The 288,358-nt window shown below is 34.3% G+C and overlaps 17 protein-coding genes and 2 long non-coding RNA genes across 59 annotated transcripts; 8 read left to right on the top strand and 11 right to left on the bottom strand.

The window, feature by feature from the left end:
* Positions 1–15,474: 15,474 nt before the first annotated feature.
* On the bottom strand, positions 15,475–22,339 carry LOC18445550 (UDP-Glycosyltransferase superfamily protein). 4 transcript variants are annotated; one of them, XM_088847502.1, is made up of 9 exons: positions 22,135–22,339; positions 21,596–21,683; positions 20,773–20,889; positions 19,400–19,593; positions 18,970–19,075; positions 18,471–18,618; positions 18,185–18,324; positions 16,287–16,453; positions 15,475–15,925 (listed from the first exon to the last, which is right to left on the bottom strand). In XM_088847502.1, exons 2-9 carry the CDS (start codon positions 21,645–21,647, stop codon positions 15,638–15,640), a joined length of 1,212 nt encoding a protein of 403 aa, XP_088703628.1. In that variant the 5' UTR covers positions 21,648–21,683; positions 22,135–22,339; the 3' UTR covers positions 15,475–15,637. The 4 variants fall into 4 exon arrangements, with proteins under 4 accessions (XP_088703628.1, XP_088703629.1, XP_088703630.1 ...); XM_088847503.1 differs by lacking the exon at positions 21,596–21,683 and having other exon boundaries at positions 22,135–22,324; XM_088847504.1 differs by lacking the exon at positions 18,970–19,075 and having other exon boundaries at positions 22,135–22,296.
* A 4,983-nt stretch (positions 22,340–27,322) lies between these two features.
* LOC105421528 (putative serine/threonine-protein kinase PIX13) lies at positions 27,323–30,928 on the bottom strand. Of its 5 annotated transcripts, none has more exons than XM_020674303.2 (6): positions 30,434–30,928; positions 29,921–30,327; positions 29,530–29,665; positions 28,625–28,767; positions 28,222–28,345; positions 27,323–28,016 (listed from the first exon to the last, which is right to left on the bottom strand). In XM_020674303.2, the coding sequence occupies exons 1-6, from the start codon at positions 30,570–30,572 to the stop codon at positions 27,574–27,576; spliced, it is 1,392 nt and encodes a 463-aa protein (XP_020529962.1). In that variant the 5' UTR covers positions 30,573–30,928; the 3' UTR covers positions 27,323–27,573. The 5 variants fall into 5 exon arrangements, 3 of the variants coding, with proteins under 3 accessions (XP_020529962.1, XP_088703627.1, XP_011627540.1); XM_088847501.1 differs by having other exon boundaries at positions 29,339–29,665; positions 30,800–30,928; XM_011629238.3 differs by having other exon boundaries at positions 30,800–30,928.
* A 16,402-nt stretch (positions 30,929–47,330) lies between these two features.
* On the bottom strand, positions 47,331–51,090 carry LOC18445549 (uncharacterized). Of its 2 annotated transcripts, none has more exons than XM_006855686.4 (2): positions 49,125–51,090; positions 47,331–47,888 (listed from the first exon to the last, which is right to left on the bottom strand). In XM_006855686.4, exons 1-2 carry the CDS (start codon positions 50,757–50,759, stop codon positions 47,589–47,591), a joined length of 1,935 nt encoding a protein of 644 aa, XP_006855748.1. In that variant the 5' UTR covers positions 50,760–51,090; the 3' UTR covers positions 47,331–47,588. The 2 variants fall into 2 exon arrangements, with proteins under 2 accessions (XP_006855748.1, XP_020529961.1); XM_020674302.2 differs by having other exon boundaries at positions 47,331–47,762; positions 49,125–51,084.
* A 5,093-nt stretch (positions 51,091–56,183) lies between these two features.
* LOC18445548 (putative serine/threonine-protein kinase PBL7) lies at positions 56,184–66,878 on the bottom strand. Its single transcript, XM_006855685.4, has 6 exons — positions 65,732–66,878; positions 65,282–65,523; positions 64,486–64,675; positions 62,451–62,842; positions 57,598–58,067; positions 56,184–56,432 (listed from the first exon to the last, which is right to left on the bottom strand). The coding sequence occupies exons 1-5, from the start codon at positions 65,832–65,834 to the stop codon at positions 57,780–57,782; spliced, it is 1,215 nt and encodes a 404-aa protein (XP_006855747.1). The 5' UTR covers positions 65,835–66,878; the 3' UTR covers positions 56,184–56,432; positions 57,598–57,779.
* Positions 66,879–67,257: 379 nt separating this feature from the next.
* LOC148780332 (uncharacterized) lies at positions 67,258–68,025 on the bottom strand. The gene is made up of 2 exons (XR_016041169.1): positions 67,694–68,025; positions 67,258–67,655 (listed from the first exon to the last, which is right to left on the bottom strand). It is a non-coding gene; the product is annotated as an uncharacterized LOC148780332 (long non-coding RNA).
* A 22,600-nt stretch (positions 68,026–90,625) lies between these two features.
* On the top strand, positions 90,626–92,942 carry LOC18445547 (glycosyltransferase family protein (DUF23)). The gene has a single exon (XM_006855684.4). The coding sequence runs from the start codon at positions 90,944–90,946 to the stop codon at positions 92,606–92,608; it is 1,665 nt and encodes a 554-aa protein (XP_006855746.4). The 5' UTR covers positions 90,626–90,943; the 3' UTR covers positions 92,609–92,942.
* Positions 92,943–93,033: 91 nt separating this feature from the next.
* Positions 93,034–99,181, bottom strand: LOC18445546 (protein RKD5). Of its 2 annotated transcripts, none has more exons than XM_006855683.4 (5): positions 98,877–99,181; positions 98,058–98,340; positions 94,909–95,147; positions 94,013–94,230; positions 93,034–93,467 (listed from the first exon to the last, which is right to left on the bottom strand). In XM_006855683.4, exons 1-5 carry the CDS (start codon positions 98,938–98,940, stop codon positions 93,255–93,257), a joined length of 1,017 nt encoding a protein of 338 aa, XP_006855745.1. In that variant the 5' UTR covers positions 98,941–99,181; the 3' UTR covers positions 93,034–93,254. The 2 variants fall into 2 exon arrangements, with proteins under 2 accessions (XP_006855745.1, XP_088703625.1); XM_088847499.1 differs by having other exon boundaries at positions 98,647–98,877.
* A 3,471-nt stretch (positions 99,182–102,652) lies between these two features.
* LOC18445545 (uncharacterized) lies at positions 102,653–112,244 on the bottom strand. Of its 4 annotated transcripts, none has more exons than XM_020674306.2 (9): positions 111,614–112,244; positions 109,884–109,929; positions 109,702–109,780; positions 109,517–109,562; positions 109,335–109,433; positions 105,901–105,969; positions 105,204–105,582; positions 104,353–104,498; positions 102,653–103,770 (listed from the first exon to the last, which is right to left on the bottom strand). In XM_020674306.2, exons 1-9 carry the CDS (start codon positions 112,097–112,099, stop codon positions 103,060–103,062), a joined length of 2,061 nt encoding a protein of 686 aa, XP_020529965.1. In that variant the 5' UTR covers positions 112,100–112,244; the 3' UTR covers positions 102,653–103,059. The 4 variants fall into 4 exon arrangements, with proteins under 4 accessions (XP_020529965.1, XP_020529966.1, XP_011627539.1 ...); XM_020674307.2 differs by having other exon boundaries at positions 104,413–104,498; XM_011629237.3 differs by having other exon boundaries at positions 109,702–109,777.
* Positions 112,245–121,401: 9,157 nt separating this feature from the next.
* On the bottom strand, positions 121,402–140,558 carry LOC18445544 (Transducin family protein / WD-40 repeat family protein). Of its 11 annotated transcripts, none has more exons than XR_016041168.1 (14): positions 140,297–140,460; positions 139,756–139,849; positions 139,505–139,555; positions 138,666–138,772; positions 138,485–138,563; positions 128,506–128,667; positions 128,255–128,353; positions 125,790–125,966; positions 125,587–125,693; positions 125,324–125,463; positions 125,083–125,155; positions 122,202–122,314; positions 121,987–122,104; positions 121,402–121,840 (listed from the first exon to the last, which is right to left on the bottom strand). XR_016041168.1 is itself a non-coding variant. In XM_011629235.3 (14 exons), the coding sequence occupies exons 2-14, from the start codon at positions 139,798–139,800 to the stop codon at positions 121,691–121,693; spliced, it is 1,413 nt and encodes a 470-aa protein (XP_011627537.1). In that variant the 5' UTR covers positions 139,801–139,849; positions 140,338–140,558; the 3' UTR covers positions 121,402–121,690. The 11 variants fall into 11 exon arrangements, 10 of the variants coding, with proteins under 10 accessions (XP_011627537.1, XP_011627538.1, XP_020529986.1 ...); XM_011629235.3 differs by having other exon boundaries at positions 125,790–125,958; positions 140,338–140,558; XM_011629236.3 differs by having other exon boundaries at positions 125,790–125,958; positions 140,278–140,407.
* Positions 140,559–157,480: 16,922 nt separating this feature from the next.
* LOC18445543 (uncharacterized) lies at positions 157,481–161,660 on the top strand. Of its 2 annotated transcripts, XM_011629234.3 has the most exons (5): positions 157,481–157,783; positions 157,910–158,093; positions 158,640–158,846; positions 160,607–160,801; positions 161,254–161,660. In XM_011629234.3, exons 1-5 carry the CDS (start codon positions 157,701–157,703, stop codon positions 161,383–161,385), a joined length of 801 nt encoding a protein of 266 aa, XP_011627536.1. In that variant the 5' UTR covers positions 157,481–157,700; the 3' UTR covers positions 161,386–161,660. The 2 variants fall into 2 exon arrangements, with proteins under 2 accessions (XP_011627536.1, XP_088703615.1); XM_088847489.1 differs by lacking the exons at positions 160,607–160,801; positions 161,254–161,660 and adding an exon at positions 160,111–160,234 and having other exon boundaries at positions 157,512–157,783.
* Positions 161,661–163,154: 1,494 nt separating this feature from the next.
* On the top strand, positions 163,155–166,089 carry LOC18445542 (uncharacterized). 2 transcript variants are annotated; one of them, XM_006855679.4, is made up of 5 exons: positions 163,155–163,253; positions 163,456–163,639; positions 164,052–164,258; positions 165,438–165,632; positions 165,713–166,089. In XM_006855679.4, the coding sequence occupies exons 1-5, from the start codon at positions 163,171–163,173 to the stop codon at positions 165,842–165,844; spliced, it is 801 nt and encodes a 266-aa protein (XP_006855741.1). In that variant the 5' UTR covers positions 163,155–163,170; the 3' UTR covers positions 165,845–166,089. The 2 variants fall into 2 exon arrangements, with proteins under 2 accessions (XP_006855741.1, XP_088703614.1); XM_088847488.1 differs by having other exon boundaries at positions 163,397–163,639.
* Positions 166,090–166,754: 665 nt separating this feature from the next.
* EMB975 (Tetratricopeptide repeat (TPR)-like superfamily protein) lies at positions 166,755–170,093 on the bottom strand. Its single transcript, XM_006855678.4, has one exon. It carries the CDS (start codon positions 169,267–169,269, stop codon positions 167,608–167,610), a length of 1,662 nt encoding a protein of 553 aa, XP_006855740.2. The 5' UTR covers positions 169,270–170,093; the 3' UTR covers positions 166,755–167,607.
* Positions 170,094–173,783: 3,690 nt separating this feature from the next.
* Positions 173,784–174,775, top strand: LOC18445540 (uncharacterized). The gene has a single exon (XM_006855677.2). The coding sequence runs from the start codon at positions 173,784–173,786 to the stop codon at positions 174,672–174,674; it is 891 nt and encodes a 296-aa protein (XP_006855739.1). The 3' UTR covers positions 174,675–174,775.
* A 7,791-nt stretch (positions 174,776–182,566) lies between these two features.
* On the top strand, positions 182,567–186,532 carry LOC18445539 (11S globulin seed storage protein 2). The gene is made up of 4 exons (XM_006855676.4): positions 182,567–183,262; positions 184,619–185,040; positions 185,821–186,119; positions 186,227–186,532. The coding sequence occupies exons 1-4, from the start codon at positions 183,067–183,069 to the stop codon at positions 186,378–186,380; spliced, it is 1,071 nt and encodes a 356-aa protein (XP_006855738.1). The 5' UTR covers positions 182,567–183,066; the 3' UTR covers positions 186,381–186,532.
* Positions 186,533–191,783: 5,251 nt separating this feature from the next.
* Positions 191,784–198,910, top strand: LOC18445538 (tail-anchored protein insertion receptor WRB-like protein). Of its 8 annotated transcripts, none has more exons than XR_016041166.1 (7): positions 191,784–191,897; positions 193,923–194,002; positions 196,048–196,118; positions 196,260–196,325; positions 196,499–196,528; positions 198,264–198,313; positions 198,596–198,910. XR_016041166.1 is itself a non-coding variant. In XM_020674416.2 (7 exons), exons 1-7 carry the CDS (start codon positions 191,790–191,792, stop codon positions 198,615–198,617), a joined length of 432 nt encoding a protein of 143 aa, XP_020530075.1. In that variant the 5' UTR covers positions 191,784–191,789; the 3' UTR covers positions 198,618–198,910. The 8 variants fall into 8 exon arrangements, 4 of the variants coding, with proteins under 4 accessions (XP_020530075.1, XP_006855737.2, XP_011627535.2 ...); XR_016041164.1 differs by having other exon boundaries at positions 196,447–196,528; XR_016041165.1 differs by having other exon boundaries at positions 196,426–196,528.
* Positions 198,911–209,345: 10,435 nt separating this feature from the next.
* LOC18445537 (uncharacterized) lies at positions 209,346–217,366 on the top strand. Its single transcript, XR_967044.3, has 3 exons — positions 209,346–209,438; positions 211,278–211,331; positions 216,847–217,366. It is a non-coding gene; the product is annotated as an uncharacterized LOC18445537 (long non-coding RNA).
* A 15,387-nt stretch (positions 217,367–232,753) lies between these two features.
* Positions 232,754–235,316, bottom strand: LOC18445535 (HMG1/2-like protein). 2 transcript variants are annotated; one of them, XM_088847485.1, is made up of 7 exons: positions 235,245–235,316; positions 234,747–234,863; positions 234,411–234,468; positions 234,170–234,294; positions 233,829–233,934; positions 233,537–233,629; positions 232,754–233,011 (listed from the first exon to the last, which is right to left on the bottom strand). In XM_088847485.1, the coding sequence occupies exons 1-7, from the start codon at positions 235,301–235,303 to the stop codon at positions 232,994–232,996; spliced, it is 576 nt and encodes a 191-aa protein (XP_088703611.1). In that variant the 5' UTR covers positions 235,304–235,316; the 3' UTR covers positions 232,754–232,993. The 2 variants fall into 2 exon arrangements, with proteins under 2 accessions (XP_088703611.1, XP_006855734.1); XM_006855672.4 differs by having other exon boundaries at positions 233,829–233,909; positions 234,250–234,294.
* A 9,299-nt stretch (positions 235,317–244,615) lies between these two features.
* On the top strand, positions 244,616–249,583 carry LOC18445534 (uncharacterized). 7 transcript variants are annotated; one of them, XM_020674256.2, is made up of 6 exons: positions 244,616–244,900; positions 245,009–245,096; positions 246,754–246,841; positions 247,769–247,848; positions 247,949–248,105; positions 249,290–249,583. In XM_020674256.2, the coding sequence occupies exons 3-6, from the start codon at positions 246,805–246,807 to the stop codon at positions 249,403–249,405; spliced, it is 390 nt and encodes a 129-aa protein (XP_020529915.1). In that variant the 5' UTR covers positions 244,616–244,900; positions 245,009–245,096; positions 246,754–246,804; the 3' UTR covers positions 249,406–249,583. The 7 variants fall into 7 exon arrangements, 5 of the variants coding, with proteins under 5 accessions (XP_020529915.1, XP_006855733.1, XP_088703609.1 ...); XM_006855671.4 differs by having other exon boundaries at positions 244,704–244,900; positions 247,764–247,848; XR_016041163.1 differs by having other exon boundaries at positions 244,705–244,900; positions 247,764–247,848; positions 247,938–248,105.
* An 11,455-nt stretch (positions 249,584–261,038) lies between these two features.
* Positions 261,039–284,310, bottom strand: DAW1 (Transducin/WD40 repeat-like superfamily protein). 3 transcript variants are annotated; one of them, XM_088847479.1, is made up of 24 exons: positions 283,879–284,310; positions 277,650–277,774; positions 276,385–276,469; positions 275,283–275,336; positions 274,197–274,288; positions 273,999–274,102; positions 273,320–273,392; positions 271,325–271,730; positions 270,448–270,771; positions 270,144–270,338; positions 269,654–269,749; positions 269,432–269,501; positions 268,593–268,723; positions 266,023–266,269; positions 265,759–265,913; positions 265,511–265,632; positions 264,521–264,644; positions 264,366–264,424; positions 263,970–264,063; positions 263,695–263,890; positions 263,495–263,593; positions 262,161–262,282; positions 261,875–261,934; positions 261,039–261,390 (listed from the first exon to the last, which is right to left on the bottom strand). In XM_088847479.1, the coding sequence occupies exons 1-24, from the start codon at positions 283,912–283,914 to the stop codon at positions 261,286–261,288; spliced, it is 3,174 nt and encodes a 1,057-aa protein (XP_088703605.1). In that variant the 5' UTR covers positions 283,915–284,310; the 3' UTR covers positions 261,039–261,285. The 3 variants fall into 3 exon arrangements, with proteins under 3 accessions (XP_088703605.1, XP_020530003.2, XP_088703607.1); XM_020674344.2 differs by having other exon boundaries at positions 269,654–269,782; positions 283,879–284,127; XM_088847481.1 differs by lacking the exons at positions 270,448–270,771; positions 271,325–271,730; positions 273,320–273,392; ... (4 more) ...; positions 277,650–277,774; positions 283,879–284,310 and having other exon boundaries at positions 269,654–269,769.
* Positions 284,311–288,358: the final 4,048 nt, after the last annotated feature.

Below are 288,358 nucleotides of genomic sequence, written 5' to 3'. Positions count from 1 at the left end.
GAGCAAATTTGAAAGTTTTACAAAAGTATAATGACAGTTTGGAAGTTAGTATCATGAAATTTTATTTGTAGAATACCTTTATAGGTGCCTCTTAATTTGATTATTTAAAGTTGACGCCTCATATAAACTGTACCCACATTTAAAAGTGAGATCTAAATATTTAGGTTCTAAAAAATTCCCCCCCCCCCCCTCCTCCAAAATCCATTTTAGAACTGGATTTTCAATCCAAATTTTCGGAATCAATGATCTTGACCATAGAGATCATAAGTATAAAATAATAATTGATTTTTTAAAATTTTAAAAATTATATAACTTTATATTTATTATTTTTGCAGCATTAGTTTTGAGTTCTGGTTGCATCCCCTTTTTTTTGTGGTCGATCTTGAGGTTGGAAGTTCGATGTTTCTAGATGCACTCTTCCCCTTAAAAATAATATATATATATATATATATATATACTCATCTAGTGATTTTAAAGTGGGTCATAAGATTTCAAATGGAGAAGGTCATAGGTGACTTCAAAGTGGATTCCAAAATTTTTATTCATGTGTTGGTAATAGCCCTTTATTCATGTGTAAAGGGCTATGAGCAAACAAACACAGTAGGACTACCAACTTCACTATTGGCCTGAACCTGACCCAAATTTTTATACCAAGCTCAGACCCGGAATTTTAAACCAAAATCTTATAATAAGCTCAGGCCCTAGTCCAACTTGTGGTTCTAATAGGATCGCTCAAGGCCGACCAGATGTTTGGCCCAATCATCCCAAAGCCCACCAACAGGCTTAGCTTGATAAGCATTCCCACAGAGGAAGCTAGGCTTAGTTGGCCCAGTTAAAGCCGAGCCAGGCCTGGTTCATTATTAGCTCCAGTGTTTAAAAAGTCGGATCGGGCCGACTAGTCGTCCTATACCCCAGCTGAGTACTCGCCTGAGGCTGATTAACTCGGCTCGAGTAGGGCCAAGTACTGTTGTAGCTAAAAATTATTAAAATAACATAAAAAAATCCAAAAAAAAAAGAAAAATATATGCGAAATAAAATTTAAAAAACACAACTAATTGTGGTTAAAAAAAATAGTGAAAATACATATCTTAACAAATGAGTTTGTGACCGAGGATATCTTTAAAAAATTTCTAAAAAGATTTATATATATATATATATATATATATATATATATATATATATATATATATATATATATATATATATATATATATATATATATATATATATATATATATATATTTCATGGCCAAAATACTTTCTATTATTTATCAAAATAATAGAAAATATAAATAAACACGTTACAAATATAAGTTTTATTTTTTATAAACATTTTTTTTTTTTTTAAGAGTTCCAAGTTGGACCTCCAACTCGGGCTCGGCAAGGGCCCAAGCCCAAATAACTCGGCTGACGACAAAAGCCTTGACGACTGAAAAAAACCTTTATACAGCTGTTCCAACCCTTCATAAAAACAAGCAGCCCTTTATGAAAGCAAACCACTAGCTACTGCACCCTACTTTTATGTAAAGTCCCACTGTACCAAAAACCGCAGTCCACAAAGATGCTACGAGGAAGAAAAAAGCCTGTTTTTTTTTTTTTTTTTTGTGGGGTGCGGTTTGTATTTAGGCTTTAAATAAATCAATTTAGAGCCTACTTTCAAATGGTATTGAGAAATGTGGTTTCAATACTGGACATTTTGGTGATAGCTTTAAAATATATTTTCATTTTTAGTTATAAAGTTCAAAGCTTCAAAAATAGTGTAGATTGACAGAACTATGAAATCTTGAAAATTGACGGTCCAAAAATGCGTTACAAAATACACTATCTCCAAAACTTGAAATCTATTTTTTTTCTCATGTTCATGCATCTTGATGTTGAAATGATCAATTTGAGTATATTTGGGCATCAAAATAACTTCTTCTAATAAATTTTTTGAAATAGACTCAAATTTAATTTTTTAGAACCCCGGCGCTATATAAACTTTTCCCTTTTGTGTAAAGAGAAAGAAAATCACCATCGAACAATAGATATCTAATGATGTGGCCGTAAAAAGTAGGGAAACCATCAACAATTGGGTTTTCGAGGGAGGTAGAACATGTGTATCATGTTGAATCAATGGTTTAAAAAACGGATCGGTGACTCGGATCGGGCTTCCAAAAAACCGATCCGGATCGACGAATCGGCTATCCGGATCGGGAATCGGGTGAATCGGTCAGAATAAAGCTTAAAAAAAATTCGAAAAAATTATTAAAATTCATTATAAATATTTTTTTTTAGGAATTCAATAAAAAATGAGGGTACCCCATTAAGAATCTTTATGTTTTTGAATGAATATGCAAATATTGATATGTTCTTTCCCTGCATGAACCGCCATTCAGCATTTAATTTACAGTATTTCGTGCTCATCCCTACACTGTTGCTGTTGGGACTCGATATGTGAATAATATGGCTGGGATAGGGTGGCCTCAGAATCATCATCTCTCTCATTTTCTCTTTGAATAATATGGATTAAAAAAAAAAAAAAAAAATTTTCAAAAAAATCGATCATGGATTAAAAAAAAAATCACAAATTTTCAAAAAATTCTATCATGGATTACAAAAAAAAATTCGATCATGGAATAAAAAAAAAAAATCACAAATTTTCAAAAAATTCAATCATGGATTACATAAAATTCGATCATGGATTACATAAAATTCAATCATGGATTACATAAAATTCGATCATGGATTACATAAAATTCGATCATGGATTACAAAAAAAAACAAACAAAAAAAAAACTAAAAATTCAATCGTGGATTACAAAAAAAGAAAAAAACAGTTCGATCATGGATTACAAAAAATTCAATCATGGATTACAAAAAACTCTATCATGGGTTACAAAAAAAGTAAAAAACAAAAAATTCAATCATGGATTACAAAAAAAAAAAAAAACATTTCGATCATGGATTACAAAAAAAAAACAAACATTTCGATCATATTTTACAAAACATTCGATCATGGATTACAAAAAATTCTATCATGGGTTACAAAAAAAAAACAAAAAAACAAAAAAATCGATCATGGATTACAAGAAAAGAAAACAAACATTTCGATCATGGATTACAAAAAATTCTATTATGGGTTACAAAAAACCAAAAAATTCGATCATGGATTACAAAAAAACAAAAACAATTCGATCATGGATTACAAAAAAATCGATCAAGTATTACAAAAAAATCTATCATGGATTACAAAAAAAAAAAAAAAAAAAAATTCCGTACGAGACTCACCGATTCACTGTTCGGACTCGCTGATTCCGTACAGTGAATCGGCGATTCACTGTACAGAATCGTCCGGTTCTCTCTAGAACCGGACGATTTCCGATTTTTTAGGCGATCCGGTCCCCTTTTCACGATTTCCGAGTCGAACCGGGCGTTTTTTAAAACACTGTGTTGAATGATTATCCCATTTATTAAATTTGTACTATACTCAATTATTAATAATTAAAGATGGGAAACCAACTATTTACCTCAGGCGGTTGATTTTTAAAATACAAGGGAACGAATCCTCCTGCCCAAGGGGGCTTCCAAAAAGCAATTCAAAGGAAGAAGCCATTCACCAAAGGGGCATTCAAAAGGCAATTTCACATCCATTGCAATTATGCTTAGGACTTAGATCACCTTCGGTTTAAATCATATGGCCTCATTAATGTTTGGTTATCCCTATTGTTCACCACAATCGGATGGGAAGAGCTAAATCATCGAATTTTTCAAAAGAAGGTGTCCAAACATGTGTAACACCAAGAAGGATTACCAATCATGTCACAAAAATAGTTGATGCTAAAGCCTGATCTTTCCACTTATCATAAAAGGCAATCAAAGACAACTTGCAGATTACATGGCGCCAGCAAAGAATAAAATATTGGTTGTATAGTCTTTTCCTCATCCCTATAATTTTAAATTGAATGTTGACACGGCTTATTTTCAAAATCCTCGGCATGCAGGTGAAGGCGGTGTTATTCGAGGAGAAGATGGGTCTTTTATTGTTACATTTAGAAATCCAGTTGGTATTGTTTCAACTAATTATGCAGAGTTTCATGCTTTGCAAGCAGGAGTATATATTGCCATCCAAATGAATTGTTTTCCTACAGATTGAAAGCGTTTCTTCCATGCTTGTTACTTCATTATATGATAAATGAAAAGCTTTGTGGGAGCGCCATACAGTAGTGGCTAGTTTCTTCCATGCTTGTTACTTCATTATATGATAAATGAAAAGCTTTGTGGGAGCGCCATACAGTAGTGGCTAATTGCAGATACAAACTCTTCGGTCGCGCATGGTCCATATCTCACATTTAGCATGACCAATATGGTAACTGCTACACTTACTAAAAAGGACACCGTCTTTACATAAACCAACATTTGGTACTTTAGACGGCCGGATTTTATGGCTTTTTTACTTTATGATATTACACAACTGCCTTATTACAAGGTTGTAAAAATATGAATTGCTTTTTCTCTTATTATTAATTAAAAAATAGGTAGGGGGCCTTCTCCCCTACTGATTAAAAAATTAGTTTTTGAATTCTTCAATGCTTAGATCTAATTTTACATCATTTAGACTGTCCTTGTTCAATAGAGTGAAATTTAAACTTCTTTTTTTTTTTTTTTTTTTGAAGTTGGTCTCTAGGTTCAACATGTACATCCAAAAAAATTAAGGTCCTAAAAATATTCCTAGATTTTATTCAAGGAAGTAAACAGAAGATGTGCTCTTGAGGGAGCAATATACTATTTTAGTTTTAAAAGTAATTATTTTATGATTATATCATCATGTACGATGTGTAATCATAAGAACTTTTAACTTTAGGTTTAGGAGCAGAAAAGTTCAGCTTTTATGTCTCCTCTCGTTAGATTGCATGTCCTTTAAAGCGGCTTGCCTATTCTTTCAAATAGTGGGTTCTTTATTACTTGTCGCTCACGTGCTCACTTTTTTCCTATTACTTGTGTTTCTTATTCGTGGGTTCATAAAATAGAACAAGGGTGAAATTTCTATGAGTCAGCTGACTCATTCATAGACATGCATCCCCCTCTAAAATCTATTCTAAATATACATTCTCGATCAAAGTTTTAGAGATCCATAATCCATAGCATCGTGGTCATGAAAATGAAATAAAATTACTTTAAAAGTGTTATCTTTTAGTTTTTTCTGCACCCATTTATCTTAAATTTCGTTGGGCACCATTTTTTTAATGTATACCTTTAAAATAGATGTTTGATGTTAAGAGGACGTATGTGGCCTAGGAAATGGGCTGGCGTTGTCGCGGTAGAAACCCCACACCTTAGTCACTATGTTGTAGTCTCTGTTCACACTGACACCACCGTTTTTACAACTTTTGAATTATTTGTCGTTAATACTCTAAAAAAACTAATTATTAAATTATTTGAAAGAAATTGGTAAGGCTGTCTTTCTCATTGAATTACTCAAAAAAAAAAATAACAGATATTTTCCCAAACACATTAGAATACCTTTACCGTATAATGATGACATGTTTTCGTTTTGTAAAGTCTGGACCACCAAACACTTTCTTTCATCTTGACAATGAACCCAACCATGCATGTTTTCCCTACTTAATTAACCGAAAAAAAAAGAAAAAAAAGATGCGTGTGTCCCTCTCTCTAAAATCTGGATGACCAAACCTTTTTTTTCATCTTGACAATGAACCCAAGCCATCAACCATTATTGGTGTTTTTATCCTTTAAAAATAAAGCTAACTCCTAAACAATTTGAAAGCCAGGAGCCTGTTTTCCCCCATTTGAATTACCCAAAAAAATTAAAATAAATTTGCATCCAACGCATAAAATGCTTTTACCGTACAAGTCACCGGACACTTTCTTGCATTCTGACAATGAACCCAAGTCACCAACCACTATTGGTGTCCTATATAATAAGTGAGAATTACTATTCAAAAAAGAAAAAGTTTGAGCTGTTTTTTAATGATAAAAAAAAAAAACAAAAAAAAAAAGAAAACAAAAAAGAAAAAGAAAGGTTAGTGCTATTTTTTTAACTTTTATGTTGAGGTTGGGATATTTTATCCTAAATTGATGGTGTTTGTTTTTTGGAATTCTTCCAAAAATTAGAATGTGACCTGCCCACAAAACATGACAAATTTCCTGGAAGCACCCTAAATTTGATGGATAGAAATAAGGAATTTTGAGAGGGATTTTAAGCACCACAATCTACAAACGACTCTCGAACCCTTTCCTTAAATATAGTGGACTTTGGATCTCTCTCGAAGGACCCCTAAATTTACTGGATTTTAGATAGTTGGGGAATGTTATCAGCCTCCTCCAAGTTTAGTTGAATTTCCTGGTTGGGTATGGGATCAAACACCCTAAATTTTCATAGATGGGTTATTATCAGGTTTTAGAATAGGAATTGTATACAATGGGACTCTTACATTTTTTACACAATGTTACAAACATCCCAAGTTGTGGATGCAATATGGGATGGCTCAGTTCCAAAGTTTTAAAAAATGAATCGGTGATCCCGATCATGCGTTCGAAAATTGGGTTGGATTGGTGGATCGGCTGTTTGGGTCCAGCCTTAAATTTTTTTTTCACAAATATCACTAAAAATTCCCAAAAATATTTGTTTTTGAGTTCCAAAAAAAAAAAAACAAATGGTGTAGTTATATACTTCCACTATTTTGAAAAAATACAAGTAAATTGATAGGTTGTTTCTTGTCTGAGTATTTATGGGTATTAATTTTGATATTGATTTTATTATAGTACTTACTACAAAACGTTTCATACCCATTTTATTGTTATAATGAAGAAACACGGGAGAAAGTGATTTCATGACTAAGATTACTAATTTTCTTAGTAAAATTCCTAATTTTTTATACTAAGATTACTCATTACAATTTTGTTTGAGATTTTTAATAATAATTTTAAAACTCAATGGTGATACTCGTTTTGGGTTTTGTCATAGCATTTTTCTAAAGATTGGGTTTCAAAACACTAGAGGTTTTCATATAACATTTGGGTTTAACGAACCAAAAAAAGAAAAACTGTGGGTTTCATATGCGCCAAGCTCTTAGCCTCTTACAGTTAAAGTGAAAGTCATGCACTAGCATTTCTAATTGTCATACATTTTAAAATTAACGATAGATGATAATAATCTTAATTTTCAAATTTTTTTTGATGAGTACGTGGGAAGAAAACGCATACCCTTTTGATGAGTAATTGGGAAGAACGCCCATACCATTGATAGGAATTGAGCTGAGGAAGTAGGAATTCAAATCGTCAGAATGCTAATCAATTAAGCCCGAGCTCTTTTCCTTGCACACGAATTTTGCAGTGTCATATTATATAGCAATGAGTGAGTCGAGAGCATTCAGAAACGGATTAGTTATGAAGCATTCTCATTATAATTGCAACGCTTCAATTGCAACGCTTCAGCACCACTGTATGTGGCAACGTGGCCAATGATGCAAATAATAATAATAAAAAAAATTATCGTAAATATACTTTAATTTAAGCTTAATTGGAAAAATTTTTGAACTTTTGTTTATCTCATCTGCATATTTTTTCTTCATTTTTCAGTTTTTTTTTTATCAAAATGTCCTTCACGATAGTCGTATTACCGTAATATTTCGTGCATGTTATACGGTACTTTAAGTATACGGTTATACGGTATTTTACGTACCGTAATACTTAGGGAATTTTATACGGTACTTTTAATACTATAATACTGAGGGCATTTTATACGATACTTCAAGTATTGTAAACTTATACTAACCCTTATACGGCATTTTAAGTACCATAAATACTAACCCATGTTATACGGCACTTCAAATGCCCTTTTTCTCATTATGTTTATCTCTTTCATATCTAAATCTTTTTAGGTTTATCTATTATTTTTCTCTCTAATTCTTTTTAATACTTATCTCTTATTTCTCCCTCTTATTTCTCTCTTTTCATCTCTTATTTCTCTCTCTACAATCTCATCATTGTTTCCTTAGAGAGAGTAGTCAAACACTGACTTCGGCTATGCAAAACAGAGGACATGATCTATCCAAAGAAATGATGATGAGATTGTAGAGAGAGAAAGAAGAGATAAAAACAAATTAGAGAGAGAAAGAATATATAAGTATTAAAAAGAATTAGAGAGGAAGAAGAGAAAATTAGAGATGAAAGAGATAAATATAAACATGATGAGAAAAGGATTTACGGCATTTTAAGTGCCGTATAAGATGAGTTAGTTTTTACAGTACTTAAAATGTTGTATAATGGGTTTTAATTTTTTCGGTACTTATATTACCGTAATTGGCTTCACTGTATGGCCAGAGTTTTACGGTACTTAAAGTAGCGTAATATTATGAAGCTACTACGGTATTTTAAATACCGTATAAAATGATATGTATTACGGTACTAAGACTACCGTAAAGGTCATTTTGGTCCAAAAAAGCTCAAAAATTGAAAAAAAATGGTATAGACGAGCTAAAAGAAAGTTTGAGGTTTTTTTCCAATTAACCTTAAATTAAGGTATATTTAGGATAATTCCCTAATAATAAATTTTAGAAAAATTAAAATATTATAAATAAAATATGGAAGCCGACTCTAAATAGTTATGAAAAGGCTACGCCAAAATAAAGTTGAGCAGTATTTTATAATATATTTTATATTTTAAACTATTGTTTATGCAAAAAAGTATAAGAGGAGACTATTTACTTTTGATACAAGTAGGTCAAACTTATTCTTACCCATCAAATATAAAATCAAATGACTAAGACTATATAATTGATTAACGAAAATGCTCGATAACAGTTTTCTTGAAGACTATACATTCTTTTTTAGTGTCGAAATTTCAAATCTAATGGCTAGAGATGATCGTGACATTCTTGTACAAAAAATAGACGGTCTCATAGTATTATACATTCCTTACCCATAACATTTCTTTATGTTTTTAAGTTCTGATAATTAATAAATTGTCGGAGTAAACAAGAACTCTCAACGATTTAATGGTGGTATGATACTAATAAAACTAGTAACCAAGGGTCTCAAGGAGCCATAGAGAGAGAGAGAGAGAGAGAGAGTACTAAGAAAGATGACCTCCAAGAGCCTAAGAATTGAGACAAACCTAGGACATTTTTTTTGTCTTGGGTGGATCCAAGGAGCTTGGAGAGAGATTTTGTACAAGTTCGAGACGTATGCGCTAATTTTAGGAACATAGATCTCAAATTTGGTGGTCCCTAATAAGGGTAAGGTAGGGCAAATTTGGTGGTCCCTAAGAAGGGTAAGGTGGTCAAATTTGGTGGTCCCTAAGAAGGGTAAGGTAGGGTAGGGTAGGGCAGGGCAGGGCACTACGATCACTTAAGATTCATGATCCTAGATACCACATATTCATGTTCTCGCTTTTGAAAATTCAAAGGTGCTGCGAGGGGTAGTTTTGGTCATATACGCTTTTTGGACTTTCAAAAGATGTTGTGAGCTCAGCCTAATAGAAGAGAAAATGCTTAAAAGCGTGGAGAAAGCTTGACCGGAGTAGCCATCTGCGCTCCACATTCCCTACCCGGGTACTCGGCCCGAATTTGAGCACTCGGCTCGAGCAGGTTTAGTTCTAGCTACTCGGGTCGAGTTCTAGTGAATCTAAAAAGTATTAAAAACTACCAAAAAAGTTCTTAGACAACAGGAAAAATATGATTAAAGTAAAATTAAACAAATAACATGTAAACGAGGTTAAAAAAGTAGTGAGATTTTGATTTTGAAAAAAATTATTTGTGATAGGGTATTTTAGAATAATCTAAAAAAAATAGAAAACATATAAAAATAAAGTTTCACTGCCAAAACATTTTCAAATTTTTTGCTAAACTAATAAAAAAACATATCACAGATAAATTCCTTATTTTTTAATATTTTTTCTTAAGATCCCGCAAGTGTCTTGGGGATGCTTGGGCTCGCCAGGGTGTCGGGCTAGACTACTTGGCCCAAGTTCTGCTCGGCCAGAGTAGGCGAACGCTTCTCACTAACCCATAAACAGGATCCAAAAGAGAATCCAATAAGCTAAAAGATCTTTTTGCTCCCACGCGAGCGTACTATCCAATTACTCCGTCGGAAAGAACCCGAGCGACGAGTTTTTTAGGACTTCAGATTTTAGGAATATGATCCCTTCAGCGTAGTCGACTAACCTTAAATAAAAAATATACTTTCAGATTACACTCAGCATGTGCCCATAAGAGATAATGTTACAAGATTGAATAAAAAGAAGCTCCAATTTTTGAAGGGTGAGATCTCAAAATCCGAATTTGTTTATCTAAAAGTAGTGATTTGGTGATTATCAGGTGAATCCCAAAATTTCAAATGAAAAAAAATGCTCCCATGCGAGTCTTTCACCCTGGGAGGAAGTATACAATATTCTTTCACAGATCATAGCCCCTTATCCAACCATCCATTCCAAAATCGAGGCCTAATATTGCCCCAATCACAATGTCACATCTCTACATTGTTTTATTTTAATTTTTTTTATATAAATTATTTTCCCACAAATTTTTAGGCTTCCAATCCTCTATTAAACACACACCTGTAAAAATATTAAAATAATATTCTCAATAAAAATAAATGGCCAAAATATCCCTTAAAGATTTAAGGGGTATTTTGGTTATTATATTTTAATAAAAAACTATTTTCAATATTTTTTATAGGTATACCCAAATGAGAAGATGACACGTGCCAAATTTCATATTCATAAAATTTATATAAAAAATTAAAAATAAAAGATCTAAGATCAAAGGGAGCGTGGCTCACTTGATCAAAATTGGACGGCCGGATGGTAGGGGAATCTTATATCTTTTATGCTATAGGGGAAGTATAGAAACCTTTCCCTTGAAAATATTGCCAATTTAAACATTGACTTAAAACGCTCTGTGGTCCAAGTTGAGTAATCGATTCGCGTCTAAAAACAATTGGGAAGAAATATAGTGAAAAAGTAGTAAAAACATTGTAGATCTTGAAAAAGCTTGTAAGTGCCTTGAATCTGGGACTGAAATGGCGCAAGATCAGCCAAAGATCAATTATGGCGGGTGTTTTTCACATTTTGGACAAAAAAAAAAAAAAGGGAGAATAAATTCGGACTCTTACGAGAAATCAATGGGGACTTTCATGTTTGTTATTGAATACACTACACTAAACCCGAGGCAAAAGTGAAAAGGGTTTAGGGTCTTTCGTGTTTGTTGTTGAAATGGAAGGGTATTTTACGGCAAATAATTTTCGGCTACTAAATTCTAAATTCAACATTAGTGTCGGCTACTAAATTCTAAATTCAACATTAATGTGGTGTACTATAGAATAAATTTTTATTTAAAAAAATTACCCACATAAAAACCATCATATTGGAGACCTCTAACTAATGGCAATGTCAATAGACCAGACCTTGGTCTTGCTAAAGCCAAATCAACACAAATTAGTTCACCTCAGCAGTGGAGCTACCAAATTTCTCGCAGCCCAATTTTCAGAACTAATAATTGAGGACTCATGACAAGCCATATTCCTTTCAGACTGTATTCCATTCCGCTCAATACAAAAAATAACCGATTTTATTCCAAACTTAAAAAGGTTTAGGCTTCATAATAAGCTATACTCTTTTCAGCTCAATATTAGAAAGGTGAAAAGTTTTAATGGCTATCCCCTCATCGAAATCTATTAGAGATCGATCGAAAACATATCTTGCACTCTAGATGTATTTCTGCTTTACATCCACAATTTTACATATACTGGATATCTGATGATTTGTGAGTAATTAATATGAACTATAAATATTGAAAAAATAAATATCAAAATTTCAACATTAATATCTTTTTTTTAAAAAAAATCATGATCGTATAGTTAAAATAATTCAAGTGTGAAATTTCAGATCCAGTAATCTCAAAGAGGGCATTTGAACGGATGTATAGGCTGACACCCAAAACCCCATCCATACAAAATCAACTTCACTGCTCAAGTTGTAAAACAAAAACCTTTGTGCCATGTAAGACGGACAAATTTATTCATTGTTTTTTACGCTAAACACCCATGTGTAACACCTGAAAAATTAAGGCACTTATAACCTATTTTTTGTTGAAATATTACTACTAATCCAACTTTTGTCGGAATAAGAGAAAGGGAAAATTATGGACATATTTGTTTTATTTTTCGTTATTACGAAAATATCTAATAGTCCTTCTCATTTTTTTTTTCTTTCTTTTCGGGACTCATAGTTAATGTGTCCCACAACCAGAATTTGATCCAGGAAAGGCTCAAGAGATGAGAGACAAGTGGGCCTTTTTATTGGATAATTGCGTTCCCTAGCTTGAGGTTTGAACTTTTTCATCATGGCACCTCCATTGACTTCCGCTTTATTGCTTCAATTCCAGAGCCAAAGATCGTAGTTATCGAACGAGCAATCGAAAAGATTTATTATAGATATGTCCGATTTTTCAATTTCGTAACAACTTTTTTTAAAAAAACCTATTTTACCCATTTTCGATTTTTCAAAAACCGAAATTAAGTCTATTTCGACTTTTGAAAAACAGAATCTGAGCGGTCTCTCACTAGGCTTTGGAATTCGGTATCCTCTCTCTCCTCTGCATTTATTCTTCTCTCTCGCACTTACCTCTCTCACAAGAAATCCCAATCTATATCTCTTACCTCTCTCACAAGAAAGGGGACCTGAATGATGCGATGATTGCGGTGGACAAGGAGACCGAAGGAGCAGAGATGCAGTCCAAACAAAACATTTTGCATTCACTCTTATTTGAATTGCCATGTGACTTGCATTGGCAAAAGAAGATCGTTCCTAAAGAGAGGTTTCAACCATGGTGTCCGAACCATCTCCATCTCCATCTCCTCCTTAAAATCACCAAGAAAATCAAACTCCATTACGTTTTTTTTGGGTAAGTGAACCCCATTAGGTTATCACCCAAAGATAACCCGAAGCCAATGTTTAGAATATGCTTAGAGATAGAAAGAGGTAAGACAGTTCATACTTTAAACCCCTAAGTTTGATGAACAGGAATTGATATCTCTCTAGGTTAAAGTGGGTATGTCTGCCTTCCTAGTTAACCGTGAGTCTCTCTCTATCGGTTGGTTTCTTAATCTCTCGCTATTTTTTCTTCATTTGTTGTTCTCTATCATCTTCCTTCACAGTTTCTCTCTCTGAACTTTATTTTCTTCATGAATGGATCTCCCAAAAATTTTAGTTTTTCTCTTGCCATTTTTTCTTCATGTGCCGTTCTCTCTCATCTTCCTTCACAGTTTCTCTCTCTAAACTTTATTTTTAAAAATAGATAGTTTCATTTTTTATTTTTTATTTTTTTTAAAAAAATGGTTATGAAGTTAAAAAAATAGATGTATCTCTACTGATAGAAACTATTAAGTATTTTCATAATAACAGAAAATAAAACGAACATTTATGTAAGGATGTGGTTTCCATAAGGTTGCAACCTTAAACAATCCAACTAAGGTGGACATTCAAATTTTATCATAATATATAATTTTGAAGTAAAATAGTCCTAGGATTTTCTCAAAATCTATTTTTATATCCAATTATAAAATTGTAAATTTCAAAAATAATTAAAATCAAGAGATCTATAAACATATGGAAATTTTGAAAATAGACGGTGTAGATAATATGTTGTAAGATGCACTATTTTTTGAGACCCAAAATCTTTTTATTTTTCATAGTCATACATCGTAGTGTCAAGATGATCAATCACATGGTTTTTCAACATTGAAGGAACATTTTTGGATGGATTTTTGAAGTGCATCCGTAGTTCCACATTTTAAGGTTGCAACCTTATATAAACTTTTCCCTTTATGTAATTTTCCCCAAGAGAAACTACAAATTTGCTCAATGTAATGAATAGGTGATGAATACCGAAGCAGTAGTGAGAGACAACGGGCAACCAATCCATACAAATCAACACTTGGAATATATCTCTCTCATGTGTCATGTTGTATGAGAGAGGTACCCAAAGGTATTTTAGAAAAGGAAATCAGACTATTTATTTTTTACATAAGACAGTCACAATTAATCTTAACTGTTGGATGAAAAATTGAATGGCTACATCTATTCCATCGACCCTGTTAAAAAGAATATTTTTTCAACTTTTAGATTTCAAATCAGATGGTTATAAGTAATTGTAATTTGCAAATGGTTTTATTGTATACAATCCCTTTTAAAAATATGGTAGGCAGAAAATAATCCTAATCAACACATAAATACGTGTTTTTGAATCATTCGTAGAAGAGAGAAATTCAAGGGAAGAGCCGATAAACACCTTGAGAGAGACCCTAAGAGGTCAAGAGCGTCTAAAGAGAGAAACCCTGAGAGTGATCAAAGAGCCTCATAAAAGAGAGATTTCTAATAAAAAAAAAAGAGAGAAAACCTCTTGAAAATAGGATACTCAAGATATAGAGATTGCCTCTGTAAGGAATTTCCTTGTAAACCCATTGTTTTTAAGGGAATGGGATTATTTATGTTACAATGTTTTCTTTTATAGCTTGTTTTCCCACTTCTTTTCACGCACACGCACACGCAAACGCAAAATGTTTGATATTTATTCCAAGATGTAAAGCTCCATTGAGTGCATCTGCATTCTTGGAAGAGGATTCGATGTCTCATGTTTATAACTTAAAGCTTGAATCTCTCTCTCTCTCTCTCTCTCTCTCTCTCTCTCTCTCTACGTTCCTTGGGCTTCACCACCTAAGATAGGGCCGGCCAAGAGGAAGCACAAAAATGGCATGTCAATAAATGTTACTGTTGATTATTTCTACCCAATAACCTCAATAGCTAAGCATATCATGGACATCTACAGAATGGTGAACTTTCCCAAACCTGGAATTCCCGCTGTTTTTTAAAAATTCAGAACGTGACCCTAACTGGGTTGGGGTATGATTCCAAATCTCCATACCCAAATCTGACGATTCCAAAGTGGCTACACATCACAAAGAAATTCAAAAATTTAGAAAGTCCACGAAAAGCGAATTTTCTATCCACAATAAGTCTACCTCTCCCAGTCCGATTCACAGGATTCCGATTCAAATAGATTATTTTCAAGCACTAACCAAGATAGCAAAATTGTTTACCCAGTATTATCAGAATTGGACCGGCCACCGAACTGGTGGTTTGGTCCAATTAAAACCTATCCAATTACTGGTTGAAGCAATTAGACCGAAATTTTTTTAAAAAAAAAGAAAAATAAATATATTAGAGTTTAAAAATATAATATATCTTTAACAAATTTGCTCAACTTCATTTAGCTGGTAGTTAATAGTTTCAAAAGAATTTCAGTTAGCTTGTTAAACCGGATAAACCGGCAGGCCCGGCCTATACTGGTCAAACATTGATTTTGACCTGTATTTGCACAATCTTTTTTTTTATTTTGAACCAGACAAGCCAAGTCACAGATTAGCCGTCCGATAGGTCAAATCATCAGTTCAGTCTAGTCCTGATAACTATGGTTTATTTTCTCTCTCTCCTCTCACCCTAGTATAAATAATTAATCCAAACCATATTTCCCGTTTTTGCATGTGGTGCATAAGATAACATGCTCCAGCAAGGCCAACAAAATAAGAAAGGGGGAACCCGAGACGATATAAGAATTGATGAAAAGAAAGAAAGCACTCACAATTTCCCATGTACCTCTAAGACAAATCCATTCAAACTTCTGCCAAATATTGTCCTCGAGAATGTCTCATTGACGTGAATGCGTGCTTGCATCCCCATGATTTCAGCCATTTGGGTGTCACTGATGAGCAGTGCCATGGCAGATGAGAACTGCTTAGGAGTGGGTTCACATAAGAACCCCGTGACTCCATGTTTGATGGTTTCAACAGGGCCCCCACTGTTACATGCAATTACAGGCTTTTGTGCAGCCATGGCTTCTAGTGGAACAATGCCGAAATGTTCATCCTGCATCCACGCATCAATTGAACTTTTGTCAATGTGCATGTCTATGCACGCCAATGCACGCCTATTAACATATTACAATGACATACAAGTTTGTAAATGAGTGTACATAGTGCATGTCTATATATACAAACATCTGTATATTCATGTCAGCAAGAGGGTGTGTCTGCATAATTTGGATATGAGAGAGAGAGAGAGAGAACACATGTGTATTGAAATATAATCTGCAAGTGTATATATATACATCCATTGGCACAGATATCAGTATGTGAGTATAAGCTCACACAAATATGTGCTTGTGCATGCATACGTTCGTGTGTGTAGTGTGTGTGTGTGAGAGAGAGAGACTTGGTTATGATCTTACCTTTGGGGTATATAGAACGCAGAGACACTGAGAAAGTAATGCATTTCTTTCAGAAGTTGAACATGATGTGATGAATTTAACTTGATTGGCCACACCTTCCTGTAAAGCCAAGCTCTCCAACTCTTTTAGATACTCAACATTTTCCTTGAGACGCTTATCAAAGCCTCCTGAAATACATAGGGCAAAAAATAAACTGAAGAATAAAGCTCACGATGATGCAGTTAAATAAATTATATATTCTTTGCTCAGTTCCCTTTCAGTCTGGTAACATATAACTATGATCTACATGAGGGTTGAAGCCTGTTCTCTTCTTTGATCTGATCCTCTCCATAATCTCTTCAAAATGACCACGTTCTTAAAGATACTGGCACCTGGAATACCAGTTAATGCATTGATCCAGAACAATTTCTGGAACATTTTAAAAAATCTACTGATGTCTATAAAACTGTGTGCGTATACATATATGTAACACATCAACCATACAAACCCATCCTAAATAAATTTGAAACAGGACTTAGCCTAAATTAGAAGGGCATTCTAGTGAATCTACAAATACTAAAAAAGGGAATTAGAAGTGACTCCAAATTTATGAGAAATATGTCCCAACCTATGCTACCTAAATTAGAAGGGAAATACTAAAAATGGGAATTAGAAGTGACTCCAAATTTATGAGAAATATGTCCCAACCTATGCTACACGGTACGATTGAATTTGAGACTTACATCTGTGATGATGATACTTGAGTTCTCTTATATAATGAGTTGCAGATGTTTCATGGTCTGTGCCTGGGGTCCAAAAATTGCTGGTTCGACTTGGAACCTCCGGAATTGAACCAGGATAGGAAACCACCCGGTCCTAGTCCTAATTCAAATCTAAGGGCATCTAAATGACATCGAATTTTTTTATTATATAACAAGGGTTCTTAGGATGATCTGAAGCTCCACAGCCTTGTTTATCCTCATTTAAACATTTTAAAGCTTTTAAATTTTGTTTAGATTTTTTGCCTTGTTTTTTTCCTTTTTGATATGGCCTAGTCAGCCGAGCAGAGACTGTGACTCGACTGGTTTGACTCAGAACCAGTAAGTGCCTGGTTCGGCCCCACTGGTCCATTTTTCAAATGCTGGTTTGTACATTTTTATTTTATTTGATTATTCTCATTATTTATTTATTCATTTATTTTGATTGTTGACTGGGGACGTGGTGATAATGGAACTCTAGACGTAATGTTATGGGACCCATCACCTTGACCACCTCTGCCAGGTCTGCCTACAGCACATTCTCGTTTGTTAACATATTTTCTCAATCTATACGTGATATTATTGAGTAATATTTGAAACAATCGGGAGACACTTTATACATACACATACTTCCTCGGCGGGTGTTACCGAAGAGAAAAAGTTTTGAATTCTTCTTTGTTTGATTTCTACCCGTATTTCGATTTATTTCTTAACATTCTCATTCAAAACACAATTTTGGTCAGAGTACTTAAAAGTACTTAGAATCAGAGAATTAAGTTATAATTTCTCAAGGTCCTATGGAATCTCAACCATTTTAACATGGTTTCAATTATAAAAAAACCATTCATTGCACCAATAAATAAACACTAATTTCAATATTACTTACTATCTTAACTAGAGACCATACCAGTGTAACAGTCAACTTTTATCAAGAAAAGGAGAAAAAAAAAAGAGGAAGCCATACCAATGTATGCCTCTCGTAGAACTGGCCCAAAGATTTTCAAACCCATAAGTACCAGTACTTTGCATTGTCTTTCCTTATTTCTTCATGTGTGTAATGCAAACAGACTTAATCATAATCAAGCATCAGAAATGTCATTAGTGGTAATAAAGCCATCCTTGGCTCTCAGCCTCATACAAGCATAGAAAAAGATAACTTACCAACAATAGTCAAGGTTGACTGAGCTAAGTTATGGCCAGGAAGATGATGCCCTTCAGAAGCTTTCAACCTAGAAAATGCCGATATTGCTAAACCGATGTTCTTTTTCCTCTCGAAGCGATTCACAGATAGAAAATTTAACCTAAAAAGGTCATGAGTGACAGAGAGATTTCAAATGGACATGACCATCAAGACTTTTAAACACCTTGTTGTTACGAACAGGCCATCAATCCATCATTATTCAAAGCTGTGAAGAACTGGCAATCAACAAACAAGAATGACAATTACCCATAAACACAGGGCCCCTCAAACTGCTCCACATCAACAGCTGGGTAAAGAACAGATGGGCGGATCCCTTTTGCATGGAGAGAGTTGAAAGTGTTGGCAAAAGTAGAGGCAGTGAACTTGCTGTTGACTAGAATCAAATCAGCCATCCCTTCAAATTCAAAAAGAATATGCGACAAAGTCTCGTAAGCATGTGACAATATTATAGATAAAAGTTCTTCCAGTTACACAAAAGGGAAGTGCACCATAATCCAACCGACAGTAACAAACCACAGAGCACTGGGTTGTCACCATCCATCGAAATGATGGACTGCGATGGAGAGGGACGAACAAGATGATGAAATGTTCCCAATTATGGGTCTCCCTACATCACTATCCATCTTTTAATTGGACAGTATCGACCTGTACTACGGTCTTCCCATGGTCCATTGGGTCATAGTACACTTTGGCTACAAAGTAATGTATTGAAGGTGATCACAATTGGAATAACAAAAGAAAAGACCAGTAGTTGCTTCTTCAAGCATGTCGATTGGTTTCCGATAAATTCTTCTGAGCAATGTTGTGTGTTGTGCCAGCAATGAGTCTGGAAAGTGGCAATAGAATACAATCTGGACATAACCAAACATTTTGCTTTGGTGCTCATATTTTGAAACCACATAAGAATTACCACAAGGGGAGTACAATAATCCAATGGACTGTGGAAAAACCATAGTCCACATGGTCATAACCATTCATTGGAATGATGGATGGTGATGGAAAATGGACCTATCCTTGGGGTCCCGTCCTGCTGCGGACTTCTGGTGGGTCCCATTATCTGTCTATCAACATCCGTCATATCAGAGGATGGTGAAGACCCAATTGACAATGGTTTGTCCCATAGTCATCTCGATCATAGAATAGCTTCGATATATCATACAATAAATGACAAATACCTTAGATGATCGTTTCAGTCTTATAACGGGAATGACTGCAGATACCTGGTCTGCCAGTATAACATCAAATGATGGCCACATAAGCAACACACAAAAAGCAACGAAGATACATCTAATGTATGCACAAATAGCATGGAACCGATAGAACAAATGCCGAGGTAGGAAACTCCCATATACTGTGACGGGAAAAGGTCCTGCACAGTGGTGTCGAAAATATCATTACTGAGAAATAAGCTATAAATATGCTTGTAAATCCAAGACATCAAGACCAATGAACAAAGTATAGAAGCTGGAACTTTTACATTGAAACACAAGAATATAATTGATTTTGTAAATTAGAAAAAAAATAAAATACTAAAATCTTATGAATACAAACTTGCATAACTTATTCAGACAAATATGTTTTTTTGAAATGTAAAAATTTAAATACTATCTCAGACAAATATTAATCAGTTATCTTGGCCCCATGCAGGTCATGACAAGCTAAATATGTGGATCATCCCCAAAGATGGGTCACAATTTTCTTTGTTGTCATTACACATCACAATTGTTTCCAGTACTGTACCATTACCACATCTATGTGACCCCTATAACAAAAGAACTTGGAATATTCCCCCTGCTAGTCTCACTATCATTCACTAATATCCAATTTGGATGAATGTGTTAGAGTAAAATGCACATTTAACTCTTTGTTATGCTGCATTACAGCTTTCTATTCTTTAAACATTGTACACGCATGGTCCAATACTCAGTTGACAAACTTAAGACCCCGGAAGGAAATTTTGGACTGCAAGACTTGCAACAAGTTCAATAAGACTACATAAGACCAAATAGTGCTTTGAGGGAAAACACTTCTCTGTGAGTTCTTCAGAATTTTATAAAGATGAACTGATCATCAAGCAAGATTAAGTGTTTTCAGAGGGCTAAATTACCTGATGAAGTGAAAGACCCAGCCATTGCATATTTAGGTGTGATATGTTCATGTTGTTTCTATTTTCAGCTTGGTGATTGGGATGTGGTTATAGTGGTGCCAGCAGATGGGGGATAGAAGGCAGAGTTGTATAACTCAACAATTGCCAAATTTGTCAATTGAAATGTTAAATCACATAAATCTCAGATTTTCTTTTTCTTCCACGAACAACCATTATTGTTTTTTTATAGCTAACAAATCATTAAAAGTGGGGAAAAGGATACATCACAATGCATCCATGAGAGAGCATCCAAATCGAGATGTACCCATTGCAATGGGTGAGAAAGATACAGATTGCCAGTTTATTAAACTCAAAAATATTATTTTATATAGTTACTCTTAAACTCACAATGGATAACTAGGTCATACCGAACTGCACAAATGAGCAAATTGAAATGTTTACCACTAAGTGTCTCTTCAAAACACCGACTTTTGTCATGATGTGCAGTGAAAACATGAACATCATGCCCATTCGATGCAAGTTCAACTGCTGCATCAACAATTAATCTTTCAGCTCCACCTACACATGCAATCAACAATAATTTTGATAGCTGACAATAATAGTCCTCACCCCATATTTGAATACAAATAGACGGAAAAATAAGTTCAAAATGTTCATACGCCTCACAAAAGCATCTTAGATTGATCTATTGTCAAAACAATTACTCGTACCATAATTGAACGCATATAATTAGAAATGAGTTCAAGATATTCATACGTTTCACAAAAGAACCTCGGTTTGATCTAATATGAAAACTTAAATGTTGTATGGGTTTCTCCTAGTAAACTTTTCTTGTCACATACTCGCATGTCCTAGAAAAACCACCACCATTTCAAAAGAAAAGAATGCAACCGCTCTTTCAACAAAACAAAAAACCAAATACAACACATTAATCACCAGCATTTAGAGAAATGCAGCAGATACTCTATGTCTCAGGGAGAGGGTTTGGACCCTTATATCTTTGCATACCTTAAAATTGTACAAGTGAAGCACAATTAGTGATAAATAAACGAGAACAAATAAAGCACGCGGTAGTAACCCATTGCCGGTTGATGGGAGGAAGGTGAGGAGAATAGAGAGAAAAAATTGTATAAATGAAACACCATTAGTGATAAATAAAAGAGAGAAAAAAAAGAACAGGCAGTAGTAACCCACTGCTTGTTGATGGGAGGGAGGCGAGGAGAGAGAGAGAGAGAGAGAGAGAGAGAGAGAGAGAGAGAGAAACCTATGCCGAGGTCAGGATGGATGATTGCGATCTTCAGCTTAGTGCTTCCCATTCTTCTTCCTCCCTCCCTCCCTATCTCTCTCTCTACCTGCATTTAAAGGTCCAGGAAAAAATAGGAAAAAGAAAAATGGAAGGGTAAACCTCATTTATGCCACAGTTTCCAAAATATTCAAATTACATGTTCAAAATCAAAATTAATACCTTACTTCTACTGCCCATTTTTTCTAACTTTTCACCCACAATTGCATTCTTTTTTAAAAAAAAACTTTTAAAATAGCAGTAATATCAACTGCCAATCCATTCTTCGTAAATTAAAGAGGAACTTCTGATAAAACCTGATTTTGAGTGTTTTCCCCCCAATTTGTCAAACTTTCATCATCTCCAAATATGCAAAATTCACATCTAAATTGGATCCAATTTCTTTGAGTGCATGGATCAAGGCGTAAATCACACAAATTCACAAAGAGAAACTCATTTTTCTCTCTGCAAATGTTAGTTTCAATTAAATTTTTTTGTTCGGGAAAAGTCAGGAATCTCACCTTGCGCTCTTTTCTAATTTCTACTTCAATCTTCTGCAAATCAAGAATGGCTACTTGTCAAATAAAAAAACCCTAATTTTACAATTCGAAGGCAGGGATCAATAGCAACATGAAGACTGGCAGCAAGCTCTCGGGAGGAGGGAGAACAAAAATATGCCCTGCGAAATAATAACAAGGGAAAAGGGTCTCTATTATGGCCCCGCGTGAGCATGCTATAAATTTGCTCCTCACTTACTTGGGAAGATCTTTTTTCTATTAAATTTTGGGAACCACCTAATAATTAATTGATGATTAAATTTAAAAAAAATTAAAATTTTAATTATTTAATACTTGGATCTCATCCTCTAATATTTGAATGGTATCTATTCAATCTTTAAACAATATTTTTTTTAAGCACTGCGAATGTGGATACTTCTTTTTAAGCACTTAGAATGTGCAATACGTTTTTCTTCTTTTACTGAGAGTGTATATGCATTAAAAATATTACTTGTCCAAAATGGGATTATATATACTGGGACTTACCTTGGGATTATATACACTTAGATTTATCTTTAATATGAGGAGGTCATAATTACTTATGACTACCTTATGTGAAATTTGATAGCTTGAGTGTGTCTTAGAGTTGATAAAAATTATTTTGAACTTTAAATTTGCTTTATAGAATATCTGCAGCCACCAAATTTCACCTCAAACTGTCAATATTAACTATGTCCATATCGTACCAAAAGTAAATGATATGTTTTTATCCTTTTTCATCCAAATTTTAGGGTGCTAAAAGTATTAGTATATAGTTAGATTGTGGTTACGCCCTCGGAGTACAAAACAAAGGGTAACTAAGTAAAGGAAGATGGATTAATAAACAAATTTTATGCGGGTGCAACTAGTGGCATGATACATTTATTTTTTTGCACTATAGATTAATTTATCATCGTACTTAACAAATTATGAACACGCATATACCCTTATTTTATACATAAAGTTTTTTTTAATAAAAGTATTTTTTTATTATTAGAAAGGCTATGACATCATCTATATAGAATGTGACATGGAACATTAAATGCTACTAGTGTGCTTGATGTTGATGATAGTACACCTATGTGGATGGTGCCACAACACTCTTAACGACCATACATTTATTTAAAAAAGGAAAAAGTTTATATCAGGTTGTAATATTAAAATGTAAAATCACATATGCACCTAAAAAATCCATCGAAAAATGTTGTTCTAATGCTGAACAAATCTCTAATTGATCACCTCGACATCGAGATGTGTGAATATGAAAATAAATAAATAAATAAATATATATATATATATATATATATATATATATATATATATATATATATATATATATATATATATATATATATATATATATATATATAACACTACGCAATGCCTATAGACGAAAATGAACAGTGATTTTGCCTATGCTCATCACTGTCCAAAGTTCATTGCACGGTCACAGTTATCCGATAGTGTTTTAATTTTCATTGTTTTTCTAAAAATAGGAATTATCTGAAATTTGGAGTGTGTGTTCATCAAAAATAAAATAATATAATATAAATATATTAAAAATAATTTACAAAATATAAATGAACTAAAATACCTCTGAAAATTAATGAGGGCATTTTGATCAATTTATATTTTACGAAATATTTTTTTCATATTTTTATTAGGTGTGTTTCACTGAGATGTACACATACTCCAAATTTCATATCATTCATATTTATAAATAAAAAATTAAAAAATAAAACATTACCGAACAATCGTGATCGTGCGATGAACTTTGGATGGTAATAAGCATAGGCAAAATCATTGTTCAGTTTTGCCTATAGGCGTTGGGAAGACTTCTCATATATATATATATATATATGGGCAATGATTTCATGCAACGTTATGTTGTAGTTATTTGTTTGATCCAAATGTTAATAGATACACTCTTTTCATTTTAATAAACAATCACAAAAAAAGAAAAAATGAAAACATAACTTAGAAAGTATTTTTTATGATAGCCTTAAAATACATTTTTATTTTTATTTATAAAGTTTAAAGCTTTTAAAAATAGCATAGATCGACAGATCTATGAAAACTTGAAAATCTTGAAAATTAACGGTCAAAAAATGCATTACAAAATATACTATTTTCAAAAGTTCAAATCCATTTTTTTCTCATATCCATGCATCTTGATGTCGAGCTCATCAATTTGAGGATATTTGGGCATCAAAACAACTTATTCTAGTGAAATTTTTGAGGTATGCTCAAATTTGATTGTTTGGAGCCTTGGCTCTATATAAAATTTTCCCTATATATATATAGGGTGTGGTTTCCATAAGGTTGCAACCTTAAACAATCCATTTAAGGCGCACCTCCAAATTTTATCATACCGTACAATTTTGATGTAAAAATATTCTTAGGATTATCTCAAAATCTATTTTCTTATCTAATTATAAAAATTTAAACTCAAAAAATGATTAAAATCAAGTAGTTATATAAACATATGAAAATCTTGAAAATGGATGGTCTAGATAATGTTTTGTAAGATGCATCATTTTTGGGACTTAAAACCCTTTGTTTTTTCATAGTCATACCTTTTAACATCAAGATGATCAATTAGAGAGTTTTTCAATATTAAAACAACTTTTTTTCGTTGGATTTTTGAGGTGCATCCGTAGTTCTACATTTTAAGGTTAACCTTATATAAACTTTTCCCACATATATATATATAGTTTTTTTTTTTGTTTGAGTCTCAAAAATAGCACATCTTGCAATATATTTTCTAGACAGTCCATTTTCAAGATTTTCATATGTTTATAGATCTATTTGACTTTAACTATTTTTGGAGTTTAAAATTTTATAATTAAATATGAAAATAGAGTTTGAGGTAATCCTAAAATTTTTTTTCACCAAAATTACATCTTATGATAAAATTTGGAGGTGCACCTTAATTGGATTATTCAAACTTGCAAACTTATAGAAACCGCACTATTTAAAAAATGCTCGATGTACAAAACAATAGTATATAAGTGTACAAAATTTGTTGATTACAATGATAAATAACTCTGTAGTGTGAGCACCCTAACATATGTATATTTTATTATATTATATAATTCGATTATGTAGTATTGTTTTTTATTTTAAATTAAAAATGTGACTTGTAATAAATTACTCTGAATAAAGTAAAACTGCTTTTCAAAAGATAAACATGTTAAGTGTCTAAATACTCAAATGTACAAAACAAAAGTACATAGTTAAAAGCACCTCAAGAAATAAGTGAGATAGTTAAATAAATAATTTAACGAGCAAAGTTACGAAGGTTCGAATATCCTTTCATTGGATACCTCGTTTTATTATAAATATTCTTGTTCCCGTCGTTAAACTTTAGATTCACCGCATGAATTTTAGAAACACAAAATTGGTTTTCTAGTTCCTAAACGCTTACTTTTTGACTGAAAATTTGACGGTCTCTTTGCATTTTTACGATAATATCACGAAATCAATGAGATGGTTAAATAAATAACTTTTACAAGAAAAGTAATTAATGTGTAAGTTCTTTCTATTTGGTACTTCCTCTTACTAAAGGAAATACTTCATGTAAGGTTGAGGCCCTAAACAATCAAATTAAGCCACACCTCAAAAAATTAATAGAAAAAAAAAAGTTGTTCTTGTGCTGAAAAAAACCTCAAATCTGATCATTTTGACCTTGAGATACATAGACATATAATAAAAAAGTTGTATATAATGATATTATTTACTTTTGATACAAGAAGGTCACAATTATTTATAACCATATGATGTGAGATTTGGTAGCTTAAATGTATCATAAAGTTCGAAAAAATTTATTTTGAACTTTGAGCTTGGTCAATGAAATAAATACAGCCACCCAATTTCACATCCAATGGTTAACATTAATTATGACCACCTTACACGAAAGGTAAATTGTCTCATTATAATGCATTTTGTAATGCACGAAAGGTAAATTGTCACATTATAATGCATTTTGTAATGCATTATCTCTAGACCGTCAGTTTTCAAGATTTTAAAATATTCATAGATCTGCTTGTTATATGCTATGTTTTGAGCTAAAAATTTCATAATTAGAGATTAAAATAAAATTTCAATCCATCATAAAGATTTTCGATATTAAATGACATCTTTCGTCACCATTTGAAGGCACGCTTCACTTTGATTGTTTAGGGCCTCGGCCTTATACAAACCATATCCTTTAGTGGAATACATGTATTGTGCTCATTTTGCGTTTCTAAAAATGTCAGATATTTAAAAAAAAAAGAAAAAGAAGAAGAGAGAATGTAAACAAGGTTTGGAAACTTCATTCTATAGGCAATAGTTCCATATTTTAAAAAATAGAAATAAAGCGTCTTTTCAATATGATTTATTGGTGTATCAGGCCTAGTCTTGATTTGGGGTGAAAATCTGATCGAGTACTACCATATCCAGCTATACTCATGCGGTTCTAAGCCAAACCACCAACTATTTGAACACTTATTCATTTGAAAATTTGTGACATCTAATTTCTTCAAATATTTGTTTCATTTAAGGTATATTTGATTTGCGTTTCATGTGAAAAATTTTCTTCATGTGGTTAGATGTGAGAATATTATCACATCGATTGGTGTGAAAAAATTGGTGCGAAAATATTTTTACACCTAACCACATGAAAAAAAAATTTACATAAAAATATTTTTCTAAAAAGGAATTCTTTTACATAGAAAATATTTTTCTAAAAATATTTTCACACGAAACAAGCGTGCCTTTATAGAGCTCCCAAATCAACTGTACATTTGGCATCAAACTAGCCTCCTAAACATATCGAATTTATTTACAGGGTTAGCAACATTAATCTAGGGAGCACATTGTTCTCTCAAATGAGTCAAATTATTAAAATGCCCTCACTTATTCAAAGTTTGAAACATTTAATTATAGGCTTTAAATGCCACATTTTAACTCCTTTGTTCATAATAACAAAAAGAAAGTAACACATCCATTGTTCAGAAACAAGGGCTTCATAAAGCTCTCCTAATCTTCAAATGCCACATTTTGTTCACAAGAACAAAAAGAAAGGTAACATCCATTGTATAGAAACAAGGGCTTCATAAAGCTCTCCTAATAATACATAATAATGATAAAACTGATGTGTGTGACTATTTCAGTGAAAGAGAAGAGAATAGACAAGTGGAATGTCAACCAGCAATTATGCATAATTACAACAATTCAATGTTTGCACCCCCAAAAGGGTAATCCAAAAAGTTGTTCCTGCAATTTCTAGGAAAAAAGGGACACAATAAAGAAATTCATTGCTCTTGAGCCCAACAGCTTCAGGTAAGACTAATGTGGAATTCTCTTATAAACAATATCACATGACCAAAACAGTGAACTACTTCAAATGTCAAATTCAAAAGGAGTTCAATGAGACTTTGGCTATCTAGCATGATGCTGACCATTCAACGGGAAGCCATCGAGCCTAGGATTTATCGGTGATCGGTGGCCCATGTAGGTTTGTGGGTGTGCGGCCGAACGAGCCTTATCAGCCCGTTTACTCTCCTTCGGTTTCTCCTTTATAGCGGCGATTCTCTGCAATTCCTCCAAGACCTCTTTCATGTGTGGTCTTTTGCGAGGTTCAGGAGTCAAGCATTTCAGTGAGAGTTTGCACGTCTCTAAAGCACCCTTGATTGGGTATTGATTATCAAGCCTTATGTCCATAAGCACTTCTAACTTTCTTCTGTCTCCTAGCAATGGCTTAGCCCAATCTACAAGATTGATTTGCGAAGTTGGTCTGTTCAAGTCGAGGGCTCGTAGCCCTGTTAAAATCTCAAGAAGGACAACACCAAAGGTGTACACGTCGCTCTTCACATATAGATGGCCTGAGGGGATCAGTCCATTACGAAGAAAAACTAAGATGAAATTCTCATAATAGATGTACATAAAACAAAAAGAAAGAAATTTCTATGGGTGGGTAATTAGGAGCACATAATTAATTCTCTTATTGATATAATTAGATGACTAAGTTTTATGAAGACCGATGGTCTAAGAATCAAGTAAGAGAAATCAAGCTTTCTTGGATCTTACCTGTGGCTACATATTCAGGGGCAGCATAGCCATGGGTGCCCATGACCCTCGTTGTGACATGGGAATCATCCCCTAATGGCCCAAATTTCGCCAATCCAAAATCTGAAATTTTTGCATTATAGTTCTGTCGAAAAGAGAAATGAGAATATGAACCAGGAAATATGCTAACTGATACATGCAAGGACACACATACACACAAAGATACATACATAACGCACATTCACTCATTCAAACACAGTTACACATACATAGGTACACATCAGCACACAGTACACATACACATTCATACATAAAAATAAGAGCATGTAATGCATCCCTCCACCGCATGCGCATGTATGCATGCCTGCGTCTATATGTGCATAGATACATAAACGTACAAATAACATGGCATGGGTATCCATACCGAATCAAGCAGAATGTTAGCTGCCTTAAAGTCACGATAAATAATATGTTTCTCCAAATTGTGAAGGAAAGTGAGACCCTTAGCAGCGCCTATGGCTATCTTTAGCCGAAGACTCCAAGTCAGAGGCTCATTTGAGGATCCCCCTACAAACAATCAAGCATAAATTTTCCACATTCATTTATTTCTCTTGTCTGTGAAAAAGGAAACAGAAGTTTTCAACTGTGAAGCATCTGATGATATTAGCTTTGTTAGAATAATAAACCGGACGGGAAGGAAACATAAGCTCTGTCACACACCTGACCGAATTCGCAAGTTTTATTTTGAGCAATTTTTGGTGTATAATCTTCTCATGAAATTCTGAATGAACTATAGAAATTAATAGAGTAAGGTTTCTCATAGTCAACTACCTAAAATAGGCTTGCAATTGTTTATCACCATATTGATCACACACATACATGAGAGAGAGACAGAGAGAGTGTTGTCAAGGTGAAGACAACTAAAATAGGCAATACATATATGTAATTGTGATTACCCTGAACATAAATATGTAATACATATTACATAGAAAGAAAAAAAATACTATACATGATCTGCAGAGCCTATGGATCGCACATAGAGAACAAGGGGAGTTTACTACTAATGACTTTGAGAGAGTGGCTTTCAAGAGAACACCTAAAACGAAATGTTTAAACAAAGCCTTTAAACAGCGATTACCAAGAAAAAGTCTGAACAGTTCGATGGAGCATTTATACATAGCCTGCGGAGCATATGATCACTCAGAGAGAGAGATCACAAAATAAATACTCAGTCCAATACAACATATGTACATAAGAGCCTAACAGAGAGAGAGAAAAGAAATCCCCAGAGCCCAATATAACACATGTACATAGAGAGAGAGCTCTTACTTCTGAAGAGGTGATTTTCAAGACTCCCCTTTGGCATGAATTCATAGACCAGAAGGAGCTCCTTCTCCTCCCAGCAATAGCCCAAGAGCTTGACAAGATTGGGATGAGAAAGCCTCCCCAAATGGTTCACTTCACACTGTTAATTATCACATCAAACTCCCATTGTAAGAAAAACAGCAATGCATACCCAACTCTTCTCATTTTTAATGAAAGTCAACCCAAATCTACAAAAACAAGTACCAGGGCACCAATAAACCTTCCATCAATAAATAAGTTACAACCCTTTTAATGCTAAAATCAATACCAATCATCCACTGAAAGTTCCTCAAAGAATAGTAAAAATTCGAGAAATAATTAAAATAGAAGAATTGATGGGGCAATAATCTCTCACCTGCCATTCTTTAAGACCCTGCATACTCTCTGAATTCAATTTTTTTACAGCAACAATCATGCCTAAACCTGATTTTGCAGGGGCCAAAGTTTTCTCATCAACCCAACCTTTGAAGACCCTTCCAAAACCGCCTTCTCCAAGAATAGTGTCAGGCTTGAAATTCTTTGTGGCAGTTTTGAGCTCTGCATAGGTGTATGTCTTGAGATTAGGGTTGTCAAGGATTCGACCATTGGGAAATGCATCATCCTCTGATTTTTCACATGACAAAAGCTCTTTTTCGCCAGAAAACCATTCTTTTTCACATGAAAGTCCATCTCTATCACCGGAAAGTGAATCTTTTTCAATGGAGAACCTCTTTTTTTCGCCGGAAATCCGCCCCTCCTTGCTGTTGTTGCTTCTCGGACCCCCTGAAATCCATTTTCGAAGAAAACCAAATAAAAATTAGTCGAGGTTTTCAAATTTTGGGGAAAAAGTTTACAGCGTAAGAACTTTTGGTCAAAGAATAAAACTGACCGAGATGATAAAAGTGTTCTGTTGCAAAGGAAATGAATTTTATGTGCAAAGAGGCACCAAGATGTTCTGATGAGAAAAACTGACATACAAAGGAGGCTTGATTGAAAGAGTCTTTTTGCAATAGAACTGTGTTTATCATGTAGAGAAAAAGCCCATCAAAGTTTGTGGAGATTCCGTTGACTCCATAAAAAATCTCACACAAGAGAGAAACTTTTCATTAAGAGAAACAAAAACAAGAGAAAACCAAGAGGATTCTCACGTAAAAGAGCTTGGTCGCAAGAAGTTAACAATGAAAAAGAGCCATTAATGTGCAGCTAAAAAGCTCAAATTTTGAGAAAAATTGAGAGGAACGAATCAAAATGGAACCTGGGCTTATTGATCTGGTCGTTGATGGGCTGCTTAAAGCGGCCTTTACAGGACTATCAAAGCAATTCCCCATCACACTCAAAAGAGTTGCAGAAAGAGAGAAAGATGGGTACTCGCTAAAAGGCGATCAAAGCATTTCACAGTCGGGTTTCCTTTTTTATTGAGCGTGGGTATTAACGACGGTGAAATCCATCAAAATCAATGTAAAGTTAGAGAGAGATGAGTTACATTTAGACAAAGACGAAGGAAGTTAAGCGATACTTTGCCGTGGTAATTGACCCATGAATTGGAATTTTAGAGCGAGAAGAGGACACCACGAAGCGATAATGGGTCCATGAATTGGAATTTTACAGAGAGAAGAGGAGATAAATAACCCACTAATAGAAGGAAGGAGAGAGAGGTTTCAAAACTAGAGAGAGAAAGTGAAGTGAGGCCAGGAAGATGGCGACTGAAAATCCACCAATAGAGGGAGAGAGAGAGACTGCAAAAGCTAGAGAGAGAAAGACAGGGGGAAGTAACCTGAAATGTCGGTGACCGCAAGTCAAACACGTAGAGAGAGAGAGAGAGAGAGAGGGGGCTCCACACGTTTGCGGCACTTGCTAGGAAATAGTTATCCGTACCACTCGTGTTACGTTATTTACGGACGATTCTCACATCGTCACTGTTGTTTCTCCCCCCTCCCTCTTTCACCCTCGCTATTTTTATTTTATTTTTTTATTTTTTTTCAACCATCTGATTAGGTTGCAAACTTAAATAATAAAAATAATGTGAACGGTCAAAACTTTGTCTATGAGCTGTAATTTTGATGTCAACAAAAGTTTGCTCTAACGAAACAAATAAAGCCTTACCTCGAATCTTCGTCCAAAAACCACTCCCGCCAAAAGGAAATCTCCATGATGGCCTTTAACACTTATTTCTATCATCAATAATAAAATTACAAATAAAAAAATGATAAAGATCTTGCAGATATATCAACACTCCTTTTTAGGGTGAAATGGATAGTCTGATTTGTTGCAATACTCATTATATTTGGATCTTGAAATCTTAATTTTCTCACAACAATAATAGTCAAGTTGAGATGGTCCATGTGAAAGCATTCAAATGCTTGAATTGTAATTTAGTAATAAATTATGAGGTAAGGTTTTATTTATTTTAATAAGGTTGTAGTCTTATCAAAATATTTTTCAAAAGATGGTACGAGAATCTCTTTTTATTTATAATTATTAAATTACAATTTAAAAAATGGTTCAAATCAAATAGATATACAAATATATGAAAATCTTGAAAATGAACATTCAAGATAATGTGTTGCAAGATATACTATTTTTAAGACTTAAAATATCTTTTTGTTCTCTACATCTACACGTTTCAAGACGATCAATTAGATATGTTTTTAACATCAAAACAATATTTTTAAAAGGATTTTTACAGGTGCACCTTAATTCTACATTTCAAGGTATCAATTTTTTATTTTTATTTTTTAAAATCCTTTTTCTTCTATTCTACTACTTGGTTTTGCTTTCCATTTTGTTAGCAAGTGAAAGAGGGTAAGCCCTCCTAATTACCACTTATTTTTTATTTTATTTTTTGGTGTAAATAATTATTGGTTTTCTAATATATCTTAATTTATTTATTTATTTTTTGTAATTCTGTGGGGGAAAGCGACCCTACTTATTTTTTTAAAAAATTAAAAATTAGATTTTTGAAGGTGTTAACCAGCGCTGTTAGTGATAGGAATAAAAATCGAAATGAATAAAAATCGGAATGTGATAAGTAGGTGTGAGGATGACGCCGCCACGACCGAGCCACTTTCCTTAAAAAAAAAAAAGAAGGTTATGAGAGACTCAGCCCCTTTACTAAAAAAAGGTTTTCAGATTCGATCACATGACTTACTGCAGACGGAAAAACGTCAAGCGAATGCCATAAAGGAAGGGAAGGGAAGAATTAGAGTTACGTTTATTTGGGGAAGGGGAGTTGTATAGAGAGAAGAGAATATTTCCGTTTTTTTCTCTTCTAGAAGAGAAAAAAAAAATCATTACCACCTAAAAAGGACTAAACGCTCAAAAGAGCCCTACCATACTCTCTCTCCTCCTTTTCTCTCTTCCTCTAGAAGTGGGAAATTGTGCTTTGAAAATAATACTTTTGCAATAAAAAGATTGAGACTTACTGTTGTGTCATCAAATTCTCTGCCCTAAAATATGGAAGCACACAAAATAATAGGCGATTTACAGCGTGTTTGATAACTTGAAGGCTGGAAATTAGAAGTTCTTCAAATTTATTTTAAGAAAGTTCTTAGTGTATATGTTTGTTAACTTGTTGGAATGTAAAAGAAGTTATAAGTACGTGTGTTTGACAATCTATTGAAGTGTAAAGTGATGTTTATTTAATTATTATTTAATTATTATTTAAATATTATATATTAAATATTATTAAAATATTATATATTAAATAATATTTTTATATTAGACATAAAACAATATATATTATATTGTATTGTAAATGGGATTTATTTAGTTAAATATATGTATCATTTACTCTACCATGATAGGGTGCGATGGTCGATACCTGAAATCGCTATCTTGTGGAAATGACCCCTACCTCTCAAAGTGCAAGGTTTTTTTTAGTTGGCGGTTCAAAACATAATTCTCACAGTTGATAATCTGATTAAGAGAGAGAAAATTTTATTGAATATATATCTCATGTGTAAGGAAGACGGAGAGACTGGTGATTATCTCTTTCTCTATTGTCTGTTTGCCAGTCGCATTTGGATGTAGTTTTTTGACAAGCTTGTGGTTGTATTGGTAATGTCACTGTCGGTGATTGGGGTTATTCATAACCTTTCAGTTACTTTACTAAAGACTGGGAGTGTTGTATAGCAAACTTCTAGACGTGTCATTATGTGGGAGATTTGGAGAGAGAGAAATAGATAAATATTTGAAGGTATATCTTTGTCCGTTGGAAAAGTTTTGGAGAAAATATTGTATTCCATCTAGTTGTACCTCTCTGTTACAAGTTGTGCACATAATATTTTTGAAGTGGATGTGAGATGTAATCTTTTTAACCTTTTCCATTTGGGTTTCCAAAAGTGTAGTAGGTAGATGGTCGTAGCTTTGGGAATTTATAAGTTCAACTTTGATGGTAGCTCATTGGGTAACCCGGGTCTTGCTGGTTTTAGAGGGGTTCTTTGGGATTGGATGGGTAATGTGATATTCTCCAATACAGGGCAACTTGGGGTGCGGACTGCAAATTATACAGAGATCTTTGCCCTTCTCTTTGGCATTTGTTCCCTTGTGGAGAGGAATTTGGGGACTTCTTATATTATTGAAGGGGATTCCCTCAATGTTTCGAAATAGTGCAAAGGGGATCAGAAACTTCTTTGGAAGTTGAAATCTTTGTTATTTCATATTTTGGATCTCACCTCTTCTTTTTCTGTCTATTTTGTTCATGTGTATAGGGAGGCTAATGTACTCGCTGATTCCTTGGCCAAAAGACGTTCTACCCTCTCTAAAGCTATTATTTTGGATTATGTAATCTCGTTCTAGATTAATAATATTTTTGAACTTTCTCTCAAAAAAAAAAAAAAAATTGTATTGTAAATATCTATTACATACATAAAATATATTATACAAAAAAATATATTATATTTTATATTATGTAATATATTATATTATATAAAATAAAAATATATATATATTATATGTAATAGTATAAAAACAAATATATAGTCATAATTTAAATATAAATATATGATATTTATAATATGGGAAATGACATTGTGAAACCCTCCCACACTCATGTGTGTAGGACCCCGAAGGATCACCATTAAATTTGACACAGATATTTAGAAAAGCGAAGTCTCACACCTATGTGATAACTCTTTTAGATATCTGTGTCAAATTTAATGGTGATCTTTTGGGGTTCTATACACACGTGGGTATGAGAGGGTTTCATAGGATAATTACTCTTATAATATACTATAATATATAATACGAGTAATAATCCTATGAGACCCTCCCACACCCACGTGTGTAGGACCCCAAAGGATCACCATTAAATTTGACACAGATCTCTAGAAAAGTCAAGTCTCATATGTGATAACTTTTTTAGAGATCTGTATCAAATTTAATGGGGATCCTTTGGGGTCCTACACACATGGGTGTGGGAGGATCTCACAAGGTCATTTCCCATTACATAAATATCAAATATGTATAATATATAATATATAAAACATAATATAATATATAATATAGTGTATTTTATTATAAATATCTATTATATAAATAAAATATATTATATATTATACAGTAAAATATAAAACGTATATTATATATAATATAATATATAATATAGTGGACTTTATATTTATTTTATTAATATATATTTGTATTTTATAATATATATATATATATATATATATCTAATATAATATAGAAAAAATATCTTTGTACCCCTTATTTTTGGCTTCCATTTATCAAAAGACTCAATAATTTAAACTATTGTTTACGGCATAAAGTCCCTATATTTTCTATCTTCCTCCCCTAGACCTCTTTGACCTTGCATTAATAACCTAAACATTTTATTAGATGACTCCACCTCTATCTCTCTCAAAACTCCGTATATCTCTCAAATGACTTTCTTCTAAACGTAAGGTCCCTTAGCCTATGCTCACTCTCTAAAAAAACTCTCTCTCTCTCTCTAAATTAGCCTATGCTATCTCTCTCTAAACATCGTCTCTGTCGCCCCTCTCTATAACCCAAAACAGAGACCCACCCTCCCATTGTCTCTCTCTCTCTCTCTGAAAACTCTCTTCCCTTTCTCACCCCTCATCAATACCCAAATCAGTTGCAAGGACCCACTTTCCCAAATCTACAATTACAACTGCATCTTTGCAACTTTGGGGTATTTGCTTATCTGAAACAACTGCTCTGATCACTCTGGTTTAATGATTCTATTGATTTGCTTCGTTAATGTGCTTGACATGGTGAAGAAGAATTACCTGGGTTTGATGGATTCTGTGTTTTTGGAGATCCTTATACATAGACTTAACTTTCCTTTTTTTTTTTTTTTTTTATAAAAACTAGTTTTGAGTTTTAATATCGGGGCTTTGGTTTGGATGCGGCCTTACACTCTGAGGTCCTGTGTTATCAATAAACAATTTATTGGTTTGTACCCAATTAACAAGTGAAGGAGGAGAGCTGTCATGCTCTTTTGTTTTGTGCAGTGGACATTTTTGAGGTTTCAACGGCTGGTTGATGGAATCTGTGAAGTTGATGGTTTTTCCTTTTGATGCATTCGTGGGTGGGGAGGGATTTGAAGATAGCAAGACTGAGTTTTGAGAGAGAGAGAGAGAATTGATTAGGGTTTTTGAGAGAAAAATGACTTTGGAGAGAGATAAGGCATAATCTTAAGTTAAATGAAAGATAGTCATTTCATAAATTGTTTAGGTCAATAATACATAATTATAGAGTTTAGGAGTTGTAAGATAGAAAACATAAAGACTTTATGTAACTAGAGATAGTTTAAATCATTGGGTCTCTTAAGAAATAGGTGCTAAGACTTTGTGCTTATTGTATCATAGTAACTAATGATTGTGATTTCGTTGTATAAAAAATAAAATAACTCATATATATATATATATAAAAGTAACGATCCTATGAGACCTTTTTACACCCATGTGTATAAGATCACAAAGGATCACTATTAAATTGAACATATATCTCTAGAAAAGTTATTTGATTCGATATCTCACCTTCAACCTCTTGGCCTAAAAAAAGTAATATTTCTCGATGAAGTCGGTTGATTAGGATCAAATTGTACCCCTTAGGAATCGTACAAGCACCTTTCGATGCATACGGTTCAAAAAATTACGAAAAAAAGAAAAAATCAATGTGTCGATTCCAGACCTATTCCTTTTTTCGTAGCAGGGTTTTCCTCCAGAAGGGGCTTTTTCTTAAGGGAATTGACTATTTTAAATATTTATACCAAATTTAATTGTGACCTTTTTAGGTTCTATACACATAAATGTGAGATAGTCTCAGAGAAGCATTACTATATATATATATAAAAACAAAAAATTGCAACTTTTGGACATATGTAGATTCAATCCGACGCATGACGTCGATATACCATCGGTGTATTTGTATTGGACGGTAACCGTAGGTGACCCATTTTTATTAAAAAAAATTCTTAATACATCATCTTAGCATAACCACCATACCACAGGGAGTTTTGAATATCTTAAAGACGTACCCGTTCATCCAAAGTTCATTTCATAAAAACGTTCTCCCCCTCTCTTCTAAGTTCCTTTTGAGCCTTTCAATATACGAAACCCGTCCCTCTATCTCTCACCAAAGTTCGTTTTACACTCTCTCTCTTTCTTATATTAGGGAAATTAATCAAAATACTCCTAAGAGATATTATTTTACATTTGAGACATTTTCAACTATTCCAATTCATAATTATATGTATTTTGATGGATTTTTTGAAACCAAATCATTTAAATTTTTTGTCCCTCATATGTATTTTAATAAGGGAAAAAGTTTACATAAGGTTGACGCCTTAAATTGTCGAATTAAAGTGCATCTAGAAATTACTCTGAAAAATGATGTTGAAAAATCGTTTATTTATTCATCTTGACATCGAGATGTATAAAAATGGGGAAAAAAAGATTTCTAGTCATAAAAATAGTACATATTGTAGTAGATTATCTGAACCGTCCATTTTCAAGATTTCCATGCATTTATAGATTTGTTTGATTTGAACTATTTATGGATTTTAAAATTTTATAATTAGAGATGAAAATAGATCCTCAGGCTATCCTTAGAATTTATAGCACAAAATTATATGTTATGACAAAATTTGGAGGTGCGTCTTACTTTAATTATTTATACACAAGCCACACCTTTTAATAAATGGGTGTTGTTTGTACAGAGCCTAAGCTCTAAACAATCAAATCAAAGCCTACCTTCAAATCGTGTCGAGAAATGTGGTTTTACTACTGAAAATATTTGTTTTAGCCTTAAAATATATTTTCACAGTTATTTATAAAGTTCAAAGCTTAAAAAATAGTGTAGATCGACATATCTATGAAAACTTGAAAATCGTGAAAATTGACGGTCTAAAATTGTGTTACAAAATACACTATTTCCAAAACTTGAAATCCATTTTTTTCTCATGTCCATGCATCTTGATGTCGAGATGATCAATTTGAAGATATTTGGCCATCAAAACAACCTCTTTCTAGTGAACTTTTTGATGTACGCTCAAATTTGATTGTTTAGTGCTCCGGATCTATATAAACTTTTCCCTTAATAAATAAAAATAGTTAATATAAAGTTGCAACCTTAAACTAGTGAAGTAAGATGCACCTCAAAAATAGAGTCTTCCGGTGTTGGAGAACCCTCCAATCATATCACCTTGACCTCAACATATATGAACATGAAGGGAAAAAAAAAATCCAAGTCTAAAACATGATGCATCTTGCGACGTTATCAAAACCGTCTATCTTCAAGATTTTTAAACGTTTATTGATTTGTTCGATTATTATTTTTTAAATTTTAAAATTTTTTCTATAGATAAAAATAAATTTTCAACCCATCATGCGATTTTCCGCCACACTCAACAGGCAACCGTATACAAACCTCACCTAACCACGCTTAATTGATTGGCCCTCTCGTCAAGATGTTGGACTAAAACCGGTCGGCAGATTCCTCTGTTATCAAATGGACCGAAACAAGGAGGAAAAAACCAAAAAATATTGAAGTATTCATATGATCGTAGTCATTACTTTTGAAGGATGGGCCCGGCCCAAACCTCTTTTTCTTTCCTATGATTTTGATGTTTTTTGGGGTTAGCGACCATAACCCTAGACTTGACTGGCCAACCTGGTTAGTCAAGTTTGACCTCACATTCGGAGCTAAGTCGATAATATCATATGCTCCGGCAGGAGCATGTAATCATTTCACTCTCCCTACCTCAAAATCCTTGCAGCTCATGGTCATGTACCCTCTATATGCTGGCTCTTTGTTAAGTTAATAGCTTTGCCCTTTTGTAATTGTAACATCAAAGGTGCAGCCGCAAGAAGCTTGTTTGAAAGAAAATAATATTGATGTCTTCGAGATCAGCTATGTAAGCCCCTTTAAGGCTATGGGTTTTTTCTTAAAAAAAAAAATGGCATCCTGCTATTCAATGATAACCGATTAATTTTTCTTAGTGTTTGGAAACTCAAAATCCAATTTGTCATATCTTAGTGTTTACTCTTTGGTCATTTGCCGTAGGGAGTATGTGTACAATGAGTTGAGTTCCTAAAAGAATAATTTATTTTCGCTCTCCCTATAAATTTAAGGACCCGGTTTTTATGAGTCCTCATGTGCGCTCCCTCTAACGCCCATTTTTTTATATAGATCTTGGATCCCAATTTGTAGAGATCTAGGATCCACGCTATGATTTTCATGAATGTAAAAAATAAAATAAAGTTTTAAAATACTTTTGGAAATCTTTTTTCCGATCCATTGGATACGAATCTTTAGTTGTGGAGGTCTATTGTAAAGGTAGACATTTCTGATTGAGCGGGCTGGTGTGTTCGCTGACTCACAAAACAATTTTCCTTAATTTAATGCAAAATATTTTTTTTTATTTTTTCTTCATTTTTTAATTTTGTACATCCATACATTTCATTTCCTCCACATTCTCAGCAAAATATGCTGTGTCCTAGAAAACCCAATTGTCTTTTGCACCAAAAGGGTTAATGAGATTTTGATTAATTGTTCCTAATCTCATAATGCAACCTTATTTGTCACTAAACAACCTCCTCCAATACAATGCATGTTTAATTCATTAGTGACAGAGGCCCCATACATCCAATAGATTATTTACATAAATATAATAGAGTTTTAACAAGAGTATTATAACCATATGGTTCATGGGAGTGTCCACCTGTATATGTTGTGTGTGTGCATGACAGAGAGTCTTGGTGCATTGTACAAACAAACAAACAATACAAGACTTGGACAAGGAATTTATTACTATAAAAAAATAAACATTAAAAGACCTGATCATAGTAAATTAGTAAAGTATTGGGCATGGCCGGGCTGCCTGTAGTCATAAATCCATCTTAAAGATAGATTGAGGATCCATAATTATATATAAATTTATCCTCAATATATGAATTTAAAAAATAATATAATAATAACAACCTCCTCATCATCATCATCAAGAACCACAACAATAATAAAAATAGAAAGCTTTAAAATATTAATTTGATAACAAAAGACTGTCTGCTCCATCGAATTAAACCAGATTGTCTAAAGTAAGACCATTCATTTTTTGTACAAGGAGGTCACTGATCAATTTTAGCCATTAGATGTAAAATAAGGCAATTTAAAATAGGAAAAAGTTTATATAAGTTTGCAACATTAAAATGCAGAATTACATATGTACCTAAAAAATCCATTGGAAAAAGTTGTTTTAATGTTGAAAAACCCTCTAATTGATCATCTCGACATCAAAATATATAAATATAGAAAAAAAAAAAAAAAAAAGAGTTTGAATCTAAAAAATAATGCATCTTGCAATAAATTATCTAAACTGTCAATTTTCAAGAGTTCTGTATCTTTATAGATCTGCTTGATTTTAACAAATTTTGGAGTTAAACATTATATGATTAGATATAAAAATAGAATTTAAGATAATCTTAAGAATTTTGTACACTAAAATTATATGTTATAATAAGATTTGGAAGTGCGACTCAATTGGATTGTTTAAGGTTGCAACGTTATAGAAACCACGTCATTTAAATATGTTACATAGTTCAAAAAATTATACCTTAAAATTTGAGTTCAATTAATGACACACACCCCAACTACCCTATTTAATAGTTGATAATAATTGTGACTTCATTATATCAAAAGTGACATGGTTTTAATGTACGCATTTTCAAATCAAATATTGGATTACTAAATCTTTTAGGGACATAACATCTTCGAATAGGTGACCAATCTTAAACTAAATGTATGTGCCTAAAACAATGTCGTTATAAGATTAGATTGAGACCATGCTATTTTGAAGGGTCAAGCATAAGCGGTAATAACTCAAAATCTGAAGGAAAATTGTTTCATGCGGGCTGGACCACATTTCTACAATATGTGGTCCCAATGTATAAAGCATCCATCTTAAATATGGATGCAAAAGTGATCCACCTAAAAGCAATTAAAACTAACGGCCTAAATATTTTCTTAATAGAATTATTATTTTTAATTTTCAAAATTTATTTATTTTTTCATATTCATGATCTCCATGTTAGAGATTACATGCCCTTAAAAATTAAGTCAAAAAATCCATCTCAAAAATAGATTTTTAATGGTGACTCATTTCTACATGGACTCATAGAAACCGCGTCCAAATCTAAATTTAATTTATAAAAATAACTACACAAATTTTTTTGCAGGAGAACCATAAATACAAAAAAAAACTTTGTAAGTCCTTCACCTCAGGGAGTAAATGTACACTATGGTTCTATAGGAGCATGTTGTCGAATTGCTCCTATTCTATAACATTTTGAATGGACCGTCTTTCAGAAAACAATTAACAAATGATTAGATCATCACATTTGAGTCATTCCAGGAGTTTTTTTGAAATATAAATGACTGAAATGATTTGAAATGACTTATCTGAATACACGAACCAATGATTTAAAAATCGCAAATCCAACTCTAAATCGTATGAGTTTCTCTATCTCGCTCATCATAAAAACGGAGACCCATGAATGCATCTTCCCTATTTTACGAAAATATACTATTAGAAAACAAAGCAGTTTTAAATGATTTTCTATCCTACACAGAAAAACAATAAAGTATTAAAAAAAAATAATAATATCTCTTCATCTCTTATTTTTAATTTTTATATCTCATGAAACCTAAAAATTGAAAATATTACTTTAAGTAAAATATATTTATCTTTTATATCTTACAACCCCGTAGACCCCTTTGACCATAATTTTTTTTACCCAAACAGACACTAAAATGACACTCTATTCAAGCTCCATCTCTCTCTCCAAAACTCCATCTCTCTTTTTGTGTCTGGGTGAGTTTACCAATCAAAGGGTTTAGTTTGAACTCGAACACGAGCACACTTTCTTATGTGTAAGAGAGAGATGGAGTTTTAGAGAGATAGACGAAGTTTGGGTTTTAGAGAGAGAGAGAGACGGAGTTTGAGTTTTAGGGAGAGAGATGGAGTTTTGAGAGAGAGAGAGACGATGATATGTGAGAGAGAGATGGAGTTTGAGTTTTAGAGAGAGATGAAGTTTGAGTTTTAGAGAGAGATAGAGTTTTGAGAGAGCGACGATGATGTGTGAGAGAGAGAGTTTTAGAGAGAGAGAGATAGTCATTTCATTAGTTATTGAGATCAATAATACATAATTAAAAGGGTTTAAGGGGTTGGAAGATAGAAAAGATGGAGTCCTTTTGCTCACAAGTAATATTTTCAATTCTTGAGTTTGATGAGATATAGAAGTTGAAAATAGAGGATAATAAGATATTTTTCCTAAAATAAAACCACATTACTATAGATAAAATCAACACAGTATTTCGTAGCCCTGATGTCGGTAATGTATTTCTCAGATTTTTTCCAAATATAGTCAAATAATAGCAATGTATTTCTCAGGTGGCATCTAGATACGACCCAAACACTAACAATCCATTTACAGATAATATATCGCACCAGTAATATATTTCTCATACAATATATTTTCAGGTACCCAAACAACCCCTAAATCTCTTTCAAAACCATGTGTTTGAAAAAAATTGTAGAAAAAAATAATATTTCATAAAAACTTTCCCCTCTCTCTATCTCCTTTGAGATGTACTGTGGATGCTCTCTCTTTATCTCGTCCTAAAGTTATATACTTCAGTTTTATCTTCCTTATTGTTCTATCCATGTAAGTCTCTCTCTTAGTTTAGGAGTTCGTGTCTCTATCTCTCTCCTAGGCATCTTTTTGTCTTTCTCAATATTTTTAGAATCCACTTGACTCTCTCTCTCAAAGATATCTCTTACATGGTATCTTTTGAAATTTTAAGATCACGCTATTCAATAGTAACTTTTTTGAGTGTTGATATCTCCTTGAAATGCTCTCTCAGGATTTTAAAAGATTTTAAGAAAATAAACTCTTTCTATCTCCCCATAACCCCTTCCCCCTCTCTCTCCCCATGTAGTTTAGGGCACGCGCTCTCTTCTCTCTCTTCTCTATACGTTAAACTTTTGGGGCACATTATTTTTAGGGGTTTACTACATCATGTTGGAAAATCTTGTACCCCACAATATTTCTTCATGGAAAAAATTTGTATAGAGCCGAGCTCCTAAACAATTAAAATCAAGCTTATCTATAAAGTTTCACTAGAAGAGATTGTTTTAATGCCCAAATATATTCAAATTGATCATCTTGACATCAAGATGTATGGACATGAGAAAAAAATAGATTTCAAGTTTTGGAAATAGTGTAATTTGTAATAAAAACAAAATTCAAAACTTGAAGCAATACATGAATATCCACCACTGGTTTTTGCACTTATCTTGGTTCCAACTGTATATCTTGGAGTGCTAAGAAACAATTGACAATAACTCGTTCTAGTGCTGAAGCAGAATATTGATATATAGCATCTATTGCTGCATAATTGACATGGGTTTCTTTTATTCTTCAATATATTGGATTGCCTCTTCCTCAACCACCAACATTTTTTTGTGACAATATTAGTACTCTCTACATGACAATTAATCATGTTTTTCATGCACGAACAAAGCATATTGAGTTAGACTATCATTTTGTACATGAAAACGTTGCTCTTGGTTTACTTGTCAATAGTTTTGTTTCCTCTCGTGATCAAGTAGCTCCACCAAGCTTTTTCCAAGATATGTTTTTCGAAATTTTTGCTTCGAACTCGGGCTTCAGATGTCTCCCTAGCCGAGTTTGAGGGGAGTAAAAACAAATTCAAAACTTATAACAAGATAGAAAAGTATATATTGCTCTTTCTTTTTGAGAGAAGAATATAACAAGATAAAAAACTGTACATTACATGTCGCAAGATAGGAAAGTGGATATTCCAAGTAGATTATCATTATTATATATATATATATATAATGAAAGCACCAGCACAAGAAATTGTGTCGGGCACAATTCGTTTCTCGCAGAGTTCCTCTCTCTCTAAAGTTTTCTATATTTTGTGATGCATTTTTGGGTTGTCAATTTTCAAGATTTTCATAGATCTATCGATCTACACTATTTTTAAAGCTTAAACTTTATAAATAAAAATAAAAATATAATTTAAAACTATCCCAATGTCAGTGTTGAAACCACATTTCTCGACACTATTTGAAGGCAAACTCTAAGTTGATTGTTTAGAGCCTAGGCTCAATACAAACGTCACCCTTTCTTTATACATGGTTCTTTCTTATTCTTCCATACATGTCTATCTTTTAATTATGACTCAATAATATAGTATATAGATAAAATAAATTTATTTTATTGTATAAAATTGTCGTTGCCATATAATCAATCAATCATAGCCCATCATTCTATAAAAAAAAATATTTGGTAATTTATCCACTTATGCGTCCTCCGGCTTTCAAGGGACATAAGACCCCAAGCACGTCTTGATTCATGTAAATCCATTCCCGCCTAAGATCCATGCGTTTGGAGCTTCGAAAATGATGCAAATTTAATGTTCTCACAACAATTAAAATAAAGGTGTGGTTTGTATAAGGTTGAGGTCTTAAATAATCAAAGTAAGGCGCGTTTTTAAATAGTGTGGTAAGATGTGTTTCAGCACAAAAGTCTTTATTATGGATTGAAAATTTATTTTCATATTTAATTATGAAATTTTTAGCTTAAGAAATAGTGCATATTAAGCAGATATATGAAAACTTGAAAATGTTGAAACAATTGACGGTCTAAATAATGCATTATAAGATGTACTATTTTCAAGATTTGAAATCCATTTTTTTTATATCTATGTATCTCAAGGTCAAGATGATCGGATTTAAAGGTTTTTCAACATAAAAAATACTTCTTCTATTTATTTTTTGAGGTGTGCCTTAATTTGATTGTTTGTAGCCGCAACTTTATATAAGTTTTTTCCTTAATGTAATCAATAGGAAATTGATATTGAAACGCCTGAAAACCATGTAGAAAGCAATGTAACTCTTGAATCCGAGTGAGATTTATATCGATGCTAACAGGTTTCGAGTTGACTCCGCCGGGCCAATAGGTTCCAAGTTAACTCAGCCGGGACGGAGTCGTTAGATATCAAAACATAGACCAACAACTTTAATGGCAGTCCTTTGAAAATCCAGAAACGACGGGTTTTTGGGAGGGCTTATAAGGAATTATCGTGAGAAGAGATCCTATTGTCTTGTACATGAAGTAATACAATAATCAATGAAAAGATAAAGATCTATTGGAAGGCATTAAATTGCTTTCAAATTTGATGAAAGAAAGGTTATTGAAAGCTAAAGGTCTATTGGAAAACATTAAATTGCTTTCAAATTTTGATGGAAGAAATGTTATTGGAGGGGATTCAACCAGCAATATTAAAAGATAAGGGAGAGTTCTTTGGAAACTATTTTCTATTTTTTGTAAAATTAGTGACAAAAAAAAACAAAAAAACCATGGACCAACCAAATATGCTTAAAAAGCCCAAGCCAATGGCATGGGAGGTAATGCCCTTGGCAGACCAAGCGTTAGCCCTCCTGAACTTGGGGCATGAGAGCATTTAAAGAGCTCGTCCTCGACAGATGGGCCCTCAGCCCTGAGCCTCATTCTATCATTTTCATTCATTATGTGTGAGAAAGTGGGATATCACCATTGACAGGACAGTGCAGAGAGATGCACGTACACAGAAGCATCAACCATAAAAACTCACATGCAAGTGAAGCCAAACATATTCTACTCCCGCGGGAGTAGAATTTCTATTTACTCTATCGGGTAAAATCCTACTTAAAAATAATTTTAGGACACAAAACAGTTTTGGATATGTAACCCTCTTCAACTCATAGATTAACCCAGATAAAATAAATACTTAATTGTACCCTATATGTGCTTGATAAAAGAAAATAATAATGTCTCAAGATTGAATAGAGGTCATCCAATTTTTAGATGATGAGATCCAAGTATTTGAAAACTATATATATATATATATTTTTAAAATAATCATCTACTAATTTTTAAATGGTTTTCAAAATTTCAGATTGAAAGGATCCACCTAAATAGATCTTTCGACCAAAAGAGAAGAAATATATTATGCTTCCATGGAAGCATAGCATATGTACTGGCAAGTGAAATGCAATTCTCTTTGACCAAGTTGTTATTGGAAATAATGTTAGCAGGAATTTAACCAGTCACTTGTCTTTATTAAATTCTCTTTTTACAGTTTGCTTTGGGTTTATAGATTCAAGGTACACATGTTTTTTATTTTATTTTATTTTATATTTTTTGGTAGATTAGTGGGAAATGCAACCCCTGCCCATTTTAGAAACGATATTTTCGAATGCATAAGTGAGAATGAAAACTTAAACCGATATCTAAAGTTCCGGTAGTGCTACCACTACAACTTCAACCATATTCCCTAGAATAGACACGTAAAGTTAGAAAGATGATATATTTCAAGTGTTGTATGCAGGCGGGGATGCATTCCTACATTGGCTCGAGAGTGCATTTTTATATTTGAGTAAAGCATCCATTTTAAGAAGGGATGCAATTGGGTGGTCCGTTAATAAAAAGTTAAAACCAATGAATGATCTAGATGTTTTTTTATAAAATTATTATTTTTAGTATTTTAATTTTTTTTTATATATTTATGGTCCCATGTTAAAGATTTTATATTTCCCTACAAATTAATCCAAAATCCATCTCAAAAAATGTTTTTTAAGAGGGGACCCCTAAGAGTACTAGGAATAATGAAAACAGTGTGTTTTAAAATTTTTCCGGTCCAGATAAAAAATCACCAATCCCAATAGGTAATCAGTCTTGTCGAGACCTGATTCCTTGTCGAAAACCAGAAATAATTATAACTAGAATTGATTTTATCAGGGAATCAAATGAGTTTCTGAGGGACCTAGGCAAACTGGATCAGAAAAATCGCTTTGTTCCCACCCACTGTATTTTAGTGTTATTTTTCTTTTTAATTTTTTTATGGATTATTTCTCAAACTGAAAAACCGATCCAATTTGCTAATCTAGACCATATTTCCAAAAAACTGATTCAATTTTTAAAACAGCCAAAATTAAGACTCTTATAATTACCGGCATTGTTAAAAACTCTATCCACTACTCATCAGAGGCAGAAAACCTACTTGGTAGGATTTTTTGAATCTAAAATTGCAAACTATCAAAGAATCATCAATGATTAATTTCCAAAGAGAAAATTTGAATATTAAGTTTTTAAATACTTGGATCTTACAGTCTGGGTTCAGTCTTGAGACATTATTTCTTCTGGTGCATAGAGAGTTCAATTTTAAGATTTTATTTTTTGGAGTGAGTCTATGGGTTGATAACTGTTGAATCAACCAAAGTACCCATTGATCGAGTTTTATCGGAGTAAATAAATAAACGGTATGCTCCCTCAGGAGCATGAAATCCTCTGGCAAAAATAAATAAGGGTGAACAAAAATAAAAAAAAGCCAAATCTAAAACTCCAAAGGAAAACTATTCTTTCCTCTTGTCTCCTCTCCCAATATTGAATCAATAGATGTGGGGTTTTCTCTGTAATCGAAGAAGAACACGAACAAAAATGGACGTACATGGATCAGACCCTTTTCCCCTTCTGCTTCTTCTCTCTATCCTTTGGGCTCTTCTTCTCTCTATGGTGGCCTTTCCGGCCACCTGATTTCACCCAAGTATAATCGCTTGGTATAGCGAAAGGGTCACTGGAGATGGCTGGAATCCCTTTAACGGCACCAGAATACGGCGATTTTACCCACTGCAACCATGATTGTTTATTAGGGTTTCGACTTGGGGTCGATAACTCGTTGCTTTCTTGTTTCCATTCTTCGAATTTAGTGAAAGTTATCACAACTTTTATGGTTGGAACCACAGGAATAGAGACCTACAGAATATAATGAAAAAATGCCTGTGATTTTCAGTTCCCGGGTAAATAGTGGGCATTATTTGGCTTGCTGTTTTCATATAAAATTTATGATTTTAGAAAAAATTGCACAAAAAAAATTATAGTTTTAATGCTATTTTAAAACTGGAAAATGGTCAGCCCTATAAAAAATAAGTAAATCTTCACCCCATAACTCATTGAAAATTGAAAGTCTAGCGAAACCTTTATATCAATCAGATCGATTTGACCATCATGATTATGAATTTTTTTTTTTCAAATTCTAAAAATAGTATATATGGTTACAAATTATCTAGACAGTCCATTTCGTTATAAATATAACCGTTCACACAAGATCTATACTAATTTTTTAATTTCAATTTTGATCGTCTTTTGTTAAAAATTGATTTTAGAATCGTCTTAGAGATTTCCGTTGCCGAAAGAACTTTCCAAACTAGAATTTGAGATGAGGCTTTATTTTGTTTACATAAAAAAACCTAGGCCTTATAGAAACCTCATCCGAAAAAAATTTATTACAATGTTAAAAACCCATCAAATTGACCTGGGAGGTATAAACACAGAAGAAATAAAGATTTCCAGTCACATAAATGGTGCATCTTAACACTGTATTTGTAAAAATATAGATTTACTCCATTTGTATCATTTTTTAAGTTTCAGCGTTCATAATTAAGGATAACAATAGGCTTTAATACCATTGCAAAGCTTTCACCCGCGAAAACAAGATCTTTTAGTATAGTTTTGAGGTGCGCTTTACTTCAATATTATACTTTACACCTTATACAAACCTCCCCCAAAATATAAAGCTTCAACTTTAAAGGAAGAGGCAGCGCGAAAAATTAAAGCTAGTGCGAGTCCATCAAATTTATAAAATATTGAAAATGAACAACTTGCACGAATTTGAAATCCTTTTTTCATACCCATACATCTCCAAAATAGCATGTAAATCCGAAATTACGTTTTAAACCGTGCCTAAAAAGGAATTAATACCCACAATTGGCGTTTTATAAACTCGCTGAAAATGATAATTTTTGTTACCGATTCGCATTTTGGAAACTTCCTGAAAATCAGACGAAACGTCTGGAATTTCTTCCGAAATTTTCGAAATTTAAATATTTCAAGTTTTTGAAAACGCGCCAGACCACAGCACACTCGACTCCAACGTAAATTAGAAAAATATGGGGGTAATTTTGGGAAACCAAAAGAAAATATTAACGGTACCTTAACGGGAAAAGTTCCGTTGGGGAACTTGGTGGTGAGAAGCTCGCGCAATCTCCTCACGGCCTTGACCTTATCGGCCAGTATATCGAGTAACGGAAGTAGCTCCTCCGTCTCCAACGGGAACTCCTCCGTCAGCCAAATTACCGGCCTTAGCCCTCGCCGGAATTCGCTCTCCTTCTTGCCACCGTCTTCCTCCTCTATAGGGATGGAATCCAGCGACCTCCGACCAGCCGGAAAACCGCTTTCACTCGACTGGAATCCGCTTTCCTCCTCCATTAAACCACCCACCTTTCCTTCAACATAAACCGATCTCCTCTCTCCTGCACCCAAGAACCGCCCTTGATCACCAGAAAACCAATCTTCTTCGCCAGAAAACCACCCATCATCACCAGAATCCAAGCCTCCGCAGCCGGAAACTGCGGCATTTTTACCCAAAAAACCCACATTTTGGCCGGAAAAAGCACCGTTTGCATTGCCCGTGCGAAACCCGTCATCAAGACAGGAGGCCTCTTTGCCATAGCAGCTCCTCCTCTGGCTCCCATGGTTGGGATCCCCTTTAGCTTTCTTATCAATGTCGGCCATCTCCTTCATAAAGCTCTTCTCCTCCTCATTCAAATTATTCAATGGCGTCACATCAATCGGAGTTGGTGGCGGCGGTGCTCGCCTTGATTTGACGCTGAAGCTAACATTCCTCATCTCGTAGACCTTAGCCTTCCATGGCCCGACCATCTCTGCTCGAATCTGCCGCCGCCATGTGAGCAAAGGCACGAGCTCAGCCATCGTCACATCAACTCCAGGCCTGTAAATACTCGACCTAGCCATGGCTGCCACCTCTTTCTCCACCTCAGCCTCACTTGGCCGAGCTCCTGCTCCTTCCAGAGCATCAACCACCTTCTTATCTTTATGGGTCAGGACCAAAAGCGAACCAGAAGCCGACCCATTGCTTCCATGGCCAAAAAAGAGGAAGCTCTGATCAGCTCTCTGTATCCTGAACCCATCGAACCCGGCCAAGCTCATATCGGCCCTCAGGTCCGAACCCCTCTTCCAAATCCTGTATGTATCAGAAGGAGCAACGCGCCCAACAAAAGGAATCACAGAGCTCTCAAACCTGAAGTCGATCTCCATGTAAAAATCCCGCATTTTCCCCATAGCCAGTCTCAACCTAGGCAAACGCCTGCACCACTTGGTCCAAGCCAACGGATAGTAGTGTCTAACTATAATGGCGGAAATTTCAGGCTGGCGCCTGAAAATCGCCTCCTGCAACGCGTTCCATCCCTGCTCATTTTGTAGGCTCCAGTCGGCACCAGCAGCCATTAAGATTTCAGCCGAGGTCGGGTCGTCCAATCGCACCGCTAAATGGAGAGGAGAGTCACGATTGGGCACATCGCGTCGGTCTAGAACAGCGGATGTTTGGGCCGCTTTCTGTTCTTCGAGTTGGGCTTCAGTGTGGGTGAGGAGAGGGGGAGGGCCAGGAGGCGGAAAGAAGAGGCTGGGGAGGCCGGCGACAATGGCTCGGAGGGCAGTGTGGTCGCCGGCGAGGATGGCGCTGTGGGCGGGGCTGTGTGCGTATTTGGTGGGGTGGTGGTGGTGGTGGTGGTGGTGCAGGGGTGGGCGTGTCGTAGCGGGTCTCACCATTTTTGTGGGCTTCTGGTTTCTCTTTGGGCTTTGATGGGGACCTCTATTTATGTGAGAGTTTCCAATAAGGTGGAGGCCTGTTTTCTGCGCTTTCTTATTTCGAGGGAACTTGCATTAACCTTCCCCTCATGCTTCATTTCCTGCTGCATAATGGGGAAGAGAGAGAGAGAGAGGGGGGAATCAACAGTTTAGAGAGAGAGTGGAGATGAGAGAGGGGAAGCAATAGTTTAGAGAGAGAGAGAGAGAGAGAGGGGGGAGAAAAAACGTAGATATCGCATTTATAGGGCGCAGCGCAGCGCAGGGTGTCAAGCCGAACGGAGGTTCAATTCATACGCTTCCAGAAAGTGATAACAGGCTTAAAAACAACCCTTATTTTGCTTTAAATATCCGGATTACCCCGTTCTGTTCCAATAATTTTTTTTTTCCTTTCTTTCTTTCTTTGCGGAAGTGAAGACCCCCCCGTGCGTCCTGTTCCATTGATATGATGCACATGCTCTATGCGGTATATACTGTGTACTAGTGTTTTGAAACTGATTTGGCTCAGCCAAACTGGGGAATCTGGATCAGCCAAACGAGCTGTTCAAACCAAAATTTTAAAATGCGAAAACAAAAGAGGGGAACAAGACGAAAATAAATGCATGGATCCACATATAACATGTTTGTGTAATGATTTAGAGTTCAAACCATACAAAGATACATATCAAACATGGGTATTTGGGTTAAATAGATTGGATAAAGCCGACTACTGACTTTTGAAGGGAATTGGCCTGCTCACCCTCCAATCCAAATCTAGATAAGTTGATCAGTCATTTTCAACATGGATTGCAGATCACGGTTGCTTATTATATGGTAAATTTCAATTAAACCCATCATCCATTTCGAATAACAAATCGATTAAGAATTAATTGTACTTATAGAATTAATTCTCATTCGATTTGTTATTCGAAATTGATGATGGGTTTCGTTGAAATTTACTATATCATGCGATATCATTAGCAACCATGATCTGCAATCCATGCTGAAAACGTCGATCGTGACTCTCGTGGGCTTCAGCACGGGTCTTGCCTAAGTTGGGATAAGGTTCAGATGATCATAGTGATTATGAAGAAAGAGAAACTCATGCAATTCCAGGTTTCTTACCCAGAATCTCCAAACTCCCTATCGGAGGAGTCGTCGACTCCTCCAATCTATAAAACAATGGTTCGCAGACTAATGCCTGAAACCAAGAACTACACGGCAAAATCTATAATTTCATTCCTCTATAGTTGGGGGATGCGGCGCATGCAGTGTACGATACTCGAATATATTGACCTCTATCAGTGGGGGTGCATTATGGTTATTACATGGGAAAGTAGTGGCGTGATGGGAAATAGAAAAAATTAGGGAACAGGTTTGATAAAAGAAAGGAGAAGGTTTCTGGGGTTGGGAAAAGGGGGGGGGGGGGGGGGGATGTTTTTGGGGCTGGGGAGCAAAGAGAACATGGGGTTTGGAGGGGTTATGTCCCCTCGTCAAACTGCATAAATCTTGGCAGAAAACCATCTTACTTCTTAATTTAACTACTCGCCTTGTCTTCCTCTTTCTCTCTCTAAAATGATGTCACTTCAGTTTACTGCATATGCTCTTTCTCTCTCTAAAATAATGTCACCTCAGTTTACTGCAGATGAATAAATGAGGTTTCTCCATCACAGGAGGGCCCTTAAAGTTTAGTACACCCGTGTCTTAAAACCTGGATCGGGTGAAGTGGATTGCCCACCCTATAGGTTCATGTGGATCGGTGCAAATAGATAATCCAGAAAATATTTAGAAAATAAAATAGGGTAGGGAACTTAAAAAAAAAACACGAGATAAGCTTACACAAAAAAATATTTTAAATGAAAGAGGGCTTTTTAGGGGACTGGACCCATATTGATATGTTTCTGAAATTGCTTCGGTCCTGAATCCGGACTGATCCTTAATCCCATTGTTATGGATTGTACGGTTTTAAAACACTGTATGCACATTTAATGAGGTCTCTCTAGCTCAAGGGGTCAAAAGTTGAGCTGTATATTATGCAGTTATAACCTAGATTTAGTAGCATCATATTTAATTTTTAAAGATTTGATCAAGTCGAAATCAGTTCAACTGCTAGTTGTTGGATTAGTTATATTCGATTTAAACTAGTCATCCATCAATGATAGTACCATAGATCTGATGTTCACTGTAGTCATAACTACAGATTAAAAAAACGGTTATATGACATAGATCTTCACCCATAAAAAAAAATCGATCCATCCATATCGGCGATCTGGCCAAGTGTACCAACCACTATAAAAAAAATTAAAAAAATAGAGAACAACAACAATTGAAAAAACTAAAAATATTAAAAGGTGAGGTAAGCTCTACCCGGTTTTCTAACAGAACGATATAAAACCGACATGTTCTGTCACAAAACTAATTAGTTCATAGAGGGAATGGACCGATTCTCGATATTTTTAATGAATCGAGTCGGTCCCTTTAATTCCCAATCTAAACCGATGTTCTAATCAGGATTACAATTTTTTTAAACCTGGTTATATGCACCGGAAATTTGAGAGAGAGAGAGCATGGAGCAACGGCATGAGAGGCTTAAAGGAGGCAAAAGGGTTAAAAGCAATGTAAAAATGGTCACTCTATTTTTAACCATGTATTTGGATTTACAACGGCCGCCTTTCAAAGTTGCATGAACTTATCAGGATGTGGATATGCAAATGTAACGTTTTTATTGCTCTTAAGTCGATGAATTGCTTCACATTTACATAAAACGACCCACTGAAAGGCCCCCACTCTCTCTAGGGTCGCTAGGGGACAACCCTCTCTCTCTCTAGAAAGCAAATGTACATACTTTTGGATTTTGCCTAAAGGATCGACAGGTGGTCCACAAGGACCACTTCATGTGTCGTACTTCTCCATTAATTTCGCACTTCAATATTAATTATATAATTATTTTGCTCCTGCTTTTACCTTAAAACTGAAACAGGTCGTTGGCCGACACCCGTATCACAATTTCGTGTGGTGTTTCTTTATGAATATCACTTCTCTTCTATTTCATTAAGCCATTGGTGTATTAATTAATGAAAAATTTTATATACGGTTGGGCCTCTAAACAATTAAATTAAGGCCCACATCAAATATTCATTAGAAATAAAAGAAGTTGTTTCAGTGCCCATAAACCCTCAAATCCGATCATCTCGTCCTTGAGATATATAGGTGCAAAAAACGGATTTTGAGTCTTGAAAATAGTGCATCTTGTAATGCATAACCTAGACCGTCAATTTTCAATATTTTCAAGTGTTCAAAAATCTGCTTGATCTATACTATTTTTAAAGTTTTAAATTTTATAATTAAAGATGGAAATAAATTTTCAGGCCATCATAAAAATTTTCGGTGTTGAAACAACATCTTTTTATACTATTTGAAGCTGCACCTTTCTCTGAGTGTTTGGGGCCTCCACCTTAAATAAAATCACACCCTATAGTTATAGATAAATATTGATTTTCAAGCCATCATAAAATTCCCGAACTACATCTCTAGAGAAAATTCAGAGTGCATCCTAGGTCTTCCTCATGTCCATTCAAATAGATAGTCTAGACGAGATGTTGAGATGGCAGTCAACATAGAGCATTTTTAGTTTTCAAAATCTTTTCCTTTTTCCGGAAATTAGAGAATGGATTTACTGCTTTTCTGGGTACTCTATTGCTCATCCAAAAATCATGGAGAAATAAGGTGTGGTTGTAACCCTAATACGTACAAATATATTAGTACAAAGTAGCTCATGTCTGGTTCCTTGAGAGGAATCTGGTAAACCTAGAAGGGAACCTGCAACATAGAACATAATGCCCCATGATTTTGTTATTCCATCCTTTTCTAAAATAAAAAGGTAATCGATATCGATATACTTCAGCATAATAGCATATCGAATATCGACGTACTTGAGCATAAAAGCAGCATGACTCTTGACTGCTTCCAATTGATGCTTTCTTTACTAGAAAATGCTCATTGAGTTCGATGATTCAAAAAGTGAAAATGGTATATATGTAAAAATATTTCCAAAAGTTTTCTCAAAATCCCTAGGGGCCGGATTGAAAAGACTGCAATCAAGAGTAAAGTTATTTTCTAATGAAATAATCATTCAACAAGTAAGTGAGGGATTTGGTCTGCTCCAGCCTACTTGTAAGCAAATGTTTCTCAACCCCACTTATTCGAAAATTTCTGCAATTTTCTCCCAAAGTCATCCAACGAAGAAAACTCGTTTTTGCTCTTGGTTGAAAGTACTCAGTAATACCACTTACAAGTAAGTGGTCCATCCAATCTTGGCTTTAGAGAAATTTTGGTTTGTCGAGGAAAAATTCAAGTTGTTGTGTTTGGTTAGTCACCAAGAGCAGCAATGTGCTGGGTAGGATCATAATGGGTAATATACATGCAAGTTACTGTGTGTTGAATTGAAACTGATTCTTCCACAACAGTTTAATTGGAAGCTCAAAAAATTCCCAACCAAGCTAGAAAGTGAATAAATCAGATATTAATCATTTTTGAGGAGTACAAGTAGAGGCAAGTAACTACTTGAACTTTGCCATCAATATCATCATACGCAGTATAACACTTTCTTTCCCAATACACTTACTGCACATTGGACTACTTACTGATCAGGCTGGATCTCCTTTGAGATCGGAGACTAGCCAATGATTTCAGAAATTTCTTGTATTTGCTAACCAACTACAATAATCTAATAGTACACTCCAAAGACTAATACATTTCAATGCAAATTACATGATAAACAATGTGTGGCTATGCTGAGGACATGGCTCTACATCTAGTTTTTTGACAGATAGAATATATCGCTTCTGTAATTTTATTATGATCCAATGCAGGCCTTCCATGAGGGAACATAATATTAGTGTATTAGCATAGATTAATTGAGAGAAAACTTTAGCAGGAGTCGTAACACTTATTTGCAGTTCTACATGACAAAATAATTGCAGAATTACTATCAACATTATGAATAGGGCAGGAAAATATATTCAGTAATTAAACTGTTACTGATTGCCCAAGATCAGCTAGAGGGGTGTTGTCAGTATACCTAGAACAGCTTTACCATTGCAAATGCCTCTGGGATGAAAGTAATTTGTTCCACTTCACAGATATTTTGCATTTCCATAGAGGGTTATTTGGTGTTCTTGAGTGGAGTTATTAGATTTACGTCATCTGATCTAACCTACACTTGTATACAGATACAACACAAGATTTGTTGAGGGATTGAGTTCGCACATTGACAATATCAAGCACCATCTGTTTTTATAGCATTAGGAGGAAGTAGAAAGCCAAAACAAGTTCTAAAAAGGAAGGAATATTTCATTCTCATTCTCAATCACAATCAGTGATATTAGAAAGAGAAGGGCGAGATACTGATTGACACCAGAAACTATAGAATAATAATTTAGTAAGCCAAAACTCCATTACAGGACAATTTAAACCTTGCTTAAATATACATAATACACTACAAACAAGTCCCATACCAAGACAAAGCCTGAATCCTTCCTCTGTTTCCTTTTCTTTTTTCACATCTGAAAACTATGGAACAATCTGAACTCAGAGACCTCAATTTTGCACTTCTGTTGGATTTGGGAATGTTGCTCTTTTCCTCCAATGCTGAAAATCCTAATAAATATAAAAAATTAAGAACCAGGTCACCATATTTGTCCATCAATTGAAAATTCCACTAAGAGAGAAAAGATGCCACAATTATTAATTCTTTATGGGGATATACAACAGCATATCCTTTTCCCCAGAAAGCAGAAACTAGCCCTTTAACTTTGAATGACGGAAATAATAGCCCCCATGAAAAATTTTAGAATTTCATATTATCTGACTTATAAAAAATGAAAAATCATGTAAGTCTTCTATTGACGTATCTGACAGCACTAGAGATGGAAAATCAGTAGTGTTCTGACTAAAACTATTAACTTTCTTGTTTTGTTTTCTAACAGTTTGATAAGGAAGAGCCTAATAGCTTGTCAAGTTTTGCTAACAAACATTCTACAATTAATGAGTGTTTCAAACATTGTGAATTTGACATCATAATCATTAATAGAAAAGACTCAGGCCTCATGATGATTTGTTCTTGTATATGGGCAAGTGCTAGAATGGCTATACTAAAATTTCACAAAGCAGCCTTCCGTAAAAGACAATACGCCCCCATCATTTTTGAAACTGATCATTATACCCCTGACTGTGACAGACATCAGAAGCAAATGTGGAACATTATTAAAAAGAAGTTCAAAGTATGCCAAAGTTACGATGAATATCTTCCGAATACAAAGTCATGTATCATTATTATATAAAACTTTTCAAAATATGCAATAAGAAAATTTCTATTTTTTATCAGAAGTTAAGATTGTAAGACTTCAGATTTTATCATGCTCAGGAGGAAAGTAACTTCAAGGTGCATTCTAGATTAGAAGTAGATTGTGGTGCACTCGTCATCTATCGAAAATGCAATAACAATCATTTCCCTTAAATAAACAGGGGAAGGTATACCACAATCAATGGACCATGGTGACCAAATTAATCAATTGGGATCATCTCCATCGTCCGGAAAGATGGACCGTAATGGAAAATGAGTGGGGCCATTATTGCCGCCATGTCCTTTCTTGGTGGGTCCTATTTTCTCTGCATCACCATTATCATTTCATTGGAGAGTGATGACCCCAAGGAACTGACTATGGTTTTTAATGATCTTTTGGACTGGAGTATACATTCCCTAGCAGAAATTACAGCATAAAATATAGCAATATTGAATACGACCACTAAGATCCAAGCATACCTCATTCCAAATGTTCCCAAACACTGTACCACCCTCCATATACTCTCTGTTTTATGTAGAAGCAATAGCCTGTGTTAAATCATTCATTTTAAGTCCTCTCCCCACACTGTTTTCTTCAATACAAAACCCCATTTTCTTCTTCCAAATCAGAACTTATTAGCAAGTATTTGCCTTGGACCGACTTAGGAAGATGATGGGCTCTTCTTGATTTCCATCACTCGGGTTTCATCATCAATAGGGCGGTGAGGAGAACGTCTTGGGCCGTTCATCTCAGGGGCAAAGGGTTGCGATGCCAAGTATTCAAGGGCAGTAACAATGTCACTGATAAGGGGGCGAGTGCTAGCCTGTTCCTGAAGGCACATGGCACAGATGGCAATGGCATGGTGGAGCCCACGCATAGGAAATTGCCCTTGTAAAAGGGGGTCAGCCATCTGAACAAACTTCCTTCGATCCTTGAACAGAGGGCGTGACTGTTACAAACACAAACAATAAATGAGATAAGAAAACAACCCATCATTCTCTTCTTTATATAAGATTACCATATACTAGAATTAGAATGCACTAGGAATTTAGACCATCAGTTCATCACTGCCCTCAATTGAGATGATAGACAGTGATCAAGAGAGCGTGAGACCCACCAGAACAGGAAATGGCCTCAATTGTTGTCCCACTTTCCATTCATCACCATCCATAATCAACCCCAATGGACTGTGGTTTTCCATTCCATTCTATTATTAGTAGGGAAAATATCCTATTATCCCCTATTTTTAACTTCTATATCTCATTAGACCCAAGAATTGAAAATATTACTTGTAAGCAAAAAGACTCCATCTTTTCTATCTTCCAACGCTTTAAACCCTTTTGACCATGTATTATTGGCCTCAACAACTTATGATATGACTCTATTTCTTACTCTCGCTAAAACTCCATCTCTCTCACATCATCGTCTCTCTCTCAAAACTCCATCTCGCACATCATCGTCTCTCTCTCAAAACTCCATCTCTCTCTCTCACATCATCCTCTCTCTCTCTCAAAATTCCATCTCCCTAAAACTCAAACTCTATCTCTCTCTAAAACTCCATCTCTCTAAAACCCGAAATCCATCTCTCTCCAAACTCCATCTCTCTCTCATGCATAAGAAGGTATGCTCGTGCTCGTGCTCGTGCTCAAGCTCAAGCTAAACCCCTTGGTTGGTAAACTCATCGAGAGACGAAGAGAGAAAGATGGAGTTTGAATAGAGTGTCATTTTAGTATTTGTTTGGGTAAAAAATTTATGGTCAAAGGGGTCCAGGGGGTTGTAAGATGGAAAAGATACAAACCTTTTGCTTATAAGTAATATTTTCAATTCTGAGGTCTCATGAGATATAGAAGTTAAAAATAGGGGATAGGGAGATATTTTCCCTTATTAGTATACTTGTATAAAATGCAGTAGTGCCTTTAATATATTTGTACAAAATGCAGTAGTGCCTTTAATATATTTGTACAAAATGCAGTAGTGCCTTTAATATATTTGTACAAAATGCAGTAGTGCCTTTGTATTCTATAGGACAAAATATCATTGATTTGACCTGAGCAATGTAGAAAAAATGAAAAACTTGAAAATTTATAAAGGAAAAAGATCGCAAGGTCCAGCCAGGCCACATAATTAGTCCTCCAAAAAACATAGTTAGGGGAAATACTTTTGATCTAAAAATTTCCAGATTAACATCGACTCACCTGAACAATTTCATAAAAAGAAAAATATTACCTTAGCCTCATAAAAACCTAGATCTCTCATCCCTCAGTTTGAAAATTCAGAATACATCTTTAATAGAAATTGATTTCAAGCAATTTTTAGATCTCTAGATCCTTTTTTCTTTTTTTGGGAACTGATTTCCGGTTCACCAAAGATTATATAAGAATTTTCAGGCGAGAGAAGTCCCATTGACTATGTTTTTGGAGGGCCCAAATGTGTATTAAGTGGTTGGGGCAACCACCTACCATGCACCCAGTTATAAATAGCTTCCAATTTTCATAAAACAAAAAACTCATACGAACTCTTCAGAAGTGACACAGTAAAACGCATAGGTTTTATAAATAAATAAATGAAAAATGGAACCCTAAACTATAAGGATGAAAACAATGGTTTAAAAAACAGATCAGTACCCCAGATCGGGCACCTCAAAAACCCATCCAGATCAGTGAATGGACGATCCGGATCAGGAATCGGCCGAATCGGTCGGATTAAGCCTTAAAACAAATCCAAAAAAATTCATTATAAATTTGTCTTTTAGGAATCCAATAAGAAATGGGGGTACTCCATTAAGAATTTTCATTTTTTTGCATGAATATGCGAATATTGGTATGTTCTTTCCCTGCATGAACTACTGTTTACCATTTAATTTACATCACATAAAAGGATAAACATAGAATTATCATGGATTAAGTACATCATCATACATGGAGTACAATGAAGCATACAATTTGGTAAAAAATTTACAATAATATAGTCATTCATAATGCCACTATATGTACATTGGCAAAAAAAATATTTACAATGTTATAGTCATTCACAATGCCACAAATAATATTTACAATGATATATAGTGGGCACAATCCCAACTCAATTAAAATGATCACAAATAGTCGTACATCTCAATTACAAAACTGCAAGATAATATAATAAAATGCAAGCTCCAAACATGCTTACAACTCAATTATCAAGAATATATATATAATTTATGTATCAACATGCATTTTTTTGCATTAAGAATTTACTAATAAAATTGAAAAATGAAAGATAATATAATAGTCATACATGCCACGATTTTTTTACAATGATATTCATACAGTTAATACCAAAAATATACATACATGCCACAAATAATATTTACAATGATATAGTCATTCAAGATAATATAATGATAAAATATTTAACAATCATATACAAACATTTTATGCATTCAAATTAAAAAATACATTTTTGCATTAAAAATTTAACAACATGTATTTTTTTGCATCAATAATCCATCAACATGCAATTTTTTGCACTAAAAATTTAATAATAAAAATTAAAAATAGAATTTAATTCCTCATGATAATCAAAACCTGATCACGATTTTCACAATTTTTCAAAAAATCACAATTTTTCAAAAAAAACGATCATAAAAAAAAAAAATTCAAAAAACGCAACCACAACTCCTCTTCATCCGAAATTGAGTAATAAAAATTCCTTAATCCGACAAATTACACCCAAAATTAATTGAATAACAGTATTACCTTCTAAAACCCTCTAAAATAATTCATAATAGTACTTTAATTCGTCTCATATTTGTAGTTTGGCCCAAAAAAAAAACCCTAACTGTTCTTCACAAAACTGTGACTCAAAATCGAAAATCCACTACAAATCCACCAAAATCAACACAAAAGGTGTACAAATTCTGATGAATAACACAATCATGACTAATTTCCCTCTTATTTCATACAAAATAGTGATCTATTTCATCAGTAATTCAAAGAATAGCGGAAAAGACAAACGCAGAAAAAACACAGACCCAGCCTGACATCAGTCATTTGAACTCGAAAATCCACCTCAAATCGAACAAATTAGACCTAAGTGAATACATTTTATGATAAATAACACTATAAGGAATCAAAACCCTATAATATTAACGAATTATTTGCAAAAACTTGCATACAATCGATTGAATAGCGGAAAACTGAACTTCTTACCTGTTTTTCTACAACCGTGGCTTCAAATCCAAATCTGAGTTGTAATGGACCAAAGTACTCACAAGGTACGATTAATTTCTTCTAAACAACACTCTTAAGATCAATAACCCTCAGATTTTACAAAAAATGATGCCCTATTTTGCTTAACCTAAAAATGGCGGAAACCTAAAAAAAACGCGTTGTTCTTCACAAATCCGCCAATTTGTGATCGAAATTGAAGATTTCAACTCCAATTTATCGAATGAGAAGGCTGAAAAGCTACATAAAAAAGCTGAAATATTTGAATCACATACTGAAAAAGCACAACAACTATAAAAAAATGCCAAAATTTGATGTTTCCCATCGCAAAACACTGTTCACCCGTGTTTGAACAGTGATCGGGCGATTTACTGTTGGGAATCGCCCGGTTCTCTCTAAACACAGGCGATTCCCCGTGTTTCGCTGAACTGGCACGGGTGTGCCGATTCCCGCGTCGAACCGAGCAAGTCCGGTTCGACTCGCCAACTTTTTAAACACTGGATGAAAATAATGTATTCTATATTTGACTAAGTGGAATTTATTCTCACTAAGACATTTGAGGAGTTAGTCTAATAAAGGTGAGGACCATAAACTTTCCTTTACCCCATCCCAAGCCCAACAGGTAGACCTTAAAGGTGAGGACCTTAAACTTTCCCTTAACCCATCCCAAGCCCAGGAGGTAGACCTTAAAGGTGAGGACCTTAAACTTTCCCTTAACCCATCCCAAGCCAAGGTAAAGGAGGTAGGTTGCATTGGGTAGGCAACCACCATAAAACTTTGCAACATCTTATCACGAATCATGAATCTAAGTTATATGCACATAGACAAGAATAGAGGAATAGGATCATGTAACCACATCCTAAGTCTTAGCAAATATAAAAGTTAGTAGACTTCCAGATATCCCATTGTTTCATTCGTGAACCTCGAATCCTCAACTAAAAGAGAAGTACCTTTTCCAAAATTTACTATCCTCAACTAAAAGAGAAGTACCTTTTCCCAAATTTACTAGTGACCTATGGACATCTCAACCATCCCAAAAGGTTAAGGAACACTAAACAAAATAAGATTCATTAGAGATCAACAAGAACACAAAGTAGAAGGGAAAAGTTGTCAGGATAGGTTACCCAAGCCACTAGATTCTGTTCCCCTACAGGCCTGGAACAGTCTAAAACTTTCCTTCCAGTGATCAGCTCCAACAAAACTACACCAAAACTGTAAACATCAGACTTCAGAGTCACATGCCCAGTCATGGCATATTCTGGAGCACAATATCCATATGTACCCATCACCCTTGTTGAAACATGGGTATTGTCTCCAACAGGCCCCAGCTTTGCAAGCCCAAAATCAGAGAGCTTGGGGTCAAAATCATTGTCCAAGAGTATATTTGCGGATTTTAAATCTCGATAAATAACAGGTGGATTGGCTTTGTCATGTAAGTACTCGAGACCTCGAGCTGCACCCATTGCAATCTTCATCCTCGTATTCCATTGCAGTGGATCTTTCCCAGGAGGCAAATCTGAAAGTGCACCCAAGTGGTTAGAAAAAGAGAAATTTATGAAAATACCATGAGAGATGCACTACTTAGCATTTTACAATTTTGGAACTATTCCAACTCATCATGTGCTTTTTTGTGGGTATTTTGAAATTAAATCAAACAATACAGGTACAATGTTAAACAGTTCGGTTCACATGGGTATTTCGATAATTGTCCTGCTAGAAAAATACTGAATACATAACAAATTCCAACTAGGTTTCAGTTTTTCTATAAAAAGTGAAAATCCAAATGTAACCAATGATAGAAGGGAGGTATACAATACTCCATGGAATATGGGCTATGGTATATGGTACTCCAAGGCTATATCTGATTTCCACTCCCACAATAGTGGAAAATGGAGATTAACTGCACCCAGGTGAAATTCCCTGTGGGGGACCCAACCCAGTTAATCTCCAACCTGTCAATGGGAACAGACAGGGATGTAACCTTGAACTTCTGTGTACTATAATCCACAGGACTATGGTATCCTTGATCAACAACACAATATGTTCATAATCGGTGACCTTTGGAGTATACCTCAAACTAAGTGTTAGGTAGCAGTTTTTTCTTTCTCTGTGTATGCCTTGAACTAAACATCAGGTAGTAGTGTCTTCTTCTGAGTGAATGGGATTGGTACTCACAGTTTGCTAGAGAAAAACATAAAATAAACAGAGAAAAGTAAAGTACATATGTTAACAACGTGGTTAGCCTCTCCATAAAGAGAGAGACCCTTCTACACAACATCCTTCTACACGAATTAGAAAGAACAGTCCAAATGCCAAAATTAATTTCGCATGAAGTACCATGTAATTCAACGCTTCATACAGGTTCTAAATTATTTTATAATTTCAATTTTATTATAAGGTACTTTAAGTTCCTTAAGAGATTCCACATTGTTGGCATCAAAGTATTTCGTAAGAGTTATTGTAAGATTAAGAGTTTTCGGAAAAATCAACACAACAAACGAATTCATAACAGTTAATACCCAATCGACCTTCTAACAGATGGACAGCTAGAAATGGTGATTGGGCAAGGCAACGATTTTTGGTCACTCCTAAGAGGATAGAGTAGCTGTGATCTAATGGACCATGGAAAAGCCATAGTTAAGCGGAACTTCACCGTCTATTGAAAATTTGAAATGGACAGTGATGGAGGGTGGAACCTAGCATTGGCATCATGTCATGTTCTAGGGGTCAATCTTCATCAGCATCATTCATTTCAATGGCTGCCAATGACCTAATGAACTATGGTTCTTCAATTTTCCAGTGGGTTATAGTCTTATTTTTATTCTTTTAAAAAAATTATTCTATTATTTTTTATTTCAAAAAATACCAAAAGCCCAATTCCAAATGTGATTCAATCCCTTGACTTTGTGGTTCTTCACCAAGACAAAACCCAGCAGACCAGATTTACACCACACATTCTATTAAATGATATCGCAATGAATACCTATGTTTTAATTGTTTCACCTTAGTTTCAAACTTTCAGTCCTTACACATTCCAAAATAAATTTCAGTTTTTAGGCTAACAAATTAAACTCTGACTGAAGTTACTGTGACAATTGGTGTTACCAGAATAAAGAGCGACTGACTGAACAGATGCTCACTTCTCCAAAAAAAACTTACCAAATAGATGATCACCCAAATTTCCCATTGGCATGAACTCATAAACCAGGAGTCGTTGATCCCCATCAGCACAGAATCCAATCAAGTTGACAAGGTTGGGATGGTGCAAAAGACTCAACATAAGAACCTCCACTATAAATTCTCGGTTACCCTGACATCCATCTCGATTGAGCTGTTTAATGGCTACAACCTGCTATCAAACAAATAACTCATCGCTTTAACAAATACCCCAATACCAATCAACAATTGACCACTTTCATTAGCGCTAAAAGGGAAAAGGTAGGGCTATTGTAATTCTCATTTTCTAATAAAATTATCATTCATTAGAGAACAGGAAATTCAGGTGCAAGCTATTGGTTCAATTGTGAGGCATTTGAGGTCACAACCTGAGGTCTGAGTTTAAAACTAGCTAAACCTCAAAAGTTTGAAGAAGAATAAAAGAAGGATACGCTATTTTATATCTGAATTCCTCAACAACAATGTTAGAAAAATCGCAGAGCTGACTAAAACCTCACCCAAGTCAGCTCGGATCTGGCCCTGGAGAGTCCGGAAGTAACTCCAGGCCTCAGTCCGAGTCTCAACCTAAACCCTATATTCTGTTAAAAAATCATAGCTCTGAATCAGGACATTCCTGAGTAACAGAGTGACTTAGGCTCAGGACCCAGCGAGTCCGTCCGAGTATGTGGTTTTGAGCACAGTTCAACACTAATATGCTCAGCTACACAATCAAGAAAACTTGGAATCTACTTAGTCTAAATGAAATTATCATTTCATGGACCCAGTGTGAGCAACTTGCCTGGCCGGAGCTCTCCAAGCGTCCTTTGAAAACCTTGCCAAACCCCCCTTCTCCGATTAGGTTAGCAGGTCTAAAATTTCTAGTGGCAGTTGCGAGATCTCGAAAGGTGAAACTTTGAGCCGCGCTCTTAGTTGCAACACGCCCAATTCTTGATCCATCATTCTTCGAATTCTTCAATCTCTCATCATTGGAGTCCCGATCCCGACTATTCCTATCTAAAGAGGCCCTCCCCTTGCTGGAAACTATAAAAACCCAAAAACAAAATGAGTAAAAAGTAGAGGTTAAAATGGCGATCTAAATAAGAATGGGGCAAAGTTATTAGAAGAAATGGAGAACAGAGAGAGAGCAGAAGCTGCAGAACAGCTGCTCCAAAAAGCTAAAGAAAATAAGATAATATTTGAAGGAGAGAGAGAGATGATACACGAAATCAAGAGGATGGGAACTACCCACCTGAAGATTCCAAGGAAAGACGATTGTTTGATTTGAAAACTGCACTGTCTTCTATCTTGTTCGCATCCTTGCGGCGAGGACTGATGCAAGGAAAACAGCTCATGCCTAAAAGCTAAGAACCAGATACCAAAAGATGGGTAGAACAAGTCCGATGAAGGAACAAAAGAAGATAGTGACCAACCCGTAAACAAATTCAAGCCAGATTCCAAGTTCAATTCTCTAAATTTTCACATGGTCCTTCCTCCACTTCGACACAGAGAAGACCAGATTAATTTCTATATCCAAGGTCACTGCCTCTCCTTATCTCAACCAAGAAAAGCCCAATTTTGAAGTATAATCCTATAAATTTCTCTCACTACTCAAGCTCAAAACACTGCTCCAAACTCGATTTTTGCGGATACCATGCAGCAAACAGTTCTCATAGGAAAGCCCAAATCCTTTGTCCTCTCAATTCAAGCCAGAAATTACAATCAAACAAACTTAAGCCACAATTTGCAACCAAAGGCAAGACGAAACCAGATTTTGGTACCACTTCTCCCCCATTTCCTCACAAAATAAGCTTCAGTCGCCTACTAATCCGAAGTGGGCCCATGGTCTCTTCCTATTCTCTCTCTACAATGCTCTTACAATAAAGAGAATTCTCTTTTTCTCTCTCCCCAACAGAAAACAAACAACTATAAGGAAAATCAGAAACAGTTTCACATCAACATTTCTGATCAATTTCAACACCAAAGTCCAACCCAGATCAGAAAACCATCTGAAATTTTACAAAGTGACCTAAATTTGAAGAAATAGAAATAAACGAATAAAAGAGACGTACCCATAAAAAGAATGTACAGAATCAAAAGCGCGTAATTGCAAGCCGGATTATACGCTGTACACCCCCAAAAATGAAACCCCACTAAAACCACCTCCAAATATATCCAAAATTCTTTCTCAAAATGTGGCCGAAACCACCGCTAAATCCCCCCCAAAACAGAGAAAGAAACAAAACCCACCTCTGAGAAAAGCCTTAATTATACAGTGAACCAGTCAAAACCCCTCCACCATTTTAGCTCTCTTAAAAAAGGCAAAAAAGAAGGAGAAAAATGATACCACTTGCTCGAAACCGAAGGAAAGGAGGCGTTTCTTTTTCTTTTTGGTTTCTGGTTTTTCCAGTTTTGATAAAAGGGGAGCTTTGTAACAGCTGGGTCACTGCGAATTTGTCGGTGTTAATGCGCACCTTCAATGATGGACCCTCTTCCTTTCCCCACCATTAGAGACTGCCCTTTTCGAGCCCCCCTATAACAGCGACTGATCCACAAGTAAAACGTTCTCTAGAAAGCCCGCCCCCTCTCTCTCTCTCTCTCTTGTTGTAGTCATCTGTTGATATTCTATAAGGGCGTTTTGCGTGAGAGGTTTAATAGAAGATGGAGTGTGGGGCTGTCCCGCCATGATTGCAGGGAGGAGGTCCATGATTATTGCAGGTGTCGCTCTCCATTTGTTATCCTGTCTCTCTCTCTCTCTCTGCTTTCTCTCTCTTAAGATTAAACTTCCTCCACCTTCTCTCACTCTACTTTCTCTCTCTAATCTCCTCCATCCTTCTCTCTCTAATCTCCTCCATCCTTCTCTCTCTAATCTCCTCCATCCTTCTCTCACTCTACTTTCTCACTCTAAACTTCTTCCTCCTTCTCTCACTCTACTTTCTCTCTCTAAGCTCCTCCACCTTCTCGCACTCTACTTTCTCTCTCTAAGCTCCTCCACCTTCTCTCACTCAACTCTCTCTCTAAACTCCTTCACCTTCTCTCACTCAATTCTCTCTAAAATCCACCTCCTCTCACTCTACTTTCTCTCTCTAAAATCCTTCACCTCCTCTCACTCTACTCTCTCTCTCTAAAATCCTTCACCTTCTCTCACTCTACTTTCTCTCTCTAAACTCCTTCACCTCCCTCACTCTACTTGTTCTCTCTAAAACTCCTTCACCTTCTCTCACTCTACTTTCTCTCTCTAAACTCCTTCACCTTCTCTCACTCTACTTTCTCTCTCTAAACTCCTTCACCTTCTCTCCCTCTACTTTCTCTCTCTAAACTCCTTCACCTTCTCTCACCCTACTTTCTCTCTCTAAACTCCTTCACCTTCTCTCCCTCTACTTTCTCTCTCTAAACTCCTTCACCTTCTCTCACTCTACTTTCTCTCTCTAAACTCCTTCACCTTCTCTCACTCTACTTTCTCTCTCTAAACTCCTGCACCTTCTCTCACTCTACTTTCTCTCTCTAAACCCCTGCACCTTCTCTCACTTTACTTTCTCTCTCTAAACTCCTTCACCTTCTCTCACTCTACTTTCTCTCTCTAAACTCCTTTGACCCGGGCGATCTTTTGACTAAATAGATTGTATTGTGGTTGAACCGTTGGGGATAAAGCCAATAGTGACCTGTAAACCCTTGGACTTCGCCATAATGACCAAGGAACCCAAATCTTGCTAAATTCACCTAAAATCGTAACCTTCAATTAGGAAATAACTTTGATAGCCCTTAGAATGTTCATTAAGAAAAGGAGAAGTTTACCCAAAAAATATATCTTAAATTCTAAAATTTTATTTTTCTTTTCATATTCATGATCGGCTAGATGATGAATTCTAAAAAACATTAGATAAAAATTCATATCTAAAATGTATTTTAGAGGGCACTCATATGTACAAAGGAGTCGGCCGATTCACAGAAATCCCATTCGAAAAGAAAATTTGTTTTATACGTTGGGGGACACATTTATATATTTGTGTCTATCTAAGGCATAAAACATCCATGAATGTCACATTGGATCTCAAAAAATAAAAAAATAAAAAAAAATCTTATTTTTCTCTATTTTTAACTGTTATATCTCATTGGATCAAAAAATTAAAAATATTACTTGTGAACAAAAGTACTCCATCTTTTATATCTTCCAAACCCCTAAACCATTTTGATAATGTGTTAGTGACCTCAACAACGTATGAAATAACTCTATCTCTCTCTCACATCATCGTCTCTCTCAAAACTCCATCTCTCACTCTCACATCAAAGTCTCTCTCTCACTCAAAACTCCATCTCTCTCCCTAAAACTCAAACTCCATCTCTATCTAAACCTCCATCTCTCTCACACACATAAGAAAGTATACTCACATTCGAGTTCAAGCTAAACCCCTTGGCGGGTAAAATCATCAAGAAACAAAGAGAGAGAGAGAGATGGAGTTTTAATAGTGTGTCATTTTAGTGTTTATTTGGATAAAAAAATTATGGTCAAATGGATCTAGAGGATTGTAAAATAGAAAATATAGAGAGCTTTTGTTTACAAGTAATATTTCAATTCTTGGATTTCATAAGATATGGAAGTTAAAAATAAAGGATAAGCGATATTTTCTCAAATATATATATATATATATATATATATATATATATATATATATATATATATATGCGTTTAGGGGAACATTTCCTCCGAGGCATAAACCATCTATTCCAAAGATGGATGTAATAGTGGACCTCAAAACAAAAAAAATTCTAAATATTTTTTTCAAATATTATCATTTTAAGTTTTTAAAAATTAAATTTTTACACTTTAGTGATATCCATGTTAGAGATTATATATTCTTTAAAAATTAGGGCCTAAGTCCATTTCAAACAATGATCATTAAGAGTTCAGAGGGGTGCTATTCTATATAGGAAAATGTTTATATAAGGATGCAACCTTATAATATAGAACTACGGATGCACCTCAAAAATCCATCAGAAAAGGTAGTTTTAATGTTGAGAAACCCTTTGATTGATCATCTCGACATCGAGATATATGACTATGAAAAATAAAAGGATTTAAGTCTAAAAAATAGTGCATTTTACAATATATTATCTACAACGTCCATTTTCAAGATTTTCATATGTTTATAGATCTACTTGATTTTAACCATTTTTTAAATTTAAAATTTTATAAGTAGATATAAAAATAGATTTTGAAATAATCCTAATAACATTTTACATCAAAATTAAATATCATGATAAAATTTGAATGTGCACCTTATCTCTACACCTACGAATGCAGCCATATGCCAACTGCCCCCTTCTATATATAGTATGGGGCTCATGAAAATATGTCCATTCACTCTTTAGGGTTTTCAAATAAAGCCTTATCCGGTAGTCTTCTTTAAAAAATTGGGAGATAATCTTCTCAACGAACCTACCGAACCACCACCATCGCCATAAAAAAAAAAAGAAAAAAAAAATAAATATCATAATCTAAAGGTTTGTTTACATGATAGATGATCTTATCAGAAGTAGACTATCTCATTTTAAATTAATATACTTTGTATAAATTATTTATTTATTATTTGTTTCTTGCCTTGTATTATACATAGCATTATTTTAATTATCCAACACTTTTTTGTTGAGTTTTAGCTATTTTTAGTTTTTTTTGTCTAAATATATATAAGCTTTTGACAAAATATTTTGAATAAAGTAAAAACTTGTTTTTAGAAAGAAACCCATATTTAAAATTGCTAATACGTTTATCTTTAGATAATTTTACGAGGGAAACTATTAAACAGCATATAATTCATTACAAATGATTAATTTTATTGAAATTACAAATTATTAGTGATAACAAATACATCCAAACAAGTTATGAGATTAGGCAAAAACTGTCTAATTCTTGTATGGCATCATATTCTATTGAGACCTTTTTTCTTTTTTTATATACACAAGGAGGTCACAATCATCTCTAGTCATTGGATGTGAGATCCAATAAATTTGACGATTTATCAAATGACTATTCATCTATTGTATTTCCAAACAGTATGCAGGAAGGCTCTATGGAAAAAAGTGGATTCAATTCGATGTTGTCTAATGAAGAGTTAGAGCACAAGTGTGAACTAAGTAAATCAATGGACAGTCTTGGTCTTATTGAAAATATTAGTGCAGGTGGAGGCCCTACTCTTATATTCGATATCACGGACATTTGGAGTTTGATTTATGATAACACTTTTAAGCTTAAGGATACGAATGGTGACAGCTATTCCGTATATTCTGATATTGAAAATAAGATATTTGCGATTGAATAATAATGAATCTCTAAGTGGATTAGATATTGAAAATCATAATATGATCATCTTTGATATTGCGCCACAATATTCAAAAAATTTTATTTTGGATATTGTGCCCAATTAAAGACGCATTCTCAACTACCTAATTTCACATTCAATGGTTAATAATAAGTGTGACCTCTTTGTATAATAATCTCATTGACATATATATATATATATATATATATATATATATATATATATATATATATATATATATATAAGATACTACAAAACGCCTATAGGCGAAAATGAACAGTGATTTCGCCTACTCTCATTACCGTCCAAAGTTTATCACACGGTCACGATTGTCTAGTAGTGTTTCATTTTTCGTTTTTTTTTCTACAAATCATAATGACTTGAAATTTTGAGCGTGTGTTCATCAAACATAAAAGAATCTACGAAAATTATCAAAAAATTATTTTACATTAAAATAATTGACCAAAATACCCCAAAAAAATTTTGGAGGTATTTTAATCAATTTATTTTTCCCGAATTATTTTTATTTTATATTTTTATTAGGTGCGTCTCACTAAGATATACTTTTTGAAACTACTCGCATTGCAATTCTAAAGTAGATTTCAAAATTTATCATCCAAAAGATGCCGTTAAGTTGCTCTTTCCTCATAGAGTAAAGGCATGTTTGGTTTGTGTGAAAATGTTTTATATAAAACAATTTCACATAAAAAATTTATCTAATGTGGTCAAGTGTATGGATATTTTTACATCAATTAGTTGTCAATTGGTGTGAAATGATGCACGAAGACCAATTGATATAAAAATATTGTCATATTTGACCGCATGAGATAATTTTTTTATATAAAATTTTTTTTTAGAAAACATTTTTACACGAACCAAATGTGCTTAAGTATACAATGCACTCTTGCCGGAGCACGCTATGTTACAAGGTCATGAGGTCATGTCCCTTGAAATGATGTATAGTGATAGAGATAGAGGGAGAGTGGAGTGGAGCCCTGTTCTGGTCGGCACTCACTCACTCTCTTCATCATTTATATGAACGGTCACCACTCAGCACCAATTTTTTATAAACTTCAAGATTAGAGCAAACTTTTATGTTTTAATGTTAGAGTGCACATGTATGCTATGGTATATGAGACACAAATGTTGGTGTTTTCGTATTTTCAAGATGGTGCCGTGTGTATAATGTGGGAATCTTAGTCGTAAAAGTCAGGATGTGATGCTTTACATTGTCTATTTTAGCTGCGGCAATGTAAATTTTGACATATATTTTAACATAATATAAAAAAGGAACATAATTTTTTTTTTTAAAGATAATGTCAAATTTATATCATTCAAATAAAACAAATGGTTTAAATTATTACAATCCTACTTTTACATATAAGATTGCAACATTATATAAACTTTTGGAAAAATAACATCTAACCCCCTCCTTGAAATTTTCATTTCTATTAACCTCTTGGGTTAATCAAAATCCATTGCACCCCATCAAGTTTTAAACTTTGGAACCAGTAGCCCTTTAATTATATTTTTTTTTATTTTTTTTCACAAATTTGATCTCTTTGTTTTACAAAATGCCAAACCCATACATTAGTCATCCATATTTTTTTTGTGACTTTATGTATAAATTTTATTGATGATAATAATTTATAATTATTTTAATTAATTAATAATTATAATAATAACAATAATAATATATTAATTGCTAAATATTTAATCTCTTATAAGTATTTTGATAAAAAAATTAAATAAATAAATAATAATAACCATTAACAATAGTAACAAATATATTGATTAATCATTTTTCAAATTCAAACAATATTGATATAATTGTAAAATACGTCATAATGTTAAAAAAAAATTCATTTTTTTTTCATGTCTAAATTTATAGAGTGGGATCCACGGAGGTAAGATTGAGGCAACGGAAGATAAAGGGAAGGGAAAATTTTGTAAAATAAAAGATCTAATTTGTAAACAAAACAAAGAAAAGGGGTTAACAGTCTTAAAATTTAAATTTGAAAGGTATAAGGGATTTTTGTGAACCCAAAAGACTAATAGGGATGAAAGTTTGGGGGAGAGAGATAAAAGTCATTTTCCCTAAACCTGTTATCTTAGAATTGTGGCTCCAAATTGTAGCTTCCATGTTGGACATTCACTTAAAACTATTGTATGTCTCGACTATGTGTCTTAAAAATAGAAAAAACTTACATAAGGTGTCAGCCTTACACTAGAAAAGCCAATATAACGTGTCGACCTTATACTACAAAAGTGGGTGCACCTCAAAGGTTTGTCCCCAAAAAGTTCTCTTATTTTGGGCAACTTTCAAAATGAATCATCTCAACATCGAGATGTATGGATCTAAAAACATAAAAAGATTTCAGATATTAAAAATTCTGTATCTTATACCACATTATCTAAACTGTCATTTTCAGAACTTGCAAGCATTCGCAGATTTGTTTGATCTATACCTTTTTTAAATTTAAATATTATAATTAGGGACGAAGATAGAGCTTCAGGATATTGTAAGAGTTTTCAATATTAGGGCTGCATTTTCCATAATGATTTGGAGGTGCATCTTATTTTCGTTGTTTAAGATGGATTCATTGTGTAAACCACACATATTAAAAATAGGTGGTGATGCCCTATTTGTGGATAGATGCACCATATTGGATGTGTAAGAAGGAATGTTGCCTAAGAAAGCATTGGATTGTTGACGTGGTCATTTTACATAAGAAATCAAATTAGACGATGAATAGACCCTCATGGACCATGACTTGCATTTTGGTGGGGTTCACTTACACCTATCATTTAAATTGACAGTAAGGACAATAGGGTTGAGTTCATAGTCCTTGAAACTTATACTGCACTAAGTATTATGATAAAGTCATAATCATTGACGTTAATATGACTAAGTATAATAATAATGTCACAATCATGTTGAGCTGTTAGATGTGAAACTTGACGATTGGATATACCAATAATACCATTAATGGCTTAAATCAAAAAAAGTTTTTTTGAAGTTTATGACACATCTTGCTACTAGATTTAAAATCTATTATGATGTACTTGTACCTAAGGTCAATGTTCTTATAATATACAATCTCATAAAAGAGAAATGCAACTATAACGTTTTATCTTACGACTTTAGCATGTCAAATATCAACAAGCTGGGGTGTGTCGTTCACCCACTAAAATTCTTTTTATTTAATTTTTTTTTTTTGAAGGACATAAAACTTGCTGGAATGATCTCTTGCCGGTATCCAACAACTAACGTAACGTCGTACTATGCAGAACTTCTGTGCATTCGTTTTATGCATCCTGACATGTAGTACACAGTGAGTGTATTATAAATGCAACATTTGGGTTTCAAACAGTTTACGAGATATCTTCGACGCTCTCATATCATCACAAATACTTTGTCTGTGTCATTTCTCTGCTCAAAGTCCATCAATGTTTTAGACATAGTGCAGCGCGAATCTGATAAACCCAGAAATGCTAAGTAACCGTTTGAATCCCAAATGCTGGCACAGATTTACCTTCCCAAAATTATGTTACATCTGCTATCCACCGTTAGTTATCAATAACGAACGGTTGATGTGTCTTCTGTGAACAGACGAGAGCCATTCATGTCCACCGTTTAAATAACGGAGAAATAGACGAGTGAAACTTAGGCTGTTATTTGAATATTAGGAGGGTACTTGAAGAGAATGAACGACATCACGTTGTTTAGATGAGGCGGCCTGACGCACATAGAATCCCAGGCAGCCGTAAGGGGTATTTTTGTTTTTTTTCGGTAGGCGTTATATTTTAAGGAGCATTCAACCTTTTTAAATACAATCTGTTACGTAACCGTTACAACAGCAAAAGCGCGGGTTGAAAGTTGAAAATTGAAATCTGAAAAAATATTTGTTTTTGGGGGAAAAGTATATTCTAATCCCCATCACTATCAAGTATCAACGCTTCGTTCACTTTGCTGAGTCCTCCACAATGACCACAATTAACTATTTATTTTCTCGTGATAATCCCAAAGCTCCTCTCTCTATATCTGCAACCCACCCCCATCCTAGAATCACGATTCGTTTCTGTGAGAATAAATTGGAAAATGTGCTGTGATTCGATTTGAAAATATTTTTACACTTAACCACATAAAAAAAATTCTTTCACATAAAAATATTTTTTAAAACAATCTGTGTAATTTTTATGTTTTTGATATCTTCCCACCTAAAAATCTCTCTCATTGCTACTTTTTTAAAGATGGAAGTTCAGGTCTCAAAAACTGGGGTATGGGCTTTTAAACTATTAGAGCATGGTTACAAAATGTGTCTTAAGGACTGGCCGATGACTTGAGATCACGGCCTGTTTGGGTTGCCCCAGCTCCAGGTTATCCTTATTGTTCTGTCTTTTGAGTCTATGATGCCTCCGGGACAGGCCCAGGGCCAGGGCCCTTCGGCTTGATCCGGGTAAAGCCAGGCTTCTAGGAACTCAATTGGACTCAGGGCCATGGCCAACCATTATAAAATATGTAGAATTTAGGGAGATTTATCAAAACAAATTTATGCCATGGCCAACCATTATAAAATATGTAGAATTTAGGGAGGTCTATCAAAACAATTTATACTTTCAGTAATTTAACAACACACTGCCCATCTCAAGTATTGATTAGTGTCCCTTCATGGGCTCTTTGAAATTAAGTCCAAAAAATAAGTAAATTATTCAGTGCTTATTCATAGATATCCATTTAATAGTGTATTTTTCCCTTTTGGGAAAGCGTGACTTTGTGTGCCTCTATAATACACATTTATTAATGACTCAAAAGCAGCCATTTTTAAGATAGGCACTGGACATGAGTTGTGAATTATGATTGCAGATAATAAACTCAAGACACAAATTATATGGAATGTTATAAAAACACAAATTATCTAGACCATCCATCTTGAGAATGGAATAAATTTCAACAATGTAATGTGCACCATGATGCGTGGATATTCTTCCCCTTTCCGGAGGGAGAGTATGTACCATGCTTTTTCCTTTTATATATCATACTACGCACGTCGGCAACATCTACCTATTAATAAGAAAAAATAAAAAATAATAGACTATATGGAGGTAGGATTGCTTAGTTTTAATATTTAAATATTAGGAATACTTATCAAAATACACCTAATTTACAACTGTTTGACATTTTACTCATTTCCACGAATTCTAACTATGATTGCGTGTATTTTGATCGTATTTTTTAAATTAAATAAAAAATAGGTAAAATATCAAATAGTTAATATCTTAACCGCATTTTGATAAAATTTACTTCTTAAATTATGATAGACTATTCAAAAAGTGGTTTAAAGTCTCATTAACGTCCACTCGATCAGTTACCTGGTGATGTAGAGGGATTGAATGTAAAACTTAGACAATATTATGTTTGGTAGACTCCACTTTCTCCTCAGTTCGAGTAGTCATGCATACTTTCAGTTTGGAAGATCCCAATTAATAACGGATTTGCAACCTTTGAGGAAAAAGAGAAAAGTAACAGTGTTATAAGGATGAGACCTATTAAAATAGTGGCGGCTTATTCTAATTAAAACCGTTTCGAGAACTCGTCGGATCAGTTGGACTCAAAAAAAAAAAAAAAAAAAAAAAAAAAAAAAAAAAAAAATATATATATATATATATATATATATATATATATATATATATAATATTTTTAAAATATATAAATATTTTTAAAATATATTAAAATTTTACCCAACTTCATTGATTTGGTTGAAACGTTTAAAATCGACTAATCTGACCGGCCAAAGTCAATTAAATAACTATTTTAACCCATTTTTAACTAAACTTTTACTTTAATCGATATTTTTTTCCCACAATAGGGAAGGGGAAGTTTTTCAAAACTCGAGTCTCATTCAATTCGCTTTTTGTTGTATTTTCTTTGCCTTGCGCATGTGCTGTTAGCGGCTGAGATTCTCGAGATCTGATTCGATGCCCTTTTTTTTTATTCATAAAATATTATATACGAGAATTTAGGGAGTTTTAAGATCGTTTCGTCAGTGTAGCACGTGCAACGATGTGAACACATGCACACCAATATTATTTATTTAAAAAATTCCTTCAAAGAAGTTGAGTTTATTTGTTGGGAATTGGGCTCGTATGTTGTTATGTCAACCAAGCCTCTAACCTAAAGGAAGAGCATTGAAAATATATTGTTTGTAGGCATGCACAATGGTGTACACCCTCTATTTTTTATGTTTTTGTGAACAAACGAGTAATGCAAATGCTTCCCCCCCCCCCCCCCCCCAGTGTTTTAACGATTTTCGATATAATCTTGAGTTAGTTCTCCTAAAACTCCCCGTTAATGATAATAATAATAATAATAATAATAATAATAATAATAATAATAATAGTAATAATAATAATAATAATAATAATAATTATTATTATTATTATTATTTTATTAAGATTATCTAAAGTTTTTTTGGAGAAATGTTTATATAAGGTGGACGCCTTAAAATGCACAATTGTGGCGCACCTCCAAAATTCTTAGAAACATATTGTTTTTATATTGAAAAACATCTAATTGAGCATCTTGACATTGGGATGTATAGATATGAAGAAAAAAAGAGATTTCAAATCCAAAAAATAATACATCTTGCAACACATTATACGGACCGTCTATTTTTAATATTTTCATGTGTTTATAGATCTGTTTAATTTAAATGATTTTTGGAGTTTAAAAATTTACAATTAGAGATAAAAATATATTATCGCACCATCTTAAGAATTTTCTGCACCAAAATTACATCTCAGGACATCGTTTCGAGGTGCACCTTATTTTCATTATTTAAGATTGCAACTCTATCCAAACCACACGTATGTTTTTTTAAGTCTATTTAATCTCCAACCTACAATTCTCTATTTTAAACATTTCGCATTTTATTTATTCTCAATATGTTTTATTATCGATTTGGACCGATCCAGACCTGCTTCAGATCGATGATCCAACGGTCCGATATGGATTTGCGAGTAAACGATCCACCCCACCGATCAAGTTTTTTAAAACACTATTTTTTCAAAAGAAACATAGATCACTATATTTTCTGTACGATCATTTGACAATGTTCACAAGTATGAAATTTAAGGTGTATTTCGACTAGCTCAAGCGATAGGGAATAACGATGGCAGATGACCATACTGTTCATTACACCCTCGGGTTATCCTTGGATATTTTTAGGAGCTTAAACTTTTGGAAATAACCCCTTCAGCATTGTGATCAATCTCAAAAAAAGCATTTTTTTTCTTGAAAATAACCATCTAGTTATTCTTAGTTGATCTAAAAAACTAAAAAAAAAAGAAAAAAAAAGAAAAAAAAAAAAAATATCTCTTCTACCCGAGGGAGTTAATGTACAATCAATATGCTCCTATAGGAGCAATGCCATAAAAGGTATTTTTTTTATAACTTTCTGTGGAAGGGGTATTTTTTTTCTTTTACAGATATCAATGATGGTGTTACCATCAAGCAGGTTTCTGTTTCTGGGGTCATGTTCATGAATTGACTAGCCACTCATTCTAGTGCAGCTCTAGGAGAATTTTATCAGTAGATGGAAAAATAAATGTCAAACAAACTAACCCTTAGGAGTGGGAATTTCTCTAGAAGAAACTATAAGTTTTTTTGAAATTATAAGGAAATGGAACTTCTTTAAAGAGTTTAGGGAGGTAAAAATCAACAACATAATTTAAACTTTTGGAGGTTTTAGATGAGAGTTTACTAGGATTATGAGAGGGAATCGCAGTATGAACATGTGTGGCTCAATAACTCAAGTTTGTGGGGTTAGTGAACCACTTAATTGAAACGTTTGTCGTTTCAGAAAGCATGTGGTCTCCTGTTCCCATTCAAGAGAGAGGATGGATTTGCTGCCATTTGCATGGTCATAGAGAGACCCTTTCAGCCTAGTAGTTATGACAGGAGCTAAAGTTCAATACAAGGCACGGACTCGGGACTCAGCAGGGTCTCAAGCTGGGTCTCGAGTCTGAGTTGTTGGTACAAACTCGGTCGAGTCTATAATACTCTCGATTGAGTTTGTACAAGTTATAATGTTAAAATACATGAACTATCTGAGTTTGCCCGCTGCTATAATGGACTCGCTTGAGTTTTCGAACATTAATAGGAACCATGAGCAAGAGAGGAGCTCTTTCAGCCTACTCGTATAGATATTAACTAATGGGCGAACTTTTTTCCCTTAACGCATCAAACTTATAGGATTACCCCCTATCCAACCGTCCATTCTGAATGGATAGTTGAGATGATTCAAATTACAATGTTATGCCTCTACTTTATTTTATTTTTATGTTTTTTACAAACTATTTTTACACCAAATTTTGAGCGTCCACTCCTCTCTTAGAGTCTCACCTGCAAAAAACATATATAAAAAAAAATTCTCAATAAAATAAAATGATCAAAATATCCTTACTTTAAGGGGTATTTTGGTCATTATATTTTATGAAAAAAAATTTTTTAATATTTTTTTAGGTGCATCCCTTTGAATCAATGATGGCACATGCAAAATTTCATATTCATATACTTTGTAAAAGAAAACTAAAAATAAAATATTCTAAAGCATCAAATCTAGATCAAACAGCGAGTGGCGTACTTGATCTAAATTGGACAGTTGGATAAAAGAAACCATATATCTTCTATGCAATAAGAAAAGTATAAAAACCTTTTCCTGATTAAGAGAGCAAAATACCAAGCCAAGAATAAAAAAGATTACTTCAGTTCAGTTCAGTTCAATTCAAGGATAAGGCCCGATCAAACCCTAATTCTAGACAACGTATGTTGGCATGCAAGAGCGGACCGACCATGCCCCGATCTGACAAATGGCTTGGCTAAATATAAAAAGGAGGAACCAGGCCTAGCCAAGCCTTTCCACAATTGCCCTTTTGATTTTTATAATCCAAAACCAGGGGGCTTGTTAGATATGAGGTCACATGCCAGAGTCAGGATCTATCCAACAATTCACATTGTCCATGTAAACCCTTAAGAGAATGATTCCTTTGTCCGAGTTCAAATAAAAAATAGTGCATTTCAATCTCAGTATATTCTTTTAAATTTTATTTGTTACTTTAATAGGTAACCTATCAAAAGTTGAAAGCAACACGTATGAATGAAATAATATATCTGTCAAGAATAGAAATTAATTTTGCTGTAAAAAAGTATAGATGTAAATCGGGCCAAAGAAAATAGAGCACTAGATACAAAAATGACAATAACTAATTTGACAAAAATAACAAAGAAAGTGAAATTTAAGGTAATATTTTTTTAAAAAAATTCACCATAACTCATTTGACAAAAATAGCAAAGAACGTGAAATTTAAGGCAATATTATTTTTAAAAAAAAATCAGTAATACTTTGTTCTTTTAGAGATATCAAATTTTTAAGACATTTTTAAAGTCGCATAGTGTTTGACTGAAAATTGGAGTATTTTTAGAAAAATGCATATTAAACATAATCACGATCAAAACTACAACCCCTACCGACAAAATTTTTCTTAGATTTTAATAAATACCGCCAAGTTTTGCAAATAAAATATAGAAAGTATACAAAGAGACTATTTATTTTTGGTACAAAGAGGTCACAATCACAATTGTATGTTGGATTTTCAAATCAAGTGGTTGTAAGTGTGTCATTGACTAGATACAATGTTCAATAAAAAATATTTTGAACTACACGACACATCTCAAGCTGTCTAATTTGAAATCGAATGGACAAAAGTATTTGTGACCTCCTTATAACAAAGGTAAATGATCTCATAGATAAAATCTCATAAAATATATAGGAATATATAAAATCTCACACAGGTGGCTAGCCATGTGTGGCACCGACTAAGTACAATATTTGTCAGGACGTGTGAGTTAGTTCAAGTAGAATGACTGAAAAGAACAAGGGGTGAACCCAAAATGACGTGGTTGGAAATGGTCCAAAAAAATATGCAGACTTATGGCCTCACCGAGGATATGACATTTAATAGAGCAAAATGACGAACCATGATTCATGTAGCCGATCTCAATTAATTAAGTTAAACTAATTGATAGAACGTATTTCACACGTGATTTGAAATATTTTTACAATAAATCAGATATTTAAGTAAGAATGAAAAAACTATGATTTTAGATTATGTGCACATCCAAGGCAGTCTATTGAGATACATTATTATGCAAGATACATTATTATGTAAAAGAGATTATTATTATGTGACATACATTATTATGTAAAAGACACATTATTATGTAAAAAAGAGTAATATGTAAAAGGGCGTTTGGTGGTAGTAAGATACATTATTATGTAAAAGAGAAAGTGCAATACACAATGGTAAAGGGAAGAGAGTAAGCAAGATATTTTACAAGGCATTAGTAAGCCCACGAGTAGAGAGAGAGTGTGTTCAAATCCCCCACTTTTATTTTTGTAATCTCTCTTATGTAATCGCATTTATTAATTTTTTCAAAAATAAAAGAAAAAGGAGAGTGTGTGTGAGAGAGAAAGAAGGGTGTCTTTTCTATCTTTTAGTAGTACCTCTTTTGAACTTGGAAAAGGGTGATTGTGTACACGAACGATAGTTGGTGGTTCCATCCTTTCTTTTTTTACCTTTTTTTGAGTGAATGAAATTCATAGTAATCATTTTTTAAAATATAAAAAATAAAAAATAAAAAGAGAAAAAGAGAAAAAGAAGGTGGTTAATAACTCCAAGTTTATGTATAAAATGAATGAGATAGAAATAGTGAAGGACATCAGTATCTATATGAGCAAGGAATCTTGCTTCACAGCTGTCCTTCATCTGTCTTGACTAGAATGGATATTCTTTTTACCCTATAAATAGAAAAACGAAAATAAGGTTCAGATTGAGATTGTTTGTTGGGTTCGGTGATACCCAAATCACCATACTCATATTTTTTTTCTAAAAATTAAGGGTGTTATGATAAAATGAAAATAATTTTTTTTGAGAAATAAGAAAGTGATATCTATATAAGAGACTCAATAAAAACATAAAATCCTATCATTTGAAGGTCACCCTTTTAGGGTTATGAGAATAGATATCCAATATGGAGATGGCCTCCGAGAGAGAGGCGGTATTCCCATGAATTTTGGGTTGATTAACTTCTACTTCTAGAGAAAGAAAATCTTCATGTTGCTCTCAATGTTGTCTTTCCAGTAGCAGTATTGCGGTATGAAAAATAATGTTGATCGATGGTGTTGCTCGGTTGGGAGAGGGTGATGGGTTTTTTTAGAGATAGGTATTATCTCTTGTAAGCCAAAACTGTAATCTTCATTGTGATAGTGGATTTCTAGTTGCCGAGGCCATGGATGTAGTCCTATGGGGCGAAATACATAAATCATGTGTTGTTGTGGTGTGATTTTTATGTTTATTTTATTTCTTACACTCGATTTATAGTTGTATTCATCTACTTCGCATTTAGCCAATCATATACACGATCTTGGCTGGGATCTCGGTATTTGGGGTTCCCGGTTCCGTAAGCTAGGAGTTCCCGAGAACCTTACATTATAGTTGTATTCATCTACTTCGCCTTTAGCCAATCATATACATGATCTTGGCTGGGATCTCTGTATTTGGGATTCCCAGTTCCGCAAGTTAGGACTTCTTAAGAACCCCACATTGTTGGTGCTACAATTCATATAGGACAAAAGAGGAGTTGCATTTGTAATAAGGGCAAGCTTTTTATGCTTCCCTTACAGCATTGAAGTTCTATTTTTCCCCTTATCCAACCATCCATTCTAAATGGAGGATTAAGATTGCCTCAATCACAATGTAATGTCTCTACACTATTTTATTTTTAAATTTTTTTCTATTTACTATTGACACCAAATTTTGGACGTCCATTCATCTATTAAACTCGTACTAGCAAAAAATATAAAAAAATATTTTCAATAAACTAAACCAAAATACCTCTGAAAGTTTCAAGAGGTATTTTGGTCATTATATTTTATCGAAAAATTATTTTAATATTTTTTATAGGTGCGCTCAAATGAGAAGATGGTACATATCAAATTTCATATTCATACAATATGTATAAAAAAAACAAAAAATAAAATACTTGGAGAAGTCAGGTCTAAGATCAAACGGTGAGAAGCTCTCTTAATTAAAATTGGACGGCAAGATGATAGGGGGAGGATAGAACTTCTATGTTGTAGGGGAAACATAGAAACCTTTCCCTCGTAATAAAATGATGTAATTCGGATTGGACAGCATAGGCGGAGTTGCATTTGTAATAAAATGAAAATGTTTACAAATGGATGGTCTAGATAATGTGTTGTAAGATGCATTCTTTGTGGGACTCAAAATCTGTTTTTTTGTCATATTCATATATCTCTATGTCAAGATAATCAACTAGAGAGTTTTTCAACATTAAAACAATCTTTTTCAATGAATTTTTTTAGGTGCATCCATATTTCTACATTTTAAGGACGTTTACTAATTGCCCAAAACTCGCCTCGGACTCCGAGTGTCATCGGCCGAGTTTTAAACTTATGGTAATAATATATCCAAAGCATAAGTTTCTGGAATGAGCTCAATAATGAAGATCTCCCAAAATTCTACATAATTCAGATCGATTTTTAATATAAAAATAAACTAAAGTGATTTAAATTTCAATCAAATCAATGATAACCACTATAGAGAAAGAACCTATAAACCGAACCTGAGCATATCCAAAAAAAAAAGAAACGAAATACAAAAGAACAAAAGATTATCACATTTTAGCGAAGGAGAAAAGGATACTTTGTCCGTCTATAATATGATATAGTTACTCTTTAAAATTTTAATTTTTTTTCTTTATCTAAAATTTTTGAGATAGTTTATCTCTTTAAACATTTTAAGTAGTTTTTCGATCTAAAATTTCGAGTACTTTACATATCTAAAATTTGATATAGTTTCTCTCTAGAATTTTAAGATACTTTCTCTCTCTAAAACATAAAATTTGAGATAGTTTCTCTTTCTAAAAATTTTGAGAGTTTCTCTATCAAAAATTTTTAAATAGTTTTTCTCTCTAAGATTTGACATAATTTCTATCTCTAAAATTTAAATAATTTTTTCTCTCTAGAATTTTAAATTTGAAATAGTTTCTCTTTCTAAAGAATTTCAGATATTTTTCTCTCTAAAATTTTTTTGACGGTTTTTCTTTCTAAAATTTATTATAGTTTCACTCTCTAAAATTTTAAAAATAATTTTTCTTTCTAAAACTAAAGATTTTATATAGTTTCTCATTCTAAACATTTTGAGATAGTTTCTATCTTTAAAACTTTTTAGGTACTTTCTCTAAGTTTTGATATAGTTTCTCTATCTAAAAATTTCAGGTATTTTCTCTTTCTAAAATATGATATAGTTTATCTCTCTCTAAAATTTTAAGATACTTCCTTTCTCTAAAACTTAAAATTTTAGATAGTTTCTCCCTCTAAAATTTTGAGATAGTTTTGTTCTCTATAAATTTTTTCAAGTACTTTTTCTTTAAAAAAATTTATGTACTTTCACTCTCTAAAACTTAAAATTTGAAATAGTTTCTCTCTCTAAAATCTTTGAGATATTTATGTCTCTAAAAATTGTTAGGTAGTTTCTCTCTCTAAAATTTGATATAGTTTTATCTCTCTAAAACTTAAGATTTGAGATTGTTTCTCTCTCTCTCTCTAAAATTTGATACAGTTTCTCTCTTTGAAATTTTGAGATGCTATCTCTAAAACTTTATATTTGAGATAGACTCTCTCTAAAAATTTGATATAGTTTATTTAATGTACTTTCTCTCTCTAGAATTTTATATAGTTTCTCTCTCTAAAACTTTAAATTTGAAATAATTTGCGTCCTTAAAAATTTGGAGATAGTTATCTCTCTAAAAAAAAAATTTAAGTGCTCTCTCTCTCTAAAATTGGATATAGTTTCTTTCTCTCTCAAATTTCAACATACTTTCTTTCTCTAAAAGTTAAAATTTGATACAGTTTGTTTCTCTAAAATTTTTGAGATCGTTTTTTTCTTTAAAAAATTTCAAGTACTTTCTCTATCTAAAATTTTTATACCTGCCGAATGTGCTCTATGTTTCGGGTTGAAGGTTCTGACCATTGGGATCCACGGGGCTTATAAATTAAAAAACAAAGAGGTTTTAGTATGGAAATGAAATGGTGGAAAAGTTAAGCGATTTTCCCAAATTTAATTTCCATATAATTTTATTATCCTAGCGATTGAGCAAAACAAAGGGTGGGTTTCAATAATGTCCAAAATCTTAAAAATCCATATGCCCAAACGGGACCTAAAGGAAAAGATAGCGGTAGGGGAAGGAATCTCCTTTGGAAGGTTGTTTTAAACTGAATTTGAGTGGGCCTTTTTTGGATAATCATGGGGGTCTTTGTACAGATAATGGAGGTAATGTTATTTTTTTTGTTATTCAGGCCCTTGTAGTTGTGTGACTAATAACTTGCATCTCTTTTGCAAGGTATTATCATCCTAAAGGATTCCCAATTTAGTGCTTGTTTGGAGATTGAGGGTGACTTGCTAAATGTGATTAATTCGTGCAATAATGTATCTAGATTCTAAACCATCTTATGGATGCAAATTTTGGATATTGCATCAAATTAGAGCCCACCCAAAAAAATTCACTAGAAGAGGTTGTTTTGAATTTTGATTATCAAATATTACAAATTGATCATCTCGACATCAAGATGTATTGACATGAGAAAAAAAAATTAGATTTCAAGTTTTAGAAATAGTGTCTTGTAACACATTTTTGAGCTGTCAATTTTAGGGATTTTTAAGTTTTTATAGGTATGCTTGATCTACGCTATTTTTTGAGCTTTAAATTTTATAATTAAAGATAAAAATATATTTTAAAATTATCACAAAGATTTTCAATATTAAAACCATATTTTTTTATATTTACGATTTATTTTGATGGTTTAGGGCGTCAGCTCTATACAAACGGTACCTTTTATATAACTTCTATTTGATTTCATAAAATTTAGTACTCTTGCAAAAAAATAAAAAAAATAAAAAAAAAAAAAAAAATAAAAAAAAAAAAAAAAAAAAAAAAAGAAAAGGAAGAAAGAAAGAAAAAGTAGAAAAAGATGCCGATGTTATTGATTGTCACATTGATGGAGACTTGTTTGAAGTAAGCATGGTGATTGGAGCTTCCACTTGTTAATTTCTCTCTGTCCACTCATCAGTCATTCATGAGATTATGAAGTTTGGCCCCAAGTGGACGAAACTACTGACATTTCAAACCACAAGTCTTGAATTCCACCGCTGATGTGAAGAAAATTTGTAAAAAACAAGGAAAACTTTCAGCGAAGCTGCATTTCAAAACCCAATAAAAAATTCTGTGTTGATGTAGGAAAAAACTATACTTGATCATCATCTTGACATGGACAACTATGGATATGAAAAAAATATGTTATCAAATTGTAAAAATAGTGAATTTGTTGTAGCACAATATCTGGATTGTTTATTTTCAAGTATTCTGCACGGTTTTTAGAGATTCAAATTTCATATAAAGGGAAAAATATATTAAAAAATAGTCTAGGCCTAGGTCTAAAGCCATACCTCAAAATCTCAACCAAAATTGCAATATTAACAGCTGATAGCTTGGAAAATGATCATCTTGACCTCGAGAATCACATATGTGAAAAAGAATAAAAGGTTTTCAAATCATAATAACAACATATCTTGTAACACATTATCTATACATATCTGGACATTCATTTTCAAGTATCTACCGATCTGCATGCAAGGTCGAGGTCATTTTTAGAGATTCAAATTTTATATTCAATGGTATATTTTTTAACCTTCAAAGAACCAACATTGTAAGTGCATGTTCTAGGATGGTTTTGAGGTGCTACTTTATTTTCTATCATAATGTTTAAGAAACCGCATCCAATGGATTTTTAAGCCATTTCAGGAGCATATAAAATAGGTAGGACTAATTGTGAAACATTTTGGGAAACAAGAAATACCGAGGAATCAGCACTGGCACTATCTCGATTTCCACGCTTATAATTTGAAATTTTTGGAGCATTGCCATGACTAGGAAACTCGAACCTATTGCTGTAGTCATGGTCAATATGGAGTCAAAAATAATTTTTTTTTATGGAATTACGATGAAAAGGAGAGAAAGAGAAAGAGAGAGAGAGAGCTGGTTATATTCGGATCTTTAAAAATTAGGATAATTTTTTTGGGAAAAGTATACAAAGACACCAGTTACTTTTGTACAAAGAGGTCCCACTCACTCTTGTCCATCATAGAAGCCACATCTCTAGGCTGTAACCTTGAGAAAAAGGAAGCCGTGAGAGCTAATTTCTATGATGGACTCGTGTTTCAAAAATAAAAAGGTCTCATTCTCCTTAATATATAGTAGATAAGACAATCATTTTTAGCTATCAAATATGAAATCAAGTGGCTAGATACATATAACAAAAAAAAAAAACATGTTAGAATTTTAAGCACCATCAAGAATAACTCGATTTTAAGTTTAGCGGCCAAAGCTGATTGTGACCTTTTTGTATTTAAATAAATGGTTTTATCTTACAGATTTCACAAAAGACCGGTCACTTGTACTCCAAAAGAAGAGAGATATGCCGCATACAATCTCTAGCATATATCATTTTGCATTGTATAAGATAGAAGTGTACTGGATAAAAATATATATTGAAATAATGATGTTACAAAATTATCAAGGTGATCAAATTAACCTCTCTTTTTTTTTTTTTTTTGGCTAGTTTAGTGGTAGGAATTGAACTTGATAAAAAAAAACTCAACCAATTTATCAACTAACAGGTTAAAAAGATCGTTTCACTGGAGTGCTCTTCAACTATTTTGTTGGAAATATTTAAAGAACACGTATTGCATAATAGCAGAACATTATACACTTGCTGCATTAGGTAAAAAGGCTACTCAAGTTGATTTTCTGGATCTAAAATTTTGGGATCTGGTACATCCTGATTTCAGATGGTCTCCATTCAACCTTAGGACAAGTTTTTTAAAGCACATATATTGTACATATGATTTTTTTAGTCTCTTTTTAGGTTGGCCATTGGATTGAAGAGGTTTGAGGGCCTAAAAATACTCTTAGATGGGGTTTCTCTCGGCCTAATAAATATATCATCTATGCTTTCATGGGGGCATATAATATAAACTTTTGGCATATCCAATGGTCCTGGTATCCTAAAAAAGTTGCATAAGCGGTTCAAATTCAATGATGTAAATACTTTTGTTTGTTATAGGCTCCGAACCTATAACATACTTTTCAATTAAGAAATGCCTTGTCTAGGTATTAATTGGCCCAAACAAAACCATTATTTAAAAAAACAGCTAATGAGAACGAAACCAACCGGTTCTGATTGGGAACCGGTGGGGCTAGACCAATTCCACTGGAAAATTAAATCTATTTTTATTTTTAAATATTAATTCAAATTTTTTGTTTTTTAATTTTTTTTAAACAAAATTTATTGGCTAGTTCACTAGACTGGATCGCTGATCTGGCTATTGATCTATAATGGCTTTCTAGATAGACAATATAGGTGACCGATCCATATTTTTAAACCTTGATGAAAATACCTCAACTTCTTTCGAGTTTCAACTATGAATCATGTATATTTTCATCAAAAAAATGTATTTTAGGATGGAATCAAGAATTAACACAGCAGTTTGGGTAATTTGGCCGCACTTGTTGTCATCGAATTACTTATCATAATATCCCTTAAATTATTGAGGATTTCGAATTACTTATCATAATATCCCTTAAATTATTGAGGATTTCAAACCCTACATGCGCATTCTAATCATTTTTTCAAAGGGAAAATTGTAGGTAACCCCCTCCACATTGTACTATCTAAACATGCTCTCTCCTAATACTTTTCAAAATTACATTATTAATCACAATATTGTTTATTCTTGAACTCACTCTTAAGTTAATAATAATAATTTTATTGGACCAAAAATACCCTTTATTTTAACACACATTTCTCCCCCAAAATGTGATACCCGACATTCGTCAGGTTGGCTTATAATCTTCAAAAAGTGTTGTCCGACCCAAAATATGTTGAATTAGCTTATGACAAAATGTGATGGTCCGACACATTTTATGTGTCCTACTAGCTTTAGATATTAAAATTCTGCAGGTCCAAATATTGAAATTATGCTTGTCCGGGACCAGCTTCTATATTCAAGTTGTGTCGGTCCCACAAATTTTGTCCCGGGCCATTTACATAAGAGAAAGTGGAAGCATGATTTAAAAAAAAAAAAATATTAGTTAAAATGGGGGAATTTTAGTTTTAAAAACAAATCAACTTTTTTTACTTAAAAGTGTTAGATGCAAAAATAAGAGTATTGAAATTAATTTTGGATACCAAAAATATTTAGGGATTATGCCTACAAAGTACAATACAAGAAAGTATAAAAAATATTCCTTTTATTTTTTAAATTCAAAGAAAACAGAGAATTTTAGTCTTTTATAGAGAGAGAGAAGACAGAGGAATTGAGTCTTAGAGAGAGAGAGAGAGAGAGAAAGAGAGAGAGAGAGAAAACAGATTTTGAATCCTGAAATGTTTTTGCCGAACTCTGTAGCATGAGACAGTGTAGTGTTTTGGGGCAAGACCTCCCCTATTTTATTTATTTATTTATGAGTTTATAAATTTAAGCTGTATTTATGGATAATTCCACTCCTCTCGCTGTCATCCCTTTGAAACATTCCACTCTCTTTACTCTCGTTATCGTCCCTTTGAAACACTCCAACTCCACTCGCTTTTCCTTGGTTTACACTGCACACTACTGGAAAGAAAGATAGAGATGCTCATTTCAAACCGGTAGGAGAAAAAAATAGGCCATTGACGATGACTCTGACGAACTAAATATATCTTTTGCTTATCAATATGGGAAATAAAAACAAATTATTTTTTATCAAATAGTTGGAGAGAAATATGATATTACAAAAATAAAAGAGACTCTCAATACCAAACCATGGTATTGTTATTACACAGAAAAAAGTCGCATCAAATTTATACAGGCATATTAAAAACTAAGGTCATTTCAATGCTGGAGCAACCTCTAATTGAGGAAAAGAATTAGTTAGCGCTTCACGATTTGCAACGATACGTCCTAGGCTCATTTCCTACCAAGGTTAGGGGCCCTCTCCCCACTGACTCACTTTTGAAAAGAAAAAACAAAAAACAAAAAACAAGACCTCTAATTGATCATCGAAATCGAAATGTATGGGCATGAAAGAATAAAAATTCAAACTCTAAAATCAGTACATCTTATAACAAATTATTTAGACAGTGTGCACTACATCTTATAGCACATTATTTAGACCATGCCCACTATCTCTAGAGCTTTAAATTATATAATTATAGATAAAAATTGTTTTGTTTTTCAAGCCATAGTAAGAGTTTCTAATGCCGGAACTGCCTCGTTGCCATACTTCAAAGGTGCAGCTTACTTTGATTACTTATAATTGACACCATAAATAACCTGTATTTAGTATTTTCTAAAAAAAATCAATTATTTGCGCACTCTGTATTATAAAATTATTTAAAAAATAAGATTCTAAATAGTAAACTTCGAAGTCCAAAAGGAAACTACAGCAAACAAATATAAAGAGACGAGCACAAGCCCAAATGACTTCCAAATAAAATACCAAAAAAGACTCATCTTGCCTTCCTTGAACCCAAGTCCCCGTAAAGAAACTAATAATTCGAAAAAGACGAAAATACCCTCATACGGTAGCCCGTTCCTTAAATACCACGGCGGCAAATATGGGGGCTGCGTACGAATTTGATTCGAAGTCCAGGGGTAATATGGCCATTTTCAGAATAAGGAATTAGAAAAGCAACGAATAAGAAAAAACTATCGGGGTCTTTTTCATTGGCATTTCTAAAAAGGTAAGGGTAAAATTGTGGAATGAGCGATGGCGTAGACTTTTCCCGGCACTTGACCAAGCCAGTTAACGCCGCCCTCACGAAAGGCCGCCACCAAAACTTGCCCGGAAATCTGACCAAACTTTATAACCCCCAAACTACCCCTCAGTCCCGATCGTAAAGCATCATGCTAACGAATAAAGTTATAAAACCATTTTCCCCCTTCTTAAATCATACTCTGAAACTCAATAAATGGCCGGAATTATGTCGCGGAAAATCAAAACCCCGCTTTTTATGGTCCTTTTTGCTTCAACTTTAGCTTTTATCCTCTATATTCCTTTACTCAAGTCTTCTTTTCTCGGCCAAAACGAACCGGGAAATTTAATCGTAATCCGTGGCACGGGGGAGCAAAGCTTAGTCTTCGAGTTTCAAGGACAGGAAGAACTTGGACGGAAAGCGCCTGAGACCGCCCTTCTCTTGCCAGAATGGGAGGTCTTGGTCCTCTTCACGCTGGAGACTTCGACGGAAAACAACTTACCCCGCGATTCCGGTCTCAGTTGCATGTTTCAGGACGGGCTCTGGACTCCTGCAAGACCAGCCGGGAAACTTTTTCCCGGCTATCGTATTGCTGTCCGTTGCAGTGTTCCAGCAAAACTCCGGCGTATCAGGCCCTTTAAGCAGCCCAAACTCGTGTTATCTGGTGAGTTTCCCGACGATTTATCCGGTCAAGACTCGCCGGAATTGGCAAGATGGAACTTCGTAGTCTATGACACCTTAACTACTAAAGAGGACGTGATGTTGTTTGCGAAAGGGATTAACAGTCGACAAGGCGTCAATTTTCCTGCTAGAGAGCTCGCCTGTGTATTTTCTGGTGGTGTACGAACTAGGGTTTTGAGTTCCTCACAAGAGGTTTTCCGGTGCCAAAAACCTCGCCGTGATATTTCGCCACAAATATCCGGTGAGATTGTAACCCTAGATATAGGTGGCCGCATCATACCTTCGGTGGCCATTTACCAGCCTCTTTCCCCGCAAACCAGTTTGCCGACCAAACAATTCACCGGCAAACCGCTTTTGTGTGCGTGCACAATGGTTTTTAATGCCGGGAAGTTTTTGAAGGAGTGGGTTATGTATCATTCGTTTATAGGAGTTGAGCACTTCTATTTCTATGATAACCTGAGCGATGATAACACACACAACGTTTTAATGGAGCTTGAAAACCAGGGTTACGGAATAACCAGAAGGGTTTGGCCATGGCCAAAAACCCAAGAGGCTGGTTTCTCACACTGTGCTCAATCCACCATGGACTCTTGTGAGTGGATGTTGTTCACTGATGTCGATGAATTTGTGTTCTCGCCAAAGTGGGGGAACCTTCAAGACCCTAGAAACGCTCTCCAGCCATTGCTGAAACAAACCCAAGATAATTCATCAAGAATTGGGCAAATCTCCATTAATTGCTTAGATTTTGGGCCATCGAACCAGACCACCCATCCGTTGAAGGGCTTGATGCAAGGCTACGATTGCAGGGGAAGGAGGATCCAAAGACACAAATCCGTAGTTCAATTAAAGGCCATTGCTCCTTCTTTGTTCACTAAAGTACACCATTTCGAGCTCAAACCTGGGTTCAAGAGCAAAAAGCTTGGACTTTCAGAATTTGTAGTCAACCATTACAAATACCAAGCTTGGAGTGAGTTTAAAACCAAGTTTAGAAGAAGGGTTTCTACCTATGTAGTAGATTGGACAACAAATAAGAACTTGCGGTCGAAAGATCGAACACCTGGTCTTGATAATTCAGCCATAGAACCAGAAGGGTGGGCTCAAAGCTTTTGTGAAGTAAGGGACAGGAGGCTTCAAAGTTTGAGTAAGAGATGGTTTGGTGAAGAGAGCAAAACTGGGTATAGCATGGCATGGGAAGAATAATAATGATAGGGAAAACATGGGTTTTCTTGCTTCCTTTTTTGTGTTGTTTCTGGTTTTTCTGGAGTTGTATATGGTTATTCATAAGCATCATGTACAGAGAAAAAACCCTGGTGTTTTTGTGTAGCATTCACTGGGTTTTTTCTTTTGATTTGCGATTCTTTTGGATTCAGAGCATCAATAATGTGAGATTTTTAACTCACTTTCTTGATATTTTTCTTTTTCTTTTTATATAATAGCTTAGAAATTGGAAGGAATTTAGTGCATGGATGACTTTCCAGCCTATGTCTCTTAAGTACAAATTTATATAATAAAAAGAAAAGCATTCTTCGAACAATTTGCAGTGTATTCTTTTTTCCTTTTTCTTTTGTGCCTTTGCTACCTAAATATCAAGTGTACTTGGCCAAAAATAGTGTTTGAGAGAGAAGTTTTTGTTGTCAAATCCGGTGTTGCGATATTTGCTTTAGATATTTTATGTACAACTTACATGCTAAAGAGAAATATACAACTTACATACCAAATTGAACTCGGAGGGTCTATTTCTTTTCCTTTTTTCCCCCTTACTACCTACAATTGCTAGTGTACTTCTTGGTTAAAAGTACTATAAGACGAGAGACTCTGTTGGGTTGGCTATGGGGCTTGTCGAGATTTATATCCTCAGGGAAGTTGCTACTTTGTTGGAGAGAGCCTTGGCCTTGTGCCTCCTCTTAAACACATCCTGCCTGAATCTCTTCGTCTCACTCTGAATCTCCGAAGCTGGCCTCCTCTCAATGGTCTCCCTCTCTCTTTCCAACAGCTTTCTCCTCTTTGTTGCAGCTTTGGCTGCTGCCTCATTCTCTCGCTCCTGTCGCTTCACCTCGTCCTGTCCATGCATGAGTTCTAATTTGAGATAGAGAAAAAGGGGGGGGAGGGGGGGAGGTGATTTACACTAATCACCAGTCTGTCCCTGTGGTTAGTATTGCCAATGACTAATCATACTTTCAAGAATTTTCTGACACTGCTGAGTTCTTAGGAAATGAAAACCAGCTTAAAAGCAAAATTAGTTAAAGAGTTCTCAGGACCACAAGACTGGTTTGGGAACAAAGTTGTATGAGTGCATGAGCTTTTTGGACGTAGTTATGAAAATCATAAATTACAACTGATTTTTGCAAAATGCCAGTCACAGGTTCAGCATTTGAGATGGACCTCAAAAGTACCGAAATTACTCCTCGAAATGTATTTATGATACCAATATTATTTCTAGGTGAATCATATTTGAATCCCCAACATACGGACAGAAAACTTTCCAAACCACACAGAGAGATAGAGCGAGAGAGGATATATCAATTTTCCTTCATGTTTTTGTTTATTTGGGTAAGACAAGAAACAAATTTCAACAGACAATGAGTAGGAAAACAGGGAAAATACCTGGAGATCATGTATGAGACTGTCAAGTGATTTGATCTTACGATGAGGCCATCGAGGTATCCCAAATTCTCTGCATTTCCTCTTGAGAACGGTGAGGCCCACCTTCAAGTTCCTCGACGCTTCAGCCATGGGGACATTGAAGTGCTTGGAAAGATCAGAAAGAGCGATGCTTGCAACATGCTTGGTTGGGGCTCTATTTTTCCAAACCTTATTTCTGACTATAACAAGCATAACCAAAATTAGAAAAGAGAAACCGAGATAGCTTGTCCAAGCAACATATTCAAGACATTGAGATTTTCTTTAAACCTGTAAAACAGGTTGTTGGAGTTTTTGCATGACAACCAAAATGAATTGGATTTCACTATTAAGGGAAACCTAATCAGAATTTCAAACTTCCTAATATTTCGAACAGCCCAAGGTTGGGAGAAAATTTGAAAATCCCATCAAGTTGCAGCAATATTGGCTTCATCCTTAGCCCCAGGGCAATGAAATGACAAGAATACCAAGCAACATGATGCAAAATACCTCTAGGGAACAAGAATTTACTAAAATATATTTGACTACCACGAGTCACAGTAAACAATCCCAACTGCCATTCAGAGCTAAGGTGAACCAAAAAACATATACAGGACAACACGATCAAAACTGGTCCAGATGATTACCATGGTCATTCAGTGTGATTTTAAGGGAAACAAAGTTACTCTGCACAATTTCTTTTCTTCCTTTTTTTCACCATGATGAATGACTAAAATATTATTTTTTAAGTAGATTATTTTGCATCTTTTTTTACTTTAGAAATTGACTCTAAACTACGCTTAGGAGGGAAACAACAGTGAAACAGAAAAAGGCGCAAAAAAGATCACAGATGAAGCATAGCTAGGAAAAAAGATGCAAACCTGGTATTGAGTTCCCAATATGCTGAATCTTAGACAGACCTTCGGCAAATGAAGAAGGTGATGGAACTGTGTGAACAACAGGCGCAATTTGTGATTTATCAAAAAAATTAAATTCATAAACTCTAGTTGATTCCTGACGGTCAAATGTATTGACTTCTTCATCTTCAATTGCACATCTGAACTCAGAAACCTTTTGAAGATCGTTGGCTAATGTTGGTATTGATTTTAATTTAGGATTCCTGCAAGAACAGCAGATGTTAATGATTATAAAATAAGCAACAGGGAGAACAGGAAAAGTACCCAGGAACTGTTTTCAGAACACTGGGCAGTAAGGTAAAACACAATAGAACTAAATTTCAAAACTTACACAAATGTAAAAAAAAATTCTCAATTATCCCCAAGCTCTTAAGATATCCACAATTTACACAAGTATCCATGTAGTCTGCTTTTGCATACAAATCCTAAGCATAATCATTTATATTGGAAAATACATGCTGTTTTCTGATTACATAGCCGTCATGGAACAAAGCTAAAGCATTCACCATTTTAATTCAAAACAGTTTTATTTCCCACATCTGCATGAGGAAATAAAAAGAAAAAGGGGAACTGAATATGCTCACTATAACAAGATTTACTGCCACATTTGTTATGTCAATTTTCTGTACTTCTGTGTTTTACTTTGGGTGAATAAGTCACAAGATTTACGTGCCAAGAGAAAACCTTCTAGGGATCTAGCATCTGCATAGGGAGCAATTGTGAACTAGTTTCATAAACAACGTCTTAGAAGAATACCATTTTCTTTGAATTATATCATGTTTCTTGATATAGGTCCCTTGCGTCAACAAACAATAATGGAAAATCTTCAAAGGTTCACATTTAATAGCTCAAATTCCATTTTTTGTACAATAATAGTTCTCCCCTTCCACCAAAAACGAAAAACAACTAATTCTTCCTCAAGATATTAAGCCCATTGGCATGAGTCTAAAGTGCTAGGTTTTGATGAGAAGATTGGAAAACCTACAAGATTTACCTTCATGAGCCATTGATTGTCTGAACAAATCAGAAAGTATTACTCTTGATGAAATGGCATAAGCATTGTCCAACACAGAAGAACATCAATCGGACATGCAAAGTAAGGTGTCCATCAAGCCTTCCATCCTTTGATTAATGAGAATAAATGCCTATACTTTAAACTTCATATCAAATAATTTAAGATGCCACTGTTTAGTGTTGACATTTACAATGCTTACATAAGATGTATAGTTTAGAGGGAAAATACAAAAGACAGGCTAATATTCTACATGTTTGATGAATAATACATTGTTCACAGACTGGTTAGGGCTACGAATTTATGCAGAGCTTTTTCTCGCAAGCCTTGCAGGACCATTGTACTGTTAAGGCAGATAATCTGACTAACTTTAAGGTTTCTGAGACTGCCTTTCATTAGTAAAGGGATGACAGTCATAAATGGCAAGTGTACAAACAAGAATGTTGACAAATTCAGGAACTAGAAAAGAATTAGAAAGCCATAAAACCAGGAAAGCAAAAGTGAGTTGATGATATGCCCATCTCTATTGAAGTATATGCAGCTTGTTTAGCCACAAATGTGGTTCTTTGGGTTCTATTACAGCAACTAGGAGATCAGACCAATTGGCTTGAAAATAAATTTGTAACTCCAGTGTAAATGCAGAGATAAAAGGATTCAATTAAAGAAAATTCTCATTCTTCCCCATGTGCTAACAACTTCCAACCTAGCAGCAGGCTAATGAATTAATAAACCTCCTTGAAAAGGTCCCTTCAAATAAATAGCACCAAATGCAGGAATATATTATTTTCGACCAATAGATTGACAGCCTTAGAGCTTTCACTTTCAATGGATGGACATACATAATCATCTAGAAAGAGGAATAAATTTCAAAACAGATGAAAACTTCTTCAGGAATTTGTGGCACAAAATTCATAACGTGTAAACAGATAATTTTGATCCTATCAATCCAAGAAAGAAAATAAGTTAACAACTGAACATAAAACCATCTAAACAGTTATAGCGCATTAATGGAACATTACAAATCCAGTAAATTAACTAAGTTCAAATTGCAGTAAACATTTCATCCCTAAATGAAACAGTAAATACTTAGCAGAACAAATAATCTAAATGAGGACTCTGGCAAGCAATGCGTCGGCCAAAAATAAAACACCAAAACAGACGCGATGCATTTAAAAAAGTCATAGACCACCATACCATTACAGATTTCCTTTTCGCAAGCTGATTAAAAAAATCACTCAAAGCAACAACCCAAAAGCCAAAACCGTTTTGAAGACAAAACAGAACCACTTAGTAATCAAGAGAAGAAAATAAATCATAAAATCCAAAAAAGAGAAAACAAAGCGCTACCATTCTTGAGGGGATTGATTTTGAGAATTCCCCAAGCAAAGCAACCAGATTACATAAATGACAAGAAAAAGTAAGAAAGTAGAACACCACATAACAGGAAAATGTTATTATGATAGAAAAAAATAGCAACCAAACACATGCATACACACAGTCAATACAGAAAAACAAATACCTACGTGAGCAGGTACATTCAATATAATTATAACTAAGAGCTCATTACCTATCAAATGAGAAGATATTCTAGTATTCTAAATAATCCATTTCTTAACAGCACCTCTTTGATCCCCACTTCGACAGCATTACTTACCATCCACAGTGACATTTCATAAAGCCCACCAATTTTAGAAAAAAAAAAAAACTACAATTAAAAAACTAAAAACAAAGATAATGAATAGGAAAAAAAGGACAAGGGGCCCAAATGAAACAATTTTCTCTACCTCTTACTCCGTTTGTTAAATGCCAAAGTCCTCATGAATCCACAACTTTTACATTACAAATTATTGCAAACTGAAGCAATATTTCCCAACTAAAATCAGAAAAAAGGAAAAAGAAGATGAGAAAGGAAATGTTGGGAAAGAAGAAGAGATAAAGAATCAACACCGTTTGAGATATTCCTCTGGTGAAGTTCACTCAATAGCTTAAATGGAGAGAGAGAGAGAGAGAGAGAGAGAGAGAGAGAGAGGGCAAGAAAAGGAATAACCCCATCTGGTGAAGTTCACTCAATAGCTTAAATAGAGAGAGAGAGAGTCAATACCTGGAAATGGTGAGGAGGGCGGGGAGTGGAGAAGAAACAGGTGGGTGATGAGAATTGAAGAGGAGGATACAAAGCCATAAGCCAACCTGTTGCCCTTCTCTAATGGCTTCAACAATGGCCCCAACATTGTTAAAGATATGAATATTAAAGCCAGAGGAGCCATGAACAAGGTTGGGAATAGGGGTCATTTGCTTGTATGAATTGGGGCAAAACATGAACTCCCTCTCCACTGTAATTTCCTTCCCGTTCTCGCACAGGTAGACATGAACGCTCTTCACAAGCTCTGAAATCATCACCCGAAATCACCATTACCACAAAGCAAGAAACAGAAGGACAAATTGGTCAAGAAATCAAAGTAACGAGCCTCTCTCTCTCCTTCCCCCCCCCCCCCCCCCCTCCCCCCCAAAAAAAAAAAAAACAAAAACCCGTGGAAACAGGGCCCTCTCTCATCACAGAACAAACCAATGAAAATGAAGCTCTCTCTCTGAAAACCACGATAACACAAGCTCTTCCTCTCTCTCATCACAGTACAAATCAATGAGAATGAATCAACGCTCAAACAAAAAAAAAAAAAAAGTAATAAATCAACCAGAATGAAGCCCTTTTTCCCTCTCCTCCTTCTCTCACTTCCTATAAAACATAAACAAAGCTCTCTATCATAAAAAACAGATCATTAACAATGAATCTCTCTCTCCAGGATCGCGAAAAAAATTCACGACGATGGAGAGTTCCTCTAGATCATCACAAGAAAGAATCCAAATGAAAATGAAGCTCTCTCCCTAATGAATCCAAATGAAAAAGAACCTCTCTCTCTCTCACCTTCGTTGAGGACATTCCTGAAGACTGCAAGAGCACGGAGAGGAAGGGTGGCAAATGAGTCCATGTGAAAAACATGATCATCATTGATCGATTATCCTCTCTCCCTCTCTACCTACTCCATCAAATAACAACAGCGCCTGAATGTGACTAAAAGCCTAACTACATTTTGTTCTCTCTCTCAATATCTCTGCATGGATCAGTCTTTTCCAAATGAAAAACCAAGAGCTACATTTTTTTTTTAACCAAAATAACACAGTGATATTATCGTAAAGTCCATGTCTTAGAGCATCGTACTCATTACCGTAATACACCACTTCCGTCAAAGCTATTTTGATAAAAAAAATGTCAAATTTTTTTTTTTTTAAAAAATAAAAATAAAAATATATATATATATATATATATATATACGAGATTAATGAAAGTTGATAATTGTTTTTAATTTAACAAAAATTAAAATATATTTTTAATAATTTTTCTATTAACTACTAAACAACTGCTACATCTATACACCTTACCAAAAATAAATAAAAAGTTGTTATAAAAGCAACTAACCCTTTTTAATGACTTGTATTGCCAAACTGCTCTTATTCTTAGGAACACAAGTTATAACACAAGCTATGAGACAAAAGAAGCAAGAAGGGTATTCTGGTTATTTCAAACAAAATAGCTCTTCAAAATACAAATTCAAGAAAAAATAAAATAAAAAAACTAAGTGCATATTTTAAAGTTTAAATTAAAGAGAAATAGTAGATAAATGAAAAATGAAGGGCTTTTGTCCTGTTGCCTGTTATTTGGTACCCATTCACGACATGCATGTGACACCACCCCCTTTGGATTTTTCTACGGGTTAATAATTTATAGGAAAATCAATTCCGAGATAATTCTGATATTAATTATGATTATTTATTGCAACTAAAGGAGAAGTGGCAACCATGCATGGCACTTAGATGAGACCCATACTAATATTAATCCGTCATAACCAACATAACTCTAATCTTGGGATGACGTCTTTTATCCAGCGTCTTTTAGATTTTTTTTTTTTTTTAACCTTCAATACTCTCTCTCCTGTGGCCCCGAGTGGCTCTCAAAAACTAGGCCCATTTTTTCCTGTGGCCCGAGGTATAGTTGGGCTAGACCCGGGTCATAACAAGACCGGCCAGGTCCAGCGGCCCTTCCCTTTCTTATTATTTTTTTTCTTGATTCTGTTTGGCTCCGCCCAGCTCTATCTTTGACCTGGTTAGGGCCTAGCATAGGCCCGTTGCCTTCCCTTTCTTCTTATTTTTCTTGATTCTGTTAGGCTAAGCCTAGCTCTATCTTTGACCCGGTTGGGGCATGGCTGGGCTGGAGCCGATCTTTTACCGAGCCAAGGCCATGGGTGCCCCAGCCTAAGCATGTTGCCAGTCGTTCATTGCACACTCTTCTCTTTTTTTTTTTCTTTTTTTTTTTTTTGGGTTAAAGTTTTTCAATGTCAAATCCATTGGTTTAAAAAATGAATCGGGGCGCTGGATCGGGCACTCCAAAAACCCACTCGGATCGAAAATTGGCTGAATCGGTATAATTAAGCCTTAAAAAAGTTCAAAAAAATTATTAAAATTCATTATAAATGTTGATTTTTAGGAATCCAAATAAGAATTGGGGAACTACACTATAAACTTTCATTTTTTCCATCAATATACTAATATTGAGATGTTCTTCCCCTGTATGAACTTATGTTTATCACTAAATTTACATGACACAAGAAAAATCATAGAATTATCACGAATGAAGTATATAATCATACATGGACTACAATAAAGAACAGATTAAATCGATGAAAAAATGGCCACCAAAATCTCGAATTGGCGAAAAACCCTGATTCGTTAAAAATTATTACAATTTAACTAATTATAATATTATATAATGAAATTGAAATTGATGGTTTACACTTTATAGTTGTTTTATTATACAAATAATAACAAATCCAAAACATCTTAAAATATCATCTAATTTAAAATGTATTACTGACACTTGTAAGAAAAAATAGTACAATACATAATTTATAATGCAAATAAATTAAAATAAATAAACTAAAAGATTTGGTTATCAATGTAGAAATAAATTCGGAAGTGGTATAAATTAGTGTTATTTTTCTCTCTTAAAATATCATCTAAACTAATATTTTTTAATATTCAATATACTAGAATTAATATTATTTTTTGTTTTCTTAATATCCATTGAGCTAGTACTAAATTTTAATCTAAATTAACTACTTAATTAATTATTAATCATATAATGAAATAATCCCATGAGATAATATCTTAATAGAGTTTTGATGTTTTATTTGGGTAGGTAAATTTAGATTTTTGTAGGTAGAAGATAGGGGTGGTGAGCACCCAATTATTATTTTTAATATATATATTTTATCATATAATTTAATTACCACCACCGGATCTACTCACCGTTTTTTAAATTCTTGATTATAATATTAATTATAATATATTATTACAATATTACATCAAAATAATTTACAAATAATAGAAAAAAAATTTCATATAATTTTTAAGAAAATTAGTGTATATAAAAATAATTATATTGTCATAAATTTAACATAATTATATTTAAGTTATTAACATAAACAAACAACAATTTCATATATTTATGTTAATTGTTGTAAATTATTATATAGAATTTTATTATGTAATTAAATATTAATTATATGTACTTTATGTTTCTATATCATAATAATATATATATATATATATAATTAATTTTTTAAAAAATTAAATATTAAAAATAAATAAATATAATTAATGTTAAGAAGTATTTTAAACCATTTCATTTGATGGATGTCATTGTATAGGAGAGAGATCTATTCAAAAAATATTTAATTTATACACCATTATGAGAGCGAGAGTCGTACGTGCAGATGCGATAGTTTTGCACGCGGGGACGTGGCATCGCCAAGGAGGGGTTTAGTTTTTTAGGGTTTCGTGGTTGGCGTGCGAGTGATAGGCGAAATTTAGAGTGTTGGGGTTTCAACTCCCCATATTGAGCCGTCCAATGCGTGTGTCGCCTTTAAAATGTACGTTACCTATTTGCCCTTGTTTTTAGTTAACTATCGGAAATAGCCCCGGATGAGTTATCTTAATCCCTGCCAAATGAGAATTATCCCATATTGAAGTTTTAAAGAAAAAGTGGGTTGTATAAATGGTTTGTCTTTGGCGAGGGAGATCTTTTGCGCGAAGCAGGTGTTTGGAATGTGTTTTGTTGAGATCTTTTTTAGTGACGTGTTGTGCACTTGTATTAGGTTTAATGCCCACAACCTTTTAGCTCCCTTATCAGCTTTTTAAAAAATTTCCGAGCTAAATTTGTATCAGCTTTTTAAAAAATTTCAGAGCTAAATTTTGAAATCGTACAATTCACTACAAAGCAACTTACCCAATAATCGAGAATCGGATCGAATCGGCCGATTTCATACCAACTTAACGATTTTTAAACCACTGGTCAAATCTTATAATGTTAATATTACCATTTTCTCTTTTTTTAAAAAAAAGTTAATACCACCCTTTTCTCTCGCAGGTTCTTCCGATCACCTTCCTCTCTCCCACCCCTCTAAACTTTGATTTCATTGGTAGGCTTCTCGTTGCCCAGTATTATGGTGTCCAGTTAAATGAAATTACTAGACTCTTGCTCCATGCTTACTAGTTCAGAGAGAGGAATATATTTTCCAATAATTGAAAAAAAAAAAAACAAATAGCAGACCATATTCTTTAAAGACAAAAAAAAGGAAACACGAAGATCCGAAAATGTGTATTTACTATTTGATAAGTCAAATTGTTCATCTATGGTTCAGGAGAGAAGGCAAGGCAGTAGGCCACCCTCAACCATGACTACAGTTGCCCGCCCTCCAACTTCCAAGGCCTTCTTCTCTGCATAATACATCCAACTACTCCCCCTACTTTTTAAATCATCATAATCATTAATCTCAGATTGATGTTACAAAGCCAAATTGCTTCCTTGACCGGATAAATGGGGTACACCTTCTAACTGTACAACTACTCTCTCTCTCTCCACTCCCCTTCAAACACAATTGAGTCTCTCTTCTAATAAGAGATCCCAATCTCCAACCTCCAGACCGTTCATCTTGTACGTCCACAAAAGCAGCAATTCAGCCAAATAAAATGCCATAAATAAATATCCCTCCTCAAAGCTGCAATGCCAAATCAGGCTGCTGAGACTCGCCGGAATCCGGCGACTGAAACCCCACATTGAGGTCAGGAGCCATAGATCCTCCCTTTTGATTCAACGAAAGCCTACGCCATGGAATCTTCTCATGACTCGAATTGGAACCCAATTCGCCGGAATTGGATACCATTCCTCCAGAAATTGGCACCAACTCGCTGGATTTTGCATTGTCCTGATACGCAGGGGCGATGTTTTCACTGGAATCCGGCCGCTTCTGTTGAAATAAGCTAGCATTGTTCCCCTTAGAGACAATGTCCAAAAGGCGAGAGGCTTCTGGGCCAACGAACCCATTCAAAGTGGGTTGATGGACCTGTGGGCCTTTTGTTGGATGATACCCTGCAAAGAAGTTGCCATGCCCACCGTTTACCCTTGCTCCAGTGCCCTCTGAGGAAGGGCGGGCATCAGAGGATGGGTTGTGAGTGAGGGTATTCTGGTCATTTCTCAGGGGTTCATTGGGGACGCGTAAGGCTTCTGAGGTTGCAGGTCTCGGGTCTAGGGTTGCAGTTCCAGCTGGTCTGGAGGGCCCGGTGGATCCAGTGGGCCATAGCTTGGAGCCTGGGGGTAGAATGCGCTCCAACTTGCGAGAAGCTACCTTCCAAGCGATCGGACCAATGCCCACAGCGAACCGATGTAAGCTCCTCGCGTAATTGTGCTCAACATGGGGCCCAACCTGGTTTTGAGATTCAATAGTAAGTCACATGCAAATACATTCCCTATTGCCTTTCTCATTTTATGGGAAGCTACTTAATTTGTTGATCAATCAACATCGATGATTGATCAAGAAATTGATTAGCTACCAATAATGGAAATTTAACTTCCTCTTTGAGATATTGACTAGCCAGCCACCAATAAGAGAAATTTGCCTCTTTGTATAAGTAAACCTATTAGGAGCTCATGTGACCACTTTGTGGAAGGCTATACTGGTTTTGTTTTTTGTTGGTCCTCAGTATCAATGTATCATGATCAAATAGAGTCGATATACCCCAAACAGGGATATTCACTGCACGGTACTGCTGATGGAAAGTGGAGATTAAAATTTGAAAGGCCCAATCCAGACCCATGTATGTTTAATCTCCACGCTCCAAGGTCAGCAAAAGTGAACTATCAATGGAAAAAGTAAAGTCAACAACCAGAGGTCAGAGAACAAACCTCTTTCGAGTACCATATACCACACACTTCATAGCGTAATGCTAAACTTTATTCTATGTAAGTTAAAGTAGAAATGCAAACTATGCAGAACATGATTTCTCACAAATAGCAGCTGCTTTGGATCCCCATCAAATGTAGTTAGTACTGAATCATGGCGGCTTGCCTGTTGATTGGTTAGCATATAAGTGCTGCGACGGTTTTCATCCAACCCAAGGGATTTCCTCCCAAATCTTGCCCTCAGAAAAGAACCTGAAAAGATAATCAAGGTCCAAATTGGATAAAATTACATGGGGGAATGCTTGGATGTGCTTTATGAGTAATCCACAAGCAAAAAATTCCAATGGTTCAGATTTTCCAGTTCCAAATGTGCCATTCAAATGGAAAACATCAACTCAAAACTCCAATACAAACTCCAAACAAATTATAAATCCGTACTGTCCATTAAAAAGAACTCCGTACCATATGAAGCTTTTACCAAAGACCAGGGATATGACATTCTGAAAGCTCATACCAATCAAAATACTCTGAAATTTGTCCACTTTAAAATTTTAAATAAGAAACCTTTTTCCAAAAAAGTCTCTTTAGGCTTTTCAAAGAACAACTTGAAGTTTCACATCGGCATAAAAACAAAAATTTCAGTTACAGAGAAAGCTGAAATGCAATCCGAAGTTCAAACTATGGATTCATGTTTTAGTTATCAAAAGCCATCTCAACATCTTCAAAAATGAAATAAAACTCTTGTATTCAGATGAAATAAGCTCGAAGCAAAGAGTCAAGATAGAGTGCGAAGAGCTTCCCGCTCCCTGTCCATCACCACATGTCATTTCAATGGACAGTTATGACCCGATGGTCTACACTTTTTCCATGGCCCATCCAATTATGTAGTACTCCCAAACAACTAATGCAGAAGCTCAGAGAAAACCAAGCAGGGAAGAATGCTGAAGTATCACAAACCTGAACCCTCCTCCATTCTGTCCAATCTACTGTCAACCAACCAAGTATCACTGTCCCGAAGGCCAAGTGAGGCTCTCACTGATGCATTTGCAAGACTCACTGCTAAACCAAACTTATCAGCACCACTTCCCCTTCTTGTAGAGTTGTGAGATATATTTGACCAGGCAGAGTTGTCTCCAGCATTGGCCAAAGTTGCCTCCACTGAAAAGTCCAACCCACCATGATGTTGCAAGGGAGGTCGGCCCACTGGCCTCTTAACCTTCTTACCTGTGGAGCTTGACTTTGGTTTACTTGTAGACCTCAACTCCATCTCAGTGCCTTCACAGTCTTGCCTTAAATTCTCAAAATTCTTTCTTGCCAATTCTTGAATTGTTCGTGCCTAGAAGGAGCACACTATGATGCATCAGCTAAAACAATTGTCAGACAAATGGAAGAACCACAATCTATCAGGTGATCACTGTCCATCGAAATGATGGATGGAGTGGAAGAACCACAATCTATCAGGTGATCACTGTCCATCGAAATGATGGATGGAGTATAGGGTCACCCACCAGATTATAACGAGTCCCCCAATCATATTCTCCATCATCATCATCCATTATTGATCGATGTGGGCTATGTTCTTCCCATGGTCCATGGAAGTAAACTACGATTTCTCTCAGATAAAACAGGGGAGTTAAGTTTGCTTGCTCATTACCTGTCTGAAGTAAATTGTGTCTGCTGCATTGTACCGCATTGCATTTGAGGAGATTAAGAAAACATCTTTCTGCATATAGAAGATAATCTACATTAGACAAGTCCAACAAAGCCATGAGACTACAGTAATTAAACCTAATACATAACTAAAATTATCAGAATGCTAATGCCTTGAACATAATGTTGTCAGCTGCGAATTGAGAAATAAGCACATAACACAGATCCAAAACAAGGCCAAACGTGAGAGTAAGCAATGAGCACATAACATAGATCCAAAGTCAGGCCAAAACCTGAGAGTAAGCAATGAGCGCATAACACAGATCTGAAGTTTGGCCAAAACCTAAAAGGGGAGTCGCAAAGGTTAACCTCATTCTATCTAAATTCTAACCCCACCCAACTTAAATGAATCTTTTACAGCGGGGTAAGCTAGAATGAAAACCTTGAATACTGCATTGTAACACTCAAGCCCTGACATGCCGAGAAACCAAACTCCAAAACTATCTTCCTCGATTTCCTCATCTGCCTCAGGCGGTTCCTCCCTTTTGGCTCAGCGGAGCTGGGTTCCACTCTGTAGGAAATGCATAGAAAGTCCACGGAGCAAACCGAGGCCCTGCATGCGCTGGACCGCCGACAAATAATAGGTACTAGGTATCCCCACCCCAGGTAGAGTTAGTGAACTGTGTAATAGGCGACCATTTTGCACGGTTCAAGGGGCACTTGAGTCAGCCGCCGGCGGTAATTGATTCAATTCTTGCTTCGTTGTCAGGGGCAAGTGAGGGAGGGAGTGCAGCAAGTTCAGACCTCCCTTCCCTTGAAAGGAGGCTGAACGACACCCACAAGTACTTGATTTTAGTGAGGGACCATCCCGTACCTTCACCTTTGGATAGCTATGATACTCAGTCTCACCTCCCTGGGAGAGGGAGCGAGACAGCTGATCCAATCCTTTCAACAAACCAATGTTACCAAACTTCTCTAGCCCAGCACAGCATTGAATCCTAGACTTTTAATTGTTAGTCTTGCAGCCCTTCAAACAATGCTTATCCTAATTCTCTGCTCACATAAACCACCAATACCCAGAAGATACCTGCAACAAAATCAGATTCATACTCAAACATCAAACACTCAAATATTCTTCGCCATATAATAGCATTTCAACAACAAAAGCCACTAAACCAGCTCAATTTACGACGGTAATTCTCATAGATGGGTAACAGGGCTAAACCATTGACCTTGCTCAACAGCAGGCCCACACCTGAAAGAAGGCCTCCTTCCAAAGTGATATGTCCCCTCACAAGCTCTAGCAAAGACGCACCAAGCCACAATAATCCAAGTCAACAGCCCCCAACACCAAGAAAAGAACCTCAGGAAAATCCATTAGTCCTCTATAATCACATTCTCCTTTCCTAATAGCCATCATTCTTCCTAAATGAATACAAAATGCCACCAACACGCCGCCAAATATCAATCTAAAATATCTCCAATGACTCCTTAAATGGATTACAGCATCTCCAAATGCCACAATCCAGATAGAAACTGCAAACATGCATCCAAAGAAACCTCAGAAAATATCCTTCACCATAGTTTCAAATCCCCCAAAAGCTATTGCTCATAAAATAGGCACCTCTACCCAACAAAATTATGAACTCCAAAAAAGGCTTCGACCAGGTCGTTGAAGACTAAAAGATGAAGAGCACAGGACCTCTTGAGACACTATGACTATATCTGATATTAGGAACATCATCAATATAATTTACCAAATAATAGATACTTACCCATAATAATCATGATGAGATGCAAAAAGTCACCATACCTACCCAGAGAATCCACATCCTCTTTGGATTCTATAAAGTATATCAAATTGGACTAGCACAATAAGTCTCTTCAAAGAACTCTGCACTGCACCATGAAATTGGGAACCCATAGTAGTAAGCACCAACTGGCACAAGAGAACCTACAGATTAGGGCACCATCCAAGTAATGTCAAAGGTCTTAGTACAGAGAGAGCCTCAGATACTCAAATCCTGTAATGGATGAAACTATGGTAAACCGCTTATGCATCTACTCTATTGAAATAAAAAGCAGGTATCTGTAAAAGCTGATGCTGAAGATGATCCCCTGTCAAGATGTCAGCGCTCCAAAAACAGAAACCCTGGGTGTGGTTGAGACACCCCATACCAGCCCTGCAGGTCAAGGAGAGAACTCCATCAACAAGGGGGTAACGTGTTCCCCTACTGCCGCATCCTTAAAGACCAATGAAGGCCACAAACCAAACAACTTAGCCCACTCCTTGCTCAAGCATTCTCAACCTTCAGCATTGTGATATAAGCTACATTTCAATACATTGAGAAAGTACACTACCAACTTGAAATCCACACATCATACATCAAACCAAACCCCTGCCCATCTCCTAACCACCCTCTATACTGAATACCCTCAATATCCTGTGGACAAAAATGTAAAGAAGCCTAGGTCTTCCGAAGGTAGAGATCAAGTTAGCTGAAGACGTGCAAGATGTAGGTCCCAGGACGATACATGTCATGTAAAGCAAGGGGCCTTAAAGGATGCTTTTTTCTTTTGGAAGGTTCAGGGCCTTAAAGGACACTTTTTTCTTTTGGACCTAAGAAAGAGAAGAATTATTGCCTTAAGGGAAGCCCGAAAGGCAAACGAAAAGTTATGTGCTGTAGTAGTGTTACTGTGGCAGTAATTTGTGATATTGATCAAATGGTCCTAAAGCAATACATTGCGTTCATAGTTTCTGCAAAATCCACAACAATGACAACACAAGCAGCACTCAGTGGGCTTTCCTTCGAAGATAAAGTATTCATCTTCGTTTTTAAAGTAATAAGAGGAGGTCATTTGAATGAGTTCAAGTATATAAGGTGCCCATGCTGATTTCCTTTTGACCCACATCACTGCAGCTTCCACCGCCATGGATCGACATTTGTGCACCCTTATATCAACAATTTGGCCATTACTTCAGCCAACATTGGTTTAAACAAATCGTGTCGAATGGTACTCTGTAAACTCACATGGGAGATTGTTCAAAATAGGTTATTTTTTCTTTGAATTACATAACCAACTGATGGAAAAGAAAAAAAAAAAACAAGAAATCAGGAAACTAGATGCACATCATTGCTTAATGGTACAAAGTTATCAGAGCATCACAATTCATAATATAAAACAAGAGTATAGCAAGAAGATGTTGATCATCATAACTTTTTAAGAGATAGACGCAAGAAAAGGACGCATGCGAGATGTGTAACGCATTTCAATCATAAATTTTCAAAACACCAAGACTAGCCACTGGCAATGCAACTGGACAAACAAGATCCAGTCAAAACTTCCATCCATTTGTCACAATTCGCTAGTGAAAATGCCTTATGCAACCTAAACCCAAAATAAATACTTAAAATTCACTAGCTCCACATCACAAACCTCAAATTGCTCCAAATTGGAGTAAGCGTCAGCAGCAAGCTTCTTTCTGACAGTGCCAAAGTCCATAGGATGTTCTATAACTTCATGATAGTCAGGAAGCTGCCCAGAATCACTCAAGAACTTAGTTGTAAAAAATCAAAATCTGGCTTTCATACTTAGAAGGTTTAAAAACATTAACACACCTCATTTGGATCTACTGCTTCAGAAAATACCCCATATGTGTCCTTCCTGCCAAACAAATATACAAATTGAGAAACCTTTTTGCGCCTTAAGTTTTACCCATCAAGATTTCAAGCGACAAAATTTTAAAAATATGGATAGGGCATGAACAATAAATTCTAGAAAAGAAAAGTGGCTCGTCACACACTTTTGAAGCCTGTCAAGGACAAACAACAGCAACTTTTTGTCCGGTAAAGGTGTGACAGCAGAGTCTGAAGGTGTGCCTGCTACATAATCAGATAGTTCAGATTTTTGGTTTAAAAAAACAAAGAACTATATATTACAAGTCATCCAGAACCCCTGTTACAATGTCATAAATGAAACCCTTGCCTGGAAGATCATCTGTTCCCTTTTCTGTAAGAGCTTTTCGTTTCCCCTAGAAGAGTCCAACCCAAATATTGGTTTGATTAGTTAGAAAACAGTCCAAAAAAATAAGATTTAACAGAACAAATAAATAAGATACTCCAAAAAAACAGATTAATTAAAGTAACTCTCAGATAAAGAAACCAAACTTTCTTTCTATAAGAGGACCAAGACGCTCAAAGTTTTTGAATTCCATATGTAAGCATAGAAACACTTCGACAGGCAATCAGGAAGTACCCAATGGAAGCATCCAGCACATAACCAAATAAAAGCCAAATTTATACAAAGACTCCTCGAAAGAAAGATATTATAAAAGTAAAATCATTGTATCAACAGAGCGAATTTACACTGGCCAAAGCAAGTCATATGGGATTCGAGAACGAGTGGACCAAGATTTTTCCCCCTAAAACCAGATTCATATTCACACACTTACCTACAGAGATCGCACCCCATCCAAAACGAATGAACCCACATCCTAAAACAATAGGCGAACTATCACAATATGTCACGATATAGGGATAGAGTGTAATGAACTATCACAATCTGCTACACAATCAGATTCCAATGATTTTAACACCTGTTATCAAATTACAAAACGCAAATATAGCACCCATTTTCAAGTATGTATGCATTACAATACAAAAAAAATCAAAGAAAGAAATGAAACCACCACCAACTACAATAGAACGTAAGTGCCCATAGCTATCCCCTCTGAGTACAAAAGTAACTGCATAGTGCCATGAAATAAAAAAGGCCCAATAGTTTGTGAAAAAGTAACAGTTTTCAAGCCCATAAACTCACGTCAAACATGAAACAACTCAAGAGAAAACACAAAAGTAACAGTATATTTTTTATCTTTTTATCAATAATTAAGTAACGGTATAATTTTCAAACAGTGATTTAACCCATTGTCACATATTGTAAAAGTATATAATGGTATGCCTGCGCATCTGGGTCCCATTGCCATATGTAACACCTCCCACTAAAGATGCATTTACCCAAACAGGGGGGAAAAAATAATTTTGAGAATGAAAAAATAAAATAAAAAAGAGGGAAAGTAGTATAAATATAGGAAATCATGACACCCCAGTTCATAAGTAACACCCAAATAGACAAAGATTCTCAATGAAGTGAGGGATCAAAAAATCCAGACAAGTTAAAGGCTGAAAACTGACAGCTTTCCATGTGTGCACGGAATCAGAGAGCGAAAGAGAGTAATATCTGCATTAAAAAAACATTTAGAATAAACTTAAATATAGAAAGCCCATGTCTTTCACGTAATTTAGCCGAAGACCATCCCATTTCCAAAAACCAAAATTATTATCAGGTATATGAAAATTCCCATGAAGCCTTAAACTCAACTAACATACCATTGAAAACACTAACACACACAAAACAAAATCAACAGTCAACAAAAGTTAAAATCATCTAACTCCCACAAAATAAAATCAACAGTAAAAAAAAGTTCAAATAGTATTAAAATTTCAAGCCCATAAACATCACAAATTCATCATTTATCCGAAATTGAAGAACCGGGTACTATCCTGGCCTCTCACACTAACATTGTGGCACCCAACATTCCAAGAACTGGTCATACACGGCTGAAATCCATTCTTCAAAGAACCCAATCCAAAACCCTAGATCAAGCCCTACCACAAAAGAGAAGAAGAAAACCCTAGATCGAGGAATTGGGGTACCTTATCATCGACTGAACCATTATCGATGGCAGCAGGTGAAGCTGAGCCATTACAGGCCTCGATCTTCCTCTTCTTTGTAGGCTTCTCTCCATCCTCTGATTCATCATTGGACGCCGATACAGAGGCTGCCTCTGAAACTCCATGGCCGGCCTGGTAAGACCTTGGCAATCTGAGAACAAGGCGAAGCTTCTTCTGCTTCTTCTCATCGTCGTCTTCATCTTCCTCCTCCTCCTCCTCCTCCTCCTGCTCCTCCTCTTGCTCTGCCTTCTCTGCTTCTTCAGCTGCTTTGTAATGGCGCCTGGTTCGGATAAAATTGGTGTTAGGGTTAGGGAAATTAGGGTTAGGGTTAGGGTTAGGGTTTCTGGTCAGGGGTTTTTGGAGCTTCTGCTGTTGCTCTTGTTCTAAGAGGAGTTTCCTCTTCTGAAGATCTAAGAGGGAGGGCCGACCTTTCTTCTTCTTCTTCTTCTTCTCCACCACCTTACCCATTCTCTCTCCTCCCGTCGCGCCCTCCCCAAAAACCAACCCCTCTCTTTCTCTACCCTCTCTCTCTCTCTCTCTCTCTCTCTACCCTCTCTCTCTCTCTAGATCCCTCTCCTTTCTCTCTCTACCCCCCTCTCTCTCTCTATCTCACGCACTCCTCCCCTTCCTCATTTTCGGCTTTTTTCTCTCTCTCTCTCTCTCTCCCCTAAAGAATAGAGTTTATCTCTCTTCAGGATCTTCGCGCACGTGTGAGAAGCTGAGCGTGACATATGGCTTCGGTCCTTGGATTTTCTTCGGCAAAAGACCGAAATTTGCAATTTACTGACGGTATAAGCAGTTTTATGAAAGAGTTAAAAAAAAAATCTAGCTTGCAGTCCCCAGTAAAAGTGATAATATCAATTGCATGCACAAGTAAATTAGGCGCGTTTGGTAGTAGGTACATGCGAAAAGTCATTCTGGGAACTATTTTTACATCAAAAAACTCGCAACCTTACGCGATTAGGTTAGTGTCAATCGTTGGGAAAAAAATATACTAGGATCACTTGGTGTGAAAATACTCTTATACCACACATGCATTTTTTCACGTGAAAATATTTTCTCGTATAGTATTTTTACATGTACCACTTTATATGAGCTAAAAACCAAACAAACACACTGATCGATGGAGAATTCTATGATTCTCTCAGCTCCATTCTCTTTCACATGGCTTGGTAACATGTCTCCTTAGGTTAAAAGCCTCGGTGGGTTCTACGATTTGGAAGATTGATAAAGGTTTAATCTTATGGGAAGTATGGATAAGCGAAATAGACAGACTTTTGAAGATATGGGGTTGCAGGTAGACAAGTTTTTTCACCTAACCGAGCTATCAATCTGGTCCTCTTTATCGATGGCTAAAGATGGGTAGGGTATCTTTAAGGTTGATGTCATGATAAATCCACACAATCTTTTTTCTTTGGATTTTAGACCACGCAGAGCCGAATGTTTATGGTATGCCCGACCTTTTGGAACTTTTAAGTTAAATTTTGATGGAAGCTCTATGGAAAACCTGGGACCTACAAGTGTTGGAGGAGTTACTAGAGATTGTTATGGAAATGTTGTGTTTTCTTATGTAGGTCCTATTCGTGTTGCTGCGGCTAATTGTGCAGAACTCACTGCTTTTGTTAAGGGGTGTCCAAACTTTCATTGGGAAGAATTTAGGTCGTAATTTTTTAATTAAAATGAACTCCCTAAATGTTATTCATTGGTGCAAAAAGGAGCAGAGGGCTTCATGGGAATTGTGTTCGCTTTGGTTACAAATTTTGGATATGGTGGATTGTCTTTTTATCTCTTTCATCCTCGTCCAACGCGAAGCTAATGAGGTCGCTGATGCATTGACAAAAAAGGTTGTTTCTCTCTTTTCTTTTACTGTTTCTAACGATATAATCTCCATTTAAGATTTAATGAAGTTCTTGAACCTTGGTCAAAAAAAAAAAAAGCCTCGATTTATATTACTATTTTAAATCTTGGCAATCTTCTATCATAATCACCGGTCAAAATAAAAATCAATCGGAACTGGTATGGTCCCCGCCAATTTCTAAAAATGCTTATTATTTGAAATTATTACCACATGAGTCGCTTATTTTTAGGGCTAACAGATAATGACTCTAACATGGCTTTTAAGACATTCAAACAAAAAGGCAATTTTTACCGATCCAAAATAGAAGTTAAAGTAATAAGTCTCTTTCAAATCATTTACTTTCATTTATCTTGTGCACTATTGCTTTTAAAAAGGCCAAAAACTGAGACTTTGGCACAATTGAACGTACACTTGAACCTCGTGAGAGATTTAGGTAGGAATGTGATTTTAATGTTTTCTATCTTTTTGGGCGAGGTAATGGCCTATACTGTAAACATAGTCCATGGGGGTTGCATCACCGTCCATCTTTCATTTAAAGATGAGGACTCCAATAGATTTTGTTTTGGAATTGTATACTATAAGACGACCTATCTTTTAAATAAGGAGTTTCCATCTAATCTTAGCCATTAAAAGTCAAATCGAATAGCTTATAATATGTCACGTAATTTAAAAAATATTTTGATGAACTTTGAGCCTAATCAGTCACCTTCTGATTTCAAATTTATTAACTAGAAATGACTCTGACCTTCTTATTAATGGTTTTATCGTATATAGACAAGGGATGTAATATTTTTTTACATCCATCTTAGAGCTCGGCGTTAGATAGACAAGGAATCGCAATGTAATAGGTGAATCAGTTGACTCACCAAAACAATGTCCTTTCTTTTCTTTTTAGTTTCTATTAATCCATTTAGTTGTAGTGTTAATATATTCCCCCATTATGAAACTAATTGTTATCAATAATATGGAGAAATGTAAGATGTATAGCATACTTTCTCAATAATTGATAGGGATTGTCTACAAAGAGACTATTTATTTGTTGTATATGGAGGTCATAATCATTCTCACTCATTAGATGCCAATTTGGATGGCTTGAGGTGAGTCATGAAATCCGAAATTCGAAATTTTTTGTTTAGAACTTTATGTCTATACAATGATACTCTTACAACCACCCATTTTGAAATTTAAGGGACCGAGAATGATTGTGACTTCCATGTATAAAAGATAAAAAGTGCGGTTTGTATAGAGCCTAGGCTCTAAACAATCAAATTAGAGCCTACCTTTAAAATGTTTCGATAAGTGTGGTTTCAATATTCAAAATCTTTATGATAGTCTTAAAATATCTTTTTATATTTATTTATAAAGTTTAAAGCTTAAAAAATAGTGTAGATCGACACATCTATGAAAACTTGAAAATCTTGAAAATTGGCACCAAATTGATGTCGAGATGATCAATTTAAAGATATTTAAACATCAAAACAACTATTTCTAGTGAAATTTTTGAGCTAGGCTCAAATTTGATTGTTCAGAGCCTCGGCTCTATATAAATTTTTTCCAAAGATAAATGGTCTCTTTATAGATAATCTCCGGTGATATAGCATGATACAATTAAAATGCAACTAACCAAGAGGATTTCTATCATTAAATGATTCATAACAAACTTACGTAGCTCTAAAACACGAAAAACAAATTAATTAATGTACACTAAACCACAATTAAAATGTCCTTTGAAATAAGGGAAATGTTTCTATACTTCCCCTATAGCATAGAAGATCTATCCTTCCCCTACCATCCAACCATCCAATTTTGATCAAGAGAGCCACTCACTGTTTGATCTTAGATCTGACGTCTCAAAGTATTTTATTTTTTGCTTTTGTTATACAAATTGTATGAATATGAAATTTGGTACCTGTCATCTTCTCATTGGGGCGCACCTATAAAAAATATTAAAAATAATTTTTCGATAAAATATAATAACCAAAATACCCTTTAAACTTTTAGGGTTATTTTATTGTATTGGGAAAAAAAAAATTCGCTAGTGCGAGTTTATTAGAGGATTGAACGTCCAATATTTGGTGTCAAAATAGTTTATAAAATAAAATTGTGTAGAGACGTGACATTGTGATTGGGGCAATCTTAACCCTCCATTCAAAATGGACGGTTGGATAAAGGGAAGTATTATAAGTTTTATGTTGTAGGGGAAACATAGATAGCTTGCCCTTGAAATAAAACTAGGCAGGAAAGAAAACACATAAATAATAGATGTGACGAGCACTATCCGAATGGATTAAAATTTTAAGATGTTTTTCACTTTTGAGAGAAGAAGAGAGATAGAAAAGAAACTGGGGCTACATTTTGCCATGCCTAGGTTGGACCTGGGCCAGCCCAGGCCGACCCTTTTTTCACCTTGTTTTTCTTTATTTCTTTAGGTTTGTTAGGCCTAACATAGCCAGAACGTCTAACCCATTAAGAGTCCTAGATTCATTTTCAGTGATTGATACTCAAATTAGGGGTCAAAACCGTTAAGTCGTTATTTCTTCTTCTTTTTTGACAAGTTAATGGCAGAAATGGAGGGCAGAAGGTTTTGTTAAGGCTCTTGCCTCCTAACCACCCTGCCCCAACTCCATTTCAAAAATTGGTCAAACTTTACGGAAAATTGTTTCATGCGGGCTGGACCGCCTTTCTACAATATGTTGTCCCGAGGTACAAAGCATCCATCTTACATATGGATGTAAATATGTGATCCATCTAAAAACAAGAGTCCAAATATTCTTTTTAATATAATTATTACTTGTATTTTTCATTATTTTTTTTCATATTCCTGAGATCCATGTTAAATATTATATGTTCTCTAAAAATTAGAGAACATATAATATTTAAGGTTCACAAATAGTTCACTTAAAAACATATTTATTACCGAGCCCGCATTTCTACAAGATGCACGCTGGCCCTATAGAACCGTGTCCAAAACTTCATTTCACTAAAACATGACTCTTTTTTACTCCATATCAACACTCTCTCCTCCCAACAATACCATGCCCTTTTCCTCTCCCATGAACCCCCAATCATATCTCTCCTTTTTCAAGAAATTTTTTTATTTTATAAAAGTACTTTTCAGGGAACCAAACGGCCCCTAAATAAACACTCGTGCAAAATTTAGGGGCGAGCTAGATGGGCTTCAATTGTTGTCTTCTAGTTAAATCTTATCCTAGCCCATACGGCTGCAATCAGTTGGGCTCCGGTTAGACATCCCCAAGCCTGGCCTCAATATAAAAAAGAATCCCACCAAAACCCCGCCCAGCCCGGCCTAAAAAGACATTAGCCCAGGCTCAGGCCTTAATATGTTGTCTTCTAGTTAAATCTTATCCTAGCCCATACGGCTGCAATCAGTTGGGCTCCGGTTAGACATCCCCAAGCCTGGCCTCAATATAAAAAAGAATCCCACCAAAACCCCGCCCAGCCCGGCCTAAAAAGACATTAGCCCAGGCTCAGGCCTTAATATGTTGTCTTCTAGTTAAATCTTATCCTAGCCCATACGGCTGCAATCAGTTGGGCTCCGGTTAGACATCCCCAAGCCTGGCCTCAATATAAAAAAGAATCCCACCAAAACCCCGCCCAGCCCGGCCTAAAAAGACATTAGCCCAGGCTCAGGCCTTAATATGTTGTCTTCTAGTTAAATCTTATCCTAGCCCATACGACTGCAATCAGTTGGGCTCCGGTTAGACATCCCCAAGCCTGGCCTCAATATAAAAAAGAATCCCACCAAAACCCCGCCCAGCCCGGCCTAAAAAGACATTAGCCCAGGCTCAGGCCTTAATATGTTGTCTTCTAGTTAAATCTTATCCTAGCCCATACGGCTTCAATCAGTTGGGCTCCGGTTAGACATCCCCAAGCCTGGCCTCAATATAAAAAAGAATCCCACCAAAACCTCGCCCAGCCCGGCCTAAAAAGACATTAGCCCAGGCTCAGGCCTTAATATGTTGTCTTCTAGTTAAATCTTATCCTAGCCCATACGGCTGCAATCAGTTGGGCTCCGGTTAGACATCCCCAAGCCTGACCTCAATATAAAAAAGAATCCCACCAAAACCCCGCCCAGCCCGGCCTAAAAAGACATTAGCCCAGGCTCAGGCCTTAATATGTTGTCTTCTAGTTAAATCTTATCCTAGCCCATACGGCTGCAATCAGTTGGGCTCCAGTTAGACATCCCCAAGCCTGGCCTCAATATAAAATAGAATCCCACCAAAACCCCCCCCCCCCCCCCCAGCCCGGCCTAAAAAGGCATTAGCCCATGCTCAGGCCTTAATATATTGATATAGAACTGCATACTTTATGAAAAATAAATAAAGACATTCAATATAATATTGAAAAATGGTTTGATAGGGCTGCAGCCATATCGAATAAGCACAGCCTCATCATAACTCATCGAAAATTACAATTCAACCATTAGAAAACTTTTATATCGATCACCTTAGCTTCAGCGTTATGTTTGTGAAAAAAAGAGGATTTCAAGCTTAAAAATAGTGTATATTTAACAAATTATCTAAATTCTCCATTTCGCACTAAAAATAAGTGTTTATATATTTGCAAGATTTGTACCATTTTTTGCCTTTCGAATTTTATTGCAGTGTTGGAAATTGATTTTAGAGCCATCATGGAGATTTTCGTTGCCGAAAGTGCTTTCTGAACGATGATATGAAGTGAGAGTTTATTTTGTTTTCATAAGACCTAGGCCTTATAAAAACCTCATCCATATATAATATATAAAACAATAAATGCAATATTTTTGTAGATATGCAAAAATATATGCATATATGCAATATTATTTATATGTTCTTACGCTTAGCCCCACTTGAATCGGGCCTATTGGTGGTCCATGGGCCTCATTTTGTGGTCCAAAAGCCGTACCCGCCAAAAGCCCTCAAGCTAGCCCAAGGTGTCGGTCCAAAGCTTTGGACTCGAGCAAACGTACGGATTTTAGAATAGGTATAGATGTTTTGTGAATGGGTGTGATTTCTATAAAGTTACAACCTTAAACAATCCAATTAAGGCGCACCTCCAAAATTTATCATAGCATGTAATTTTTGGTGTAAAAAATTCTTAGGATTATCTCAAAACTTATTTTCATATTTAATTATAAAATTTAAACTCCAAAAATAGTTAAAATCAAGTAGATCTATGAATATATAAAAATCTTGAAAAATTATGGTATAGATAAGATGTTGCAAGATGCACTATTTTTAGGATTAAAAATCTTTTTTTTTTTCATATTCATACATCTCGAGATGATCAATTAGAGGGCTTTTCGATATTAAAACAACCTTTTCCAATAGATTTTTGAGGTGTATATGTAATTGTACATTTTACGATTGTAACGTTATATAAACTTTTTCCAAATACAAAGAGGATACTTTGGTCGGGGCCGGGATAAACGAGAATATACTCACATATTTTTGGGAAATTTATGCTCACGCCCCCCTAAATACCCGTTACTACAAAAATCTCCTCAATTTTTTGTATTTTATGCTCATACTTTTTTATTTTTTCCTCAAAAGGCCCCAAAAGTGAATAGAATTCTCCATGAAATTCTTGCACGTGTACCTTAGAGCTTAATGCTACGAAAGGACACTTCATATATGTTGGAAGGGATCCGAATTTAGTGCAGACTCATAAGTATCAGCGTGGTCAGGGTTCGAATCTCGCTAGAGAATGTCACACTATAAAGACTTTCATTTTAATGTTCGAAAAAAAAGAAGGGTACTTCAGATCTTAAGGCCGGCTGCTTGAAGTAGGAGCACTTCAAACCTTCAAGGTTTGAGTGTAATTAGGTCCGCAAGTGCAATGGACTTTAGGCCATAGAACCCTATACTCTTTGTGCAAATTAACAAAAGTCAATTGGCTTCGTAACTTTAAGATCCGACATGCAGTAGGCATTTAATGTACAAAGTGCAAGTACTTTATTGACTTTAAACCTTTTGGCAATCGCTCCAAACTTTCAAAGTGAAAATTTGTGGCACTTTGGGGAAACAAAGATGAAAAAAAAAATATACGCATAAATATATAATAAATTGAGAAGCTATGTGTATCATTATTTTCATGATCAAAATCTTTTCTCGATTAATTGGAATAAGTTATACGAATTTCGGTCTGTTCTATTAAAAGTAATACCTCCCCCATATCTTTTACAATAATAGAGGGACATGACTCTAAATTTCTCATCATTTATCTCATGCTAACCAACCATGGGAAAATAAAACTCCCATTTTTCTCACATGGTTGGGCATCTGTCAATCAAATTGGTTTTCAAACCTGAGTTGATGCCTCGACGTAATGTCCCATCCTCTATTCAAACTGTTAACATATAAATAAATAAATGAATACAAGTCTTTTTACAACTCATAACTTGACTTCCACAAAAGGGAAAGAAGATCGGCATACGTAGGAGTGTGAATCTTTTGGATGTAAACTCTCTCGATGTCTCCTTTATTTGTAATAATTCTCATGGGGTCATTATTTCAGTACTCTAGAAAGGGTAAGTTTATAAACAACACGTCTTCTCACTTCAACTCACCACCACCTGCTCTTTTCCTTTTTTATTTACAAGACCAAAATCACTTGTGAAAACATGAAAAGAGATAAATTTATAAATGAAGCACGGTTAGGTTCAACTACTCCTGCTGAATTAGCGTTTTAAAACACGGGTATGTAGAGTTATTATCCACATGGATTTGGATTCAGATCGGCTGGATCGATAACTCGGATCAAGCAAAACAACAATATAACAAAATCATCATCATCATTACCACCATCCAAACTTTAGTCCAACTATTTTACGCCAGTTAGCCATATAACGAAACAAAAGAACAGAAAAAAGAAAGAAAAAAAAAAAACTAAGTAATTTTTTTAGATGATTTAAGATATCAACAAAAATATATATTTAAGGTCTTCCATATATAAATTAATACACAGGGCCAAATGGCTGATTGGGTAAAAACCATCATGACGATAAGGTTAATTTTCCTCTCTCTTTTTTCCTCTTTTTCTTTTCCTAGGTCTTGATTAGAGTTATTCAATGATTGAATAAAAGAAAGAAAGAATTTGTTGCCAAGCAGCAAAAATAGGATAATGAAAAAAAATCAAGCGGCATTAAAGTCAAATATCAGATATGGAGATACAATAAAAAGAAGGGTGCCATTTGTATAGAGCCTAGGCTCTAAACAATCAAATTAGAACATACCTTTAGGTTTCAATACTGAAAATCTTTGTTAGCCTTAAAATTATTTCTAGATTTATTTATAAAGTTTAAAGCTTCAAAATAGTGTAGATTGACAGATTTATAAGCACTTAAAAATATTGAAAATTGACTTTCCAAAAATGAGTTACAAAACGCACTATTTCCAAAACTTGGAATCCATTTTTTTCTCATATCTATGCATCTCAATGTCAAGATGATCAATTTGAAGATATTTGGGCATCAAAACAACCTCTTCTAGTGAGTGAGTTTTGAGGTAGGCACAAATTTGATTGTTTAGAGCCTCCGTTGTATATAAATGTTTCCCTAAAAGGAACACCTAACATGAAAACATTCAAATGGAAATTCAGCACCATGCACGTGTCCATTAATGTTATTGTGTACTGGTAGGCAAACCTACGACTATGACACCAAAACAATCGTATTTTGAAAAAGTTGGCTCGTCCACAGAAATATGCGTCGCATGAGAGAGACCCAACAAATTTAATGAGACCGACCAATCTGGAGAGAGAGAGAGAGACCCAACAAATTTAATCAGAACAATCTAGAGAGAGAGACCCAACAAATTTAATCAGAATAATCTAGAGAGAACGAGACCCAACACATTTAATCAGAAGAACCTAAACATAGTTTAAATTTCTTTTTGTTGGAGAATCCACCGTGGAGAGAGCAAAAAATTTAAGCATTACTTAAGCTTATTTGTTCGCATATTAACACAAGCTTATTTGTTCCCACAGTACACATCGACAAAGATCAAAACTTTTTGCTCTTGAGCATACTACTGTCTTCCTCTAAACCAAAGCCAAATCAACTGTAGAATTGCCAAGGCCACAAAACCTTGGGAACAGATGCACATTACAAATACATACTGAGAGAAGGGGGAGGCAGGACCCTTGGAAAGGAGAGAGAGAGAGAGAGAGAGAGAGAGAGAGAGAGAGAGTGAGGGAGAGAATTAACCAAGTTTGCTGAGACTTCCAGTTAACTCGGGGAGAGTCATCTCCACATTCGACGGTATGAAAACGTTGAAACCATCGTGAGCTGTTGACAATAGCATTCCTGGAATTTGGCCATGCCAATGCAATTCCTTCAAGCTTTTCTGACCCTGCAACAAACCCAACAGTTGGACAAGAAATATCATCGGCTTCACAGAACCAAAATATAACCCCCCACATCACCCGCTCTCTATCTCTAACAGAAGGCCTACAATTACATGATGGAAACAGCAGTTAAGAACCAACAAAAACAAACCTGATGAACAAAGAGCAGTTGTGGTGGTAAGTCCTCCGGGGCATCTGCTTGCTGTTTCAGTTTAGCTTTAAACTCAGCTTCTTCTTCTGCATCCCTTTCCAAGGAGAGGTCCCAAATCCTGGTTTTGGCAATATACAAATATGAAAGATAGTGAGAGAGCATCAAAGCCAGTTTTGTTACTTTGATGAGGTTTTGTACAAGAAAGGAGGGCTTACGTTAGCTGATCATCTGACGATGAAACTGCCAATGTGGATGCTTCGTGAGGACTCCACTCAATTGATGTGATTGGCTGCTTGTGATATTGAAAATGAGCTACAAAAGAGTCCTCCTGATACACACAAAGTAAAAAAAGAAAAGAGTCGACCATACACATCTCTGACATTCAGCATGAGCATAAAAGGAAGGTTTATGAAAATCACGCAGAACAGAACACCGAAATGAAATTTCTTTTAGCTGGTAGTAAATTTGATATAAATAGGCTAATGGAAGAAACATTCAACTAATTAAATGATTGCTGAGAATCCTGTTTTATTCAAAAGTCAATTTTCTTAGTTTTACTTATAACAATGATAACAAATATATAATTTTTTTTTATTAGTCTAGTAATGATTGCAATGATGATAAAGTTTGCAGTTTGGATTAAATGGTTAATGGCGCAAAGCCTGCAACAACAAAATTCGTCATTCATAATTTGATGCTTATATGTAAAATAGAAAAGCTAGGCATTTTCGAAAACTTCCATGCAGAGCAGGAATAAGACTTATCAAATAGGAAGGTGTTGTAAAGGAAGTTTTATACAGTTTCTTTCCATCCTAATTCCTGCTAATTAAACAATGTATTAATAAGGGAGGTGGCTCCTAGCTGGGCCCCTCTAGTTCGAGGTGGCCCATTAACAAAACGACGAGAAATACCAGGATTTTTGGGAAAAAGATGGATTTTCCAGTTTTTTCTTAGACACACACACGCACGCATACATACATACATACATACATACATACATACATATATATATATATATATATATATATATATATATACACACACGTAGGCCCACTAACCTACAACTACATATAGGCCCAACGGCTCAGATTCAATATGGGTCGATCTGATAGACACGACCTCATTACGTATTTGAATTTTAAGTTTTTTCTCTACAAATCCAAATCATGTGAAATTTTAGGCATCTATTCTTCTCATCAACGCACACCTAATAAAAATATTTAAAAAAAAATTCGTAAAATATAAATTGACGAAAATACACCCGCAATATTTTGGGGGTATTTTGGTCAATTTATTTTTCACAAAAGATTTTTTGATATTTTTATTAGATTCTAATATTTTTTAATAACACATACCCAAAATTTCAAGTGATTTGGATCAATATAAAAAATTTAAAATTCAAATACAAAATACAATCGTGATCATTGGATCGCCGTTGGGCCTACGCCAACATTTCCCATATATATATATTATAGGGTTATGTTAGGGTACTCATACTATGGAGTAATTTATTATTGTACTCAGTAAAATTTAGACACATATATGCCCTTGCTTTGTACATAGAACTTTTTTTAATATGGGTATTTTTGGTCATTAGGAGAGGTGTGACATCACTAACATGGACATTAAATGCCACTAGTGTGCCCCATGTGGGTGATGTCACACCCCATGTCGATAAGTTCACACCTCTCTTAATGACCAAAAATACCTTTATTAAAAGAATGCCATATATACAAAACAAGGGTATAAAAGTGTCCAAATTTTATTGAGTACAACGATAAATAACTCTATAGTGTGAGCACCCTAACATAACCCATATATATATATATATATATATATATATATATATATATATATATATATATATATATATATATATATATATATATATATATATCTACATGGAAATCTATAAGCTGTTCTTTGTTCAAAATGATACTATCTGTGCCTGTGAAGTTTGTGAGAATGGTTGTGGTTGTTTGTGTGAGAATGCAGTGATACAGCATGAGAATGACCTTACATGATCACGTAAAGAACCTGACTTTTTTGTTGGGACAAGGTTACATAGGAATAAAACTTGCAACGTTGGGCTATGAAAACCTAGTGTCAACCGTCTTGACTCAAGCCCGTTTTCCTCACATAAAGAACTTGATTAGAACAAGCATCCATGTATGGTGACACGAGATCAGGGATTCAAATTCCACAGTGATACTACTTGTGCCTGTGAAGCTGTGAGGATGTGTTGTTGTTTGGGTGTGAATGTGCAGTGACACAGAGGAAGAATAACATCACATTATCACAAAAAGAACCTAAGTAGAACCAGTGATTACAAATCGCCAGGCCAAGACAACTCACTCAAGCCAGCTCGGATCAGGACCCTAGATGTCCAGAGGCAGAACTGAGGAATTCCCCTGATTCTTACCTTTTTATTTTTCGACTTCCGGTTAATTTCTAAACCGAGTCGACTGGGACTTGTTCTGAAGCATGAGTTGGATCAGCTAACTCGGAGTCAGGACCCCATCAAGTCCTGACCCAATTCCTGATTCTAAAACACTGACCAGAACAATTATCCATGTGAATGACTCAAAGACACTATAAGGGAGACGGGGACTCAAATTCCACAATGCCATTGCCCATGGCCAATGATGATTTCATGTCATTGTCATCACGACACATTCGTACTCTCATTATTTTGAACAGAACAACAAGGTTCATATGTGTATGCGTGTGTGCGTTTCTTCCTTTCCACATGAACAAAATGGAGTGGTAGAGTCTGCAGCTCCAGTGCAAGAGGTCCCAAGTTTGAGCTCATCTATGGAGCTCTTCATAATTTTTTGACTGTCATATATCAACAAGTGTCTTTATGCGACATATGCAACACCAGGCCCCAGATGGAGTGTATTACCGCTCCACGTCAACCACCATGAATATTGAACAACAAAACTAATAACATAAAAATCAATAAAAATAAAAGAATGAAAAAATCTGGGTTTAATCTTATATTTTCCCTCAAATGGGAAGAAAAGGGGCCATATAACTTTCAGCCGAGGGCATTTCTGCCCTTGGTAAAATATGAGACAGAGAGAGAGGTCAAACCTTGAATGATCTAAGATCCCAAATGGAAAGGCTGCCATCATCACTTCCAGAAGCTATCATACAGCTAGCCAGCCTGCACCAGATGTTAAACAGAAAATATGAACTAGTAACCAAAGGATTGCAAAATCAACTGAAAAACATGCAAACCCCAGTGATAATGAATACTCATTCACAATATAAATAGTCAACAATCACAAATCCAAAAAAGAGGCCAAAAAAGGGAAAAAAAAAAAAGGCTTACCGGTTCCATGAGATGACGTTGACATCGGAATTGTGCGCCTTCACAGAAACTGCTGGTTGATTCCGTACTCGAGCATCCCATATAGCCACCCGACCATCGACAGAACATGAAGCAAATACATCTCCCTCTGTAGGGCTCCACTGTACATACGAAGATGGAAAAGGTAGGACAGGTAAGGCAGGAGTACTAAAATAACCAAAGAATAATATAACAGCTTAAAACTTCAGAAGAAGCAAAATAGCGGCACAAAGTAGAACTCATACTTGGAGATCTTCCACACTTGCTGAATGCCCCTTAAATGGTTCTTTGTCTATTGCCCATTTTCCACCAGATGTAGGATTCCACAGATGAATACAACTCTTGCAATCACCTGTTCAAAAACATTAATTTAACATAAGTATTAGAACTTTATCTATTGATACCAATAATTTCACATGAGCTCCACAAGATTAAAAAAAGTAAATACCAGAGAGAAGCCTCCCAGGAGTGATAGAACTCCAGTCCAAAGCGTAGCCCTCATCTTTATGGCCAGTAAAAATATGTAGAGGAGCCTGACGAATAGTGGCACAAGCACCCGTGCTTACTTCTGGATCGCTTGCAGCTAAAGAATTAAGATGGGATCTGAAATCCCACACCTGCACAGCTAGAGCACATATATGTCTTGATGGCAAAGAACGTAAGAGAATTAAAAATGAGGAAGTACAACATATTCCAATGGACTGTTATATGGTAGTCCAAAGGCACATGCACCATCCGCCCCAGACAAAATGACCAAAATATCCTTGGATAAATGGCATAGAATAAAATACCAACTAGGCTAGAAAATGCATGATAGAAAATACCAATATGTAGTTACTAACGGAACACACCATAGTGAGGCAATACCAAGCTTCCAACAAACTAGTGGAATGTACTTTGGAGTAGCCTTAGAGGGACGAGCAATCAGGTCAGAGTGATATTTGACATTTTAAGGTTAAGATGAGTGCAGGGTAACATCCGACGTTACAGTGAACTTGTGGCCACTAGTACATGTACCAGTGGGCATGTTAGAAAGGCTTTGATAGGGGAATGAATTCATGGTTGGTTGGCCTCGTGTGCATCCATCAATACTAACAAATGAAAAAAAAAATCAGCAATTTATCATCACTACAACTAGAAGTATCAAGCCACTACAGGTTACACCACCTTCGTAGCACCAAAGTTTCAATCGTAGTTATCAAGATCAGACAAAACCCGCAGTCCAAACGGTCAGATTGTCAACTAGTGCCTTGGCTGGTCTGATCAAGAGTAAAAACCAGGTTTGGTAAAAAATCGACCAAAACAAGTGTTTGACCGGTTCTACCAGCTAATTTCGACCAGTTCAACCAGTCAAACAAGGTGGGCAACTTTTCTTATAATATTCGCATATTTTGAACTATTATTCAAGTATTTTTTTTTAATATTTTTAAATTCCGGTCAAACTGGTTGACCAAACCCCTCACCGGTCCGATGACCAGTCTAGTCCTGATAACATTTGTTTAATGCATTCCCTAGACCTTACGTATTCCAGGGTATGCTCATGGGATCCAAGCCTTGGTAGTTTCAAAGTAGCTTTGACAAAAGATACAAACTAATATGACATCATTAGATCTATCTGAAAAATATCTAACAAGGGTGAGGACCTTAAACTTTCCCTTAACGCGTTCCAACCTCGGGTAAAGGAGGTGGGTTGCATTAAGTAGGCAGCCAACATAAAACTTTGTCATATCTTACCAGGAATCCTGGACTTACGTTATGATGATGATGTGAAAATGAAGGTTTCAAAAGTTTATTATCTAGTACTAGCCATCCCCTCTATTTGGCTATTTGCCACTCCAATGCTAGCCATCCTAGCATTCCCTGTATTGCCTCTCATTAATCTCCAAATATATCCTTACCAGCCTCCATGATAAAGGGAACTCCCCCCAAGATAAGTAGTTATATTTAGAGAATCACCTAGATGACCCTGTCCTTACAAGGTACATCATACAGAGTACCAAATACAATGGCCTTCTGAAATTTCCATAGTTTCTGCCTCAATGTGATTATCAATAACCCCAGGCCCCACATGGCACTTCAATGTAGCACCATCGATAATCTCAATCAACCTCCAAATCCCACAAGAACAAGAGTGCCTCCAGCAATACAACCAAATTTAAGCTTTACGCGACTCCTAAGATATAATGTATCCACTTCATATGCAACTGTTGTCTACTCCATTAATATCAATAACCCACTAGAGGTGAGTAGCTAGATGTTGTGACATCTACATTGGGATATTGCGCCAGTGAGCATGATATTATGTAAACAAAAAATTCGTGGGAGAGAAATTTCAAGTACAACTAAAAATGTTGAATTATTAATATGACCTACTGATCAAAGGAAGTATTAAAGCAGCTCATCACCATAGCACATCTACGACTCAAACCTAATACCCTTTGTAATGTTCCCATGCACTTAATAAAATTCATGTTTGATTATGTAAGGTGATGTTCGTTCAAAAAGATTTATTTAACATGATATTCTGATTCAGGAGCCTCTGAGTTCATGGTATGGATGGTTGATTACAAAAGGAAATGTTGCCCATTCTTTGATTGGGGAAGATGTATGGATAGAGAAGATCCAATCATTAAGTGGGCAGCCGTACAAGACACACAGGTATGTCAATTTGATAGTAGTCACAGGCAATGTTTCATGGTCTCACCATCTTGTTCAACCATAAACAACTACTAAGAAGCAACCTAAAGAAGCAACCGTACACATCTAGCTGTAGCACTGGGGATATGGTCAAATTTCCTATTGAAAATGCAACCATAGCAATGACACTAATGTAAATCATATACAATTCATAAACAAGACTGCAGTACCAGTACACTTCAAACAAAGAAATTTAGAAGTTACATGTAAACTCACCTGCACATACCCATTTTCCCCCCATGTTGCACATATGTGTGGTTCTTGCATCATTGAACGTATGCGATTAACACATCCTTGATGAGCCACCATCCTCAACTGGAAATCACAAAAAAAATAAAAAAATAATCATGTGATTTAATTAGATTGTTTCTGTGAGCACTATTCACATTAAAGGCAATTTGGAAAGCATACTTAAATGAGATTCCCTGGAAAGGTGTAAAATTAAAAAGATGGCAAACAGAGCTTGCCTGCATCACAGGTTTGGAATCCTCATCTTCTTCGTCGCTACTGCTATCACTGTCACTTTCACTTTCATTATCATCTGATTGCATGGGCACCAAATTACGCTTTTTTCCTGATATGTTAGACAGCCTAACAATTCCGATCGAGTTGCTTGAAGCGTCCTCAGCCTGGAAAGTAAGGATAAGACTAAATTAGCTAAATGGAACGGCGAATAGAAGTGGACACTGAAAGATAGAGAAAGTGCATCGCATATGCCAAAACACACTGAAATTCAACTTAGACATAATAATTCGCTAGCCTTCAACCCATGTGATGCATTCATATTTAAGAGAGAGATCATTGATGTATTGGAAATAAAATACCTAGGATAAGGTCAGCATTTCTGGAAAGATGATCTAATGGTAATAAATTTTGAAAAGGAAAAAAGATAAAACTGAATATTTTAACTTCAAATATATTTATGACAGCATTTCTTTATAATGAATATATTTATGAAAGCAATACATGTGTCTAACTTGCACTTAATGTCGTCATTGAAAAAAAAAACATTCACTTTTAGAAAATCAAGGGTTTTAGATGAGAGTACGATAAAATTTAAAATAAGAAGCAAAGAAGTCATCTTTTTCATGGAATTAACTTATTTAAATAGGGGCATCTAAGAACAAAAAACTCACACATAGACACATAGAGGCGATAATCCCAAACCTGAATTTTGTAATAAGTATAGATGAGCAGTGAATACCTTGTGTGCAACTTGACACAAACCTTCTGGCCACCAATGGAACTGTCATAATTGGAAAATAACTAAAACACTATGACTTAGGTGGATTTGATCTGCGCCAGATAAAGCATTGTTCAAAGTGAATGCATATTGGCCAGCAATGACATCATGTCATGAAAAAAAGTGGTGGATTCAGTGTGATTCATTGCTCAAAGGAGAATGTTCTTCCCCCAATAAAAGGGTCGTGTATTTCAGAATATTACAAAATACAGACTTTGTGGTGTCAAGAGATATACACTTATTTAAGAAAGGGTGTGGTTTGTATAGAGCCGAGGCTCTAAACAATCAAAGTAAAGCCCACCTTCAAATAGTGTCGAGAAATGTGGTTTTAACACTGGAAATCTTTGTGACAGCCTTCAAATATATTTTCATCTTTAATTATAAAATTTAAAGTTTCAAAAATAGTGTAGCTCGAGCAAATCTATGAAAGCTTGAAAATCTTGAAAATTGACAGTCCAAAAATGCATTACAAATGCACTATTTCCAAAACTTGAAATCCATTTTTTCTCGTGTCCATGTATCTTGATGTCGAGATTATCAATTTGAGGATAATTGAGTATCAAAACAACCTCTTCTAGTGAAATTTGTGAGGTGGGCTCCAATTTGATTGTTTAGAGCCTCGTCTCTATATAAACTTTTTCCTTTAAGAAAAGAGCTGTTGTATTTGAGAAAAGATACGCACTTACTTGTACATCAATTTGGAAATTAAGTTAAGTGCCAACCACTAAAAAAGAAAATAGACATTGTGGTGTCTAAACAAGTTTCACATGTTTTTCACATACCAAGGGCAGCCAATTTGACTACAGATCAAATAACTAACCATATTTTCGTTTGAAGGAGTGCATTTTATCCTTCTTCAGATGGCATTCATATTGTTATTGGCTAATAGCAACACTTATATCCTTTTGCTTAGTTTAGTGTTGCTTTGCAATGTTTCTACCAGTATTATCAGGATCGGACTGGATGGTGAGGGGTCTAGACAATCAAAACCGGTTCACCTGCAGATTGAATTGGTTTACCCAGATTTTAGAAATCTTAAGAAAAAAATGAAAAATAGTTCAAAAATAGGTAATACAAAAAAAAAATGAAGAATAGTTCAAAAATATGTAATATATTAGGAAAAAAAATACAGCCAATTTTGATTGCCGGTTAAACTGGTCGAAACCAACCGGTCAAAACAACTAAAACTAGTCAAACACTGGTTTTCATTGGTTTCTGACCAAACCCGGTTTTTACTCTTGACTAGAGACCGATCAATCCGGTCTTGAATCTTGGTAACTATGGTTTCTACTTCAAATGGAAGTAGTTGTGCAATATGGACCAAGAACAAACCACAAGTAACAAATTAAGATTTTCTTTTTGTTTTTTTTTTAGTTGAGTTGTAGGAATCTAACAAGGGATGTGGCATTGCAATTATCAAGAGCTAGTCAATTAAGCCCAAGCACAATCAATTTAGTCAATGGAACATTGAGTAAAGTGTATTCAATCAAGAATTTAAAACTACATATGAGCTGAACCTAATAATATCAATTTTAAATAACTTATGAAGTTCAGAAGTACAATAACCACAAGCAGAAACAACAGCTAAATGATGGAGGGAAAATTTGTTCTTATTCGTTATTTTTATTCAACTTTAAATGATGTATATTTATAGTTCGCTTTTAGGGGCTTATTTCTAGGGTTTTTAGTTTGTTTTTGGGATTCTAGGGTTTTTATATTTTTTTGTTTATTTCATGGGAACTATTCACAAGTACTATTCATGAGTACTATTCACAAGGGTACATTTGTCATTGTGAAATTTAAGTTTAAGTTAGGATATATAGGTCATTTTACTCATTGTATGGACATGCAATGTTCCTTGAGCATTAAATTATAATATATAAGGTGTGTGGGGCCTGGAGAGGGTACATGATTTTTAGAAATTAAAAAAGATAAAAGCTTAGGATTTTGGAACCCTAGCTTGGGATGTGGAGAAGAAACCCTAGGTTTCTTCAACTTGTGCTTGTGTTTGGCTTTTTTTTTCTTTGTTTTTTGTACAAGGTTACACATAGGAATGGAACTAAAGACGTTGGGCTATGAAAACCTAGCCTGTACCGTCTCGACACAAGCCTGTTTCCTTGCTTGTGTTTGGCTTGTTTCTTGTTGATTTTATTGTTTCCCTCAAATTTCCCTACATCAAGTAGTATCAGAGCCCGCACTCTACATGGAAGCTATTATACCAAGTACAAAAGTTACTATAGCACGTACGAAATTACTGTAGCACCACGTTTTTTAGTGCCCTAGGTCAAAAACAAGAGGGGAAGTTATTGCGGGGTCTAAGGTTTGCTGATTTTGGCCAAAATTTTGCCAAAACCTAGATCTTGTTGATTTCACCAATTTTTGTTGATTATTTGTCTAGGGTTGGTGATTTCGGCGTATCTATGGCAACGAGAAGGAGCGGTAGAAAGGGAGTTTTCGTAGATCCACTCCATGACCCCATAGATAACAAAATAGAGGAACTTCAAAGGCAAGGACAGCAGCTGGCACCGCAGTTTGTGAGCCTCAATAATGTGCAAGACGGTGATTTTTCAGCCTAAGAGGATCTCAAGTACGAGCCTCTTCATGTGCTTTGTGTGTAGAGTCGAGTGATGAGGATAGCGTGAAGACCTAGATGTGGAGAACATCACTCTAGGGTTTTCGATTTTGAGGATGAAATGTTTTATTTTGACACTGATTGCATGGAAAGTCAACAAATTGTAGATCAGAATTCACCACCAATCTTCAATATATACTCAGATGAACAACAAGGTTATCCAGGAGATCCGATATACAATAAGGATCACAATGATGGTGAAGATATTTTGGAAAAGGGTGAAGTTGTTGGTTTAATCGCTAATCTCAAAGATGCACTCGTGCAATGTTCTAGAGCTGAATCTTGGAAAATTCAATAGGGTTACATGACTGAAGTGATGCAAATTCAACAAGTTTGTGTGATTAAAAATATTCTATCGACATATAGCGACGCTTTCCTCGAGGGTTTCTCAATTCCAATGCATGATCATCGTATTTTCATCAATGTAGCAAACCACAAGTCCCAGGATCATGTTTGCAATATACGAGTTGAAGAAAGTTGTCGGATTCATGCCAAGTTCATCTTAGCACACTTCAAAACAGGTCGAGTTCTCTCCAACCAGGGGAGAATGATAGAGGAAAAACTTGTTCTTATTCTTTATTTTTATTCAACTTTAAAGGATGTATATTATAGTTTGATTATAGGGCTTATTTCTAGGGTTTATAGTTTTTTTTTGGGACTCTAGGGTTTTTAATTAACGCCAGTTTCATCTTAGCACACTTCAAAACTTGAGGACAAGTTCTCTCCAACCAGGAGAGAACAATGGAGGGCAAAATTGTTCTTGTTCTTTATTTTTATTCAACTTTAAAGGATGTATATTATAGTTTGCTTTTAGGGCTTATTTCTAGGGCTTTTAGTTTTTTAGGGATTCTAGGGTTTTTATATTTTTTTTGTTTATTTCATGGGAACTATTCACAAGTACTATTCATGAGTATTGTTCACAAGTACTATTCACAGGGTAAATTTGTCTTTACGAAATTTAAGTTTAAGTTAGGATATATAGGTCATTTTAATCATTATATGGACATGTAATGTCCTTGAACATTGAATTATAATATATAAGGTGTGTAGAGCCTTGACAAGGTCAATTGCACATGATTTTTAAAAATTGAAAAAGAGAAAAGCTTAGGCTTTTGGAACCCTAGCTTGGGGTATAGAGAAGAAACCCTAGGTTTTTTCGACTTGTGCTTGTGTTTGGCTTGTTTCTTGCTGATTTTATTGTTTCCCTCAAATTTCCCCGCATCAGTAAACCATGACATGGCGATAACATGGTTGCTTGAGGATGTTGTTCAAAATCCAGATATGAACCTCCCAATGGTAAGCAACCATACTTTATCATTAAACTTCAAGTATAAACAAGTGACAAAGGTCTTCTCATCAATTAATGAAAATGCAGCATCGCAATAATAAATGACTACTTTTGCAATCAGTAAACTCTGAGAGACATCAATAACTAGTTCAGCAATCACCACTAGAAACTGAGGATTCTCTACAACCTGAAAGTTCCAGTTTCGTGGAAGCTACAACTGTTGATATCCGGAAATTCTGGAATACTTGTTTGGCAACCTGTCTGGAAGGTCTCGAATACAAAAGATCAGGCTTCACAATGATCTAAAGAAGCTTCACATAGATGGCTTCATAGACAGAGAGAGAGGAGGGGAGAGAGAGAGGATACAGTTAGAGAGAGGATACAATAAGAGAGAATGGGCACAGTAAGAAAGAGAAAAGGCACGATTAATGAGAAAGGACTTAAAGAGAGGGAGAGGAACATTGTTGGTAAGAGAAAGGGGGAGAGAGAGAGAGGAGTTAGAAAGAAAGTGCATGATTAGGGATAAAAGAGCTAGAGGAAGAAAGGGAGTGCTTAGAGAGACAGAGGTACTACAGAGGGAAAAGGCACATTTAGAGAGAAAGAGAGGCTAAGAGAGAAAAGGCATGGTAAGAAAGAAAGAATTTAGAGAGAGAAGAGCGTGGCTAGAGACAAAAAGAGTTAGAGAAACATGAGAAGCAAAAAAGAAGGTGAGAGGTCAACTTTCTAAAAAATAGGATAAGCGAACTTCCATGGAGGGATGGAAACAGCAGATTCTCACTTTTTGGCAACCCAGAACTTATTGTTAACAAACAAGGAAGAGCCACAGTAAACTGGAACTTCCAACTTCTAGAACTGGATATTTTAGTTATTAAAAAATGCCCTAAAAGTCTAGAACTTCATGTGCTGCAAATGCTGATTGGTTAAAGATCTTGTCCTCGAATACATTCTCAAATGAAAGAAATTTTTTGTGCACAGCATTCTACTAAAAGTGCCAATGCATACTCAAGTACGGATACAGTGAAGATGCCAACACATGCTTTCAAATACGTGTCATCATCATCAGAGCCTTTTTCCAACTATTTGGGATCGACTACATGAATCCCGATCCGCCATTCTGCTCTGTCAAAAGTCATACCTTAAGTGAGGCCATAAGTCCTCATATTTTTTCTCACTACTCGCAACCATGTCCTTTTGGGCCTACCACTTGCCTTTTTTAAGCCTTCCACTTGAACCAACTCGCACCTCCTAATAGGTGTTGTACTGGCTCTGTACCACACATGACCAGCCCACCTAAGTCTACTTTCTCTCATCTTATTGCATATTGGAGCCACACCTATGTTTTCTAGAATGTATTCATTACGAATTCTATCCCTTTTTGTCATGCCACTCAACCATCTCAAGGTCCCCATCTGAGCTACACTCATCTTATGGGTATGTTGCTTCTTAACCACCCAACATTCAGCCCTCATAAAGCAAAGCTGATCTCACAATTGTCCTATAGAACTTCCCCTTCAGCTTCGCTGGTATACGGCGATCACATAAAATTCCGTTCGCACGTCTCCATTTCGCCCACTCAACTCTAATTCTATGTGCTATGTCTTCCTCAATTTATCCATTTTCTTAGATTATTGACCCAGATATCGAAAGTGAGCTCTTTTTGGTATTTTTTTGCTGTCAATATTAACTACTTCCTCGTCTCTACTCCTATTATTACAAGATAAAGAGGTATGAGCTGAACATTGAAACCTGATGTAGATCTATTGTCACTGAAAACTCACTTTTCTCTCCACTAGTTAGCTTGCTCCCTCATACATATCTCTCACCAAGTCGATATAATATCTAGATATTCCTTTCTCTTCCAACACCACCAAATTAAATCTCAAGGTACTCTATCATAAGCTTTCTCTAGATCAATAAAGACCATGTCGAGGTACTCTATCATAACCTCAAAATTTATTCTCCCTCCAGTCTCTCATAAAACTTCTTTTGTCACTTTCTTAATGCCAACAACTATCTCACTCCACATAACATTGACCTCATGCTTCAAAATACAGGTAATAAGCATAAACTATTTCCTTCATCTCTAATCATCGTTTGCTTTTTTAAAATTTTGTATTCTATCAAGGAATTCACGTCAGCATCATATTATAATACGATGACATCCACAAAAAAAAGAAGGTCCCTGAATCACACTCGGTGGATAGAGCACAACTTCTACCACCCAAATGCAAAAAACAAAAATAGAGGGGGGATGGTAGGAGGCATTTGAGCCTTTAAATCATTTTGTGATAAGGAGAAAGAAAATGTAAATTGACAAATAAGCCTTGAACTAAAGCATTAACTTCTTCATCAACACACATCCTGCCTAACATGTAAAACCAAAAAGGCAATCCCATGATTGTAATCCAACTCTAGATCCACCTTCACTGCAATGGTAACGATCTAGTGTACTCTTTTCTTCACTTTTAGGCCAAAACACCAAGACATAAGTCATACAATCCACAATCTAGCATCCTCAAACAAAGCCTTCTTCGAATGCAGAGATTATGAGTCACAAATCTTCATTTACTCCCCATCAGAATAATTTTGAACAGTTTAACTGACTCTCCACTAAAATCATTAACAGATAATGGTAGATGACATTTGCATGGCTCACTAAAGATATGAACATTGCATTAACTATTAACTAACTATTATAGTCACTTGCATGCAACGTAAATTTTTAAAATGAATCCAAAAGTTCCTCCATGACCAAACCGATCCGGTGCATGGAAAACTAGGTAAAAGCCATAATGACTAAGTGTTTTGTCTCCAACAAAATTTAACCAACAGCACTCACCACTTCATTTGAAATAGTTGCCCAAACCAATTCCTGACCATAAGTAACAAGCATGAAGTCTCCAAGCCATCCAAAGTCTACGCTGCTCAACGAAGGTTATAACCTCTCTTTCCAATATTCCCTTTTAAAAGATGCCTAAGTCTCCAAATTCAAATTGCCTTCATTGTACCTTGGAACGAGATATAGCAATGTGTGTGTGTGCTATGTTGCATGGATACTACTAAATGCTTCATGTTCTGGTGTCATACTGTGTCGACACTAGTACTAATACCAAGTATTGCTAAATTACTTGAAAAAATTAATTTACATAATTATAAATATAAATAAAATATGTATAATATATTACTTTACAATTTGGTACAATGTTTTGCGTAGCAAAAAAGATTTGGTACAGTGTTTAAAAAATTGGTGAATCGGGTTTGTACTCACCCAACTCACTCGGACCCGGCAAGGTGCCAGGTCTGGATGAATAACCCTAATGCTCGGGCAAGTATGAACGAGTCCCGGATTTTTATTGCATGGTTAATCAGACTCAACCGAGCCAAATGCCAAACTGCCAACTCGGCCAAGTCGGCCTCTGACTAGGGCTTGGGACCCTAGTGAGTCTGAGGCCAAGTTCAGGCTTCTAATCATTAGTAAACTATATATGTGTAACAATGTCTTGGATGCATATATTTCTCTGTTATGAAAGTTATAATACATAATTTAGAGATGTATTAGATAGGATACTCGAATATGTCTCATGGATTTCAAGGAATGCAAAGTAGTATACATGTTATCAGTATCCACGTTTGTATCTATTCTGCTTGGAAATGCAAGGCTGCATCAAGATCAAGCATGGGCATAGGAGGCCGTGATGCTAGAACATCACTTCCAATGAATAGATATAAAACTCTGAAAAAATTATAAAATATATAAGAATACAAAGAACAACATGAATACGTGATTTATGTGCTAGCATTTTAACTTAGAACTCGCCCCTAATATACATGCTATCTGATTCACCAATAGAGGGTAAGCAAAGAGATTTTCTCTCTTTATTGCCTAATTTTGTTAACATACAAAATCAAATGATCCAATCCATTCATTAAACTCAATAATATAGAAAATACTATGTCAAAGCACTGAAGAACGTAAACTTAGTCCGATAATAACTAAAATAAATAAGAAAGTAATCAAATTAGGGTTTACTCCTTCAAGGTTGAAACCCTCCATAACTCAATAATCTCTTTCAAAATTTAAACACAAAGAAGTCTTTTTTTAAAAAAAAAAATTGGCCTAGTTTTCTTCAAAGTTGAAATATCAAAAACCTGATTATTAAAATCCTTCAAATGATAGCATGAAATTCAACTCGAGGTGTTGCAGGAAAAATCTACAAAGTTTTTCAGAAAGTTTAAAATAATTAAAAACAAGTTTTTTTTGTTTTTTTGGGGGGGGGGGGGGGGGGGGGATGAAGGGGGGTATGGTGAGGTTTCACTAACCACGCACGCACCCCAAGAGAGAGAGAGAGAGAGAGAGAGATCCTGCCCCCTTCTTTTAAGGGGTGAAAATGACAATTTACCCATGTTCATGGGCATTCTTATGTTCATGGGCATTCTTTCTGCCCACTAGGGTGCGCACATGCAGCCGAATCACATGGAATGATGTAATGCGCCTGCATATGCAGGCAACACGCCACCTGGGAGGGCACATCTTGCATAACTTCCTAGGCACGTCTATGAAAAAAGGCCAGGGGCAGCACAGCTTTGATGCAGCCGCATATAACAATGGTATTTTGGGCATCCTAGTGTGTTAGTGTATATTTTGTGTGTGTCAGTCTCCCTTTGGCCATCTGATATATGTTCTTCACTCCTAATAAAACCAGTCTTTGTCATCATATGCCAACCAAAGATGGAAAACCTTGTACCGTGTGATTCCTTATGGGATCAGTTTTGGACTTTTGGGTCATACTTGATCGACTTGAACATGTGAGCTGATCCAACTACAAGCAGCAAACTCCCCTTTTCTCCAATCCCACTCTTTTATTTTCTGTTCTAATGAGTAGGTGTCATCTTTTAACACATGAAGAATGAAGTTTGACGAAGGTTAAGGCCTTGCCGATATCATCTTCAACCTTAAAAGTAGATAGAATCATAGATTATCATGCAATATTCATAGTGCTGCTCCATAGCAATAGTGAGACCTCATTTAAACATAATATTTATTATATAGTGTGAATTATATAGTTGTTTCTTACATGTATAATATCAACTGAATATTTCAATAAACTTTCAAAAAAATATATGAAAATGGAACAATTTGAGAAATATCCATAAATTTCACTATCAGTAGTACATTTTCAATAAGCAAAAATAGATACTTATAATTTCAAAAATGCAAAAACAAGCATGTAGCATGCAACCTCTAGGAAATTTTAAGATCAAGGAGTCAAAAGCGAGCAATACCTGAGTGCCTGCAACACAGTACAGAGAATGAGGAAATCCAGTACGAACTAACCCTTGTTCATCACGTATAATGTCAAAGCTGTGGAAAATATACTCATGTTAGCCACCATACATGAATATTAACAAGGTATCAAATCAACAATAACTATATAAACAACAAGAGAACATGAAGTACATCAACCTTAAACAGGGCCACCCCACATTGAAGGCATGAAGACAATCATAAGCAGATCTGTCAAACTGAAGTTCTTCCCCTTCATTTATCATGTCTACACCCGGTTGCCATACCTATTTCGAGGGAATCAAGGACAATAATTAAATTATATGATATAATACAAAATTTGAACAAAGTTTACTTCGAAGCTAAAAACACTTGACTAAAGAATAAAAGGGAGAATACTAGAAAACCCAAGAGAAGGATTTTTAACACACGAAAACAGAGAAAACACTGGAAGAAGAAAAGTTACCTCATTGAAAAATGAAAGAAAATCAATTATTCACAACAGATTAAATAATGGAAAATCGCAACCCAGATTCCCAAAAGCAGGACCCTAAATCAAACTAGAATCCCATGGTCTATGTCCTCTGTTATTTTATAATCAAAATATTGTTCATAGAAGAAGCGTAGAGCAATTTGAAAGCACATAGGCAACGCAGGATTTTATCTATACTACAACTAAAGACCTTTAGTGTAAGCTTCTGAATAAACAATTGAAATTAAATAAACTTATCAAATTTATGAATAAGACATACCTATCAAATCACACGTGAGAGTTGGAGCGTGTAACATTTTTTTTTGAGGAAAGAGTGTGTACATTTTTCACACGTACCCTTTGATAGATAATTCTTTTTATCAAATTTCAGCCCATGAAATGAGATATCATTATGGATTTTGAAATTTATCAACTCAAACCTATGGGTGAGATGTTAAATGGTACAACTCTGGGTTATGATTTGGTGTGATTTTATAAATTTCCCCAAAATTAACGAGTAAATGTACATGCCACAGAGGATACATGCCTTTGCAGGATTTTGTTGTGGATTAGAAGAACTTGCACCCTTGCTCTTAACCTGCAAATTACAATGGCATAAGTATGAGTAATTCGCAAGTGGGATGATAGCAATTCGGAACAAGTAGGAGAATAGCAATTCGGATCTCCAGACAATGAATGATTTCAAGAATGAATAAAAGAAGTGACAATCGCAAATTATAGATATATCAATACAGAGAATGAGAATTAGAGCTTCTCATCAACCAACAAAGACATTACCTTGGATTTCTTGAGTATCTTCTTCCTTTTAAGAGTACGGGCCATGATTGTAGAGTGCAATAAGAGAGGAGAAAACCTAAACCTGAAGAATTCACTGCAAAATAAACGTCACAATCAATAAAAAAAATTATATTTTGAAGTGAAAAACATGAAGAAGGAAGCAAAAAAAGAAAGGAAATTTAGGAAAAACCAACAGAAGAAATAGGGAAAACAGTCAAACAAATGAAGTATCGCATAATTCATCAAATAAATTATAGGAAATGAGGAAGATGAAAACTCTGAACCTGAACTACTAAGTGGGAAGTATTTATAAAGGAGAAAAAAACATAGGGGAAATAACCAGAAAATTAAAAGAAAATAAATAAGCAAATAACAGACAAATAAAACAAGCAGCACCATAAGAGAACGTGGAATGTGATAAAATTGAAAATATTGGATATTAGAGAGAGGCAGAGAGAGAGAGAGATTTTAAGATGAAACCGCGAACTTATATTGCAGAAAAATCATAAACTCAGAGCATACGGGCATTTGGCGAGATTACAAATACATCAGAAACTCCATGCCTGGTTGTACAGAGAGTACCTGAGGAGCTGGAGAGAGAGAGAGTTCTTCGTCCATGCGGACTTTAGCAATGTTTAGGGTTTGGGGCTTTGGGCATGAGTGCTCAGTAGTACGTAATAAAATCTCCATGTCCGAGACCCACGGTTATAAGCATCACTGCCGTCCAGCTAATGAATGTGTTGTGATGGAGAGAGAGGAGCGCAATGCATGACCCAGTAGTGTATCTATCTATCTCCATCGCCGTTCATCTATTGATTGGACCGTGATTCTAATAGACCATATTTTTCCTATAGGCAAAGAATCAAGCGAAAATTACAAAAAAAATCCCAAAATGACCTTTTTTAGACCTTCTACCCCCCACCCTAATCTTTCTTTACTCTTTTTTTAAAAAAAAACCCAACTTTCTTTAGTAAAACCCCCCCAACCAAAAAATATTTATTTCTTATCAAAAATACCCCTTTTTGTACCTTGAACGTGCGATCAAATCATGTGGACGGATCCCAGTTTCCATTAACACCGGACCGCAGTTATTATTTTCTGAAGTGATTTTGAGAAAACAATATGCCGGATCGAATATCTAAAACGCCGAACTAAAGTGTCTGTGTACCCAAGAAACATATTGCTGGAGTGCTTCATAGTTTTATCGATACGCGTTTTTTAGATTTCGGATTGGCTATTAACAGTGAATCAATCTCCGAAGTGAATTCAATAAAAGCAAGAGTGCCTTTTAGTTTTGCCGGAGTGCTTTTTGCAGATGCCGGACTGCTTTTTTACAGTGAACTAATCTCCGGAGTGCTTTCAACAAATGCCAGAGTGCTTTCTAATGTTGCCGGAGTGCATTTTACATATGCTAGAGTGCTTATTTAACAGTGAACATTATTCGGGGTGCATTCAGAAAACGCCGGAGTGCTTCTTAGTTTTGTCGGTACGCGTTTTTTAGATTCTGGACTGCCTATTAACAGTGAATCAATCTCCGGAGCGGATTCAAGAAACGCCAGAGTGATTTTTAATTTTGCCGGAATGCTTTTTACAGGTGCTGGACTGATTTTTTATAGTGAACTAATCTCCGAAGTGCTTTCAGAAAATGCCGAAATGAGTTTTAGTTTTGTCGGAGCGCCTTTCATAAATGTCGGACTGTGATCTCCGAAATGCGTTCAAAAAATGTCGAATCCCCCAAAAATGCTCCAAGTTCTTGGTTTGTTCCTTCATTCTTTGTTTGCTATAAATACTTGTTTTCTTTCACCAAACAACTTTCTTTCTCAGTCTATTTCACCAAACAACTTTCTTTCTATGTCTAGAAACATCTGTGCTGTGTGAAATCTCTCTCTCTCTAGAATACCTCTATTGTGTGAAATCTCAATCTTTCTCTCTCTCTAGAGTACTTATATTGTGCGAAATATCCATTTCTCCCTCTAGAATACTTTTATATTGTGCAAAATCTCTCTCTATCTCTCTCAAACGCACATATATACTCTCTCTCCTCTCTCTCTATAATACTTCTATATTGGATTGGAATTTCCTCTATATGTTATTTATTTTGCCTATAGAGAGATTCGATTTGTGTGAGGAAGCCAATGGAGAGAGAAATAAATTTGTGGAGAGGGAAAACCGTGAGCAAGCTAATGGAGAGGGAAATCCGATGGGAATAAGAGATTTATGGAGAGGAAAAACCGTGAGGAAGCTAATAGAGAGGAAAATCGGGTGGGAAGAAGAGGTGGGGAAGAAGCCGAGAAAAATAGAGAAAACCGTGAGGAAGAAGCCGTGGTGGTGAAGGAGAAAGCTGTAAGCATGAGGAAGAGGCCGTGAGCTCTTGAGGAAAAAGCCGTCAGCGTGAGGAAAATAGAGGAATGGGTAAACCCCAGGGTTCGTAAGGAAAACAGAGTAAATGGGTTAACGGGAGGGGTAATGGGTAAAGGTCAAAACGGGGGTAAAATTGTCTTTGACTCATATTTTTTTGGATAAAAAAAGTTGATTTTTTTTTAAAAAAAATAGTAAATAAATGTTAAGGTGAAGGTAGAAGGTCTAAAAAGCTCATTTTGGGGGTATTAATCATTTTGGGTGTGGTTTCTAAACCCTTAAACAATCCAATTACGGTGCACCTCCAAATTTTATACAATTTTATTGTAAAAAAATCATATAATTATCTTAAAATCTATTTTCATATATAATTACAAAATTTAAAACTCTAAATATAATTAAAATTAAATAGATCTATAAACATATGAAAATCTTGAAAACGGACGGTTTAAATAATCTGTTGCAAGATGCACTGTTTTTAGGACTCAAATACTTATTTTTTTTCGTATTCATACATCTCAATGTCGAGATGAACAATTAGAGAGTTTTTCAACATTAAAACAACCTTTTTGATATATTATTTAGGTACATCTGTAGTTCTACATTTTTAAGGTTGCAACTTTATATAAACTTTTTTCCTAATAAATCTATACTCGTGGCACCACTATTATAAAAGGTTTTCTAATTTTTTTATTTTATGCTCATATGCCCTTTTCCCTTTTTCTGTTTTTTTTAAATACCCTCGCATCGAGGCTTCAAAGTCATAATTGATAATATAATTGACTTTAAAAATTTGGAGAATGGTGAATTTGAACTTTCAATGTCTGAAGACACTTGTCGAAATGATTTCAAATATTGAAGATCCAATGTTGTTTGGCAAAACTTGATTTCAAATAATGAAGGTCCAAAAGTCATTGCAAGTATATTGTTCAACAATTCATTCATAAATGGACCCAGTTTCTATGCGGCCAAACCCGCATATGTAGAAATGCGGGCTCATTAATACATTTATTTCCAAGATAGATTTCAATACTTAATTTTTTAGGACACGCATATCATGAATATGAAAATAAATAATTTAAAAAACTAAAAATAATAATTACAGTAAGAAGACATTTGAACTGTTAAGTTCCATTGTTTTTAGATGGGACACCTACTTCCATCCGTCTTTAAGGTGGATGTTTTGCACTTTCCAGACTGCATATGTAGCAATGCGGTCCTGCTTGTATGAAACAATATTTCTACATAAATTGTTCACTTATAAGAGGTGGGGATATTTTGGGAAAAAAGGTTAAAAAAGGGATATAAATGTAAAATGCAAAAAAATGACGAGAATTTTAATAAAATAAAATCATCAAGGTACCCATTTGAGATGAAATATTTAACAATGTATCATTGCTATTTGATTGAATTCTAAAATACCCATAAAAATATATATGATGATGAGTTGGAATAGTACCAAAAGTAGAAGATGCTAAAGGGTGCATATTTCAAGGTACAATAAAGAAAAATAAAAACTTCATCATATACCCTTATTTTGTCTATGATTTCTCCATAGATCCTAATATTTGTAGCATTTACAGCAACATTATACTGATAGTTTTTTATCTTCCAACTCCTGAACCGGTTGTATCCGTATAAAAGTCGATTTTAACGACTTACTTGGCCTAAACATATCCTATAAGCCGCGCACTTCCATTTCTGTCGTGCCCATATCAAATCAAATTTAACAACTAATTTGCGCAAAACATATCATATAGGACGCGCACTTCCATCTCTCTCATATTAGGGCCATATTAACAACTAAATGAGAATGGATGCAGGTGCAGTGCCATATTAGGGCCTTCAAACTTTGACATGGACTCAGTTGAATCATTTAAAGTGACGATCTGGTTACAACGTATTTTTATAAGATGCAGCCTCTATTTCTCTTTTTAGATTCACTGCTCAACATAAAAATCCCAAACCCCGGGTTGAGGCCTTGAAATAATGACTGAGGAGCTCGAACATGGATAATCGAACCCAATAAATATGAATAATTCTCTCTCTAGAATCAATAGTTTGAGGCTCAAAACTACGTTGCCCAACAAAGCCGGATTTGTTTAGGGCAGAGCTCAAATTGAGGCATGGCGCCTGACTCAAATTGGGGTGGGGAGAGAGAGAGAGAGCAATATGTTAGGGTAGAGAGAGAGAGCAATACGTTAGCGTAGAGAGAGAGAGCAATGGGGTGAGGTAGAGAGATGGGTATGGTACAAATATCATATTGGGGGGAGACAGAGGGGCATAGCTCAGAGCTGTGATTGGGGGAGAGAGAGTGAGGGTAGTTTGGGGTAGAGAGAGGATATGTACGTTTTTATAATATTTGTTTTGGGCAAATAAGGTGTTTAAAATGACTTTTATTTAAATAAAATTTGTTTAGGAGGTTAGAAGATAGAAAACTCGTAAAGTTAATACCACTATAAATGTTTTAAATTTCAAGATCCATAAAAAAAATCATACATGAAATTAGAGTATAGTATGAATTTTTCCATTTTTAATAAATTTTCCTTTTTATAATAAGAAATAACCACGGGGTTTGAAAATTAAAATTCATTACCTTGCCATTTTACGAGTTAAATGTAAAGTGAAGAGCATGGTATAAAGCATGTGACCACAATAATTCACGGTCATGAGTATTTATCACCATAACATTTGTATATGACTATAATAATTCATAGTCATGAATATCTATCACCATGCAATACTAGTTGTGGGTGCTCACATCATATAGTATATAGCATTTTGTAATTGTATTCAATAAATTCTGGACACTTATATATATTTGTTTTATACATAGAGTATTTTTTTAGTAAGGGTATTTTTTATCATCAAGAGATGTGTGACATCATCTACATGAAGTGTGATATTACAACATTGTTAGTGGTATTTAATGCTTCATGTGGGTTCTATAGTACGAGCATATATATATATATAAAGTAATGATCCTATAGGACCCTCCCCACCCATGTGTGTAGCCCAAATGATCACTATTAAAGTTTGTCTCTAAAAAAGTTATCACATGGGTGTGGGACTTGATTTTTTTATAGATCTGTGTCAAATTTAACGATAATTCTTTGGGATCCTACACACATGGGTAGGGGAGGGTCTTATAGGATTATTTCTTATATGTATATCTAATAAGATACTACAAAACGCCTATAAACGAAAATAAATAATGATTTCGCCTATTCTCATTACCTTCCGAAGTTCATCGTACGGTCACGATTATCCAATAGTATTTCATTTTTCAATTTTTTTATACAAATCTGAATGACTTGAAATTTGTATCGTATGTTTATAAAAAATAGATGAATCTACGAAAAATATCAAAATAATATTTTACATAAACAATTTGATTAAAATACCCCAAAAAGTTTAGGGGGTATTTTGATTAATTTTTTTACGAATTTTTTTTTTTATATTTTTATTATGTGCACCTCACTAGGATGTACACACACTCCAAATTTTAGATCATTTCGATTTGTAAAAAAAAAATGAAAAATGAAACACTACTAGACAATCGTGACTGTGCGATGAACTTTGGACGCTGACGACGGTAGGCGAAATCATTTTTCATTTTCACCTATACGTGTTGGGAAGACTTATATATATATATATATATATATATATATATATATATATATATATATATATATATATATATATATATAGAGAGAGAGAGAGAGAGAGAGAGAAAAAATATGAGATTAGCCCACTAGCTCGTATGAACCTAACATCTCAGATTGATTCTGGGTCGATCTAACTATCACAGATGTCTAGTAGTGTTTGAAATTTAGTTTTTTTTTTTTCTACAAATCTAAATCACTTGAAATTTTAAGCGTGTGTTCATAAAAAATAGATGAATATTTGAAAAATATCAAAAAAAAAATTTACATTAAATAAATTGACTAAAATACCCCCAAAACGTTTTAGGGGGTATTTTGGTTTTTTTTCACGGATAATTTGTTTTATATTTTTATTAGGTCCGCATTTATGAGAAGAACACATACATAAAATTTAAAGTGATATGAATATATATATAAAATAAAATAAAATTCAAGTACTATTGGATATTTGTGATTGTCAGATTGGTCAAGATTCAATTTGGGCCGTTGGGCTCATATATTCGTATAAACTAGTGGGCTAATCCCATATTTCCCTATATATATATATATATATATATATATATATGAGAAATGATCCTATAGGACTCTCCTCCGCCCATGTGTATAGGACCACAAAGGATTACCATTAAATTTGGTACGAATCTATGGAAAAATCAAGTCTCATATCCATGTAAAAACTTTTTTAGAGATTCATGCCAACTTTAATGGTAATCGTTTGGAGTCTTACATACATGGGTGAGAGAGGGTCTTATAGGATCATTATTATATATATATATATAATCTACAATGATTAACCATCTTTATAATTTTATATCTTTATAACAAGTAAGTAAAGAGCATACTATTATATTTAATTAATTATTGTAATATTCGAATATAATTAAGGCAAAATAAGATTATTATGATAAAAGGAATAACAGAAATGTCAATAACAAACCATGATGTGTGTGTGTGGTCACCAATTTTAATATTGAATATAAGTTTAAACTGCATTAAAACCATATATTACAGATTACAAATCATATTATCTGTTACAAACTATAATCTAACCGACTGAAACATAATCAAACTGACTGTAAAGCAAATATAAACAAGTACTTACTGTTTACAGATACAATAACTGGAGAATAACTTCCAATTGTGAGGACAGTATGATGGGAGTGTATGGAAGTTACAATCACACATTTAAACAAAGAAAACTAAGATAAGAAGATAAGAGAGAACCTGGTTTTGGTGTATCAAGAAGATAAGAAAAACCTGGATAGCTTGAGATGGGTTATGGCTGTGAGGTCAGGACAGCAGTAGTCGTGGTCGAGTGGAGAACAGAGAGCTGAAGAGAGAAATGAAGAGAACATAGAGATGGACTGAGAAGGAAGAACTCGAGACCTGCCTAGAATGAGGAAGGGATCTTTCTTTTATAGGCGAAGGTTGGGATAGCTTAGCGAGGAAGTAAAGGAGGCGAAATGACTTGATGTGACCAAAAGGGGGAAGAAGAGACTTAAAGCAAAAAGGAAAAGACAAAAGGAACATAAAGCAAAAAGGAAAAGATAAAAGAAAAAGAAATATGCTTTAAAAGACATCTTTAAACAGTGACATATTTGTCGTCTTATGTCGGCAGCAGAGTGCCTGGTTTGTCGTATGTGTCGACGGCTACAGTGAAGGTATCTTGATATCGTGGCTTGAGGTAACATGTGGTACGGAAAGCATTCTGGTATAGTATATGAGGTGACATGGTACTGTGGAGCATCTTTATGGCCTTTGGCTGAATTCATTGGGGTCTTCTTCTTCTAGGTCTGTTTCTTCTTCTTCTTCTGGGTCTGCTTCTTCTAGTGGGAAATATTTATTGTTGTGCAATGGTGAGGATTGTACGGTTTCGTCTGATGAAACCGGTTTTCTTCCTGCTTCTGCAAAGATTTCTTTCATTTGTTGTTCTAAGGTTTCTTTGGAAGCTTGTGGGTTTGATTGGAGCATATTTCGTAAATATGTGGGAAAGTCAAATGAAGTATTGGCTGTATTATGTTCACTTGGACTTGGGTGATATATGGGTTTTTGTGGAGGTATTCTTTTGGGGATTATGGTTGTGGGGTCCATATTAAAGATGTCCCACCATTTAACTGATACGGTTTTGCCCAGTCTGAAAATATAGGTATGGTCAGCTGTATTATTAACAGAGATTGAGTATTTCCATTTCATAATCCATGGGAGTTGGTATAGTGCAACAAAGTATAGGTGATTGTCTGTATTATTATCACTATTATTGAATATCACAAATTGTTCCTGCACTTTTTGGAAAGCAGGAAGTAAATTTGCAGTAGTTGATCCCCAAACTAAAAACCAATTTTTAAACCAGTTAGGGAATCGTTCGAAAATAGGCAATCGGAATTGGATATACCAACTATGGGTATTGTTTGGATTTTGATAATAAAACATTTTATGCCATGCTTCTATATATTAGGCATACTTCTAATATTTATATGAAAAGTCAGGATTATGTAATTTCTTCCCTTGAGCAGGATTGCAACCCCACTCATCATAAGAGAGTAATTTCTTAATCTGGATTTTGGAGTATGCAATTACTCTAGTATTTTGTTGATAGTAATGGACAACAGATATGGATCATGTTTCCATGAGAATTGCTTCATAATATTCTCTGGTTTTGACTCCATTGGTTGGATTCAAATGGTTTATTAGGTATAATGGAGCAAATTTGATAGGGTCTATATTCGTATGGTGGTCATCAATGGTAATGTCCATAAGGTATGCTCTTTCAGTGTATGAAGACCTAAGAAAATTAGGCTTCTTGTTTGATTTGGACTGTGCTTGAGTATAAGCGGGAGTAGATGTATTAGCTTCTGGGTAAGTAATTTGGTGAATAGGAGAATTGGAAGGTGAAAGGGTTGCCAAATGCGGGAATTCACCTTCAAATGGTATTATATTCAGTGGGCATTTCTCATTGCGAGAATTGCTTCGAGAACCCATGAGAGTAGGTGGATTGGATAGAGTAGTATTATCGTTATAAGCTGCAAAGAGCTGTAGTGCAAGTGATAGTGGTGATTATCCGTCGTTGGCGTCAGTGTGGCCCCCCTGCAAAAATTCACAGGTGAGAAAATCAGGAAGAGAATTAGAAGACCCGGGAAGATGTTCAATGGTAAAATCAAAAGCGGACAGGATAGCCTGCCAGCGGGCAAATATTTGTTTAGCAACAAGATTTTGAACATCTTTTTGCCGAATATCTTTAGCTGTTTTGCAATCAGTTCTTATGATAAATTGTTAATTGAGAATATCACTTTGGAATTTCGTAACACAATGGACGATGGCAAGTAATTCTTTTTTGAACATAGAATAGTTTTGCTGGGTTGGGTTCCAGGCTTTAGAGGTATACCTGAATAGTTGTTCCTGATTATCCATGCGTTGCTTGAGAATACCGCCCAATCCCAATTCAGAGGCGTCACATTCTATTATTTTGAAAGCAGTAGGATGGGGAAGAGAGAGGCAAACAAGGGTTTTTACCTTTTGTTTGATTAGTTGAACTGCTTTAGTATGAATATTCGTCTATTGTAAAATATGCTTTTTTAATCTATCATGTAAAGGCTTAGCGTCTATAGCAAGATTAGGATAGAAATCACTAACATAATTTAAACATCCTAATAATCTTTGAAGTTCTTTTTTATCTTTTGTATTGGGAGAGAATTTGTTTATAAATTTTTGCTTAGACCTTTTATATTTTTTATGTACTTTATTAGTGTTGGATTTGTATTTGTCTTTTTTATATTTTTTCTTTTTCTTATATAATTTTTCAGGGGTATTTTTCCTATCTAAATGGTATCCAAATTGTTCACAGAAACCACCGAGTTCTTTACGCTTGGTAATTTGTTGTTTATCTAACTGTCTTTTGAGTTTAAGATCAGTACATAAAGCTAATCCTTCAGCACATATTTCTGCTGAGAGTTCTCCGAGTGTATATGCCGAGTATATTATAATTCCATTATGTTTCTTTCTAAGTCTATCTTTGACTTTTTCTGTAAAAAAATAGGGTAGAGTAGCAATAAATTTTTCTTTCCAATGGTCTAATTGACAATCTTCTCGTATTAGTAATCGTGAGAAAAAGACATCCTTATACCATTTATAATGGGATAATGCAGGACAACGAAGATTAGATAGCAGATCCTCTGATCTTGCTGCCAATAAGGCCGTACTTCCTACAAAATAGAGTGTAATGGTATATATTAAGGTGTTTACTGCATCACTTTCAGTATAAATTATTTCTTGATTTTGCTTATTTCTGGCGGTCCATTGTCTTGTATTGGTAAGGATTTTATGTTTAGTCTCATCATCTACATAGAAATCCCACCATCCTCTTAACCAGCTAGTGAATCTATTGACTATTGCTTTAGCAACCTCTTGGTCTGGATTGCCTGCCATCTTGTTTGCAGAAGCAAACAATTGTCATATGTCTCATAACATCTAGTATTTTTAATTCAGATAAACCGTCTATTGTCCAATTAACTATTGATCTTCCGGAATAGGAAACAGCTTGTTGTATGACATCTTCTTCAAGCTGAACATCAACAGGTGTAGGTCTTTTATAATATGGCAAAGCTGTTATTGGTTTCCATGTTTTACCATAGGCTATTCTATTTATATCAATAGGTGTAGTATCCATAAAAGCATTTTCTTGGTTTTGTATGGTGTCTTCTATAATTGGTTCCACTTCCTGAAGCATCATTGTTTCATGCTCTGGGATTTTTTATTTTCTTTTATCTGAAGATTCTGGTAATGGAACACGTATATTTGGTATAGGAATACTGAGTTTGGGATAAAGAATTCCTTTAATATCTAATTGGGCTAATTTGGCTATTAACCGATCCATTAAGGTTTTATTATTTTCACCAATATGAAATTTATTTTTATTAAGTTCTGGAGGTGGTTGAACATAACTGCTTTAAGAAGAGAAGGAGTTATTTCCTTAGAAACTAGTCGTTCTATACGTTCTGCTTGTTTTCCTAAAGATTGCATATATAAATTAGTATAATTGTTTTGTTCCACAATATGGGGAATAAGTTCTTGTTTTTTACCTATTTCTTTAGGTAGGACTTTATATGGTGTGGCAATTATATCATATAAATATTGTGATGGTTCTCCTTTACTTAATGGGGTTACTCCTTTGAGTATTATACTTTTTTCAGGAGGGTGTGTGCTAACAGTAGTAGTACCATCCATACTTATGTATGTTTTTTCTTATATGGTTTGGAAAGTATTAAATGGAGGAATGTTTATTTTATGTTGAATGCATATTTATTGTAACCATATAAAGAATCATTTGTTTCTCTTTCTTTTTTGAGAAATTTATTGTATTTTTTATGAAATAATTCTATTAACCTAGGTTGGAAGGTTTGAAGATACCATTCCTTAATCCCTTTATTTTCTAGAGAAAGATAATCTTTTTTGAGATAATTAATATCTAGTTTTCTTTGTTTAAATGTGTGATTGTAACTTCCATACACTCCCATCATACTGTCCTCACAATTGGAAGTTATTCTCCAGTTATTGTATCTGTAAACAGTAAGTACTTGTTTATATTTGCTTTACAGTCAGTTTGATTATGTTTTAGTCGGTTAGATTATAGTTTGTAACAGATAATATGATTTGTAATCTGTAATATATGGTTTTAATGCAGTTTAAACTTGTCTTCAGTATTAAAATAGGTGACCACACACACACATCATGGTTTGTTATTGACATTTATGTTATTCCTTTTATCATAATAATCTTATTTTGCCTTAATTATATTCGAATATTACAAGAATTAATTAAATATAATAGTATGCTCTTTGCTTACTTGTTATAAAGATATAAAATTACTATACGAGGATGCTTTCCGTACCACATGTCACCTCAAGCCACGATATCAAGATACCTTCACTGTAGCCGCCGACACATACGACAAACCAGGCACTGTGCTGCCGACATAAGACGACAAATATGTCAATGTTTAAAGATGCCTTTTAAAGCATCTTTCTTTTTCTTTTGTCTTTTCCTTTTTGCTTTATGTTCCTTTTTTCTTTTCTTTTTTGCTTTAAGTCTCTTCTTCCCCCTTTTGGTCACATCAAGCCATTTCGCCTCCTTTACTTCCTCGCTAAGCTATCCCAACCTTCGCCTATAAAAGAAAGGTCCCTTCCTCATTCTAGGCAGGTCTCGAGTTCTTCCTTCTCAGTCCATCTCTCTGTTGTCTTCATTTCTCTCTTCAGCTCTCTGTTCTCCACTCGACCACGACTACTGCTGTCCTGACCTCACAACCATAACCCATCTCATGCTATCCAGGTTTTTCTTATCTTCTTGATATACCAAAACCAGGTTCTCTCTTATCTTCTTATCTTAGTTTTCTTTGTTTAAATGTGTGATTGTAACTTTCATACACTCCCATCATACTGTCCTCACAATTAGAAGTTATTCTCCAGTTATTGTATCTGTAAACAGTAAGTACTTGTTTATATTTGCTTTACAGCCAGTTTGATTATGTTTCAGTCGGTTAGATTATAGTTTGTAACAGATAATATGATTTGTAATCTGTAATATATGGTTTAAAATTTTAATGCAGTTTATACTTGTCTTCAGTATTAAAATAGGTGACCACACACACACATCATGGTTTGTTATTGACATTTCTGTTGTTCCTTTTATTATAATAATCTTCTTTTGCCTTAATTATATTCGAATATTACAAGAATTAATTAAATATAATAGTATGCTCTTTGCTTACTTATTATAAAGATATAAAATTATAAAAATGGTTAATCACTGTAGATTTGGGATCGTTTTGGTATCAGAGCCAACAGTAAACTGTTAAAAGAGTAAAAGTTACAATATTACTATAGAAACCTAGTTAAATTTACATCTAAGAAAGTTGGTCTGAGAGTTAAGACAAGAGACGAAAGGACAAGTCTAGGCAAAGTACCCGCCAAGGCCAGGAAGAGCCGCTTAGGGGAAAACGCTGGACCCTTGATCGTCCAGATTGTCATTATCCTTAACCTACAGATGGCAAATTTAATTAGAAATATTAAATGTAATACTGCAACACAATCTCAAACATTAAGAGTTAAAAATAAAGAGGAAATTATTATAAATGATATTGAAAATCATATCCAAAATTGGAATATTCCTAAGGTACCAATAAAAGATATTTATAAAAAGGATCATTTAAATTCAAATTAGGTTATGCTATAAAAACAGTAGAAGAAAGTCTATCTGTAACTCAAAACCAATAAGACTTTTAATTATTATCAAGAAAAATTATCGAAAAACATAAAGAGAATAATTATAAATATTTACACATTGGATTGATCCAAATGGCTATTAGACCTTTAACCGGACTAGGGTTAAACACCTCAGTGCTTGTATGCCTAAGAGATACAAGACACAATAACTTCTCAGATTCACTCCTAGGCATGGTAGAATCCAGCTTATGTAGTGGACCTATATATTTTAATTGCTTTCCAAATTTTTTTGTTTCTTTAACAGACCCAAATATATTAAATATATTATCTATAAATTTGAAAACTCATGGATTCAATATGATACATGGTTCTCAAAATTTAGCAATAGTATACAGAATTTATTATAAGGTAATGAATACTCTTTGTCCTAATATTATGAAAGCTGATAAAAGAGATCAAACTATATTATTTCAAATCAATATAGAAAAATCAAATACAATTGTACCCAAAACAATTACTTGGTCCGATATTATTCTACCTCAATCTTGGGCATTACAACATGCAAACCAACCCGAAGAAGTACCTAGAAATAATATTCCAAAGCAAATAATTGAACATCCAGATGGAAATATTGAAATAAAATTCCAACAGCCTATAATACAGGATGACATAAATATTAACAGAAAAAGAAATAAAAACCATTAATACCTGCTAGGAAATCCTGTCATACTACTCCCGATGTTATCATACTTCCTTTTTCATCTACATCTACACTATCTTCAGATTTCCAACTACAAGGAATCAAAAGAACAGCTGACCATGTAGTCATTCCTACATATACATCTGAACCAGATATAGAGGAATTTCAAATACTTACATTACAAATAGAATGTGATATAGAATAAGAAATAAATAATACATATTTGGCTGTGAAAGTAGAAAAAACAAAGAGAAAAATAGATATTAATTATCTCAAAAAAGATTATCTTTCTCTAGAAAATAAAGGGATTAAGGAATGGTATCTTCAAACCTTCCAACCTAGGTTAATAGAATTATTTCATAAAAAATACAATAAATTTCTCAAAAAAGAAAGAGAAACAAAATGATTCTTTATATGGTTACAATAAATATGCATTCAACATAAAATAAACATGCCTCCATTTAATACTCTCCAAACCATAGAAGAAAAAACATACATAAATACAGATGGAACTACTACTGCTAGCACACACCTTCCTGAAAAAAGTATAATACTCAAAGGAGTAACCCCATTAAGTAAAGGAGAACCATCACAATATTTATATGATATAATTGTCACACCATATAAAGTCCTACCTAAAGAAATAGGTAAAAAACAAGAACTTATTCCCCATATTGTGGAACAAAACAATTATACTAATTTATATATGCAATCTTTAGGAAAACAAGCAGAACGTATAGAACGACTAGTTTCTAAGGAAATAACTCCTTCTCTTCTTAAAGCAGTTCTGTTCAAACCATCTCCAGAACTTAATAAAAATAAATTTCATATTGGTGAAAATAATAAAACCTTAATGGATCGGTTAATAGCCAAATTAGCCCAATTAGATATTAAAGGAATTCCTTCTCCCAAACTCAGTATTCCTATACCAAATATACGTGTTCCATTACCAGAATCTTCAGATAAAGGAAAATAAAAAATCTCAGAGCATGAAACAATGATGCTTCAAGAAGTGGAACCAATTATAGAAGACACCATACAAAACTAATAAAATGCTTTTATGGATACTACACTTATTGATATAAATAGAATAACTTATGGTAAAACATGGAAACCAATAACAGCTTTGCCATATTATAAAAGATCTACACCTGTTGATGTTCAGCTTGAAGAAGATGCCATACAACAAGCTGTTTCTTATTCCGGAAGATCAATAGTTAATTGGACAATAGACGGTTTATCTGAATTAAAAATACTAGATGTCATGAGACATATGACAATGTTTGCTTCTGCAAACAAGATGGCAGGCAATCCAGACCAAGAGGTTGCTAAAGCAATAGTCAATGGATTCACTAGTTGGTTAAGAGGATGGTGGGATTTCTATGTAGATGATGAGACTAAAAATAGAATCCTTACCAATACAAGACAATGGACCGCTAGAAATGAGCAAAATCAAGAAATAATTTATACTGAAAGTGATGCAGTAAACACCTTAATATATACCATTACACTCCATTTTGTAGGAAGTACGGCCTTATTGGCAGCAAGATCAGAGGATCTGCTATCTAATCTTCGTTGTCCTACATTATCCCATTATAAATGGTATAAGGATGTCTTTTTCTCACGATTACTAATATGAGAAGATCGTCAATTAGACCATTGGAAAGAAAAATTTATTGCTGCTCTACCCTATTTTTTTGCAGAAAAAGTCAAAGATAGACTTAGAAAGAAACATAATGGAATTATAATATACTCGGCATATACACTTGGAGAACTCTCAACAGAAATATGTGCTGAAGGATTAGCTTTATGTACTGATCTTAAACTCAAAAGACAGTTAGATAAACAGCAAATTACCAAGCGTAAAGAACTCGGTGGTTTCTGTGAACAATTTGGATACCAATTAGATAGGAAAAATACCCCTGGAAAATTATATAAGAAAAAGAAAAAATATAACAAAGACAAATACAAATCCAACACTAATAAAGTACATAAAAAATATAAAAGGTCTAAGCAAAAATTTATAAATAAATTCTCTCCCAATACAAAAAATAAAAAGAAACTTCCAGTATGTTATAAATGTGGAAAAGTTGGTCATTACAAACACCAATGCAAATTAAAAAAGAAAATAGAATCATTACACTTAGATGAATCAATCAAATCAAAATTATATAATATAATCAATTATGATTCTGAATTCTCCGATTCTACTGAATCACATATAGAACATATTCAAGATGATGACCTTTTATGGACAGAATCATCTGACTCTTCCGATTCTTCTACAAATACAGAATCATCTCATCCAATGAACGAATCTAATTGTACTTGCCCTATACCTATACATAATCTTCATATGCTTACACAAGAAGATAATCTAATATTAGATCTTATTGAGAAAATTACAGATCCAGAAGAGAAAAGAACTGTAATCACAAAATTCATTACACTAACTAAAACAAAAGCAAAAACACCTCCTGTTAGTAAAACACCTGATGAATACAATTTTGCTTCTATTATGAAAAGAATAAGTGAACAACATACCTCTCAACACAAAAAATCTTCTATTTCAAACTTAAAACAGGAAATCAAGGAAGTCAAAAAGGAAGTACATCAATTTTTATATATATATATATATATATATATATATATATATATATATATATATATATATATATATATATATATATATATATATATATATATATATATATATATATATATATATATATATATATATATATATATAAGGGAAATTGGATAGTGTTTTGGCCCACCACACACATGTTATGTATACGACGGTTTTGATACAAAAATCGTCATGGATCTATGGGAGCCGTGATGGTTGCCCGTATTTTTTTGCATGAAAAAAATACCACTACAACCATACTATATCTGTTGTATTACCGCAACAGACATGCTATGTCTATGTCTGAATAGATCGGATGGTGTGGAGCCTATGGGGGCGAATATTCTAAGCGCTGCATAATCTCTTCCAAGGAGTCCGATAATTCGAATTGCATTTGTAAATGTGGATGTATACTATGCTCTCATGAGAGCATACTATACATCTACACTCTGAAGTAAAATGCTTACTTAGGAAGATATTTAATCTCATATTTTGAGAACCATATTAACGAACAAATTATTTTTTTCAAAAAGGCATATATTAGATTTAGAGTATTTTAAAACTTAGATCTGACCGTTCATGAATTGGACGGTCTATATTCAACCTCGAGCCATATTTTCTCAAGCATGCAGAAATCCTGATTTGATATTTTTTTTTTTTACCGAGGTCAATCTATGTTATGAAAAGGTCATGTCCCTAAAATTTAAATTCGGAAAAGTACTCCAAGATGGGGCTTTTATCTGAGGGAATAAATTGACACTATACTCCTGCGGGAGTAGTAAATCTTAAGGCCGGTCCATTTAAAACCAGGGATCATTGGTGGTTTTTGAATCAACGGACCGCTCGTTTGGCTTGTGGCTTGGACTCTGCGGCATGGTCGTAAAGTGGGACCCACATTAAATATATATTTATTCTTCCAATCATGGATCAACCTGTCGAAGCAGTTATGTTTAACAGGTTCATCTCTAAATCGACGGCAAACATAAAAAGACACGAAAATGCCAAAGATATCTGAACCGTTAGTTTAAACCCTCAGACAAAGGTTTCGGACCCCAGATTCGGGCCGTGGTTGTTTCTCAAGTGTTTCTGCCACGTGCGTCTGATGTTTATCTGTTCCGCTCGAAGAGTGAGAGTTGGAAATAGAGGAAAACAACCATTTGATATATATATATATATATATATATATATATATAGAAAGAGGGAGGATTTACCTTGAGCGAATTTGGGTTGATTACAGTGTTTAGAGAGAGAGATCTTGCCTTGCGAGAACCTGGGAAAACGAGAGAGAGAGAGACGGGATATTGTTCCACTTCTTAGAGAGAGAGGGGGGGATTATTTTGAGTGTGCTGGAGAGAGAGAGAGAGAGAGAGAGAGAGAGCATGTGTATCGCTGCGTGGGCATGGCGAGCTCATCCCTTGTACCCACTCATCCTCTTCTTCAACAGAGATGAATATCTCAACAGGTTTGATTTTGTCTCTTCTCTACACTTACTTAAATTCATACCCAGTTTAACTCTTTCACTTTCATCAGTATATATGAATATGGGTTCCAGTTGTGGAGTGATTGAGATAAAATTTGAACTACTCAGGCCTACAGAGGCAGTATCATGGTGGGAAGAGCCTGAAATTCTTGGTGGAAAGGATGGCATTGGAGGGGGCACATGGTTGGCTTGCTCAAAGGATGGACGATTCGCTTTCCTCACCAATGTTCTTGAAGTGGATCAACTTCCTCTTGCCAAAACAAGAGGTCAACTTCCTGTTCGATTCTTGCAGGTACCCATATCTCCGCCGATCCTCAGTTTCTCTCTCCAAGCTACCAAAGAAGTAGTTTTTCTCTCTCTAAACTACCCATGTTCTCTTCTCTGCTAATTGGTGATCAATCAGCACCCCTGTTTATTGTTTTGCAGCTTTTGCTCTGCTTCAAGCTTCTTTCATGGTTGTTTTCTTTGATTTGATAGGAACCCTCATTCTCTCTCTCTGCCTACAAAGCCATGATTAGGCAAAAACTTTCTTCTTGAATTAGAATATGGTTGGCTTTGCCGAATATTTCTTAGCTATTGCTTTTTCTTCTTCCTTTTTGTTTTTTTCCTTTGCTCTTTTCTGAATTATCTGGTTTAAGTTATTGCCAGTGGCATCGGTAGAATTTCTTGAATTTGTTCATAACCAATATAATTTTTTCTCTCTAGAAATCCATGTCTGGGAAAAAACCGTGTTCTTGGATTTAGATGCATTGGACAGCGCCATTGGTTACCTAAATTTGGGGTTTATTAGATTTGTTTATTTCTCTCTATGTTGAATTCGAGTATTGGTTTATTGCAGAGTGAGAACAGCCCTTTGGAGTTTGCAGAGGAAGTTGCAGAGGAAGCGCTTCAATATAAAGGCTTTAATCTGGTTCTAGTTGATCTTCACACCGAAACCATGGTGTATGTTACTAACAGGCCAAGTGGAGAGGCAGTAACCATTAAAAAGGTTTCTCCAGGCCTTCATGTGCTCTCAAATGCTTCATTGGATACCCTCTGGCCTAAGGTATTTCTATGAACTTGATAGGTCTCTTGATTGTTTTCTTATTTCAATTTTTGTTTTGAAAAGTAAGTTGGGTTCTTTTGTTTCTGTTGTAATTTGTGGTAAATGTTGTTTGAACGTTGAACAATGGAAATCTGGCAAATAAAATGCAAGACAAATGCCAAACTGGTTAGGAGGGAAACTAGACAAATGCCAAACCGATTAGGAGGGGAAACTAGACTTAGGTGGGCTGGCCATGTACTGCGTAGACCTAATATAACACCAGGTAAGAGGTCTAATTTTGTTTAAGTAGAAGGCTTTGAAAGGAAAAGGGGAAGACCCAAACGGAAATAGATAGAAGTAGTGAGAAAAGATACGGTGACTTTTGGTCATACTGAGAGTATGAACCTTAATAGAGAGGAATGGAAGAACAAGATTTATGTAGCCTACCCCAAATAATTGGGATAAGGCTTAGATGATGATGATTAGGGATTCATTTTTTTAATATATAGTTACTCTAGGGTCATCATCACTTCAACACTGCCTCTTGATTTACATGTGTATGCATTTTACATTAAGCTTGCAGACATTCAATTTTTACGAGATCATTTTACAATGTTGGCTTTATGGCCCTGCTATTTTCTTGGTTTCTGTGTCTGTCGATGAAGGTTTTTTGGGTTTATTCATGAATTGACTGATGGCTTTTATAACAGAAGATCAATTACCTGTAGCGTACTAGCTGATAATTCATACTCCTGAATCTTGTTGGGAACTATCTATCTTGGATGCAATCTCAAATTCGCAAGAAGGTTAAGTAGAAGAAAACAACAAACTTGTTTAAAACTTTAAACATTGTATTCGAGACATGTAGCAGAATGACCGGCATATTTACCATATGATTAAATTTCTCGTTTTCTTGTATTGTGTCTTCACTAATTTTTACTAGACATGTTTTACTTTAAACAGCAGAATGTAAAATACAGTAGAGAACTAAACCATCCACATGTCTATGAAAAAATAAAAATCAAGTGCTAAAAATAACCTAAATATCATTTGTGCAAAGAGATATTGGAAAGGAAACTGTATACTATACACGGTCAAATCCCAGTCCACCTTGGAACGCGGAAATGAAATGGCTTTTCAATTTGCATTGTGATTATTGTCCATTGCTGTCAATAAATGAGAAAGGATTTTCTGGTCAATGTCCATTGTGATTATCTTTAATCATATTAAATCATATTTTCTAATCTTCAGTAGATTTTTGTCTTCTCATACAATGTGACACCAGGATTATGGCTCGGTTTTGTTCCTTTGATTCGTGAGGAGGGACAACCTGTTAGCTGGCCTTATGTTGAAGCAGGATGAGCTCCAATGAGTTAATTCTTCTTTTCGACTGGTGTAAAATTATGGGAAACAAGTTTTATAATTATCCTTTTATTTGATTAAAATGAGTTGTCACATCGATAACTTGTACTGGTGGTATGGATTGAATTGATTTGTGACTTCCAACTAATATGTGTATACAGTAGTAGACATCATACAGCAATTGAAGTCCAGTTTCTACAAACATTTCAGAAATATATAACAATTATTGATTTGTATCACTCTACAAAGTAATATTTTAATGAATGAGTTAAAATTCATGACACTCACCGTACGTCTTTGACTCAATTGTGAAATCCTTGTCAGATAATTGGTAAAAGGAGTTGTTGTGCCCATTGTTACTTCACCATTGTTAGTTATAAACTGTGGGAATGACTTTGTGCTTATACATTCTGCTTCAGGCTAATCGGCTGCGTAAAAATTTCAAGAAACTTCTTAGACAATATGGTAAAGAAGAGATCCATCAGATAAAGTTTCTCGATCAGTTGATGTTGGATACTACCAGAGCTGACAGAGAAAACCTGCCAAATACTGGCTGTGATTCAGACTGGGAACTCGGTTTAAGTTCTATATTTGTTGATACTCAGACTAAACAGGTAGACCATTGGATTCTGTTACTATCCTTGGGATTCTCTCTCTCTCTCTCACACACACACACACACAAAGAAAACAAAAAAAACAAAAAAACAAGACAGTGATTCATATTCTTAACCAGACTTTGAAAATTAGACAGTGTGGTTTTCCCAGTTTGAAGTGGAACTGGTGATTGACAGGTCCGAGTCCCTAACTAAATCAGGACTCTGACCAATTCATCCCAAAATTATATTTTTATCATTTTTAATGTAACAATGAAATTGTTCTTAGATTGGTTTGAGAATCCCAAACTCTGTTTGAAGTTTAAACTTTTTAAACAACCAAAATTCAATAATAATATTTTTCTTCAAAAAAGTTGTCCTTGTAGCCAATCAGGCTCGGACTGGTAGGTAAACGGTCCAGCCCACCATTCTGATTTTTTAGACACTGTTCTGAACCATCGATCTAATTGCAGGGACGCTTGTGCACTCGAAGCATGATTGCACTCTGTGTAAAAGCCAACAGTGAAGTAAACTTGTATGAGAGATATCTAGAAGAGGGCATATGGAAGGAGCACTCCACATTCTATTTCATAAACAGCACCTGATGAAAACCACTCAATTTCAGGATTTGAACAGCCATTTCCAATAAATGCTGCGTTTTAGGGCTGTGAAAATTACGGGCAATTGCCGATGCCTATAATTTTCCAAATTTTAGTTTGCTCCTGGTGACAATTAGCTGTTCTCTAATTTATTTATTTGTCTATTAGCATCTAAACTCCAATTTGTGAGTTGTACATTAGCATTTTCCATTATGTATTATAACTTTATAAGTTTTCTGGACTTGAGTTTTATTAAAAGCAAGCAGCAATTACTGATAAAATTTGTAGTTGGTTTGGATTTGCAACTAGAATAAGATGATGTTGAAGGGCCTCTATCAATCAAATATGTTTTACAAAGCCATGAAAAATTTGCCATTGTTTTTAAAGACTTACACTGCAGATGTTGTTCTATTTGATAATCACAATGACAAATGAGAGAGAGAGATGCTTCAATATTGGGATTCTCAGTTTCTCTTGACCCTCTTCAGTTAATGTGGGTTTCTGAAAGGACTGTATATGATCAAAATGGCATAATAAATTAAGAAGAATAATATAAATGGCAGATTATATAATGGGTGCGGTTTGTATAGAGCTTAGGCTCTAAACAATCAAATTAGAGCCTACCTTCAAATAGTATAGAGAAATGTGGTTTCACTATACTGAAATCTTTGTGATAGCTTTAAAATATATTTTCATATTTATTTATAAAATTTAAAGCTTCAAAAATATTGTAGATCGACTGATCTATGAAAACTTGAAAATCTTTAAAATTGACGGCCGAAAAATACGTTACAAAATATACTATTTTCAAAACTTGAAATCCATTTTTTTCTCATGTCCATACATCTTGATGTCGAGATGGTCAATTTGAAGATATTTGGGCATCAAAACAACCTCTTCTAGTAAAAATTTTGAGGTAGGCTCAAATTTGATTGTTTAGAGCCTCCGCTCTGTATAAACTTTTCCCCTTATATAATTAGGCTATTTACCTTTAGATAGTCACATAATTACTCCAGTCACAATGACTTCTAGTTACATGTGAAATTGGGCATATAATGTGCCAAGGTCACACTTAAATTTTGCCGTTAAGATATGAAAATGGGTGCTGCAGATGTTTTAGGCTTTTGGTATAAAAATGTCACATTTATGAAATTAGGCAACAAATAATTTTTATTGATTGCACTCAAAGTTGAAGAAATATTTAAAAATATTTATTAAATTTTGTAAATAAAAAATAAACACCTTTAGCCACCTGATTTCTCAAAATTTGAGGATGCGATCTCTAGAATCGAACAAATTAACTCTCACTCTATATGCCTAAATAAAATATCATCTCAAGATTGCATCAGAACCATCCAATTTTTGGAGGGTGATATAGATATTTATGAATTCAAAATCTATTTTTTTTTTTCTTTGAAAATAATCATCTAGTTAAATAGATACTGAAACTTCAAATTTTTTTTTTTAAAAAAAAACTCAGAAGTTAGTGTTTTTGCCCGAGGAAGTAAATGTATACTATGCTCCCTAGGGGCATAGTACGCGAGCTCATGATTTGGAGTCCTAGAAATAGTTTATGTTATACTTTTGGTGGAGATTCCTTCTGGAGGAACAATGAATCGTTCCCGTTGATCTAAATAATGGTTTTATTTTGCCACGAGAGAGGGAATTTACTTCAACTGAGGGGGTGAGGGAGGGGGAGAGAGAGATTTGCTCCAAATGAGGGGGTGAGAGAGAGAGAGAGAGAGAGAGAGAGAGATTTCTTTCTTTCAAATAAAGGGGTGAGGGAGAATCATGTGTATAGCGACGTGGGCATGGCGAGCTCATCCCTTATACCCACTGATCCTCTTCCTCAACAGAGATGAATATTATAACAGGTTCGATTCTTATTTCACTTCTTTTATGTCCCTCTCTTTCTCTCTCTGAGTATGCATAAGTGAACTACGAGTTGGGTTTGGGGCTTTGGGCTACGGAGAAATTTGAATTATAGTCTCGCTCCCTAATGGCTGTGTATATGCAGTTGTTGGATTTTAGTGGGAGAAAATTTGAATAATTGGGGCAAAAATCTGAACAATTCAGGCCTACAGAGCCGGTTTCGTGGTGGGGAGAGCCCGAGATTATTGGTGGAAAGGATTGTTTGGCCGGTGGCACATGGTTGGCTTGCTCAAAGCATGGCCGCTTGGCCTTCCTCACTAACTTTAGGGAAGTTGATGTCACCCCTGATGCTAAAACCAGAGGAGAATTGCCACTTCGCTTCTTGCAAGTACTCTCTCTCTCTCTCTCTCTCCTCTATTCGTCGTTAAAAACCCATCGTTTTTTTTTTCCTGAATTCATGAACGGTTCATATTTTTTTTTTTTTTTTCTGAATTGCTACCCAATTCTTACTGTACAGATTATTCACAGGATTTACTTGATTTTATTCCTTGTCCTTGTTTTCTATCTTTTGCTTTGAAATCACAACTTATGTATTTGATTCAAGTAGTGCTTGTGGTTGTTTTTCTGAATTTGTCCAAAACCCAATTTTTTTCTGTCTTGGATTTTTAAGATTGGTCATGAATTTGGCTTTGGATGTTGAACGGTTCAGGCAATGGCATAGATTGCTTAAAAAAATTAAGTTTGCTGGTTTTGTTCATCTCTCTCTCACTCTGTTGAATTTAAGTACTGGTTAATTGCAGAGTGAGAAGAACCCCATAGAATTTGCTGAAGAAGTGGTGAAAGAAGGGCATCACTATAATGGGTTTAATCTAATCATGGCCGATCTTTGGTTGGAAAGCATGGTCTATGTTAGCAATCGACCAAAGGATGAGCCTGCTACATTCAAAGAGGTTTCTCCTGGTCTTCATGTGCTCTCAAATGCCAAATTGGATACCCCATGGCCAAAGGTATACTCTCAATATGGTTTGATTACAAATCTAAACTTTGTCTTCTTGATTTCCCAGAAAAATGCAGTTGTGAGAAGAGCAATATGACTTCATCCATTTTTACTTTGTTATTTTGATATTTTGAATTAACTTCTTTTGTGTATGGATTTGTGTGACCCTCTATTTATCTATTGTTCTTTAGTGGAAGTTTCTGGACAATTTAGGGCTTTGTGGAGTCTAGATCATAGATACATCACATAGTCTGGATAATTTGAGGAGCTCCAGGAGTTGTCTATTTAAAGTTGGTTTAAAATCCTAAAAAACTGTGGAAGTAAAAGTTTAGTTATGATGCTTCCAACACATTGTGAGTGGGGATCTTTGTAATTGAGTTTTCTATGAGTGGAATGAAAAACATAGGTATTTAATTGGGGATCCTATTCATGGAGGAAATCCATCTTCATCCATATGTTGCACAACAGTTTTGTTATTAAAATCTTATTTATTATAAAGTGGTAAATTATCTATTGTTCTGTACATCCATGATTTTCTGAATGTCATGGTAGGCAATCCATAGCTGCAATATGCTCGAACGAAGCATCTAATTTTATGATGGATTATACGATGTTATTTTTTGGGGAAAATTAACTTTTATTATTGATGTATGGTGGTAGTACTGGACTAGAGGATGTTTATAGAATGATAAGAAAAACCCGAAGTCCAACCTTGCAATGAGTCCTCTCAATTGTGATTACAGGACCAAGCACCTTCTTGGAAGAGTTATTGTACAATGTTTATCTAAAAAGCTCACTCATGACTTCAATATATAGAAAACAGGACAAAAATATATTCATTCAGTGGGAATGAGGAAGCTGTTCTGGCTCCTTGTCCTGACTGATTCTTTAACTCTGATATGTAACTGGGGTAATGTTTCTTGTGATACTCTGATACCATAAGTTTTTCATTTAAGTAGCTTGGTTTTCCCTACATACACTAATTGCATTTAGTCATGGTCAGAATCCAATTTCCTTTATAGCAGTACATACACATTTGAAGTTTTTGAACAGATACTGGATCTAAAGAGCATTGCGTATATTACACCTATCTATCTAGTATCTATAATATGTGTATACATATATATTCAATTGCATTTTTACTGGTTAAACTGTAGGCCTTATGGTTTGGGTAACCCTATTTCTTCAGGCTACCCGTTTAATTCTGAGTTTTGAGAAACTGCTAAAAGAATATGATAGAGAAGAAATCCCTGAAAAAGAAATGCTACATAAGTTGATGTTGGATACAATGAAGGCTGATCGAGAAAATCTACCAAATACTGGCTGTGATCCTGATTGGGATTATAACTTGAGTTCTATTTTTGTTGAAACTGATAGCGAGAAGGTATGTCTTTGAACTCTATTATTAGCTTTAGCATTCCTTGCTCTTCTGCAATGACACAAGATCTCTCTTCCCATTTGCAGGGATGCTATGGTACTAGAAGCATGGTTGCTCTCTCAATAAGAGCCAGTGGTGAAGTAAGCTTTTACGAGAGGTATCGTGACAATGATATCTGGAAGGAGCACTCAACATTGTATAGGATTAACTCTGCCTGATGGTAGCCACTGGTCATTTTGTGATGAACAAACACAACAAAACAAGCTCTGGTTATTAATGTATTACTGGTGAGGGGTGCGATTAAGGAGACATGATGCTTAGTGGTTGCTGGGAGAGATGGGGTCACCGAAGTGGTGTTTGTTTACTTGGGATACCGAGTGTTGCTGTGGTGATTCTATACTGGTTGTTGGAATTTGGCAGTTGTCATTTGTTAAGTATCTATTAAGAATTATTTTGCTAGTCATATATATGACTATATTTATAACTTAGAGCATGTAGATGACAATCCCATTTGCTCATGCTAATGGACTTGGAACGGGTATAATAACATTATTTTCTAGGGAAATTTATCAAAATACACCCATCAACTATTAGACATTTAATCCATTTTCAAATATTCTAACTCATAACAATGTGTGTTTTATGGGCCTTTTGAAATTAAGTCAAAATAAATGTATAAAATGCTAAATATTTCATCTCTTAGGTGCATTTTGACAAAATTTCGCTATTTTTTATCGTTAGATGTAGGACCAATGAAAATTTGTGAATTTCCTTAGGTTGACTTCAGTGGATACAAACCTTGGGTTTAACAGAACTTGACTCACGTTCATGCAAATAAATCTCATTTTATTACATAATCACAGGCGCAATCATAAAGACACGAGTTTGTGTTTGTGTGCATTGTGTGTGACTGTGATTGTGTGTGAGAGAAAGAGAGAGAGAGAATATAAAAAGGAATAGGAGTATGCAAGTAAAAGCTCGGAAAATTCAGATTTCAAATGCTTAAAAAATTTGGTCCCTAACCCTGGTGAAAATAAATAAGATTCTGGAACTCGATTTGGGCAAACAACAGCAGGGTTCCTTAGACTTGAAAGGCTGGAAGCTACTTCCCTGTGAAATAGAAACATATCCATAAAGAGTGAAATTCATTATGTCTGTATCTTATAACAAAACCCTTGGTCGATGGTACTCTAAATGAGGCTCCCCGAGTGTTCCCCTGGAATTAACAATGAACTCAAGAAGCTTGTCTTGTCCCCTTGCCTCTTAAGAGGACAAGCCTGGTCTCATTACTGCCTTAGTATGCGTAAGCACTTTCCATATGTTGATGATATGTAAGTCCCTAAAATCAACCTCAATTTGTTTGGTTCATTTACAAAAAAGGGGCAATCTGGACTGCAACTGCATTATCTTTTTTTGTCAGGTGCCTGTACAACTGCGGTTGAAGTCCAGGAGACTACAACTGCACCTCAAAATCCATCACATGTTGAAATAGATGGCTCAGTCAAGATCCTGAAATACATGGTCCACATCAGATGTTAAGAGAGCAGTCAGGATGGAGCATTTTGGGGCTCCAATTCCATATTTTTTCCTTTAGGATCTTGATTTAGGAGGTCAAGAATAGATTTCTAGATTTTTGGGTACTCAATCCATTCCATATTTTTTCCTTTAGGATCTTGATTTAGGAGGTCAAGAATAGATTTCTAGATTTTTGGGTACTCAATCCGTAAAAAATATGGCTTTTCGAGGTGTGATTGTGGTCAACTGCTGTTGCATTCCGAAATTTGCGGTCTCTTTTTTGGGTTAGATAGTATTGTCGTGGTCATTAACTAGGTTTGAGGAATTTTTAGTGGCCAGTGTCCATAAAGATGGCTAACTGCAATTAGATTGTAAAACATGTCACTTTCTAGATCTCAATCAGGAGTTTGTATCCTGAACACTGCTAGCACCTCAAGTATTTTCAGAAGGGAATAAACCATGAATCTCAACATGTGAGATTTCCCTCAGAGACACGGTCATCTTTTGAGGAAGACACAGCAATCAACTTAACCTTCCCATCCCCCTCCAAAAGGGCCACAATTTTAGCCCCTAACTTAAATCCCACCATTTCCATTTCTTTCCTGATTTCTCTACATTTAGCGAGCCTCCCTCTTCGTGCATAAAGCTCAATCAAATCACTATAAATATCATGCGTTGGAGAAAACCCTGCATCCTTAAGCCTAGAGAAGTATCTCACTGCCCTCGCCAAATCATCCAATGCCACACAGAGCCTTATTATAACTCTATAAGCTGGAAGATCTAGAAGACAATTAGACCCCTCCATTTCCCAAACAAGAGCCATGGCCTCTCTATATCTCTTTCCAATGTACCTACTATGCACTACTGTAGTGTACATTACAACACTTAGGTCTTGACCAGACTGCATGAACCAGTTATAGAGACTCTCCACTGCATCAAATCTCTGAAGCTTTACACAAGCCTTCATTATAGCAGTACTGTCTTGTTGCCTCAAGTTTAGTTCCTCTCTCTCTCCTAGCTCCTCCAATATCCTAATTGCAAGTTTTTTCTTATCTGGGAATTTAGCAATCTCAGCTAAAAGCATAACAGAGACACTAACATCGAGTGTTCGGCCTGTATCTTTAGCAACAAGGAGGATTTTTCTGGCAAGATTGAATTGCCCACCTCTGATACATCCTTTGGCCATGGCCTCAATTACAGTTCTGCTTGCTGAGCTCATAATATCTGCAAAATTAAATGCGTTCTTGAGCCTACCGGTTCGAGCCAATACCTCTACGGTAGATGCGAGAAGCCTATCATCAGGGAAGAGGTGAGGGTGCCTTTGAGCCCAACAAAAGGTCTCAAGAGCTCGATGGGGCAACCCCATGTGACCCAATTCTCTAATGGTTAAGGATAATGAACCCTTTCTTAGGATCCTGTATCTTTTATTTAGGACCTCAGAAGAGTTCTTCTCAGGTGGAAGGCCTCTGATTTCTCTGGCGATTTCAAGAAGAAAGTCTGGGTTCTTGTAATTGAGTTTACAGAGAGAGGATCGAGAAGCTGTAATGGCGGGATAGGCTGATCTTATGTGATTCTTGGGGCTTGGAAGGCCTAAAGGTCGAAGCTTGTGAGGAGTTGGAAGGGGCAGGGGTCGAACCCTCCCCAATTTTCCTGGTTTTTGAGGGATTCTACCTTGAAAAAGAGAGAAAATTGTGTCTAATTCATCTGGGCTCCATGAATCCTCATGTCTCTCTACTCCCTCTTCTCCTCGTTCATAAGAAATGTTGGTTTCCTTTCCCAAAGTTCTGGGTTTTCGACGAACTTCATCTTGATAGAGAGAGGAAATGGCCTCTAATTCATTTGGGTTCGGGGAATTCCCTCTCTCTAATCCCACTCCTTGTTCGAAAGAAATACTGCTTTCATCACAGAGCGCTGGCTGTATCTTGTATAAAGCAGGGTCGACAGGCAGCTTCTGTCGCCTTGGATATCGAAGATTTTTGGGCTTCTTTTTATGCTTGGTTGCCATCATTTGAATCCTAAAACAAGAATTCTCACCGTATCTGCAATACCCAATTGATATAAATTGTTGGTTTACCAGTTTGATCCCAGCCCTTAGAATCACCTGGTTTGGAATGAGAAAGGAGGCCATCCCTGCAACTTTAGCACCACAGATTACCCTTACATAAGATAGTTCTTCACGCTCTCCTTAAGCTTGAATTTTCAGTGAGGGAATCTGTTTCTCACTCTACGCCAAGGCATCAGAATTCTTTCCACTCTATGCTTAGGCATGAGAATTCCAAGCGAGAGATTCTTTGTTCTTCACTTTATGCTGAAGCATCAGTGTCCTCTGTGAGTGATTCTATGTTTCTCACTCTACGCTGAACCATCAGAATTTTCAGTGAAGGGTTTTGTCAAACACTTGGCTGAGTACGTCGAACACTGTTGGGATCCATGATTCCCTACTATCCTTTGTTCAAGATTGCTGTCATAGACATGGCTCAGAGTGAGAAACGAGGCCATAGCTGCAACTTTAGCACCCCCACTAAATCTTTAGTTTCCCACTCTAGGCAGAACCATCAATTTTTACTCTCACTCTACACGGAAGCATCAAAATTGAACGAGTGATTCTCCCAAACACCTGAAGAATGATCCATGGACTGTTATTTAGACCTTTGGAAGAGAGAGAGAGAGAGAGAGCTTGGTCGAGATCGAGAGAGAGAACTTATATTTTTTGTCACAAGAGAGGGAAATAACTTGATATTTTTTTGAGAGAGAGTACTTGATATTTTGTCGAAGATGGTGCTTATGAATGAACAGCCATTCAACCAACCGAAGTTTACAAATTAACTTTCATTTTCCAAAGGTTTGTCATGCTTTGGTTTTCACTTTATTTTTGCCCTTTTTTTATTTTTTGACCAAGAATAGTACTAAATCTATTGACTGAGAAGAAAGAAATCACAACATCCGAAAAATGGAAACAAGGCAATTCTAAAGAAGATAAAATTATCAAAACAACTATTTAACATTGTACCCATGGTTTTTAATTAAATTTCAAAATATGGACATATGATCATGAGTCAAAAGTGTGAAATGCTAAATAATGCAGCTCTCATATGTATAAAATGCTAAAGAATACATCTCTCATCGATATTTTGATAAATCTGCTTAAAAAAATATCATGAGTAACAACATTATGATCGAGAAACTCCTTGTTTGGCCAAAACTATGCTTTTTGGTTTGCCTATCAATAAATATGTTTAAAAAAGCTCTCTTTCTTTTCACCCTCATCGTGTGTTGCACGTGTAACTGTAGGGAGATCTAAAAAATAACAAATACGTTCATAAAATAAATATAAAGAGATCTAAAAAATAACAAACACATCCATAAGATAAAAATAAATCGTTGATAAATTTTAAACATAAAATTTTTGAAATAGTTTGAATTTAATGAAATGCTCATTTCATTGCTTATTTATTTTGGGTTAAGATAACATTTTTTTCAAACATTGGATGGTGGTAAATAATTAATAAAATATTAACCAATAAATATTAGAAGCATGAGCATTTCAAATAAAAAAATATTATTTCTAGAAGTGAAATCACAAAGAAAATAAAAATGCTATTAAACATGTTTAATATGTTAAGGTTGAATTCATAAAAAAAAATAGTTTGAATTACTTCACCATAAATTTGAATACATATCCAAAAGAAATCCAATCTTTTAGCTTTCTAATAATATAAATTAAAAATAAAATCTACACAATAAAATTAAAAAGGTTAGTAACGTACATGATACAAAAAAATATATAAAAAAAAAGAAAAGAAGAGCAAACAGTCAAATAAATATTAGATCAATTATTTTGAAGGTAAAAAACATAACATTGAAAGGATATTCAACTACAAACACGATTTAAAGCAAATAAAAATAGATTATAAAATATTGTACCACATTTCATATAAGCAAGATGATACCTGCATAAGCCTAATGCATTAGTAAAAATTTAATCTAACATATAAAATTAATAAATCAAAATGCTATTTATAATAGAACTTTTCTCTTCTCAAATATCTCTCATGCCTCCTCTCTATGGTTTCTCTTTCATACCCCCTCTTTACTACTTCTCTCTCATGCCCTACTCATGACTTCTATATCTTTGTTTTCTCTCTCTCTCTCACTCAGGCCCCCTCTTTGTCCTCCACTCCCACACCCTCTCTCAATATGAGAACTCCCGCCTTCTCCCCTTTCAAGCTCTCATTGACCCCCCTCATTCTTTCTCCTCTCTCTTTCTCTCTCTCTCACTCTCGTCCTCGTTCCCCATATCTTCTCCCTTTAGCATTTTTTAAAATATCTTTTTCCCTACCTTCATCTTCTAACATTTTTCAATTCTCATATATCTCCCATGTGAATTCTCTTTCTTTTCACCGTTATCACCTAAAATCTCTTCATTCCCATATTTATATCTATATTATATATTCAATTTTTAAAATATGGAATTTATCTTTTTCAAAAGAGATAATTTCTAAGATGGTAGATCTATGTCTCACTTTCTCTCTCGCCCATGTCCTCTCTTCCGCATGTGAGACTATTAAAATCTCTCTTTACCCTCATTTCCTAAAATTTTTCAATTCCCATATATCTAAAATCTCTCTTATGGTAATTTCCTAAAATCTCTCAATTCCCATGTATTTTTTTGAAGACGGGATCATTAAGGAAGTACCACACATTATTTTTAGGAGTTCTCTCTCTCCCATGCCCCCTCTTCCCCCATGTCAACCTCTTTTAAAATTTCTCTCTACTCTCAATTTTTAAAATTTCTTAATTCCTATGTATTTTTTTTAATTATTGAGGAAGTACCACAAACTATTTTTAAGAGCACTTTCTCTAAAAAGAATGATGACTACTCCCTCTTTTAAAAAAGATGGATACTATTTCTCTCTTTCTCTTCTAAAAAAGAGGCCTACTTTTCCCTTCTCTCTCACTTGAAAAAGAACGAGTCATACTCTCTCTTCCAAAATATGTGTATTCTCTTTCTCTATCTTTTCTTAAATGTGAGAATGTCCCCTATAACTCTATAGGGTTAGGGTCCCTTCTTATTTTCGACACATGTCTTTACCCCTTAACTATTGTTAAATAATATAGTATAATGTAGTATAATATAGAACAGTGTTATGCATGTACGTTGCACGTTATCTGATTTAGCCATAATTGAATAAATTTTCATTTTGAAATAACATTTTAAAAAATCCATTATTTGATTATTAAGTTCTTTTTAATTGAAAAAAAAAGGATACCAGTTCATTACCAAGCTGAATATTAAATCGAGAAAGAGTTAAAAAGAAAACAAAAGCTCACATACCTCTAAAGAGATTAGATAGAGAGAGATATGAGAGGAAGAGAGATAATGAGAGATAAATATGTGGGAGAGAGACGTGAGAGAAAAAAATTTGTGGGAGACATTTAAGGAAAGAGGTAAAGAGAGAAAGAGAGAGAATGAGAGAGAGAGATAAATGTATGGGAAGAGATTTAAAAAGAAAAAAAATGATTATGGGGAGAGATTTAAAGAAAAAAGAGAGGGAGAGAGACGTAGAGCATTGGACAGAGAGAATTGAGAGAAAGGGCAATTATAAAAAATTAAAAAAACACTATTCCTCTTCCACAACATAGAGTAGATAGTCGACACTTTACACAATTACAAACCTCACCCCTTTTATTTTGTGTATATGTTATCTTTAATTTATTCTTTAAAGGTGATTTTCGTAGAGCCTTCACATGCTTAGCATTTGAAAGCAAAATGCAAGACGCATGCGACTGAATAGGTTCAAAATGAAAAAGGGAAAAATAATGCGGGAAATGAGGAAGGAATTCACATGCGTTTTAACCACAATATGAGTTTCATGTGACACATGATCCAAGCCAAGGGAGAAATTATCGAACCCTATTTACTGGTTTTATAGTTGAATCTCTCATCTTTCTTTTTAAGGTGTTAAAATTATGGAAAAAAGCTAATATAAGGTTGTCACCTTAAATTGTAGGATTAAGGTGTACCTTAAAACTTCATTGGAAAAAACTATTTTGATATTGGAAAACAGTCTAATTGATCATCTCAATATCGAGATGTATAGATATGATAAAAAAAAAAAGAAAAAAAAAAAGATTTCAAGCTATAAAATATTATATTTTACAACATATTGACTAGTATGTCCATTTTCAAGATTGCCATGTATTTATAGATCTGCTTGATTTGAACTATTTTTTGGAGTTCAAAATTACGGGAAACTTTTCTTTTTTGGAGAACAAATATAAACCTCAGAAAATATGTTCACTTGAAAACACCCTCTCTTCCCAAATTTGGGCAAAGGGAGAAAGCAGAAAACCAAAACCAAAAAAGTTCATATTTTATCACAGACTTACAGTATGCTATATGAAGCATACCAAGAATGTATATGCTAAATGTTATCTTACATACAGTGATATTAACTGTTCTCTGCCTCAAGTTTCACTCTTCACAAGCAGTTCATCTCCACCTCCTGTTGTCTAGTATAGATGGCCTAGATTAAATCATCACACATCATACTGTTGGTATACTGCATGTGTCATGGTAAACAGTGACCTCCTCTTGCTATAACAAGCTCCAACCACCATCAAAACATACAGTGTCGGAAAATGTGGCCGCAGCGGCTCCTCCTCGCCGCCCTGCTCTCTCTCACCATCCTCCTCACCTCCATATTCTTCTTCACTCTCCACTACTCTCCTGGATCGTCTCTCCACTCATCAGAGTCGTCGCAGGAATTGGTCCCTCAGCCTACCGAGCTCCGTCTCTTGATCGGCATCCTAACCCGCTTCGGCACTATCGACCGTCGCCACCTTCTCCGGCTTGCATACTCTGTCCAGCCCTCACCCACTTTCCCTGCCGTCATCGACGTAAGGTTCGTCCTCTGCAACCTCACCTCGTCAGACCAGCGCCTGCTAGTCAGTCTCGAGATCCTTCGCTTCAACGACATCATCATCCTCAACTGCTCTGAGAACATGAACTCAGGAAAGACATACTCGTATTTCTCTCAGCTTCCGGCCATATTCCCCGACACCGAAAAATACGACTACGTGATGAAGACCGACGACGACACGTACATACGAGTCTTGCCTTTAGTAAGCTCCCTAAGGGCTAGACCACGCCATGACCTATACTATGGCTTTGTAGTCCCCTGCATGAGCATGGATCCATTTAAGGGCTATATGTCAGGAATGGGGTTTGTTTTGTCATGGGATTTGGTGGAGTGGATCAGAGAGAGTGAGATTCCTAAAAACAACACAATGGGGCCTGAAGATAAGGTGGTGGGAGAGTGGTTGAGGTTAGGGAGTAAAGGGAAGAACAGGTGGTGTGAGAAACCAGGAATGTATGATTATCCAGGCACAAATGGGAGGTGTTCCCATGGTTTGATAGAGGAAACAGTTGCAGTGCACAGGTTGAAGAGAATGGACATGTGGGTGAGGGTCTTTGAGTATTTTAATGTGACCAAGGGGGTGAAGCCCTCTAGGATGTACCATCTTGATTGAGTTCTCTCTCTTTATTGAGAAATTGGATAAGTTTTGTAGGTCAAAGAAGAGCACAGCAATACCCTCAATCAAATCATCCAAAATGCTCTCCCTTTCTCTAACATCTTGTATTTTTTGCATTATGATTTCTATGCTATAGGTGATTGTTTTGCATTGTGATTTCAATTTAGTGAAGTCAACCCATTCCTTCTATTTCTATGTTCTGGGTAATTATTTCTTTTTTCCTTTGCCTTTGAAAGAAAAAATTAAGCATATATCTGTTATTTTTATAATTATTATAATATTACTGAAATTTTTACCTTATTCTTAGGTGCCCCAAAACAAATTCTGAAATTGTCCTTATTTTCGATCAGGATCCAAAATTTAAAAAATAATAATTGGACTTTCAATGCAATTTTTGGATTATAAAATTCCGAAAATTTAAACTTAAAGTAACTTTTGAATTTTGAAAATCCAAAAATTTAGATTTTGCAATTTTCGGATTTTAAATCTAAAATTGCAATTTTCATATTTTGAAAATTATGAAAAATTGTAATTTTCAAAATTAAAAATGGTGGGGAACTTTAAAATGAAAATTTTCCGATGTTGAACATTCGAAAGTTTTAGATTTTGTTTTTTGGATATTCAACAATCAAAATTTTTTTTTTTTTTTTTGTCAATTGGGGCAAATGTAAATTTGGGATCTTGAAAATCTAAGGGCAAGTCGGTTATTTTAAAATATGGCAAAGTAATAAGGAGCATATAATGGGTACAGTGGTAATAATGAAAATTTTTATGTGATATTGTAATATCATTAAAAATCATGGATATATATGTAATTTTTTGAAAAAATCAAATTAATGTATTTTTATTATGAAATGATTTTTGTTTGTTTACTACTTTTTCTATATATATCATCATTATTAGAACATTTTTTTACTATTTGGAGTCGGCTACATGAATCCTGATCCACCATTATACTATATCAAGAGACATACCCTCGGTGATGCTATATACTTTTTACAATATATATATATATATATATGTGTGTGTGTGTGTGTACGCGTACGCATATTAAACATTTTGTAAAAGATAAAGTTGACAAGTTATTTCTTATATATACCCAAATTAAAATATCAAAAACCACTAACCAATATAATAGTTTTAACTTGCATACTTCTTATCAGTTCCCTGCAAAGTTCTCCGCGTTTGGGATCTTGATATTTTAGAGCCAAGTATCTTTTCAAATTCATATTGATAAATTTGCAATTAGAATTGATACATGTATCATTGAAAGGAAAAAAGTTATGTTAGGTTGGAAGTTTGCGGAAAAATTTTTGCTATATTTTTATTATGCATTCTTATGGCCCCATATAGTTGGTATGACGCTCGAATGATGATGATAATTATTATCGAAAAGTCTTTTTATCAATATAATAATGAGAAACTTTAAATTATCATGGTAGATAGATTCTACTTATATACAAAAAATATGTGGAATTTTAATTCTTCTTGTTACCCTGATTAGTTGAGAAAAAACATTTATGATGATGAAGTGGAACTTGAATAAGGGAAATTTTTAATGCATATTTATCTGTTTTGAAATGTTATAAAGTTCTCTCTATCTTTTACATGTCTAATACTTTGATGGAAAATTTATCACATTATGCATTGAGAGATGAAAATTTTTACACTTAACACTTTACCTCGAGGTGGTGTAGTTGCAAACATGCGAAATGTTAAATCCTTCATCTCTGATAAATATTCTGATAAATTTCCCTAGTTTGATGTCTGGTCGTATTGCTGGCAAAACCGAATTGAAAACTTTTATGATTGGTATTTAAATAATAAAATTACAAAACCCTCTTATATAAGAAAACACTAGTGAAGGGAGATAAATGACATTTTTAGATAGATTCATGACCCTTTTTTTTATTTTTATTTTAATGTTATTCAGGATCCATATTTAGATTGGCACTAACCCAACCCAAAGAGTTCGTACATCTCCTATACTCCTTAAAATACTGAAACTAAACCATTTTCTTAGGAAAAAAAGAAAAAATATATGTTGAACTTTTTGGAAAATTGTTTCATGCCGGCTGGATCGCATTGCTACAATATGCGGTCCAAAGGTATAAAGCATCTATCTTAAAGATGGATGCAAATAAGTGGTCCATCTAAAAACAAGTGTAACTAAGGGTCCAAATGTTTTCTTAATATAATTATTATTCCTAGTTTTTAAATTTTATTTTTCATGCTTATGATCTCCATGTTAAAGATGATATATCCTCTAAAAATTAGGATCAAATTATATTTAAAAAATATATTATTTACCAAGAACCGTGGCCATATTTTTTTGCTTCGGTTTCACTACTAATTTCCCCCTTGCACATGGGGCACCCCTTTGCCTACCTTCCGTAATTGTGCCGTGTCGAATGTTGTAGTCGATTACAATGTTTCTTTGGGTAGATGAGTGGCGCGAGCGTCTCCTGCCATAATGGGAATAGACCTCGAGATATCATGTTGTGGCACTTATTACTTTAATCACCTATGTTCTGAATCTTTTTTTTTTTTTTTTTACAAAGTTATGGAATTTTATTAATAAAATGAGTTACAACAAATTATAAAGAAAAAATAGTAGAAACAAGAAACTCCACATATTGAACTCCTGGTTTAGCTAAGGGACCTGGTTTCTATGAGTTACAACAAATTATAAAGAAAAAATAGTAGAAACAAGAAGCTCCACATATTGAACTCCTGGTTTAGCTAAGGGCCCGGATTCTATGCGGCCAAGCACGCATATGTAGAAATGCATGTCTCTTAATAAATATATTTTTTAGAAGGATTTTTGGATTTAATATTTAAGGACATATAATCTCTAACATGAAAATCATGAATATAAAAAAATAAACTTTTTTTAAGAAGTAAAAATAATAATTCTAATTAGAAAACATTTGAACAGCAAATTTCCATTGTTTTTAAATAAGACACGCATCTGAAATGCTTTACACTTTTTTGGACCGCATATGGAATCATGTAGCCGAGCCCGCATGAGACCATTTTCCTTTAGCCATTGCATCAGCCAAATCATTGCTTTGAGTCCATTCGTGATTCAACACAATATTACAAATCTTTCCCTGTATCGGCTAAAGTCCTCGTATTCAAGACGCAAAGTGAATCATTCCCCGTTTAAATGAAATATCAGCAAAAGTTTCAAAATACTCCCTACAATCATAGGCATTGGCATAAAATTCATAGAAAGGGGAAAGGCTTCTATGCTTCCCCTACAACATAGAAGTTCTATCCTCTCCCTATCATCCAGCCGTTCAATTTTGATCAAGAGCGTCACTTGCTGTTTGATCTTAGATCCGACGTCTCAAATTATTTTATTTTTAGTTTTTTGTATACAAATTGTATGAATATGAAACTTGGTACGTGCCACCTTCTCATTGACACGCACCTATAAAAAATGTTAAAAATAATTTTTCGATAAAATATAATGACAAAAATACCCCTTGAAACTCTCGAAGGTATTTTGGTAATTTTATTTTATTAAAAATAATTTTTTTTTGCTAGTACAAGTTTAATAGAGAAATAGATATCCAAATTTGGTGTCAAAATAGTTTATTGAAAATAAAATGGTGTAGAGACGTGACATTGTGATTGGGGCAATCTTAACCCTGCATTCAGAATGGAGGTTGGATAAAGAGAAGGATAGAACTTCTTTGCTGTAGGAGAAACATAGAAAGCTTGCCTTTTAGAAATGGGTGCAGTTTGCATACAGATGCATCTGTAGTTGTAGAAGTAAGGTGCACCCTCAAATTTTATCATGGTATATAAATTTGATGTAAAATGTTCCTAGGATTATCTTAAAATCTATTTTTATATCTAATTATAAAATTTTAAATTTAAAAAATGGTTAAAATCAAGTAGATCTATAAACATATGTAAATCTTGAAAATGAACGATGTGATAATATGTTGTAAAATATACTATTTCTGAGACTTAAAATCTTTTTATTTTTCATACGTCTCAATATCGAGATGATCAATCAAATGGTGTTTCAACATTAAAACTACTTTTTTTCGATAAATTTTTGAGGAGCATCCGTAGTTATACATTATAAGGTAGCATCCTTATATAACCATTAAAAGTACCTTTTTCTGATGGATTTTATACGGGCATCCGTAGTTCTACATTATAAAGTAGCATCATCCTTATATAAACTTTTTCCTTTATAAAGTTCACAAAGCAAGGTTATTTACATTTTTATTATAGTGTGTATCATATGCTCCCCAAAAGCAGTACTATACATTTACTCCCTCATACAAAACACCAACTTGGGAATTTTTTTTTTTAGGGCCCGTCTTCACGACGAACAAGCGGGGCCAGGGTGCAAGGACAGGAAGTGAGCAGTCTTGCGACCGGAGGAGATCTTTCCTTTATTAAATGAAAGAGGAGAGGGGTTTGCATATCTCAATCCAAATATTTGAAGTTTCGGGATCTATCTAATTATATCACGATGATTATTTTTAAGCAAACAATTTAAATTTTGAGTATATAAACATCTAGATCATTCCTTCCAAACATTTGACAATTCAAGTGCAATCTTGGGACTATTTTTTTTTTGGCACATTAAGAGTGACAATTATTTTTTTTAATTTTATTTTCTTTGAGCTCATTTGCCGGATTTTAGAGATCACGATAAAAAGAGACCCCTAGAGTAAATTTTTCCTGAGGGACTAAATAGATAGTATACTTCTACAGGTGTAGGAAACTTGTTGATATTCGATTAAGTAAAGCAAAGAATTTTGTTTCAATAAATTGAGCATCCTCTCACTAAAGTTAAGCTATTCCTCTCTAATCTCTCTAAAGCGACCAACTTTTCTCACCTTTTATGTGAAAAAGTTTGGTGAGAGAAACTTTTTTCTCTCATAAAACACTCACGTTTTATGAGAGTAAGTCATTCCAAACATCATGCTGCTCAAACGGCAACCATTTGGGGCCGGCAATGCGCCGAGCCCATGGCCATAGCATGGCAGTTAGGCCGGGCTGGCCTGCCGTCTTTGATAGGCCCAGCCCAGCATTGTAGTTTGTTACTTCAGTTTTTTTTCCAATTTTTTTTTGTTAGGACTGGCCCAGAGAACTTGAGCCATGGCCCAAGCCGGCCTTGGGCCCGACCTATAGGGCTGTCTGAGCCAAAGCAGCCCGGCCTGTTGCCAGGCCTAAAACCATGGCTCTCTCTCTAAAACACAAAATCACGATGTGAAGAAAACTAGATTGGCGTTTGCATGAGATCGATTCAATAAAGTCGGGCTTTTCCTTAATAATAATGTGGTTGAATTCCCTATCACGAAACACCCACCCTTGGGAGCCAAAAAAAAAGCATTTTCAGACTCGGTAGAGCTCACAAGATGCCCAAATGGCTCCTCTCTCTCTCTCTCTCTCTAAACATGAGATGCCTCTGTCTCTCTCTTCATAACTATTTCCGTACGGGCAAGCTTTTTATGCTTCCCCAATCATCCATTTTGAGTGGAAGGTTGAGATGATTCGAAACACAATATCACGTCTCTATATTATTTTATTTTAAATTTTTTTTATATAAATTATTTTGACACCAAATATTGTGCATCTACTCATTTCTTAAATGCGCAATTTTAAAAAATATTAAAAGAATATTACCAATAAACTAAAATGATCAAAATAACCTTGAAAGTTTTAAAAAGTATTTTGGTTATTATATTTTATCAAAAAATATTTTTAATATTTTTTTTAGGTGTGCCAATTGGGGAAGATGGCAAGTACCAAATTTAATATTTATATAATATAAAAAAAACTAAAAATAAAATATTATGAGACCTCAGATCTAGCGCAAACGGTAAGTGACTCACTTGATCTAAATTGGGCGATTGGATGAGTGGAAAGCATGTATCTTATATGCTATAGGGAAAGTATAGAAACCTTTCGCTTTCCGAGTTTCCTACTTTCCAACGTTTTTCCAGCAGCACTCAATTATATTATGGATCATATCAAATCCTTTAAATCAGGCAAGCATATCATACATTCATATAATATCTAAAAAAAGTTAAAAATAAAATATTATGAGGCATCCAATCTCGAGCAAACAGAGTAGCACACTTGATCTAAATTGAACGATTGGACAATGGAAAGTATGATCTTATATGTTGTAGGTGGTGTATACAAACCTTTCCCTTTCCCTTTACCTATTTCCTATTATCCAACCTTTTCCAGCAGCACTCAATTATATTATGGATGATATCACACGCTTAAATGAGACAAGCATATCATACATTCTATTTCCATCCTATTTATTAACTTTTTTTTCTTTTCATTCGAATATAGCAAGCAGATAGATAAATTTATAAAAAACCCATCCGAAATATTATTTCAAGCCAAGCCCAATACAGGTTGTATGCGTATGAGAAGAATATCAAATAATTTTTAGGGCCTGTTTGATAATTGGAAGCTAAATGTTTTTTGAAAATTTGAAGTTCTTTTTTGCTGGGAAGAAATAATTATTTAAATTTTTTTTGAGTACATATGTTTGATAACTTGTTAGAATACTAAAGAAGTTCTAGGCATGTATTTGACAACATGTTGAAATATGAAGTCATGTTTATTTAAAGGGAAAAATTTATATAGAACTGAGGTTCTAAACAATCAGATAAGAGCCTACCTAAAAAATTTCATTCGAAGAGGTTGTTTTGACGCCCAAATATCTTCAAATTGATCATCTCGACATCAAGATGCATGGACATGAGAGAAAAATAGAGTTTAAGTTTTGGAAATAGTGTATTTTGTAATGCATTTTTGGACCATCGATTTTCAAGTTCTCATAGATCTGCTGATCTACACTATTTTTTGAAGCTTTAAACTTTATAAATAAAGAGCAAAATATATTTTAAGGCTATCACAAAGATTTCCAATATTGAAACGACATTTTTCAAAACTATTTGAAGGTAGGCTCTAATTTGATTGTTCAGAGCCTATCTATACATACCGCACCCTTATTTTAAATATTTTTAAAATATTTATATATTTAATATTGTTTTTATAGTAGACATAAAACAATATATAATACATATTGTATTACAAATATCTATTACATAAACAAAATATATTATATATTATATTTTATATTATGTAATATATATATATATATATATATATATATTATATTGCATCATATAATAAATAATATATATAACAATATATAATATATAATATAGTGTATTTCATATTTATTTTATTATATAATATATAATAATATATATTATATTACATAAATCTATATACTATATAATAAAAATATATTAATAATATAAATATAAATATAAATATATTATAATATATATTATATTATATTAATCTATATTATATATTGTAAAATATAATATATATTATACAATAAAATATAAAACATCTATTATATATATAACATAATATATATAGTGTATTTTATATTTATTTTATTAATATATAATATGTAATATGTAATAAAATAAATTATTTTAGTGATATTTAATTGTATTATATAATATAATACAAATATAAGTATAAATCAACAATATAAATATAAATATAAGGAGGAAGGCAGAAGTTTTTATTTTAAATACCATTTTTTTTGTTAAGCACGAGGAAATACCATTGGTGTAACTTCTTTACTACCCTAACTTCATGTATGAGATTATTAATCTCTAAAATGCGAGTGTGCATTGGAATTTAGGAGAGAGAGAATGAAGTGAGAGAAAGCTCCTCTCTAACTTGCCATAACAACCCTAGGACAGGTTGCGTACATGCCGAGACGCTGCACTCTAATTTTAGAAAGAGAAATTGTTTGACTTTATCCTTTAATTTACTTTAATTTAATTTAATTTTTCTAGACAGACTCCATTTATGAGAACCTTATCCTCCGAATTTTAGAGAAATATACAGAGCCCCTTTCCCGTAATTATTTATTTTCATGAGAAAACCCAACGTCTCATGTGAAATACCAAAATCTTTAAATCTAACTAAAATACCCTTACTGAAAGGACGTATCACAAGGTTGCTTATTTGACTATTGCTTTAAACACTGTGGGCATTTCAGTCCTAATTAAATGTAAAACCGAGCGCGCGATTTAAAAGCCAAAATTTCAGAATTTTAGAAAACTTATCAATTCAACAACTGAGATTTTAAATTTCAGGAAAATCCGATATTATCAAGTCTCTTGATATCAGTAAGATTCCATTTTAATGCGATTTCTATTTCCTCTTTTCTCTATAAAATCGCAAGCACCCTTCCACTTCCGATTACCTTTTCTCCCTCCTCCTCTCTCTAAGTATTCTGTTACTTATTGTCTCTCTCTGAAAGTTCAAAGAATTCGTCGTTTCTCTCTCTAAAGCAACAGCCATGGATTTGGATCTCTCTCCCAAACTTGCTCAGAAAAGCTTCAGCACTGAGGGAGGGTCTTACTATGCCTGGTCTGCCTCTGAGCTCTGCATGCTTAAAGAGGCCAAAGTTGGAGCTGCAAAGCTTGTTTTGGAAAAGAATGGGTTCGCTTTACCAAGTTACAGTGATTCAGCTAAGGTCGCTTATGTTATTCAAGGTATTCACAAATCGAGCAAAGCATTTTTACTCTGAGAAATTCTCTATGTTTCATGGCTTCATCGTTTTGTGATCGGATCATTCTATCTGTTTCTGTTTATTGAAGTTCTGAAATCAGGTTATTCCCCTGTAATGGCCTCTGTTTTTCTTATCAATTGTTTTTGGAAAGCACTTTGTAAGTTTATGATCTGATTGCTATTACTCTGGTTTCATGAAGATGAATTTCTGTATTTCTGTTTTTTTATTATTTTATTAATTTTGCATTTGTGATTTTTTCTTCCATGCTTCATTCATGAATCTGATACTTACTCTCTTCTTCCAAAATCTGATTTTATATTGTTTCTTTTCTTTAGTTCACAAGCAAATTAAGGGTGTATTTGTGAACAAATGCGTCTTAATGTGTGATAACGGGAATGATCATAGCGAATAATTACATGATTCTCAATTGTTTTTCGAATTATTTCATTATCTGTGTTTTACATAAAATTTTGTAACACATGCTTATGATTGTAAAAATTTCTATACAAAAATGCACATAATTTTTTCCCTGATGTTATCCACGTATTTGTCAGTTTATTGTTCAAATTTACATGCTACTGACTGATTACTTATATAAGCTATTTGTCCTCTGTTTTTGTAATTTCAGCACACAAGTATTTTTTTATCATAAAAACCATTTATACAAGGTATTTTCCTCATTTTCTCCATTTTAATCACAGATCTATTTTTACCATTATTGTAGTTCTGGATAGTTTGTCTTTTCAAATTTTTTGAGGTAGTCTCTCTCTAAAAACATGAAATTTGAATTGGTTTTTCTTTCTAAAGTTTAAGATAGTTTTGCTCTCAAAAAAATTAAGATAGTTTCTTTGAAAATTTTGAGATGCTTTCCTTGAAAAATTCAATGCATATAAATTAATAAAATGAAACATAAAGTAAGTTTTTTGGGGGAGAGACATAAACAGTAATAATGGTGAAAGAAATTGGAGAAACATAAACAGTGATAATGGTGAAAGAAATTGAAGCAGATATATTGTTATACTTTGGGCTCTCTCTATTGATGAAAAGAGAAAAAGAAAGATGAATAAAAAAAGATTTACAGATTTGTAAATTACAGTCATCGCCAACAGGTATGTGGTTAAAGGATTAATAAATGCACAGTTGGGTTTTTATAACACAGACGAAGTTTCTAGTGGAGAAACAGTAGATTAAAAGCACCTTGTCAAAAAAACAGTAGATTAAGAGCACAGTTGGGATTTGCTTATCCGGATCAAATATTTTAATTAGAAATATACATCCGATTAGAAAGGAATTACCCATCCATTTGATTTCTTTTAATTATGATTTTGCTTTATATCAGGAAAGGGCAGAGTTGGCTTCGTTCTCCCTGAAGCCACCAGCGAGAAGGTCACGAATATCAAAAAGGGTGACGCCATTGCTGTTCCATTCGGTGCGGTGACATGGTGGTTCAATGACTCAGAACCGGAACTCGCCATCCTCTTCTTGGGTGACACTTCCAAAGCACACAAACTTGGTGAGTTTACCGATTTCCCAATCACGGGTGTTGGCAGCACTTTCAATGGCTTTTCCACCGAGTTTGTTAGCAGGGCTTGGGATCTCAAAGAAGAGGATGTTAAGAAGCTTCTATCGAGTCAGACCGAGAGGAAAATAATCCGAGTCAATGATGGCGTCTTGTTGCCCGAGGCAACATCTGACTCGTCTGGCCTGGCGTTCAACTGCGAGGAGGCAACACTCGATGTGGACATCAAAGGAGGAGGCAAGGTAATTCTCTAAATTTCCTTTTGTAACTTAATAAATCAAAATGTGTTGGCAATGCTATTGTATTTGAAATGTTCAAAATAATTTGGAAGCTATTCACTTGTTCAGTTATACTCTGTTTTGGGAATTTATCAAATTACCCATATGAACACTTTTACGCTTTATTTATATTTTTTATTTAATTTCAAAATTGAAAAATAGATGATTTTGTTGGATAATTTATAAGTCTGTAAAATGTTGAATGGTTAATGTCTTAGGTTATTTTGATAAATTTCGCTATTCACTTATAATAAAGCCTAACTCTTGTATAAAGTTTTTCTCTTTAATGTTAACAACTGGCTTTCTATTAAAACAAATGTTTGAAACGTCTCCCAGCCATAATCAACGATAATTGATTCAAGCTTAGAATTAATAATCTATAATATCTCTATTCTTTTTAAAAAGTTATAAACAACGATAATTTATTCAAGCTTAGAATTAATAATCTATAATCTCTCTCTTCCTTTTAAAATGTTGATTTCTTTCATCCCATTCATGCCTGTTAAGTCAATTTCTACGTTACATCTCATAGAGAGTTGAATAGTGCTCCTTGGCGCAATCACTATTTTGAATGAGGAAAGTGTGGCCCAAAGTAAGCTGAAATTTTACTAATAGGTAAAAATTAAGTAAAAAATTATTGGTAAAGCATTGAATTGTTCATTTCTTAATAGGTAATTTGATAAATTTCCAGACATTAAAGAAATGATTGAACTTTTTGGTCGTTTTTACTTTGTTATCTTGAAGGTGGTGGTCTTGACGGGGGCTCAACTGCCTTTGCTGAACGAGGTTGGACTTGGTGCAGACCTAGTTAGGATTGAGGGGGTCGCCATGTGCTCCCCTGGTTTCTCCTCTGATTCGGCTTTTCAGGTGACTTATATACTCAGGGGTTCAGGAAGGGTTCAGGTGGTTGGAGTTGATGGGAAGAGGGTTTTGGAGATAAGGGTGAAGGCCGGGTTCCTCTTCATAGTGCCCAGGTTCTTTGTTGTCTCTAAAATTGCTGATGGTGATGGCATGGACTGGTTTTCCATCATCACCACTCCTCAGTGAGTCTCTCGCTCAATATTTGTTGCTTTCAAAAGTTTTTAACTCTCTCTTTCAATTGATGCCCTATTTTGTGCTAAATATTGGTTTCATTTTATGAATGGGACAGGCCTGTGTTCAGCCATTTGGCAGGGAAGACCTCAGTGTGGAAGGCATTATCGCCGCAGGTGTTGCAGACGGCCTTCAATGTGTCTCCAGACATGGAGAAGCTTTTCAGGTCCAAGCGGACCAAGGATGCCATTTTCTTCCCGCCCTCCAACTGAGCAAGCTCTTTTCTCTTTTCTTGTCATTTGATTTCATTCGCTGCTGTTTTCTCTTATGCTGCCATATTTCTTTGCCTTCTCTGAAGATTCAGACAAGTTGTGGTTGTGACGATTGCATATTTTCTTCAATAAAGTAATTAGTCTTGATCTCATTTCAGTATTGTTTAATTGAAATTGATCTCATTAATCTTTGGACTCTTGAAAATATCCATCTTTTCCACCTCTTCTATTAATGATATGTGTATTTCTGTTTCTTGAGTTTTATTCTCCATCAGATGTGAGACTTCAATTTATTTTGTGGTTTTCTTTATTAATTTCTCTAGTTTTATTAAAATTTTCTACACAATTTAATGCTAATTTTCTTCATGGCTGTTCTTTGACGCTCTGGTTATGATTATTGGGTCTTAGCTGAAATTGGTACTTTTAATTGTCTTCTGTTACCTTGATGGTTTTGGGCCTTTTAGCATAGGATGCGGTTTAGCATGCGGAGCTCCACATGTAGAATTGTAGGCCCCTTAATAAATTTATATTTGAAAAAGAATTTGATCTTAAATTTTAGAGAATATATAATCATTAACATTTGGGGATAATGAATATGAAAAAATAAATAAATATTAAAAACTAGAGATAATATTTCTATTGAAAAAATATTTTAACTTCTAGTTCAATTGTTTTTAGATGAACGGCCTATTTGTATCCATCTTTTAGATTTTGGATCTACTTTTGAGGGATTGGTTGCATACTCGTTATTTGTCTCGTGTCATCATGTGGATTATGGCTCTTGATATTTTTTTCATATATGTTTTTTGGACAAAAATACCTTTTGCAAAAACCGACGATTCTCTAAAAAAAAATTATGTAATTTTTCTTTGGAGAAATTTAGATATGTTTTTATCTAAAAATTTGAAATTTGAGACGGTTTCTCACACAAAATTTGATATTCTAGATGAAGGAAATTACCACCAAACATTAGATAAGAGAAACATCACAATTTTTTTTTTGTAGAAAACTATCTCAAATTTCAAAATTTTAAATAAAGAAACCACCCCGAAATCTGGAGAGAAGTTACATAATTTTTTTTGGAGAGAATCATCAGTTTATACATGGGTTCTTTTAGCCCAAAAATTAGTAGGGAAAATATCTTACAGACCACTAATTAGTATTTTAGTTCAAAAACTAATAAGGCAAATATTGTACAGACCCCTAATTAGTATTTTAGTCAAAAAGTTAATAAGGAAAATATCATATAGGCCTCTAATTCTTCATCTTATTTTATGATAGACCCTCCTATTTTTCTTTCAAGTGGTATAAAAAACACTCGAGTATTTCACCGTACCCTTTCATCACTTATTTCTCACATTTATTCACTTTTGGCTATAAAAGCTAGTTTCAACAAATTTTTTTATTTCATTTCAATCCATAAGCTTTTTTAATCTTATTTTGCATTTTTAAAAAAGTTTTGGATTGAGATGGAAAAAAACAATTTGTTGGGGTTAGTTTTTCTGGCCAGCAGTGAATAAATGTGGGAGAGAAGAGATGAGAGGGTACGGTGAAAGAAAAATAGAATGAGGGTTACGAAATTTTCCCAAACTAATATATTTTCTATCTTAACCGGTGATTGTGGAAACAAATATTAATTATGTCAGTTGCATAGTTTGAAAATTATTCGCATACGAGTCTTCGAAAATATGGTCCAAGGAAAAAAGACATTTATAAAATGCTAATAATTCATCGAAAATTACAATTCAAACATTGAAAAACCTTTACCTCGATAATCTCAACTTTGAACATGGTGATAAGGTCGTATACAAATTTAGTGTAAAAAAGAAGACGAAGATCAAGTGCCCGATTCCACAATGACAAGAGATGAATGATCAGAGTATGAAGCCAATCTATCAAAAGTTGATCTGATCCAAAATGAAATTTAACGCCAAATCTTAGAAGGTAACCTTGAAATAAAAACTCCAAATCCAATACTAATCATAAATATGGTACGGGCCCAAAACCATAAGGCAAAAGAAGACAATTCAAGTAACAATTTCAGCTAAAGACCAAATAATCATAACCAGAGCGTCAATAACAGCCATAAAGAAAATTTGCACTAAATTACATAGAGATATTTGAATAAGTGTTTCGTTTTTTATAAGGTTTCAACCTTAAACAATCCAATTAAGGCACCTCCAAATTTTATCATTACATGTAAGTTTGGTATCAGAAATTCTTATGATATATGAAAATTTATTTTCATATCTAAGTATACAATTTTAAACTCCAATAATGGTTAAAATCAAGTAGATCTATAAAAAAGTGAAAACCTTGAAAATGGATGGTCCAGATAATGTGTCGCAAGAAACATTATTTACGGGACTCAAAATCTTTTTTATTTATTTATTGTCTAGATGATCAATTAGAGGGTTTTTCAACATTAATACAACCTTTTTCGATGTATTTTTGTGGTGTATCTTTAGAGAAAGGTTTCTATACTTCCCCTACAACATAGAAGATTGATGCTTCCCCTACCATCTGTCGTCCACTTTTGATCAAGAGAACTACTCACCATTTGATCTTAGATCTGACTTCTCAAAGTATTTTATTTTTAGTTTTTTTTATACAAATTGTATGAATATGAAATTTGGTACGTGCTATCTTCTCATTTGAGCGCACCTATAAATAATATTAAAAATAATTTTTCAATAAAATATAATGACCAGACTATCCCTTGAAATTTTTAGAGGTATTTTTGTCATTTTATTTTATTGGAAATATAATTTATATTTTTCGCTAGAGCAAGTTTAATAGAGTATTGTGGAGCAAGTTTAATAGAGTATTGGACGTCCAAAATTTGGGGTCAAAATATTTTATAGAAAAAAAACTAAAAATAAAATAGTGTAGGGACGTGACATTGTAATTGGGGCAATCTTAACCCTCCATTCAGAATGGACGATTGGATAAGAGAAAGTATATAAGTTTTAAGAAAAATATATCTTTATCCCATATTTTTAACTTCCATATAACAATTAAAAATATTATATCTTTTCTATTTGACAACTCTCGGATCCTTTTGACTATAAATTTTTGACCCAAACAAATACTAACATGACACCCTATTCAAACTCTATATCTCTCTTTCTAAAACTACATCTCTCTCTTTTCACTTCTCGGTGAGTTTACCCGCCAAGGGATTTAGCTTGAGCTCGAACATGAGCACACCTTCTTATGTGTGAGAAAGGGATGGAGTTTTAGAAAGAGAGAGATGGATTTTGGGTTTTAGAGAGAGATAGAGTTTGAGTTTGAGAGAGAGAGATGGAGTTTTGAGAGAAAGAGACGATGATGTGTGAGAGAGAGATGGAGTTTGGGTTTTAGAGAGAGACGATAATGAGAGAGAGAGATGGAGTTTTAGAAAGAAATTTGAGAGAGAGAGATTGAGTCATTTTATAAGTTGTTGAGGTCACCAATACATAGTAAAAAAGGTTTAGGGGAATGGAAGATAGAAAAGCAAGTTATTTTGCTTACAAATAATATTTTCAATTTTTTGATCTGATAAGATATAGAAGTTAAAAAAAAAAAACAATAAAATATTTTACCACTTTATGCAGGGGAAGCATTGAAAAGCTTGCCTTTGTTTTAATTCTATATTTTAAGATTACAACCTTACATAAACTTGTCCCTTTGAATAAAGCTAGAGAAATTAATAAAGAAAAACCCAAAATAAATAGAAGTCTCGAATCTGATCGAGGATAAATCTCAAGAAATAGAAAAATACATAATCATTAATAAAAGAGGTGGAAAAAAAAGATAGTTTCAAGAGTTGGATGATTAATGAGATCAATTTCAATTAGCAATACTTCATTGATTTGTCGAGAGATCAAGAGATAGCACAGGGATGAATTTAAGCCAGAGCAAAACCATGAGAGAAAAAGAGAGGCAGAGGGGGATGGAAAGGAGCCACAAATGAAATTAGGCAGCAATTGAAATTCGAGAGAATTACGCAGCAAGCAAAATTTGAAACCACATTAGCATACATGCACCACCTTATGGATCCATTGATGGACTTTGTTTTTCCATTTTGAGTTCATTAGTAATGAATGGTTAGTTAGAATTTTGCAAAGGGACATTGTTTCACGCGGTCTCGACCGTATTTCTATAACATGCGGTCCAAAGGTATAAAACATCCGTCTTAAAGATGGATGTAAATAGGTGATCCATCTAAAAAGAAGTGTAACTAACGATTCAAATGTTTTCTTAATATAATTGTTATTTCTAGTTTTTAATGTTTGTTTATATTCGTGATGTCCATGTTAAAGATTATATATTATTTAAAAATTAAGATAAAATTATATTTTAAAAATATATTTATTGCCAAGTCCACGTTTCTACAATATGCCGTCGGCCACATAGAAACCAAATCCTTTTGCAAAACAACAAAATTTTGGCAAGAAAAATTAAAGGTTGTGGTTTGCATATGGTTGCAACCTTAAACAATCCAATTATAAGATGCACCTCTCAAATTTATCATAAATATAATTTTATTTTTCCCAATCTTAATAACGGAAAAAGTTTATATAAAGTTGCAACTTTAAAATGTAGAAGTAAAGATGCACCTCAAAATCTATTGGGAAATTTTGTTTTAATATTGAAAAATCCTCTAATTGATCATCTCGACATCGAGATGTATAAATATGAAAAAAAAAAAAAATTTGTGTTTCAAAAATAGTGTATTTTGCAACACATTATCTAGGCCGTGTATTTTCAAGATTTTTATATGTTTATATATCCATTTGATTTTAAACATTTTTTTAGTTTAAAATTTTATAATTAGATATGAGAAAATATTTTCACATAATCCTAATAAATTTTACACCAAAATTACATGTTATGATAAAATTTGGAGGTGCACGCACCTTAATTGAATTGTTTAAGGTTGCAACCTCATAAAAACCACACCCATGACAAGAAGTCAATTTAACCGACATCTTGAGATATATTTTATAGAGAGACCGCACAAAAATAGTGCGAGTCATCCACTTACCAGATACGTTTCTTTTTCGTAATTTTTCCAAAATTGTAATTCAATGAAAATATTTTAAATCGATTATCTCAACTTGAACATTATGGTTGTGAAAAAAAAATAAAAAAAATTCAAGTTATAAAATTAGTGTATGTTCCAACAAATCATCTAGAGTATCACCGTAAAAATAAGTGTTCCCAAATCCATAACATGTATACTATTTTTTAAATTTTAAAGTTTATTGTGAGCATTGAAAATTGATTTTAGAGCCAGAGTTGCGAGGATTTTAGGTGAGGCTTTATTTTGTTTTTGTAAAGGTTAGGCCTTATGGAAACTTCAGCCCTTTATTAATAGGCAGAACATGGAAATCAGAATGACATGGTCACCGTAAAGTTGTGTCCATGACGCCTGAACGCCACCAAGCCAGCAGCGACATCGCCGCTCCACTCATTTTCTTCTTCATCCTCGCTTTGCACCTCCTCACCCAATTCCTCGGACATATTAAAAAGGTTCACTCTCCTCTTAAATTCCATAACATCGTGCCCTAACAGTAGAACTCTCTCTCTCTCTCTCTCTAGGTATCTTGGTATAATTTGTTAGGTTATTTGTTTTGATAAATATATGATGTATTATCTTTTAATTGGGATTATGGGGTAAGTTTTATCAGGAAAACCAGGGCATCACTGGACTTCAAAACCACTATCGTATTCCTATGCTTTACTTATATTGATGATTTCATAGAAAACCCATATTTTACTCCTAATGTATAGAGAAAATGGAAATGGTTGACAATTCACGGATTCATGTTGGCTGACTAGCGTAAGTGGAATGGACGGAGAAAACCAATTTCGGTAGCAGTTCTATTTAATTTTAATATGAGACTTATCATCGTAATTCATGAGGTTTGAGCACGAAGGTTTAAAGCATGAACATCTCTGCCATTATCATGGTACTTGGTTCTTGTATTATTTGATGGCAATTATCTCATTTATTCCCTTTCAATTTCAATCTGACTAGGGTTGAACTGTTAATATGTTAAGAATTTATTTAGCATGACCAGGGGTATGTTGGAATAACAAATCCCTTGTTCACTCTATAAGCAGCTAAACTTGACCAATTTGCAATGCTTTTAGTCTATACATGGTTTTCCTTACTGATTTTGGAATCTATATTATGTAATTTTGCTAAATTTAGCCAATATATGGTAATCGTAGTATTTACAAAACCTGCTTTGTTTGGAATTAGTTCAGACCTTTGAGATCTTTCACCTTTGACCCTGACCATGGTAACTCCATTTCTATGTATTATTGGTGCCACCTTTAGATAGTTTTATTCATAATATCCATTTGAAGATCATCTTGAGGTGATTGTCGACATATGGAAGTAGCTTTTACCGAGTGGGCCATTGAATGGTTCATTCGTAACATTATGATGTGAGCTATGCCGAAGGCAGACATGTTCCAAAGACTTAAGGGTGAAACTGTTATGAAATGTATCCAGATGGGAAGCATGAGTAGACATGTATCTGGAAAGCACAAGTAGTTATTTCATTCAAAACCAGTTGGCATAGAGGGTCTTCACAAATAAATAGAATAAAAAGGCACTATTATGGCAACATCAATAATAATGTAGAGAGCCATAGGAGCAGTGTGTGTGTGTGCATGCACACTCATGTGCATGTGTGTGAACTTGTAGAAGGTTATACAAATGAAGCAGTTGCAATTAAAGGTTATAAATGGTTTACAAACAGTTAATAGCCCCAAAGTGAGACCCTATAATACATGTAAACTACTTGGTTTCTCTTTGTTTTGTTCATCCATGAATAATGTCGAAACTACATGAGCACTATTTTTTACTGAACACACTGTTAGTTTTCTCTTGAAACTCTTCCAAACAGTGAGTTCTAGGACAGTAGAGATAAAAAATGTGGAACTTTTACAGGTAGTACTTTGAGAACATTCACTCTAGAAAATTTAACCATGCTTGTTTGTTCAAAAAAAAATGCAAGTTGAAATCACATATTACCTTTTGGTAGTGAAATCACATATTACCTTTTGGTAGTGAAATTGTTTAGATTGTTGCATTACATCTGATAGATTTAGATTACCTTTTGGTAGTGAAATTGTTTAGATCGTTGCATTACATCTGCTAGATTTACGCGGAATATGTGGAACAATCGCACCTAAGGTTTTCGAGTATCATGGTTTACATTCTCATTTTAATCTGGTTCCCCTTTTGGGTAACTTCATAAGGAATGAGCACATGCTTGTGTTTGTTGCTCATATATTTTTCACTGTACATATGTATGGGTAAGTATTCTTGGTAAATGCAGGTGATTTTATAGTGTATATCAAAAATTATGTACGTATTGTTAGTACTTTCAGGTGATATTTCGATGGTTTTTGCTATATTTTAATGATTTGCTTTATCACTACAATCAGTGACTTCATTTGTTGCAGATATTGTGACACAATTTTTCTTTCCTTCCTTTGGTTGAATATGTTGCTTTTGTGGCTTTGTATTGTTACTGTCAGAGAGGATCACAGAATATCGAACTGATTAAACTGCGACAAGAGATTAAGCAACTTTTGAAAGAAGCAAGTTCTTTATTGGTGTGAGTCATTCAATTGCTTAAATTAGATCTATCTTGTTATGTACAAGCAACATTTGAACTTTCAAGTACATTTAGCCTTAATCCAAAAAATATGTTAAACTTCGTGTGGATTTTATCATTGTGAAGTAAATCGTGTTGTTTTTTCCGTTTTCTTTATTTGTTCAATTTTTTGTTTTTTGATGAGCAAGCCGACCCTGTATGTGTACTTAACAGTGACCCTCTTTTTATTCAATCACAATTGTGCAAAATATTGTATAGAAGATGCATTGTTTTGCCTAGAGCATATTAGAATTTTATTCTATGCATTGTTCTAATCAGTAATCATAAGGAGCTAAATATAGTTTAGGAACTAATTTATAGCTTTGGGCATAGAAATTGGTTAGAAACTAAAAATGTTTCACCTTCAGATTGGAAAAAATGATAGTGAAGTCCCATTAGCATTAAATCTCTTGTTAGTTTGTTCATAGTATCCAAAGGTAGGATATCGATACCGATGAAATTAGAAAGATTTGACAAAAGTTCAGAATCCAATTGTTTAGTAACTTGGATTGATTAACTTCAAATTTTTTTTGATGAACTTCAATCAAATTTTCCATGCCAATGATTAGGAACTCTCCTGGGCCAAGGGACTCGGCGCTTGGCCGAGGTGATTACATGGCCAAGCTCTCGATAAATTAAAAAAGAAAAATATGAAAAATTTGAAAAAAATAAAATGAAGCTGCCAAAAGTGAAATCAAACTGAAAACAACCTTAAAAACTCCAACTAAGCTTAACAAAGAATAGGAAACAATGGATTTGAAAAAAAATGATTTATAGCATTTTAAAAAAATCCAAAAAAGAGATTATAAAAATATGGATTATGCCAAGAAAAATCACAAACTTTGCCAAAAGAATCCAAATTATATGTAATAAATTTATAGAGAAATCCCATATTTTCTACAATTCTTTTGGGACTTTTTTGAATTTTTTATGTGCCATGAGTTGTTCATAATTCTTGGTAGCTCGGCCTCACCCATAAGACGAGGGTACTCGCCCGAGTCCAATAACACTGTTCCATGCCATTCAACTGTTTCTCATTTTAAAAAATATGGTTTTTTTGGTAACATTTTTTGTGGGACTCATTATCTTGTTTTCCAAGTAAAGTAGACTGAACAAGAGGTTTGTGGTACAAAAGACTTTCAGAATCCAATCCTTCATTGGTTTTGATTGTGTTTCCTGTTTAATATTTTGTTGCATTTATGGATATGCTCCCACTTACTCTCCTGCCAAATGAAGTACACATTCATCTCAAGCCAGTTCACATCAACTTGGGTCTTGATGTTTTTCTTTTTCTATGAGCTAAAATTGGACCTTCTGACATCAATTAATTGTGCATTTCATGCATCTTATTCTTTGGGATCAACTATTTCATTTGCAATATACCCATTGGATCTAATGTCTTTGCAATTTTTAAAATAAAAATTCAAGAAGCCAGTTGAAAATGTCTTTGCAATTTTTAAAGAATAATCTTTTTCAATGGATTAGAAAAGAATCTTTATTTATTATTGTGCCATATCATGTATGTTTATACGAAGATCAGATGGTTAATACTGGTCAAACCAAAGCTTTATGCACCCTAGCTCATCACCAAGCCAATCTTTCCAGGGTGGGGTTTTGGTAAGGCCTCAGCCTTTTGTGCCATCTGATAAAAAAGGATGGCACAGCATGCGCTGAGACCTTGTCGGTTTGCTACTTTTCAGATGTGAAAACATTTTTCATCTTTCTTTTTGTTCATTCTGTACTTTTTGAGAGAATGTCAACAAATTAGCTGTCGGTTTGCTACTTATCTTTGAAAATATCCCCAACATGAGAGACCAGAAAAGACCCAATGCACTTTTGCCATGTGGACAAACACTCGCAAATTATTGAAATGGTTCCTTAATGACGTCAACAAAAAACTCACTCTTAAAACTTTTCACTACTGTCTTGAGTTAATGGTGTCTTTAAATATTTCTTTAGTAAACATTTTCACATTAGTAACTATTGGCCTTCGTTTATGGTTTCAGGCCATCTACATTTGCAAAAGCTGCAAAGCTTAGACGGGTTGCGGCAGAGAAGGAGAAAGAACTTTTAAGGAGTACACATCCAGCATTGTCTAATCCCATTCTTGCTAATTGTTTTGTCTTGAAAAATGCGATTATGGTATCATTTATTTCCTATAGGATCACCTGCTGCGACTACAAGCTCCTAAACTGTCTATTGTTTTGTTCCAGTCCAGAAATCACAAGAAAAGGACAAGCTATGGGCTTTTGATTTCTATTTAGGATCTCTACAGATTGTAAAGGTATCGTTGGAAATATGGTCATTATTTTTCTTATATTAGAGTTATGGGGATTTATATGGGTCCATGAAATTTATCAATCATGACCAATTGGTTTCAATAGTGGGAACCTGAAATCTTTCAGACATGTGCATATTTTGGGCTCATTTGGTGGTTCTGGGGTGTCCCCGTTGCAGTCATTTCTCGCCAACTTTTGGATCCCTTTGGTATGGTATCCTCAACTGGCTACTTAATCTGACTTTGAAAATTTGTATTTAGCTTTCCATTGGTATGCAAGGAATTCGACATGTACAGCTATGTTTTTTGTGGCTGCAAATTCGAGATTTGATTTCCCTGTGCAAAATTTTATTGTTTGTACTCTGTTTTATGTGTAACTAAATTAATGTGATAAGATGAGCGGTTTGATCAGAGCCTGACATGGTATGTGGTTAGAGCGCAATGCCTGTAACTTCTTTCTTCGTTTGGCTTTATTCCTTCCTGGCAATGTAAACTGATTGATATGTCTGGTGTTACCATGCTGAGTTGATCTTGAGTTAAAGCTTTCTCATAAATAAGCTCACAACATATGTAAGCTTTCTTTATGGTGGTGCATAGGGTTTTCTTCAACTACAATTTAATTTCATTGTTTTCTTTTTTGGATCAATTGAACGGATATCTCAATTTTCTCTTTGTATGTCTTGAAGTCTTATTTTATAACTGTCCAATTCCATTGCCAATTCCCTTCCTGCTTATGGTCTATCTCTGTCCTTTCTTACCAATTCATCCATCCAGGGATTTTGCCTCACGAACTGATATCATTCCCTTATGGATTCAAGGAACATAGCATGCCATGGGTCTTCCCACTAACTCAGGACCTGCCATTGGGGCTTCCCGCTGAGGGCGGGCTGTGTTTTTTGCTTGCTGCGCCACCTTTTTGCTTATAGCTGGGTTGTCATTTTTGGTCTATGCTGTGTACAAATCTTTGATCACTTGGTATAGTACAAGATAACCACTTTTTGAGAGCTGTACAAAGCACCCTGTAGCTGCATAACCTATACTCCTTTTGTAAACTTCCCCTTTTAATAAAAACACAAAACAGTGAACTTTCATTAAAAGAAAAACAAAAAAGCATAGCATGCATTGGTTAATGGCCTTCAGCAGTTATACAAATTCAGTCCCCTTCTCCCACTTCTGATTTTTGTTTCAAAGATGCGGTTGCTTGCCCTAAAGTCTGTAGAGAGTTACTTTGAGCAACTTGTTGGTTGGGTTCCATTTGCATTTTTGCTAGTTTGGTTAGAGTCAGTGCAGTTGCTCTCATGTTTCTGCCAACTGCTAGATTATGCGAGTCAAAATCCTTCATACTCAAGATCCTAGAGACAGTACAACTTAGCTGTGGCTTCAAACTTACTGAAAAATGGAATTAGCTGTATGTTACCTGGCTTCTCACTTTTATATTTGAAGGAGATAATTGCTCTGCTTAGAGTTCTGGCTCAATGAACCCATATCTTTTTCCGCTCACTATGATTGTGAGGTGTGTGGTGAGGTTTATCTTGTAAATACATGCCTACTTGCTATTTAATCTTGTCTACGAAGTTTCCATCTTTCAAGTCTGTTTAAATTAAGATCATGACTTAAATATCATATGCACGAGAGAGAGTTGTAGTTTTCCTCGGTCGTATAGGAACTTTTCCTCTACTCTATGGAACTCTCTCACTCTCTCTCCCTTTGTTTGTGTGAGTGTGCCTGTGGACGCGCGTGCGCACCCTTGTGTGTGTGTGTGTGTATGTGCGTCTTTGTAAAATGCTTGTTACGAAAAATTGTGCAACAACCAAATTCCCTAGATAAAAATTTTCTTAGTTGTTATATTCCTTCATAAATCTCTCTTTTGGCACATTTTATAGTCGAAGTTACTAGATCAATTCTTACCCATTTCCATAAAAGCTATATATTACCATTTCACAGGTAGGCTGCTGTCATGGAAAGCTGGAGACTCTACAAGTAACCAAATTAAGGTAATTTGATTGACTTTAATCAACATAGGTGACCAAGTGTACTAACGATTGGTAGGTTCAATGTCTCCTGATTAAACTGAACAGAAAAGGCTTACGAGAACCATTATTTCCCGTACGGCTTTCTTGGTCGTCCTGGGTTATTCAGGTCATCTATGAAAATCAGGGGCTAATGTTTTAATCCTTGAAAGGGATCTATTTATTTTCTCATTTTCTATTTTACTACTCCTTTGCTTCAATTTATTACTATAAAAAATAAGTTTATTAACCAAAACCTTGTTTCAGGTTGGGATCATACCATGGTTAATATTAACATCTAGGGTCAGTACCTTCCTCTGTCAAAAGGTCTCATCAGGTGGACATCAAAAGTCTTGAGATCGTCTTCGCAGCAATATGGGGCTCTTCAAGTCAACCCTCGATTGTTTGGGGTTTTTGATCCTTGTATTTCTTTTTCTTTACTTTTTTTTCTCCAAGGAGTTCAGCTAGGATTCAAACATAGGCTGTAGTGTTGTAAGCATCAACACCTCAACCAATTAAGCCCAAGCTCCTTCATCCTTACATTTCTTATGATGAAGAATAGGTGAGTCTTTTGCAAGAAAACACAGCATGCACGTTCTCTCTTTATTTCCTGTCTATTTTAGTTGTTTTAGAATTTCTCTTACCAAATCATGACAAATGATGAAGTTCAAAACAAAAATAACAACTTCCTTCTTTTTTCTTTTGGGTAGGTGTGCTACTTGGACATTGTGCTACAGTCAGTACCCTAAAAGCTGAACCAAGAACCCAAACTTGATGCGGGTTTTGAATCTTGACATTATGATGTGGCATAATTTCAAGGTCACTCAGCTTTCTTCAATCTATCTTTATACTCATGGATTTCAATCCACTAAACCCAAGATCTTACCACTGTACAAACTAGCCATTGCTTCAAACTCATTAAAAAATGAAAGTAGTTCTTTAATGGAAAGAGTTTTCACTTTTTTCGTTTGAGGGAATGTAATTATGTACACGAGCTATCAACTGTGACACCAACAACAAATTTTTCTTCATTCCTGGTACATGGTACATGGCGCACGGCACATGTCCTGTAACTGGGCCTCTCCAGTACTGAATCAAGCCATACATACAGCCTTGCCTACACGGGTAATTGACAACCTTGCATTATTAGCTGTAACAATAACTTTGCTTCTTTTGTAGTTGGCCCAGTTGAGGAACTTAAGCTCTCTCTCCTATCATAGTTAGAGCACATTGAGTCAATGATCCAGCCGCAACTGTAATCGATGACTTCAGAGCTAGAAATGTGTTTTTCCAATTGCTATGCTTCTTCATAGGCTGATTCTGAACTTATAAGTCAAGTCTATTATGCTATTGCAAAGGACGCCTAAGCATCCCATTTTTCTTCGATCTTGCCTTGATGACTTGTCGTCATCATATTTCCTTCAGCGAATCTCTTTTTCTTTGACTATCAATCACGAGCAATGTGGCCTTTTTTAACAATTGTAATGCTCGACATCTCGTTGAGGTTTCCTTGGTCACCGATCTGTGTCGGTATTGCCTTGTCTAGCTCCGTCTTGTTGGAAGCCCTCTTTCCTTCGGCTGGTCTTTGTGATCGCTCATGCCTTCTTTCATGCGAAGAGTGCCCCCTACTCAAACTTTACAGATACTACAACCATTTGTCTAGCCAACGCCTCCTGGTTCGCCAATAGACTTTTTAATTATAGAAGATCCTGGTTCGCCAATAGACTTTTTAATTATAGAAGAAACAGTTGTGTGTGTCTTCCTCTTATGGCCATCATGAATTTAAAATTTAGTAATTCAAAATTTTTGACATCACATATCCTTACAAATGCAATCAAATATATTAACAATGGTTTACTTGAAAATTTTGAGTAGGGTATTTTTGTAATTTTAATTTATATTTAAAATCCAATCATCATTTTAAAAGTTAAAAGAATTTTTTTTTAATTTGAAATTGAGTTTGGGGGATTTTAGTAAGACCAAAATACTCTTTTAAAGGTACATGAATTATTTATGGTAAAAAATCACTTTTGATCATGTAAGGGTATTTTATGGTAAAAAAATATGGAGTACTAAATTCTAAGTTCACCATTAGTGTGGTGTGTGTAGAATGGAGGCTGTCAACCTACGAGCTGATTAGTACAGTGTCAGTTAATGGCCCAGATTGAATTTAGGCCAATGAGACAGTTACGATTTTATTTCATATTTGAATTTTCCTTTTTTTTTTGTACAAATCTAAATCACTTGAAAATTTAAGCGTACATTATACTCATCAAGGTGCATCTAATAAAAATATTAAAAAAATAATTTGTAAAATATAAATTGATCAAAATACCTTTGAAATGTTTTGAGGGTATTTTAATCGGTTTATATTTTTTGAATTCTTTTTTTTATATTTTTATTAGATTATACTATTTTTTAAGAATAGACGTTTAAAATTTCAAGTGATTTGGATTTGCATAAAAAAAAAATTCAAATACGAAATGAGGTCGTGATCATTAGATTAGGTCTAGATTTAATCTGCGTCGTTGGTTGACACTGTAGCTATCAGCCCATGGGCTGACATGATCTTTTCCTATATATATATATATATATATATATATATATATATATATATATATAACGTTTACTATCATCACCATTCAAATTTCATCGTACAGTTACAGTTGTTCGGTAGTGTTTCATTTTTCATTGTTTTTTTACAAATCCAAATTATTTGAAATTTGAAGCGTGTGTACATCTTAATGATGGGCATCTAATAAAAATATGAAAAAAATAATTCGTAAAATATAAATTGACTAAAATACCCTAATTTATGGCGATATTTTGGTCAATTTATATTTTATGAATTATTATTTTTTGATATTTTTATTAGGTTCATTTTACTAAGATGTACACGCGTTTCAAATTTCAGATCATTCCGATTAGTAAAACAAAAAAGAAAAATGAAACACTATCGAACAACTGTGACCGTGCGATGAAGTTTTGATGATAATGAGGGTAGGCAAAATCATTGTTCATTTTTCGCTTATAGGCATTTTGTAGTATCTTCATATATATATATATATATATATATATATATATATATATATATATATATATATATATATATATATATATATATATATATATATATATATATATATATATATGCTACAGTGTCAACCAATAGCCTAGATTCAATCTGAGTTGGTCTGACGGTTACAATCTCATGTTGTATTTGAATTTTCATTTGTTTTCTACAAATCTAAATCATCTAGTCGTACTTAATAAAAATATAAAAACAATAATTCGTAAAATATAAATTGACCAAAATACTTCCGAAATATTTTAGGGGTATTTTGGTCAATTTATATTTAACAAATTATTTTCTTTATATTTTTATTAGATTCTTCTATTTTTTAATAATAGAAGTTTCAAATTTCAAGTGATTTAGATTTATAGAAAAAAAATAAAAATTTAAATACGAAATGAGGTCATGATTGTCAGATCGGCCCAGATTCAATCTGGGCTATTGGTTGCTATCAGTTTGTGGGCTATCATGATCTTTATATATATATATATATATATATATATGGAAGATATTACAAAACTCCTACGTGTGAAAATGAACAATATTTTTGCCCATAAGTTCGGTGCCATCTAATTTTTTCAGACCGCATGGATTAAAGACCGTCACAGATATAGCATGCCCGTGATGAAATTTTTTTGATATAGCGTGCCCGTGACAAGATTTTTTTCATGCAAAATTGACACAAAAAATATACGGGACCTGCCACAGCTACCATAAATCCGTGGTGGTTTTTAGGCAAAACCGTCACGGACATAGCATGTCTGTGACGTGGGGGAAACACGGGAGCGATTCGCCTATAGACGTTTTTAAGACTTTTCCACATGGGTTATGTTAGGGTGCTCACATTATAAAATATTTTATAATTATACTCAATAAATTTTAGACACTTATATATTATTATTTTATACATTAAGCCTTTTTTAATAATGATATTTTTGGCTATTAAAAAGAATGTGAGATTATATATATATATATATATATATATATATATATATATATATATATATATATATATATATATATATATATATATATATATATATATATATATATACGAGATGTGATCTGATCTCGTCCGCAACACCTAATACACATCGATGTGACTTAAACAAAGATGTACCATTTGCTGTCAGCAACACTTGGCGTTCCACACGGGACATGGATCTGGTCACTTCCAAGTTCCAACGAAACATAAGTTGCTCTCCGCATTGAGATTTAATCTATTTTTTTTATCTAGGCGACTGTATGTGCTTGTTTTCTACTGATTTGATGTTTTCTTTCCTGTTGTGCATGACCTGGCCTAAGACTGCATTCTGCCTAAGAATGACAACAAACAATGTCAAAACTTTAGAAAATTATAGAGACCCCCACGATCAATTTTTTTAGATATCTTACCATCTGTGTCCCATTTTAAACTCGAATACTATTTTTTTTTTATTGAGTTCTTTAATAAAAAAAAATTACTAATATTGAGACTAAAATGCCATTACCCTCTCTACCTTCCCTCTCTCTCTCTCCCGATCTCTACACAATTGAAAATTAGCTTTTTTTCTCTCTTTACTCATTATACCTCTTTTCTTCTCTCTACACACCCTCTCTCTCTCCTCTCGCGCTCTCTTTCTCTATCTCTACTCGTCCTCTCTTTCCCTTTAATCGATCAGCCATTGGAGCCTCAATTTAATTCCCGGACTCTTGGTTTCCCTATGCCCTCTCCACAATACGCCCACTAAAATATTCTCTCTCTTCATGTTGAGAGGACCTAAATTGTAGGTTTGTAAGCAAATAATCAAGATCTTCATTTAAAGTTGCTTTTTTTGGCATTGATTTTGCGAACGACCTTTTTGTGTAGACTTTGGTTTTTAATGGGTTTAGAGAGGTTTCTTCCCTATTTCATTTCATGGGTTTTTTATCGCCATTGATCACCAAGCTAAAATCTGTAAAATAGCGGAGTGCCTAACTGGTTTTGATCATGGGTTTTTATTTTTAGATTGGGTTTTCTAAGTGTTGTTTCCTTCCCCCGGTTTCTATGTTAATTTGCGTTGAGCTCTACTGAAGTTGCGGGTTGCTTTCTGGCTAGAGAGAGAAAGTTAGAGAGGGTAGGTAAAATTGTTGGATGCTTTCTGGTTAGAGAGAAAAGGCAGGTAGAGGGAGAGAACATATAGAGAGAGAAGGAGAGAGACGTGTAGAGATCAGGAGAAAGAGAGAGGGTAGAAGCATTTTAGTTTTAATATTGTTGACATTTTTACTAGGAGGTGAATACAAAAAAAAAAAAAGTGTTGAGATCTTGAGGGTGATACGAAAACATATCGAGACTAAAAAGTGTATAAAGTGGGTTTTAGAGGTATCTATAATTTTCCCTTAAAACTTTCTAGCCCTTTCTCGTGTTTAATCATTTGTGGACCTAAAAGCTTCATTTGTCAGCCTAAAAACCAGAACTTTGAAACTGATAGTAAGCAAAAACAATGTTTGTGCTCTCAGTGAAGCATACCATACTACAGTGGCACATCTTATATAGTTGTGCCATTGTTCCAACTTCCAAATTTGGCTTGAATTGCAAGCTCTTTAATATTGCCCTTCATTGTTCCTTCTCGGTCTGTCATGTGCTGATTTTCCACACTGATGCAGGTCACATTTAAGATATTTTAATCGTTCCCAAAATCACCCGAATCCGACATCGATGTCTGTGGGTTACCAAATTTTCGGAGTCAGTTAAGGGATCACCCCTTTGTATATTTACTTGCTCTTAGAGCACCGTACCGAAAATGTGCAGGGTTGCTATAAGGGTTTATGTAGTCAGACTCTCACTGGTGTACAGTAGATCCCAAAGCCTGCCATTGAAACTAAAAGACACAGGTGAAACTTCTTAAGCCTTTTTGTGTGGTGTGGCTGTGATGCTTCTTCATTACACGAAAACCATGTCATCTAAATCCGATTAATAATCAAGGGCATCGTCCGAGCCTAACCCAATTGCATCACCTCTTGCTCCACATCTGTAACGTACATTTCTGATGCCCCTTGGACAATGAAGTCCATTCTAGCCAGGTTTCTCAAGTCCACATAAAAAGGCACCCTAGCTGGCATATTATGAAGTCTATGATTGTCGACCTTGCACTGCAATATCCTAAATGAGCATATGTGTCGGGTGAGAGTGGCCATTAAAAGAGTTATTAGCGTTTGTAATGAAATATTTGATATAGTGAAATATAAATTCAGTAGGAGTATGGTCCCTCGTGGATCATATTAAATAAATAACATTTGCTTATACCGAATTGTACCTGACGGGACCAATTAGTTGGAAAAAACTTATGTTACCTTGGCATGCAAAACTATTCGATAAGGGTTCTAATAGGTCATCTCTTAATGAGGTCGGAGTATATCCGGATGAGTGAGCCAAAAGACTGTGTAACCCTTGTATGTGATGGTGGCCTCTAAAGACGGAGGCCAAAGCTTCATCTATGTACCATCACAAGACGTACATAATGATAGCCATTTCGAGAAAGTGAACTACCTTTTAGAGTGAAACTTATACATGTGTGAGATATATCACTATGCACCGATGAGCTGTAGTTGCATTAGGTCTAGGTGACATTGGCATATCTCTAAAGGAGAACCTGAAATCTACAAACTGGGATTACGACCCCGTGGGTCATAAACTAGACTTTGGTGACCCACTAATGAGCCCCTGTAAGGAATATGGGTCATGAAAAATACTGGGTCGGTTGATAAAGCAAATGTGGGCTGTAGTCTAAGGTTGAAGGTGGAGTGCCCCAAAATATTTATTTCTAAACCATATGGATCTTTATATCATCTAATTAATTTAATTGTGTTTATTTTATGATGATATGATTTTAAAAGGGTGCGGATTCTATAAGGTTGCAACTATAATCAATCCAATTAAGGTGCACCTCCAAATTTTATCATGACGTGTAATTTGGTGTAACAAATTCTTAGGATTATCTGAAAATCTATTTTTATATCTAATTACAAAATTTTAAACTTCAAAAATGGTTAAAATCGAGTAGATCTAAAAATATATGAAAATCTCGAAAATTGACGGTCTAGATATGTGTTGCAAGATGCACTATTTGTGGGACTCAAAATCTTTTTGTTTTTCATATTCATACATCTCGATGTCAAGATGATCAATTAGAGGGTTTTTCGACATTAAAACAACATTTTTCAATGGATTTTTGAGGTGCATCTGTAATTCTACATTTTATGGTTGCAACCTAATATAAACTTTTTCGTTTTAGAATTATTATTTGAACTTTTCTAGATCTCTGGATATTTTATTTATAAAATTTGGATTTATAAAAAATAGAGATATTGATTTTTTTAATGTTTTAAATATTCAACTTAATTCTAAAATATTTTTATTAATTTTTTTAAATATTTAAAAATAGCGTTGGAGCCCATTATGCACATGGGTCTATCATGGCTTAAATTGGTGGGGGCCAACAAAGCCTCCACATGGGTTGCACGCCCCAATTTAGGGGTTTTCTATTCCCATGGGTGGCACACCTCACTTTTAGGGGGTTTTCCTAGTTTAGGGTTAAGTTGATAAGAGGCCAAGTTATTATGAGATTTGGATATATGTTTTATATTGAAAAAGATTTGAATGAATCTTTTATAAAACTTGATAAGGGTTATGCATATTTTGGATAAAGCACTATGATTAATATTATCTTATTTAATATATATTTTGGATAAAGGACAATAGTATGATTAATGTTATCTTATTTAGAATAATCGTCAAAAGAAAAGGGGATACGGGTTTTAGCACCTATAGCATGTTGATGTTGATGACCCATTTATGAAATGAAGGAATCAACTCTCTCACTCCACAATGCACCCATGGTTAACGGTTCATATTCAATCTACTAGAAGAGGCAAGCCATGGAAATTCTAAAGAAACCCTTATCCTAGTTTTTGGACTATAAAAAGAGGACTTCTTACCTACAATTTAAGACATCAATTTCTCTCTTCTATCTAAATATTTCTAAATATTTCTCTCTCTTTGATAGCAATAGGTGACACGTCCTAACCCTAGAAGTTTTTTTCTCTCTCTAGATCATACAAAGGGACAAGCCCCACCTTTTGGACTATGTCTGTCTCTATGTTGACCTAAGGGGCACGACCCCCTCATCTTGCTTTGATGAACCTAAGGGTTGGGTACTAGCAAGTGCATGCTATCTTGCCTAAACTAGGTTTTATCGGTTTGCTTGAACTAGGTTTTATGGGTTTGTACCTAAGTTTGAATTTTGTGATCCAGAGGATTTCCTGATTCAATTAGAGGTTTGCCTTAAAACTTGCTTTCCCTTTGCGATTAAGTTGCTCGTTGATCCTGCGTCATCGGATGGTGGTGACTCGGTGTGGGGTGTAATAAGTCCAGGATAATCGACGGTATTCTTCTGTTCAATTCTTGCCTTTTCAATTATTGTCTTTAGATTCCCAAGCATGAGAAGTATTGATTAGTTTCTTTGTTTAAAGAAAATTAGTTTAATGGTATCAAGGTTTTAAGATATTGGATTTGTTGGTTTTACTTTTATTTTCTCTTATAAGAATTTTTGGAAAAAGACAGCTTGTAAGTGATATTTTTCGAAAGAAAAATGGATGAAAAGAATATATATATATATACCCCAAGATCACATGGGTCCTTCTTTCAGTATGATGTTCCAGAAATTTTGGGTCACAAGCATCAGTCTTGCTGCCGTGGCCAAACTAAAGTCGACATATAGGTCGTCGAGGATGTGCAACAGTCTAATCTAAGCCAGGTACATTTTAATGCTTTGGCGATTCTCGAGGAGATAAATAAAAAGTTGTCAACCAAGATTAGAATATCTAGAATAGAATGGCGGTCCAAGATTTATATAGCTGACCCTAATTAATTAAAAAAAAACTATGAAGAGATAAGTCAAGCTTCTCGCCATCATAAGGTGGGTCAACCTACCACCCCCTTGATAATACTTAATGTCAAAGGCAAATCAAGCACCATCCATCCGCCTGCAAGTGTCAATCTGGTGGTCAAGGCCATCCTCCGGCAAATAAAGGGGACGCAAACGCTTCTTTCACAACCTAGGTTCCCGGGTTTGGTTGGGGAATCCCTAGTGGGTTGCGGGCCCTCGCGGCAAAAAGGTAGTTCACAAGCCAACCCAACTTAACGAACTCCCTTATGCTGGTTCCATAGTCCGAACTTATGTGTCCCAAGAGCAACCGACCCGAGTTTATCCTCAAACCCAGCAACCTGTTGTTGCTAGTATCGCCTATGGCTTCTACACAACTTGGTGCGGCTCAATGGCCGGCATGGCCCTTTAGCAAGCAATGAGAAGGATGGGGATACAGAAATTTGTAAAGAAAAATTGTTCCATGAGTTTGGGGTCGCATTTCTACATTTACGTATCCAAGGTATAAAGCATTTATTTTAAAGATAAATGCAAATTGGTGGTCAATTTAAAAACAGTTGAAACTAACTGTCCAAATATTTTATTTATAAATTTTTAATTTAAATAAAAATTATTTATTTGTTCATATTCATGATGTCCATATTATATATCCTTAAAATTTGAGTCTAAAAATCCATCTAAAAAAATAAATTTTTAAGAGGTCCATTTGTAAAATGTGTAAAGAAGTGCACAAATTTATATTTTACTTATCTATTTTGTCTTATTCGGACTGTAGAAAACCTTTACCATTGGAATGGACCAATTGGTTTTAAAGTAATTCCATACCGGAAGTTCTTTTATATAAAACTATTTTTACAAAAAAAAAAAAAATCATACAAATCAAACCCGCCCTAAACACTCACCCACTGCAAGAACTATAGATTGGAGAGTGATGACTCGCACGACCACTAATCTTGCGTAGTCTGGAGTGAGAATAGGTTTTCCCATGGTCCAAGGCCGGAGATGATTGTGCATGCCTCTGGCTCAAAACAATCTAATTATACTTTACACTGATGTGCACCATAGACCACATCACTCATACTCGTACATAGTTAGCAAGTAGGGCTGACCACACAATCGAACTTAAATCAATTTTTTTAAAAAAAAGGAAATAAAATCAGTTTTTGCTCAAAAATTTGAGGTGAAAATACTATTGAAAAAAATGTTGTACGTAAAAATATCGTGAATATATCAAATTAGGTTAAAAAATTGGATACATTAAAATTTTTCATTTTTTTTTTTTAAAAAAAATAAGGCCAAAGGCATCAAGAAATAATGCATCCATAATTATTTTTACCAAACTAACATAATTAAATAAAAAAAAAAAGTTTATATAAGGTTGCAACCTTAAAATGTAGAATTAAAGATGTCCATTAAAAATCTATAAAACAGATTGTTTTAATGTTGAGAAACCCTTTAACTGATCACGACACCGAGATGTATGAATACAAAAAAAAAAAACAAAAAAACTTTGAGTCCCATAAATAGTGCATCTTGCAGCACATTATCCAAACCGTCCATTTTCAAGATATTCGTATGGTTATAAATCTACTTGATTTTAACTATTTTAGAGTTTGAAATTGTATAATTAGAGATGAAAATAGATTTTAAGATAATCCTAATTATTTTTTACATCAAAATTATATGTTAGGATAAATTTTCGAGGTGCGCCTTAATTGGATTGTTTAAGAAACCACACCCGTAAGGTGACTGAATTTTGATGTCCCCTCATTGGCAAAAATTAACTTTATATTGGTTATCATGTGTTAGCAAAAATTCAAACCTAAGATTTAATCTGAAATACAAATTTGGGCCTTAGGTTATGCTAAGCACAATGTTTCATTTTCAAAGGGCAGCCAAAACAAGAGAGAGAGAAGCAAAATGCAGAAGAGCAGGAACAGGGGAACAATCAGAAGAAAATTTTCGCAAGTCCATAAGAACAACTAAGACAGAGAGAGCATGTTACACATAGAGCTCAAGACGGAAAAGCTTTCCTATGGTCAGAAACGTCATTGATCAAGCTGTGATATCTCTGGAGAAGATGAGGAAGAAGATGGTGGAGGCGAAACCTAACCGAGTTTCTGTCTTGAACTAGGTTTGGGATTCCTAATCTGGATTTTCTTTAAGCTTTTGTTCTAATTTGTGTAGGGGTTTGAGATTTTGGATAAATTGTGATAATCTGGATGTTCGTTGATCACTAATCTGTGAGTTCTTTGAGCCATGGATGAGTTTTAGTATAATTTTGTCAACATTGGATGAAAATGCGGCCAAATTTGGGGATTTTGATCAAGTTTCTCTTTGGTTTTATTCTTCTTTATTATAATTTATTAGGTGAGTTTGTCATGAGATTGCCAAATTTCTCTTTCAACAGTGAAAAACCCATTGAGCATAGAGCTTATGCCATGACAGTGATTTTCATGGTATCTACTAAAATAAATCACAAGTATAATAAAATTAAATTCAGAAAATGACAAATAAATGAGAAACACAATAAAACTTAATTCAAAAAATGTGAACTTGACACAATCTAAATCAGAAACACAATAAAACTTAATTCAAAAAATGTGAACTTGACACAGTGATTTTCTACAATAGCTACTAAAATCTGCAGCCATAAGCGATGAAAAGCCCATGCCCACCTTTAAGGTAAAAAACAAAAATAAAAATGAATAAAATCCCATAGGTCTAATCTGCAACTTGGGGATAAACCCTAGCAGAGTTTTTTTTAACCCTTTTTTTTAAAAGGATCAATATAGTGCGTTTTAAACTTTTTCATGAAAAAATGGCGCGGATTTAAATGTTAAAAATGGCGATTTGCTGATTATGTACTTGTGTACTGTGTGCTTTTCAATAAAATGGTACCCTCTTTGAAGACCAGATTTTCAGCAATGGTGGTTCAATGCTACGGTTTTACAGACGCTGTAACCAAAAACAGGCGCTTGTCCATGACTTGACTGACCATTTTTACTGAGAGTGAGGCCCTTTTTCACTAATTAGTCTTCTACAGTGGCAAACCATTGTTCCTCTGCACCATAACTCCTCGCTTCTTAGAATCCCCTTATTTATCAAAACTGGCTTCATTAGCTTCTTCGTGAATTCTATTTATCCATTGCTTCTTCTTGACAAATAATCTGACTGGCTTATGGAATTTGATGATTTTGAGAAAGTGCGAATTCCTTTTCAAACAGAGTGTGAATTGCTTTGAAAAGGAGGAATCGATTGAGCTTAATTAGGGATCCTCTTTCTTATTATTGCTCTACTTTTAGTTTCAAGATAACACAAGCTTGCAAGAGATTAATAGCGGTTCTAGGAAGCTTTCTTAATGGTTTTTTTAAGTTAGGCTACTTGGGGCTGGGTATTCCATTGATAAAATGCTAGAAATTTTTCAGTTTTGGAGATGACTTGTATAAATTTTGGTGGCATCCTTTCTGGTCTGTGAGATAAAAATCTATCTATAGCTGTACCTTTAGTTTTGAAGACTTAATTTTCTGCATCAATAACCATGAAATTTCTAAGCCTTTTCTCTTCTTTTTTTTTTATAACTTACATGTGGGGATTTTTGAGTTTCGAAACAAATTGAGTGTCTTGCTTGCATTTCCTTTGTCTTGAACTAATCAAGTGGATGCCTAAGAAACTTAGCTTGAATTATTAATGGAATGTGATGTATTACCTTGAAGTTACTTTTTGATGGGAGAAGTTGATCTCAAATGGCTAATTTCTATCAATTCTCAGCATGCTTAAACTTTAACTTTATCATATTGTTAACAATTTTCGTTTAAATTTTATAAAGGATGCGTTGTTTGGAGTCTGTGAATAATTTATAAAGGACTTCCAAAGTTATTATTCTTTCTTTGTAACTATCAAATTATTTTCCTTTTGCTTCACTTTTTTGGTGAATTTTCTTTGTTTTGGTGTGTCTTCCACATTTGAATAGGAGCTCAGCTGTGGAGCAGAAGAGAAATAGGAGGATATTAATTCTGAATACGAGGTATTCAAGCACTGGCCTCTGACATTATTTATGACTCACTGTTTATGGTTAACGTAGGTAAAATTAATTGCAAGAAGCTCAGTTCATTGATTAGCCTGTGGTTGCATGTTTGATATTTTATCCTTCAGAACATGGTAGAAACTTGAGTTCATATTCATTTCCTTGTCTTGAACTCACTTTGCTGTGTAGAGGAATTTGCTTAAACTTTGTTGAAACCAAAAGATATTTTATTTGAATTTTTCATTTTCATATTATTCATCTTATAAGTTTACATGCATTTTGATCTATATAGATTCTAATATCATCTGTTTAATTGAAAATTTGTGCTTTTGATCATTTGCTGTGGTCAAAATACTTCCAGATTTCTTGAGAGAGGGATTGTTTCCGACAGATTACAATGAGCCTGTAATATTTTTACAGAAGAGAGCAATTTGCATGTAAACAAGCGGATAGGTTCTTACGAGGTGTTTGTGAGTGTGTACGCACGCATGTGTTGAGTGTGTGTTTGTGTGTGAATGTGTGTCGTGCGCATGTGTGTGTGTGTGTGTGTGTGTGTGTTTTAAAATGCGGGATACGTTCCAGATGCAGGTGCATCATCTCGATGTGGTCAATAAATATAGAAAAATTCTAAAAAATCTCAAAAATAAGTTGATGGATGGAAAAAAATATGGAGGTGGTTTATGTGATAGTAAATATTTAATTTATTCATTAACTCTAAAAGTATCAACTGTCGGAGATTCTGTACCCAGTAACCCTTGATAGATCATAGAAGATATTAGAAAGTAGCTTGAAACTTGAAACTAACTATATAGAAAACAATAGAACTTAGAAGACATCATATTCACAAACACACAAACAGTCTCTATGTGCATCATGATCACCAATATCAGACTCAGTGTCCTCCATAGGTCCTTCTGCCTTGGTCACATCCTCCTTGATGGATGGAACTTTTACTCTTTTGGGTTTTGATGTTGGACCTTTCTGCATTAGCTCCTGCGGCTAGCTCAACATCAAAAAAATTTCTACCATTTATGTTTTTGTTTTAATCAATTTGATGAAGAAAAAGCCATGAAAGTGGTTGTTTTTACTGATTTGGGGGTTTAATAACCCCCTAAACCCTTCCCCCCTTTTTGCCCCAAGGGGCACGGGGGGGGGGAGGGGGGTGGGGTGAAGGAATTGAAAGGTGGACTATATGATGGGAAACTCAATAACGATTAAAATTTTTTCATCTTTTCTTATGTATTGCCACCTGAATCACTCACAAGTGTCCAAATCATTGTTCGCAAAATATCCCGATCTAACCGTTAACTGCCTTGTTAGATCGGAACCGGCCAGTTTTGGGCGGTTAGGGTGATCATCGGTATTTTAAAACAAAAATTCAAAAAAATGTATATAAATTCTCAAAAATAAGGAATTTGATTTGTAATGCATTTTAAAATATTCTTTACATTATGGTAAAGATTAAAAATTGTTTTAGTCATTAATACTCACTTTTATATTTTTCCATCTTTTTTTAAAAAAATTTAAAAAATCCCTAGGAAAATATAAAAGGGTAAATATCTCCATATCCTCCATTTTTAAGTTTTATATCTCAATAGACCTAAGGTTTCAAAACATATCTTGGGTCATAAAAATTTTAAGTTTTATATCTTTTAACCCTTTAAGCTAACTTTATCTCGTTTAAACCTATTTTTTTGCCTCAAACAAATATAAAAAAGACATCCTTTTTAAACATCATATTTTCTCTTTTTTTACGTGATTTTCCCCTAAATTTCTCTCTACCTATTTTCCCACTCTCTTCTCTCGTATCTCTCTCTCTCCCGTTAGAGAGATAGAGGGTGAATTTTAGAGAGAGAGAAATTTGGGGAGAATATATCACGTAAAGAGACGAAGGGTTTATAATGAGCATGTCTTTTTTATGTTTGTTAGGGCTAAAAAAATAGTTAAAAGTGGGTAAAGTTAGTCAGGGGGTTAGGAGATATATTTTGAATCTTTGGGTCTATTGAGATATGAAAACAACAGATAGGGGGTACAAGGATATTTTTCCAATATAAAATGGGTTAAAATCCATTTTTTTCATTAATTTTCAACTTCCTTTGAATGTGATTTGTTTTAATCATTCTTTATAAGCTTTTCATAGTTTAGTAGATTTTTTTTATATATTTTTATTTTTTTTCAATACTTTTTTGACCGCCCGAGACTTGCTCGGTTAGAGCAGTTGAATCGGCCGGTTTACTGGTTAGGCCGGTTAAACCGCTTCCAAACCTACGTCCGGTTAACCATTCCGGTTCGATTTTGCGAACAATGGTCCAAATACAATAGATAAACCAAATAAAATACCAAAGACTTTCACTTGCTTGCCATTAAAATAAAAATTACATTCATAACATAAATTTGAAAATTACATAAAAGATGCAGTGGAATCAAGAAAGCATGAAATAGGGAAATATTGTATACCTTGCCTCTGGTTACCCCAAGGACTTTGTACACCCTATACCGAGTCTCTTCCACCAATGGCGTATGAGATCTAGCCTCAAGAATTTGTCTCAAAACTTAGTGAGCCTAGGCAAATACCAGCAGAAAACATGATATGGGATTAACTAGACCAAGGCTCAACACATGAGCATGAGGCTACTACCTATGGCCTACGCTTTGTGGCTTGGCGTGCCACTCCTTAGGGTTTCTTATCTTTTCTAAAACCGTAATCTTCGAGAGAGAGAGAGAGAGAGAGATTAGGTTATCAAATGTTTTTTAAGAATGAACCCCTATAGCTAGTTTATATAGAATAAATACTTGGGTTTCTAGGGTTAGGGGTTTTGTCATCATTATGAGTCTTAATATTGCCTTTTGATCTTGGAGACCTATGCGGTGTAGAAATCTTATCTATTCATTCTTTAGATCAACCATAAGAATGAGGTGAAATCATTATCCCTTAGTTTCCATAACTCTATTCGATGTGTCTACCCTGGAAGCTGATTGCTCCACTTTTAATTAATGAAATTGCATGCTTGATTGTTACAAAATATTTGAATTGATCTGTCAGTTATTTCTAGCTTCAAATCTTTAACGAAGCAGCTTTCGAGATGGCAAAAGTAGTGGCTATACTACAAGCAATGTATTTGGCTTCCATTGTGCACCGGACAACACATCCTTGTCTTTTACTAAACCTAGAAACAATGCTTCTTCAAAGTAGGAAAATATGTCCAGAAGGGGACTTCCTATCATCAAGATCTCCTGCAAAGTCTACATTAGAGAATCCTGGAATTTTCAGGTTATGAGCCTGATAACATAATTTATAATGATTGGTTCCTTGGATATATTTGTGTATCCTTTTAATTGCTTGTTAGGATTCATACTTAAATTACTTTGAAATCTACTGCCCAATTGCAAAACTAAGGTCAAGTATTGTACAAAGGATAGCATACATGATAAACCCAATAAAATTTGAATACACTAACATGTCTTTGAACACTTTCTACCGAAATTTGGTGGTATATGTCTGTATCATTTTGTGTTTCCCAAAGAAACTTGTGTTGCTTTTAGGCTTATCTGTGAAACTATGTCGAGCCTTGGATGCATTTGTTTTCACAAGGTCTGGTTCAATATATCCATGTCTCGAGATACTTGACTGGTTTTATTCCCCATGTCTAATATGTGCATCTAAATATCTCCTATAAAACAAGCCTTTCCTGTTTCTGTATTGAGTTATTTAAGCAGTCAGATATGCTTCCCAACATGTCAAAGTATGCACACCTCTTGTCTCCAACAAAGAGCGTCTTTCCTTTGTAGGTGTCTTACTTCATTTCGAACTAAAGTTCCAATTGTTTAATTCAATGTCATTTGGGATCTTTATCTCCCAAGGGTGAATTTTCGTTGTCCTGTATTCTAAAAGCATATAGATGTTGAGAGACTACACGAGAATTAGTGGTACAAGTCTCATTTGAAGGCATAGTGACTACATGGGCATTGGTTGTTGTTTCAATTATTTTTTGCGGAGAGTTGTTCTCTTTCCTGTTTGAAACAACTCTTTTGCATCATATGTTTCACTCTCTGTGTTACCTTCCTCATTTCTAGTGTTAACATTTTGTAATTTCATTGGAAGAAATGTATTATGGAGAATTACAAGTCAATCCTTTTCTATGTTCAATCCCTGATTTAGAAGGAACTAGTTGCAGTTTGAATGGTATCTAACTTAGAGCTTATCCCTTACAAGTCAAAACAAAGAAGCCTTTTTGATGGATCACACGTGTTCTGAGTTCTGACTTATTTTCTTTTGTCAGTCCTTCAATAGAAAGGAGCTTGTTGTAATTTGAGCCATTTCTGACCTTGCATTTTTCCACTTTCAAGTTACACAGCCTTGTTACTTACCCAAAAAAAAAGTTATACAACCTTGTCCTCCGATATTGTTTGTCATGTGGGTTTGATAAATTTTGTTTCAAGTATGGAACTCTATCCTATTTAGTTTTAAGTCCATAGAAATGGGCTTAAGCCATATGAAACCTCAACTTTTTATGGGAGTTGGTAAGAACCTTTCTTTCCAATACCTTTTCTTTGGCTTTTACCTATGGTTGTTTCACTGCTCTCCATGAACTCTCTCCAACTGCTTTCCTAAAGTGGGTTTTTATAGAGGCTTTGGGAGCTGTCACTGTTAATTTTCATTTTTCAGATGTCCTGCAAATGATAAACCTGGTGGCATAATTATTGCAGTAGTCCGTGTTTTGCTTCTGGACATATTTGATCCTCGAGACAATCATCAAAACAGTTAAATTTGATAATAGAAGATTCTTCCATTGAACTTTCAAGATGGTTGTACTTAAAGTAAGAAAAAACACACTAGCTGCCTTCTAAGGTATCACAGCAACAAATGTCTATGTATCCTAAGAGGTAAGGGGGCATCTCTACAACTTACCTGGTCTGGTTGAACATGAGAAGTACCGTATGTTAGTTTCACATGAACTGGCTAGACATGCTTTAGCTGCTAGCTTCTGGAGCCTTCAATGATCTCAGGGCTTTTATGTCATTCTATTAGAGAGGCTGAGCTTCTCCAATATTGAGATTTTATTTGGAATAGCTTTTATATTCCAATCCTTACCTTTTATGGCATTCTTTTTCCATTAGTGCTACTGTTATGGTAGCATTCGCATACCACACCAGTTGAGCTTATCTAATATGGAGGTTATGTTCAGAGCAAACATCCTAGATCTCAAGGCCTTCAATGGCAGGTGAATGATGAAACACTTCCAGGTTTAAGGACTATAGCGTCTTGTATTAATAGGAATTTCTCTGTCAAGAAGGTGAATTTGTCATCTTGATTCTAATTTTAGTGGAAAATCTCTCCTGATAGGAAAAATTGTTACCTTTTTTATGGGGTTGTGTATTGCAATAGCAAGCTATTAGCTTTTTGATCGAATCTGGCTGTGCCAGTTGTAAATTAGTTGTTCAGTAGTTGTTTCACTTTCATCTCAAATAAAATTGATCCATTGGTTGATTGGTTTTTTTGGTTGAATTCATTTAGGTCCTTTGGATGAATATAGAAATGGAGGGACAAACATGTGAAGCTGGGTTTCTACCGAAACTCAATGTTAAGGCCACGCTTTGCCTTGGTGTGGAAAAGTTCAATGTATGTGTCTCAGATGGGTTGCTTTCTGATCAACTGGCTGCCATGAAAGAAGAGTGCATGCGTATTCTCAAGGATCACATCACCAAAAACAATGCCCCCATGGATGTTCCAGATGAACCTCTTGAAGGTTCCTCTGAAGACGAGCCAGGTGATCCGCCCAAGAAGCAAACTGAAACTGGGAGATCCAAGAAGCGAAAATGATCATTTGTTTTGGTTTCAGGATCACCTTTCTACTTTATTGAACTGATTAAAAGCAGCAGAGTTGATTCGGGAATTTTACTAGTAGTCTTTTGTGGGATTTTATTGTAATTTGTTGTCTAGAAAGAGAGTATGACAAATATCACCATGTTTAAGGCAAACATAATTGGTGCCCAAAAAAATAAGAAAAATTTGAAGTGCTGTAGTTCTTCGTAAAGTCATTGGGACATGGCCGGTTTCCATGATTGAAAAACTAAAGGGCGCTGCTGATATCGTCATGGGGTATTAAATTAACAAAAAAAAAAAGGAAAAAAAAGCTGTAAATGTACTTAAACTTTGAAAATTGACTATTTGAAAAGAATTAAAAAGAAGGGCTAAACACGGTCAAAATGAAGTGTAAAATGAGGAGAGACTTAAAAAATCAGAAAAACCATTTAAGAAAAATACGAACTATAGGTAAAAAAATTTAAGAAATATGGAAATCTATAAAAAAGGGAATGGATCTCGCATTTGGTTGAAAATAAAGGATTTTTTCTTGCAAGAAAATAACGTTATGCATAATTGCATGATTGGCATCCACAATTTCTACCCTGATTATAAAACTGAAGAATGGCGCAGTCCCTTGTGGTAGTCCTATTTATTTCCTTTCTCTAAACTATGGGAATAAATATGTACATTACGTTCTCAACAATTAGAGGGTTCGTCGTCCATTTGGAATGGACATCGTTAGGGGTTGCAATGGGATGTGCCTGGCTGGCTGGGACGAGCCCTACTCCCCATAGGGCTGGCCCAGGCCCAAGCCCAGGCTCAGCATGACCAGGCCAAAAATTCCTGGCCGAGGAAAGACCCGACCCTGCCATCAGGTTGTAGTTGTTGGCTACGTGGCCTATTGCTACCTTAGATACCGTTAATGTACTTTATGCGATAGTACAGTCGAACAATTCTCATGATTCATTTTATGAGAAAGTACAGTTGAACAAATTCCCATGATTCATTTTAGAGTATAAAAAACCTAGCTAATTGCAATTTTTTCGCACCTCCATTTTATGGCTCTCTTCTCACCACAACTTTGGCAATCAAACAGGGCTTGAGACGGTAAAACATAGAACAATGATTTATGGGAACTCAAATAGGGGCTCTCTTCTCACCACAACTTTGGCAATCAAACAGGGCTTGAGACGGTAAAACGTAGAACAATGATTTATGGGAACTCAAATAGCTGAGCCCAATATCAGGTGCTTCTCTGTGCAGTGAAAGGTCGCTTGAGCTATGGCTCTCACAGGACCATACCATAGAAATTTTGATGTGTTTTTAGTTGGAGTGATTTTCCGGGACTGCACAAATTCCTTTTTCTCTTTACCTCGTCTCTCAAGAACACCAAATTCAGCTTTACCGAAGGAAAAACAACAACCTATGGATTAAATGATCCTAACCACTAAGCCGAGAGCCCAGATCGCAACAGGTTCACCTTTTAATCACTCTTTCACAAGTGGTTTTGAGGCAGCCAAAAAAAAAGGAAAAACTGAGAGATTAATTGTCTCTCAGCCGGTGGTGCGTGCAAAAGTTGAAGCATCAAACAAAGGATAATATGAGGAGGAGGGGAGCAAACTAAGTAGTGGTGATGTTAGAGAAACCAAGTGCTTGTGCTGAGGCAACCTCCTCCGTGACCAGAGCAGACAAGCAAATGGCTGAAGGGGGAAGCCGTGCCCACCATATGAGCACAACAGAGCCACTACCCCTTCTCTTAGCAACTTAGCCCAACCGTCGTTGCTTTCCTCTTCTTCTTCTTCTTCTCCGAAGTCCAACGCCTGCGCAAGTGTGAGCTCCCCACTATGTTTATGTTTGTACCTCTCCACCAAAAACTTTCTCACACGAATTCTCTCGTATGCTACTCGGAATGGCTCTTCACTCGCGATTGAAGCTTCGGCAAACAAGCCTTGGTGGCAACGCATTTGCACTGTGGAGGTTAGGAGGGAGAGGAGAAGGCAGCGCATATTTGTATTAGGATGAGAGACAGCTGATTTGATATATGGTTTTGCTGTATAATGAAAAGCACCGAGGGGAGGGGAGGGGAGGGGAGGGCATTGATACGAGTGTGCAGTGCGTCGTCTGAGTTTTCATTGTTTTGGAGGTCCCCAGCGACAGTAATGAGGATGAGGGTACGTAGTGTGTGTGGCGAATTTCTTGATGACCGACTTTTTTATTTCTCCCTTAGCTCTCTGCTAAATTGCACCCACCTACCATTTTTAAGGTATTGGATGTGAAATCAGGTAACTATTTATTTTATTTCATTGGCTAAGTTTAGAAGTTCAATTATTTTTTTTCAAACTTTGTGACACATCCAAGCTATTGGATTTCACATCGGATGGTTGCAAGTAATTGTGACCTCCCTATATCAAAAATAATTGGTCTCATTATATATAATCCCTTAAAATTTATGATACTTTAAGGTTAAAAACCAATTTCTCTTCTTTCACCATTTTTTGAAGGAAATTTGTTTCACTACGGACTACATATGCGATCCAAAAAGTGTAAAGCATCCTTCTTAAAGATCGATGCAAGTACGTGTTCCATCTAAAAATAATGGAAACTAACGGTCAAAATGTTTTTTTACTAGAATTATTATTTTTAGTCCTTAAAATTTATTTATTTCTTCATCTTCATGTTCATATTAGAGATTACATGTCTTTAAAAATTAAGTCAAAAAATCCATCTCAAAAATAGATTTATTAAGAGGCCCAAATTTCTACATATGCAAGCTTGGCTGCATAGAAACCAGGTCCTTTATTTAAATGCAATCCACTTTTCTATCGATTTTCTCATTGATTATTACAACTAAGCCTCTGAAATTTGTTCGAAATTAATCCTTTTTTATTCCTCTAAAACATCTATTTTTGGAACAAAATGCATTTTCAAGCGATCTAGAGTGGAATTTTTTGGGCCTTTTCTAAACCGATATCTGCAATCTTTGATTCCTTTCACTCAAAATTCCACTACATATGTTCAAACTTGTATCAAAATGTTCCTGAAATATTGATCTACCCAAACCTGAGCGAAAATTTTGAATCAAAACAAAAATTTATAAGATATATTTTTGTTATTTTTTAACTATTTTTCCACCTTTTTCTGAAATGTTTTTTATTTTGATTTTGAGTGAGAGGTCATCTTGATGAAATGAAATATTTGGTTGGATTTTATCAATTTATATAATTTATCTTTTTTCTATTTTTTGTGTTTGAAAAGTTTATATTTGTCATGGGTATGGTTTAAATAATTTTCAATACATTTGTATTTATTTGAATATTTCTTTTAATCCATATTTTCCTTAAAATTTTGCGAAAATCCATAAAAAATTTAAAATATTATGTCGATTTCTTTTTTTGGTTTGTTATGGTCTTTGGGGGGGTTTAGATAATTATTGACTAATGTTTATATTAATTTTATTTTCTAAAAATAATAATATAATTTTTGTAAATAAGAGAAATACTTTGGTTTTTGGTTCTAAGTTGTAATGGGTAAGGTTTTAGATAGTTTTCAAATAATATTTATTGTTATTTAATTTATTTTCTTGATTTCGGTATTCTAAAATTTTTCTAGAAAATCTGAATGGTCTTGTAAACAATAGTTAAATATTTTTCCTTTTCTTTTTCCAGCCCCTCCTAACGAGTGTTTAGTTGATTTTGGAATAATATTTGTATTTATTATTAATTTTCTCCATTTAGGTTTTCAGAATTTTAAGAAAATCCAAAACTTTTATAAATAGTGTGTTAAACTTATGTTCTTGTCCTTGTATTTTTCTTAGGTAGGGTTTAGATTTTACTGTTTTCTTAGACAGGATCATGATTCTCGATATCCATACCTTGTTCAGAATTTAATCAAAATATGTAATCTATTCATCTATTTTTTTAGGATTGGACTCAGTTTTTATTTTTAGAATTTTGAAGTTTTTCTGGGACTCACCATCTCGATTGGGTCCCAGTGATGACTGTTCAGCCGGCCCATCCGGTTTTTCAAACCTTACTTGTGAAACCCAAATTGTGATTTCTTTGATATATTGAATTGTTAGACTTTTGTGTTATATTTCTTTGGTTTTGGGGATCATATTAACATGCTAGCGCACTCCAGCAAGAAAACTGATGCGCTAGCGGCGCGGCTCGCTAGTTCCCTTGTGTTTTGCTTTCGACCCAACGAAAAAAAAGGATGCGCTAGAGGCGGGTTAGCGCCCTTGCTTCTTGGCTTTCGAGCTTACGTTTGTTGGCTTTTTGCTCTTGTTTTGCCAATGGTAACAAGGTCTAACTATTGGTTGGGCTTTTTGCTTTTATGTTAAGCAAAGAACTCTCAAACTCGTGCTTTGCAAGAACAAAAAACCCTCAACAATGACTGCTTCCATATAGTTAAGTCTTGTCAAAGCCCAAGTACAACATACAAAGTGCGTGAAGAATTACATTTCTATCAAAATCATCTGCTCCTCATCCTAAGCTATACATATCCAATTCGGTAAAGCCTCAGCTCTTCCATTTCAACAATCTATGCTACAAATAAGCCCCCATGCTCTACTCGGAGGGCTCACCAATTTAATTTAGTGGGATTTGAGATATACCTATTTGTTTAAAAAGAGTGATTGGGTTATCTCGATTTTACAATTTGACAATATGTGGGCATCAAAACAATCTCTTCTAGTGAAATTTTCGAAGTAAATTTTAATTTGATTATTTAGAGCCTTGACTCTATATAAACTTTTTTCTAAATTTAAAAATGCATTACCATTCTAATTTCTCCAACTTACATTAATAAATCGGCTTATATAATTATATATAAATATTGGCCTCTAAGCAATAGGGGATCATATTTCAAACCTAGATTTGCAGTCATAAGAAACTAAATGATTGACGATATATGAAAGATCCCAAATTCAGTCATATTAAATGTCATAGATAAATACCACAAAAGATTTCACATTCTCTGATAAATTAATTTATTTTCTCAAAATAATGATGAACACATTTCATATTTTACAGTTAGATTCTATACTCACGAATGAAAATAAATAGCAATGTAGTATACACATTTTGACCACCACAAAAGATATATATACGCTGCACAAGAGTGCCAAAAGGCTCTCTTGATTTGCCATAGCTGAGAAAGATCGAGCATCCTTTTGAATCTCAGCCGTACGTGTGTCAATGCCCATCCGAAATTAATATCCTCTCTCTCCCATCATTGTCCCCCTCTCTCTCCTCTTTCTCTTTTTCTCTCCCCTCTCTCCTCTTTTTTGGCTTTTCCCAATCTCTAGTCCCAATGGCTCGAATGAAGACAACTGTTTATACAAAAGCGTGCATTATTTTGGGATGATAGATAATTGTTGTATAATTCTATATATTCTTTTTAATTAAGAATAATTATGAATTTAGATACAACTTATCAAGTCACACTTCAATATTTATTTTGAAGATGCCATTTTGTATAAATAAAAAAAATACTCACTAAATAAATACTTTTGAAAAACTTAAATATTAATTTTGTAGTCTAAATAATTTCATAATTTTGAGCTATATTTTTTACCTAAGTTGGAATTATAGTTTTTATTGGTAAGAAAGAGAGAGGAGAGAGGGAAAATGGTTAGAGATAGGGAGAGAGAGGGGAGGAGGAAGTAAGAGAGAGGAGAGAGAGAATTTGTTTAAAATTTAAAATGTATTGAAATTTGGTCCTTAGGGTTTGATGGGCTGCATCGAATTATAGTTTGTGTTAATACATAATTACAGTTTTCCTTCTAGCTCTCTCTCCTCTCTCTTTCTTCGTCCCACTGTGTACTATCCAAGTTCCATTGGGCTTCTTCCAAGTTGAAAAGTGATTTAGCGTTTATAGCTAAGATTATGTATATTCATATAAGGGTCGTTTGGATACCTGGAAATATATTGTCTATAAAATATATTATCGGTTTAATATATTACTGCTTCATACATTACTTGTAAATAGATTGTTATTATTTGGATAGTATTTAGATGCAACTTGGGAAATATTGTTTGGTTATGTTTGGAAGAAATATAGGAAATGCATTATCAATATTTTTTCAGCATGTGCCTATAAACTATTATTTCTTTTTTTTATCACAAAATTCCACTAAAATGTAGAATTATCATTTTTTTCTTTTTTGTCACAAAATGTTACTAAAATACGGAATTAAAATCATCATCACACCAATCCAAAAAGATTTTTAATAATAACATTATCACCATTTCAAAAAAAAATTCTAATAATAATTGGTACTATTTTATAGTGACTATGACCCCATTTTCTATTTATTTTACATGTCTTTGGCACTTACATAGAATCACATGTCTTCTAACATGACATTGGTTTCAACATGATAAGTCAATGAAACAATATGATTGGAATAACATGATTTTATTTTGATAAGCTTTATTTTTATTTATTTTTTATAGAAGTCTTTCAAATATTTCTCTATATAATTTTAAATAAACAATAAATTTATGATACTAAATTCAATATTGATGGTATGAGTTAAAAGATTAGTAAACTAGAAGGTTCAGTAATTGCAGTATAAAATTTTGAGATATTTGAGAAAACTTAAGAGGTATGTTATTTCAATTGATATTTTAGTAATCTTGTATGAGGATTATGTTGGGTAAAAAATTTTATTATGATTGTGTTGTGTAATTTATTTTTATTATTTTTATTTTTATATCACATTTGTTGTTTTCAGATGGGTGAGAAGCGTAAAAAACGAGAGATCACCTACATTAGATATTATGAAGAGAGAGGGATTACAACCTAATATATTTTTAGGGTAGGCACACGAACGACGTTCCAAAATTAGCCGTTAATAGATTTTTCACCTATCACTTTGTATAATGGATTTATTAATTTTTGTAGAAATCTTGTGTAATCTCTTTTTATTTTTTTATTATTCAGTTTACCCATAAAAAAGTCATATTTCCTTATAATCTGTAATAGATTTACAGGTACCTAATCTCGGTATTTCCGTTTTATGAAACAAATGAATAATTAATTGATTTGTACGCGCGTGCAAAAGCATATTTTTTAGATTTACAGGTACCTAAACTCCCCATAAAGTATTCGGTATTTCCGTTTTATGAAACAAATGAATAATTAATTGATTTGTACGCGCTTGCAAAAGCATATTTTTTCAAGCGGGGAGAAAATGCTGAAAGGAGAGAAGCAGATCAAGAAAAATATATCTATGAGAGAGCCCTAGTAATGAATATCTCCATGATCGATATCTTTAATTGTTGTTAACTCTTTTCGATTCGGTTGTCATAAAAAAGAAATGCAAATCTTGCATTTCGGTTTTCAGGTTTGTTGGCAGTAAGATAGTCCACCTTTGTTTTGGATCAGAAGAATTTTACCAAAGGATTCCAAATCTTTGTAGCCATTTGTGACCTTTTTTTTTTTTACTAAAACTTGGTTTCTCTTGAAAAGCCCAGTTTCGTGACAACGATGATGTCCTAGGAGAGAGAACCACCAGCTTATAAGCATTCGTTAATGGCTTAATTCTCATTGTTTTCCTTTTTGCTTTATGATTTAGTGAGGCTGGCTTCATGGGCATCTACACTTTGAAATTATTAATTAAATCTTTTGTTGCTTCTGTATTAAATTTAGAATTTTCTTTGGTCTAGTTTTTTTTTTTTTTTATCAATGGAATTTGCGGATAATACATTCTCAGGTTCTTTCTTGGTGCAAGTGCTGACAGTTTGAAATTTTGTTATCCTATTATTGAGAGTATAAATATTCTATGTAAGCGAGCGTTTCATTGAACCTTGAATTTTTTTTAGTACGGTTAGGATTTTGAATTTTGTTTCATTCATGTATTTTCAGGAAAGAGAAAATAATTGACCATCAAATGAAGCTCTCTCGGAGCTCCTATCTGGAAAGTTGAATGACACAGAGGCTGCTATTGCTGTGGCCGAGAGGGTAATTTTCCATTTTCTCTCCAAACCACCTAGCACACACACTCTCTTCCTCTCTCTCTGGTTTTTTAAACTTTTCTAGTGTAAAATTTGTAGAGCGTTCGAGTTGAAAGCGTTCGGCGACCCAAAAGGAGAAGGAGAAGGTTGAAGGTTGAGACGTTTGCCAGTTTTGAGTTCATTTCTATAGACATTAAGTTTCTAAGTTTCGTTTCTATGCACTTGTGAAGCTTGAAGAAAATTGTTAGTCATGTGCATTAAATTGCTAGAGAATTTTATAAATCGTCTTATGCTATATCTCTTTTTTGCTTTATCCTATTTCAAATTATACCTTCTGTGCATTTGCCATGGGATCGTGTATTTCTATAAATATAAGTTAGTTTGAGGAAATCTTATTGAGAATAATTTGAATTAATATCTAATAAATTTTAATAATTTTCATACTCTATAGTTGAGTAGTTTATGGAATCAGTCCCTACCCATTGTTGAAATGATAATTTTGATATCCATTGAAGTCTAAAATTTATGCATCTAAACAAAAACGTGTAATTTCACCTACCATAAACCTTCTTAGTGAGAAAAAAAATAGGATGAAATTTCTTGACCTTGGATTAGGAAGTCCTGCACAGGTTAAAAGCCGAATAAAAATAAAAGAAAATAGTGAAGTACTTCAAATAAGAAAAGGTAATAAAAGCAAATAAAACCAAAAGTAGGCTTAAAAAATCCAAATAAGATATAAAAAAAAAAATGTCAAAATGGATTTTACAGAAAAATCAATATAGCTATGCCTATTTTTAAATATCGAAGATAAAGGAAAATATAAAAAGAGAGATTATAGTAGAAAACCTTTATCAATGCTAAAAACACCCATATCATATACAAACAAAATTAGGCCACATTCATATTTTTAAATATTATTTAAATTTAAAAAAAAAAAAATTGTACCCCGAGTTGTAGACTTGTGACAAGAAAAGTAAAGGTAGTGCCAACATGTCTTGCTTTTTACTAGAGGTATCTCACGTCTCCGTTCATTCAAATAGATAGTGGTTAAATTTATAAGAAAACTTACTTTATATCCCCAATAATATATACATTTTACCTATATCCCTCATCTCCCAGCTATGGGATTCGAATGAACGGTGGGATGGCTTCAGCTATAATGCCACGCATTTGCCATACGACAGACAGGTGAGGCTTGATGTCTACTTCTATGCTTTGTAGCATAACATGCCCCATTCCTTCTAAGGTCGAAACTGCTAAACTCTACATGAACCTAGATCGTCTCTTAACTATAGTTCATCTCCCCTATCTATCTTAAAGATCCAATGATTCAAAAAAAGCCATCAAGAATCGGTGGGGTGCAATATGGTTTCAGTCGAAATTGGGATTCATTCTAATTTTGAAATACTCACATGGTTTTATCAAAGAATCAGATGAGTCTATCAAGGAACTAGGCAATCCGGGTCGGTCGAGTTTCCCGGCGCCCACCCATTTTCACTTTTTCGTTTTTAGATTGTATTTTTCTCAATTTAAAATTATGGAGTGAATTTTTTTGGATCGGTTCCCACGTAAGAGAATGGGTCCAATCCGGTCTTGAATACCACATTCATTGTTCTGGTTCCTAAAAGTCTGTCGATCGATGATCCTGGGTTAAGCAGCCTGTTAGGAAGTGAACACAAGATCGAGAATGGTTCTACGAGAGGTCACTTCCCCTCCCCGTTCTGTGCCTGCCAAATTCATGGTCGATTTTAGGCCATGAATGGGGTTTGGTCCGGGATGTATCTAGAAAGTGTCTAGCCCGTGTAGTTTGGGGTTGTGGGATTCTGATAATTCCTTTACTGTCTACAAAAATACATTCAATCTCTCTTGAAACAAAAGTTACTCTTCCTAAGAGGCTCTGTCATCTTGGATTTCTCACTCTCTCTATCTAGAGGATCTCTAGCCTCTAGGGTTTCTCTCTCTCTTTCAAAATGTGGGTTTTCCTTTTTAATGGGGGCTTTTCTCTATTTCCTTGGTTTCTCACTTTCTTGTGGGATTCAGATGATTTGGAGACGAAATACCATTTGGTGAGTTAGGATAGAGTGCATACATCCGTTTTAGAAGAGGGACTGCGTATTAGAGTAATCAAGCTCACCAATCAAACTCTTTTGAGTAAATGGTGGCGGAGGTCGATGGTGTGGATGCTCTATGGAAAGAAGTAATTTATGGATAGGTGGAAATAGAGGCTCTCGAAATCAGTTCCTAGTGTGGAAAGGCATTATGCAGAATAGGAGTTTCAACATGGTAGACTATAGATGGTTCTAAAGTTCATCTTTGGCATCGTAAATGTTAGTTAATGTTTCTTTGAAACTTACTATCCCTCTGATTTTTAGTACTGCGGTTAATCCAATATCTAAAGTAAGTGAGGTGTTCAACTTTCAAAGAGAAGTATGTTAACTGCTCATGAAACAGAGTAGATGATGCATTTATAGGGCAATTGAACAGGGTACTAAATTTCCTTGAAAACTTGAAATTGTTCCAACAATATAAATATGAATTGGTGTGGTAAGTTGAAAGTGACGGGAGTATATAAATATGAATTGGTGTGGGGAGTTGAAAGTGACGGGCATTTTTCAGCGAAATCAACTAATAATCTATTTATTCATTATAGATAGGGCATTTTTCAGTGAAATCAACTAATAATCTATTTATTCATTATAGATGCTCTGCATACGATATGGTCTTGTCTAATCCCACAAAAGGTGAAAGTATTTCTTTGGGTGTCGTTTCAAGGAAAGACGACTTTGATTGTCGACAACCTTATGAAAAGACAGAGAACTTTCACTAATATATGTTTGTTATGTAAGGAGTACGATGAGAATGGGAATTATTTTTTTCTCCATTGTCCTTTTTACCTATGATATTTGGTGCTAGTTTTTTTAAAAACTGAGCATTTTTGGATCTTTGCCTCAAAGTCATACTCAAATTATTGAGCATTTATCTAGGGGAAAAGTTTATATAGAGCCGAGGCTCTAAACAATCAAATTCAAGCCTCCATCAAAAATTTCACTAGAAGTGATTGTTTTGATGCCAAAAAATCCTCAAATTCATCATCTCTACATCAAGATGTATGGACATGAGAAAAAAATGGATTACAAGTTTCGAAAATGGTGTATTTTGTAAGGCACTTTTGGACCGTAAATTTTCAAGATTTTCAAGTTTTCATAGATCTCTCGATCTACACTGTTTTTAAGCTTTAAACTTTATAAATAACGATGCAAATATATTTTAAGGCTATCAAACAGATTTCCAGCATAAAAACCATACTTCTCAATCCTATTTGAAGGTATGCTCCATACAATTTGATTGTTTAGAGCCTAGGCACTATACAAGCCACACCCTTTACCTATTGATGGGTTTCCAAAGGTGGGGAATTTAAGTTTTCAGATTGATAGAGCAGCGGTTTTATAGTTGGTGTGGTTAGAAATGCAAAGGTGCGCTTTTTAAGGGGTGATAATGGAGTTAGAAATAGTACAAAAATGATACAACACAGCTTAAGGAGCTGGTTTTCGATTAAGAACGAAGGTTTTGGTGTGTCAAAAGTGGGCATGGAAGTGAATGTGATTAATCTAATGATGCAGAATAATGTAGAGACGAGCGTAAAAGGGCATTGAAAAGCCCCAGTTATGGGTAGCAATAGGTTGAATTGTGATGGCAGTTCATAGGGTAATCCATGACCAGCTAGAGTGGGTGGGCAATGTAAGGGATTATTGCAGTAGCATTTATTTTCTCTTTTGAAGGTGAAAAAAACACAAATGAAGCAGAATCGCTAGTTGTATTACAAGGGCTCCAAATCACTAAGGAGCAGGATAACGAGCTTGTTTGTGCCATCGAGGGGATTTAAAAACCGGTATAATCTTATTTCCAGGCCACCGCGGAGATTAAGAGCCAAGTGGATGGAAATTATGGAGATTTTGAATACTTTGAATGTTACATTATAAAGAGTGCCATCAAGCGGATGATTCTTTGGCCAAAAGGCCTGTTTCTTTGTTGTCTCAAATTGTTTCGGATGTTCTAATTGCTTGAGCTCATTGCAAGTTTTTCGTAATCAATAAAGTTATGGAATATTGTCAAGAAAACAATAAAAAAAACATTCCAACAGTCCATGTATCTTATTTCGAAAAATTTCCGCAGATAAATTATATGGGGCATTCCATGAGTGACTACAAAGATGACAATTAATCGTGTTGCTTGTATAGTTTAAAAAGCGCTGCAGCACCACTCCCCAAATTGTATAATGCATTTGCAAGATGCACTTTCCCAATTGAAAATTAACGGCCCCAATAATTGAAAATTAACGGCCCCAATAATGTATTACAAGATACACTATTTTACAAACTTGAAACAAAACAGAACAAAAAAAAAATACATGCCCACACATCCCACATCACAAGGTTGAGATATGACGGTCTTTCAACATCAGAACAACCTCTTCTAGTAAATTTTTGAAGTATGCGTTAAGTCAAATGATTAGAGTCTCGACCTTACATAGACTTTTTTCACGAATAAAAGGAAACTATCTTAATTATCACATTCTTGTATGCAATACACCAAAAACCACTTCTTTGAAAACGTCATTCGAGCCCCTTTTCGGTACTATTCATACTTGATTATCAAAAATACCTGACATTGTGCTATTAGCACCATGGTACTTTGCATTTTAAACCAATGTTGTCATATTCTTTTCAAAGTTTTCATCGGTTAGGTGAAAAAAATAACTCAATAAACCAGACTACAGACATTTTTAAAAATTTAATATAAATAAGTTAGATATTTATATATAAAATGTACAAAAATAATGACAAAATTGAAATAAAAATAAAAATAAAAACTTAAAAATACATTTATGGTATTACTTTTCAGACAGCCCAAAGCTTTGGCCAAAACAGACCGGCGGCAAGCCGAAGGGATAGCACCATGCTTTTCTTCGCTTCAATTTAGGCTTAAAAAATGGCACCGAAGCTAAGCAAATTTCATAACATTGTTTTAAACTATTTGTGATGGTTTTCAGCTTATATAGCTTTAGCGTTGTCACAGTTCCATTAAGGGTTTTCAAATTATGCAGCAGCATAGCAGAAGGGACCGTAAAAGTCTCAATGTTTAAGTAATGTTTTCATTATGGGAACCAACTATCTCAGTGGTCTTACAACTACGACGAGCCATTTAAACCATCGTATTGTAAGGGTTAAAGTCATCAACCATTATAAGAAGACCGGGATGGTGTCTTTTATCTGCTGCCAATCAATAGAGCCTTAAATAATCAACCAACATGATCGTAAGAGGTCAGGGATGGTGTCTTTATCATGTAAACCGTCTCCGTAATGTGAGGGCTGCAATGGTTCACCCACCCATCTATCCCTAAATATGGGTGGAGACAAAGCTATATGGACTATTGTCAAGAAAAGGGGGAGACAGATGAATTAGAATTACGCTTTTCGAAAACTTGATCGCTTGTTTGTTTACGCAACAGTAGGAAGCGGCGCTACAGAGTCTTCGGGTTATTTTGCAGAAGTTCATGGGTGCCTTGTAATATAGAAGACGATTCGCTAATAAGGCTTAAGGTTTCCAAATCACCATGGATGCCGCGAGAGAAAAGAATGGAGGTTATAGACTTCACTTTTAAGTCGAAAATTTCTTTCGAACATGTTTACTAAAGAGCAAATAAAGTAGCAAATGGTTTTACAAAAAGAGGAGCAAGTTTGAGAGATTTGGCTAATAACTACTCCACTAAAATAAAATAAAAAAACATACTTGCCTATTTTACTAATGGCTTTAGGCCAATCATACACATCTAGTACTTTAGGCTTTGGATCACGATCTTAATATAAAATTCATTATATAAACACATTTTTTACTAAAGCAAATTATCACAAGTATTCCGTTATTTCTGAACTTCAGAAAATACTTTATTTCAATCAAGACCACATTCGAACCGCCTAAAATCCCTACTCACATATCAAATATTTTGCCTAACAATACCAACATGGTCGTATAGCCTCTACAATCTCTCATACAGCAGATACTAAGCCATATAAAAGGAAAATTTGTTTAATGCAGGATGGACTACATCTCAAATTTGTTTAATGCAGGATGGACTACATCTCTACAATATGCAACCAAGAAGTATAGAGCAGCCTTGAAGATAGATAAAAATAGTTAATCCACCTAGAAACAATTGTAACTTACATTCCAAATGTTTTCATTATATAATTACTATTTCTAGATTTAAAAAAAAATACATGTCAAAGATAAACATATTGCGCATCCTGCATATCGACAATATGCAGACTAACCACATAGAAACCAATTCGACAATATGCAGACTAACCACAAGGAAAACATGTCCTATCTAAAAAAAAGTTATATTTTAATAGAACTATAAGCATATAGAAATCCCAAAAATTGACATCTAGATAAAAGGTTATAAGATCCACTATATTAAGGAGTCATTTCCTTTTATTTTTCATAGTCATGTACCTTAATATCAAGATGATCGATCAGATTGTTTTCCAACACAAACAACATTTTCCAATAGATTTCGGAGGAAGATCCATAGTTCAACATTTTAAGATGCAACCTTTTATAAACTTTTCCCTTCATACAAGGGGCAAACATCCACTTAGAAACGAACGCTGAAAAAAAATTCAAAATAGATGATATTATATCCATAGAGTACTAAAAAAAACATCGAAAATAAAAGACAATATTAGGCAATAACACCAAAAAATTAACTTAATAAAAAATATTGATATAAACAACCAATTTTTGAATAAAATTATTATCAACGCACAGTATAATATTTCTTTTCCAAATATTTTCTTTTACAACCATTATAAACTATGAAAATTATTTGAAAGAACTTCTGATTTACAATAAAATTTCGCCATCCAAAACATTAATAGAAACATTTTCGATAAAAACAAAGAATCCCATGACCTTTTTCATACAGCATCTAAGCCCACACATTTGGGCCTACCTTGGCGGGCACCTTAGGTACCTAAGCAGGCAACGACATGCACCTACCTAGTTCACACCTAGGGAGTTTTGAGAAAATAGCAACAGCGTCGGGGCAAGAAGAAAAGGAATATTTCGTTACTGCTATGCCCACCATTCAAGACCATTTTGGCCCGTAGGCAAACAACCAGGCCGCAAGACCGCCAATTTTCGTATCGAAATTTGTTTCACTTCGGAGAGTGAAATTTAACCACTCCGATGCTTTTACCTTACACGTTTCAAATAAAAATTTTGGACTTAAATTTAACCTACACCGCTTCGCCCATGGATCGATTTACCATTAAAAGGACCTGAGCATTTTTGAAGAAATAGATCAAAGAGACAAGTCTCTCATAAATTCCTCTTAAACTCACCAAAAAATCCCGACTCATTATCGCCACCAAAACGGAAATCAAATTCCATACATTCCCAAAACAGAAACAATAGCACAAACCAGAAAACAAATCATGGGGAAAATAAAATTTAACCTCTTAAATATAACCCATTAACATAATGCAACAACCAAAAGAAACCTTACTGGGGAAGCGGCGAGTTTTATCTTTCGATAGGTAAATAGAATTCATGATAGAAACCACTTCGCTAAACAAAAGGGATGGAACACGATGTTCAAAAGTTCCTGCAATTTGATTTAGAATCTAACTGTTGTGACAGGATAAATGCAAAATATGGTAAGTAAGCACAGAAATATAAAGGCCAAGTTTAAGAGAGAAATGCAGCAGTTCGATTGCAAAGTGAGAGAGGAAGCGGCTGTACAGCAAAAGCCGCAAACGTTGTGCAAATCGCCCCCACTACATTAGGCAAAAAAGAAGCAGAAATGGCCTAATCACAAGCTTCAAATCAGTGAGCTACTCATCATCATCCTCCTGCCAAAGTGATCACCTTACTGGCATTAATAAGAATCTCATATTAAAACATACATGTATACGAATTTCAGAGAACAAACAACAAATGCAGGTACCAATATTTTTTGTTAGGACCCAGTGTCTATGCCGCCAAGCCAGCATTTGTAGAAATGCTGGCTTTTGAAAAGATGGATTTTAATACCTAATTTTTAAGGACAAATAATCTCTAATAATTTGATCATGAATATGAACAAATAAATAAAATTGAAACGCTAGAAATAATAATTCTAGTAAACAAAACATTTGGACCATTGGTTTCCAATGTTTTTCTATGGAACACCTACTTGCATCAGCTTTTAGGATGGATGGTTTACATTTGTCTGGACCGCATATGTAGGAAATGTGGTCCAGGACACATGAAACAATTTTCCTTATTGTAATAGACCGCATCTTCAAAAGGATAGAGAGACCAGGCACTTTTTAAAAAAAGGGGTAGGGCAACAGAGAATATGCATTTGAAGGTAGGGCAGAAAAAGAGAGATTTACCTCGCCACTCTCATCGTCGTCTTCCTCATCATTGACCTCGGATTTAGACCTGTCAGATTCCTCCTCTTCCTCTTCTTCTTTGGGCTCCTCCTTCTTTCAAGTCATAGAATAAAAAATAAAAATAACAATACACATTCAAGAATTTCATAGATTGGATGGACATCAGAAATAAACACTACTACAATAAGTGAACATACTATTAAGAGTGAACAGAAAGAAACATCATCTGAGAAAAACACATGAATAAGTGGGAAATAGAAAAACAGGTGCATCAAGTGTTTCGATAAAGTACCTGTTTCTTGTTGTAGGCAGCAAGGTTCTTCTCGTACTCGGTCTTTCTCTTACCAGCCTTTGCCACGTAAGGGGCTTTCTCCTGAATGACAGAAAATATGAATCCACTGCCACAAGTAAAAATATATATGGAGAGAATTATTGCAGTGGGCAGGAAGAGAATAGTGAAGATCACACAGGAGGAGAAAAATGGACTAGTGCGTATAAAACTCGCACAATGAGAGGAGAGGAAAGGAGACAGAGAGAAGGAGACAGAGAGAGAGAGAGAGAGAGAGAGAAAGAGAGATATTCACTCTGCAAGAACTGAAGGTAAAAGCCTATGAGAGAGAAAATCACACTTACATAACCAAAGGAAAGGAAGATGAGAGCCAGTAAGTATATAGATGGATGAGAAAGATAGAGAGAGAGAGAGAGGCACGTACAGCTTCAGACAAAGACTTCCACTTGTCACCTCCAGCTTTGCCAACCTGAAAATAAAGAGATTGATCTTCCCATTAACAGCGCAAATAAATAGAAGATAGAGAATTAACCAATCAACGTTAGAACAAAATAAGGAAAAAAAAAGTCAACTTGAACAACTTACGGCAGCTACAGATTTGTTGTTGGGATGCTTTTCCTTGAAGGTCTTCCTGAACTCCTCCCTTTATACCAAACAGTCATGAAAAATAAGAAAACGAACTAGAAAATATAATTATTTAGCAGAGATACGATTGAGGAAGAGTTGGAAAAAAATTTGAGATAATGAGAGGTGAGGACGACAATAACAGAGAGAGAGAGCGAGAAGGAGAAAGATCACAGAGGAAGAGAAAACAATGATAGAACTTCATAGAGAGAGAGAGAGACAGAAAAATAGAGGAAAGAGCAAGGGATGGTAGAAGAGAGAGATTCCAGATCTAGAAAAAGTTAGGAGCTTTATTACATGAAAACGAAGAAAGCACTTGCAGGCCTCTTTGGCTTGTTAGGGTCCTTTTCTGGCTTCCCCTTCTTAGCAGGCTTGCTAGCACGTTCAGTTGCAGGCTTTCTCTTTCCTGCGACTCTGAAAACACCAGAAACACCGATATTGACCATTAATCCATGCGCATAAAGCGGATCATCATAAAAGGGGAAAAGAGGAATAAGTAAAAAAAGGAGGTGAAGGTAAGATTGAAATGAAAGAAACTGGAGAATATAACAACGAAGAATATGAGAAGATGCTGAATCCGGCTATATGAAAGAAAGCAGTAGGAATATGTCAATCGAAATGAGAGAAACCACCATAGCTGAGAACTAAAAGGTGAAAATGGAGAAAACCGATGATATTTTGTACAGTAAAAAGGAAACCCTAGACTATTAAACTGCCAAAAATCAACAAAAATGAAGATCACGGAACAAAGAGCTCCATGGAAACACTGAAATCGAAAAAGAAACAGTTTCTCACTTGTCATCAGATTTCCTTGAGCTTTTGACCACCTCTGCCTTTGATCTGCCCCCTTTCATGGCGGAAACCCCCTAATCGGCCGAAATATGGAAACAGCAGCAAGATCGGCCGGAAACCGATAACGAAAACCCTAGCAAAAGGGTCTAGCCGCCTTATAGAACAGTTAAGCGATTGAGAGAAATAGAGGGCATGAGAGGAAGTGGGGAGCGAGAAGGGGAATGCGTAGAGATAAGAAGGGGCTTGGAATTGGGGGAGGGGAATGAAAGTTGAAATGAAGCCGGAATTGAAATTCTAGGATTTGGGCGGGATTTGAAAAAGTGTCTGCCACGTCATCGATCCGTGTGAGGGAGTGGGATTTGCTCTCACTCCCTTTCTTCTTCTTTCCGCCTCTCGCACTCCTCTTTGTGCTTTCTCTTGTGTTTCTTCTTGAGGTATTTGGCAAACGGCATTACGGTCTTGTGTGATCATATGAGCATGTGAGAATTATGGTATTGAGTATCATCATCGTCCAAATGATATTCGGAAGTTAGTAACGACCTTAAGGCTAGGTGGTCACGGCGGTAGGATGTTATTCATTTTCTATAAATAGGGGTGCGGAACAATAACTAAAAAAAAAGGAAAAGGTTTTTAATGCTTCTCTTACAACATAGAAGTTTTATCTTCTCCTTACCATCCAGTAGTCCAATTTTGATCGAGAGAAGCACTCGTCGTTTGATCTTAGATCCGATATCTCAAAGTATTTTTTTTTTTTTTTTTATACAAGATGTATGAATATGAATTTTGGTACGTGTCATCTTTTCATTAGGGCACATCTATAAAAAATATTAAAAATAATTTTTTGATAAAATATAATGACCAAAATACCTCTTGAAAATTTCATAAGAAGTTTGGTCATTTTATTTTATTGAAAATACTGTTTTCATATATTTTTTGCTAGTGCGAGTTTAATAGGGGAATGGACGTCCAAAATTTGGTGTCAAAATAATATATAGAAACAAATTAAAAATAAAATAGTGTATTGTGATTGGGGCAATCTTAGCCATCCATTCAAAATGGACGATTGGATAAATGAGAGGATATAACTTCTATGTTGTAGGGGAAGCATAAAAAGCTTGTTTTAAAAAAAATAAAGAAAATACAAGCTTTCTATGTTTTTTTTACAACATAAAACTTATATACTTCCCCTTATCCAACCGTTCATTCTGAATGGAGGGTTAAGATTGCCTCAATTACAATGTCACTTTTCTACACTATTTTATTTTTAATTTTTTTTTATAAATTATTTTGAGATCAATTTTTGTACGTCAAATCTTTTATTAAACTCTCACTTGCGAAAAATATAAAAAGTACTTTTCCAATAAAATAAAATGACAAAAATACCCCTAAAATTTAAATTAATTATATTTTATCAATAAATTATTTTTAATATTTTTTATAGGTGCCCCCCAATGAGAAGATGACACGTACTAAATTTCATATTCATACAATTTGTGTACAAAAAAAAGAAAAATAAAATACTTTGATACATCGGATCTAAGATCAAATGATGAGTGGCTCTCTTGATCAAAATTTGATGGCTGGGTAGTAGGGGAAGCTTAGATCTTCTATGATCTAGGAAAAGTATAGAAACCTTACCAAAAAAACTAGAAGTTAGATTGTGAGATGCCGGACCTATCACATGGTTCGAAAGTGAATCCTAATATGTTGATGTATGGATTGAACGCTTAAGTGGTTAATAGAAAACTTGTAACGACATGAGAATAATGTCATTTGTGCTCAAGTGGTTAGTAGGAAACTTGTAACCATATTTGAATAATATTGTTTGTTTAGAACTAGCAATCACTAAAACCGGGGCATGTCAAACCGTTTTAAATGGGCCCTGGCTACGTGGCTCGATGTGGCCCTAGCTTGGTTAGGCTGATCAGTCATGACCCTTGGCCATGCCACTAGTTTTCAAAGGCCAAGTCGTCTCGCCTATTGCCAGCCCTATTTTTGTCTAGGATTTGCCAATAATAAGGCAAAATCAGTCATTGAACACAACAATTAGTATTTGAACTATCACATAATCCATAGTTTTAAGTTTTTAAAATCGGCCTGGTTGTACCAAAGCACTGGCAGCCCTTCCCAAATAAATCTTCTCGAATAAATGTTCACCCCTTTAACCGGCTGTGCCCATTGATTTTGAATTAACCGAGGCAGGTCCAAATCTATCGAAACCAACATGTTCTCGACATATTTGCATCGGTTAAACCAAAATGAGTGGGCTAAACCCCTAAAAAGGGTGATCACTTATTTGAGAGTATTTATTTGATAAGGGCCACCAGAGCTCAAAACCAACATATATTTTTACAGGTTCGGATCTACCTCGATCCAAAGTCAATGGACCAAGCCACTTAATGGCATGAGCACGTATTTGAGAAGATTTATTTGGGGATGAGCATGCATTTGATAATATTTATCTGGGAAGGGCTACCAATTCTCTGATACATAATAGAAGATGCACTAGCCCAATCTTTAAAAGTACGGAATCGGTATAGGACTCGCAATGTTTCACCCCCTACTCTCAAGAGTCGACAGAGGTCCAGCCCTCGGAATCGGTATAGGACTCGCAATGTTTCACCCCCTACTCTCAAGAGTCGACAGAGGTCCAGCCTCGGCCGATTCTATCGAATAAAAACAAATTTTCCCCTCATCATATAGTATTGAATTCAATAAGTACTAGACGAGTTGTCTCGGTGAACATGGTAAGAAATTTGAGCGTGGTTATGTCTTTTATACAAGATAACTTGGTGGGAAATAATAAAACAATGTGGTTTCTATAAGTTGGAACTTTAAACAATCCAATTAAGGTACATCTTCAAAATTTATCATAACATGTAATTTTGGTGTAATTTTTTTTTAAAATCATTTAAAAATCTATTTTCATATCTGATTAGAATATTTTCAACTCCAAAAATAGCTAAAATCAAGTGGATCTATAAACATATGGAGCAATGATTTGATGCAACCGTTGTATAATAATATGATGTAACAACCTTAAAAACCATCTTATGGTCATTTGTTTGATCTAAATTTTGAAATATACACTCCTTTCATTATGATGAACAATCACAAAAAAATAAATAAAAAATTGAAAACACAATCTAGAAAGTATTTTTTAGCTCAATTAACATACGCTGTTCATTTTGGTGAGATGCTTAGATCTAGGCTTTAGAAGGATTTATTCATTTCCAATTTGTTTGGATGGCTTTATTATCATTAGATGAACAATGTTAAAAAATAAAAAGAATGACTTTGAGTTTATAAAGGCTAAGATATTGAAATTCACAAAATGAATGGTCAAGATTTGTTTTTGGAGGAGACTCATTTTGATCATATCTAAAGTTCAAATTGAACTTTTTTTTGAGGTGATTATTGAGATGAAGAGAGTATTATGCAAAATTTGAGGTCATACAAATACCACAAACATGGTTTTCTAGAAGTATCGTTGCATTATATTATGATACAACCGTTGCATTGGATCATTGCTCAAACATGCGAAAATATTGAAAATGGACGGCTTAGATAATGTGTTGCAATAAGGCACTATTTTTAAGACTCAAAATATTATTTTTTTCATATTCACACATTTTTTTCCTATAGATCTATGAGATGCATCTTTATTTCTACATTTTAAGGTTGCAACCTTATATAGACTTTTTCCAATTCGATGAAATGAATTATTAGTGGTGCTGTATAAGTTGAATGATGAAAAATTATTGAAGCCAGTGGAGGACGTATGTTCATTTGTCACGGAACGAATGTATAATATATTGCTATTATTCATGGAGACATTAAATAGTCTGTTTTTCATGCAATTTGAAAATCCAACTAATTGCTTCATGTTATTAATTGCATCTCATTTAATTGCAACATGACTAATTTAATTGTAATATAATTGCATAATTTAACTTTTAGTCGCTCAATTTAGAAATACACAAAGTTTATTATTTTATTGTAACGGGGTAATTGTTCCCTATGTTTTTTTATGGAAACTATTTTTTAATCAATCGCTCTATTTTACTCAAATTTCAAAAAATATTCATTTGATAATGGTACAAGGCGTTGGCGGTAGTATTGCCAAGCCTCATAGTGAGGTATATGATTTCATTCTCACCAAAAGGATAAAGGTCAGGACTGGTATACTTATGCTCCATCGGGAGCAGAGTTTTCTTCTTCTCCGTCTGTCAAACAACCTACTTGGGAAGACTTTTTCAATATGAAATTTTGGTAACCACCTTAGAATCTCTAGATTATTATTTTAAAAATATATCTTAAAAATTGAGTTTTTTAAGAATTAGATTTCATCCTCTAAAATTTTGACGGTTTCTATTTAATATTGGGACATTATTTTATTCAAGTGCTAAGGGGGGTGCACTTAGAAATTTTTAAATTTATTATTATTAAAGTTAATCTATGTATTAAAGAGGTTATATCCCGAATATATTTTATTCTAAAACTAATCTTAGGTCTACCTGAGGGAGTAAATGCGTAGTGTAGTTCTAAGGAAATAGAATATCTTTTGGCTAAAAAAAATAATAAAAAAATGTGAATAATAGGTAAAATGTAAAGTAATTTGGAAAATAGCCCTGGATCATTACTTAACATGTCTAACCGGTCAAAACCAGATCTGATCGGTATGCTTTCGAACATCGATTTTTTCCGGTTTTCAACCAAACTAAAATTTTGCTTTTGACCTTACCGGCCAATGTCCAAGTTCTTTTTTTTTTTCTCAATTACTTGTAGCATATCACAACGATCTAAATTAAACCAATATATAAAACATGTGACTGTTAGTGGTGCATATATATAACCTGTTCAAACAATGCAAGTTCCTTTATAACGAAGCTTGGATCCAATATGCCCTTGCCTATAATGGAACTTTTAAATTATCTTGCATACTCTTGTCTAGAAAATTATTAGCAGGCATGCGTTTGCACACCCTCGTTGGTGGGATTCAAGAACCTAAAACATACTCAAAATTGCATTTCGTAAAAAAAAGGGAAAGTATATAATAATATCATTTACTTTTGATACAATGTGGTCACATTTAACATTGACTATTGGATATTAAGTGGTTGTATTTATTCCATTGATCAAATTCAAACACTTGAACTAAAAAAAAAATTCAAAACTTTACAACACCCCTACGATATCAATTTTCACATGAGAGATTGAAAGTAATTGTGACCCTTGTATCAAAGGGAAAGGGTCCGATAGCATAGCATACAATCCCATGTGCCTTATTCCTCCATTTTGGTGGAACAAGATAAGGAATGCAACCCGGCTACCTTAAAAAAAAAGGCGTTGTATTGCCATAACGAAAATAGAAAGAGAAAATAAAAAGGCATGTTATAACGTCACAAGATAAGGAATGCAACCCGGCTACCTTAAAAAAAAAAAGGCGTTGTATTGCCATAACGAAAATAGAAAGAGAAAATAAAAAGGCATGTTATAACGTCCCGATAAATGTGGAAATAGCTCCACCTGTCTACGTCATGGCCAAGCCCTGTCTCTAGCAGCGTTGTTAGGCAACTACAATCTTTCTAGGGGCATCTAGTTGTAATCTTTCTAGGGCCATTATTGCAAACTTAACGCTTCTCGGCCTAAGACTCGTTTGAGTTTAGCTGAAATTTTGAGAAACACCTAAAAAATATACGATGAGACCATTCACCCTTGTCTTTTTTTTTTTTTTTTTTTTTTTTTTTTTTTTTTTTTTTTTTTTTTTTTTTTTTTTTTTTTTTTTTTTTTTTTTTTTTTTTTTTTTTTTTTAAGCCTAGCCACACATAATCTTGATTTTAAAGTCGGGTCCAATGAGGTTCTGTGGGTCTAATCGGATCTGGGGGCTGGACCCACCCTTTGTCACCCCTGGAAATTTTGCCTCGCCACACAATTGGTAGGTAGTTTACAGTGATCTTTGATGCCATTCCATATCGCTTCATGAGCTTTACGACTTACAATTCACCGCTTTCACCAAATATTTATCCTTGTCAACGACACATGAATAATTGTTGATCTAAGTTCACCCCAATAAGCCTAAATATATGGCCAGCAATTTTGGGTCAAAATAAATATATATATATGTAGAGGAATGATTTTATAGGACCCTCTCCCACTTATGTGTGTAAGATCTTGAAGGATCATCATTAAATTTGACACGAATTTTAAAAAAAGTTAAATATCACATTCATATGATAGCTTTTTTAAATATCCGTGCTAAATTTAATAATGATCATTTGGGGTCCTACACACATGGGTGGAGGAGGGTCCTATAAGATCGTTCTCTATATTTCTCTCACCTATACCTCTCTCTTACCATTAGTATCACAACCAACCCCTCTGTCATTCTCTGCCATTAGCCTCACGACCAGCACCCTCTCTAGCTCTCTATTGATGTGCATATTACAGTCTCTTACCTTCCTACTGTCTCTTTCTCTCAATAGGCCGAGTATGAAATGCCCATATAGTTGCCCTCCAAAATCTCTTTAGTTAAGGTGCATCTTCCATCCATTGACAAAAGAAGCGTTGCAACAATGTAGCCCCAATATCTAAAGGGTGCGGTTTCCATAAGGTTGCAACATCAAACAATCCGATTAAGATGCACCTTCAAATTTTATCATTATATATAATTTTGATGTAAAATATTATTAGGATTGTCTCAAATCTATTTCATATCTAATTAGAAAAATTTAAATTAAAAAAACGATTAAAATCAAGTAGATCTATAAATATATGAAAAGCTAAAAAATGAATAGTCTAGATAATGTATTGTAAGATGCACTATTTATAAGACTCAAAATCGTTTTTTTAGTCATAGTCACGGTCATACGTCTCGATATCAAGTTGGTCAATTAAAGGGTTTTTTAACATTAAAACAACATTTTTCTAGATTTTTGAGGTGCTTCCGTAGTTAAACATTTTAAGGTTGCACCCTTATATAAGCTTTTTCCATATAATTCGACCGTTGCTATATCAATGGGCAAGGTTGTTCTTAAGTGAGAATGATATTGCTTTCTTTATTGTTTTATTTTTTCTTCTAATCCAAACGGGCAAGTAGATAAAATAGCGTTTTCTGTGGTAGAGAAATGGGATATGCGCCAAAGAACTAGAGTTTATATGGGTGTGATTTATATAAGGTGTCAATTTTAAATAATCAAATAAGGCCCATATCCAGTCCCAGCGGGAGATGAGATGCAATTGTAGCGCTGAAAACCCCTTGGATAGCCTGAAAATTTAATTATAATCACATAAAAATCTTTAAAATAGACCGTGTAAAGTATAAACAATGCTTTATAAGGTATATTATGTTTAAGACTTTAAACTTTTTTTTTTTTTTTGGTATTTATATGGCTCGAGATCGAGATGATTAATTAAAATGTTTCCTAGCATCCAAACAACCTTTATTGGCTGCGTTTTTAAGAACGCCAATTTTTATAATGTCTTAATATATTTCATGAACTTCTTCCCTCTTTTTCTCATTTAAAATAGGCCAAATAAACATGGCTATTTCTGTGCAAATTTGCGTGTAACTTCGATCATGTCAAGGGTTTGTAGCCATTAAATTATCGTACATCACTGATTTAAGATTTTTTTACTTTATTTTATTTTATTTTTTATTTATTTTACAATATCACATTTACTTCATTAATAACTCAAAAGTACGACAAATGTACATAAAAATATCTTCGGCAATCAACAAATCATCCAAATGAACTCCTTTATTTAAAAGACCGTCCTTTTCTCAAGTCTCAACTTCTTCAGCTTGTGGTTCACTCCAGTTGTTATCAGCGAATTTGCTACAAATCGGCAGGGTGATAAGTGGTTTTGGAAATGTATACAATAAAATTATTAATTTTGTATATAATAAAGCACAATTATTACTGCCTGTTAGGTGTGAAATTGGGTTGTTGGTGGTGTACCATTTATTAGGCATAATGTTAGTAAGACAATCCAAATAACTTATTACAACATATATTTTAGGACTTTAATTTTTTCCCCTTTTATATCCATATATATTGAGGTCAAGATGATTAATTGTAAGACATACTAACTGTGGAACATTATTTTTTATTGGATTTTTGAGGTGCAGCTTATTTTTATAATATGAGGTTGCAATCTTATATAAACTTTTGCCTTTTATTAATAACAGTACGAGTTACATATGGCTACAACTTTATTCATAGAGGTAAAGTTGTGATATTCTACACCGTTTATTTTAGTTAAGCGGTATACCTTGAGATTTATTGTAAGACATTGTCATGTCTTTTAAGGCAGTATTAATGGTATATTTTTTATAAGACCTAAACTTTATGACAAAGTAAAGCCTCACCTCAAATCCTCACCAAAAAAGCACTTTGAGCATAAAAAATCCCTATGATGGCTCAAAAATGGTACAAATATTGTAGATCTATTAACACTTGAAAATGTACGACCTAAAATAGTGTATTATAACAATACATTCTACTTTAGGGCTTAAAATCCTTATTTGTTTAAAATAAACATAGTGTCGAAGGTCAAGCTGATCGATTTGATGGTTTTTTATGCCAAAACTATAATTTTTGATAAGTTTTGGGGAGAGGCCTTGCTTTTTCCCATAAGACCTAGGCTTTTTTTTTAGCCTTTTAATGGAATTTATTTGGGGTAAATACCTTTCAATAGAACATGCAGAAATAAGATTGCTACCTTAATAAACTTTGAGTGAGGTTTATGTCATGTGTCAACCTTAAACAATCAATGTAAGACATATTTTCAAATTATAGCAAAAGATGCGCTCTTGGTGTTGAAAACCCATAAATTTATTTCAAACCCTTAACTATAAATATCTAAAATTTAAAGGATGTGGTTTCTATATAAGGTTGGAGCCTTAAACAATCACGCACCTCCAATTTTTATCATAACATGTAATTTTGGTTTAAAAAGTTATTAAGATTATTTGAAAATCTATTTCTATATCTGATTATAAAATTTTAAACTAAAAAAATCATTAAAATCAAGTAGATCTATAAATATATGAAAATTTTGAAAATGGACAATCTAAACAATGTATTGCAAGATGCACTATTTTTTAGACTCTATTTTTTTTTTTCATATTGATATATCTTGATGTTAAGATAAACATTTTTCAACATTAAAACAACATTTTTTGATGGATTTTTGAGGTGCATCTGTAATTATACATTTAAGGTTGCAACCGTATGTCAACTTTTTCCAAATTTAAAATATGATACAGATCAAGCAGAACTATAAGTACTAAAAACTATTGAAAATAGTTGGCATATATAATATATTACGAAATACACCATTTTTAAGACTTAAAATCAAAATTTTATTTCATACCTATACATTACATTCGAGGTCAAGATTTTCCAACTGCAAAACAACCTTTCCCAGGATTTTAAGGTGCACCGTATTTCTACAGCATGAGGTTGACACCTTATACAAACTATTTTCCATGAACTTTTACTTTTTTTGTTCTTTCATCGATGCTAGAACTTGGAAGCGCAAGCCAAAAGCTCTCCCTCATGGCGTAAGAGTCTGTTTCACCCTACCTGTGAAACCAAAATCAATAGGAGCGCATGGGAACTCCTGCCAAAGGCGTGCTACTGACAGGTCCTCCTGTGAGTACACAACAATAAATCCCATTTCTCCCTCTAAAATAGATCCCCATATGGGGCATATACTATTTTTTTTTTTTTCTGATGTCATGGCGTTTTCTCTTACTTCAGGGGATTGGGAAGACAACTTTGGTTATGAGGGTCCTTGAGTCGCTCAGAGCTTCCAAACCCAATTTGAAAGTTCAGGGCTTCTACACTCGTAAGCACTTCTTCTTCCCTACTCATTTTATACTCCTTTTGTAATTCTTTCTCTCTGTTGAATGAAAACTAGAAATAATACGAGTTTTTCTTTCAAGTTCTTCATTAATTTTAATCATTGAAGGTTGATTGCCAGTACTGTAACTGTTATTCTAGGGTTAGTGGAACTTGCATTGATCATTAGGAAATGGCAGTGTTGAATAGCCTTTGGGATTTCGGTACTGCCTACTTTCATCTTGGAAGTTGTACATGTCACATGAGATTCTAGCAACATCTCAATGTTCTAAGATCTTCCTCCTAGTGACAAATGATGCTCTTAAGGACCCTAAGATTTGCGACTGTCTTTTGAGCTGATTCATGTTTCTATGGTTTAGAAGAAATGACACCATACTTTTTACTGCAAGTATTTATGACCTTTTCAACTAGGCTTCCAATAGGATACGGCCTTTTATAAAATAGGGGGCTAAGGATACTGGCCTGGTAAACAAAGTGGTGACTTTAAGCTGTTGTGATGCCATGGAGGACCATGGATAGGAGATTATCTAGTGTGTTCTTTCATGGCTTTGTCCCCATATCTACCACCAATAACCTCTAAATTATATGTTTATTATTGGAAAATTCAAAGTTCAGGAATTTTTTGCTTCAATGGAGATACTTCTTATTACAAAAGAAAAAGAAAACGAGAACTCCAAGCAGCCTTTAGACAGGGGCTCAATTCTTTAAATATCTTGTGCAGCCTTTACGATTTTCTGTTTATCCAACCATATACAACTTATTCGCCTAAGAATTGACAAACATTGCATCTTGTCAGTTGACAAGCGAAAATTCCTTTCTGTCATGGGCATGGACGCATTCTTAAGAATGGAAAGTGGAGGATGACCTCAGCTAAAGTTCCCATAACATTCCCTAAAAGAATGGAAACTTAGTCACTATATGCAATCTCTCATTAGCACATTGTATACTAGTGTAAAGCACACAAACCACATAGATAAGGGCACTTATTGAACATCTCACAGGCATGATCTACCACATGAATCTAAACGAGGTGATCTTGAATAATTGCTGCCAACAATAAGTTCAGCAGTTGTCTGACGCCTCCTTGTAGACTTGTTTGTCTTTTGACAATTACTTACACATGCAATAGATTATCAAAAATACCTCCTTTTCACTACCTTGAATTTAGCGGGGAGATCAAATCTATCCAATAGCTGCAACAAATCTTAGAGACTGCATGCTTGACTAGCATTTTTTTGTTCCTTGCTTCCTTAAGAAACATTCAGTTTAGCTGTTAATGGAGTAATGGCTTATTGGTCTACCACAAGCTCTCATACTGTTTTACCTCTCTCATTTATTCATCTCTCATATACATTGTGTGAAGGTCTTGAGTACTGTATAGCATTTGTTCTTTATTTTTTGCATATGCTTTCTTTTTTATTTTAGTGACAAATATATTATTTAAGGGCTTTCCAAACAAAAGTCAGGATATGGAAGTGTTTCTCAATACGATGTATAAGATTTATGTAGTGGCAATGTAAGCAAGATTTAAAGCGACTCGAGCTATTATTCTACCGTTAATCATATTTGGAGCATGAAAATAATCATGGTGCTTTTGCTAGATGGTAATTACCAACTATTAATGGCAAGTGGCAATCATATAGGTGAGATTAGACAAGGAACTGAAAGGGTGGGCTTTGAAGTGGTGACATTAGATGGCAGAAGGGAAAGTCTTGCGTCAACTTCTGTCAGGTAGTTTTTGCATTTGACTCATTTTCTTCAGTCATTTTTGGTTTTCAAGATGGCCTCATTTCATGAATGTTCTATTTCTGGCTTCTTACTTTATCTGGAGTTGATTTCTTTATATCAGGGGACTAAATCAGGCTATATAAAAAATTTGTTTGACCTTCATTTTTTATACATAAATGCATCATATTTTATGTTATTTGGTTTCTCTTGGGTAGGAAGCCCATGGGATATAGATTGAACACATGCAATGAAATGTGGCTTCATTATTTAATGAAGCAAGTAAAGACAGTCTTTCATGTTTTGATTAATTTATTTTTCTGCATTCTCTCTTGGTTTTCTGGTTTACCCTTCTCAAGTTTGGTTGAATATGGGGGATATTTCCTAGTCAAGGTTTCCTTTTAAGTCCTGAATGCTAAGGGGATGAAGTCTTAGAATTTAGTAGAAAACTGAATAAAAGCAAAATGGAACTCAACGAATTGACAAATGTTGTATTAGAAAAATTGCAAGCAAATAAATGAACTAATTGTGATGTATGCCCCTTTATTTTTCTGTTTCAATTTGCATTCATAATACAGTATTTTTTGCGATTCTTGGAAGAGGATATCATTTTATGAAGGGAAATTTGAAATATTCAACATTTTACCCATTTACAACAATTCCAAGTCATGATCATGTCCTTTGATGGGTATTTCGAAATTAAATGAAAAGATACGAGTAGGATGTTAATAGTTCATCTCTCATGGGCATTTGGATAAATTTCCCTTTAATGAACATGTTGCTCTTCCTACTTGTTTCCTGATCTCGTTTAGGGGTGTTTTAGATGATTATTGCTTTTTAACTGTACAAATTTGTTGGGTGTGACATCAATTTATCTTGTTGCTTTTTTCTCCAACTAAAATTCTAAAATCATTTTTCATAATGATAGTGCAGGGACTGCCAGGTGGCCTAGTGTTGGGAAGTACAAAGTTGATGTAGCATCATTTGAATTTTTAGCATTGCCTGAATTAGAGGTATTTTAGATCTCATACTTAGCATGGCCATCATAGTTAGAAGAACACAATATATAAAGCTTCTTTAGCTGATCTCAGACCTGCCAAAGTCTTATATCAGGTCAGAGAAGGCACTGAGCTGTTCATCATCGATGAAGTGGGTAGAATGGAGTTGTTTAGTTCTAGTTTCTTCCCTGCAGTGCTAGAAGTTCTCAAGACCAACATCCCAATTTTAGCCACCATACCTATTCCCAAGTTTGGTCGTGATATACCTGAAGGTATTTAAAATTTTCTTTCCTATCGCTTAATTCTTTGTGTAGACATCACTTTCTTTCTATCGTTCTTTTTACCATGACCAGTCGAGCAAGCCTCCCGATAAGCATGAGCCTATGTGATCTTAGAAATACAATAATTCAGTTTCCTGGGATAGCTTAACATGCTGCAAAAACTAATATGATTCTTAATGCTTCTAAAAATTAATATGATTCTTAATGCCTCTAGTTTGAGATCCTGATTAAGTTATGAGTAAACACCTTGCATTACTTTTTTTTAAATTTCGATGTTACCCTGTTATTTATGATTTGGCACATAATGACTATGAACTCATAGGCTTTGTGGGCATACAAATATCTTGTGGCCATGTAAGACAGATCTTATCTATGCTCTTGTTGAAAAGGCAAGAAGGATTATCTTTTGTTCCTTAGATTTTTTTCTGGTGCAAAGACACATGTTATCTTTATTGTGGGTGGGTTCCAAGGGTACATGCATATGGGTAATTAGTATTAAGACTGATTAAAAGAGGTACGGGCTTTGGATGCACTACGCATTTAGACCCACAAGTTGATTTTACGATCCCTTTGGACATCTTGGTCAACAAAGAGCAGCAAACATCTTATTGATGTATTCTTTGTGTCCACAATAAGTGTAACAAACTTCTCATAGATATATTACTTGGTGGGCAAGAATGTGGATGATGTTAATAAAATATAGAAAGTTGATGGAGAAGGTTAAAGTAGCCTACACTGACCAACTTTGCCCCTTAGTTGAACCACGCACAGTGACAAAATGCATCCTAAAGTCATGATATTTTATTTGGATTTGGATTCATGATTTCATCCTTTAATATACTGGCTCAAGCTCAACATTCAAAATTCTTGCGCGTGCAAAATTGTTCTTCCTTTGTTTCTTCCCACTGTTCCACTGGATGTCTATAATTCCATTTTGAACCATCTGTACCATATATTTTTGTGATTAAATTTGTTCGAAGTACTGATTCTTGTAATTATATTTGCTGTATGCTTATGTTAGCATAGATTTATTTACTCACAAGGCTTTTGATGTTATTGTATTTATCTTTTTTCTGGCCCCGTTAAGCATGCAGGTATTGTTATATTTCTTTTGCTATGTTAAAGTTCCCAGTCTTGTGATCTTGTTAACAATCTAGTTGGAATTTCCTCTCTAGTTGCAAGGTTGAGGAATCACCCAGGTGCAGAAGTGTACACACTTAATTCAAGCAATAGAGATAACATTAGAGAACAGATATCCACTCAGCTTCTGAACATGCTGAATATTCGTTAAGATGCTCACTTAACACAAAAGAAGAAAAAATAGAATTTCTATTGTTTATTGCTCTCATTTGGTACTATTTTATTTACGTTCTCATCGAAATATTTGGAGATACTGGTTGTACTGGCCATGAAGTTGAAATGTGTACTGGTGCTATCTATACTTTATGTAAATTTGTTTTTTTTTTTTTTTTTGGAAGTTAACATAATTTGGGATTTTTTTTTTTTGGGCGCGGCCGCAGAGGGGTTGGTGGGGTAGAGGAATCTCTGTCCTATATAATATTTAGGTGGCCTCCAGTTAAAACCCAATCTTTTTTGGCGATACCGAATTAAACCCTACTGTTTCCTATTTTCTCCGGATCCCCTATATGTTTTGTCAAAGTATGTTCACTAAAAAGGTGCAGTTTGTATAGAGCCGAGGTTCTAAACAATCAAGTTGGAGCCCACCTTCAAATAGTGTCAAGAAATGTGGTTTTAATACTGGAAATCTTTATGATAGCCTTTAAAACTATTTTCATATTTAATTATAAGATTTAAAGCTTCAAAAAGTGTAGATTTAGCGGATCTATGAAAACTTGAAAATTGACCGTCCAAATATGCATTAGAAAATGCACTATTTTGAACACATGAAATCAATTTTTTTCTCATGTCCATGCATCTTGATGTTGAGATGATCAATTTGAGGATATTTGAGCATCAAAACTTCTTCTAGTGAAACTTTTGAGGTAGGCTCTAATTTGATTGTTGAGAACCTCGGCTCTATATGAACTTTTCCCTTACTAAAATACCCGTTTCACAAATTATATTAGATAAATATTATGCTATTTAAAAGACGAATCAAATATTTTTAGAGATGTGAAATTTTCATTAAAGAGTCACTTCATGGCATGTATATGCTCCTCTTCAACTTATTTGATAGGATGGTTAACAAAGGATTCGAACCCTTGATGGTTCTTTAAGTGGTACTACAATGGTAAGGAATATTTTTCCCTGTTGTATTCATGGTAAAAAATCTACTCGAAGAGACTCTTTTGATGTTGACAACCCCCTTCAATTGATCATTTTGACTTCGAGATGTTTGGACATAGAAAAGATGAGGATTTCAAGTCTTAAAAATGATGCATTTTGTATCATATTATCTAAACTGTCAATTTTCAAATTTTTCAAAGGGTTTTTGAATATGTTTGATTTATACCATTTTTTTAGCTTTTGATTTTGTAATTAGGGGTGAAAATAGATTTTCAGGCCATTGTAAGATATTTTGAAAAATTGCATCTTTTACAATATTTAGAGGTGCATCTCTTATGACTGTTTTAAGGTTGAGACCATATACAAACCAAAACATTTTATGTATTTTAGATAGAATTGGTGAGGGGTATTTTGGTTCAAAAATATTTTGAAAAACTATATGGCGTTTGTTTAAAAAAGAACATGGTCAGGTTCTATTTGGCACACACATGGGTGCAGTTCAACCTGAAACAATAAGGTAAGAAGCATTTCCAAAGACAACAAGGTAAGAAGCATTTCCAAAGTTTGTTGGAAGATGCAGTTTCTGCACTAGATCTTAAATGGTTTAAAAATCTTTTCCACTTGTAATTATGAAACTTGAATCTTAAAAAATAGTGTAGATTTAACAGATCTACAAACACTTAAAAATCTGAAAAATAGATGATTTAAATAATGTATTATAAGATGCAGTATTTTTAAGATTTGAAATCCATCTTTTATAGGTATACATCTAAAGGTTGAGATGATCAATTGAGGGTTTTTCAATGTTAGAATAACCTTTTCAAGTGTTTGAAATATGCCTAGTTCTAAGGAGTTTGAATGACAATTAACTTTATTTGGAATATATTACTTTATCTAAAATTAATATATTCTGGACAATATATTTTGTTACTTGTTTAGTATGTATCTTGTATTATGTATAATATTATTTAATTATTTAAATTTTGTGTGATTTCTAGCTATTTTTAGTGAATTATAGTTAAAAATGTCAATTTCAACATATTATTTTGAATAAAGTAAAAATGATTGCATACTATAAGACCATAAAACTGTTCACTTTTAATACAAGGAGGTCACCCGTAGCTATCTCATGTGAAATCAGTAGTTTAAAATATTTTACATAGTCCGAAAAATTTCATTTTGTACCCCCAAACCAGCCAATTTCACTTCTAATAGTAAAAAATGATTATGACTTTGTAACTGTTATTATATAAGGTGTCCAAAATAAAAACAAATATAAATGCTTTTAAGTTTGGACGTCGTTTATACAAGGTTGCAACCTTGAACAATCCAATTAAGGCGTACCTCCAAAATTTGTCATAACATATAATTTTGGTGTAAAACATTCGTAGGATTATCTAAAAATCTATTTTCATATCTAATTAAAAATTTTTAAATTCCAAAAATAGTTAAAATCAAGTAGATCTATGAACATATGAAACTCTTGAAAATGGATTGTCTATATAATGCATTGCAAGATGTACTATTTTTGGAGCTCAAAATCTTTTTTTTTTTGTTATATTCATACATCTTGATGTTGAGATGATCAATGAGATGGTTTTTCAATATTAAAACAAAATTTTCCAATGGATTTTTGAGATGTATCTTTTGTTCTACCTTTTAAGGTTGCAACCTCATATAAATTTTTTTCTTTAAGTTTTACAACTCTACGATGGACGCTGCTAAAAAAGCATATAATTCATTATTAGGAATAATTTTATTATAGTGTGCAGTGATGGACGCTGCTAAAAAAGCATATAATTCATTATTAGGAATAATTTTATTATAGTGTGCAGTGCCGGTAACTCCCCATCACCCGTGTCCAGCACCCATTGATGCCAATCTCCGACAAGTTGGATGGTGGCGATGGGACGTCAATCTCCAACAAGTTGGATGGTGGCGATGGGGAGTTACGAGGGCTGCCGGCATATAAACGTTTTCCTTTGTTATTTGATACCCAATATTGGCCATTGCTAACTTGAATTGAGTTAGAATTAGGTTGACATGAACATATGCAATAGGCAAGATGTTGGCCTTTACGCTATTTTGGCCAAAGCAACTGAACTGGATTTGGGATACTCAGATTTTTACTTTTTTTTTGACAATGTTATAAATAGTCATTCGGAAATTTTATGTTTTAGAAAGTATTTAGATTTTGCGACGTAGTTGACTAAACATTATTCCATTTTTAGATGGTCAGATCTGAGTTTTTCAGACCTCGAAATCCAATTTTCATTTGTTTGAAAATTGAAAATAATCACATGATAAGGTGCTGTGTTCACCAAAATCCAGTAGAAGTTTTATGGCTTTATGTAATAGCACGTACACATGCTATTGTTGGAGCATATTATTATCTTATCCCTCATGTGAAAAACTGGTAATAAGGATTTTTTGGATCTATTTTTTTTAAAAAAATTTAGGTTCCAACTAAGAATCATACTATTATTATTTTCAAAAAATAAAATTTGATTTTTAGTTATTACACACTTATATTTGACTGTCAAAAAAAAGGACTACCTAGTTTTTCGATTTAAGCGCCGACATTGATTTGATTAGAAAGCAAAAATCATATTTGTTGATCAAATCGATCCTTGAATGATTTTGGTCGATTGGACCATCAGATTTTAATTGGTTCAATTGATTGATTGAACCAGACAAAATCAACAGTTCGATGGCCTAGCTGATCCTGATGACCATGCTATGGATGCTCAGTCCATATATGCGATGTGTATTTGGATAAAAAGTTTGGGATATTTGAAAATATATTTTTTAAAAGGTGTTTAAAAAAAATATTATATTATTTTATATTTTTAACTTTTATATCTCATTAGACTTAATAATTGAAAATATTACTTGTAAGCAAAATGATTTCATATTTTCTATCCTCCAACCTCTTAAACCATTTTGACCATGCATTGGTGACCTCAACAACTTATGAAATGACTCTATCTCTCTTTTTCTAAAACTCCATCTTTCTCTCAAATCATTGTCATTCTCTCTCTAAAATCCAAACTCCATCTCTCACACTCACATTATCGTCTCTCTCTCCTTAAAACTCAAACTCCATCTCTCTCACACACATAAAAAGGTGTGCTCGTGTTCGAGCTCAAGCTAAACCTCTTGGCTGGTAAACTCACCGAGAAACGAAGAGAGAGATATAGTTTAAGGGAGAGATGAAGTTTGAATAGGATGTTATTTTAGTACTTGTTTGGGTAAAAAATTTATAGTTAAAGAGATCCAAAGGGTTGTAAGATAGAAAATATAGAGACTTTCTGCTTACAAGTAATATTTTTAATTCTTGGGTCTCATAAGATATGGAAGTTAAAACTATGGAATAAGGAGATATTTTCCATGTTTTTAAGTGGAGATGACACATTTTTGGTATTTGGATAAAAGTTTGGGATTGAAAAAGTATTTATGTCTATAATTATTTTCCTCATTTCATGTAAAAAATTAAGAAATATGTATGATTGCCCTCACCCTATGAAATTGATTTCTAGCAAGATTTTTTTTGATACAGAGACGTCCACTCCATAAAATACAATTAATTCTACAAAAGCAGCCTCATGAATTAAAGAGACAAACTATCTCACATTTTACGCTTTAGAGATAAAATATCTTAAAATTTTAGAGAGAGAAACTATTTATAATTTTAGAGAAGGAAACTATCTAAAATTTTTAGAGAGCGAAATTATTTCAAAGTTTTCAAAAAGATAAACTATTTCAAATTTTATATTTTAGAGAGCGAAAATATCTTAAAATTTTAGATAGATAAGTATCGAAACAAATTTTAGAGAGATAAATTATCTCAAAATTTTTAGAGAAAACTATCTCAAATTTTAAGTTTTAAAGCGAGAAAATACTTGAAATTTTTTAGAGAGAGAAACTACCTCAAAATTTTTAGAGAGGGAAACTATCTCAAATTTCAAGTTTCATAAAGAGAAAGTACTTGAAAATTTTAGAGAGAAAAACTATCTCAAATTATAAATTTTATAGAGAGAAAGTACTTAAAATTGTTTGAGAGATCAATTATTTCAAAATTTAAGTTTTAGAGAGAGAAAATATTTGAACATTTTTTTAGAGAAACTATCTCAAATTTTAAGTTTTAGAGGGAAAGAAAGTATCGTAATATTCGAGAGAGAAATTATATCAAATTTTAAGTTTTAACGAGAGCATGTACTTTGAAAATTTATAGAGAGAGATAATATCTCCAAAATTTTAAATGAAAGTATATCAAATTGATTGAAGAGAGAAACCATCTCAAATTTTAAATTTTAAAGAGAGAAAGTATTTGAAAGATTTTAGAGAGATACATTGTCTCTAAATTTTAGTGAGAGAAACTATATCAAATTTTAAGTTTTAGATAGAGAAAGTATCTTAAATTTTAGAGAGAGAAAAACTATATCAAATTCTAGAGAGGTAGCCTACTTAATTTATTTTAGAGAGATAAATTATCTTAAAATTCTTAGAGAGAGAAACTATATCAAGTTTTAGAGAGAGAAACTATATCAAATTTATAGAGAGAATCTGTCTTAAATTTGTTAGGGAGAGATACTATCTCAAATTTTAAATTTTAGGGAGAAAATATCTTAAAATTTTAGAGAGAGAACCTACTTGAAAAATTTTAGATAGAAATTATCTCAAAATTTTTAAAGAGAGAAACTATTTCAAGTTTAATGAAAAAATGACATTATAATGAATAATATAATAAAAAATATTTAATAATAATAATAATAATAATAAAAAGCATGAAAATATTATGCATCCATGTACCATCCAAACAGCCAAAATCTATTTCATAGGAAATACTTTTCTTAAAATACATTTCAAAGGAAACTGACTTTCCTATGTAATATTTTTTCTACGGATCCAAACGCCCCTTAACATTCACTTCCATGGATCCAAACGGCCCTTAATATTTATTTACACAAGGAAAGCAAATACTCTCACCTAGTCCTACAATTTCCATTTGATTATTTGACAACAAAAATCCCCATTTTCATGTTTTTTTTTTACTGTACATTATATCTCGGGTTTCCATGCCACACACACGCACATCCACGCTCATCCAAGAATGTGGATGCTCGATGAAAAGAACAAAAGAAAAAGCTTATATAAGGGTGCAACCTTAGAATGTAGAACTATGGATGCATCTCAAAAACTTATTGAAAAAAAGTTGTTTAATGTTGAAAAATCCTCTAATTGATCATCTTGACATCGAGATGTATGATTATGATTAAAAAAATGATTTTGAGTCCTAGAAATAGTGCATCTTACAATGCATTATCTTGACCGTCCATTTTTAAATTTTTCATATGTTTATAGATCTACTTGATTTTAATCATTATTGGAGTTTTAAAATTTTATAATTAGATATGAAAATAGATTTTGAGATAATCCTAATAATACTTTGCATCAAAATTATATGTTATGATAAAATTTGAAGGTTCACCTTAATTGATTGTTTAAGGTTGCAACCTTATGGAGACCACACCCATAGATAAAAAAAAATAGGAATATATCAGTTAGTATCTTAGAAATTACTATGTAGAGTTTTATTATATTTTTTAATGCCTTTATTTTATGGGTACGGTTTGTATAGAGCCTAGGCTCTAAACAATCAAATTAGAGCCTACCTTCAAATAGTGTTGAGAAATGTGGTTTCAATATTGGAAATCTTTGTGATAGCCTTAAAATATATTTTTATATTTTTATATTTTTTGGTAAAGTTTAAAGCTTCAAAAATAGTGTAGATCGACATATCTATGAAAACTTGAAAATCTTGAAAATTGATGGTTCAAAAATGTATTACAAAATGTACTATTTTAAAAAATTGCAATCTTTTTTTTTCTCTTGTCTATGCATCTTGATGTCGAGATGATAAATTTAAAAATATTTGAGCATCCAAACAACCTCTTCTGAAAATTTTGGGGTAGGCTCAAATTTGATTGCATAGACCCTCAGCTCCATACAAACTTTTCCCTTATTTTATAGAAAGAGTTTTTATAAAGTTGCAACCTTGCACTATAACATGCACCTCGAGGCCCTGTAGGAAAGAGTGTTCTCAACTCGGAAAACCTTCTAATTAATCATCTCAACCAAAAAAAAAAATTTAAATCCTAAAAATAGTGTATCTTGTAGCAAGTTATGTGGACCATTTGTTTTTAATATTTTCAAGTATTTGTAGATTCGCTTTATCTGCATTGTTTTTGGAATTTGAAATTTCATAATTACAATTAAACATGGATTTTCAATCCACCATAAATTTTCCATTGCATCTTTTGGCAAAATTTAGAGGTGTCTTACTTGTATAGAATAAGGTAGGCATCTTGCAAACCTTGCCCTTATTTTATTGGAAAAAGTTTATATGCAACTGAGGCTCTAAACAATCAAATTATAGCCCAACTTAAAAATTTCACTAGAAGATGTTATTTTGATGCCCAAATATCGTCAATTTGATTATCTCAACATAAAGATCCATGGACATGAGAAAAAAAATGAATTTTAAGTTTTGGAAATGGTGCATCTTGTAACGTATTTTTTGACTGTCAATTTTCAAAAATTTCAAGTTTTCATAGACATGCTTGATCTACACTATTTTTAAAGGTTTAAATTTTATAACTAAGGATGAAACTATATTTTACGGCTATCACAAAGATTTCCAGTATTGAAACCACATTTCTCAACACTATTTGAAGGTGCGCTTTACTTTGACTGTTTAAAGCCCTAGCTCTATACAAACTTTGACTTTTTAAAGCCCCATCTCTATACAAACTGCACCCTATTTTATTTAATAAAAAGTTTATATAAGTGCGAGGCTCTAAACAATCAAATTATAGTGCACCTCAAAAATTTCACTAGAAGAGGTTCTTTTGATGCCCAAATATCCTCAAATTGATCATCTCGACACCACAATGCATGGACATGAGAAAAAAAACGGATTTCAAGTTTTGGAAATAGCGCATGTTGTAATGCATTTTTAGACTGTCAATTTTCAAGATTTTCAAGTTTTCATAGATCAGCTCCATCTACACCATTTTTTAAGCTTGAAATTTTATAGTTAGAGATGAAAATATATTGCAAGGCTATCACAAAGATTTCCATATTGATTGTTTAGAGCCTCGGCTCTATACAAACTGCACCTTTTTATTTATAGGGGAAAAGTTTATATGAGGTAGCAACCTTAAAATGTAGAATTAGATGCACCTCAAAAATCTATTGGAAAAGTTGTTTTAGTGTTGAAAAGCCTTCTGATTGATCATCTCGACATCGAGACGTATGAATATTAAAAAAAAAAAGTTTTTGAGTCCCATAAATAGTGCATCTTGCAACACATTATCTAAACCGTCCATTCAAGATTTTCATATGTTTATAGATGTACTTGATTTTAACTATTTTTGGAGTTTAAAATTTTCTAATTAGATATGAAAATAGATTTTAAGATAATCCTAAGAATTTTTTACAACAAAATTACATGTTATGACAAAATTTGGAGGTACGTCTTAATTGGATTGTTTAAGATTGCAACTTTATAGAAACCACACCCTTATTTTATATGCTAGTCTTGTAATTGTATTTAGGGATTGTATACATTGAAAACCATTTACTTTTAGCACATAGAGTGACACTTACTTATAACCCTCCGATGGTGATCACAATTAATCTTGACCATTGAATGTCAAATCGGGCGGCTGCATTTATTTCATTGATCAAGTTCAAAGTTAAATTTTTTTTTTATCGAACTTTATGAGACACTTAAGTAATCAGATTTCACATCGGATGGTTGTAAGTAATTGTGACCTCTCTATACAAAAAATAAATATTTTTATTGCATACAATCCCATTAAATACAGCCATCAAATTTTACATCTAAAGATCAAGATTAATTGAAACCACCTTATACTAAACATAAATAGTCTCACTCGATACTTTTCAAGTTGTATTCCACCTTGATGCACCGTAACCCATTCATGATTTGCGGCAAAGTCATCTATGCGACATGACTTGTGTCACGCTATCAATCGTTTGAGATGCGTGATTTTTATTTAAGTAGCGTTAATCGTACTCTTCATCTTCATCTTGTGAATGAATAATGGTGTTACTTTTGAGACATTGTAGTAAATTATTACTTATTGAGAGATTCTAGAAAACTATTACTTCTGGTTTTATTGGAGATATTGGAGTAAAATATTATTTCTATTGTTGTGAGATATTGGAGTAAATTATTACTTCTAAAGTAAATTTTTTTAGTTTTTTTTTTTTTTTTTTAATATTGGAGGAAACTGATTACTTATTGGGTTGATTTATGGAAAAGATGTGTTACTAATTTTTTTTTTAAATTGGAGAGAACTAATTAATTCATTTGATATTGGAGTTCCATATTAACTTACTACTGTTATTCCAAAAATTGGGCTTAGAGTATTATTTTTCTTCTATAGAAAAAACTAATTATTTTGGGATTTATGATTGAGGGAAGTAAATATATTGGGGAGTTTAATGATTCAGAAATTATAAGGGGTACTTTTCAATCACTATTTTAAACGTTACCAGTCTTCCAGGTATGTTACCAGAGGTATGTTCCCGGTTTACGTTACCAGTCTTCCAAACTAGGTATGTTACATGAGGTATGTTCCCGGTTTTTTAGACAATGTTTTGAAAACTTCAGATTCAACTTCACTGTTTTGAAAATTTCAGGTTAATTTGATTTTCAAATAACTTTTTTGAATCCAAAATTTTTGATTTTCTGATTAGAGTAATTTTCAAATAACTTTCTTCCATCCAAGTTTTTTGAGTATATATTTTAGTTTATGTATTTTTTAGATTAAGGTGATTTTCAAATAACTTTTGTCAATCCAAGTTTTTAGAGAAAATGAGTTTTATTTTATATATTGTAGCGGTGAGAATAACAATTCTTACCTATTTGTGAGAAGATGAATTTTATTTTAAGTATTGTAGAAATGAGAATAACATTTATTTAATAAAAAGTTTGTAAAACATTGGAAGAAATAAATGTTTTTCGGCTTATTAGGCTTATTGAAAGACTATTTTATCATTTCAATAAAGAGTTTTTAAGACATTGGAGAAAATAAATATTTTTCTGTTTATTAGACTTCAAAAAGAATTTTGTAGCCATTAGAGGAAACGAATTTTTTTCTGCTTATTGGGCTTATAGAAAGACTATGCCTTTCAGCTTCTCAAGCTTGTATCTTTGCGCGCTAGGATTTTGTAGTTGTGAAACATTTGACAAGACACCAAAATCCCAAGACACCAACAACACTGTACTCAACTAGCACTATCATACCAAAGAAAAACACCAAAAATCTTATTCACAAAAAACCTGTGTTCAACTAGCACCAACATACTGAAAAGAAGAAAAAAAGAAAAGAAAAAATAAAATACCGTGGAGTACTTTCAACCATTCTGCAGAACCCACATTCAACTACCTAGAGAGGGATAAAGTTTATATAGGAAGTTGTTTTCATGCCCAAAATTTTTCAAATCGATCATTTCAACCTCAAGATGAATGGATATGAAAAAGATAGATTTAAAGTATTGAAAATAGTGCATCTTGTAATGCAGTTTTTGGACCATCAATTTTCAAGATTTCTAAGTGTTTCTAAATCTGCTCGATCTACATTATTTTTGACGCTTTAAAATTTTATAATTAAATATGAAAATCAATTGTTAGGCCATCATAAAGATTCATAGTACTGGAAAAACATGTTTCAATACTCTTTGAAAGTGTGCCTTAGTTTGATTGTTTATGGCCTCAGCCTTATACAAAAAATAACCCAATAGACAAACGTCAATAGTTAAACTGGAAACCCATATTCAACCTTTGGAAACCATATTCAATTTTTTTTTGCAGTTTTGCAAACAACTGGTATTCATATAGAACAGTAATAGAAGTTTTGCTTCACGAAGTGGGCTATAGATTCACGATGAGATATAACGAAGAAGAGTGGACACCCCCTCCAGAGAGAGAAGTTAGAGATTAAAAAAAAAAGAGAAAAAAAGGCAAAAAAAAGGAAAAAAAAAGGATAAGAAAAAAGGAAAAAAAAAAAAAACAAAGGTTTGGAAGGCCGAAGTCCGAAGTTAGCCTATTCTAAGGCTGAAGGCCTACAATTTTAACATTAAAGCAGGGCTTATTATGACTTTTTGCCCCTTATTTCTAGGCAAGTGAGGCAAGTGATCGTTTATGTGGTGCTGCACAAATTAGATTGCTCACTACCCCGTCACCCGCAATTATTTTTTTTTTCAAATTGAATATAACAATAATTGCTATTTTTCCTTTAGAAAATGAATCACTGAATGACCACAGCTAGAAAGTCTACCATATCTTGAAAAAAGTGGATTCAGAATGGATGAAGAAATATTTTTTCTAAAAGAAAACGAAAAGCATTTATAAAGGATATGATAGACTTTTTAGCTGTGGTCATTCAGAGATTCATTTCTTTAACTCATAATTCAATAATAAATAAAAAATAGCACACCCATTTTATTTTTTCAAGTTTATGTCCATAAATCGGCTGATACAATTGTATCTAAATATCGGCCCCTCTGCACTATGGATATTTATACTATATTTCGAACCTAGATTTGCAGTAATGAGAAACTAAATGATCGGGATATATGAAAGATCACAAATTAAATAGTCATTATTCATTCATAAAATGTCACAAATAAATACCACAAAAGATTTCCATTCAGTGATAAATTGATTTATTTTTCTGAAAACAAACACGAACACATTTCAAATTTTAGTCACATAGATTCTATACTCATGAATGATAAAAAATAGCAATTTACTATACACATTCCCATCACACTTAGAGCTATATTCCACCACAAAATATATATACACTGCACAAGAGTGCCAAAAGGCTCATGAGCTCCTTCTTCCATACTCTGCTATCTTTAGCACCTGATTTGCCATAGCTGAGAAAGATCGAGCATCATTTTGCATCTCAGCCGTTCGTGTGTTGATTCCCTTCCATAATTCAAACAAATACATCAGACTAACAAAAAGCTAATGTCCAACTAAGCCATCAAGAGTAGAACCTTAAAGAGGACAGTGAGAAAATGACATAGGGCCACTATTCTCAGCAGATTCACTTTCATCTGGTAACAATGTATGATAATTCTAGCTTTGGGAACTTCAAAAAAACTCTTTTCTGTTGTTATATTGTATACAACAGGGAATCCACTGTTCATTCTTGATGACATATGGTGTAGATCAACCATTCCCTGTCATTTCTCATTAGGAACTATGACCAAAGATCCACCGTTCATCATCGGAAATGGACAGCAGGTGATCATAAACCACATGCCAGTGGGGTATGGTGTATTCTTCCTTGGCTCAAGGCTTAGTATATGTGCGCCATAGAAACAAGAATACCGGTTGACAATGTCTAATAGCTAGGAAAGTGGAGAAAAACAAAATATATTGCTCAATTAGGAAATTAATAGCATACCTGTACTTTTTGCAAATTCTCTACAAGCTTGCTTTGTGCAAGTTTGGGAGCACTTGAATCCTGCACAACACATTCACATGAACTGATTAATGGGGAACCTATAAAGGTGTTTTGTGCCTTTTGTTTTTATAAATGTGATTTAAGATAACAGTTTTGGTTACTTCGTAGTGCATGTTAATGTGCTTGAAGATCTGAATCAATGGAATTATTATATGACATTGGATAATTTACCTTCGATTAAAAAAAGAAAGAAAGGGAGAGATCCGCTGAATTGGTATATACTCACATTTGAAACAGCGTATCCATATCTCTTCTTTATCTGGTCCACAGTTCCAAGGGGCTTACTTTCCTCGTGCTCCTCCTTAGGAACCTGGTTTGCATCCTTTGTCTTCTTTGGTTTCAGTTTACCTAATATGACACCATTAACATTGGGCTAATAGGACATTTAAGGAGAGTTGTTCTGCTAAATAACAATCACTATGTATAAACAGTTTCTATTTTTAAATACATACAAGTAAGGCTCAGTTGGGATGCTCCTATATTTTATTGATCGTTAGAATCACTTTGACGTAAGGGAAAAATAGATTCTCTCCATTTCTTTTGTTCCCAAGTAGGCAGGCCTTTTTCACGTCTCACGTTACCGGGGCTAAACGAATACTTTTTTGAGATATTATTTCAGGCAAGCAGGACAGGGAAACAACAATATCTTAAATAAGTGATCCATCCAAACTGGCCCTTCATTTGTGATGAGCTCAACTATAAATTATATCATATGAATTTCACACACCAATAAATAAAAATATTTCTCACCGAGAGAACCTTGGTTTCAGGTGCATACATATGTATTTCGGACAAGACAGTAGTGTAATGATTCAATGATAAATGGGATTTGGAATTTGTAGACATTAGTTATAAAAATATTTTTCTCACCTAGAGAACCTTGGTTTCAGTTGCATAGATATGTATTTCAGTCAGGACAGTAGTGTAATGATTCAACGATAAATGGGATTTGAAATTGGTAGACATTGGTCAATCTTGTAACCAGAGGAGCTCAACCACAAAGTTTCTAATATAGTTTAAGAAAATAAAGATTATTTGTTACCCCAAGAACACTTGGTTTCAGGTCCACACATATGTGTTTCAGATAGGACAATGATATATTGAACAATAAATGGATCTAAGTCAGTTTCCTTTCTCTCAAGGATCGATCCTATTTAAATACATGCATGAGACAACAATTCAAAGGAGGTGGTGGCATAAGAGACCCAGACCCATTGTGAGGGAGTCAGAGAAAAATGAAATAGGTGCTCAATATATAGATGAGGGCATAAGGTGTCATATTGCCTGTCCATAATCAGCATTTAACTCAAATGAAACATCCACTAATTAATTTGCAGGTCCCTTAAAGCTACTATGTATACATATTTTTTATGAAAATAGGAAGAGTTTCTTTTGGCTTTAAGAGATCTAGAGGCTTACCCATACACCAAAATGTCAGTTGATTAAAAATTTTTAGGAGCGCTCTTACCCAATGCTCTTATCCAACAGTAGATGAGAGATATCACATAACAAGCTCACTAAATATAGCACAGAGTTAAGTATCTCGTTGCAAGTACAAACCTTTAATGGCATGAAATTTGCTGCTCAACTTGTGCTTATTTGATGTTGAATCATTTTGACTGAGAGTGTTCTCATCATGATCTTCAATTTCTATGTCATCTTTACAAGACATAACCAACCCGTAAAAGACTAACCAAAACAATTATCCAAAAAGTGTCACAATACAGTTCAAGCAACAAATATGTAAGAAAGCAGAATACCTATGTCTAAGTCACCATAATCTCCATTAGCAGCTAATCTCTCTCCATCCCCCGAAACTGGAGGGAAGTTACATGTTGAGAAAATAACAGCAAGATCTTGTTGTTCACAACTCACCAAGGCTTCTATATCTTCAGAGTCTTGAGATTTCCTTGCCTTACTGCCTTTGATCTCTTGAATAATTGAGTTAACCAGACCCTGGATTCAAATTAAGTTTTAAGTCACAATGTGAACATCCTCAGATTTGTACCAGCAATTTCAGGAATTTGATGATTACCTTCTTCTTTTCTTTCTGAGGGATGTTGACAAAGATGTGCTCCTGAGGAGGGCTGAAATTTTTCTTGTATACTTCATTGAATGACCCTAAAAGACTGAAAAAGTGGACAATACAAATTTGCAGCATGTGTTAAGAGTGTTGCAGTCGAGATGAATAAACATTAAGTATTTCTCTGCAAAGAGTAATGTTATAAGACAACAAAGAGAAATAACTCTTAAATATGTAAACTCAGGAGATATCCACTTTAGGAACTATTCTACAAGGACAAAACTGCTTTTCTGAAGAGCTACCAAAACCACAAGGGCAGTCCAGTTTTCCAGGAATTCCTGCTACAAAGAAGTTAAAAAAAATAGACATGACAAAATAGATAAACTAAGTTAGTCTAAATGAACGCACCTATATGCATGTGTTTTGGGCAAAACTGAAAAGAAGAAAATTTCTTGATCTCCATTCACCTGTCATAGAAAGGAACAGATAATTTACTGCAGGAATAAGAAATAAGAATGCACTTTGCTATACTTCCATATAAAGTCAATACTTCACCAACTCACCAGAACAACTTCACCTTCAGATGAAGAGCATAATGAACTTTTGGCATTTGATTTTCTTCTTGAATCACAAAATGGAAAACCTCTTATTGAAGTCATTTTTTGGAGGGATAAGTCTGGGAGGGATCTGTAATTTTTGAGAAAATGAAAATTAAGATGGTTGTGAACACAAACATGTCTAAAATCATGAAAATTGTTAATGATGCAGAATGAGCTCAAAAAGTATAGAAGGGTCTAGATAGTCTATGGAAATTAACCATGGTTGATGAAACATACGGAAGTATCTCTGGTCATGTGTGTGTGTGTGTGTGCATGCACGTGTACTTTTTCACAGCCTCATTTTTGCGGCCATTATCCAAAGACAAGCAAATTAATTTTGTTGTGATAGAGTCAGTTTCCATTGTTGATTGGCAGGCATTTCATACAGGTACAAGATTTTGGAAAGTGTCCCTTGAACGGATATTGTAGCATACTCAAAACTAGTACCTTTGTACATGCAAACTAGATTTTGTGTAGCTATCTTAGCATTATTCTACAACTTCACTGGAAATTTGATGTCAAATGTATATCATTATTTTACAACTTTACTGGAAATTTGACGTCAAATGTATATCAATTTTCATTGAAGTACAAAAAGCAAGAGGGAAACTGTTAGAATGAGCCAAATACACTATCTACCAAGCAAAATAAAAGGATATTTATATTGACCCAAAATAGAGTGCATGAAAACATCTAATTCTAACTTCAGGTAGTTTCACCATCATGATTTTCTGATATCATGACAAGCTGATGCTGTGGAAAGAAAATATGTAACAGAAAAATGGGAATCCGGATAAATAAACATTGCATACGGATCACACTATTTCAAAACCATAACTTAAGAAACTAGTTTCTTTTGGATGTCTTAAGTTATATGAAATTCATCGATTGAACATCAAAAGTGAAATGCCTTGATTTGACATCAAAAGCAAGTGGTAAGCCATATTCTCTCACCTTATCTCCATTTTGCCACTTGTAAAAAGAAGCATTAGGCCCACAATTGAATTGGAACAAAACGTTGATGCCCAGCAACAGGTTCCATGAAGCTTTTCTTTCAGATATACCTTTTTCACTCCCTAAGAGCATAAGAACACAGTTTACTAGGTAACAATCATTCTACAAAACATGCAAGAGAAAAGCATGTGCATGTCATACTCAATATGTTACACCAAGGTATTCGGTTATACATATGCATCAGTTACCTGAATTATGTGCGCTATGGAATAAAGACGGACAGACTTTTCAGAACACAACAGTAACAATGAAGCCTCTGATTTGGTATCCTGAACGGAGTGCTCTTGGTGCAATCCTGGATTACTTGATGGGTGTGATTCTTTGTTAGATGCATCGTGCCTACCTGTATAAGTCGTAACTTATTGTATATGCTACTTCATTGATAGTTTAAAGTTTTCATGAAAATTGAAGAATATCACGAAGAAAAAATGACAAGTACGGATAAAAATTACCTAAGATGCTCATATATACAGCTCTAGTGGGCTTACTAGGACGAATACCGTTGACGCTTAAGACACCTCCGGTGTCGCTATCAAGTGCAAAAATTGAAGCATCTTCTAAGGCTACAAATAGAACCTCTTTTTGTGAACCACAAAGATCGTATTTTCTCATCTGTAGGGCCAATATACTAGTGGATGACTCACTTGAAAAGCATTTTTGAGATAATAGAGTTGGCCCTTCCATATCAATCAGTGATACCTAGACAGATATAAGGATAAAGTAAGCACACCTAAAAAAATTTTAAAATGAGAAAAAAAACATTTTAATTACTTAAATATAATCAATCATTATCAAATTATCAGAACAAATGTTCTAGGATATAAGCAAAGTGAGAAATGTATGCTCTGGTTATGGTATTCAAACAGCATAAGAATCCCTATGTCAGACCATTGTTGGAAATATGATTGTAGAAATATTAAATATTTTTCAAATCTCCCTATGAAACAATTTGAGATTTACTAATAAAGTTTAACAAATCTTTCTAATCTTGAAAATTTTGTTGAACCATCTTTCTCTCTAACATGTATGTTGCATTTTCAAGGCTGAAGTCCACTCTGCTGCAGTTATCTTATCAACTCCATGTTCAAGATTACTCTTTGGAAAGACTCCAAATTCTTCACATTATGGATCACATCCTTATTTTAGTTATTTTTGTCATTCTCGCTGTAATTGGCATTGTTTTTTCTTTCCACTCATAATTGCGCAATAAAGGATTTTTTTGAATCATGGTGTAGTTCTTGGTTATGATCTAGAACGGAAAAGCTATGATGATGTTCAGTTCTTGGTTATGCTCTAGAACAGAAAAGCTATTATTGTTATTTTTGAAATGTGTGAACAAAATGCTTTTCTCTCTCAAAAATGATTTTAAGTGTTATACTCCTCATTCGCTCATTATTTCATGGCTTGTTACTAGCCTGCCAAATTGATGTGAGCTGTAAAGCCCATAGCCTACTCCATGAGTCTCTCTTTGGTCTCTCAATCATCTTCTGAGACATCAGCCTTCTTCTCTGCATCTTTGCGTACTTCTGTTTGGTTATACTCTATAAGGGTTCTCACAATCAGACTAATTCTCACAATTGAACCATGCAACTGGGCACAAAACCCCCACCTTACCAACAGCTTCTCAACTAGACACAATATACACTCCTACTGACAAAAGGTAGTCCATCTTCCCTCTTTGATTCTTAATATGGTGGCTTTGCAACAGTTAACAGTTTAAAAAAAAAATAAAAATAAGGTGGGTTTGTTTCCTACATCCACGCGTAGATTTTAACCTCATCTACTTCCACAAACCATCCACCTATCATCAGGCTTCAACACAAGCTTGTTCTTAGCCACAAAAGAAGGATGCACATTTTACAGAAATTGAACAAAAAAAACCTGACTATTGGAGGGGGAAAGCCATTTAGATTGCTGCTAGATACAATCGATATGTTGTCCTTAACTCTTGAGTAGTATGAAAATCAGTTGGTGGATGAGGGATAAAACCACGAATACACTACAAGGAGACATTCGCTCTTGTTGGCAGATGATAACAGATGGAGCCCAAACAGGTCCCCCCAGTGGTCAATTTGAGAGGTTTTGAACTATTTCATTTCACAATTAATTCAAATGCTGATCCCTTGAATTTCTTGATCTGCTTGTAGGTAACTGTGGTTCTTACATTCTTGCATTCTATGTTCATGAAATAATACTTAGGACATAGCCGTGATAATGGATCAGACAGTTTACCATTTCAAAATAAAATTCTTGGCATCTTATGCTATTCTGATGGAATTGAGCTGGCTTATTCATCATGTAGCCATATTCTACCAATGCAAGTGTCATCGGGATATATTTGATAAAGCTCATCACACTAATCACAAGGTTATCCACTCCATTTGAAACTCCAACACTGATGCCACTTATCGTCATTTCAAAATTCTTACCGATTTATATGGTACATAAATAGTACTTTAATACTTCTTTTGTGTACTGATGTCATTCCTATTCTCCATCCATTCCAAGAGACTGCCTTCTTTTCCAGTGATTCAATGCACTCAGTGGAAAGCTACTTCACCCAATGCTTTCCAACAGTAACTGACATTTTCCGTCTTCAATTAAATAATATCTTAATTTTCAGATGTCTTCGATAAGCTTCGACAGAATTTTGCAAAGTTATGATATGTTATTGTATGCAATAACCCTGTTGGGTTGAAGTCTTTTTGCTAGTCTCTAATACTGCTGTCCTATATTATAAATTTTAATGGTAAAGTCCATTTTATAAAATTTAATTGCCACACAAGCAACACAGCTACCTTATTAGCTAAGCCCGTACACCAGTGCAATAAAAATAGAGCTGTGGACCAAAATGCACACCCCCATTTCAAGCATACCAGTTAAGAAGAGAAAGAAGAACATAGATATACAAAAACATGGCCTTCCCAAGGTATCAGAAGATTTATTTTTAGTTTTTAGTTGTAACAGTGGAGTTCAATCTAAAGCAGTAGATATAGTTTAGAATTTAAACATCAAGACTTACATATCCTTCATCACACCCAACCACAAGACGTTTTGAGCTGCAGTTCAAGCAGATGGAAAGTATGGACCTCTTGTGAGCCTTTATAACTTTAACACTTTCCATGACGTGATCATATCCTGACTTTGAATTCACTGTCACAAAATCAGATAATATCGAGACTTGAATACATTTACTTTCCATGACATAATCATATCCCGACTTTGAATTCACTGTCACAAAATCAGATAACATTGAGACTTGAATACATTTACTTTCCATGACATGATCATATCCCGACTTTGAATTCACCATCACAAAATCAGATAATATTGAGACTTGAATACATTTATGTAAATATATGTAGAATCAAGAAAGAAACATGGAGAAGGAAAATCTAATCTTAATGAAGAGTTTGTAACCACATTTGAAAACAAAAGACTCAGGTCATTGCTTGATGTGTTTTGAGCCAAATCGACTTATCAGGTCTCATTCAAGTAAAATATGGATATGACACAGAAAATAGGGTTTTATACCGAATCAAGTAAAAACTCTGGTAAGACGTCTGACTCGAGTAAAACTTAGGACTAGCAAGTCTTCAGAAGACTCCCATCTTTAACCACTGGCAAGTCAACATGTTTTATAACTTAGAAACTGTTCAGGATGCAATAGAGAGAGGAGAGTAGGATATTTTGGTCATTCTAGGCATGCAGTCAAAATAGGGGAATGCGGCATTAATCTTTAGAAAGAGACAGAGAGGGGAGTGAGGCATTACTAACATGTGTGAGTTTTTTGTGTGTGCATGTGCATGTGTGTGCGTGTGTTGAGAGAGAGAGAGAGAGAAAAAGAGAATTTAAACATACCCCGGATGAATAAAGGGTTGCCTTTGGCCTTTTCAATAAATTGATCGGGTTTGAAGCTAAATATGTGAACCTGGGTACAAAGAACAAAGCCCATCAATGCTTCACATATCTTTCTAAACAATTTACATGTATAGGATCCCTAATGCTTTTATGAGTGAAGCAATATATTAAAATAATATCACTTGAATAAAATAAAAATGTCAATGAAGACTGGGTCCTTACCGTTCCAACCTGATCACCAGTGACTAGAACTCGAGAATCAATATCAAACTCCAATGCAGTAATAGGAATACCACCTGAGTTATTTTCTTCTTCGCTCTGTTTCAAGATATCGGAGCCTGGGTTCAGAGTCTTGGACACAATATCAGAATGAAGCAAACTATGTTATTCAATCAGAAATTTGATTTATTCAACAAACAACTGTTATCCAATTGCAAATTGGACAGAATCCCCAAAATTTGATCTGATATTCCTTGACACTATGTAAAAATAAACATATTCCACAACAAACGTATTACACAACAATGCTTTTTCTCTTCTTTTAATCCCCTTGGATATCTGATTGTATACAAACACTCACGGTGGGAGCTTAATAAAACAACATACAGATTTTTACCTATCCAGTAAAATTTTATTAGAAATAAGAAATTATTTTGTCATGATTTTTTGAAACGTTTTACAATGGCTAATTGCGCAATTAAAAAAAATGTACCTGTAGTTTTATCGATAAGATCATCTGGAACAATGGATATGAGGCATCCCAAAAGTTTACATCTCCATTAATGTGCCCTGTTATGTACAATTTTTTTATCTTTGTAAATCCACCAAAGTTAGAACAATTCAAACTTCTTCCATCTTTTGACTTTGTACCCAAAGGAAGAAATGGAGGCAATTTGTAGGCTGGCCCCTACAAGAAATGGAAAGGGAAAGGACCATAATCCACTCCATAACTAAGCATTTTTAAATAACTAGACATTGATAAATATTGAATTATTATTAAAATAAAATGCTTTTACCTCCACTAACGAACTTGAGAAAACTGAATTGTCCGAGATAAATTTTGCAACTGTGATGCTTGAATCACTGAGTGGGAGCTTTACCTTTACCTGCTTTGGGATTGGTGGGGGTGACTTAGACTGAGATTGAAATAGATACCGTTTAATATCAGACTCGTCATAGACAAGCATATGACCTGATTTTAATAGTATCAAAAGAGCATCTTCTAGATGTTTGTTTCTACCAGTACTATTTGAAAGGATTTCCATATCTACACAATGCTCTGGCAAAGGAAGCTCCAACTTAATTGTACGAGAGTCATTGCTTTCCTTCAGAATAATTATCTGCATGGCAATCGACATCCATGAAAAATGAAGTATAATTTAAATATTGAGAGTAATGAAATACATGTGCAAGGAAGATACCAAGTACCGTAATAAATGCATCACGAGCATATTGTTAGTCTTCAACGTGTTATTATTCATTTTATATTTGAGGGGAGACACTACAAGAAGAGTTTTCATATACTTTTGGGATGCATAGCTTCTTTGTTCTCATGCAATGCACAAACCATTGAATCTGATGACTGAACATAAGAAAAGCATATGAATAGTATGCAACTTACTTCCAACTAAATCCATATGAGTAAATTTGGAGAGATTTTCTTGCTACATATCCATGATGAAACTAACAAATATAAAGTCATAGCAACCCCGATTTACTAAGTATTGCAGGAACTAATTGCAACGAAAAATAGAGAATATTTATTACAGAATTTTCAAGAATATTTATTCCTCTTTCAAGGAATATCAGGTGAAAATGAAAACGAAGAGACTAATCTTATAAAGCAAACTGCAATAATTCATCAAAACAAAACCAGAGAAACAAGATGGATACCTGAAAGGAGCTTGAAGTGCCACAACCGGTAACGCCATTAACATATAAACAACTCCCTCTTTCATCTCCTGGAACCCACTTCAATGAAACAATCGGAACTTTGTCCATCTTGTAACCAAGATTAAGTTTCGACAAAGGCAAAATTTGATTATTAAGGCGCTCATTTTTATTCCCGGAAGGGGCAAATGTTGGAGTTGAACTTGGTGGGATACTCCAAAGGCAAATTTCTCCACTGCTATAACCAACAACAACTTTAGTTCCAACAGGACAGGCCCAACATGCAGAAGTTACTCTCTTGTTTGATTCATGACAGGACTGTAGTGAGCTGCTACCATTCACGGCAATGACTTTGCTCTCCATGGTATCCCAAACAATGATACGACTGCTTCCGAAAATTACAAGAGTCCTGAAAAATGAGGATCTACATAGATGTTATGATAAGAAATGTATGCAAACCACATGGATCGACCACAAATTTTTGTAAACCTGCAAGGGTATGTCCTCCAAATAATTATGTGCAAATCTTGAGGTGAAGCAATTACTTGGGAATAAGCATATTCCATGAGTGGTCCATGTGAATAATTTTACGAGACAAGATATCTACTTTGTTGCTGCAAACTATCTGCAACTGGGATTTTAGTCATTGAGAAACAAGAATATTACTTCCAATCAAGTATCTAAGTAGGTATTGGGACTGGTATGTGTACTTAAGAGTGAAGAGTTTCTTGCAAGGTCTATTAGAACATCCATTGGTTCAATTCCTAAAAGTAAATGTTATGGGCTTTTATGGGGTTCATAAGTTTTACTTATGCTGAAAGCTAGGTATAGAAATCTCATTATCCAGGCTTTTTTTATGCATTTGACAGATGAAAAGAATTATTTTCTTCTATATGGATTTCGATCGAAAAAGCCTAATATGTCATCTAGTGTTCAAGGAATCAATTCCTTTATTAGAAGTGTCTCATTTACAATGTTGATCAAATTAGTTGAGATATACTAGCTGAGTCAAAGACAAAGCCCATAGCACCTCAACATATCTTCAAGATTTATGCCCATAGAAATGCAATTCCTGCATCAATTTTTTAAAACAGATGGACTCCCATTGCCCACACAGATGGTGCCAACATTAGCATGATGATCATATCCAATGGAATTTGAAAACGGACGAATAATATATATATATATATATATATATATATATATATATATATATATATATATATATATATATATATATATATGATGATGATCAGATCCAATGAAATTTGAAAATGGATGATTATATATATATATATATATATATATATATATATGAAAAACACTACCCAACGCCTATAGGCGATAATGAGCAGTGATTTTGCCTACCCCCATCACCGTCTAAAGTTCATCGCGCTGTCACGATTGTCCGGTAGTGTTTCATTTTTTGTTGTTTTTTACAAATCGGACTAACCTGAAATTTGAAGCTTATATTCATAAAAAATAGGGGAATTTTTGAAAAATATAAAAAAAAATATTTTACATGAAAAGAATTGACCAAAATACATTCGAAAAGTTTGGGGGGCATTTTGGCCAATTTTTTTCGCAGATAATTTTTTTTATATTTTTATTAGATGCGCCTCAGTAAGATGTACATACCCTCCAAATTTCAGGTCATTCCGATTTGTAGAAAAAAAAAGAAAAAGAAAACACTAACAGACATTTCCCCTAAATAAAAGCTCATCATGCTGGTGCAAGCCCATGCAAGAAAGAACTGCTTGTGAAACCTACTCTATTTTCTTTCTGTCCAGAGATTTTAAGAAATCAACTCAAATCCTATGCATGCTATGCTAGTTAAAGAGATCTACATAAGGTTAGTAAGTTGGTTTATCATGCTATTTCCTACAAGAATGTTACGTGGAAGGGTTTTTAGTCATAAAAATGCTTAATTCAAAGACTTCATACAAACTTGGAGGATACACATTCCATAGTAAGAGAAGCACAATAAAATGACTTTACCTCCGAGTTTCAGCCAAAGGCTGAGGCAGTATATAAGCTACGGAAGTGTCTTCAGAGGTTTCAGACATTGACCCTATACAAACACATTCCTATAATTACATATTGAAAACATGAATTGCAATGTAGTATAGAAGTGATAAATTACAAAATAAGTTCCAGGGAAGAATCATCCATCATAATTGACTGACACATGCATTGTAAAATGAAAGGAAAGACATATATTAAATTTTTAGAAAATGAGTACATGGAGCTCTGTTCAAATCCTTTAAAGTCATAACAATTATGAATATCAGTATGAGCTTATAAAGATCCTAGTCATACTTAAAGATAAGCATAAGATGATATCTATAGTCACAAAAACTCATAGAAGTGAGTTGAACCATGCTTGCATAGCTCGGCTACATGCACCAATTCGTTGGATCCTACAAAATATCTAGCTTTATTCAACTCTGTGAGAGACTTGAACTAAGCATGACGTAAAGTACCAAATGCACCAATTTGCTTGGATCCCTTTGAAAAAATAAATTTGATCTTGACAAATTTTCTTTTTTAAACTATTTGATAATTTTGACCACAAGATTCTTAATTAAAGATAACAGTTGACATTTTTCACACTTTAATAAAATATGGACTTAATCTAGATGAGATAAAAGTTAACAAAAATGATGATGCTTCTTACCCCGAGATGCTGACAAAGGAATAGTATACTGCATGTGTATGAGCTGGCAAGATTCTCTATCAAACTTCATGACTGAAATGTTTCCCAGGGAGTTACCAATATACCTACAATTTCAAAGAGTCACCTCTTAATTCAATCCCTTTTTACTCATAAAACTTTCTTAGAACTGCAACCAACTTAAACTTCGCAGCTGCTCACATAAAGTGACTTCCTTGTATGACCGTAAATGAGGTTATTTCTTCCTCGAAAGTGTACATGAAAGACAATTCCTTCTTGTCAATGTCCCATACCTACAACTCCAACGACTAAACATCAAATTCTAGTCCCTGTAGATAGTACAGAAAAGATTGGAAGCAGACAATGGATGCACCCAATAAGCAAAGAAGTATTGTCACTTTGTTTAAAAGGCAAAGTTCCATTACAACAAAAGATACTGCTTTTGGCAGGGTCAATCACCAAGTGGGTATTAGGTTACATGCCACAATAACCCCTAGCCATTATATGTGAAACCAGGTGGTTAGAGATGCGTCATTTCTCCTCAAAGAGTCGAAGAAATTTTTTTAATACTTTGTGCACAGTCAATAGCACACCCTAGGGGTGATTGTGGATTTCTCATACCAGAGGTAAACTGTTTGATGTATATCATCAATACATTTTTTAATGAATTATCCTGGTCAATAGATTTCAGCCTGTAAGATTAAAGGAAAATCTTTGAAAGACTATATCACCAACTTCAAATTGGAGAGACAAAAGACGAATACTAACTATCATTTTCAAAGCTCTTAAATATCTCCAAAGAGGGGCAGCTCCATGGAGTATTCAAACTCACTTTTGCAAATATTTTAGATGCATTCATTGAATCAAAACAATCAACATAGAGAGTTGGAGCACATTTATCAAAGGCTAAAAATAGCAAACCATCAAAGTTCAGCCACATTCCAAGACAAGATATGGAAATCCTCGAGCAGAAACTCGGAACAGAATCTTTGGAATCAAAATCCAACATACCTATTGTTGTTTGTGTTTGTATTGGTTTCAGTTATACGCCTCATTCTGAGTATCATATCAATCTCGAAGCTATCAAGTTTTTTTATTATAAATTTATATATCAATAATGTGAAACTTTTCAAGAGTCCTTTCAGAACACATTCTCTTCTGATTACTAAGAAAGGCTAAAACAGCAGTTACGGAATATACATGGTTCAAAAATCCACCTCACATCAAAGCACTTGCTTTTGTTATGGTTGGTTCTGCGTAACGACTGATTAATTAGAAGGGACTTACCTCGATTTGATTTTTGGTGGTTACATTCAAGAGGATTCCTTGATTCTCCAGAAACTGTCAAGTCACAAGTGAATGATGAGATCAGAGTAACAATGCTTTGTTTGCAACAGGTTAGGAAAAAAATCCTGTAAAAAAGAAAGCCAACGGTACTGTAGTGGCATTTGGGCAATAGCTAGAAAGAGGTTCTAGCTTTTCAAAATAATATACGATGTCCCTTTCCATGACAGCATGACACTGTGATTCAGTTTTCAAGCAATTCAAAACACACTATAAGTTATGAGAGCTAACATGAATGGTTGTACTGATGACATGGACTACCAAAGGAAGACAATAACTACATAGAAAAATGATAAAATGATTTCCATGAAAAAGCAATGGAAACTTCCTCAAGAATAGAAAATAATACTTGACGGTGGCAAAGACAAAGATGCGCACAGAAATAACCCCCTACAATGATTTACTAGCTTTTATACAATAAAAACTAATAGCTTTCATATAATGCAACTAATATTGTTTCCAATGTCAAAATTTTGATTGCTAAATTGCATTTCGCTAAATGATGATTTCAATATCGCAATTATGATTACAAGAATGCAGACTTCATATCACTCAATATTGTCTCCCGCCGGGTACCTACCACATCTGGTAGCTCTAGTCCATCAATTTTTCTAATGAGGTTATAGCTATCTATTCATTCTTCTCCTAAACCAAGGTCATGGCCTTGGAATATCATGTATAACTTACTTTTGGGAAATTAATTTGGAAAAAACAGATCATGCAGAAGAAATTCGACTCAGCTTTTCCTAGGCCGTCTTCATTGTGTAACTGAGAAATGCCCCAATCATTTGGAACGGGCCAGGAGTTATAAGGAAATGGTGAACTTAATGTCATCTTAATAGATAAAGAAATGGAGGCAAATAGTCAAGAAAAATACAAAACATTTTAACATAACAAGCTAGGGAAAAAAAACACTCCATTACTTGATATGAAGAACAAGTAATAAGCAATAAAACGAAGCAAACCATGAGGTGCCTATCAATGGGCGGTGGTTATGAGACATTTTTACTAATGTAGTTTTTGCAGATTAAAATAGATGGAAAACCTGAAGAAACTTGCTAGGGGCTCCTTCAGTAGACTCCAGTAAAACTTGAGCTTGATCTACACCAACCAATTTGATTCGACCATCCCTGTAAGAAACAAGGTTCATCAGCTCCAATTGACAGCCTAGAAAACATAGATCCTCATATGCAAATATTCAGGTCCTCCAACAAAATTTGATGCATTAAGCAATTCATGAGAGAACTGTAACGTGAAGCTCCGAGAACAAATATGTGCAAATTGCAAGGCTTATCTATGGAGGAGACTAGTCAAGTGTATCCTACTGAAATAATTATTGAAATGAATTTTAGGTAACTTTGCAGTTATCAACTGAAACAAAGTACTTCAGGTATTGTCTAACTCAGTCAGCCATAGCAATTTATGCACCAAAAGTCAAAGATGTTCATGTTGTGGTCACCTTTCCAAACAAAACCTATGCTATTATTTATCCAGTCTACCTATTACATATCTGCATTCTGTGGCCATCTTCAATTAAATTTAAATCCATAACAAGCCATTGATTATAAGGAAAGTTATCCAAAATGCCATGAATTTTAGGTAACTTTGCAGTTATCAACTGAAACAAAGTACTTCAGGTATTGTCTAACTCAGTCAGCCATAGCAATTTATGCACCAAAAGTCAAAGATGTTCATGTTGTGGTCACCTTTCCAAACAAAACCTATGCTATTATTTATCCAGTCTACCTATTACATATCTGCATTCTGTGGCCATCTTCAATTAAATTTAAATCCATAACAAGCCATTGATTATAAGGAAAGTTATCCAAAATGCCATGAGAGATGAGTTATCTGACATTCTGCCAATATCTTTTGGTATTTCAAAATACCCATCAAAATACACATGTTGATGACTTCGAATAGTTGCAATTGGGTAAAGTATTGAACAGTTGATCTCGTACGGGTACTTTAATAAATTTCCCTTGATTATATGCAAAGCACAATAAATCATCTCTGATAATGAAGCAAATTAGAAGAAAGACTAATGTCACTGCTACATGCATATTACACTGGTAAGAGAAGCAATTACTTGGTAGAAATTGCATGAATACCCTATAATGTTAGTATAGTGTTTATCTCCAATGCACCCATTTTCTATCTGCATTTGTGGACATCTTTTTTTGAATTTAGTTCCATAACAAGTCATTTATTGTACACAAAGTGGTCCAAACATCCTTGATAACTGGAGGAAGAAGAAAGATTAATATCATTGCTAAAGGCATGCCATGGTCATGTACGCAAAATACTTACTTGGTAGAAATCGCAAGAATATTCTGAATAGAGTCCAAAGCTAAAGTTTCAGATCCTTCTGGTATCCCATAATGATAAACAAGACGTGGATTTACATCATAAGGTCCAAGACCACCCACTGTAGTCTACCACAAAGAAAAAAAAGAAGATGAAATATGAATCACTTTAATTTTGCTGGAGATAAATAGCAGTTTACTAATAAGCAGCCCAGTTAGGTTTTGGCAATGTACAATATTGATACTTTTTATGATAAGTTTTGATATACAAGATATTCAATACAAGTAACCACATAAAGCATAGTACTTAGTAAAAGGATAACAATAAGATGACGGTGTGGCCTAAGAACTGGAGTCCCTCCAAAACTGAGCCTTGAGAAACTGGCTGGGAATACTCTAAATTGCTGTAAAATATTTTATGTTACAGCAAGTTATGTTACTACCAGTGACACAGATTTTCTGTGCAATTCACCCAAAAAAAGACTTCTGTGCACATAGATGATGTTTCTTGTGCCCCCAAATGCCGGAACAAACGAAAATGAAACAGATTTTCTGCCACCTTCTAAATCCAATGCAAGCAAAAGGCAGCAAAGATGTCTCCAGATGATAATCAAGCATACTACATTTAAAAAGAGCAAGTCATTGGATTTTGGATAAAATACATATCAGTAGGAAGTAACTGAAGTCCAAAACAACGTCCTGGATGAAAACACAAATATCATCAGAAGGCGAAATGATTTGTTAACTTTTAACCATTAGTGCTCCACTTCTTTGTTCAGCTCATTAATTCAAAGTTTAGTTTTTAGTGAGAAACGAAGAGAGAAAATACATGGTTTTTATAAGTAAAAACATGCAAAATGAACTTATTCGGAGGTTTTCATCTGCCGTTAGAGATCTTCAAAGCCTTCATTTCGAAATTGCAATGTTTATGGATCATTGTTAGGACTGATTAAATAATACAAAATTCTTTTTGTGTGATTATCACTACAGTGTATTTATCCCTTGATAATGTCTTGAAATGGTACCTGGGATGGGTTCAATGGTTTAAAATTAGAGTCTAGTAGGAAGTCTCCTTCACTGATATTGTTTGTTTTAAAAGTTTGCCATCACTTCTTAATCTGACTTTCAGGTTCAGATTAAACGGTTAATAAGGAAAATAGATCCCGAGCATCCATGCGCATGGAGTGATATAGACTGAAATGAAGCATTTCATACGGAAACTAAGCCCAGTCTAATTTGCCCAATAGCCATGGAATTCTAAAAGCAAGTTGCAATTCAGGAACAATCGTCTTCGTAGAGGAAAACTCATCCCGTCCTTATCATGTGGACGGGCAAGTTGAGATTTCACAGTATCCAACGGCCAACAATCAGTTTTATGTTTTAATTTTTATACTTTATCTGAATTTTGGGTTATATACATTTTTATAAATATAGCTAAATATAAATAATTTAAATAAAAACTAAAACACCCCTATATTTATTTTGATCAATATTTTTATGCAAAATATTTTGTTTGTTTTTATTCAATAAACATAAAAATAAGCTAAAGCCCAAATTTTATATTAACATTATTTTTAAACAAAAAAATCTAAAATAAAAAATAAAATTCAATTTTGACCTTTAGAAGACGCTGGTTCAATTAGAACCATTAAAAAGTGCTTGTGCACCGTGTCAGAGCCTACAGCATGGGTTTGACGTAATAACTGGGGCAGAAGATTTCATGCTTCGAAAGAAGCATACTGCCCATTTACTCCTTCGGGTAAAACTATGCTTCGAAATAACTGGGAGAAGCATACTGCCCATTTACTCCTTCGAAAGAAGCATACTGCCCATTTACTGCTTCGAAAGAAGCATACTGCCCATTTACTCCTTCGAGTATTTTTAAGTCCTCAATTTTTGGAGATTTAACTTCTTCAACCTATATTGGGTACTAAATAATTTTTTTGTTCAAATGGCCTTCTCGATGCGCTTGAAAAAATTGATGCCTCAAGATTCAATAGAAATTGTCCAATTTTTTAGTGAGATCTAAGTGCTAAAAAAACTCAAAATTCAAATATTTTTTTTTTTTTTTCATTTTGATATAATCATCTAGTGATCTTAGATGTTTTCTAGAATTGCATATCAAAAAATATTTACAAGTTAGTCTTCTGCTTATGATCCCACAGGAGTATAATACGTGCACCTAATCGAAACTTGAGAATATCTCCAAAGGCTTAGCTATGCACTTCAAAAAGATAATGTCTCGAGATTGAATACAGACTATCCAAAAATGTATTTCAAAAAAATAATGTCTCGAGATTTAAAATTGAGATATAATTTTTGAAGATGAGATCCAAGTGTTGAAAAACCTAAAATTAAAATTTTTTCTTTTGAAAATAATCATCTAGTGAATCTTACTTGGTTTCCAAAATGTCAAATTCAAAAAACCCTCTAAAGCAGGTTCTCAAGAAATGGATATCTAATGTGCTCCTAGAGGAGCCTATATTATAAGAGCTCAATAAATCAAGGCAAAAGTACATATAAATTATAAAAAAAAGTCACCCATAAAAAATCCATCCAAATGATTGTTTTGATACTGAAAAACCCTATAATTGATCATTTGGATATCAAGATGTATAGATGTGAAAAGAATAAAGATTTTAAAGCATAAAAAATAGTACATCTTGTAATACATTATCGACAATCCATTCTCAAAAATTTCATTCCTATGTAGATCTGTTCAATCTATACCATTTATTGAGTTTTAAATTTCATAGTTAGACGTGAAGTAGTTTTTGACATCATCACTTAAATTTTTGACAGTAAAAATACATCGAGCTACTTAATTGGATTGTTTAAGGTTGACACCTTATATAAACGACACCCATAAAATAGTTACTTCGATCAAAGTTGTGGCATCCGCTGATGCAAGGCCCACTTATATCCTCATGCACAGGCCATGAATCCCCAAAAAACTGCATTCGTCCCTTAGTACGTGCTAACTTTGAATAGCTCCAACGGTTTTACATAAACATATCCCATTTTGCCCATTACGAATAAGTTTAAACTATTTATAGAAACGAAAAGCAATCCACAAAAAACAAGAAAAAAGAAATAAACACAAAAAAAAAAGGCAATCAACTATAACGGAAAGATATATGTGGTTCGGCAATGTGCCTACGTCCACAGGATATATGATTCGACAACGTGCCTATGTTCATGGGAGATTAGAGCTTCTTTACTGGCAACGGAGAATAGGGTTACAATACTTTTTCCTCCTCATGTCTTTATGTTTTTATCTAATTATAAAGAGATGTACGTTTTTCCCTTAACCCTTAACTTTGGATGAACCCCAATCGCAACAATATATATCAACAATATATATCGAGTCCCTGGTACAAATTACCGAAATACCATTGTATGGATATATATTAAGTCCCAAATATATCGAATCTCATGTACGGATATATCCGAAGCTACCGCCCCCGAACCCCGCAGGAGCCGAGTCCATCAAGTCAACCTCTCAAGACAACTCCTCTAGTCTTTCGGCTCTTCAAGCTTTTAACGGTCATCCAAAGTCGTCTTTTTTACTTCACCTTGAAAGATCTATTTCCTCAAAATACAAAACATCAATCCTCATCACTATTGTGTCCCTTCAAGAAGAGATAAACATCTTTGTTTGAAAACCAAAAAAGAGATGAACTTCTTATATTAAATGTAATCCTCAACTGTAGTCAATTACCCAACTTAGACTACGGCCTCACTTGTGAGTAAATCTATAGAACTGTCGTAACAGTCATTTTTAGCGTAGTGCTTGAAAAACTGGCTATATTCCTAGTCATGATGGTCACATCCGGATGAGGAATTACCAATCTCGATGTAAATCAGTACGTAGGGAATTTGGGTCCCAATTAGATGAGGAGTTACCAATCTGGATCTAAATTAGGTAGGGGATTTGGGTCCCAATTAGATCCAGGTCGATCAGATGGGTCGCTTCAGATCTCGTTCAAAAATAAAATAATATTTATATAAATATTATATAATCTATATATAGTACCTTACACATATACTTTAAAGTATGTCATTAATTTGACCACACTTTCAAACTTCAAATTACCCGCATCCTGCACGTGCGATGACACGATACACATATCTCCATACATGTGTAAAGTCTACCTCATTCACAGCCATCAAAGTTTAGTCGTATACACGGCCAAGATTGGGCAAGGCGAATTCATTGTACGAATAGAATATTTGAGCGTTACTAAAATATTTTTTTCTACAAATGAATAGAAAAGATTGATAAAAACTCGTATAATTATTAATAAATTATTTCTTGATAAGCTCTACATTATGAATGCAGATACGCCGGTCAAAATAAAAAAATGCATGAGCGCGTATAGCTTTGCTCCCCTTGAACATGCTGCGAGCAAATCTGCTTTGGAGAATTTGTTTTAGGATTCAACCAATAATTACTAGATGAATATTTAAATAAAATTAGAATTTTATGTTCTTAAACACTTGGATCCAACCAAATGAAAATTGATGGTCTCTTCAATCTTACAACATTTTCGAGCGCACATATGGAGTCCCTTTATTTTTTTTTCGTTTTTAGGATTGGTCACAAGGTTCAAGTGGTTATAGCCCCAAACTTTGGGGTCCTAAAAATACACCCAGCTTGGATTTTACCCAGGAATGAAATGATAATATACAGAGTGGGAAACGGGAAATTATGTGTATTCATTTGAAATAGATAGACAAGCGTGAATGCTATGCTCCCACAGGAACATAGTATACATCTACCCGGTTAGATAACCTATTTTGAGAGGATTTTTTCAATATGAAATTTTGGGAACCACCTAAGAATCACTAGATTATTATTCTCAAACAAAAAAAAATAGATTTTTGAATTTTCTAACACTTTGATCTAACTCTCTAAACTAGTAGATGGTCTCTATTTAATCTAGAGACATTATGTTTTTCAAGTACATGGAGGTTTTATTTGATCTTGAGGCATTGCTTTTTTCAAGTGCTTGGAGGCTTTTCATTGATGATAATCTAATGGATGAAGAGGTCACGTCCCCCAAATTTGGGGTCCTAAAATTACTCGTAGATGATATCGTACCTTAAGGAGTAAATGTACAATATAATCCCATGAGCGTATAATATTTTTGGCCCGGTGCCGATTCCAAATCCACTTTATATTTTATAGCTAAATAACTGATACGGTGAAATAGATAAAGTTTATCCCTAAGTATTTTTTCAATCCTTTTCAGATATCGACATGTATCTACGACCAAACAGATCCACGCACATTAATGTGACGAGACGTCAAAAAGACTAAAAAAGGAAAATAATGTCATCCACTGACTGACCGCCCAATCGGACGGTCAAGAGAGATACCCTTTTGGCACAACATCTGCGTGATATGGCTAAGGGCGATCAATTTATCTCTTTAATTCATGCTTAAGGATAAAAAAGACAAGAGTTAAAACGTGATCAACCAGAACTGGAAAATAACTAAACAAATAAACAAATTAAAAACAGGTTAAATGATTTTATTTTCATTTTTTTGAAATTTGTATAGTATTATGCGCTTAAGCTCTTCTTCTGGGATCAAATAAATAAGGTTTAGAAGAGAACTACTCTTTAACGAAATTCTATAATGCTGATTAGCAGGGAAATTTTCATTTACAGTCAAGACAGAACTTCTTCTTCCTTGTTTCATATAGATTATGCACCTTAATTATCTAGACCAGATTGAAATTCACAGCGAATTGGTGATATTTTCAGAAATAAACAATCTTGGATCAAACGTTTGCTCTTTGCAGGAACTGAGATAAGAGTATTTCTCAAATCCTGCGAACTTAATCCATATCAGAAAAGTATTTCAAAAAGTAACAGATGTAATTGAGGATCATAGAATAAGAAAGCCAAAACACACAAATCATGGATCAAATGCTATGCATAAGCTCAAAAAAACACAGTTCTTCACACTTGAGTGATACAAAAAAAATCCTCTAAAGAGTATAATAAGAAACTCTCAGATACTAAGAAACTCTCAGATACTAAAATAATATAAACTTTCAGATGAAAAAAAAAACAGAAGAGTCTCTAAAAGTAACAGAGGAACTGAGAAATGCATTAAAAAACCAGCTGACTCAGGGAATTCATGATAAAACCGATCTGGATCAAAACAAAGTGAACCAAGTAAAATAAACACTCTAATTGCAGAGAATTCAGAGCATAAATACCTTTTTAGAGGCAATCGCTACCAGTTTCTTCAACATTTTAGGGCTTCCAAGTTTCTTGCTCTACAAAAGACTTTTAAGGTTATCTCTCAACAAGAAATGATATCCAAGACTTCCAGTTTCTTCAATAAAAAATGGAGAAAGAAGAGCACAGGTTCCTCTGCTTTGATGGATCCGCTTACTCGATCGAAAAGAACAAATAAGAAAACGATAATCAAAAGAGAGAAGTTAGTCTCGCTCTCTCTCTCTCTCTCTTGTACTAAAAGAGAAAGCGAAGGACACGTGGCGAGCAGAGAGTGGAAAGAGGCCTTAAACATTTTTCCCGCTTTTATAAGGGGAAATCAAAGATGACACGTGTAGCGAGATGCGCCCACTTGGATGTAGCATTGATGACGGTCTTAATAACGATCGACGTGCTGCGAAACGGTTTGCGAATCAAAAATGGGCAGATCAATACCAATTAAGTAGTTTTTTTAATGAAAGGGTAACGGGAATGGCCTTGGTCGGTTCTTGCCACGTAGGTTTGGTCGGAGGTATGCCGCTGGCTTTGATGTAATTTTTTTCGAAATAGCTTTTATGTAAGGGAAAAGTTTATATAGAACCGAGGCTCTAAACAATCAAACTAGAGCCTACCTCAAAAATTCACTATAAGAGGTTGTTTTGATGTCCAAATATTTTCAAATTGATCATCTTGACATCAAGATTCAGGGACATGAGAAAAAAAATGGATTTTATTTTTGAAAATAGTATATTTTATAACGGATTTTTGAATCACCAATTTTCAAGATTTTCAAGTTTTCATAAATCTCTTGATCTACACTACTTTTGAGGCTTTAAACTTTATAAATAAAGATAGAAAATATTTTTTAAGGCTATCAAAAAGATTTCTTGACCCTATATTAAGGCAGACCTTAATTTGATTGTTTAGAGCCTAAGCTCTATACAAACCGCACATACAAGGTGCAATCATAAATAATCAAAGTAGAAGCACCTCCAAATTTTTTCGATAATAGTGTACGCGAATGCATCTATCTATTTTGTAAAGATTCACAATATTTGTTGAGCTTTAAATTTCACAATCGGTGTTAAAAATTGATTTTAGAGCTGTAAAAGAGATTTTCATTGTCCAAAGTGAGGATTTGAGGTGAGACTTTACTTTGGTTTAAGCCTTGGTATTATAGAAACTGCAGTTTTACCTTATTAGACAAGCGGGTTGGTCATGATATCCTTTACCGAGTGATTCTTTGATTTTGATAATTTTGAGAGGAGAAATTTACACTTGTACACCCGAAAATTTATTAAAATGCCTTTTTTTGCTTTGTTTTTCTATTTTCAATTTTCCCCCACCTAATAAAGTGATTTTATGATTTTAGATCATGAAGATTTCAAGTCGTATTTATTTTTTACTAATTAGTTTTTTTTTTTGGATCTTCAAGATTTGAAGTCACCTATGACTTTAGAGTTTGAAGATGAAGTCATATATATGGCTTGAGAGTTTGATGATCATTCATTTTACTCTAAAAATAAGTGTTCATGAATCCACAAGATCGGTACCATTTTCTGAGCTTCAAATTTTATAGTTGGTGTTGAAAATTGATTTTAGAGTCATCATAAATATTTTTGATGCTCAAAATGCTTTTTAGACAAGGATTAGAGGTGAGGCTTTACTTTATTTCTATAAAGTCTAGGACTTATAGAAAATACATTCTTGACCATATTAGAGACAAAGCTGGGTCATACCATGCATATCTTTGATTTCAATAATTTTGAAGAGAGAAATTTACGCTTGTATGTCAAAAATTTATTAGGATTTCCTTGTTTTCTTTTGTTCCATTTTTGATTTGCCACCACCTCATAAAGTGATTTTATGATTTTGGATAATGAAGAACTCATTTGCATTTACCACATATTTTTTCTTTTGAGCGTTGATCACCTCGGATCTTCGAGATCTGTAGTTGCTTATGCCTTCAAAGTTTGAAGATGAAGTAATATATATGGGACATACTTCAAAGTATGAAGATCCGAAGTCATGCACATAGAATAAGATGTCGGATTTTCAAGATTTGAAATTATTAATGATTTTGGAAGTTAAGATCCGAAGTATGGCTCAATACTGTGGATTTTTAAGATCCGAAGTTATAATGTAGTTTAATCACTTCGAATCTTCGAAGTGATAACTTGAAGGAAAAAAAAAAGATAAGCGCGTAACAAGCAAAAATTTGAGAGGGAGAAGGGAATTTCAAGATTTGAAATCATTAATGATTTTGGAAGTTTAAGATCCGAAGTTATAATGTAGTTTAATCACTTTGAATCTTCGAAGTGATAACTTGAAAAAAAGAAGAAGATAAGCGTGTAACAAACAAAAATTTGAGAAGGGGGGGGAGTGTTGGGGCGGTATTTAAATAAAAATTATGGGAGATGTAGCATGAATTTCTCTTTTTAAATGAGATTTTGTTGGATTAAAGTTACTATTTTACGCCTTTTTTTTTTTAGGGCTTGAGGTGGATATGAGAGGGGTACAACCTTTCCAATTTAGGCCCCTTATGTTTGTTTTAGTTCTATTTGTGAAAATGAGCAAACATCAGGTTCAGCATTTTAAAAACCTTGACGTATTTTACTATTGAGAAAGGGGATTGGGTCGTGGTGGTAGCAACCTATACGTTAGTCATACTGTTGTCGTTTTCATTCCCACCACAAACACCACCCCACTAATGCTTTCAAAAAGTTAATTCGTAATCTAGTTGAAAAAACACACCACCCCACTAATGCTTTCAAAAAGTTAACTCCTAATCTACTTGAAAAAACAGATAGGGGTCTGTCTTCACCATTGAATTACCCAAAAAAAAAAAAAAAAAAAGTGTTTTTCCATTGCTTCTTGAAATATAATAATAAAAGCATTTATTGTGATCCAAAAACCCATGTCCTCGTTTGTGGAGGTGTCGACACTTTAGAAACCTTAATGTTATTTATTGAGATTGAGAATATTATCATATAAAATCCCACTACCATGTAAAATAAAAAAATATGCACTTTTCTCGTATCTCCTCCAAAGTAAACTTCATTAATGTTATTTAAACTTCATTAATGTTATTTATTGAGATCGAGAATATTATCATATAAAATCTTACCTTTATGTAAAATAGAAAAAAAATGCACTTATCTTGCATCTCCTCTAAAGTAAACTTCATTAATCGGTTATGCACATAAACTCTTGCTTATTGCTTTTGATTTTATGTCTTCATGAATCAGTTGTATATAAAAACCCTTGAAGGGCAATAGCCATTCTATGTTGCTTTTGCCAATTACTTTGACAGAGACCTTATATTTTCATGCATTTCACGTTACTCCAACTAAAGCAGAAAGAGATGGTTGCTCACCTAGCAACATGTGTCCTACCATTCATCTCAAAATTTTGGGTGACCATGCATTGCAAGAAATTATTAAGAAAGAAAGATCATCTCTTGTTCGAAAAGAATGGTGGACTCCCAGGCTTTAATAGGAGATATTGTTGGAATGTATATTGCAGACACCCAGTGTTTCTCAGAACTCTGAAGCAAGCTTTTATGATGGTCTTACATAACCCAACAAACTTTATTTTCTAAAACTTTTGAAGTTATTCCAGCTTTCTGCTTTTTTTTTGAAATCTTTAAAAAATATCCCTTAAGATAAGTATTGGAAAAGATGTTTCTTCTCTAAAAACCGTTTTCAAAATAAATAACAAATAATACATATAATATTTTGAAAATATCAATTAAAATAAATAAAAAAATATAAGCACATGTGAAGCCCCATGGTCACACACCCACACTAACAATCTCAAAGAAGCTAAGGTAGTTCACTAGTTTATTTATTTGAGGCAAGTGCCAGCATGTGCTTGGCTTTTACAACATCCTGAACAAAAGATTCCTTGCGTTTTTGCCCCCCTTAAGCAAGGACGAATGTGCTAGAGACTTGTCATAGAAAAGTATATAATGTGACCATTTCTCTTTGGTACAAGAAGGCCACAATGCCTCTTGGTCATTATATATGAAATCCAATTATTAGGGATGCCCTTAAATTTTAAGAAAAAATTATTCAAATTTTGTATAGAAAAATGATGCCGCTCTAGTACTCGGATTTCATATCTAATGAATTTTTTTTGGTAGTTCAATAAAGAAGGGATCACCTATCTATGATAGAAATAGAACTCAACACTTTATTTTTTGGCTCCATACCACCTGACCATCTAACGTTGAGCCCATTCCTTTGTTTATGACTAGGGTTGATTGTACTAAAGGTAAACGTCTTACATTGTGCAACCCCATTTGTTATAAGAGGGAAAGGACAGCGGATTTCTAAATTAATGGCCTCAACTTCCGTTGATCATTCTTCTTTCCAAAATTCTTTGCTCAAGTAGAAAGCAAATAGAAAGAATAACTAAAAAACAAGGAAGAAGCCAAAGAATGATAGAAAAGAAACATGACATAGATATATGTGATTAGAA

The sequence above is a fragment of the Amborella trichopoda genome, chromosome 9, assembly GCF_054954075.1.
Source record: "Amborella trichopoda isolate Santa Cruz 75 chromosome 9, AtrichopodaSantaCruz75HAP2 v2.0, whole genome shotgun sequence".
In the NCBI taxonomy this organism is placed as follows: domain Eukaryota; kingdom Viridiplantae; phylum Streptophyta; class Magnoliopsida; order Amborellales; family Amborellaceae; genus Amborella; species Amborella trichopoda.
This window is presented reverse-complemented; position numbering and strand designations above follow the sequence as displayed.

What these genes read in the sequence shown, in the direction of transcription:
- LOC18445538 (XM_011629233.3), top strand. Translation starts at nt 191,790, where the DNA reads ATGACGCCTGAACGCCACCAAGCCAGCAGCGACATCGCCGCTCCACTC. An exon ending in GGAGAAAGAACTTTTAAGGA is followed by an intron (nt 196,119 to 196,254) that starts GTACACATCCAG and finishes GTTTTGTTCCAG; the next exon opens with TCCAGAAATCACAAGAAAAG. An exon ending in CTACAAGTAACCAAATTAAG is followed by an intron (nt 198,314 to 198,595) that starts GTAATTTGATTG and finishes ACCTTGTTTCAG; the next exon opens with GTTGGGATCATACCATGGTT.
- LOC18445548 (XM_006855685.4), bottom strand. Translation starts at nt 65,834, where the DNA reads ATGAGCTGTTTTCCTTGCATCAGTCCTCGCCGCAAGGATGCGAACAAG. An exon ending in TTTGGGTGATCATCTATTTG is followed by an intron (nt 62,843 to 64,485) that starts GTAAGTTTTTTT and finishes GTGCACTTTCAG; the next exon opens with ATTTGCCTCCTGGGAAAGAT. An exon ending in AACAGAATCTAGTGGCTTGG is followed by an intron (nt 58,068 to 62,450) that starts GTAACCTATCCT and finishes TGTTTGTAACAG; the next exon opens with TCACGCCCTCTGTTCAAGGA.
- LOC18445547 (XM_006855684.4), top strand. Translation starts at nt 90,944, where the DNA reads ATGGCCGGAATTATGTCGCGGAAAATCAAAACCCCGCTTTTTATGGTC.
- LOC18445546 (XM_006855683.4), bottom strand. Translation starts at nt 98,940, where the DNA reads ATGGACTCATTTGCCACCCTTCCTCTCCGTGCTCTTGCAGTCTTCAGG. An exon ending in GCCCTCCTCACCATTTCCAG is followed by an intron (nt 95,148 to 98,057) that starts GTATTGACTCTC and finishes CTGTTCTTGCAG; the next exon opens with GAATCCTAAATTAAAATCAA. An exon ending in GTCTCATACATGATCTCCAG is followed by an intron (nt 93,468 to 94,012) that starts GTATTTTCCCTG and finishes ATGCATGGACAG; the next exon opens with GACGAGGTGAAGCGACAGGA.
- LOC105421528 (XM_020674303.2), bottom strand. Translation starts at nt 30,572, where the DNA reads ATGATAAACACAGTTCTATTGCAAAAAGACTCTTTCAATCAAGCCTCC. An exon ending in CTAACATTCTGCTTGATTCG is followed by an intron (nt 28,346 to 28,624) that starts GTATGGATACCC and finishes TCTTTTCGACAG; the next exon opens with AACTATAATGCAAAAATTTC. An exon ending in CCCTGAATATGTAGCCACAG is followed by an intron (nt 28,017 to 28,221) that starts GTAAGATCCAAG and finishes TGATCCCCTCAG; the next exon opens with GCCATCTATATGTGAAGAGC.
- LOC18445539 (XM_006855676.4), top strand. Translation starts at nt 183,067, where the DNA reads ATGGATTTGGATCTCTCTCCCAAACTTGCTCAGAAAAGCTTCAGCACT. An exon ending in GGTCGCTTATGTTATTCAAG is followed by an intron (nt 183,263 to 184,618) that starts GTATTCACAAAT and finishes GCTTTATATCAG; the next exon opens with GAAAGGGCAGAGTTGGCTTC. An exon ending in ACATCAAAGGAGGAGGCAAG is followed by an intron (nt 185,041 to 185,820) that starts GTAATTCTCTAA and finishes GTTATCTTGAAG; the next exon opens with GTGGTGGTCTTGACGGGGGC.
- LOC18445549 (XM_006855686.4), bottom strand. Translation starts at nt 50,759, where the DNA reads ATGGTGAGACCCGCTACGACACGCCCACCCCTGCACCACCACCACCAC. An exon ending in ACGGAACTTTTCCCGTTAAG is followed by an intron (nt 47,889 to 49,124) that starts GTACCGTTAATA and finishes TATATTCTGTAG; the next exon opens with GTCTCTATTCCTGTGGTTCC.
- LOC18445544 (XM_020674326.2), bottom strand. Translation starts at nt 140,316, where the DNA reads ATGGAGTTTCTGATGTATTT. An exon ending in AACGTCATCTCATGGAACCG is followed by an intron (nt 125,156 to 125,323) that starts GTAAGCCTTTTT and finishes CATCTGGTGCAG; the next exon opens with GCTGGCTAGCTGTATGATAG. An exon ending in AACTGCTCTTTGTTCATCAG is followed by an intron (nt 121,841 to 121,986) that starts GTTTGTTTTTGT and finishes GGTTTGTTGCAG; the next exon opens with GGTCAGAAAAGCTTGAAGGA.
- DAW1 (XM_020674344.2), bottom strand. Translation starts at nt 283,914, where the DNA reads ATGTTGAAGAAACTGGTAGCGATTGCCTCTAAAAAG. An exon ending in CCACCAAAAATCAAATCGAG is followed by an intron (nt 274,289 to 275,282) that starts GTAAGTCCCTTC and finishes TTGGAGTTGTAG; the next exon opens with GTATGGGACATTGACAAGAA. An exon ending in GCACTTCAAGCTCCTTTCAG is followed by an intron (nt 270,772 to 271,324) that starts GTATCCATCTTG and finishes ATTGCCATGCAG; the next exon opens with ATAATTATTCTGAAGGAAAG.
- LOC18445540 (XM_006855677.2), top strand. Translation starts at nt 173,784, where the DNA reads ATGTGGCCGCAGCGGCTCCTCCTCGCCGCCCTGCTCTCTCTCACCATC.
- LOC18445534 (XM_020674255.2), top strand. Translation starts at nt 244,859, where the DNA reads ATGGGAACTCCTGCCAAAGGCGTGCTACTGACAGGTCCTCCT. An exon ending in TGCTACTGACAGGTCCTCCT is followed by an intron (nt 244,901 to 245,008) that starts GTGAGTACACAA and finishes CTCTTACTTCAG; the next exon opens with GGGATTGGGAAGACAACTTT. An exon ending in TAGCATTGCCTGAATTAGAG is followed by an intron (nt 247,849 to 247,948) that starts GTATTTTAGATC and finishes GTCTTATATCAG; the next exon opens with GTCAGAGAAGGCACTGAGCT.
- LOC18445535 (XM_088847485.1), bottom strand. Translation starts at nt 235,303, where the DNA reads ATGAAAGGGGGCAGATCAAAGGCAGAGGTGGTCAAAAGCTCAAGGAAA. An exon ending in ACAACAAATCTGTAGCTGCC is followed by an intron (nt 234,295 to 234,410) that starts GTAAGTTGTTCA and finishes CTTTATTTTCAG; the next exon opens with GTTGGCAAAGCTGGAGGTGA. An exon ending in CTGCCTACAACAAGAAACAG is followed by an intron (nt 233,630 to 233,828) that starts GTACTTTATCGA and finishes ATGACTTGAAAG; the next exon opens with AAGGAGGAGCCCAAAGAAGA.
- LOC18445542 (XM_006855679.4), top strand. Translation starts at nt 163,171, where the DNA reads ATGTGTATAGCGACGTGGGCATGGCGAGCTCATCCCTTATACCCACTG. An exon ending in TGGATACCCCATGGCCAAAG is followed by an intron (nt 164,259 to 165,437) that starts GTATACTCTCAA and finishes CTATTTCTTCAG; the next exon opens with GCTACCCGTTTAATTCTGAG. An exon ending in TTGAAACTGATAGCGAGAAG is followed by an intron (nt 165,633 to 165,712) that starts GTATGTCTTTGA and finishes TCCCATTTGCAG; the next exon opens with GGATGCTATGGTACTAGAAG.
- EMB975 (XM_006855678.4), bottom strand. Translation starts at nt 169,269, where the DNA reads ATGGCCTCCTTTCTCATTCCAAACCAGGTGATTCTAAGGGCTGGGATC.
- LOC18445550 (XM_088847502.1), bottom strand. Translation starts at nt 21,647, where the DNA reads ATGGGAAGCACTAAGCTGAAGATCGCAATCATCCATCCTGACCTCGGC. An exon ending in CCATCCTGACCTCGGCATAG is followed by an intron (nt 20,890 to 21,595) that starts GTTTCTCTCTCT and finishes TTGCATGTGTAG; the next exon opens with GTGGAGCTGAAAGATTAATT. An exon ending in GCGTTCTATATACCCCAAAG is followed by an intron (nt 15,926 to 16,286) that starts GTAAGATCATAA and finishes GCGTGGATGCAG; the next exon opens with GATGAACATTTCGGCATTGT.
- LOC18445545 (XM_020674306.2), bottom strand. Translation starts at nt 112,099, where the DNA reads ATGGGTAAGGTGGTGGAGAAGAAGAAGAAGAAGAAGAAAGGTCGGCCC. An exon ending in AAGCAGTAGATCCAAATGAG is followed by an intron (nt 109,434 to 109,516) that starts GTGTGTTAATGT and finishes GATTCTGGGCAG; the next exon opens with CTTCCTGACTATCATGAAGT. An exon ending in ACACAATTTACTTCAGACAG is followed by an intron (nt 105,583 to 105,900) that starts GTAATGAGCAAG and finishes TGCTCCTTCTAG; the next exon opens with GCACGAACAATTCAAGAATT.
- LOC18445543 (XM_011629234.3), top strand. Translation starts at nt 157,701, where the DNA reads ATGTGTATCGCTGCGTGGGCATGGCGAGCTCATCCCTTGTACCCACTC. An exon ending in AGAGATGAATATCTCAACAG is followed by an intron (nt 157,784 to 157,909) that starts GTTTGATTTTGT and finishes TGAACTACTCAG; the next exon opens with GCCTACAGAGGCAGTATCAT. An exon ending in TGGATACCCTCTGGCCTAAG is followed by an intron (nt 158,847 to 160,606) that starts GTATTTCTATGA and finishes ATTCTGCTTCAG; the next exon opens with GCTAATCGGCTGCGTAAAAA.